At 36.5% G+C, this 247,174-nt stretch overlaps 20 protein-coding genes, 1 long non-coding RNA gene and 3 pseudogenes across 26 annotated transcripts; 11 read left to right on the top strand and 13 right to left on the bottom strand.

The window, feature by feature from the left end:
- Positions 1-26,163: 26,163 nt before the first annotated feature.
- LOC147479146 (putative sulfate transporter 3.3) lies at positions 26,164-31,031 on the bottom strand (annotated as a pseudogene). Its single transcript, XR_015205583.1, has 13 exons — positions 30,429-31,031; positions 30,280-30,328; positions 29,955-30,162; positions 29,689-29,860; positions 29,369-29,433; positions 28,043-28,156; positions 27,803-27,919; positions 27,529-27,655; positions 27,106-27,389; positions 26,791-26,985; positions 26,599-26,706; positions 26,438-26,488; positions 26,164-26,346 (listed from the first exon to the last, which is right to left on the bottom strand). The product of XR_015205583.1 is annotated as a putative sulfate transporter 3.3 (transcript).
- Positions 31,032-32,489: 1,458 nt separating this feature from the next.
- LOC147479145 (ras-related protein RABA6a-like) lies at positions 32,490-36,939 on the bottom strand. Its single transcript, XM_086576283.1, has 2 exons — positions 36,554-36,939; positions 32,490-33,098 (listed from the first exon to the last, which is right to left on the bottom strand). The coding sequence occupies exons 1-2, from the start codon at positions 36,769-36,771 to the stop codon at positions 32,663-32,665; spliced, it is 654 nt and encodes a 217-aa protein (XP_086432409.1). The 5' UTR covers positions 36,772-36,939; the 3' UTR covers positions 32,490-32,662.
- Positions 36,940-38,802: 1,863 nt separating this feature from the next.
- LOC147479144 (putative fructokinase-6, chloroplastic) lies at positions 38,803-43,801 on the top strand. Of its 2 annotated transcripts, none has more exons than XM_086576281.1 (7): positions 38,803-39,408; positions 40,136-40,344; positions 41,143-41,355; positions 41,509-41,706; positions 42,025-42,162; positions 42,286-42,402; positions 43,417-43,738. In XM_086576281.1, the coding sequence occupies exons 1-7, from the start codon at positions 39,264-39,266 to the stop codon at positions 43,549-43,551; spliced, it is 1,155 nt and encodes a 384-aa protein (XP_086432407.1). In that variant the 5' UTR covers positions 38,803-39,263; the 3' UTR covers positions 43,552-43,738. The 2 variants fall into 2 exon arrangements, with proteins under 2 accessions (XP_086432407.1, XP_086432408.1); XM_086576282.1 differs by having other exon boundaries at positions 39,115-39,408; positions 43,721-43,801.
- Positions 43,802-44,066: 265 nt separating this feature from the next.
- LOC147479143 (10 kDa chaperonin, mitochondrial-like) lies at positions 44,067-44,583 on the bottom strand. The gene is made up of 2 exons (XM_086576284.1): positions 44,450-44,583; positions 44,067-44,367 (listed from the first exon to the last, which is right to left on the bottom strand). Exons 1-2 carry the CDS (start codon positions 44,552-44,554, stop codon positions 44,200-44,202), a joined length of 273 nt encoding a protein of 90 aa, XP_086432410.1. The 5' UTR covers positions 44,555-44,583; the 3' UTR covers positions 44,067-44,199.
- A 24,295-nt stretch (positions 44,584-68,878) lies between these two features.
- On the bottom strand, positions 68,879-72,244 carry LOC147479142 (putative serine/threonine-protein kinase PBL7). The gene is made up of 6 exons (XM_086575792.1): positions 71,494-72,244; positions 71,144-71,401; positions 70,893-71,062; positions 70,676-70,755; positions 70,372-70,519; positions 68,879-69,479 (listed from the first exon to the last, which is right to left on the bottom strand). Exons 1-6 carry the CDS (start codon positions 72,053-72,055, stop codon positions 69,129-69,131), a joined length of 1,569 nt encoding a protein of 522 aa, XP_086431918.1. The 5' UTR covers positions 72,056-72,244; the 3' UTR covers positions 68,879-69,128.
- Positions 72,245-81,343: 9,099 nt separating this feature from the next.
- LOC147479141 (uncharacterized) lies at positions 81,344-82,270 on the top strand. Its single transcript, XM_086576369.1, has one exon. It carries the CDS (start codon positions 81,344-81,346, stop codon positions 82,268-82,270), a length of 927 nt encoding a protein of 308 aa, XP_086432495.1.
- Positions 82,271-84,567: 2,297 nt separating this feature from the next.
- Positions 84,568-85,047, top strand: LOC147479140 (secreted RxLR effector protein 161 pseudogene; annotated as a pseudogene).
- A 1,313-nt stretch (positions 85,048-86,360) lies between these two features.
- LOC147479139 (protein FAR1-RELATED SEQUENCE 6-like) lies at positions 86,361-88,428 on the top strand. The gene is given in 3 exon segments (XM_086577860.1): positions 86,361-86,410; positions 86,490-87,699; positions 87,702-88,428. Coding segments are annotated over 2 exon segments (1,923 nt in total). The 5' UTR covers positions 86,361-86,410; the 3' UTR covers positions 88,415-88,428.
- Positions 88,429-90,079: 1,651 nt separating this feature from the next.
- LOC147479138 (uncharacterized) lies at positions 90,080-92,004 on the bottom strand. The gene is made up of 2 exons (XR_015204883.1): positions 91,671-92,004; positions 90,080-91,553 (listed from the first exon to the last, which is right to left on the bottom strand). It is a non-coding gene; the product is annotated as an uncharacterized LOC147479138 (long non-coding RNA).
- Positions 92,005-94,864: 2,860 nt separating this feature from the next.
- Positions 94,865-99,721, bottom strand: LOC147479137 (uncharacterized). Its single transcript, XM_086576895.1, has 6 exons — positions 99,590-99,721; positions 98,280-98,752; positions 98,087-98,177; positions 96,061-96,198; positions 95,755-95,951; positions 94,865-95,643 (listed from the first exon to the last, which is right to left on the bottom strand). Exons 3-5 carry the CDS (start codon positions 98,126-98,128, stop codon positions 95,757-95,759), a joined length of 375 nt encoding a protein of 124 aa, XP_086433021.1. The 5' UTR covers positions 98,129-98,177; positions 98,280-98,752; positions 99,590-99,721; the 3' UTR covers positions 94,865-95,643; positions 95,755-95,756.
- A 16,284-nt stretch (positions 99,722-116,005) lies between these two features.
- LOC147479136 (protein NRT1/ PTR FAMILY 4.6 pseudogene) lies at positions 116,006-117,448 on the bottom strand (annotated as a pseudogene).
- Positions 117,449-117,947: 499 nt separating this feature from the next.
- Positions 117,948-123,261, top strand: LOC147479135 (uncharacterized). Its single transcript, XM_086576358.1, has 3 exons — positions 117,948-118,008; positions 122,669-122,977; positions 123,076-123,261. Exons 2-3 carry the CDS (start codon positions 122,675-122,677, stop codon positions 123,259-123,261), a joined length of 489 nt encoding a protein of 162 aa, XP_086432484.1. The 5' UTR covers positions 117,948-118,008; positions 122,669-122,674.
- A 19,177-nt stretch (positions 123,262-142,438) lies between these two features.
- LOC147479134 (putative pentatricopeptide repeat-containing protein At3g15130) lies at positions 142,439-144,658 on the top strand. The gene has a single exon (XM_086580710.1). The coding sequence runs from the start codon at positions 142,494-142,496 to the stop codon at positions 144,288-144,290; it is 1,797 nt and encodes a 598-aa protein (XP_086436836.1). The 5' UTR covers positions 142,439-142,493; the 3' UTR covers positions 144,291-144,658.
- On the bottom strand, positions 142,514-147,348 carry LOC147479133 (Pentatricopeptide repeat (PPR) superfamily protein). The gene has a single exon (XM_086580709.1). It carries the CDS (start codon positions 147,330-147,332, stop codon positions 145,230-145,232), a length of 2,103 nt encoding a protein of 700 aa, XP_086436835.1. The 5' UTR covers positions 147,333-147,348; the 3' UTR covers positions 142,514-145,229.
- Positions 147,349-149,422: 2,074 nt separating this feature from the next.
- Positions 149,423-150,980, bottom strand: LOC147479132 (thaumatin-like protein). Its single transcript, XM_086575791.1, has 2 exons — positions 150,492-150,980; positions 149,423-150,331 (listed from the first exon to the last, which is right to left on the bottom strand). The coding sequence occupies exons 1-2, from the start codon at positions 150,556-150,558 to the stop codon at positions 149,658-149,660; spliced, it is 741 nt and encodes a 246-aa protein (XP_086431917.1). The 5' UTR covers positions 150,559-150,980; the 3' UTR covers positions 149,423-149,657.
- A 619-nt stretch (positions 150,981-151,599) lies between these two features.
- On the bottom strand, positions 151,600-159,217 carry LOC147479131 (O-fucosyltransferase family protein). 2 transcript variants are annotated; one of them, XR_015204368.1, is made up of 10 exons: positions 158,656-159,178; positions 157,825-157,894; positions 157,143-157,210; positions 156,936-157,024; positions 156,001-156,198; positions 154,792-154,996; positions 154,515-154,682; positions 153,179-153,346; positions 152,896-153,072; positions 151,600-152,284 (listed from the first exon to the last, which is right to left on the bottom strand). XR_015204368.1 is itself a non-coding variant. In XM_086577014.1 (10 exons), the coding sequence occupies exons 1-10, from the start codon at positions 159,043-159,045 to the stop codon at positions 152,125-152,127; spliced, it is 1,707 nt and encodes a 568-aa protein (XP_086433140.1). In that variant the 5' UTR covers positions 159,046-159,217; the 3' UTR covers positions 151,600-152,124. The 2 variants fall into 2 exon arrangements, 1 of the variants encoding a protein (XP_086433140.1); XM_086577014.1 differs by having other exon boundaries at positions 152,896-153,086; positions 158,656-159,217.
- A 15,609-nt stretch (positions 159,218-174,826) lies between these two features.
- Positions 174,827-177,413, top strand: PAHX (phytanoyl-CoA dioxygenase (PhyH) family protein). The gene is made up of 8 exons (XM_086579996.1): positions 174,827-175,122; positions 175,207-175,267; positions 175,783-175,851; positions 176,027-176,145; positions 176,220-176,367; positions 176,455-176,599; positions 176,684-176,770; positions 177,124-177,413. Exons 1-8 carry the CDS (start codon positions 174,943-174,945, stop codon positions 177,164-177,166), a joined length of 852 nt encoding a protein of 283 aa, XP_086436122.1. The 5' UTR covers positions 174,827-174,942; the 3' UTR covers positions 177,167-177,413.
- Positions 177,414-184,325: 6,912 nt separating this feature from the next.
- Positions 184,326-186,456, bottom strand: WOX1 (WUSCHEL related homeobox 1). Its single transcript, XM_086577910.1, has 4 exons — positions 186,035-186,456; positions 185,616-185,927; positions 185,329-185,408; positions 184,326-185,018 (listed from the first exon to the last, which is right to left on the bottom strand). The coding sequence occupies exons 1-4, from the start codon at positions 186,213-186,215 to the stop codon at positions 184,617-184,619; spliced, it is 975 nt and encodes a 324-aa protein (XP_086434036.1). The 5' UTR covers positions 186,216-186,456; the 3' UTR covers positions 184,326-184,616.
- A 3,497-nt stretch (positions 186,457-189,953) lies between these two features.
- Positions 189,954-192,210, top strand: LOC147479128 (tubulin beta-4 chain-like). The gene is made up of 3 exons (XM_086581078.1): positions 189,954-190,672; positions 190,768-191,037; positions 191,267-192,210. The coding sequence occupies exons 1-3, from the start codon at positions 190,279-190,281 to the stop codon at positions 191,932-191,934; spliced, it is 1,332 nt and encodes a 443-aa protein (XP_086437204.1). The 5' UTR covers positions 189,954-190,278; the 3' UTR covers positions 191,935-192,210.
- Positions 192,211-192,985: 775 nt separating this feature from the next.
- On the bottom strand, positions 192,986-197,347 carry LOC147479127 (uncharacterized). The gene is made up of 7 exons (XM_086581079.1): positions 197,170-197,347; positions 196,682-196,962; positions 196,538-196,593; positions 196,317-196,395; positions 196,081-196,219; positions 194,782-194,895; positions 192,986-193,650 (listed from the first exon to the last, which is right to left on the bottom strand). Exons 2-7 carry the CDS (start codon positions 196,852-196,854, stop codon positions 193,459-193,461), a joined length of 753 nt encoding a protein of 250 aa, XP_086437205.1. The 5' UTR covers positions 196,855-196,962; positions 197,170-197,347; the 3' UTR covers positions 192,986-193,458.
- A 3,836-nt stretch (positions 197,348-201,183) lies between these two features.
- RAD4 (DNA repair protein Rad4 family) lies at positions 201,184-213,677 on the top strand. Of its 3 annotated transcripts, none has more exons than XM_086581075.1 (13): positions 201,184-201,341; positions 201,408-201,475; positions 201,564-201,743; positions 201,858-201,950; positions 202,477-202,569; positions 202,693-202,794; positions 208,164-208,213; positions 208,739-209,434; positions 209,793-210,102; positions 210,190-210,384; positions 210,490-210,642; positions 212,459-212,668; positions 213,051-213,677. In XM_086581075.1, the coding sequence occupies exons 1-13, from the start codon at positions 201,308-201,310 to the stop codon at positions 213,426-213,428; spliced, it is 2,562 nt and encodes an 853-aa protein (XP_086437201.1). In that variant the 5' UTR covers positions 201,184-201,307; the 3' UTR covers positions 213,429-213,677. The 3 variants fall into 3 exon arrangements, with proteins under 3 accessions (XP_086437201.1, XP_086437202.1, XP_086437203.1); XM_086581076.1 differs by having other exon boundaries at positions 201,197-201,341; positions 201,418-201,475; XM_086581077.1 differs by having other exon boundaries at positions 201,292-201,341; positions 201,387-201,475.
- Positions 213,678-218,765: 5,088 nt separating this feature from the next.
- On the bottom strand, positions 218,766-220,604 carry LOC147479125 (Tetratricopeptide repeat (TPR)-like superfamily protein). Its single transcript, XM_086581103.1, is given in 2 exon segments — positions 218,766-219,504; positions 219,507-220,604. Coding segments are annotated over 2 exon segments (1,581 nt in total). The 5' UTR covers positions 220,486-220,604; the 3' UTR covers positions 218,766-218,902.
- Positions 220,605-237,698: 17,094 nt separating this feature from the next.
- On the top strand, positions 237,699-238,993 carry LOC147479124 (uncharacterized). The gene is made up of 2 exons (XM_086576354.1): positions 237,699-238,572; positions 238,665-238,993. Exons 1-2 carry the CDS (start codon positions 237,699-237,701, stop codon positions 238,991-238,993), a joined length of 1,203 nt encoding a protein of 400 aa, XP_086432480.1.
- A 1,327-nt stretch (positions 238,994-240,320) lies between these two features.
- Positions 240,321-241,795, top strand: LOC147479123 (uncharacterized). Its single transcript, XM_086576351.1, has 2 exons — positions 240,321-241,086; positions 241,184-241,795. The coding sequence occupies exons 1-2, from the start codon at positions 240,328-240,330 to the stop codon at positions 241,793-241,795; spliced, it is 1,371 nt and encodes a 456-aa protein (XP_086432477.1). The 5' UTR covers positions 240,321-240,327.
- Positions 241,796-247,174: the final 5,379 nt, after the last annotated feature.

Raw genomic sequence — 247,174 nt, 5'->3', positions numbered from 1 at the left:
GTTTGACTGTTTAAGGAGTTGTCTCATAGAATGGTTCCATTAGTTTTGATCAGGCACTTTGTTACCTATGCTAGGGATGTCGGTCAGTATTTATAACAGTGACAAATGTGATAATCTGTTTACTCTTACATTTAAAATTTCTAATATTGTTTTCATCAATAATTTCAGCAGCTATAGAAGCTTAAAGAATTGAATAACCAAAAGAACTCGCTTGGAGGCTCTAGAAAAGTTGTACAATGATTTGAAACAAGACCATTACGAGCCAACGATGAGTCCAACGTACCCTGCTTAACAAATATTATGGTTGTGATCTATATGATATATGTAGTTAGAACTACCACTAAATATATTTATTTGCATTTAGCAATATATTAGATATTCTATTCAAGGTTTAGGCTAGACATATTGATAACAACATAATTTGGCACAGATACAAAACCGACATGTACACAATATGCACGTTTGTTATATATATAAGCACATAGCTTAGATTTTTTGTATAGACTTTTGAATTGGTGTAGTATATTGACCTTCTTTTGGCATTGCAGGGCGAGTGGTAGAACAAACTCTAGGGATGCAAAGATAAGTGGTTAATCACATGGCCACTTTCAAGGTGCATAACAGATATGTTCATGGTGCACAACCATCTGCTTAACAAATATTATGGTTGTGATCTATATGATATATGCATTTAGAACTACCACTAAATATATTTATTTGCATTTGACAATATATTAGATATTCTATTCAAGGTTTAGGCTAGACATATTGATAACAACATAATTTGGCACAGATACAAAACCGACATGTACGCAATATACATGTTTGTTATATATATAAGCACATAGCTTAGATTTTTTGTACAAACTTTTCAATTGGTGTGGTATATTGACCTTCTTTTGGCATTGCAGGACGAGTGGTAGAACAAACTCTAGGGATGCAAAGGTCAGTGGTTAATCACATGACCACTTTCAAGGTGTACAACAGATATGTTCATGGTGCACAACGAATTGCAACTATTTATGGTCGTACAAATACCAAACAATGAAGGATCACCGTAGAAAACAATTATATTATGTGGTATACCATAGAGAGTGATTAGACTATGGAGATAGTTTTTTCGTATGAAAAAGCAAAAAAAAATAATATATACACTTGAAAGAGTTTTTGGAGTATGTGAGAGTTTAGGACTACTAATGAGATCATTTAGTTATGTAAATGTATTGCTCTCTATGTGAAATGTGAAAGAGAAATATAAAGTTGATCGTGCAGAATTTTGTCATATTTTTATGTCTATTGATATTTTTGTGTATCTACTTATCTATTGATATGTTCAATGGCAATGACAGTTCATTTTTGTGTTTCCAATGATCATCTTCTCTTTACTTCTTCAAGCTTTTTAGTCTTCGTTTAACTTTATGTTCTTTTCAAGGCAAGTTAGAAGTTTGCAACTACTCTTGAACAACAAATATCTTCTCTTTTCACCAAGTTGCAAGCATCATAGCCCTTACCTTATCTTTTGTTTCATGGCTGGGATTGCATCACACAATCATTAGGTGAGGTTCTTTGGCTAGCTATGAATAAATAATAGGAATAAAAGACCATTGATCGATATAAGACCATGTTAAGTTCTTAGTGTTGTCCACGTCTTAAAAGTTATAACTCATGTAATTTCCGTTCACTGAGAAGCTTTGAATACAATGGTTTGCTAACATTGTTAAATAACATGTGAGAACTTTCTTACTCTTAAAATTGTTCTTCAATAACATTCATTTTTCTCCATAGTTATGTTAACAAGTTTGGGATTAATTTGAATGGAATCGAACTTATAATCTTCAGTTAATTATATTTGTAACTTCATAATGTTACTGTTTTGGCAAAAGCTAACGCTAGGAACTATATATATATTATACAAATGGGTTTAAGCACATCAACCAAAATTAAAAGCCTGAAAATTAATAGGCCTACACATAATGGGTTTAAGAATAGTAGGCCCGACCACAGGTCGGGCTGCATGGCTAGTTATAACTAGATTATAGAAACTTTATCAAAAAAAATAACTAGATTAGAAATACTTTTAAGAAATTTGTAATAAAACTTTACAATTCTCAGTTCCAGCCATATCCACATCATTTCTAATTCCAAATCCAGTTGAGAGGTCCATTTCATATCGATGCCATGAAGCATTAAAGCTTAGCTGCCTAGGGTCGTTAGTTCACCCTCCATGCCTCCAACACCCTTCCAACCACAACTACCTCTTTCTCAATTTTCATTTTTTCATTTCTCCACTTGTTCTCCTTCTGACCTATAAGTGCTCATTGGTGGCAACCGTTCTTGAATAAATTTGAACATACTATCCTTACGTAACTGCATATGTTATGCCATTGGCATAGTCAAATACTTTGAAATTACCAGAATTTAGACGAGTCAGAATCGGATATTTTCACGAAATGTTAGTATCGTTCAGGACTTAAGTTTGGAATACTTCTCGGTGCTTTGGCATGTGATGCTTCATGCCTTCATGCTGCACAATTAAAAGACTGAATTTCAAACATGTCGACAAAATGGATGCCTATGCATTTGTTAACTATGCACACCCTGGCTTGTTGGTTCATCTCCATACACCTGTGTATTCTATAGTGTCCTAACCAGGACCCATGCATAATTCGTGGTTAATTTCTACAGTATTTTAAGAGAGATTGAGATCCTACAATGGACGTTAGGAGGAGACATTGCATCTCTGCTTTAACCCCCTCAGAGCCAATTTAGTGGATTCGGACGCATGCAGAATCTGTTTTTGTCTATAATCTAACTTTAACTCATTGAATGATTTGCAACCACCATCATATCTTTATCTCCACATCATATCATTTAATTTGGGACCATTTTAATCAATTTTTTTTTAGGGATAGGACAAATTCATTACACGAACTGATTTATGGTTTTTGCTCTTTATTTGTGTGGGTTCTGCTTTGCATATTAGTTCGAAAATCTGGTACGGCGGCATGTTCGATCTACAGGGTTGTCATGACTCATGTCCAAGCTCCGAGTGATTAATAGTTTTTGCTTTAAGAAATAAATATCATAGTGGTGTTGTTAAATATTTACCATACGAATTATAGAGTTTTGTTAAATTCACTTGCCAGTTCTACGGATCGGTTTAATTCTTGCATTTTATTGAATGAATTTTAATGTGCATTTTGTTATTGCTTCGTCATCTTGGTCATTTTTTTCCTACACTGTTTGCTGAGGGCATAAGATAATTGATTAAAATTTATAAAGCCTATTAGTGAATGGTCCCTAACTAGCAATACAAGATCATTTGATAAATAAACAACAACCATTAATTTGCTGTGTTTTGTGTTTTAATGTTGTAATAGGGGTTAGATAATCAAATAGAACAAAAGGAGGAATGACAGAAGTAGACTAAGATAGAACATCAATTCAACTCTCTCTGGCGGCTGGAGGAAGAAGAGAAAGAAAAAATTTGGTTGGTGGCTACAAGTATTTATATAGAGGTTCAAGTCGCCCACAAAGAGTTAACTAACCAATGTAAGACTAAAACAATAATATAGATTATAAAACTGGTTTCTAAGAATTTACCAACCAATATGGAACTATCACACAAAAACAAAGAGAGAAAAAACACACTTATTCATCTTCTCAACCAAACTCACATAAGTAATTTGAAATACCAAAAAGAGAATTCCAATACTTAGGGGTTGTTTGTTTTTTTTGAATTCAGCATTCAGAACCTCTTAAACTTAAGTTTTAAGCATTCAGAGGCTCAAAACTTGTTTGTTTTTTTAAGTAGTTTAAGATTAAAGTGGTACTTTTAGCATTCAAAGATTCAGCACCAAAATTTCTTCCGAATCTTTGAATTCTAATACTTGAAACAAAAAGTCTCTTCTTTTTTAAGAACCCAATCTTAAGAACCCATCTACTTTCCTACCTTAACTTTTATGGTTTCAAAATAGGTTCTTCAAAATTTGATGTTGGCATCACGGGTTTTTCATTTTTTTTTGGTGAATGATATCCACTTTGTTAAAAATAGAATTACATATATATATATTATGAAAATAAACAAAATATGAAAATAAACCGTTAAAATATATTTGTGAAAGCATATTTTAAATAAATTTATTTATCATTTATTTTTTGATAATCCATCTCTTCTCCTCAAATATAATATATATTTTGTTTAACAAGAAATCAAGTTAGTGTTTAAAATAGATAGCATGAGTAAAATTGTCCTAATGATTTATATTCAAATTTCTTTCGTGAGAGCAAAAGTTATTCTAACGAAAACAAACATGTATTTTAATTCAAAGAATCAAAGATTTAAGATTCGGAGGATGAGCCATTCAAAGATTCAAAGATTCAAAGATTCATAGGCTTAAAAACAAACGACCCCTTAATCTCTGCCATGATTGAAAAAATAAACACCTAATTCTTATTGCAATTCACATAAATATAAACTGGACAGGAAGAATAATATAACCAATACAATACATTCACGTTGTTTTTTAATGAAATTTGGGCTACTTATTTGAAGAAGCATTTGAATCCAATGAGGGTGAGATGTCTCTATAAATATGAGTTGTGGAACTAAAAAAAATAGTACACATATATGCGGTTTCCCCACGTATATAAGTAGGTTGGAAGCACCATCTGATTGTAAAATGTAAACTTGTCAAGGCTCAAGACAAACAAGAACAATTAAACAATTCTGCATCGAACAGTCCTTGTTCCACGGTGAGAGAACATATAGCACTATTTCCTTTTTAATTTTTTAACATGTAGTTCTTGTTTTGGCGTTCAAAGCATGTTCAAATGTATAAAATGCCCCTTTGATTTTGACTCAGAAGTCCGAACACATGATATGTTACATGATAATGAGCTTGATTAAAGGGTACCCTTGAATCCCTTTGATTAAATCAATAATTGCTGTGTGGAAAGTTATTTTTTTGTTTTGATAGGCTGTGTGGAAAGTAAGTGATTATATATTGAGAGAGTAATTAGGATTTAGGAACACCCAGTCAACTAGTCAAGTCCCTATTTTTTTTTTTATTATTCTTTAAGTATCATTTCCACATGGGAGCATGGGACCATCCGACCATCACTATTTTACGGATAGTCACGTGAAATTGTGAAATGATGTTTGAGATTAAATATGGTGATTTAATTGGGCACTCGTGAAATTGGATTGGGCAAACCCACCCCCGCCCCACCCCCACCCCCAAAAAAATATTATGTCATATTACAAGTTTGTCATTAAAGTCCTGGCCGAACAACCAATTCAACTGGTTTCGCCATAACGAACACTTCGAGTCGTTTGAATGTACACTCAAACGGTCTCGCCATATCATCGTTGAAGTATATATTCAAACGATCTCAACATGTCATTGTAGTATATACTCAAACGATTTCACCATGTTGTTTGAGTGTACATTCAAACGGTTTGCGCGTGTCATTTGAAACAAAGCTCTCAGGTTTTTAGTTAGACGATATGGATAAGTCGTTTGGGCAATCTCCAGGACAACATGGTGGGGTCGTTTGAGGACTCTCTTGGGCGACATGCTTAGGTCGTTTTGACTAAAAACGATCAATTTCAAACACAATCTCAAACAAGTCAGTGGGTGAAGTTTATTCGAAGTGAAAGTCAATTAATTAAATTTTACTCGAAGTTTACTTTAAAAAACACAATCTCAAACAAGTCAATTAGCAGTGAAGGTCGAATTTATTCGAAGTTTACTTTAAAAAACACGACTCGAATTGGTTGAAGTCGCCAACTTCAATTCTCATTGTTGATTCACAACTCAACACTACTCGAAGTATGAACATGACAGATTTTTTTTTTTTTTTTGGGTTCAGTCTCGCGAGAGAGATGGTACCGGCTAAAACGGTTTGAAAAAATGGTAGCCGGTATGCATTGAAGTTTGGGGGGGGGGGTATTAGGCTATTGCTGTTGGACTTCGTTGTTGGGCTTGGACTGGAGGCTGCCCAATCGAATTCCAGTGGTGCCCAATACAGGACTCTTAAATATTTAATATTCTCACCTCACGAACATAGATGAAGAGTGACTTAATACTCCATAAAAAGTAGAGAAAGGGATTTCGTTCCAGGTATAATTTGTGCTTGTCAAGGAAAGGCTTCATTCATGCACTAAACAGTTAAAATCAGATTTAATCGAAGATAGTATATCGGAGGTTGAGCAATATACATTTCTCCGATTTCTCTGGTCTTACTCAGTTGGCGATTAAGTCGGTTATATCGACCAAGACCCCGATGGGTTCCAAAAAATAGTGAGAGAGAGAGAGAGAGAGAGAGAGAGAGCATAAAACCATATCTATTTTGAGTAGTGTATGGGTTGAAGGCGATGGTCAAAACGTCAAAGTCAACATTCTCTTTTTGCACAAAAATACTATGGTGTTTGTCAGTATATAGTTGTTTCATGCTATACTACTTTTCTAAAAGGAAGTAGACAAAATGGGATTAGTACCCCTTTGGTAATTAAAAGGGTAGTGGAATAATAGTTATTCCACATGTGTCCCTTCTTTAGTTCTTTATATGGTTTACACTCTTTTTTTTATTTTGAAGATTTTTGTATTCTACGGCAAGCAATTACCACAAGATAGTACAATTGGCGGCATTGATATTCCGCGAAAAAGCATTGCCCACAAAAACTTGTTGCCGTTTTTTTTTTTTTTTTTTTTTTTTTTTTTTTTGAAAGCTTATGAAATTCCACGGCATACAACTCCCGCATACATATAAAACTTACGATGCAATATTTCCGTGATATGATAGTAACCATGGATATTTCATATTTGTTGTCGTGGGTGGGTGTTTTTTTTTTTTTTTTTTTTTTTTTTTTTTTTTTAACATATTTTCCTTGAGATGGCAATATCTAGGAAAATTTTATGCCATTGGTAATTTTTCTTTTTGAAAATACTTCTAATTGAGAGGAACGGGAGAGAGTGATCGTGACTTTTAATGTCAAAGTTTTCTTATTTGAATTGAAGAAGTAGCCGCAAGTTTTTCTTTTTGGATTTTTTGTTTTCCTTAGGGTATTGGATTTTGGATGAGAAATAAATGTCGGGGTGTATAGCAAATGTATGATTAAATGGAGGGTGCTAAAACCACTGATTTATACAAAGGGGTGTATTGGGCTATTGTTGTTGGGCTTGATTTGGAGGCTACCTAATCAATTCAGTGGTGCCCAATACAGGACTCTTAAATATTTAATATTCTCACGTCACGAACATAGATGGAGAGTGACTTAATACTCGATAAAAAGCAGAGAAAGGAATTTCGTTCCAAGTATAATTTGTGCTTGTCAAGGAAAGGCTTCATTCATGCACTAAGCAGTTAAAATCGGATTTAATCGAAGATAGTATATCGGAGGTTGAGCGATATACATTTCTCCGATTTCTCTAGTCTTACTCCGTTGGCGATTAAGTCGGTTATATCGACCAAGGACCCCAATGGGTTCCAAAAAATAGTGAGAGAGAGAGAGAGAGCATAAAACTAGATCTATTTTGAGTAGCGCATAGGTTGAAGGCGATGGTCAAAACGTCAAAGTCAATATTCTCTTTTTGCACAAAAAGACTATGGTGTTTGTCAGTATATAGTTGTTACATGCTATACTACTTTTCTAAAAGGAAGCGAACAAAATGGGATTAGTACCCCTTTGGTAAAAGGGTAGTGGAATAATGGTTATTCCACATGTGTCCCTTCTTTATATGGTTTACACTCTTTTTTTATTTTGAAGATTTTTGTATTCTGCAGCAAGCAATTACTGCAAGATGGTACAATTGGCGGCATTGATATTCCGCGAAAAAGCATTGCCCACAAAAACTTGTTGCCGTGTTTTTTTTTTGTTTTTTTGAAAGCTTATGGAATTCCACGGCATACAACTCCCGCATACAGATAAAACTTACGATGCGATATTTCCGTGATATGATAGTAACCATGGATATTTCATATTTGTTGTCGTGGGTGTCTTTTTCTTTTCTTTTCTCAAGTTGTATATATCCGTGATACAATTCCGTGAAATGATAATAGTCGTCTTGCTGAACATATTTTCCTTGAGATGGCAATATCTAGGAAAATTTTATGCCATTGGTAACTTTTCTTTTGAAAATACTTCTAATTGAGAGGAACGGGAGAGAGTGATCGTGACTTTTAATGTCAAAGTTTTCTTATTTGAATTGAAGAAGTGGCCGCAAGTTTTTCTTTTTGGATTTTTTGTTTTCCTTAGGGGGGTGCATTGGATTTTGGATGAGAAATAAATGTCGGGGTGTATAGCAAATGTATGATTAAATGGAGGGTGCTAAAACCACTGATTTATACAAAGGGGTGTATTGGGCTATTGTTGTTGGGCGATATACATTTCTCCGATTTCTCTAGTCTTACTCTGTTGGCGATTAAGTCGGTTATATCGACCAAGGACCCCAATGGGTTCCAGAAAATAGTGAGAGAGAGAGAGAGAGCATAAAACTAGATCTATTTTGAGTAGTGCATAGGTTGAAGGCGATGGTCAAAACGTCAAAGTCAACATTCTCTTTTTGCACAAAAATACTATGGTGTTTGTCAGTATATAGTTGTTACATGCTATACTACATTTCTAAAAAGAAGCGGACAAAATGGGATTAGTACCCCTTTGGTAAAAGGGTAGTGGAAAAATTGTTATTCCACATGTGTCCCTTCTTTATATGGTTTACACTCTTTTTTTATTTTGAAGATTTTTGTATTCGGGAGAGAGTGATCGTGACTTTTAATGTCAAAGTTTTCTTATTTGAATTGAAGAAGTAGCCGCAAGTTTTTCTTTTTGGATTTTTTGTTTTCCTTAGGGAGGGTGCATTGGATTTTGGATGAGAAATAAATGTCGGGGTGTATAGCAAATGTATGATTAAATGGAGGGTGCTAAAACCACTGATTTATACAAAGGTGTGTATTAGGCTATTGCTGTTGGGCTTCGTTGTTGGGCTTGGACTGGAGGCTGCCTAATCGAATTCCAGTGGTGCCCAATTCAAGACTCTTAAATATTTAATATTCTCACCTCACGAACATAGATGGAGAGTGAGTTAATACTCCATAAAAAGCAGAGAAAGGGATTTCGTTCCAGGTATAATTTGTGCTTGTCAAGGAAAGGCTTCATTCATGCACTAAGCAGTTAAAATCGGATTTAATCGAAGATAGTATATCGGAGGTTGAGCGATATACATTTCTCCGATTTCTTTGGTCTTACTCAGTTGGCAATTAAGTTGGTTATATCGACCAAGGACCCCGATGGGTTCCAGAAAATAGTGAGAGAGAGAGAGAGCATAAAACCAGATCTATTTTGAGTAGTGCATAGGTTGAAGGCAATGGTCAAAACGTCAAAGTCAACATTCTCTTTTTGCACAAAAATACTATGGTGTTTGTCAGTATATAGTTGTTACATGTTATACTACTTTTCTAAAAGGAAGCGGACAAAATGGGATTAGTACCCTTTGGTAAAGGGTAGTGGAATAATGGTTATTCCACATGTGTCCCTTCTTTATATAGTTTACACTCTTTTTTTATTTTGAAGATTTTTGTATTATGCGGTAAGCAATTACCGCAAGATGGTACAATTGGCAGCATTGATATTCCGCGAAAAAGCATTGCCCACAAAAACTTGTTGCCGTGTTTTTTTTGGTTTTTTTGAAAGCTTATGGAATTCCACGGCATACAACTCCCGCATACAAATAAAACTTACGATGCGATATTTCCGTGATATGATAGTAACCATGGATATTTCATATTTGTTGCCGTGGGTGTCTTTTTCTTTTTTTTTCTCAAGTTGTATATTTCCGTGATACAATTCCCGTGAAATGATAATAGTCGTGCGCGGAACATATTTTCCTTGAGATGGCAATATCTAGGAAAATTTTATGCCATTGGTAACTTTTCTTTTTGAAAATACTTCTAATTGAGAGGTGCGAATTGAGAGTAACGGGAGAGAGTGACGTGACTTTTAATGTCAAATTAAAGTTTTCTTATTTGAATTGAAGAAGTAGCCACAAGTTTTTCTTTTTGGATTTTTTGTTTTCTTTAAGGGGGTGCATTGGATTTTGGATGAGAAATAAATGTCGGGGTGTATATTGATAAAACATATATTTACACACGTTTATTGGTTTCAGTTACTTATTTTCTTAAGTCCGAGGTCCACAGTCCAAAGTCCGAGGTCCACAGTCCAAAGTCCAACGTCCGTATTGTCGTACGTTTTAGTCAAGTTACCTTACTCACGTGGGATTGGTAGGATAGGTCGAGTAAGGGATCGTCCAAACCTTAGGGCACGGATAGGTTCACAACCTGGAGTTACAACTTTAGGTGAGTAGGATTTTTTAGGTTTCTTTTTAGTTGGTTTTAATTAAAATAACGGTAATGCAAATAATATAAATTACTACGGCGATTATATGTAGGTAAATAAAAGTAGAGAAACAGGGGAGAGAGTTAATCATACTCATGCAAGAATCATTTTTCAACAGCTTTTATTACTAAATCACTACATCTCTAGTTCGTCCTCGCTTCGGAGACGACGCCGAAAGTATTGATCCCTAGTGCATGCCCACATCTCTAGGTCGATTTCACTAGCATAAGGAGTTTTCGATAATACCTCATCTCTCGTATATTATTTACGCTCCCCGCACAGTTCACATCACCGGACGAATTGGAGAGTCGGTTCGACACTGCAGAGAGTCGCTGGAGACATTTTTGTCGCTACGAGGATCATCCCCGAGCATCGATCTAACTTTGTACGCCTCGGCCATTTTGGGACCGGATGTTAATTCTATGTCTAATTCCTAAGTAGTGATTCTAGAATATTAACGAAGTCAATCCGATTTTACACGAAGCAAAGATAACCCCCTCGGTGGGGATTAGCTCATCATCATAGAAGGAATAATAAAACTTGTCAGATACATTAAGTAAATAAATGCAGTGACGTAAATTAAACAAGAAAAGAAATAATCAAGTTATTAAGGGTAAAATAACTTACCGTATTAAGTCTGGCCAAAATAAAAATGACGTAATGTAAGATCGAAAAGAAATTAAATTGAGCGGAAGCTAAAGCATAAAAATGTCGGTGGTTTCTAATGAAGGCTAAGCCTTCATATATATATAGCGATACAAAGCCATCCGTGAATATTTTAGGTTTTGTTCTTTTGCTAATTGAAAGGTTCGAAAACCAAACTTCGCTTTCAATCTGTTTTAGATTTTGTCCTTTTGTTATTTTACGTTTTTGTTTTTTTAGCTGATGTTAATTCAAACCAACAGGTTTGAATTGATACGTGTCTTTTTTTCTTGACAGATGGTATCAATTTGAAACCATCAATTGCCACCTGCCTATGCTGACTCATCATGTCTCGGGCTCGCGATAATGTGTCCACTTAGTGTGTCCAGGTGGTGGCGCCAAAATTGGCTTTTTTACGAATTTTTGTCCCTTAGGCAGAGTTCGTCGCCTCGTCGCTATGGCAAAGCTTCACTAGCCCACGCCGCACCTAGATTTATCCGATTTGAGCTTCGGAAGTTTCCTCGCCTCTTTATATGTGGGCCCGCTCGCGACCGGTTCTCGTTTCTTTTGGAAACTTCGCTCTAGTCGCTTTGTTTGGGCTTTACGGGATTGAGCGGGAATTCCAATATTCCCCCAGATTCTTGTACTTGGGCAGCTTCACTAGCCAACGCTTCGGCACCTAGATTTATCCGATTTGAGCATCGGAAGTTTCCCCGCTTCTTCATATGTGGGCCCGCTCGCGACCGGTTCTCGTTTCTTTTGGAAACTTCGGCTTTACGGGTCGAAAGTGGAAACTCCAAATATTCCCAGATTCCTCGCACTTTGATGCATGTTTTATCGCTATCTTCATTTTAATTGCGGAAACCCGCAAAAGTACGTAAAAATATAATTATTACATGATTATTAAACACATAATTGACCAAAATGCTATGTCTCTCGAGGTTTAATATTACAGTTTTGGGTGCTTATCACACCACCCCCAAACAAAGACTTTGCTTGTCCTCGCAAGCAAAGAAGAGACATTAAAACGATAAGTGATCAAAAATGTGTTTCTAAGCTAAATCTCATTTTCAGAGCGCGGTTGCATTGACCATATACGCAACAAGGCCTTGAACCACTAGGAATTCCCTAGTGGACGAGTTATAGCCTCGTGAGAGTTTTCCAGAGAAGATACTCACAAACTTCATTTATACTACAACGACTCAGTAACAAGGGCTCGTTTCCTTTATTAATCTCAGGTATCTAGACATCCCACTAGCAAGGGAAATAAGGATTTTATTCTTTCAAATTCAAGTTAATATACATACAATAATCTAAACATCTACGTATGAGCATGCATGCAGTTGATCTAATAATGAAATGTACGAAAGTGGGCCGCTTCGATCCTTTGGATAGCGCCCTTAATTAGGTTCTCACAGTGTATGTGTCTAAACACAATTTCTCTTATTTTTCCACTCAAGCTTTGTTTATCTCCCAGGTGCAGTGGGCACACGCTTCCTCACATACTCAATGACAAATGAGGAGCCGAGGTCGAGAAGTCTCAACTACTACTTATTATCACACTATCCTATTCCTAATCGAGCTAGAGGTCTTTATTAGGTGTTATGGGGCTTAGGTGGTAGTGTAGAAGAAAAAATGGAATGGAAAATTCAAAAAATGATAAGTATGAGAGAATAAGGTCTTGAGATATTTATACTAGAGAAATCCTTTTTTTTCCCTCGCTTCTAACATGGTTTCCATATTTGGATTTTTCAAGCTTTTGTATTCCCTTTGATTTGATCTTTGGGGAAATTCTAACCTTGATATTTCTTTTGATTTTGGAAACATATTTCTATTTTCTTTTTCTTTTCTTCCTCAAAAGTAACCGATTTTGATTTGTGACAAGGTTTTTCTCTTCATTTTTCTGCAGACTTCATCCTATTTCTCATACTCATCATCTAGGTAGGCTTATTTATTTGTGGTTACTAGATGGGTAATTTTTTTTTTGGTGAAGTAGAAAGGATTAATGAAAGGTTCAATGGGGCTTAATTAGCGGTAAAAAATTTTACAGGCGAATTTTTGGCTATATCGATCCAAAGAAGGCCTAAATTCTCGCCTAGGATTTGGTAGTGATCAAGTAAGTAGACGCGGTGAACTTTCTATTCGAAGAACTACTCCTCCGCGGTCATTACTCATATATCACATTTTGAGGCTTTTGGTTAGATTCTTACAGATATGGAAACTAAGTTGTCTAACCGCGGTCCCTTAAACTTACCGCCTGTGTACATTTAATAATAGTCAAGTGCATGAATGCTCATGAAAAGATGTAAAACTATTGCATAATGATAAATTAAGTTTCTAAGAACAAGTCCTAATTTCGATGCTAGGGTGAGATTTCTAAATATTTTTCATCATAGAAAGAGAAACGAGAATTTGTCACTAAACACGCTTTTATTTAGATACTATATACAACTATGCATGCCTAATTTTTGCAAAAGGTTCTCACCACTTCAAACAAATTGGACATCGTGGTCCTCAAAGTGTTTAAGAGGAAGAAAGAGTATACCCGGGAGGCTTTGAGCAAAAAATAAAGTCGACATCTTCCACGTAAATTTATTGTAACACACTATATATTATACATCATAAAAGTAGAAGAATAATCGTTAGAGTAGCAGCACACCGTTAGGTCACTTATTTATTTCACATCAAAACATAAAACAAATATGTACATGCATCAACTCACATTGCCCAAAATTTGAACCGGGGATAGTCCTTCCTTGCCTCGCCCCCTCAGAGAAATGCCATTCCTTCAAGATCCCGCCAATCTATCATAGCTTTCCGTGACTTCACTCCACTTCCTTTTTTTGCATTGTCTAGATGAGCTATCATTTTATCATCATTGTGGAAAGAACTAACTTTTTGAGATACCTTGCGTATGCGGTCCATGTCCGAAATCGCAAGGAACTAATTATCTTGTTTGTTGGACACATAGAGTCCACCTTTACCCAGCCTTTGAAATGTGGCTGCAAACTCGTGGAAGTACGCCCTCACTATCCCGCATAATCGTGAATCGGCAAGTGGTGATATAGTCTTGCCGAAAAGACCGAGCCTTCTTAAGATTCTCAATTATTAGTTCTCAGAATGTCAAGGTGGTACGCTATCGGGCCAATGCATGGAATGTCTTACACGCTTCCTTTGATGTCAGAGAAAATGCCAATCTCCCATGATGTTCGAAGAATAAATAACATAGCGCTCCAACATTCATGGTCATATCGGGCTAGTGGAATAGTGAATTTCGCCATCGCCGCCTTCAAAGACGCTTCTTTGACGCTGGGCAAGGCCATCGCCATAGCTGGGGCAAGCAAAATCCTCCCCTAGAGTAGTCATTAAGGTCATTCTCTATCATGTATTGGATGGGGAGGTCCGGCTGAAGAGGAGGAAGGTCTAGAGCCATAGCCACCGTTGGCTCATAAAAGCGCGGTCGGGTGTTTCCAATACGAGTGTAAACCCATTCAAAGGGAAACCCCGGATGTGGTAGATCCGCCATGTTGTTATAAAATAAACCGCCAAACGGGGAGTATGTCCGCTCCGCCCGGTGTAGAATGAGAGAGTTCCACCCAACTTGAGTGATGTAGTCTCCGAAAAGATGTCCATATGCCGGGAATTCAACAATGAATGGAAGGATTGTTCCGAATCATCTTTGAGCTTCCATTGTGTGAAAAAATTTGACCTGTTTAGACAAGGATAAACAAATATTAGGCATGATGAGAATAATTACGAGAAACAATTTACCATATGAAAATTAAAAACTAAAAAGAAAATGATAAATAATATAAAATTGCAAAATTTAAATGGTTTCATTGCCCAAGTAACGGCGAGGATCCCGTTGTGGAAGCGGATCCGTTTATAAGATTTTCTATGCCGTTAATCCGCGGCAAACAAACCTGTTGCAACATTTTGCTTTTCGTTTGGTAAATCTTGGCGTGGTTCTCCATTATGAGAGTGTGATTTGCCAAGAACGGTTGTGGTCAGGCAAAAATTGTGCTTTGTTCCTCTTCGCTTATTGTCCGCAGGTCCCCGAAATTCAAGAAGGCCGGTGATAATAATGTTCGACGCTTGAACAATGTCATCAGTCCTTGTTGAATTGTTTTAAGCCCTTCCATTGGATTAAATACGTTGCATAATGCATTTTCAAGAAAAATGTTATCGGTGGAACAATCGCCGTTTGGTCCTGCACCGACATGGTTCTTTTGCAACGGCCGGGTTCCGTAATCCGCTCCTACATACCGAAAGTGAATGGTAAGAATGTTAGTCGCTCAAGAGGTGTATGAGGAGAACTGCTAGAAAACCCCAATTTATCATGATAAGTGTTACAATGGTTGGTAAAGGAGCTGCCTTTTTCCTAGCACGCGGCGATCGTGATTCCGCAGAAATTTAATAATGCAAAATTCATTGCAGTTAGTCCGCAACACCCGTGAGTAAATGGAGGAGTGGTTTGGTTATTTCGAAGTCTTAGATGTGCCTATGACATTATGAGCTACCCATTGATCACGATAATTGGTTCTTTGTAAAGATCGCCGATAAACAATACGGTTTTTCCGGTTGTATTCGCCGCGGAAGGATAGTTGCAAACATCGATGCCGGATATTATCGAAAAGGTGAATCCGAAGGTGTACCTTTGGTTTGTAATAGGAATTTGAAGTACCTCAGAGATGATTTCCATAGTCAATTCACGCCAAGATTCATAGCACGGACAAAGAATTGTCCGCTTTGGAAATAACCGCTTTTATAAAATAACAAGACTAATTCTCCGAATAAAATGTTTGCTTATGGTGTAAAAAGAGGGTACCAACCTCGACGTAATATTTCCGCGGTCAAAGAAAGGATGAAAAAGACCATTTTGGAAATTTTCCATAAAATTTTGCTCGTGCACTAAAATTCGAAAGTGAGGGCCATTGAAGATGGAGTGGTGAAAAATTATTTTGGAAACAGGAAGTTAAATTTTGAGGTGTCTATCCTTGGTATAAATAGGCACCCATCCGAAAAATGTAAAAGATAATGACGAGGTGTCACAGGGTAGTTAGACCACGGTATCTTCTAAGATATGCGTAAAAGTGGATGAAGTGTGGATGAGAAGAATGGGGCATATGACAAGGAGTTTTTTTTTTAAACAAGGAAAGACGTAAGTAGAAGGACAATGAAACGTAAATATATTATCACAATAGGATGTAAGAACGCATAAATGGTATGGAAATACAATATAATGGTAACGATGACTTACTACAAACCTAAATATTAGATAGAACTATATGCCACATTAACAACATAACTATAATAAAACAACCGAAAGCATGAAAACTTGAGTAGCATATTCAAGCCGTTGTCGCTTCAAACTTTTCTAGTGCATCCATTAACCTTGAGCTTGGAGTGATCCAAAAACGGTTTTTTAGAATGAGAAGTGTAGAGGGAAGAATATAAGTGAATATGGAGGAAGAGTTGAACTTATTTATAGAAAGAAAATTGCCCTCAACCGCTTTTCTCGACCGCTTTTAGATGTGGTCATGACCGCTTTTCGACCGCTTTTTAGATGTGGTTCATGACCGCTTTTCAATCGCTTTTATAGATGCGTCTTCATTATCAATTTCTGAACGTGTTAGTTACGTTAAAATTTGTTGTTTAAGTATGACATATGACATATGAAATATATTTATATATATGTATATAATTTATTACTACTAATATATGTTCCTACCTATATACTATAATATTAGATATAGCTAATATATAAAAAATATTTTAGGAACTATCTCTATTAAGCTAGAAAGTACAAACACGGAAATAAAATGTCTAATATAAATATTATACAAGACCGGAAAAAGATAAAACTAGCTACTGATGATCCTCCTCGCGTCAGAAGCGGAGTCCCTGGGGGCCGCAGAAGAAGAACCGTGAGTCCCGCGACGCCGCGGTAAAGACGAGCTCCCCGTGGAGGCTAACCGCCCCGGATATCACCAAGAGTATCCATCACCGAAGCCCGGAAATCGATGTCCGCTCGCCATGAACATTCAATAAACCGGTTTCCGCGAAAGTAAGCATACCGGCCCCGAAATGTAGTCATGGAGGCTCTCATCTCCTGGGCCTGAATTCACCCATGCCGTCTCGGCTCATCGACTCGTGGCGAAAGTGGTCATATCCGTCCTTAACTCGCCCAAGGTACGCCCCATCGATCGATACCGGCGAAAGTGTACATGTCTCGACCATCGCTCACCGCACGTAGGGCCTCTATGGGTTGGGTGATCTTACTCATGGCAGTCTCATCAAAGTATGGTGGGTGAGAGGATCCTACGCTTAGCGTGCTTTCGGCTGCCCTAGGTGCCGTGGGTTCCCAAGCGGTCTTGTATGCATTTCTTAAACACCAAAGATATTCTCATATTGTGGTATAGGAGTAGTGGGGTGGCGCATAAAAATCCCAGATTAATCATGACTTGGCGCTATTAGAACGGCAAAGGGGGCGACTCTAAGAGTGGCATGTGTGATAATATCAAAAAGAAAGGTAACGATGCAGTGGTTACCCTTTCGCCCCGGAGGATCCAAAGAAGGTGGAGGAAGGTCTTGTTGATGTCGGAAGGCTTCGAGGTGCCAATGACGCTCACCCCAACCATCGAAGTTATCGCTAGCTGGTTCCGTCGCGACCGAAAGCCGATACGCCCGATTTCCCGCCTATGTTGTACTCTCCCTCGATAAGCCGGTCGAAGCATTAGGTCGTGAAGTCCGCGGGTACACGGATCGCTTTGAAGTCAAGACGCGGGTCGACCAGTTGGAATGCCCGCGGATCCCCGAGAGCAACGCCGGTGTGACTTCGCGGTCGCACACCCTCGACGGTGATCCAAAAATGGTCGCCATTAAAGCTCCCATTGTCGAGAATTTCATCACCAAATCCTTGGAATAAAGCCTCCATTTGTATATAACAAACTCTCCCATCCTCTAGAGTGTATTTCGCGGATCAAAGAATGGAGCAAACATCCCGCTTTCAAACAAATTTCCAAAATTTTTTTTCCACACAAATCCGTCCGCTTCCAGCCATTGTTGATCTAAGAGGGAGGATGACTATGGATTAATTGATGAGGGGAGATTTGGGATGATCCGACGGAAGGGAATTTCGATCGAATGTGAGGGTCTCGCCACGAGACCCGGTTTTAGTGGGCCCGCCTCGCTCGTGCGAGACCGATTCGAGAGGGGCAAGATCCGGTTTGTTAGGAAGACGATTCGCGGATTTGACGACGCTGTGATCGGGTATTTCGGTTTAAATGGACCGAGAAATCGATTTTGGGTTGGGCCAAAATTTTTTCGAAGCCCAAATCAAGCCTAAAGCCCGATTTAAACCTAAAAATCTAAATGCGCATCTCCACGACTCGTTTGGACTCGAATTGGACGAATGAGATATCGAAACGATCGGCACGAAAAATTCTATCCAATTGTATGAGTCATTTTTGAAAATTTTTTTTTTTGAGAGAAGAAAGTGTAAGGGTTTTATTTACATACAAGGGGAGATATACGCGGAAAACACCGAATGTCCAGTGGAGTCACCATCTTAAATCATAGACAACTGTCATGTGTCGGCTCGAGCTTAACCCAATCCAGCGCGATCGCGGGCTTCACCTCTATGTATTATGGGGTTAGGGGACGGGACCATCCCATCCCGACCGCGGCGCTTGCCACGGTTCATTAAAATTGCCCTTTTTACATAACGGCTATCCTCAAACCGCCCCCAATGGACTCAAAGTAACCAATTCTAGGGTTGGTCCGGTAGAATCCATTGCCCGCTTCAGGTTCCAATTATGCAACATCCGAGGTTTAACACTTAATCCCTTTGGCAAAACTTAATGCAAAGGGAAAAGGTAACAAAATAAACATATGTACAAAGTGAGTCTTTTAACGCCGATCCTCAAGATTTAATCGAAGTCTTTTAACGCCGATTCTCAAGACTTAATCCCCCGTGGGAGAAACGGCGTGGCTTAATTTAAGATTATCCCGCTACTGGTGTTAGACAAAAAGTATACCTTAAACCGCTAGTATCGGATAGGAAGTCCGACCTAGACAGAGGGTGTTTGGCAATGCATACACCAGCCCATCCTTCACAAGACGCCGCTTTACGAAAGCAAAAGAACTACGACCATTCCCTATTAGGATGGGTGAGACTTACACCAAATGATTAGCTGAAGTTCGCGAGGTAGAGAGTAGAAAAGGGAAGAGAAGGAAGGAGGTGAAATTTTAGGTACCCATCGCTTAATCGAAAGGTACGCTTTGCTCGTGTTCAGGTAATACATTTATACTCCGCTTCTGAAAAGAGTTTTCGTGGACTAAGGTTCCGCTTGCAAACACAACACACTTCAAAGAACTTTGGAGATCATAAGATAGAAGATGGCCCGCTACCAAAATGGCGCACCTCTATAGAAACAAGATTGAGCACGCCAAACTAAAACATCTAGTCAGTATATACCGGTTCTCAAGAAGAGTCCGCTCAACATCCGTGAGCCGCAATTGTGGTAATGTTTTAGGCGTTGTCCATCGACTTGAAATTCATCGTTATCTTTTGGATTAAGCAAAAGAGATTGCCCCATAATGTTTCACACCGACACAATGAAAGGACCGCACCATCGTGTTTTTAATTTACCGTGAAAGATGTGTAACTGGAGTCAGACAAGAAAACTTTTTGGCCAATTTTGAAATCCTTACGCAAAATGTGCTTGTCGCGGCACTCTTTTCATATTAGCTTTTGTAGGATTTCGAGATCATAAGCATCAATCCGAATCTCCTCAAGCTCATTTAATTGCAGTTTTTTTCTTCACCGCCTCGATGATATTGTAATCGAGGCTTTTGATGGCCCAAAAGGCACGATGCTCAAGTTCAACCGGGGCAGATGACAAGGTTTTCCAAAACAACGCGTAAGGAGACATCCCTATAGGTGTCTTAAATGTCGCTCGGTATGCCCACAAGGCATCCGATAAGCCGGAGAGACCCCTTTCTTGATGGGTTGGTTGACAGTTTTCTCCGTAATAGACTTTATCTCCTTGGAGACTTCCACTTGGCCACTCGCTTGTGGGTGGTATGGAGTAGCAACCTTGTGAGTAACTCCATATTTCTTCATTAAAACCCAAAAATTTTGTTACAAAATGTGTACCCCCATCATCGATGATAGCTTTGGGAACACCAAAACGAGAGAAAATGTTTTCTTTTACAAATCTCAATTACGCTTTTATGGTCATTCGAGTTTACACGAAAGTGCCTCAATCCATTTGGACACATAGTCTACAAATGACTAAAATGTATAGAAAACCTTGAGAAATAGGGAAGGGTCCTATAAAAATCAATGCCCCAAACATCAAAAATTTCCACAATTAAGATAGGATTTAGGGCATCATATTTCTTTGGTAATTCGACCTAGGTGTTGACAACGAATGCAAGCTACGAATGTTCGTGGTGCATCGCGAAAAAGGGTAGGCCAAGAAAACCACATTGTAACACCTTGGCCGCAGTTTTTTCCACTAAAATGACCTCCGCAAGATTGTTCATGGCAAAGGATAAAACGCCGGTGTGTTCCCGGAATGAATGCAAATTTTAACGAGTTGGTCGGAACAATACTTAAAGAGGTAGGGTTCATCCCGTAAATAATATTTTACAGTGGATAAGAATTTTTATGATCGACGCGGACCAAAAAGAGGGACTTCCTCAAGAACTCAGGTAGTTAACGATATCCGCGCACCATGGAGATGAGAAAATAGAGTACAAGTATTCGTCTGGGAAGGAATCACCGATAGCTTCGTAATCACTATCGATGTCACCAACCAGCTTTGATAAATGATCGGCTATTTACATTTTCGTTCCTTTCTTGTCCTTTGATTTCCGTGGTGAATTCTTGTAAGAGAAGGATCCAAATGAACAATCGTTGTTTTAAGGCCCTTTTCGCGAGTAAAGCACCGACCACCGCGGCATGGTCAAGATATACTATGGTCGATGTTCCAACTCCAGGTAGGGCTTAAACTTATCCAAAGCATAAACAACATTTAGAACTCTTTTCGCTTGTGGTATAATTACGCTGAGCCGCCGTTAAGAGTTTTACTAGCTTAATAAATGACAACGGGTTTGTCGTCACGCCGCTGGCCTAACACACGCACCAATAGCAAAGTCATTAGCGCCACACATCGGTTCGAATGGTCGGAGACCAATCGGGGTTGAATAATAGGAGCGTAGTCGAGCGTTTTAGAGTATCAAAAGTTTTGTTTGCAATTGAAATTAAAGTCAAATCGCGATCCTTAAGCAGGAGATTGGTTAATGGTCGAAAGCAACTTTTAGAGAAATCCCCGAATGAATCTCCCCAGAAAACCCAAATGGCCTAAAAGGCACGGATATCCCGAATCGTGACGCGGAAAAGGTAGCTAAGAAATTTTAACAATTTTAGCTTTATCAACCTCTATCCCGCCTTTTGAAACAATATGACCTAGAACAAGTCCTTTGGTAACCATGAAATGACACTTCTCCCAATTGAGCACCAGATTTTTTCTTCGCAACAACGCTAAAAACTTTTGGAAAGGTTCGATAAACAATCGTTAAAGGAATTTCCAGAATGGAAAAGTCGCCCATGAAGACTTCCATATAACGCTCCACCATATCACTAAAAATGTGAAGCATGCAGCATTGAAAGTGCCTGGGGCATTACAAAGACCAAAAGGCATTCGCCCTCAGAAGCAAAGGTTCCAAAGGGACACGCGGAAAGTTGTCTTTTCTTGATCGGGCTGGATCGATGACAATTTGGAAGTATCCGAATAGCCATCAAGAAAATAGTAGTAAGCATGACCGCTAAACGCTCTAGCATCCGTCAATGAATGGGAGAGGAAAATGATCTTTACTGGTTCGCATTAAGTTTGGCGATAGTCAATGCAAATTCTCCATTTCAAAGGAATGCGAGTGGAGATGCATTCACCATTTTCATTTTGCACAACTGAATGCCGGACTTTTTGGGAACAACGCGGGACAGACTAACCCGCCACTATCCGGAGATAGGGTATATGATACCCGCGATCAAGTAAACGTGAACTTCCTCTCTCACTACTTCCTTCATGGTGGGATTAAGGCGGCGTTGTGGTTCTCGTGGATGTCTTTTGTGCCGCCATCAAGATGTATAATGACGCGCGCATATGCTAGGGTCTATTCCCTTTGATATCATCTAAGGACCATCCGATAGCGAGCGGTGTTCACGAAATGACATGAATCAAACGCGGTTCTTCGTCCTCAGCGGGTCAAGTGAGCGTAAATTATTATAGGTGACTACCATCGAATCGAGATGTACGTGATTTCAAATCGGGGTAGAGGTTTTAATCCGAGTGGAGGATCGGGGATCAAGGATTCGTGAGGGATCATCTCTTCAATGGAAAAGAGCTTAATCCTGGTTCTTCTCAATTAGTTTGCACAAAGATTAGGGTCAAATAGTGGTACCGACTCTAATAACGCATGGACATCCTTTTATGTACGAAGTCATCGCCAAACTCCGGATTATCAAAAGAAAGAAACCGTGTATCTCGTCTGGGGAAAAGAGTTTCATAAATAATCATGTTCCGCACTATCAACCAAGCTAATCTCGCCCTCCATTATAGGATCGAAACTGCTTTCATTAATTTGAACACGCTGAGTTTCGACATAAAGGTTCCCGAAAAGACAATGTCATTGAACCATCCCGACAATTTATGAGAGCATTGGAAATTGTAAGGAAAGGACGCCCCAAGATGATAGTGGATGGAGTCACAAGCTACTTCAAGATCTAGAATGACAAAATCAACCGGATAGTAAAAATCTTGACCTTTACTATAACGCTTCTACTATGCCTTTTGGGTACTTTGATGGAGCCGATCCGCTGAAGTTGCAGAGTCATATTGGTAGGTTTCAATTCATGAAGACCTAACCGCTTTAAATAAGTAGTAGTGGAAGTAGGTTAACACCGGCACCCAGGTCTAAAAGCGCAAAGAATGATATATTTGTCGCCCAACGCATGGTACAATATTGGTCGAATTCGGTTTTTGTAACTTTACCACACCCATTGGTAGTGGTAATCGAGGGAAACCGCTTTCTGAGGAACGCTTTGTCGAGGTACATTCAGACGTCGCTTGGTGGTGCACATGTCCTTCAAAAACTTGGCATGCTTCGGGCAAATGCTTTAATAGCGATCTAGGAAAGGTAAGTTTATGGTCAAATTTTGAAGGTTTCAATGGATCTCATCAAAATGTTCGCCATGTTTGTTCTTTACCAAACGGGCGTGGAACGGAGCTTTTGGACGGAATCGCAGATAAGGATCAATGGTATCTTTTTCCTAGGGACGAGGGTGTAGATTTTGATGGTACAACTTCGTCCGCTATAGGTTCGCGAGGTATGAGTCGGAAGGACGTTAGTCGCGGCTTCGGCCGATTCCTCGCCCCGCATAATGATATTATTGTCGATGGTTCGCCGTAACTAAGAGTGGTAATGGCATTTACCTCACCCGGCTTCGATTACTAGGTCCCGTGCATTGTTGAGTTCAAAGGCGTGTTTGTAGGCTTAGGGTTTGGAACCGCTTTTGGCCAGTGGGAACACGCCTTTTGACTTTTATCCCGAAGCCAACAAACCAAGAGACCGCTGGATAGAAGCTTAGATTTGATTCTCGCTGATTCATGTATGTCGAAAGTTTCACCGCTTTATCGGCCTGTGGATTGTACCAAAGGAGCCGCAGGAACTAGTTCACGGTTATTATTTACGGTTGATTTTGGTAGCCATATCCTTGTTACCGGGAACAAGGTCAAGGGTTGTTTTGGTATCCCATATTTGGCGTTGTGGGGAAAATTATTTTGCCCTTTGCTGAAATTGTGGAGGATTTCCTTTGACGATAGGAATTGTAGTTCGCTGGTGGTCGTGACAGAACGCGTTGTTGCCACCGAGGAGCTTTGTTGTTGACGGGTGCCCAAGCTAAATTCGGATGTTGTCGCCAAGGCGCGTTGCTGTTAGGATGTTGAAAGCACAAACCTCTTCTAAGGTTGGGGAGGACACTCATATACCAAAGGACAATAAGAATCGGGCGCGGCTCGACTTAAGCAAAGAGGGCATGGGAAGCTGTTGGCAGCCATGACCCGCTTGGGTTTTTGTTCATTTACTTGTACCGGAAAGAGCATCGACCTTTTTGTTTAAGGACTCGACAGAGTTTTAATTCGATCGGTTTTGACTCTAACATAGACGAACTTTGGTAGGAGGTTGTCTTTAGAAGATCTAGAAGAATCGCGTTTCCCCAACGGGTGCTTCGTGGAGGCTCCGCTTCTCAAGAAAAGTGTATGCTTCAAGAAATACTTTGTCCATGAAACAACAACCGCTCATGATGTCTAATGTTTCCTTTTGATGGTCGAGACCATTAAAAATGAACGGACTAATACAGCGTGTCGAAGTTCGATGATGGGGATATTCGAAGTAGATCAAGAATCGCTTCCACGCCCAAAAAGGATTCCCGGGGTGGCGAAAAGAATTGAATCTTTTGAAGCATTTCTGTAGTTTTCTTTGAGTATAGAACTTTATCATGAATGCTTTGAACAAGTTTGGCCCATGTGTCAACGGATTGCGGCGCTTTGTCCGGGCGAGCCAAACCGAAGCTTTATCATTTTAAGTGAAGGGGAACAACCTAAGCAAGACTTGTTCGGTGGGTAACGGTCGGATGGGAAAGTGGTGACTACTTGTTGCATCCGACGAAGATGATTGTACGGTTTTTCATGGTCTAAACCATGGTAAATGGTGTAACAAACCGAAAATGTTTCATGAATACCTAAAATCACCTACAATCGCGATCGAAGTTTAATGCAGAAGCTGTGTCCTTCCCGTAGTGGCAAGATAGAAACCGAAGCGGGTTTCTCGACCGGGAGGTTTTCTTCACCCATAATTAAAGGAGATAATGGAAATGGAGATGTTTGACGAGGTTGATTTTACGTGAGGAGGAACTATGCCTAGGAGATAACATAAACAGCTTGTTTCTTGTATTTTCGACGATGATATAAAAGTTCTAATTCCTTATGTTTACCGGACCGTAGTCTCATACAAATATGAATTTTAATTTAGTCGGAGGTTTTAGTAGCGTGGAATGCATATCTTTTTTTTAATTCGGCGCCCGGTCGAGTGGCGTAGAATGGTCCGAACCATTGGGCATAAAATTGACTCCTCATCATAGAAACTGGCATTTTTTTATGGAATAGAGATAGGGTGATGCACCGTGGACTCAGCCTTAGAGCCTAGTGTTGTTGTTGCTGAAAATTCTCCCTCTAACGATCATACTTTTAGGGGGTATAACTCTTTGAAGTTTAATCAACAGTTAAGGGTCTACCTCAACCCCATCACCATTCCAAAAAAAATTAGAAAAGAAAAGTGTTTAACTCAGTGTGGAGGACCACTTTTGAGTTATTTTTAGATTTAGAAATGGGTAGTCTCTTTTTCTGGACTAGGTAGAATGGGACTGCCCAACAAAGTAATGTTTTTTTTTGTTTTTTTTTTTTTTCTTTTCATTTGGTAAATACAATTTCCACTTAGAGCCCAAAATAAAATAAAATAGTGTTTAACTCACCGATCTGTTTGGTGGTTGAAGATCTACTACCTTCACCAATATCTACAAATAGTCTCCACTCTCATTCATAGTCTACAAATGTCACTGTGGCACAGTTGCTAGACTTCTCTTAGAACACAGTCCCCAACCGTTCTCTGCAGTTCACACCAGATGCTCTTTTTCTCTTGCATGCACATCAATCCATCAAGTTGTAAAATCTCTTTTTGGTCTTGGGCTATAACGAGTTTTAATCTATCTACCATTAAAGTGATAGGTTGAAGCATGCTATTTGGGACATATGTCACATTTAGTCTGGCATTAACAAAAGTCAATTTAGGAAAGAGCTAGTCAAAATCCTTCCTTGGATGTGAATAGATGATACATAAAAGAATAAAACCAAAATGTTGAAGCATTAGGTAATAACAAAACTAACATAAGATAGTCTATTACAGATAAGAACAACAACCAAGAATGCACCATTGCATCGTACCATTACATGTTTGTAATACTTTTTTCACAATTAGAGAAGTAATTGGTTGAGAACTTGATATCCATTCTGCTTTCATACAGGACTTGATGCCTGTCTCTTCATCTTGGATGAGAGAGATGTTACAGCCTCTCCAACAGTCAAAATTAAAGTCAAAAAGGCAATCCATGCCTAGGAAATCATGGGCTTTATTTAACCTTTGCAGTTTTCCATCACTTCACCCACAGGATTCACCAAGACAAGCTGAAATGCATATAATGAATTGGAAAAGTATTACAGGAAATAAATTTTAAAACACGAAGAAATACTTGAAGTGAAAGTCTCTATTGCTTGCCTGGAGACCCCGTTTGTCCATTGTTTTCTTTGGGTCTTTTTATAAGTGAGACTCCTCTCATATCCATAGCACTTATAAGCTGGAATAAACACAAATGATACATAAGAATGAATTTCTTGTCATCTCTTTTGTTATTCACTTCAAATGTTTTTGTTAATAGCGCCAAATGTTGCTAAACCCTTACCAGACATGTCTAGGATCACAACATGAAGATCAGAGTGTTTTTCACTTCCTTTTCAGATTCATAGTCTTCTATCCATCTTGAGATTCTGCAAATGAAAGAAAATTAGAAATGTAAAAGAAATATGAGACTTGTATAGTGTGTGTACTAATAAAAGAATGCAACTTCAAACCTTTCATTGGGGTATGTGGTGTTGGCAAAATTAACAGGAGCTTCTATGCTTAGAATAAGAAATCCTGGAATTGCTTGTGCTTCCCTGTAATGATGAAGATTGCGGTATATATTTGTTCCAGGAATATTTCCCAACACTTGACAGTTTTGGGTCTTGTAAATTTGCAACAGGATCTTAAAAGATTGATATCCCAACCTACACAGAGCAAAATGATCTTTAAGGAATTTTGTATATCATAGATGTGATATACCCTGTTTCGAACTGGGTCTGTACTACATTTCTAAACTTCTAGTTACAAAATTATGTAAGACTTACAGCAACTGCAAGTCCATCTTCGACAGATATGAAAATGACGCCAAAGAATGCACACAAGCAAACAAAATCAAATTTGTCGATCTTCCAAATGAGATAAGCGGCAGGAACATCAATAAGTCCAATTACTGCTGTGACTATAATGGCACCTAATACCACATTGGGTGTGTAACGAAATAGGGGCATAAGGAAAAGTAGAGTAACCATCACAGTAATAGCCATCACTATGTTAGAGAATGCTGTCTTTGCTCCTGCATTATGGTTCACAGCTGACCGGGAGAAAGCACCTGCAACACAATCATTAAGCATGGTTATAACATGGAATCATGGAGAGCGCGCAGAATATCATGACACCCCTTTTTCCGATGTTTCTTTTATGCTTCTTGATGGACTCATATCATCATATGAAAGGTGGTTAATGCGAACCTGTGGTAATGTAGCAGGATGTGCAGGAGCCCGCAATATTCATCACTCCAATTGCCATCATTTCTTTGTTCCCATCTACTTGGTAGTCCCTCAGGGCAGCAAATGTTCTTCCAACTGCAATGCCTTCCTATATATACATTTTTAGCGTTCATTAGCACCAAGTTACCGGATATTATTATTAAAGGTCTTGAAAACAGAATTTCTTACTCCAGTTCTTAGGAGTATTCATTCTTTTTAGGACAACGAAAATCTTATTAGTGAAGGAGAAACTTACAGTGAGGGAGATGATGCCAGTGACAAGGCCTGTTTTCAGTACAAGTCCAAGATGCTTTCCTTGAAGTTGCAACATATTCCATGATGGAGGATTTAGTCCTCCTTCCAGATTACCAATCTATAGAAGCAAGATGATTAATACAGAGTCATATGAAATTAACTACATGAAAATGGAACAAAGGAAGAGCGGGCGAAAATAAAAAGGGTGATATACTAATACTGTGTCCCCCCATCAACTTACTACGCTGATGCCATGATTTTGAGCTTTGAATATGAAAACTAGTAGTGTGGAAAGCATCACAGATACAAGTGGTGCTCCAGCTGACACCCAGAAGAGCTTTGGTCTTCTCATGCTCTACACAATTATGGTTTCATGGTCAGAATGATCATACCTACTAAAATATATGCTTCCCATAATTACTAATTAACAATAAATAGCAAAATTTAAAAATAATGAATTTTTTTGGGCAAAGGGTATCCCTTGAGAGCTCGTATATATATGAACGGTTCAAGTTGCGTCTTAGTTAATCCAAGTTTTGTCCAACTGAGATCAGGAAACATGGCCTAGGTTCCCTATTTCGTATCCTGGTGGCCAAGAAAATGGCTGGAAGCCTGGAACGAATTACCTTTGTTTGTCAATGAAGACATTGGATCACAGAAGTTTGTGTAGGCAATTTTCCCCTCACCAGGTCAATTTTGTGAAATATACATATGATATAGAACATTTGTTTTTACTTTTTGTAGAACATGGGATTTTGTAAAATAAGCTAAGCCACCCTGTAAAAAAAATGCACATGAAATATTGAAAGTTTGAAACATGGACATGGAAAAAATTCTTTGTAGTTATATTTTTTGGCAAGGTAGGTCCCTGGACATGGGATTTTCCCCTTATTTTTTGTTAATTAGCTTTTGTTTTGTTCTTTTGTATTATTGCGAACCAATAATTCCCACCTGACTACAGGGACGGGAAAGTGCATGGTGGTAGACCGCAGTCAACAGAAAAGCACCAACACTTTTGGCCTTTGAGTTTTGACTTGCAACAAAACGGTTCTTTGTTGGGCAATCAATTCTCCACTCAAAAGGTGGAGAGTAAGAGAATCAGTGCCCCACACTCTCGGCAAAATTGACTCCAAAACCTGAATCTAATCAGTTGAATCTATAGCCAAATGCAAAGGAAAGTACATAGATCATGCATACAAATGAGATATGAAAGCTAGCATCACAAGTTCACAAAATTTGGAGAAGCCAAAGCCAATATTGTACACCAATAGTTGCGCATCGTCGTGCACAATTTACATCAAATTTGATATTTGTGTAGGCTGTACTGTGCTTCTGAATGCCTGATCATCGGTGTGCACTTTGCTTTAACCTAGATAGGTCAAGCGGCTATCGGGCTACTAAAATTCGAGTCCAAAATCGGTGGTTCCTAGTGGTATCACCATCTCTTGGTCAGTAGCAATAAATATGTGTTAATGTAGGCTTATCCTCATTATTAGTTTGTTTCTAAAAAATACGCATCCCAAAGAATGTATGTATTTGCAGAGAAAGTTAATGAGCAACAACATACAACGTGTCTGGCCAAAGGAGGAATACAAGAAAACAGACGCCCATGAGAATGGTTTGCCATGACCACTGCAATCATGCACCACAAACAACCAAATAACAATCAATTAATCAGCAACAATATGAACATAAAATATCACTATGGAGACGTACTATCATATACCGTGTAACCATTAAATGATAAACGGGTACCCTCCTCACTTGAAAATAATGTAACGGCAATATGTGAACTCTGTACGTCCTTTTATACGTTTTCGTGTGAGAGTACCCTACATAATATTTTATTTTTTCTCAAAATATATGGCAAGAACATAATATAATAACCTCATCTGTGTTGTGGAAAACAGAGCTCAAAACAGAAATTAAGCCCATTTTTTTGGTGAAGTGGACAATCCCAAGAAGACTTTTGAGTTGTTGTAGAGATACTATAATTGCAGATCCAGCCATGAAGCCTATGAGAGTAGCCTTTGAAAGAAAATCAATTATGAATCCAAGCCTATACAAAAAACCAATCCACATAAAGTTAGAAGATATCATATAAAATATAAATAAAGGTGGAATGATTCAAGACAAGAATAGTACTGTCTCACCTTAGAATCCCTAAAGAAGCTTGAAAGACCCCAGCTAGAAAAGTTGAAGAGAAAGCAAGTTGAAGAAACAAGAGAGGCTCCTTTGTAGGAGATACTTCTTGTCTAAGCATTGATCCCAATATAAGAGAAGCAATGGATACGGGACCGACTGCAAGATCCTTGGAACTTCCAAGCACAGCATACACAAGTGGTGGTACAAAGCTTGAATCTACAAACATGTTAAGATATCATACCAGAACAGAACATTACAGTGCTATATATTTAAGCTATGAAGATGAACTACAACAACTACACATGTTAATAAGAAAAGAAAAATAAGACTCACATAGGCCAACAATGGGAGGTAGATTAGCAAGCTTAGCATAGCTTATTCCCTGTAAGTTGATATAATGCATTTGTTAAGAAAATTGTGTCATGATCAACCAATTCACATGGAAGAAAGGGAAAAAAGAAACAAAAAGTTAGTCTAGATACCTGGGGAATGGCCAAGCTTGCTATAGTAAGGCCAGAAATGATATCGGATTTGAAAAGCTTGAGACTATAATTAGGCCCCCATAGAAGTATAGGGAACAAGTATTGAGCACCCAGAATCCATTTCTTCTTTACAGACTGGCCTTTGAATTGGCGTAAAGGGTCATCAGGAAAGAATGTTTCTTTGAGCCTAGTTTTGAGCTTGTTCAATGTGCTTCTAGGTGGTGGTGGAATGACTTTGTGAACTTCCATGGCTATTTCTAAATGTTGAAGGTTGTTGAAGTTACTATTCATGTTTGGGTGTGTAGTTTCCATATATAAGTGAGAAAAGGCTGTGAAGATCATACACTCATTGTAACAAGAGTGTACCTATTTTTATGCGACTTATGAACCCCTCTTCAATCAATCGATCTAGCTAGCTTTTCTAGGGACCGCTAGAGTACAAATTAAGATGCACATTACACAAAAAGGAAAGCAAGTTGTAGAAGACAGAGAAGAGGGCCGGGAAAAAGGTGGTGGGGTTGTTTTGAAGGATCCTGTGGCAAGCCTTATCGAGTTATCGGTTGTGCTTTGAGAATGAGCCCACTCTTCTTGTTATTGGCATTTAAAAGACATGCATGTATAGGGAGCGAGGGAGAAGCAATGCAATGTTTTAAACCTGAAGTCAGCTTATAGTCCACCTAGAGTCCTAGACAGGTGTGCCATGTACTGTTGTGTGATTGCATCTCATCTGACACAATATTCACGAACCAGATCGCTTACTAAACCACAAAATTTTTGTGAATGAACTTCTCAAAATATTTCAGTATTTATATATACTTCTGGCTAGTACCAAATGTATAATCTTTATCTTTTCTTAAAAATGTCATCTTATGGCGTGGTTAGACATATTCCATTGGAGCTAATTTTCGTAGGGGTGATTGATCTCCACTGTAAGATCGAGGACTAATCCATCAAATCAGACTTCAGTTCATCAGATTTCAGTTCATCATCATATCTTTTAATTCCACTATTGGTGGTTGAGTTCTTTGGACCTGCTTAAAGTGGAGTTCATATTACCGGTCTTCACACAGGAAAGCATTGCACTGTTTACACACCACAAATTTAGAATGGTACTTGGTAGAAGATCATTGGACCTGATACAAACTCCAAAGTGGAGAAATACCGACCCAATAGTGCGCCAATGAGAATGACCAATGGTGTGGTTTTGGGTACGAGATCAGATCATCAGAGTCGTCACAACTTTTATGGTTCGTGAGAGAGTTGTTGAAATGGAGAATCTCAAACTAGTGAACGATCCAAATCATGATTGCCTTTGTAGATTCAATCCTTTATTCACCATAATCTTCACTGCAGCCAGAATCCTCAGCATCTATCCGATCCATTTACTTTATGGGCATTGCTTTTCTGATGGTCCTAGGAGTTTAACACATTTTCTCCAAGCCTTTTATCTATAATTTATGTATAAAGGCACAAGCATGCCGTCATCACATCATGTTCTTGAATCTTGATATGGCAAGAGTTTACAGAAGAGATAATGTGAGCATTTGGACACTAGACCCATAATGTTTGAAGAGTGAAATAGTTATGTTTTTTTTTAAAAAAAGGCATCGTCCAATCAAGTATCCTGATAGACTGATATTGATTTTCTGATCCATATCCACCAATTATTACCACCTTCTTTTCCCTATTTTATTTTGTCTTAACCTAAGAATTTGATAACGTGGAGATAATTACTCATCGTTTTCTTTTTTTACATTTTTTCCATGTTCTTTCGGAGGTGATAATGCGGTGATGAGACACCAAGAATCCTTTTGACCCCTTTCTATGTTCGAAAGGAGCAAAGTATGTGTAGCTAACTTTCACTTTACAAAATAAATGTAACAATCGATTGTGACTATTCATGGTGTCACACATATTTCCTCTAACATGATGATATTCAAGTTTGATAATCTTTGTTTATGGCATTTAAATACTTGCTGAGGTTAACGTGCAACTCGTGAATTTTTATGTTAGGCCCCATTTAGCATTGCCTAAAGCGTAGAGATTAGAGAGCCACTTGAGTTGAACAAGTGAAAGAAAATTGAGATAGTACCATTTGCCACAATACCTCACAATGTTGGTAACTACTACTCTTTCTGTCACATAACAATGCACTTTTTCATCTTTAAAAAAAGGGACAAAGAAAAAAAAAAATAATGATACTACCTTGACCAACAAATTAAGTCAGTTAATCCTTATGTTAAACAACAACCAGTATCTTTTCTTGTTGCTGATACTTCATCGATATGCAATATTGTTGTATTCCCAACGTTAGGTGTCATTCCTTCAATGATCTTTGCTTCAAGGTTTTTCTGACTTGTAATTTTATGAATTTGTGATATCATGTGAAGAAATGCTTCTTCAACATTAAAATTCTCCAAGGCTGATGTTTCAATGAAAAATATATTTTCATTCTCAGCTAGGTTCCTTCCGTCCTCTTCACTAACTTCTCTTTTGTGAACCAAATCTGATTTGTTTCCAACAAGTACAATCACCATATCAGAATCTCCAAAGTGTCTAAGTTCTTCTAGCCATTTCTTCAAGTTATCAAATGTTGCTCGACGCGTCAAGTCATATACTAGCATGGCTCCTAATGCTCCTCTGTAGTAAGAGCTGGTAATTGCTCTGAATCTGTTCATGATTTAGAATCACATAATTAGAGAACAACAAACTAAATCATTCAGAGTTCACATCAACAAATATCGACAAGATTAAATCGAGAATTACGAAAACAATAAACAAAAATTCATTGGTTGAGCAAATAAATGCGAGTACTGAGTACTGGCTGTTCTAAAACGCTGTTCTAAAATAGTATAGGCAACCATTGCTATAGGGAGACCAACAAGGCTGCAGATTTACGCTAGGGTGGTGCCTAACCGATTCTTTTTGTATTTTATACCCCTCTAGATGAACAATTTAAAAATTGAGGAGGACTAAGGAACAATCTATGTAAGATTTTGATTAAGGACCGATTTAGCTAGCGGTGTAGGCAGCTGCCAATTTTTTTTTGAATGATTAAATGTTGAAAATTAAAGACCGATTGTAGGCTTAAGATTTGAATGATTAAGTTTGAAAAAAAACTAAAGTTCAATGTAAATTATATACCACTATAAGAAAGAATATATTTTTATATGAAGTCGATTTTCTTAAACTAACGCATTTTTGTAATAAATATCTTTGTTTTATTTTTTTTTTTTTTTTTTTTTGAGTTATGATAAATGATTTTTTTCATTTTTGTAGTATAGGTGTGTATTACTATATATATTATAAGATATATTTGAAAAAAAACGCTTAAGCTTTTTAGCGCCTCCACCGTAACCTAGCGTTTTTAGAACATTGGCTACAGAGCAGTGCAGGAAATGGACTGGGGCTATATCCAATGTTTATAACCTTGCAAATCTGTTGGACCCAAAATTTACGTAGTCCATAGTCTAGCCCATAAGAAATTTGGGGAATACATCAATGCTTTATAATTTTGCTCAGAGCCACATGCCCACATAGTATGTAAGGAAAGTCTATTACGCTCACGCTGTAAGGGTGGAATGCTCATAGTTCCGATAGTTCTATTATTACGACTCTAAGACCATTCACAACAACTTGCAACAACTTGGTACCTCCATATAGGCGTCACATAAGACTATTTTCTCTCATAGTTATCTTCTTAGTGAGATTTTTGGTGAGATGCTACTAGAGGTTGTCCAATGCAAATGTGGTTTTAAAATTGAACGAAATGTGTTTATTCCGTCTAAATAAAAAAAAATGAAAATAAAAAAAATAAATGTATATAAAACACACCAAAAAGGGATGTAACATCCCGTTTGAAAATTTGAAAACTTTCGGTTTTCTTAAAGATAACAAATCATTGAACTCCTTTAAGAGGTTGTAAAAGTTATGGACAACAACGAATAATAATTGGTTCTAACGAAGTTTGTATTTAGGAAGATATGATTTGTCATTCATAATGGACTTGCGGCGTTGTTTGTTTGTGAGAAGCTATTTTTAATCATTTGTAAAACTTGTTATCATTATCAATAAAATTTCCACTTGACGACGAAAAAAAAATTTTGAAAAAAAAAAAACTCACGGGACAAAATGAAATATCCCGTATGAATAAAAAACGAAAAAACATACGAGATGGAATAAAAAAATTTGTCTAAAATTCACAACTCAACAACTAGCAAATGCTATCGTTATTGTTACTTAGTGAAAAACTATCCTTATTATCATCTTTACATTAGGTCATTCTTTTTGGCTAATAAGAATGACAAGTTGTTATTACCCCTCAGACTTGGATTGCGGGGAATTATGAAAATGTGGAACGCTCATCATTTTGGTTCTACCGCTTACCACTTGAAAATGTCTGTCAGACGAGCACAAATTCCCCACATACATGATACACCAATTGAGGGTAACATAAATGAAAGATCAGAGTATCACGCCCCTTTTTCATTTGTTGATACTTGATATAATGAAAATTTTTGTACAGGATCCGTACCATGATTTCAGGAGGGGCTGGCTATGATGAATCCAAGCTTGGGCTTTGCAAGGTTTTCAATTTTGTGGCTTTCTAAGAATTCAATTCTTAAAAATATTTGGGCTTAGCCAAGTGTCTCATTCGGTCATTGTCCTAATTTTCTTGACCAATTTAAGCCCGAGTGGCTTGCCTCTTGGGATCTCGGTGCAACATTGCTCTTGTAGTCGAACAGCGCACCTCAATTATTCGTTCTTTCCCACTAGAAAACAATACGCACCCTTGACTCTTGGACATCAGTGAATAACTTTTCCCATGTGATCATTGGAAAAGACATGGACTTTTGACCCAAGTACTAATATTGGATTTATCCTTTTAACTTTTGTTATTTTACTTTTACTCTAGTGAGTAAAATTCTAAAAGTTTCATGTGATTATATTAGCTAAAGTATGAATATATCCCATATATGTTATGAGTACTCTATATATTATTGACTCACAAGGAGGAAAACTTAAAAAGAGAATGAGATTTAATGATGCCTGCCCTAGTATTAATCATGGACTTAGCTTCTCCTTTGCATGCTTTGTCCCTACCTCTACATTCTACAACAACCATTTTACAATGAGTAATTAGCTGTCCAGATTTTAGGTACTTGATTTGTTGAGTCGGAGGATAGGCACCAGTGAGCACCACGCCACCACCAAACCAACCCCAGCTTGGCCCCATCTCTACTTAGTAGGTGGTTTAATGTAGGAGTGTAATGCTCATTTTGCTTTGGGGGCCATTGGCGCTGTAATGTGCAACAAGGCATCAAATAAATTTTGGTTTCGTCTTGTAAGTTGTAACTTTGATATAAATTAGCCTACAAAACCGCATGCAAACTGAGAAATACACTAGCAACCAGAAAAGAAATGCTTGATGGACTAAATTTTATGTTTGATCTGTCAAAGTTCACCTCGGCGCCTCCCCAAAAAAAAGAATGAAAAGAAAAAAACAAGTGAAAGTGAAATAAGTGCGTGCATATATAGAGGAAATTTAAGAGACTTTAATGAATCATTGAAGACGCATTCGAGAACATCGTCCAGTTGCCCTGATATATAAGACTGTTGAATACACAGCGTATGTCATTGGCTGATGGATTCAGGCAAGTAATTGTGTTAGTTCAAAATTTAGTAGACTCGAAGATGACCTTTACCTAACAAATACTTCGTTAAACACAATACTAGATAATGAGTCATAAGACCCTTTTCTGTGCAGCAGAAATATGACCTCAACTTGTGTACATTTCAGGGCATATGCCTAGTTTCGACATGAAGCAAAAGACAGCAGGTTTATTATGTATTTTTTATTATGGCTAGCCACTTCAAAGAGTGAGTCAATCTACCCGAAGTTCAGACACATACTTAAATCTATAGAAAAAAAAAAATCTAAAACTGGATGAATGGATGATATCATGCTAATTGGATATATCAGGATATATCATGCAATAGTGAATTTAAAAATCAATCCGGAACATGCTGATCATCTAAATAATTGGAGGATACGTATGTTAGTATTGCCATATCAAAGAAAAAAACAAGAATATTCTAGCTTGTTTATTGAATATATTGTTTACCTCTCTTGGCCCGCAGTGTCCCATATTTGAGCTTTGATGAGTTTATCGCCAACTTTTACATTCCGATAAGCAAATTCAACTCCGATGGTAGGCTTAGAATCAAGTCGAAATTCATCTCTAGAAAATCTTGAAAGAAGGTTTGATTTACCAACAGCTGAATCTCCTATTAGAACAGCTTTAAAGAGATAATCACACTCTTCATCGAATGAATCGTCCATGTCCTTAAGCTTACTTTCTTTATAATTTTGAAGAAGATAGCTAGAAAGAGTTGTTGCAAAATTTAAGTAGTATATATCAAAGTTTGGTGCAGATAATATGTCTTGTTCACTTATATAATTTTGTCCAAAGCGGGTGCTAAGGCTTTCTTGGTATTGGCTTTTGAAGTATTTAGTGACAATAATGATAACGACGCAATTAGAAAAGGGATATTTAATACTAAAAAAATCTTTAACAATGCCCAAGTTAAATGCGTTCTTTATGATGGGTTTCAGGTCGATAATGGTGGAATTTCAACCGAGGGCTCAGAGCTCGGCTTAGGCTTTGGCTCGTTTAAAGTTCGGCTCGAGCTTCATTTCGTTTCTTATATGAGCGAAGCTCGAGCTCAAATAAAAGCTCGTGTAACAAATGAGCTTGATGAAACTCGGCTCGTTTAGTTCAAATAGCATATTTATAGTGTAAAATAATCGAGGGCTCGGAGTTCGGCTTGGGCTCGCTCGAGCTCACTCGTTCGTTTAACTATATGAGCGAGGCTCGAGAGCTCAATTTAAAGCTCGTGTAATTAGCGAGCCGAGCTTGAGCATGGTAAATCTCGGCTTGTTTAGCTTTCGAATTCCACTTTACGGTCGAAGCCAAACAAGGCCATAGTTTTGGAACAGTTAATGCGCAAAGGCGAGGAGGTCCATACATGTTGAAATTTCTAATTACTTGGGGTTCTTTTACACGCCCATTTTCTTCTTTAGAGATCTCTTAGGAACTTTATTGTTGGATCTTGTTTTGCTTTTAGGTAATTTCAATGGTTTGGTTCGCACAAAACCACAATAGTATAGTGTATGGAGTTAGCGGGTTAGCGTTTTCAAAGATAATGGTTTTCTCCAAAGCAATATCTATGGCGCACAAGATTTTTTTTTTTTTTGACTCTCCAACCGCCATTGTCAATAGCGTGTGGGAAAAAAAAATCTACCACCACAACCGTGTGCCATGTGGCTTAGATTTCTTCTACCCGCCACTCATCTTGGCATGTAGATTTTACCCTATTTCGTTAAAACTGGACGCTTATAGATAGGTAAATTTATAACGATAAGCGTTGGCGGGGTTAAGCGTTTAATTTTACCATTGGATCGAATTTCCTTGATATTTGGTGTTTTGTCGCACAATTAGACTTAGCCTTAGTGTTAGAAACAGAAACAATTAATTAGTGATAAGCTGACATATGAGAGTAGAGCAAAAGAGATATAGGGCTTTTGTTGCATGAAGAGATCATTATGTAGTTTAGTTTAGTATTGCTTATAAATAAGCTTAACATATTCATTCTCCACCGCACGAGCTGGTGGAATATAATGTATCAAAAGTTAATATATAAAACATTTTATAATTGAAGAAGACAATTTTTTAGGTAGATGGTAACACTAATTTCTAACTATGTACATGTATACCAACTCCAACTAAAGTCTTTATCGAAAAAATAAAATAAAAAACTCCAACGAAAGTTTTGTTCACTTTCAAAATCTCAACCTAGCCAATGTTCCTATTTTGAATTTGTTTATTTTCTTACCTGCTCAGGTTTTTCCCCTATTTATTTGAGAACCGATGAAGGATAATGAATGCAATCAGGAGGACTAATAAACTTTTCACGATAGATAACAAAGTTTAAGAACGCTTCTTATATCTTCTACTGGTTCTACCGAGCTTGTAGAGTCCAAGTGATCGATCATACTACAATTGATTTTGTCAAAACTGTTTAAATAAATCAAGCTTGAACTGTGAAGAAGCTTCAGCTTTTCAAAGTTGTTGGCAGTTGGACATGTTAGAGTGTGTGGAACGAAAAAAGATGGGGAAAAGTGGAAAGATTCCATTGAGCTTAGGAAAATAGTTAAATCAAGTGGGTTGATAAAGTGGAAAGATCACTAAGTTATTTTGACTCATTTGAAAGCTTTTTAGAATAAAACTCCACACCCATTGGCAAAAGATGTTATTTTGACTCATTTGAAAACCTTAATATATTTGGTTAAGTGGTTAAACACAATATGATTTTTTTTTTCGGATCTGTTTGACTCATTTGAAAATCTCTAATATATTTAAAAGAAAATCTCTAATATATAACAACTTTAAATTTTTTTTAACGGCCTAGATTTTTCGATTTTGTAATCATCATTTGATATTGTTAAACATCATCAAATAAGCTGAAATTTTATGGAAGTGATATTCATGATTTGTTGGATATATCTACAAAAAATTTGGTTCTAGAAGTGATCTTGTGGGTGAAGTTGTAGGCCATAAACCAAGGTATAAAATCATAGTATATTGATCCCTCCGCTATTATAAAATATATATATATATATTCTTAAAAATGAAATCGTTAATAACGCCCGCAACAACGTACAACAGCTAATAGTACTATCCTCAAAAACACCATAAAAAGAAGAAGAAGCAAACAGATCTGCTTACATACCAATTGTTGTTTGACAAATTGTCCCAAAGAAGCCAACAGTTTATGGCTCTTTATTCTGCTGCCTTTTGCTTTGATGGGGTTGTTTCAAATCGTCCAATTTCTATCACTAGCTTGTCTACTACTACTAAACACCCTGTTACAACACTTGGACTTACTTCTCGGACTCCTCGGTTATGTCGTTTACAAGGTACTGTATATGTTTTTTTAGCTTCAGTACCATGGTTATTGCTTTTAGGCATATGCCACATGTCAGGTTATGTTCCTCATACTACTTGTATACGAGGATGATCTATGTGCAATAGATCAGAGTAGGGCAATTATTACAATGTAATCTCCACGCATTTACTACACATTTGGGATGATGCCCTTTGTTGTTTAACAAGGGCATGTAAGAGGCATTATGACATGACTCCTCATAGTCACCACTTTGAAGCTATGTTACATGGACACGCTATATTTTCAAAAATAATGTGTCTATATACCTCAGTTTTTTATATTTCGCCGTGTCAGATATGAACACACCTATCCGTGTCAATAATATGTAGGAAAATGCTGGTTAAAAATTTGATCCACTTGACTTTGTGGCTTGGAATAGCTCTTTCTAAGACATGTAAGAGGTTACTTATGTGAATCGGCAGAAAGGTGTAAGATATATGCTTGAACATTGGTTTCATAAAAATCACTGTTATAATTGTCCTAACAACAACTCTTAGCCATTATACTTTTATAATCTGTTTTATTAGACAGAAATAATTTTGATTGTGGATGATAGTATGGTTAAGGAAAGTCTCGATACTATTTATTCAACTAACATCATGGAAGAGAGAAGCATATTACGCACTCATCTGTAATGCATCTTTTGCACTTTCCATAGTGTGTTGATTTTTTTTTTCCCTCTCTTTTATTCCCTTTAGGAAAAGCACTTCCAAGTGACAATGGTTCTCCAGATGAGTATGAATCACTTGTAGTTTGCTTTGGGGAAATGCTAATCGATTTTGTCCCAACTATTAGTGGGCTTTCATTGGCTGAAGCACCTGCATTTAAAAAGGCTCCAGGAGGTGCGCCTGCTAATGTTGCTGTTGGCATAGCACGACTTGGAGGTTCATCAGCTTTTATTGGCAAGGTATTACTTTTAAGCTTGTTTACATTTCACTCTTTTACACAAACAAAGGATATATTGTTTTGTTAGTTTGGTTTTTTTCAGTTCCGCCCTTTTTGCAATATACAAGTATTTACCATTAGTACCTTGAAAGGTCAAATTAAGTCGACTACTTAGGAAAAAATGAACATTCTTAAGCTCCGATGACATACTTTAGTAAGGATTCTAAATGTACAAATGGTGTACCTATCCATTTTTCTGTTTATACGGTCTATGTTTCAGTCTATACCTTCTATTTTTCAGTGTAGTACAATTGAAGCTTGCAATCTGTAGTTTTTTTTTACATGTGTGCAATTTTTTAACATATGATGTTCAAACTTCCAAGAACCACCTAATATCCCTTTAAGGCTTGAGGAGCTGTGACTAGAACCAGTAAGATATGTTTGTGTCGATTTTTTTTTAGTAAAGTCATTTAAACCAGTGATTTTATCTTGTGACATGCCATACCCTTGGCTATTGTATATTTGACTACTGTTCCTCTGCTGATAACGTACGTCAAATTCAAATTTTCATTTTATATACCTTGGAACAACTTAACACTTACCAGTTATATATTTCTAATCACATTCCTGAGTCTTATAGTTTCATATCACGTCTGATTAGCCTGATCCACCATCTTGAAATGGAGACTATGAGAAAGCGTTCAATAATAAAGTTAGGGATGAATCTCATGTTTTTCCAAAAGTTGATAGTTGAAAATGAAAACCGAGAATCGAAAACCTTGCTCATTGTGGTTTGATTTTGTTCGTGAACCACACACAGGTTGGTGACGATGAGTTTGGATATATGCTTGCTGATATTCTAAAGGAGAATAATGTGAACAATAAAGGATTGCGTTTTGATCCTGGTGCCCGAACTGCTTTAGCTTTTGTCACATTGAGGGCCGACGGGGAGCGTGAATTCATGTTTTTCCGGAACCCAAGTGCTGATATGCTTCTTCAAGAATCCGAACTTGACCTTGACATCATCACCAAGGTATGTAAATATTTTGTTTGAAGTGTAATAATGGGTAGAATGTGTCTAATATCTAACTGCCTTTTGAATTCAAGATTAAACCTTTCCACTCTTTAGATTTATATCTCTTAAACTTTTTCATCAGTAACAAGGTAACTAATTCTGTGATGACAGGCAAAAATATTCCACTATGGTTCTATAAGTCTGATTACAGAACCATGCAAGTCGGCCCACATTGCTGCAACAAAAGCTGCAAAAGAGGCTGGAGTACTTTTGTCCTATGATCCCAATCTTAGGCTTCCATTATGGCCATCTGCAGAAAGTGCCAGAGAAGGAATCCTGAGCATATGGGATACTGCTGACATAATTAAGGTAGTCATCCACATATTTCAACTAAACACCCTATGAATGTACCACGACAGGCTTTCTCTTAAACAGACATGTTCGTGGGGCAGCTTATATAGTGTCTTAAACAACTTTTTAATTTACGCTTATTAACTTGTCCGCGGCAGCTTACATATGACACTATATAAGTTGTGCAAGACACTATATAACATATCAGTAAACGGACAGTTCGTTTAAGAGAAAGCCTGCGTACCACGGTATCTGTCATTCCCTCTATTTAGAGCAGACACAGTGATTTGGACAATTGTCAATTAATACTGTCTGATTGTTTTGATTCTCAACCAGATTAGTGAAGAAGAGATTTCCTTTTTAACAAAGGGCGAAGACCCGTATGATGATGCCGTTGTCCGTAAACTATTCCATCCGGATCTAAAATTGCTTCTTGTAACTGAGGGCCCAGATGGTTGCAGATATTACACTAAAGTAAAGTCATGGAAATATTCTTTTGAACCATATATGGTGTTATAGTATTGAAGGTCATGTTCTCTGTACACAGGAAACAATTCCATCAGGTTCACAATATCTGTCTGTTTCTTCTTTGTACAGGATTTCAACGGCAGGGTAAAAGGTTTAAAGGTGGATGCTGTAGACACTACTGGTGCTGGAGATGCTTTTGTAGCTGGAATATTATCACTGATTGCTGCTGATCTTTCATTACTTCAGGTATATATTTTCATGAATTAGTGTGGTCAATTCTTTATGCATGCCTAAATTTTTTTTGCATCCCAACCCTTATCTGCATCAACTGCCCATGAAGTCCACTTTTGCTGTTTTAGAAAATATTCAGAAAAGCTTCCAAGTCTCGAGACTGAGTGCTTCCTTGAAGTGAAGGTTAGCCTCAAAGGAGTACGAGGCATAAACCTTCATTTCAATGAGCAAAAAGAAATTCTAGAAAAGTTTTATGAACTCAAGAAACGCATTAACCCTACCAAGGCTTAGCATTTACATTTCGATTGACGCTCGAGCTGCATGAACGAAGTACAGACACATAGCACTAAAATACAACAAAGGTTTTGATGCCGAAATAATAGAAGTTAGAACTCGACACTAGAAAAACCCAAGATATGGTTACACACCTCACATGGATCCAAAACTTTAACTTCCATTGATTTGCATGAGTTTATCCTGGAAAAGCAACATGATCGACTTGATGGAGTTTCGAGCTCTCAGGGGCCCTCAAAACAATAAAATAAAAGGAAGGTATTTTTAAAAGAAACAAAAGAATTGAAAATATATAGATGGTGAGTTACTCATTCTAGGTTTGCTTTTGTTGTAGAGGCGTTGGAAGTCAGATATATACCAGATAAGGAAAATGGGAGGGCACCTTGGGGTGGGGTTTGGGTTTAGGAGGTCAGAGGGTTATCACACTTCACACACTCATGGTCTCATAGGATGTTATGTTTGAGATTCTTCCTTTGCAGTCACCCACCCACGACTGTGATGACCCCTACAGTCTCTGTAGCCCCCATAACTTCTGCTGGACAATGAAATTATCTTTCACTCGTAGAAAATTATGTTCGGTGGGAATTTCAGCAGTCTTGTTTTCTAACAAAGTTGAGCTCTCGGTCTTCTGGGATGTGTTTGGAAGCTGTAGAAAGTTACCTACTGTATTAAGAAGAATTCTTCATGGCATGTTTGTTCTTACATTTGGTCCCACCTTTGCTTTTGCATTTATAGGACGAAGGTAGACTAAGAGAAGCTCTCAGATTCGCCAATGCCTGTGGTGCATTGACCGTGATGGAGAGAGGTGCAATTCCAGCTTTGCCATCTAGAGAAGCTGTTACGAACGCCTTGTTAAAGATTCCTGTGTAGAAACCTGAGCCTTACCTCTTATATTTATCATTACGACTAGTATTTGATGTAGTTATTCCTGTTGTTTATCATTGTTGTAATAATTGATAGGCTTCATGTAAAGTATCTAATTTGTATCTGCATTTGTACTGTAAACATATTTTATTCAATGTGAAATAATAAATTGCAGCCACTGCGCAAAATGAAAGAGAATGAAGTACTGGAAACCATAGATTGATGAGTACAATGAAACTTGGAGCAAGATTCACGACTCAGGAATTCAGGATTCATCTCTCTCTCTTTGTGAAAGGCTCGTAGGTTTCATCATCGCATCATTAACTCAATATATGTGTAGCACATGCATCTCTCCAAAACACACCATATGGAATGGAGGAGAGGAAAAACAGACACCGCCAGGGAAAGAAATTTTCTCAAACCCTTTTCACTCAGATAGAGTAGTACACCATTGTGTATACGTGAGTAAGGGTGCCCTTAAAATGCGCATATCGTTTATGAAGTGTATTATGCATAAAATGTAATAATGAGCACTCATAATGCAATTTCATTAATTAGCATATATGTCCAAACAAAGTTGGTTTGATAGTAAAATTTTACATAAACAAGTTGAAGACAATCAATAAAGCCCCCAAACATTCTTTGATAACAATATCAGTCATCATGTAAAGTTCCCAAGATCTCATCTTCTTGGTAAAGATGGTATTCTTTTTCACCAAGTTTAACTTGAGTCCCTCCATACTCATGCAACAAAACTGTTTCTCCTTCTTTCACAGACCCTTTGGTTTTTGGTCCCACTGCCACCACCTTCCCGGAGTTCAACTGCAATGGCAGATTAACACCATCAAGAAAATAACAATAATAATCGACTTTAATGCACACAAAAAAAAGTACAAAAGTGTACCTTGGTTGTGTTCTCGGGAAGAAGAATACCAACAGAGGTTTTGGAAGGAGGGATGATTTTTTCCACCAGAATCCTATTCAGGCTGGGTACCAAACGCTTTGCCATCTCTCTCTTTCTCTTCAAAGGGTTTTGAAAATGATGAACAAAGGAGGTTTGAGAGTTTGGGTCTTTAACTCTTTACTAACGCATGCAAAAAGGTCGTGAAATGAGCCCTGGGCTTTGGAGTAGTGAGCAGCAAGTTAGGCGTTTTGTAGTTTCTAGATGGTCTGGTGAAGTCCATGTTCTTTAGCGTTCCACAAGTTACTCATTTTTCAGGGGCAACTGCTCCGTTATGATCTTCCCTAAATTGGCGTGTCAAGTCATGTAGCAAGTAGTACTTTATTGTGTTAACAACTCAAATTTGCCCAACTACTAGCGGCATGATCAAATTATAGTTGCAAATCACCAATTACCTATTGTTGTGCCCAAGAGGCAGCTTAGGGTGTTGTTCTATAAGAGCGGGAACAAATTCTAGCGCTCGTTTTAGAGAGTAGTAGTACTACTCTAGTTTTGAAGTTTGAACATATTGAAGCTCCGGAACTAGGATTCAATGTCTGGAGGTGCAAGAGTGTATATGCAACTTAGGAATTGGACTAGGGGGTGCCGTAACATAACTGATGTGGAATAAACGAGATTTAGAAGAAAAGATACGGAGATTTTCAAAAGGGAGGATTGATTTAAGGAAGAAGAAAATTGAATAGAAGAATTGTAGAAGTTGAAGGAGAAAAGTATATTAGGTTTTGGAAATTTGATAGTTTGATAATTGATAATTGATAATTGATAATTGAATTCCTCAACTAAACTACAATGGCCTCATAAGCCATACTTGATAACCAATAAACCTAAATTTCTATATCTAACTTACACTTCTAAAACTAATTAAACTCTAAATAGAAAATACTGAATATTCTAAATTCCTAATAAATAATAATTCTACTTCTATATCTATATCCTTAGATATATATTATAGCTATACCCTCTTGGCTCTATTTTTCAAAGCTTCACAGTTTCTAAACTCTAATACTAATTACCAAAAAAAAAAAGAATTCCAAATCCTTAGATATATATTATTGTTATACCCTCACTAATCTATTTTTTGGAGCACTCCAGAGACTTCAGTTTTTTCTAAACTCTATTACTAATTATGAAAAAGTAGGATATAAATAAATAAACAATTTCATCTAGAGTTTCACAGAGTGTCCAACTTTTCCTAAACAATATAGCTAATTACGGAAAAAAAAAAAAACTAAATTGCAAAAAACAATATTTTAAACCAAAAAGCGATTTTTCCTAAAACCCTACTGCATACAAAGAATAGTTTCCCACACTAATCTGGTGAAGTTTAACATAACAAAGTTTCTTTCTAGAAAATGATAATGAAACTATAAAATAACAAAGGAAAAAATGAATTGAATTGCTTGAACATTTACTTTATGCATTCGTTAACCACACATGTGACTGGGAAAAAGGGAAAAAAAAATAAATTAATCATAAAATAAGTAATAGTATATACCAAAAACAAATAAAATTGTATTGTATGCACTATATATATGGGCATAACAAATAAAGTTGAATCAATTTGAAGTGTAAAATTTAGTCATAGTTAAGGATTTCAAAAACCACAAGCCATAATAATTAATTACGACATATTCTAATTAAATTTATGAATTTTATAATTTCCAATTTTAGCGGAATAACGAGATTCAGTTAAAACGGACGTTGGCTTAAATAAATTATATAACTATTGATTTAGTTAAAATAGACGTTGGACTTAAATAAATTATATACCAAACCAAACCAAAACAAATTACATCTGGAAAATTAAATTATACAAAAAATAACATCACAAAATATATAATAGCAATTGGAAAAAAAAACCAATAATAACAAATATTTTCAAATATATATAATACTGCATGAAACTAACATCAAAGAACAATTAACGAGAAACAGAAAACTAGATGCAAATGTATCAAACTAACCTCAAATAATATTTAACGGAAAATCGGAAATTGGATACACATGCAAGCATTAAACTAATAAACTCATCTTAAAAATTAATTAATGGACAATCAGAATATTGATACAACTGCATTAAACTAACCTCAAAGAATAATTAACGGGAAATCAAAATTTGGATGCAAATACATCAAACTAACACCAACAAATAATTGTCGAGAAATCGGAAACTGGATGCAAATGCATTAAACTAACCCTCAGAGATTAAATTATCGGAAAATCGGAAACTGGATGCAACTGTATTGAACTAACCTAAAAAAAATAATTAAATTGCAAAAAACAATATTTTCAACCAAAAACGATTTTCTTAAAACCCTTACGCCACAAAGAATAGTTTCCACACTAATCTCAGGTCAAGTTTAACATAACAAAGTTTCTTTCTAGAAAATGATAATAAAACTATGAAAGAACAAAGAAAAAAAATGAATTGAGTTGTTTGAACATTTACTTTATGCATTTGTTAACCACACATGTGACTGGGAAAAAAAGAAAAAAAAGTAAATTAATCATAAAATAAGTAATAGTGTACACCAAAAACAAATAAAATTGTATTGTATACACTATATATATGGGCCTAACAAATAAAGTTGAATCAATTTGAGGTGTAAAATTTAGTCATAGTTAAAGATTTCAAAAACCATAGGCCACAATAATTACGACATATTCTAATTAAATTTATGAATTTTATAATTTTCAATTTTAACATAATAACGAGATTTAGTTAAAACGGACGTTGGCTTAAATAAATTATATAACTATTGATTTAGTTAAAGTAGACGTTGGGATTAAATAAATTATATACCAAACCAAACCAAAACAAATTACATGTGGAAAATTAAATTATACAAAAACTAACATCATATCACAAAATATATAATACCAACTGGAACCCCCCACCCCCCTAATAATAACAAATATTTTCAAATATATATAATACTGCATGAAAGTAGCTAACATCAAAGAACAATTAAGAAGAAAGAAAACTAGATGCAAATGTATCGAACTAACCTCAAATAATATTTAACAGGAAATCGGAAGTTGGATGCACATGCAAGCATTAAACTAATAAACTCATCTTAAAAATTAATTAATGGACAATCAGAATATTAATACAACTGCATTAAATTAACCTCAAAGAATAATTAACGAGAAATCAAAACTTGAATGCAAATATATCAAACTAACACCAACAAATAATTGTCGGGAAATCAGAAACTGGATGCAAATGCATTGAACTAACCCTGAGAGATTAAATTATCGGGAAATCGAAACCTGGATGTAATCAGATTGAACTAACCTAAAAAAAAACTATAAATTGGAAAGCGGGATGCAAATCGTGAAACTAATCTTTACAAATAATTAACGGGAAATCGGAAACCGGATGCAACTACACTAAACTAATTTCAAAAAATAAATTTAATGCAAATGCATTGAACTAACCTCAAGAAATAATTAATGGAAAATCAGAAATTGGATGCAAATTCATTGAACTAACCTCAAACAATAATTAACGTGAAATCAGAAACTAGATGCAAATACAACCTCATCGAATAATAAACGAGAAATTGGAAACTGGTCGGATGCAAATGTATTAAACTAATCTCAAAAAAATGATTAATGGGAAATCAGAAACTTGATGCAAATGCATTGAATTGAGCTCGAAGAATAATTAGCAGGAAATTGGAAATTGGATGCAAATGCATTAAACTACAGCAAAGAATAATTAACAAGAAATCAGAAACTGGATGTAAATGCATTGAACTAACCTCAAAATATAAATAACAGAAAATCAGAAACTGGATGTAAATGCATTAAACTAACCTCAAAATATAGTTGTGTTATATGTTGTGGGAATGTCTCGATAAGTATAGTTTTGCATTTAAAACGGTGTTTATCTTATTTTTTTTCGTATAATTGGGAACACCTTGCTATTCAAGTAGCTTAAATATGAACTTTATCTTATTAGACAATTTCACAAAACTCCAATCAAACTTCTATTATTAAACAACAAATGAAGTTAAAATGTTTTATCAATGGTGAGTTATTTTTTTTAATAGAGAGTGCGTGAGGTTTTCATGTTATAAAAAATTTGGATAAGTGAGCAATATAATATATGTATATAATAGTTATGCATATATAGTTGCATATATTTTTCAGAATAATTAATATGACAGGACCCGTTCGTAGATAATCTTTGAAGATCCCACATAGTGAGTGTTCCGACCCCCACAAATGTGGCCCAATATAAGCCCAACTATAAACAAGCTCACGCTCAGAGCCCAACTATAAACAAGCCCACGCTCAGAGCCCATGCTCAGAGCCCAACTATAAACAAGCCCACGCTCAGAGCCCATGCTCAGAGCTTAACTATAAACAAGCCCACGATTAGAGCCCAACTATAAACAAGCCCACGCTCAGAGCCCAACTATAAACAAGCCCACTTCGAGCCCATGCTCGAGAGCTTATCTTTGAAAAAGCCCATGCTCAAAGCCTTACATTCCACGAAATGACAGTTCTCCGCCCGGGTTCTCAACTTCATCCCCACGAAATGACGGTTCTCCAGCGAAGAAACCAACTTCATCCCACGAGCTAGCGGTTCTCCCGCCAATAAACCAACTTCATCCCACGAGTCGACAGTTCTCCCGGTTCTCCAACTTCATCAATCCCGACAGTTCTCAGCGATTATCAACTTCATCCCACGAGCCGCCTTTCCCTCCAAGAAACCCAACTTCATTCCACGAATCGGCGGATGTCCCGCCAGATTCTCAACTTCATTCTACGGCCGCCGGATGTCCCGCGGTTATCCAACTTCATCCCACGAAATGGTTCTTCTCCCGCCATAAAACAACTTCATTCCGCGAATCGACGGCGGATGTCCCGCCAGGTTCTCAACTTCATTCTACGAAGACCGGATGTCGCTTGACTCTCAACTTCATCCCATGATTGGGACAGTTCTCCGCCGGTTCTCCAACTTCCTCCCACGATTGGAATATTGGAGAACGAGGAAGTAACTATCACCAATGCTACCTATAAAATCCAACCTTCGTCATTTTTCCGAACTACATAATCGAGACTTGATCCCAAGCAATATCTTTGGGTGCGTAGGCAACTTCAAAACCGAAGTCCGGTCTCATCTTTCCCCAATCACCATCTCCTTCACCATCTCAAAAAACATTACTCACAACCCTCAATTTGGTGTGTTTTGGCAAATCTTTTGGAAACATATTTGGCCGTCTAGTGCTCCTACCCTCAACCACAAAACAAAAGTTCGTCAATGGCTTCTCGAAAAACAAACAACGGTGAAAGTATCCTTTTTACCGCGACAAGTTTCGGCATTCACCCTGGCTGCGAATTCATTTTCAAGTCCGATGGTCCTCGGCCATCTGCTGCGGAGAGAGTGGGTATTCACGTGCGGATCCATCAACTCGGGTAGGCCGTCGTCTCCGGAGCAATTGGAGAGCAAGAATAACAATGAAGAAAAGCGGTACGCGTCGACTTCACCGAAGATGATTCAGCTCCACGGCAAAAGTGTTTGGGATCGTTTGAACACCGAAGCATCTCTGTCAAAGACTCGAGTACAAACTCCGCACTAAGAGAAACCGCGGCGAAGTTAAACTACGAAAAGGCTTCGGCGAAACAAAATGTGCAGCGCCGAAAAGCCTACACTTTCCGGTGTAATCGTAGTTTAATCCACAAACTCCTCTGCCGACCTTGATGCCACCACCCCGCCGGGGATCACCAACTCACAAAAGATCTCATGGCCCGAAAACCGGTTTTACCGATTTGAACCGTACTAAGGGAGATCGGCAAAATATTCATAGAGGTCGGCAAGATAGAATACCCAACCAACGAAAAACCAATGAAGTTCCTACCCCAAGCTATAGAAGGGGTAGGCAAGCCATCGCGAAGTCCTCGCCGCGGTATATCGCAGATCTCGCCGATCTCGGCAATGCAGCACTATTCACCAAGCAGTTCCAGTTCACAACAAAGTCGCTCAAGTTGTAGTCCCAATCCAAGAGCTCATTGTCGACCAAAGTATGTTGACAATGGTAGCCATGGAGATGGAGACTCACTTGCAACAGGTCAAGAAAATGGTAGTGACAGTCCAGCACTCCGTCCGTATTCTCCCGATGTTCACCATAGGAGACGAAGGAACCGAACTCCTCTACTGGCTCGGTCACCTTCACCTGCATGGACGGGTCGACGGGAACTCACTCCCCCTCCTCCGAAGAAATCTTGGCCAAAACGTCCACAGTTCGGTCGGGACCATCGTCGAGAGAATGTTCCATTTTCTGAACGACGTCTCCATGAGATGATACTGAAGGCTGTTAATGATAAGGAGTCACGAGAAAACAAAATTCGAAATCTCGCTATAGAAAGTGGTATCGATTCTCCTTCTCTCTCGAATCCAAACAACTGTTCATCACAAGGACTTGGCGGCCGAATTGAAAAGTATGATGAGATTGATGGAGATCCTTTGATGCATCTTGTTAATTACAGAAACAAGATGATCTTATGGACTTTCGACGATTCTCTTCTTTGCAAGTTATTCCCGTCCACACTCATTGGAATTGAGTCGATGAGATGGTTTAACATGCTTCCAGAAAGATCCATCCACAATTTTACTGATCTGGCTTACAAGTTTGCCGAGCATTTTCGTCACAACTGGAAAGAACCGAAACATATTGATTCTCTATTCAGTATTAAACAACAAAAAGAAGAAAAGCTCAGTAAGTTTGTTGCGAGATTTCGGAAAGCGGCTGTTGAAATCCCAGATGCATCTGATATTCTTGTCATTTATGCCTTCAAGGAAGGCATTAATTATGATAGGGACGGCATTTACAACTCTATTGTAAAAGACGTCCCAACAACTCGTTATGAACTTTTTTCTCGAACTCAACAGTTTATTCGAGTTGAAGATGATGCATCGGCACGAGTTCACAGAGATAGGGATCGAATAAGCAAGCCCCGTGAACGAGTCAAAAGCGAAGTTTCAACAAACAACCGATCAAAAGTCCAAGAGTGATGGTAGGCCACAACAATGGAGCGGCAAAGAACAAAAGAAACTTCGAGTTAAAGCTTACCGCCATACCAACGAAGTACGCCGTTATCTATGAGAAGATTAAAGGAAAGAATATCTTATCTCCACCTTTTCCTCTCTCGAAGATACCAAGGCTACACGTGACAAATCCACGTGGTGCAAATTTCACGATGATTTTGGTCATGAAACCGAACAATGCCGATCTCTAAGGGGTAGAATCCAAGGTTTGATCGAGAAGGGTATGCTCGAGTTATATGCCGGGTAAAACGAAACAAGCTTTAGTCGTTACCGCACACAATGTAATCAAAGTCGGTCATGCCGAGTTGATTCAATGTCTAACACCAAATAAGTAAGAATTTCAATCACTCCAAGATCATCGATCTCAGCCACCACTATGTTTATAGTGGATATGATTTTCCACGGAATGGGTACTGAAACTTATGAGGAAGGACCTCTCCGTTGGACCCGACAATGACCTCGATAGGAGTGCACCATCCTCATTATGATGCCGATTTGTAATACAAGCTTTTGTTGGAATTCATCGTGGTGCAGAAAATCATGATCGATAGTGTAGTTCGGCAAGTGTGATCTACAAGCGTTGTTACAAAGGACTCAACCTCCCCGAGAAAATGATAGTTCCCGATCCAAATCCTATCATTGGCTTCGATGGGACAGCAGCAACATCAGTTGGTAGATGCTCTCTTCCGGTGACATTAATGAACAAGGAAGTTACAATTGATTTTCTTCTCTTGGACTGTAACTCTTCCTACAATGTCATTCTGGGAAGAGATTGGATTCACTCAATGGGAGCTGTCATTTCTACTTTTCATCAGGCTATCAAGTTCTGGTGTGATGGTAGGGTATGCAAAGTTCGAAGTGATCAGATAGCAGCTTTGAAGTGCCATGAGTCTGTACTCGAAGAATATAGAGATTGGGAAGTCGGGGGAAACACCATCCTAAATGTCGATGGGAAAAGTAGCAATTACAGAATTCCATTGGCGGGTTAACGCTATGGGCAGCGTTTAGGTGGCCCCGACCATCGGCGGACTCCTCGAAGTCTGGTCGGCAACAAGGAAGAAGAAACCACTTTTATTTCTCGGAAATTTCCAAGAAAAACAGGATAATCTCATTGAGCTTTTGAAGAAAAATTGCCAGTGTGTTTGCGTGGACGGTCGAACAAATGCCAGGATTGATCCTTCACTTGCATGTCATAGGTCGGATATCGACAAAACACAAAAGCCGGTCGTCGAAGCCCTCGCCGAATGGCTCCCCGATCGAAAAGCTCAAAGTGAAAGAAGAGATCGACAAACTTCTAAGTGTTAATTTTATTAGGCACGTACTATATCGAAATGGATATCAAATGTAGTAGCTTGATCCCTAAGAAAAATGGGAAACTTAAATTTGTGTTGATTTTTCGATGTCAATAAAAATGTCCTGTTCACCCGTATCCTTTGCCTCCTCGTATTTCTGAAATGGTTGATGCCACTTCAGGGTTTAAAGCGAATTTCTTTTATGGATGCCTCAATGGGATTTTATCAAATTGCATTAGCGAAGATGAACAAGAACTTACAACTTTCATAACGGACCAAGGCTTATTTTGCTATAAGGTAATGCCTTTCGGTCTAAAAATGCACCGCAACATATCGGAAATTCATTAATACATCATTTTCGGACTTCTTAGGCAAGTTTATGGAAGCTTATATTGACGATATGGTCATCAAGTCGCATGAAGAGTCATCACACCTTCATCACTTGCAAAAATATTTTGATCGGTGATACATATTGAATCGTCTAAATCCATCAAAATCGCATTTGGATTAGCATCGGAAAATTTCTTGGATATCTTATGACCAAGCGAGGCATTGAAGCTAATCTGATCAAATCCGTGCAATTACTGAAATACCCTCACCAAAACCAAGAAGCAAATCCAAAGAACTTACGGGTGGGATAGCCGCTTTGGGTAGATTTATCTCAAAATATTCAGATCGGCTCCACCCCTTTTTCCAAGCCATTAAGGGATCCCAAAATGGGCCGGATGAGTGTGACGTAGCTTTTGAGAAAATGAAAGAATACCTAATACAGCCCGCCAATTCTTGCTAGTCCGACCACCGGACAAACAATTGGCATCTATTTGGCGATCATCGAAATAATTTGTGAGTGCCGTCTTATTCATTGATGATGAAAATGAACGACCAATTTTCTTCATAAGTAAGACCCTACGACTCGAAACAAGGTATTCCGCAGATTGAGAAAATAGCTCTCACTTGTCCATAGTGCCGCGAAGATTGAAGCCTTATTTTCAAGGGCGTATCATCAATGTCTACACTGAATACCCTTTGAGAAAAGTTCTTGAAATGCTGATTCGAGCCGATTAGCGGAATGGGAAACATATTTGAGTGCCTACGAAATTATCTACAAAGCCCGATCATCCGAGAAAGGCCCGAATGGCATGGCATCACTTATGGCCGATTTTCTGTCGATGACATACCCGACCATGGAAGAGCGGTTTGGCGAACCTCCTCCTAATCCACAACAAGGATCGGCCGATCCATCCACAAGTGCCGACCCCTACTTTATGGACTATACACACGGATGGTTCCAAGAACAAATCAGGTTCAGGCCTTGGTTGTGTTTTGATCCGACGATGGCGAGAAAATTGAAAAATCTGTTCACCTCGGATTTTTGCGCATCAAACAATGAAGTTTGAATATGAAGCGGTTCTTTATGCAATCGCGAAACGGCACTTGACACGGGGCGACAAAAAATCGAAGTTATTCATCGACTCAAAGCTTGTTGCGAATCAATTTGGCGGATCTTTTGTTGCTTTCGAAATGATAGGATGGCTGCATATGTCCAAAAATGCATGAGCTATCCATTCATTTCAAATCCATTCTTTGTTCACCACCTCTGCATAATGATAATCGTCATGCCGATGCCTTAGCCTATCTCTCTGCGCAGATTGATGTTAACAATGAAAGAAAAATCTATATTGATTTCCAACCTTTTCCAAGCATAAGCGTCATAGAAGAACATGTTCAAAACTTATATATTGCTCATCTATGCTATTTTCAGCCGACATCTCGGAAATTCGAATTCGAGCAAGTGAATGCCGAATAACAACAAGGAAAAAAAAGAGAAGAGCTAGCTCAATCGGCCGGCACAAGTTCAGAATCTCACTTTCGAGGAAGCATTTCAAGAAGATTTAGCCGACCATCAAGGTTTGGCCGATCATCGTGTTGAGAGTGATTCTCCACCCACACATGATGCCGACCAAATCAATGTTGATATGGAAGATGAGTCCCACGAAGCAGATAATTCTCCAGAAGTACCACATTTGGATCTCCAATCTATCGACGGTGACACTTCACCAGATGATTGGAGACCTATTTATTTAGAATTTCTGCAACATGGAACTCTACCTGAGGATTCGTCGCTTTCCTACAAAATTAAGAGAGATGCCTGGAAATTTGTCATAATTCCAAATTCTAAAGGAAATCTCCTACTTTATAGGAAAGCAAATAATTTCAGTCCTCTTTTCAGATGTCTTTCCAAAGATCAAGGTCATCTAGTTCTCGAAGAGATACACTCCGGACTTTGTGGAAACCATTCTGGGGGACGTAGTCTTGCACATAAAGCCATGACTCAAGGATACTGGTGGCCTAGCATGCAAAGACACTCAACAAAATTTGCCCAAAAATGCATACCATGTCAAAACATGCAAATATGGGCAAACTTCCGAAGCGGAACTCCACCCAATTCTAAGCCCTTGGCCTTTTGCGAAATGGGGCTTGGATATTGTGGGACCCCTACCAAAGGCTCACGGAAGTTAATACGATTTTTATTGGTTGCGGTGATTATTTCACTAAATGGGTAGAAGCTCAACCGGCTTGTCAACATCTCAAAGAGCGGATATGGCGTTTCTTATGGAAAGACATCGTTTGTCGCTTTGGAATTCCATCTAACATCGTCTCGACAACGGTAAACAATTCGATCGCGGAAGAAATTCACAAATTTTTAAGCCTCACTAAAAATTCAGCATAATTTCTTAGCTCCATATTATCCACAAGCAAATGGACAAGCGAAGCAACCAATAAGGCGATTCTCTCGACTTTGAAGAAGAAGCTTAATGAAGCAAAAGGAAATTGGGTTAAAGAGTTGCCGGCGATTGCTTTGGGCTTATCGCACCACTCCAAAGCATTCTACCAATCTTTCCCCTTTCAATCTAGCTTATGGCATGGATCTTTGTCCTCCCGACAGAATTAATTGCACCAACTACAAGGACGTAGCGGTACAAACCGGTAACAATGATCTTTGCTCTAACTTTGGTGGCGGACTCAATTGATAACACTTTCGAGAAGAAGCTTTACAATATCTAATAAAATATCGAGGGCAGCCATGAAACGCATAAAATATGATAAAAGCTTTGCCTCAAGAGTTTTGAACCGAAGATTGGGTACTTAGCCGCAAATAGAAGCTCATTGAACGGGAAGTTGTCGGAGAATTGGGAAGGACCGTTCATTATTGATAGACCAAAGCATCAAAGGGTCTTATTTCCTTCCGTCGAATCACCGGAGAAAAATTTGCCAAGCCATGGAATGCTTTTCATTTGAAAAAGTTTTATCGTTGAATGTTTGTTTTTCATTCATTGTAATCATTTTATAATTCAATAAAATTCGATCCATCTTTCATTTTAACTAGAGATCAAATATCCCAAATTATGTTATCATTACACTTGGGGGGGCGACTCCCAAATTTCATTACGTTATCATTACATAATGGGATGACCCCCAAATTTCATTACGTTATCATTAAACTATGGGGGCGGCGACACCCCAAATTTCATTACGTTATCATTACACTATGGGGGCGGCGACACCCCAAATTTCATTACGTTATCATTACACTATGGGGGCGGCGACACCCCAAATTTCATTATGTTATCATTAAACTATGGTTACACCCCAAATTTCATTACGTTATCATTACACTATGGGGACACCCCAAATTTCATTCGTTATCATTAAACTATCGTTATAAACTATAGGGTGGCGACACCCCAAATTTCATTACGTTATCATTGCATAATGGGGGGCACTCCCAAATTTCATTACGTTATCATTAAACTATGGGGGTGACACCCCAAATTTTCATTACGTTATCATTACACTATGGGGCGACACCCCAAATTTCATTACGTTATCATTTACACTACCGGGGCGGCGATTCCCCAAATTTCATTATGTTATCATTAAACTATGGGGGCGGCGACACCCCAAATTTCATTACGTTATCATTACACTATGGGGGGCGACACCCCAAATTTCATTACGTTATCATTACACTATGGGGGCGGCGACACCCCAAATTTCATTACGTTATCATTACACTATGGGGGCGGCGACACCCCAAATTTAATTACGTTATCATTATACTATGGGGGCGGCGACACCCCAAATTTCATTACGTTATCATTACACTATGGGGCGACACCCAAAATTTCATTACGTTATCACTACACTATGGGGGCGGCGACACCCCAAATTTCATTACGTTATCATTACACTATGGGGGCGTGACACCCCAAATTTCATTATGTTATCATTACACTATGGGGGCGGTGACACCCCAAATTTCATTACGTTATTATTATATTATGGGACGACACCCCAATTACGTTATCCTTAATACTTATATCTATTTTGCCCGACCTCCCTCAAAACCAGATTACACAACTATTATATATTTTGACCGACCTATTCGATTACCAATCTGATAAAAAATAGATAAAAACCAAATATCATGAATCTGTGGAAAAAGAAACATAATTGAGAAAAAAAAACCGTGAACCTAACCTCACATCATCATAACAATAAAGAATAAAAACTTCACTCAAGAAGTTGCGGCATAATGCTATCCTCCCTTTGGAACTGGAACACCTAATAGATCCGGACGGAGATACATCTTCCAACTTCCTATAACACATAGTATAATAATCGACATTTCTTTGCAATTTTTCCCGTTTCTCGGAATCTCTTGATTTCCAAAGTCCAACACTTGCCGATGCTTCCGCTTAACACCGCCTTCCCCCAGATTTCTTAATTTCAATTGCATGCTTCTCAATTATATCATCCTTCTCTTCACACCCTACTCTAAAATTTTCCACCCTCTCATGACATTCATCTAACTCCTTTTTCAAAAATGCATTCTCTTCCAATAGTACCTTGTAGTCTCCTCTAATCCATTTCGACCTCGCAAACTTGTTTTGACAATTCCAATTTCTCACATTTTAAAATTGCAACTTCATCACTCAAAACCTTACGCTCCTTGAGAACAACAATTTCTTGATTACGTTTTGACTTCCCGACTTTCATGATATTCATTTTCATCTCATAGTGTCGTGCAAAACTACTTCATTTCTCAAAATGACTCCTCTCAAATGTTCATTCTCTGAAAGATGAGATCTCTCTCCTTCCAAATATTACTCAATCTCGCATATTCACTAGTTTTAATCTTATGATTTTCTTTTTGCTTCTAAGATTTCTTTAGCACAATCCCCAAGCTTAGGCGCCTAATACAAAAAATAATGTGTTACAAAAAAAAAAAAAAAAAAAAAAAACACACACACTAAAATTACCTCTGCAAGCTTTGAATTTAACATATTAACGGTTTTCCAAAATCTACACCGTTGATAATCCAAACACAATAACTCGGATCTGAAATATTAGACAAAAGGATTTAAAATAATAATATATAATAATCGGTAAATACTATTTAAATAGCTATTCAACATCTAACCTTCAATTGCCAAGGCTTGCGATGCGGAGTGATGAGCATAGGTGTTGTAGAACAACCGCTCATCCTGGCGGCAACGAAGAAGGTACAGTTGATCCAACAATGATGTCGGCACTAACAAAAGTAGACGCCCGGTTGACACTGCATCGGTGTCGTCGGAAGTCGGCAATCCAAACATTTGTACCAACAATCGTTGACACTTCGTTAACATACGCATCGGTATTAACAGCGGAAGTCGGCAATCCAAAGACTAGTGCAAACAGCGGTTGATACTAAACTTCGACACACCGGCGGTGGTGCCATCGGCAGAAGTTGCTACACCGGCATTGGTGCCAACAACAGTGTTGGAACTCAATACTACTTCCACCAAAAGAAGTTGGCGGATCAAAATTGATTTTGACAACGTTGAACCCATTGTATCTTCACCATCGTCAATTTTTTCCATCTACATTACCAAAAGAACCATTAAACAATAAATAGCGAATATTATTCAAAATCACGTAAACAAGATCAACACTAACATCAAGTCCGGATATCTTTGTTAGTCATCGCTTCCCCACCGATATCATCATCATCATCAATATCAGCACATCATCGGTTTTTATACGGGAAGACAAAAACCCGTGACAATGAAACATCATTCCAAAACATATTATAGGTATTACATATATGATATTTTAAAAGAAATATTATATCGTGCGTTCTCGACTATCAATCTCTTCCTCAATTTTACTTGAGTTATCCCGATTATCTTTTCCTTCTTTTTTAGGACGTACATTTCTTTTCTTCTTTCTAATCTTTTCTTGTCCACTATCCTCGAGTCATCTCCTTCTACTTCTTCGTCATCTTCATCTTTGCTATCATCCACAATAATATTCTTTCTCTTCTTTGAGCCCACGATGGAGTGCTAATTCCCTAGGCTCATTCAGCAGTCTAGTTTCTAAATCATGATAATAATCTACTATATAGATGCGGAAGCGAAGATCATAGACATCTGCATTATGACTAAACAAACTAACAAATTTCTTTTTATCATCTCATTTTGCTAAACACTGACTTATTTGGAAACTTTAGAAAATCCCAAAAAAAAAAAAAAAATGATAATCAAAATGTGATGCTAACTATTTAAATTATAATTATAAGAATATTAAGTTTTACGATATATTGTTAGGATAATCAATATCTTGAACCTCAATTGCCTTTAATCTTAAAACCATACAATTTAGCATTCTTATAGTTGAAGGCATCCCATAAAACCGATAATTAAGTTTGTGATGGTTATGATATCCCAATGCATAACTTTTTTGAAGAGGCCTTGTTTTTGCAGAGGCTTCAATAACTCAAACAAAAGGTCGGCGACATACTATTTTGATAAACCTTACAAATTCTCTACACGCGTGCAAATATAGCCCAATAGCGGAGATAATTGTAAGGGATGTACTCTCCATCGAGCTAATAACTCGGAAACTGATTTCCGAAATGGAACACTACAACCAAGCCAAAAATGTGAAAATAATAAAATTATCTCATCCTTTTCACATTTTTGGTCGATATCGCTACCAACATACTCAATTGAAACATCATCTCCGATATCATACATTGCTCTCAAACTATCAGCATCAATTCCCTTCGCCACCCTATTCATATTAAAATCTCCCTTATCACCCCATCTCCTCTTCAAGTTATAATTCTTCTCCATTATCAAATATTTTTAGTACTGTAAAAAACTAAACAAAATAAAAATCTAACCTTTTCCCAAATCTCGATTCAATTGATCAAACCCTCAAGCCACGAAACCACCTTGATGAGCACTAGAGTCTCCAACGTGCAAACTTTACTAAGCAAGACGAACGAAAAAGTATTATAAAATCAGAACTTTGTTTTATTTTATTTTCTTCTCTCAGTTTTATGACTGATGAAGAGCCGACTTGCGTTCTTTTTATTCCAAGGATTAAAGTAACCTAAACCAATAGGTTTCCATGTGTTTCACAACCAATAAAATTCATTGGTTTCTTGTGTTGGGTCTTTCACAAACAATAGGTTTCTATTGCCGCTCTGGCCGAAGAAAGAAATAAACTCGCATGGCAAAAGAAGACCAACAAACCCACAGCAATTGTTCCTTGAAATTGTGGCCGCTGCAGATTTATTGGTTCCTTGAATCTTTTATTGCCGCTGCTATTTTGCCGGTGAGTGTGCAATATTGTATGTCGGAATGCCGCTGCTATTTTGCCGCTGGATGTGTAATATTGAATGCCGCTGCTAGGAATCTTCCAATTTAATCCTTTGCAGCTTGGTTGGAAAGGGACTTTGAGGAAGACGAGGTTAAAGTGGCCCTTAAATCTCTGGTGGCAGAAAAATCCTTTTGGCCAGATTGGGTAGAATGGGGTTTGGTCAGAAATGGTGTAATTGGATTAAAACATGTTTGCCGATCTATCAAGTTGCCGGTCTTCATCCCGACCTCCCATCATACGGTTTTAGCTAAATGAATTGCTGCTTGATTGAATTTGCCGCTTGTTGAATTTGCCGCAGCTATAGTAAACATGAATTGCCGCTGTGTTTTCTTACAAAAGAAGTTGAATTGCCGTTGGGTGGGTAATTGAATTGCAGCTGGATGAAGTGACTCGTCTCCACCAATAGACCCGCCATTGAGAACTTTCAACAAGTTAAAGCCATGCGACTTTGTCACGCGATTTTTTCCAGGAAAATTATGTCTCCCTACTCTGTCCAAAACTTGAATTGAAGCATTATTCCAATAGGGATCTTCATTGGTTTGTCTGACCTGATGAGGAGTGGGGACTTTGAAATATGTTTGCCTTGCGTTCCCGGTTATTGGCCCAGTTGTCATTTTCACATTTTCATGATGGCGAGCTTCGGGTACCTGACTGCGGAATTGCTGCGTGTACAAGTATTATTGTTGCATCCTGAAGTATTGCTCTTCTTCCATATGCTGCCATGGAATGTGAGACTGGCTTATATGTTGTTGTTGCACATAAGGAATAGAAGATTGGGCATTCGGAAGTATTGCTGACATGGTGTAAGCGGGAAATCAACTCGGGGAAACGAAAGGCCCGGAAGTCTTGGGGAAAGATTGCACATTTTGAGGCAAAGGAGTTTCTCCAAAGTATCTTGGAGGACAAATCATTTGCTCCCTAAAAGCAGTTGAAAAACTACCTACAGGCGGGCAAGACCAGTATTTTTGCTTCTTTGGTTCCTGGATATCAAGTTCAGAAATTTTGTGCTTTCTTGACTAGTTAAATCAACATCAAACTTTTCAAGAATATTTGCTGTGGGGTTCATCGAATTCAGGCCATTTACAGTATTGGTAGATCATGGAGAAGTTGTGGCCGTGCTCCGTGTATCTAAACTGGTATGAGGTTTCTCTAAGTTCCTGTACTTGCCTTCCAATAAGTATGTGCCTTTTGGTAAATTTTTGTAAGTAGCAATACGGGGACTCCCTTGTCCATTTGCTACTCCATCCTTGAAGCTCAACTGTGAGAGTGCAGATGCCAAGGATTGGTCATCAGCGCTGAAGAACTTTGAGTAGCCGCTGGTGCACTGATCCTTTGAATAGCTGCCGCTCTTGTTGAATTTGCCGCAAAGCATATTCTTCTAAAATAGTGGTGGCTGATGATTTGCATCAACTTAAAGTGATGATCATATTCTTCAACATAAAGCTTCCTTATCGGTTCTAGCATCCGGGGTTTAGATGAGCTCCAAAAGCATGTGGCAATGGGATTTGTTTAATGGGATTATTTTCTGTAAACACAAACAGTCTTTGATCTTTTCGTTTTATCATCTTTCACATTAGGGCTGTAGTTCCATCACATCATCAAGATAAAGCGACACTTCTCGAGGAAAAACAAAATTTGGACTTTTCGGATGCAGACTCTAGTTATTTTTCCACCTTATGTTGTAAAGTGGCATTAGAAAGCGTGCTTCGAGCTTCTTCTGGATTGCTCTCGGCATGGAATTCTTCGGGGAAGCATTTCAACTTCATACAATGTATCGATTCGTCATGGTTCTCCATATTGGTGAGCTTTCATGGATCAAGTCGAGCTAAACTCCTGGACATCTTGGGTACTAGGTAGAGCTGTGGTACCACCAACGGTACCTATATTCATTTCAAAACACCTCTGCTTCTTCTTATTCTTTCTAGTAAATTATTTGGAAGTGCAAGAAGAACAGAAGATGAACATGTTTGAGGTTTTATTTGGCTGGAGAAAGGCATCTAGATGTAAGAAGCTGATAAGACTAGTTCAGTGTCGATTGAAGCTATTGAAGAACAAGAGAGATTCGATTGTAAGACAAGTACGCCAAGATGTAGTTCAGCTCATTAAGGATGGGCATGAGGATTGTGCATTGTCTCGGATTGATCAAATATACAAGGATCAAAATGCCGCAGAATGTGTGTTGCCGCTGAATTCGAATGATGTTGCCGCTGAATGCCACTACTTTTTTTGCCGCTGGATGTGTATATATTCACCGCTACTATGACTCTTACAATTTAATCTTTTCCACTGCCGCTTGCATTTGCCGATCCCAATGCCGCTCGCATTGTTGCATTGCCGAGCCCAACCACAAAAGCGTGTAACAGTTGGAGGTCCAAAACATTTTAAGTTTGAATCACTGTACAGGACTACAAGTACAATGTGATCAATTAGACTCGTCCACCTCAATTTCCACTATCCATTTACTATTTTACCAATCAATATAACAATTTACAAAAAAAAAAAAATCTTTGCCACATAGGCTTTGCCCATGTAACAAAGAGAGGGCGATGTTCCGGCCCCCACAAATGTGGCCCAATATAAGCCCAACTATAAACAAGCTCACGCTCAGAGCCCAACTATAAACAAGCCCACGCTCAGAGCCCATGCTTAGAGCCCAACTATAAACAAGCCCACGCTCAGAGCCCATGCTCAGAGCTTAACTATAAACAAGCCCACGATTAGAGCCCAACTATAAACAAGCCCACGCTCAGAGCCCAACTATAAACAAGCCCACGCTCAGAGCCCAACTATAAACAAGCCCACGCTTCAGGGCCCTATGCTCGAGCTTATCTTTGAAAAGCCCATGCTCAAAGCCTACATTCCACAAGCCGGAGGTTCTCCGCGGTTCTCCAACTTCATCCCACGAGCTGACAGTTCTCCCGCCAGTAAACCAACTTCATCCCACGAGCTGACAGTTCTCCCGCCAGTAAACCAACTTCATCCCACGAGCTGACAGTTCTCCCCGGTTCTCAACTTCAATCCCTCGAACCGACGGTTCTCCCTTGATTATCCAACTTCATCCCACGGTGACAGTTCTCCCCCGATAAACCAACTTCATTCCACGAATCGACGGATGTCGCCAGTTCTCAACTTCATTCTAATGGCCGATGTGTCGCCGGTTATCCAACTTCATCCCACGGTGACAGGTTCTCCCGCCGATAAAACAACTTCATTCCACGAACCGCGGATGTCCCGCCAGTTCTCAACTTCATTTACGAAGGCGGATGTGATGTCCCGCCATCTCTCCAACTTCATCCCATGATTGGGCCAGTTCTCCCGGTTCTCAACTTCCTCCCACGATTGGAATATTGGAGAACGAGGAAGTAACTATCACCAATGCTACCTATAAAATCCAACCTTCGTCATTTTTCGAACTACATAATCGAGACTTGATCCCAAGCAATATCTTGGGATGTGCGTAGGGCAACTTCAAAACCGAAGTCCGGTCATCTTTCCCCAATCACCATCTCCTTCACCATCTCCAAAAAAAAACATTACTCACAACCCTCAACTGGTGTGTTTTGGCAAATCTTGCTGAAACAGTGAGTCAGGTATATAATTTAAAGAATAATTAATGGGAAATCGGGAACTGGATAATCTTTGATGATCCAATATAGTAAATCAAGCATAATTTATTTTTACGTCATGCTTGCAAGGACAGTACAGATGGATAAGTAGAAAATTGGTATTACACACCACATTGGATAATTAAAAGAAAATAAAAAACTAGATTCAAATACATTGAACTGAGCTCAAAGAGTAATTAACGGAAAATCGGAAACTTTATACAAATACAATAAACTAAACTCAAAAAGTAATTAACTATAAATCGAAAACTGGATGCAACTGTATTAAACTAACGTCAGAGAATAACTAATGGGAAATTAGAAATTTGATGCAAATCCTTGAAAAATATTTAACGGTAAATCGGAAACGGTATGCAAAAATGCATCAAACAAACCTCAAATAATAATTAACGATGAATAAAAAACTGGATGCAAATGCATTGAACTAACCTCAAAATATAATTAACAAGAAATCAAAAACCAAATGCAACTGCATTGAACTAACCTCATAGAATAATTGACGGGAAATCAGAAACTACATGCAAATGCATTAAAATAACCTCAAATAATAGTTAACGGAAAATCAGAAATTGGATGAAATTGCATCAAACTAATTAAAACCTCAAAGCATAAATAATCATAAATCATAAACTAGATGCAGATGTATTGAACTAACCTCAAAGAGTTATTAAGGAAAAATTGAAAACTTGATGCAAATATAATGAACTAATCTAAAGACTAATTAACAAATATAGAAACATCAAAAAATGGATGCAAATGCACTGAACTAACCTCAATGAATAATTAACGGGAAATCATAAATTTGATGCAACTGCATTGAACAAACCTCAAAAAATAATTAACGGGAAATCGAAAACTTGCTGCAAATGCATTAAACTAACCTCAAAAAACAATTAATGGAAAATCAGAAATTGGATGCAACTGCATTGAACTAACCTCAAAGAATAATTAACGGAAAATCGAAAACTGGATGTAACTGCATTAAACTAAAATCATATATTAACTAACAGGCCGGGAAATCAGAAATTGGATGCAATATCCTTGATGAATATTTAATGAAAAATCAGAAACTGGATGCAAATGTATTTAAATAACCTTAAAGAATAGTTAACTAGAAATATGAAACCGGATGTAACTACATTGAACTACCCTCAAAGCATATATAAATAACCGGAAATTGATTGGAAGCTAGATGCGAACTAACTTCGAAAAATAATTAACGGGAAATTAGAAATTGGATGTAGATGTATTAAACTAACCTCAATGAGTAATTAATGGAAAATTGGAACCTTGATGCAAATGCAATTAACTAATCTCAAAGAGTAATTAACGAAACATTGAAAACTAGATAGAACTGCACTGAATTAACTTTAATGAATAACTAACGGGAAATCGTAAACTTGGTGCAACTGCACTAAACTAACCTCAAATAATAATTAACGGAAAATCAGAAACTTGATACAACTACATTGAATTAACCTAAAAAAATAATTAATGGGAAATCAGAAACTATATCCAACTACATACATTGAACTAGCCTCAATTAACGTAAAATTGGAAACTTGATGCAAATGCATTAAACTAACCTCGAAACATAGTTGTATTATATATAGGGAGAATATAATATCTCGACAAGTATAGTTTTACATTTTAAGTAGTGTTTATTATAATTATTTTATTATGATTGGGAATGTCTTGCTATTTAAGTAGCTTCAATATCATCTTCGCCACATTGAGCATTCTCACAAAATTTCAATCAAATTTCTATTATTAAACATAACAACAAAAATAAATCGATGGGTTTTACCAAGATTTGGTGCTTTCTTTTGATAGAGAGTGGTGCAAGAAATTTAAACAAGTGATTAATATAATTTTCATATCTCATAGCTATGAATAGTTGCTAATATTTTTTAGAATAATTTAATATAACGACACCCGTTCGTAGGACGGGTTCGAAAGCTAGTCTTAATATTAAAGCTCCCACAAGGGGTATTTTTCAAGCTCTATTAAAATTCCACGTCATCTTCTATTAAAACATAAATTTCTCTCCTATTTGAAAGTGGAAATCCTTTTTTACAAAGAGAATTCATCTCCTATTATAACGGGAATTATTCTTCTATTAAAACAAATTCTAGCACTTTTAATTAAAGCGGAATCCTTCTCCTATTAAAACATGATGTCTCTCCTAATTGAAAAAATGGGTTTTTAAAACTTAATTAAACATTCATTAAAAATAATTTGTTAGAAAATTAAAACGGGTTAGCGACTAAAACGGTAGTCTCAATTTTCTAAAAAAAATCTACATATTTTCAAAAGAGCCGGTACATATGTACGGGCCTACAAGCTAGTCTTAATATTAAAGCTCCCACAAAGGGTATTTTTCGAGCTCTATTAAAATTCCACATCATCATCTCCTATTAAAACGGGAATTCCTTTTCTATTTATTAGACATTTCTAATTAAAACGAGAATCAATTTCCTATTAAAACAGAAATTCTTTCTCTATTAGAAAAAAAAAAGAAATTATAATACTTCTAATTAAAATGGGAATCTTTTTCTTATTAAAACGGGAATTCCTTTCCTATTGAAAAGGAAAAATATAACATATCTAATTAAAACGAAAATCATTATCCTATTAAAACGGAAATCATATTTCTAAATTAAGTCAACAATTAAAACGGGGTTAAAAAATGGGTTTACAAAACTTAATTAAAACAATTTGTTAGAAAATTAAAACGGGGTTTTAAAATTTAATTAAAACAATTTGTTATGAAATTACAATAAATTAGCGACTAAAACGGGAATCACAATTTATTAGAAAATTTCTATATGTATATAGTTATGATTGTTGAACATGTTTTCAAAAGAGCCGGTACGTATACACGGGTCTACTTTCTAGTTGAAAATGATAATCTTAACACAAAAGAAGAAATTATGATTAGAAAGAGGGGCGAGTAATCCTACATCAAGAACTTTTGTGGAAATTTTAGGATTCGAATCCTTATAGTCTCTCCATTTTTCTGCCAATTTTTTTCAAATCTTTGGGGGGTGGGGTTGCACTCCCCTGGTTCCATCTATGAGCTCAGGCTTGGCTCATTTCTGGCCGACTCAAACTTGTTTGCGTTCCAAGCTTAGCCAGGCTACAACAGATTTTAAGGCCAACTCAGAATTTGCAAATATTTATATCACGTATGATTTGCTAGGCGCTTACATATTAAAACATTTATTTTTTCTTTATATGGCTGTAACTAGCATTTCTTGTTCGAAAGTAGGCCATCTCGTTTCAATTTTCAATTTTTGGACAGAAACTATATATTACCATCGACGTGAGACAACCAAGAGACTATTTGTCACAAGTAGTTGAAGATTCTTAGCATCTCTTGTCATTTTATTTATTATTATTATTATTTTTTCTTAATATATATATTATTAGCAAATTGTATTGATATGTTGAAATATATATAAATACATTACACATCAGGTCAGTTGAAGGAGAGGACTGCACATCATTATAAATAGCATATATTTCCTACTAGATAGGTCCTATATACATTTACCAATCATATGCACAACACCCTGGGTTAGTTTACAAATCTATAGATCCCATAAAAAGGCATGCATTTCCGATTTGGTGACCCAGTTTGGTCTCCTTTCAAACAAGAAAAGGCATAAATTAAAAGGCATTTCCCATTTCCGTTTTTCTTAATAGGGAGGCATCTGTAAATGTTATGAGATGGACGAGACAAAATTATAGGTTCTGCCGTTTTGGTGAACTCTAAGAATAGAAAAACTGAACTTGTCCAATTTCCATGCATGCAATATTACGAAGTTTTCCACTCATTTGTTACAAGATCCGCTCCTACATCCGATATAATGGTTCAAAGACAACCTTCCATTCCATGGGAACCTCTTTAAAATGATATCTTTCTGCCATTGTGGAAAAGAAGAACCAAACCACCCAAGTAATATTAAGATGACTGATCCCAATACGTCCGAGGTAGAAAGAATTTTCAAGCGTTTTGACGCCAATGGTGATGGCCAGATCTCGTCTGCTGAACTTGGCGATGCATTGGCACAGCTTGGGTCAGCTAGCACTGACGAAATTCAGAAAATGATGAGTGAGATCGATACAGATGGTGATGGCTTCATTTCGTTCAATGAGTTTGCCGAATTTCATCGTGCAAATAGTGGATTGATGAAGGATATTTCCAAGATATTCTGATCATTCTTGTGTGTTTTCCATATATTTTTCTTTTCAAGAGTTTGCATATTTCACTCCTTATGTATTTCATGGCTTTTACGAAGGCCATGCTTTGTACGTAGCATCTTATCATGTTATGTGTTTTGTTACACACTACAAAAATCAAGTTTGTGAAAAGAAGAAATATGCATTTTTTTATTTTTTTTTGGTAAGCAAGAAATATGCATTGATGTTTCTTTAAATTTTCTTGATGGATATTGACCACTTGATTTATAATAAATTTAATTATCAAGCAAAAAACAAAAAAATTTACAAGAAATTTCATTATTTCTATGGCTTATTGAATACTGAAGATTATTTTCCCAGGTGTTCGCCTGAGGCCTGTCAATGGACAATAGTGGATTGTTGAAGTATATAATCCAAGATACCGTAATCTCTAATAGTAAGTTTTTTTTTTTGAAATTTTTGCCCAAGTGAGTTCTCATCATAAAACAGGACCACATCTCATAACAAGGGAGCCAGTGAACAAAAAGGCCTTGTTCCTCCTTGAAAGGAAGTTCATTTTTTACACAGGCACAATCTCTAAGACATTTTTACTATGTACATGTTACACCCCTTTTACGTTTCACCTTGCGCTCTCTCTACCTTTTCGAGCAAAAACCACAATAAAGTATAAATACATGAAAAATGACAAGTGAAAATGAAGCCAAACTGTTATTATGTGTTTGCTTTCAACGGCAGTGCAAGTTGTTGTCGTCCTCAAGGTCCGAAACTCCTAGCATGGCTATGGCGAAGTGGCTCTTCATTTCACTCTTTGTTTGTAGATCGTGTAAATGTGGGTAACAATCTAACATCGATCCATACTCTGTGAAAGACTTCTCCCTGTTCGAGTAAATACTCTCTTCTAGTCCTCGCAGTATTGAAATGACTTGATCGATGCTTGGCCTACAGCGTTCTTCGCTATTGATACAGGCTGATGCTGCTTGAACCATCCGGGATATTTTTCTGGAATTGCGTTTACTAAGCTTGATTCTTGGATCAAGCAACTCTTCCGTGGCTGCTTTTTGCAAGAGTGGCTTTGCCTGCAATAGTAAGAAATAGGCTGTTTAATTTCAGCTTGAGTTTTCTAGTTATGGCATGACCAAATACAGGAATCTCCTAGTTCATGGGCCATTATCATAACAATTAGGAATTTGCACAAATATATCAGCCGGATAAGGCCATTTAAAAGTAAGTACCTAGCTAGCTGGAATTAGTAGCAATTGTCTTGTCCTTGGGGATCAAGACCTTGCTATTTATATGCAAAGTGATGAGCAGTGGACATTTCTATTTATCCTTATGACATCCTGTGATCTATTTCTTTTCCTTGAAGAAAATCTAAATCATCCTCATCCATTTAGCTAGGCAACTTAACTGAACTAACCATAAAAATATGTGTCATTGTTTTGCGATTTGTTCTCTCATTTGGCTGAATACGAACCATCTAACCACTTCTACTTATATATGTTACAAGACTAACAAGTATTGTAAAAAATGTCTAATGTTTTGTCCAAAAAATAGATATCATCTGAACCTGAATGGAAAGTTCTGAATTCTCCAACCATATCATTAAAAACTAAGCCATGTCTTCACCTATCTCAATTGTAGACGCCCATTTTGTTTACAAACATTACCTAGTTGACAGTGACCTGACCAGTATTTTATGGAAAGTGTGAAATAGAAATATATTGGGAGTCCCTATTGCCAAGCATGAAGGTTGTCTTGCAAGTTTAAACCTCCTTTTCTAACGTACCTATATCCAACTACCTCTCCTTTCCTGACTTTTTTTACTGATTTTGTTATACAGTCGACTTATTTGTTTACAGATTTTGTTTTTCTTATTCAAGTGTATTGAGTATGTGTGTGCACACGATTCTTATTAAAAAAAGTGGACGGATATTAAAAATATGAAAGAAAGATCGAACTGAAACATACCCATAAGACCAAGTTCTCATCTTCTAGTGTTTTCCGGGCTTCAATTGGCTTCCTTCCTGTTATTAGCTCCAATAAGACCACACCAAAAGCGTAGACATCTGTTTTATCAGACACTTTCCCATGCTGGAAGTATTCAGGAGCAAGATAACTGCACATCAACATATCATTCACAAAAAAGAAACGAATTACTAAATTAAGTCAGTCCCACTTTCCATCCAATAAGAACATGATAAAAAGCACACACACGCACACACATGACAGTGTAAATATGTAATGACTATTCTATATAGGAAGTTCTTCATACCCAAATGTTCCTTTAACTGTTTTACAAAGAAAAGGGATTGAAGGTGCTGGAGTTGATGTGGCCAAGCCAAAATCACATAGCTGCATAGACCATATAACACTTGGATCAAAATATAAACATATACCAACAAAAGTCTAGTACAATTATCTGGTTCAACTGTTAATTGATAGAAACATTCACACTAAAAGAACTCAATTCAAATGACACACTTCCTCACCTTTGGTGTGTTCCTATTAGAGAGAAGGATGTTAGAGGGTTTAACATCTCTATGAACAACACATCTATCGTCTCCATTATGCAAGTAGGCTATCGCCTCTGCAACCCCAACGGCAATCTTAAACCTTACAGACCATGGAAGCGAATAACTACCCTTTTTACCTCTCTTCTCTACAAATAGATATATCATAAATCAATACAAACTAATCGAAAATTAAACCAAATTACGCCCAAAAAGGATAATAACTATACCATGGAGATGATGCTCTAGACTTCCACCAGAAACATACTTATAGACCAAATATAGACCTTCCTCTGGATCAAGACAGAACCCAACAAGAGGAACAATATTCCGATTGCGCAGCGAACTTGCAATGATCAATTCGCGACAAAATGCCTTTGCAGACTCCTTATCTTCCTTATCTAATCTCTTAATTGCAACCCCAGTTCTCCAAAATCCAATTCTCCCTTTAAATACACAGCTCATTGCTCCTCTTCCCAAAACTCTACCTATAGACCCCACATAAACAAAAATCCATCAAAACTCTAAAAAAAAAAGCAACTTGAACTAAAAATTTAAAACAACAAACTCCATTACTTACCTTTACTGAAATTCCTTGTAGCCTTACGAATCTCGGCGTAGCTGAATCTAACTAATGTATCAGCCATTGGAGATATATTCCTTTCTAATGACTCCATTCTTCTCCATTTCAAGTCTTTAGGAAGAGATTCATGCAACCCAGTGTCTAAATTCACCAGAAGTACAGTTGAGTTACAATTCAATGAGTCCAACTCAGCTTGTGAACCAAAACTGAATCTAAAAGAAGAATGTACTGAGTGTGGATCATTGGGTGTGTTTTCAACACTGTCAGAAGTAGTTTCTGAAAGTAACCAAGCTTTGTTATGTTCAGAAACTTGTTCATTCTTCACTTCAAGATCACTTTTTTCATGTTTTTGTTCCTTATTTGCTGCTTGAAAACAACCCAGTCCAAGTTCCCAAACCATTTTCTGTAAAAGAGTTTTAATTACTCTACTTGACTCTACTTGATCAGTGTACTTGTGTTGTTGTTCAATGAGTGGGATTTTTTCAACTAGTAGTTGGTTTTTTGGAGGTGGATGTTGTTTTGAGTCAATGCTGCAGGGGCTACTTTGAGTACAAGTCATTTGAAAACAAAACAGAGGAGAAGCTCAGAAACCCAAAGCTCAGAAAAAGTAAAGTGAGTTAAAGCTAAAGTGTTGATTCTTCTGTGCTTTGCTTGAAATTCAAGTTGAGGATTTCAAGAAAGTGAGGGAGAGATACAGAGAGAGTTTGGGGTGTGTTTATAAATTGGGAATGAGAGAGAAGTGTGGGGTGCACGGTGCAGGTGAAATGATTCCAAGAACATATGGTGGAAAAACAAGTTGGTGGGGGATAGATAAGAAAAATATTGGGAAATGTTATCATAGTCAGATATACCTTATTGAATCACCTATCAGGTTTGTGTCATATGAAACAAGATGGAGGTTAAGAAATACAACAAATTTAATTAGGAACCGACTAATTAGTGACGAGAAATACTCATGTCGATATCAAAATTATCAAGTGTATTTGTAAGACAATGATCAAGTTATTTTTAGTGTAAAACCCCATGAATAACTAAATGGGAGGTTCTATCAGGACATTTCCAATGGGGGTGTAAAATTACACCTCCACATAGGCGCTACCTAGGTATCATTAGGATTTTACAATTCTAATTATAAATTATTGTAGAGTCCATAAATATCCACTCTCTATTGTTTCTAATGGAAAAGTGTAAAAAAATTCAATTTTAAACTCGGACGTCACTTGAAGTGATGTACGAGTTTAAAATTTTTAAATTGTGACTTTAGAAATAGATAGATACGACACTCTAAGTGACGTCCCAATGTTTTTTACTCAGACGTCTGTTCGAGTGTCACCCAGGCTTTTTATTAGTTGATAGTGAGAGGGGAATTCTCCACCCTCTCTATCAACTAATACTCTATTACCTACGGTATAACATCCCATTAGAAAGTTTTTTTTATATTTTGGGTGTAAAATTTCCACTCTATACGGTTTATATCTCTATTGGAGATGCCATAACATATTTATTATAGGTTTTGTTAAGTATTTATAGTGCTACTGTGTAAGTAACTCTTTGTGTACTCCTCAGAGAAAAAAAAATCAAGTGTATTGAGGATTTGAAGTTTGATGGAGGAGAAAGAGACAATGAAGAAAATACAATGGGACAAACGGACCGAGAGTTGATTTTTACATCTTGTCCTCATCTTGGTAACAACTCATTTAGCTCGTGGATTATCTTAATGGAAAATCAGGATGTGATATTGTGATCTCTAGTCAGGGTCGCAACAAAAAAACATAGTCATATACTCATATTTAGGTGATGTATTAAGATTTACCAATTTGAACTACAAGTGTACGTATTATGGGAAATATTGGCTACATATTGATATTCTTTTGTTAAGTAAAAACTATGTATAAAAGAATATAACGCTATGAAGTCTAGAGTTGAAAGTCTGTCCACTAATAAATAAGAATTAGGCTGAGTCATGTTTGTTGCTAATTTTTAAACTCTCCTCAAACTTGCTAATTGTTTGGACATTATAACTACTGTTTGGTCACCTCTTATTATAACTAGATTATAGAAACTTTATCAAAAAAAATAACTAGATTAGAAATACTTTTAAGAAATTTGTAATAAAACTTTACAATTCTCAGTTCCAGCCATATCCACATCATTTCTAATTCCAAATCCAGTTGAGAGGTCCATTTCATATCGATGCCATGAAGCATTAAAGCTTAGCTGCCTAGGGTCGTTAGTTCACCCTCCATGCCTCCAACACCCTTCCAACCACAACTACCTCTTTCTCAATTTTCATTTTTCCATTTCTCCACTTGTTCTCCTTCTGACCTATAAGTGCTCATTGGTGGCAACCGTTCTTGAATAAATTTGAACATACTATTTGAGACTATCCTTACGTAACTGCATATGTTATGCCATTGGCATAGTCAAATACTTTGAAATTACCAGAATTTAGACGAGTCAGAATCGGATATTTTTACGAAATGTTAGTATCGTTCAGGACTTTAGTTTGGAATACTTTTCGGTGCTTTGGCATGTGATGCTTCATGCCTTCATGCTGCACAATTAAAAGACTGAATTTCAAACATGTCGACAAAATGGATGCCTATGCATTTGTTAACTATGCACACCCTGGCTTGTTGGTTCATCTCCATACACCTGTGTATTCTATAGTGTCCTAACCAGGACCCATGCATAATTCGTGGTTAATTTCTACAGTATTTTAAGAGAGATTGAGATCCTACAATGGACGTTAGGAGGAGACATTGCATCTCTGCTTTAACCCCCTCAGAGCCAATTTAGTGGATTCGGACGCATGCAGAATCTGTTTTTGTCTATAATCTAACTTTAACTCATTGAATGATTTGCAACCACCATCATATCTTTATCTCCACATCATATCATTTTGGGACCATTTTAATCAATTTTTTTTTTAGGGATAGGACAAATTCATTACACGAACTGATTTATGGTTTTTGCTCTTTATTTGTGTGGGTTCTGCTTTGCATATTAGTTCGAAAATCTGGTACGGCGGCATGTTCGATCTACAGGGTTGTCATGACTCATGTCCAAGCTCCGAGTGATTAATAGTTTTTGCTTTAAGAAATAAATATCATAGTGGTGTTGTTAAATATTTACCATACGAATTATAGAGTTTTGTTAAATTCACTTGCCAGTTCTACGGATCGGTTTAATTCTTGCATTTTATTGAATGAATTTTAATGTGCATTTTGTTATTGCTTCGTCATCTTGGTCATTTTTTTCCTACACTGTTTGCTGAGGGCATAAGATAATTGATTAAAATTTATAAAGCCTATTAGTGAATGGTCCCTAACTAGCAATACAAGATCATTTGATAAATAAACAACAGCCATTAATTTGCTGTGTTTTGTGTTTTAATGTTGTAATAGGGGTTAGATAATCAAATAGAACAAAAGGAGGAATGACAGAAGTAGACTAAGATAGAACATCAATTCAACTCTCTCTGGCGGCTGGAGGAAGAAGAGAAAGAAAAAATTTGGTTGGTGACTACAAGTATTTATATAGAGGTTCAAGTCGCTCACAAAGAGTTAACTAACCAATGTAAAACTAAAACAATAATATAGATTATAAAACTGGTTTCCAAGAATTTACCAACCAATATGGAACTATCACACAAAAACAAAGAGAGAAAAAACACACTTATTCATCTTCTCAACCAAACTCACATAAGTAATTTGAAATACCAAAAAGAGAATTCCAATACTTAATCTCTGCCATGATTGAAAAAATAAACACCTAATTCTTATTGCAATTCACATAAATATAAACTGGACAGGAAGAATAATATAACCAATACAATACATTCACGTTGTTTTTTAATGAAATTTGGGCTACTTATTTGAAGAAGCATTTGAATCCAATGAGGGTGAGATGTCTCTATAAATATGAGTTGTGGAACTAAAAAATAGTACACATATATGCGGTTTCCCCACGTATATAAGTAGGTTGGAAGCACCATCTGATTGTAAAATGTAAACTTGTCAAGGCTCAAGACAAACAAGAACAATTAAACAATTCTGCATCGAACAGTCCTTGTTCCACGGTGAGAGAACATATAGCACTATTTCCTTTTTAATTTTTTTAACATGTAGTTCTTGTTTTGGCGTTCAAAGCATGTTCAAATGTATAAAATGCCCCCTTTGATTTTGACTCAGAAGTCCGAACACATGATATGTTACATGATAATGAGCTTGATTAAAGGGTACCCTTGAATCCCTTGATTAAATCAATAATTGCTGTGTGGAAAGTTATTTTTTTTGTTTTTGATAGGCTGTGTGGAAAGTAAGTGATTATATATTGAGAGAGTAATTAGGATTTAGGAACACCCAGTCAACTAGTCAAGTCCCTATTTTCTTTTTTTTATTATTCTTTAAGTATCATTTCCACATGGGAGCATGGGACCATCCGACCATCACTATTTTACGGATAGTCACGTGAAATTGTGAAATGATGTTTGAGATTAAATATGGTGATTTAATTGGGCACTCGTGAAATTGGATTGGGCAAACCCACCCCCGCCCCACCCCCACCCCCAAAAAAATATTATGTCATATTACAAGTTTGTCATTAAAGTCCTGGCCGAACAACCAATTCAACTGGTTTCGCCATAACGAACACTTCGAGTCGTTTGAATGTACACTCAAACGGTCTCGCCATATCGTTTGAGTATATATTCAAACGATCTCAACATGTCATTGTAGTATATACTCAAACGATTTCACCATGTTGTTTGAGTGTACATTCAAACGGTTTGCGCGTGTCATTTGAAACAAAGCTCTCAGGTTTTTAGTTAGACGATATGGATAAGTCGTTTGGGCAATCTCCAGGACAACATGGTGGGGTCGTTTGAGGACTCTCTTGGGCGACATGCTTAGATCGTTTTGACTAAAAACGATCAATTTCAAACACAATCTCAAACAAGTCAGTGGGTGAAGTTTATTCGAAGTGAAAGTCAATTAATTAAATTTTACTCGAAGTTTACTTTAAAAAACACAATCTCAAACAAGTCAATTAGCAGTGAAGGTCGAATTTATTCGAAGTTTACTTTAAAAAACACGACTCGAATTGGTTGAAGTCGCCAACTTCAATTCTCATTGTTGATTCACAACTCAACACTACTCGAAGTATGAACATGACAGATTTTTTTTTTTTTTTGGGTTCAGTCTCGCGAGAGAGATGGTACCGGCTAAAACGGTTTGAAAAAATGGTAGCCGGTATGCATTGAAGTTTGGGGGTATTAGGCTATTCTTTGTTGGACTTCGTTGTTGGGCTTGGACTGGAGGCTGCCCAATCGAATTCCAGTGGTGCCCAATACAGGACTCTTAAATATTTAATATTCTCACCTCACGAACATAGATGAAGAGTGACTTAATACTCCATAAAAAGTAGAGAAAGGGATTTCGTTCCAGGTATAATTTGTGCTTGTCAAGGAAAGGCTTCATTCATGCACTAAACAGTTAAAATCAGATTTAATCGAAGATAGTATATCGGAGGTTGAGCAATATACATTTCTCCGATTTCTCTGGTCTTACTCAGTTGGCGATTAAGTCGGTTATATCGACCAAGACCCCGATGGGTTCCAAAAAATAGTGAGAGAGAGAGAGAGAGAGAGAGAGAGAGCATAAAACCATATCTATTTTGAGTAGTGTATGGGTTGAAGGCGATGGTCAAAACGTCAAAGTCAACATTCTCTTTTTGCACAAAAATACTATGGTGTTTGTCAGTATATAGTTGTTTCATGCTATACTACTTTTCTAAAAGGAAGTAGACAAAATGGGATTAGTACCCCTTTGGTAATTAAAAGGGTAGTGGAATAATAGTTATTCCACATGTGTCCCTTCTTTAGTTCTTTATATGGTTTACACTCTTTTTTTTATTTTGAAGATTTTTGTATTCTACGGCAAGCAATTACCACAAGATAGTACAATTGGCGGCATTGATATTCCGCGAAAAAGCATTGCCCACAAAAACTTGTTGCCGTTTTTTTTTTTTTTTGAATTTGAAAGCTTATGAAATTCCACGGCATACAACTCCCGCATACATATAAAACTTACGATGCAATATTTCCGTGATATGATAGTAACCATGGATATTTCATATTTGTTGTCGTGGGTGGGTGTTTGTTTTTTTTAACATATTTTCGCGGAACATATTTTCCTTGAGATGGCAATATCTAGGAAAATTTTATGCCATTGGTAATTTTTCTTTTTGAAAATACTTCTAATTGAGAGGAACGGGATAGAGTGATCGTGACTTTTAATGTCAAAGTTTTCTTATTTGAATTGAAGAAGTAGCCGCAAGTTTTTCTTTTTGGATTTTTTGTTTTCCTTAGGGTATTGGATTTTGGATGAGAAATAAATGTCGGGGTGTATAGCAAATGTATGATTAAATGGAGGGTGCTAAAACCACTGATTTATACAAAGGGGTGTATTGGGCTATTGTTGTTGGGCTTGGACTGGAGGCTACCCAATCGAATTCCAGTGGTGCCCAATACAGGACTCTTAAATATTTAATATTCTCACGTCACGAACATAGATGGAGAGTGACTTAATACTCGATAAAAAGCAGAGAAAGGAATTTCGTTCCAAGTATAATTTGTGCTTGTCAAGGAAAGGCTTCATTCATGCACTAAGCAGTTAAAATCGGATTTAATCGAAGATAGTATATCGGAGGTTGAGCGATATACATTTCTCCGATTTCTCTAGTCTTACTCCGTTGGCGATTAAGTCGGTTATATCGACCAAGGACCCCAATGGGTTCCAAAAAATAGTGAGAGAGAGAGAGAGAGAGCATAAAACTAGATCTATTTTGAGTAGCGCATAGGTTGAAGGCGATGGTCAAAACGTCAAAGTCAATATTCTCTTTTTGCACAAAAAGACTATGGTGTTTGTCAGTATATAGTTGTTACATGCTATACTACTTTTCTAAAAGGAAGCGGACAAAATGGGATTAGTACCCCTTTGGTAAAAGGGTAGTGGAATAATGGTTATTCCACATGTGTCCCTTCTTTATATGGTTTACACTCTTTTTTTATTTTGAAGATTTTTGTATTCTGCAGCAAGCAATTACTGCAAGATGGTACAATTGGCGGCATTGATATTCCGCGAAAAAGCATTGCCCACAAAAACTTGTTGCCGTGTTTTTTTTTTTGTTTTTTTGAAAGCTTATGGAATTCCACGGCATACAACTCCCGCATACAGATAAAACTTACGATGCGATATTTCCGTGATATGATAGTAACCATGGATATTTCATATTTGTTGTCGTGGGTGTCTTTTTCTTTTCTTTTCTCAAGTTGTATATATCCGTGATACAATTCCCGTGAAATGATAATAGTCGTGCGCGGAACATATTTTCCTTGAGATGGCAATATCTAGGAAAATTTTATGCCATTGGTAACTTTTCTTTTGAAAATACTTCTAATTGAGAGGAACGGGAGAGAGTGATCGTGACTTTTAATGTCAAAGTTTTCTTATTTGAATTGAAGAAGTAGCCGCAAGTTTTTCTTTTTGGATTTTTTGTTTTCCTTAGGGGGGTGCATTGGATTTTGGATGAGAAATAAATGTCGGGGTGTATAGCAAATGTATGATTAAATGGAGGGTGCTAAAACCACTGATTTATACAAAGGGGTGTATTGGGCTATTGTTGTTGGGCGATATACATTTCTCCGATTTCTCTAGTCTTACTCTGTTGGCGATTAAGTCGGTTATATCGACCAAGGACCCCAATGGGTTCAGAAAATAGTGAGAGAGAGAGAGAGAGCATAAAACTAGATCTATTTTGAGTAGTGCATAGGTTGAAGGCGATGGTCAAAACGTCAAAGTCAACATTCTCTTTTTGCACAAAAATACTATGGTGTTTGTCAGTATATAGTTGTTACATGCTATACTACATTTCTAAAAAGAAGCGGACAAAATGGGATTAGTACCCCTTTGGTAAAAAGGGTAGTGGAAAAATTGTTATTCCACATGTGTCCCTTCTTTATATGGTTTACACTCTTTTTTTTATTTTGAAGATTTTTGTATTCGGGGAGAGTGATCGTGACTTTTAATGTCAAAGTTTTTCTTATTTGAATTGAAGAAGTAGCCGCAAGTTTTTCTTTTTGGATTTTTTGTTTTCCTTAGGGAGGGTGCATTGGATTTTGGATGAGAAATAAATGTCGGGGTGTATAGCAAATGTATGATTAAATGGAGGGTGCTAAAACCACTGATTTATACAAAGGTGTGTATTAGGCTATTCTTTGTTGGGCCGTTGTTGGGCTTGACCTGGAGCCCTGCTTAATCAATTCAGTGGTGCCCAATTCAAGACTCTTAAATATTTAATATTCTCACCTCACGAACATAGATGGAGAGTGACTTAATACTCCATAAAAAGCAGAGAAAGGGATTTCGTTCCAGGTATAATTTGTGCTTGTCAAGGAAAGGCTTCATTCATGCACTAAGCAGTTAAAATCGGATTTAATCGAAGATAGTATATCGGAGGTTGAGCGATATACATTTCTCCGATTTCTTTGGTCTTACTCAGTTGGCAATTAAGTTGGTTATATCGACCAAGGACCCCGATGGGTTCCAGAAAATAGTGAGAGAGAGAGAGAGCATAAAACCAGATCTATTTTGAGTAGTGCATAGGTTGAAGGCAATGGTCAAAACGTCAAAGTCAACATTCTCTTTTTGCACAAAAATACTATGGTGTTTGTCAGTATATAGTTGTTACATGTTATACTACTTTTCTAAAAGGAAGCGGACAAAATGGGATTAGTACCCCTTTGGTAAAAGGGTAGTGGAATAATGGTTATTCCACATGTGTCCCTTCTTTATATAGTTTACACTCTTTTTTTATTTTGAAGATTTTTGTATTATGCGGTAAGCAATTACCGCAAGATGGTACAATTGGCAGCATTGATATTCCGCGAAAAAGCATTGCCCACAAAAACTTGTTGCCGTGTTTTTTTTGGTTTTTTTTAAAGCTTATGGAATTCCACGGCATACAACTCCCGCATACAAATAAAACTTACGATGCGGTATTTCCGTGATATGATAGTAACCATGGATATTTCATATTTGTTGCCGTGGGTGTCTTTTTCTTTTTTTTTCTCAAGTTGTATATTTCCGTGATACAATTCCGTGAAATGATAATAGTCGTCTGCGCTGAACATATTTTCCTTGAGATGGCAATATCTAGGAAAATTTTATGCCATTGGTAACTTTTCTTTTTGAAAATACTTCTAATTGAGAGGTGCGAATTGAGAGTAACGGGAGAGAGTGACGTGACTTTTAATGTCAAATTAAAGTTTTCTTATTTGAATTGAAGAAGTAGCCACAAGTTTTTCTTTTTGGATTTTTTGTTTTCTTTAGGGGGGTGCATTGGATTTTGGATGAGAAATAAATGTCGGGGTGTATATATAGCAAATGTATGATTAAATGGAGGGTGCCAAAACCATTGATTTATACAAAGGGGCACCAATCCCATTTTATGGGGTGTAAAGACCGTGCCCCTTTCTAAATCGTACAAAAAGTGAAGAGAATGTGTCTTTGTAGTCTGTTTGAATAAGTCCTAGTCTTTAGGATACTTGTCTAGTGTTTCCTGATTTGTCTCATTCTGTTAAGATTGTAACAGGTTATTTATAAGCCTAAGATTATTTAATAATAAGTAAGTCATTACCAGAACTGTTAAGTACTACTTGAACATTTGTTATTAACATTGTGGTATCGGAGCCACCATTGGGCCTGACAAAATCAAAGCAGCAGAGTCTTTGACATAAATCAAAGCAATAGAGTCTTTGACGTTCTTGCAGTAGTAGAGAAGCTAGATGACTACCGAAGGGAGTTTTATGCAGCCATCCATTCCTCGCTTTGATGGTCACTATGACCATTGGAGCATGTTAATGGAGAATTTCCTACGATCTAAGGAATTATGGAGGCTGGTGGAGACTGGCTATGAGGAGCCAGCAAATGGATCTGTGCAGACAGACGCACAGAAGAAGATACTAGAAGAATTGAAACTGAAAGATCTGAAAGTGAAAAACTTTCTCTTTCAGGCTATAGATCGGACGATATTGGAGACCATTCTTGTGAAGACAACTTCCAAACATATTTGGGAATCTATGAAAAAGAAGTTTGAAGGGAGTGTTAGGGTCAAGAGGTCACATCTACAAGCTTTCCGCAGAGAGTTTGAAATCCTAGAGATGAAGACTGGAGAAGGAGTCTCTGAGTATTTTTCAAGAGTTTTGTCAGTGGCCAACAAGATGAGAACATATGGGGAGCAAATGCAAGATGTCACAGTGGTGGAGAAAATTCTCAGATCGCTGAGTGAGAAGTTCAATTATATTGTTTGCTCGATTGAGGAGTCCAAAGACATCGATCACCTTTCCATTGATGAGCTGCAGAGTTCTCTAATTGTTCATGAACAAAAATTCCAGCGACATATAGGAGAAGAACAAGCACTCAAAATCAGTTATGACGACAAATTTGGTGCAAGAGGACGGGGTCGAGGTGTGTACAGAGGAAGTGGAAGAGGTAGACGCTTGCCCTACAACAAAGCAACAGTGGAATGCTTTAAATGCCACAAGCTTGGACATTTTCAATCTGAATGTCCAAGCTGGGCTAAGGAAGCTAACTATGCTGAACTAGGAGAAGAAGAAGAGATGTTGCTCATGTCATATGTGGAGATGAACGGTGCTCGAAGGGGAGATGTCTGGTTCTTAGACTCTGGCTGTAGCAAACCACATGTGTGGTGACAAGAGTTCATTCACTGATCTGGATGAGGACTTCAAGCAAACGGTAAAACTGGAAAATAACACAAGGATGGATGTGTTAGGAAAAGGCAGTGTGAGATTGAAAGCAAGTGGGTTTACACATGTTGTTAGTGAAGTATTTTTTGTGCCTAAACTAAAGAGCAATCTGTTAAGCATTGGTCAACTACAAGAAAAAGGGTTGGCGATTCTCATCCAACATGGAATGCTCAAGATTTATCACCTAGAGAAAGGACTCATAATACAGGCCGAGATGTTAGCAAATCGGATGTTTGTGTTGCTGGACAAATCACTATCACAAAAGCCAGATTGCTTCTACATCTCCACACAGGATATGACACACTTATGGCATTGTCGTTACGGACATTTAAGCTACAAGGGGTTGAGGACTCTTCAGTTTAAGAAGATGGTGCATGGGTTACCTCAGTTCAGGACTCCAACAACAGTGTGTACAAACTGCATGATTGGAAAACAACACAGAGATCCAATCCCAAAGAAGAGAATTTGGAGGGCCACCCTACAGAAAAGCTCCAGCTTGTTCATACAGATTTTTGCGGACCCATCTCTAACAGTAAGAAGAGGTACATTATATGCTTCATTGATGACTTTACTAGAAAAGCATGGACTTATTTTTTAGTAGAAAAATCTGATGCATTAAGCATGTTCAAACATTTTAAAAGTTGTGTTGAGAAATAAGTAGGAGGATATATTAAATGTTTGAGAACAGATCGAGGAGGAGAGTTCACATCACTTGAGTTCAATGAGTTCTGCACAGAGCATGGCATCAAGAAGCAATTGACTGCAGCGTATACTCCACAGCAGAATGGTGTAGCGGAAAGAAAAAATCGAACTATGATGAACATGGTTCGATGCATGTTTTCTGAAAGAAGGATTCCAAAGAATTTCTGGCCGGAGGCGGTGAACTGGACAATACATGTTCTGAATAGAAGTCCTACATCGGTTGTGAAGAATCAAACACCTGGGGAAGCATGGAGTGGAAGTAGACCCTCAGTTGAGTACTTTAGAGTTTTTAGATGTGTGGCGCATGTGCATGTTCATGATGTGAGAAGGAAAATGCTAGATGCAAAGATCATTACTTGTGTGTTGTTGGGAGTAAGTGAAGAGTCTAAGACATATAGACTCTATGATCCAGTTGCAAGGAAGATTGTAGTTAGCAGAGATGTCGTGTTTGAGGAAAATAAGTCTTGGAGCTGGAATAGCAGTTATGAATAACACATAATGGTTGATTTGGAATGGGATGATGAAGATAATGAGGTAGTGAACGCAGGGAATGAGGGAGCAGTGAATAAAGCAGAAGAAGAAGTCACTGAACCAGTTGGTAGTCCTCAAAATGGTGAAAATGGAGGCGATTCATCTAGTTCTGAAGAAGGAAGAAATGTTGCAAATAGAGGAGATTCATCTAGTTCTGAAGAAGGAAGAAACAAAGGGCCTCCGGGGTGGATGAGAGATTATGTAACTGGGGAAGGACTTTCGGAGGAGTCTGAAGAAGAAGATGCAAATGTCCATTCGGCTCTGTTTGCTTTAGCAGATCCAATGTATTTTGAGGAAGCGGGAAGCATGACAAATGGAGGACAGCTATAGACATGGAGATACATGCTATAGAGAGGAACAACACATGGGAAATCACTGATCTTCCTAAAGGTGCAAAGAATATTGGAGTGAAGTGGGTTTATAAAACCAAACTCAAGGAGAATGGAGAAGTGGACAAGTTGAAGGCTCGTCTGGTAGCAAAGGGGTATGTGCAACAACAAGGGATAGATTACACAGAAGTATTTGCGCCAGTTGCGCGAATGGACACAGTGAGAATGATTGTGGCTCTAGCAACTCAAAAAGGGTGGCCTCCCTATCAACTTGATGTCAAATCTGCCTTCTTGCATGGGGAACTTAATGAAGAAGTGTATGTGGAACAGCTGAAAGGTTATGCGATGGAGAATAGTCCTCAGAAAGTCTACAGGCTGAAGAAAGCTCTATATGGACTGAAACAAGCTCCACGAGCTTGGTTCAGTCGTATTGAAGCACATTTCATAAGTGAAGGGTTCGAGAAGTGTTATTGTGAGCATACTTTGTTCATTAAAACAAATAAGGGAGGTAAGATTCTCATTGTCAGTTTTTATGTTGATGATTTAATATTTACTGGCAATGATGAATTGATGTTTGCTGAGTTTAAGAATTCCATGTTGAGGGAGTTTGACATGACTGATTTGGGGAGAATGAGGTTTTTTCTGGGCATAGAAGTTTTGTAAAGGTCAGATGGGATCTATATGTGTCAGAGGAAGTATGCTTTGGAGGTGTTGAAGAGGTTTAGGATGGAGGACAACAACTCAGTTCATAATCTTATTTTTCTAGGTTGTAAGCTTTTTAAAGATGAGAATGGGGTTTGTGTGGATGCGACTTTGTTTAAGCAAATGGTGGGATGTCTCATGTACTTAACAGCTACAAGGCCAGATTTGATGTTTGTAGTAAGCTTGATTTGCAGGTACATGGCCAAACCAATTGAGTTGCATCTGATGGCAGCCAAGAGGATACTGCGATACTTAAAAGGAACTATTGACCTTGGATTTTTCTACAATAAAGGAGGGTGTGAAGGTCTGGTTGGATATGCAGATAGTGACTATGCAGGAGATATAGAAAACAGGAAAAGTACATCAGGTTATGTTTTCATGTTGGGATCTGGGGCTGTTGCATGGTCTTCCAGAAAGCAACCTATAGTCACACTTTCAACCCGAAGTAGGGTTAGGTAGGCTGCATTTGCTTGTGCTAGTCAAAATTTGTTTGGATGAAGAGAATAATTGAGAAGTTGAGTCTGGAATAAAGTAAGTGTACTACAATTATTTGTGATAACAGTTCCACAATTAAGTTGTCAAAAAATCCTGTGCTACATGGTCGAAGCAAGCACATTGATGTGTGTTTTCATTTTCTTCGTAATCTCACACGAGAAGGAGCAGTCAAATTGGTTTATTGTAAAACACATGATCAGCTGGCAGATGTGATGACAAAGCCCCTCACAATGGATGCATTTCAGAGGTTTCGACGACAGTTGGGAGTCTGTCAAGTTCCTGAATTAAACTAGTTGAAGTTGGTAACTAGTTTAAGGGAGGGAATGAAGAGAACGTGTCTTTGTAGCCTGTTTGAATAAGTCCTAGTCTTTAGGATACTTGAGTAGTGTTTCCTGATTTGTCTCATTCTGTTAAGATTGTAACAGTTTATTTATAAGCCTAAGATTCTTAAGTAAGTCATTACCAGAACTGTTAAGTACTATTTGAACATTTGTTCTTAACAAAAAGAAGTTGTAAGCCGCGTATCCATACTTGTCTTCTTTTAAGATTGACCTATTTTATAATATGTTTTCCATTGTTAATGTTTATATAAATAGATTTAAATGTTTAATATACCAAAAAGTAGTATTTCCTATTCTATAAAATTGAAAATGAGAACTTTGCAAATTTTGTCACAACAAAATGCATTGAAATTGCACTATTTATATTACTTAAGAATAAATAACTAGTCAAATAAATAAGAACAAAGGTAACAATGTCTACCGATTAATAACAACTTATTTAATATTAGTAGTGTTGTTGATATTGTATTTTTTGAAGCTATAATTGTATATTTGTATATAATAATATAAAACCGATTCAACCAATTAAACCACCAATTAATGGCATATCGCTTCTAGACCAATTACATCTTAAAACCGATTTTAACTGCCTTAGCTATATTGTAAAGTTCCATTTTACTTGGAAAACATTTACAAGCAAACTAATGGAAATGAAGAATTAAAATTAAAAGAGAGTTCAGAAACAACAAAAGAAAATATTTCATTTCCAAATCAGAAAATTTATTGCCATAGAAGTTTATTTCCCCTTAAGAACAAATTAGACTGGTAAGCCAACTAAGCAAGTTACTTGGATCCGATTGTGCAGTGCCTTAAAACAGGGCCCGCGGGCTTTTGTTGTTCGGTTTGAGAAACTTGGATCATATTGATTTTGGGCCATCAGATTACAAGCCCAGCCCATTCATTTAAACATAATTAATCATCCAAAACAGCTTTAATAAATTTGATCTCATCTACACAAACCCCACTCCCAATTCCAAATTGTAAAGGTAATTTTTCATCAAGTTATTTACTTTATTTCATTTCTTGTTAGATTTATTGTAATTCTAGGTGTTTACTTGTTTTCAGATGGAAGAGGACTTGGATAGTCAGAAAGAAGCAGTGCCAGCTGCAATAGGTATGGAGTTTGATTCCTATGATGATGTATATAACTTTTATAATTGTTATGCTAAGGAACAAGGGTTTGGCATTAGAGTTCAAAAATCATGGTGTAGGAGATTAAGTAAAGAGAAGTTTAAGGCAGTGCTTTGTTGTAGTAATGAGGGTTTTACAAAGAAGAGAAGTGTGAATAGTAGAACTGGTTGTCCAGCAATGGTGAGGATTAGGTTGGTTGGTAATTTTAGGTGGAAAGTGACTGAAGTAGTTCATGAGCATAACCATTTGATTAGTCCAACGAGTAAAAATCGGTATAGATCACATAAAAGCGTGGGTGTTCGAATAAGAAAGAAGGTTCAGGTAGGTAGTGATGCTAGAATGCAGACAAGTACTTCTAACCAAATGGATGCTGTTGATGGACTGAGTTTTGAAAATTATACTTCTGAAGGAAATTGCGTTTATGAAAATAAGCAATTGGAGCTTAAGGAAGGAGATGCACAAGCCCTTTATAATTACTTTTGTCGAATGCAGCTGATTAGTCCAAACTTCTTTTATGTAATGGATCTTGAAAATGAAGGATGCTTGGGAAATGTATTTTGGGCTGATGCACGATCAAGGGCTGCTTATAGCTACTTTGGTGATGTAGTTGCATTTGACACTAGGTATGTGGCAAACAAGTACGAGGTATCATGTGTACCGTTTGTTGGGTTAAACAACCATGGACAATCTGTTTTGTTGGGTTGTGGATTGCTTGCAGATGAGACATTTGAGTCATTTGTTTGGTTGTTCAAGGTATGGCTTTCTTGTATGCCGGGATGTCCTCCATTTGTCATAATTACTGATCAAGGAAAGACCATCCAGCGAGCAGTTATGAATGTTTTCCCAAGAGCGCGTCATTGTTTCTCTTTGAATCATGTCATGCAAAAAGCTCCACAAGAATTGCGAGGCGTGCGTCAAAATGAAGCAGTTAGAAGGGCATTGAATAAAGCAGTCTATGATTCACTGAGAGTGGATGAATTCGAAACCATTTGGAAGGAAATGGTCGAACAGTGTGGAGTTGGGGATCATGAATGGCTTCAAACGTTGTACCACGACCAGAAACAATGGGTTCCAGTTTTTCTAAAGGAGTCCCCTTTTGCTGGTTTGTCGTCGACAGAACAAAACGAGTGCATGCATGGATTTTTTATGGGTATTTAACTAAGCAAACTTCATTGAAGGAGTTTTTCGGTAAGTATGAATTGGCTCTAGAAAAGAAGCGTACAATAGAAGCCAGGGAAGATTTTGACTCGTTACATTCAAAGCCCATTCTAAAAACTAAATGTTGTTTTGAGCTACAGATGTCCAGATTTTACACTAAAGAAATATTCAGGAAATTTCAGCACGAGGTTGAGGAGTTGTATTCGTGTTTTAACACCTCACAAGTTCATTCAGACGGGCCAATTGTAACATACGTTGTCAAGGAACGCTGTGAAGGAGAGGGAAACCAGAGAGAAGTTAAAAAATTTGAGGTTTTGTATAATACAGAGAAGCAGGAAGTTTCTTGCATATGTGGTCTGTTCAACTTCAAGGGCTATCTCTGTAGACATACATTAAGCGTCCTAAACTATAATGGAGTGGAAGAGATCCCTTCTCACTACATTATTTCACGGTGGAGAAAGGATTATAAGCACTCAAGGATAGTGAACGCTGGGGCCAATAGTGATGAAGTTGATAATAGAGACCAATGGTCCGCTTGCTTATACAAATATGCTGTTCAAATTGTGGAGGAAGGGGCAATATCTCAAGAACATTACAAAGCTGCTTTACTGACACTAGAAGAGTCACTAAAAAAAGTTTGTCTTGCAGAAGAAATTGAATCAAGAATGGTACCTACAACATCGCAGCGAAGCACAACTTAGAATCATCTAAGAAACAGTGAGTCAAAAAAAAAACTCACGCGACATTTTTGTAAAGAAAAACCTTCCAAAGTATCAATTAAGAGAACAAATACAAATTGTGATACGTCCACCTAGAGATGTGACATTTTGTAAAGAAAAACCTTAGTATCAATTAAGAGAACAAATACAAATTGTGTGTGTGTGTGTTTTTTTTTTACGCTAATCAAATACAAAATTGTGTTGCTACATGGTGGCCGTTTTTCGTATCTTTTATATATGCCCATGTTCGGTTGTTTATGGAATAGCAAGATTTTTTATATGCTTTCTTTATTTGATTTTTTATTCAATTCCGTGGACAAATTGCATGTACAGAAACCTCTCACTGGTCATGTATCAGACAATTGGGACTCGAGACATAGGTAACATCGGGCCGTAGAAAAACCCAAATGTATTGCGGATATTTTGGACCATAGAATAAACTGCCACCCCGTACTTCACTGTTATTCCGTGATTTTAGCGATATCTTACCAATTATGCCCATGACCACAAAATCCTCTTCTTACCAGTAAAATTGAAATAGATATCCAAAAAACTCGATGTAATTGTCGTGCCGCCACGCCATGGTTCGGGATTTCAGAATTATTGGAATTCCGATAAATTTAAAAATTAAAATTCATAATCTTTCGACCCATGTTATATTCAGAATTTTAGTGGTGGAATTTGGGCGGATTGGGTCGGGTTGAGGCATAACCTGAGCCCGAGACCAAGCTCTAGTCGGTCTTTAAATTTTTAGCCCAAATCCTAGGCGACAAATTCGGGTTGGATCGGGTTAGGCCGGATTGGTCAAATTTCTCAAGGTTTTTTTTTGGAATTATGAGATAAAAAACATTAAAATTAAATTCTTCTAATAAAATTAAAGAGATTTGATTGTTTAAAAGAGAAACTAATCTTGTTGATTATATTATTCTCTCTAAAATAGAAATTCTCAACTTTATTTTTTACAAAAATAGAATGATTGAAAGATATACGTACATATGCATACGGGTTCGGGTTTTTCAATTTTTTGATATTCTAACCCGAGCCCAACCCAAAACCGAGTTGGGTTTTGATTTTACAAAAAACCGGACCACAGATCTGACATGTTAGCCCAAAACCAATAAAAATCGAGTTTTAATCCATCCGGATCGGGCTAACCCGACCCAAGTTCCACCCCCTACGGAATTTTGATTAATTTTGGAATTATCAATATTTTGATTCTATACTGTTTTTTCCGGCTTTTTAAAAAACTGAAATATTGAACGGAATTCCAATATTCCATTCGGCATATCGCGGTAATTACAGTATTTAAACGTTTTTTACATTGACATATGAATAGATGTCGGCATTTAAGTCGGCATATATGAACAGGGTAACATTGTCATTCTCCATGACACAAATCTTCAAACTTCCAACAAAAAAGTATAAAACAGTTCCCTTTGGAAAAGGGCAACCTACTATTTTCGTGGAGAGAAGAAAAAAGATTCTTTAAAAAAAAACTCCCCACACTCTTAAACCAAATAAACCCCGTACGCAATCCCAATTGCTTTCCAATATTAACTCATCCATCCCAAACCGCGTTTCTTTACATAAACACAACCGCGTCAAAACTACCAATAAATAAACCAACCAACTTATAACCACCACTCCAATATCAACTTTCATTATACATACAATGAATAGTATAGGAAGAATTGATGAAGAAGTAGAGAAAATATTCAAGCACTACGATGCAAACGGGGATGGAAAGATATCAAAAACTGAACTAGCAAACGTGTTACGTGCATTAGGTTCATCAGAGCCAAGTGGAGATGAGTTAAGACTGATGATGAAAGAAATAGATACAGATGGGGATGGGTTTATAGATCTGAAAGAGTTTGCTGAGTTTTTTCATAAATCTAAAGGTAGTGTAGGTGATAGTGAGAAGGAGTTGAAAGATGCTTTTGATATGTATGATAAAGATAAGAATGGTTTGATTTCTGTTAATGAGTTACATATGGTGTATAAGAGCTTGGGACAAAAGTGTAGCGTTGGTGATTGTAAGAAGATGATTAAGAATGTTGATAGAGATGGGGATGGGTGTGTTAATTTTGATGAGTTTAAGACCATGATGGGCAGTGGGAAGTTCTAATAAGGTTCTTGTTACTCTAGATACTGATTTTTAGTTTAGGTTATGGTATCACTGATTCCTAATTGTTATTTCAATGGTTTACCTAAAGAAAGTAATAAAATTTAGTTACTTTCAAAGTACTACTTGTTAATTATGTATGTTGTTGTTTTTTTTTATTTGTTTCTTTATGGATTCCAATGAAGATGTTGTCTTTTGATATCTGGTCAAGTACTGCAAAAGAATTCGTTCAACCCTAAAAGGAGGTTCCTTGCGTACGTAAGTAGATGCAAGTCTCTAATTTAAGTATCTCGAGTGCCATGAGTGTTTGTTATTTTGAGTGTTTGTTATTTTGGGTGTGTTTGGATGGCCAACACACACACCCAAAATTATTAAATGGATACGAATTTGTTGATTAACCAACTCCAACCAGCATCAATCTTTCTTATGTATGGAGTTATTCATTGCTACAGCAAGGTTTCATTTGCAATTTTTCCCGAAAGTAATGATCGAGCTTCATATAAAACCTTCTTAGAATGAGTATGACATTCATTCAGCTGACCAGAAACTATGATAGTCGATCTGATCATATACTAGTTGTGTGGCCTTGTGGAGATTAGATCTTGGGAACCTTAGGATTCTACCACAATCTCCTAGTAGTTGTGTGCCCTTGTGGAGAATAGATCTTGGGAAACCTCAGGATTATACCACAATCTCCTACCATTTTAATGCCATACAAATAAAAAATCTTTCTTGTTTTTCTTTTTTTGAATCGATGATGAACCAATTTATTAAGAATAATATAGAAGATTCTCCTACTTAGTGGTCTATTATTGAAAATAAAGAAAATACTAATTCAAGTTGCAATCATATATGACTGAGTATATTAGCTTTCCTTACACAACAAGTACACAAATATTATATTTCCCTCACTTCACTTATTCTTATTCTTATTGCTTCCCTCAAGGCCTCAACTTTGACAGTTTCAAGCAGGAGCAGGAGCGGGAACAGTATAACCTGAAAGGAACATTTATAAGAACAAGATCAAAACATACTCTAAGAAGGGAAAAAAAAAACAGGAAAACAGTGGCTTATAATAATCCTATAAAGGGATCAAAACTTTTTTGATAAGACCTTTTCAGAGTTTAATTTAGGCCTGGGCTACCATGAGAATATCGTCATAGGAATGAGGGTTCGAGACCGTTGGATGTGTGAACGGTCCGAAAATCAAAAATAAAAAAGAAAATAGAAAATGTATTTTTTGTTTTTGATTTTCGGACAGTTGGATCACACATCCAACGGTCTCGGATCTCTTTAATTTATTGGCTATATTTTAGGATTTCATGAAAGTCAACCACCAGAACATATATAAATCAATCATGGTATCATGGTGATATAAATCAATCGTGGTATCATGGGCATGGGGAATTATGATGGCAAAATGTCAGCATTAGTCACATTTTGTAACCAAGAGGGCAAGAGGCGCGTACTTACTTCCACATACGAAGCCAGGAGCCACCGGCCTACCACACTGTTCAGCCACATAGACGGCCTTCTCCATGCTTATGAATAGCTCTATCGTCGACTGTACAAGAGAACAGATACAAGGAATATCCACCCTCTTAACGACCTGGCAACACTCTGACGATGGTGGAACTTTTGGCCCCGCCTTCGCAACATATTGCCTGCATTGTATTATTAACACTGGTACATCATCCTCACAATCGGCTGCCAAGACTTGATTGCTAGAAGCGACAATTAGAAAAATTGCAATGGCTATAAACGCAAAACCGATCTTCGACACGGCCATCTCTCTCTAGTTTATCTATTCCAATCTCAATGAACTACTTTTCAGATGTTTGATGTTGTTAGGCCGTCCCGGCACATTTTTATACTCAAACAACTCTAACCCATAATTAATGTGGTTCATTAAAGTGACACCCTGTGCTTACCCAATTAGTCTGGTATAATCACTGCTGACTAGGTCTTGCCTTTCATGTGATAATCTAATCTAAAATGACCATTTGCCTGAGTAGGTAAGAAATGTGCTCTTATTTTGGGTAATGATGATTAAGGGGTGTAAAAAAAAAGGCTCTCAAGCACTTGGCCGGCCCGACCCATAGGCGGAGAAATCCCTCAAATTTACATAAAACTAGGTTCAAAATTCTCATTCCAGTCTTTATTAGTCAAAAACCCGTTGACTTTATGAATTACGTCTAAACCCATCCGGTTTTTAAAATTGTGAAATAAAGGTTTTATTTTCAGTAAGTTACGAGAAAAAACTAGCCCACCTTATTTGCTTTTTTAAAATACCGTATATACCCTTTTTATATGAAATTTGTTACTCCGTTTATTTCTTTCTCAATTTAGGTTTTTATCATCTTGAATTTGGAAAGAAATTGGTGATGGTGATTTCTCATATCGTGATTTAACTCGAGTGAAAGAAATTTTGTGTTGTACGATGGATTTTACTGTTCTTGGAGTTATATCCTACAAAAATTTGACTCTCGCAAGTCGTATTGGTCTGCTTCTTCCATTATCGATTTCAAAAATGAGATTTCAACAAATTGGCCCGAGTTAAATCCATCATACTTTGATATTTCTTTCACTTGCGATAGAAAGTCATTTGTTATAGAAAATGATGCAGAGCTTCAATCTTTAGCGTGCTACAGCTTTGCAAAGGGCTTTTCTACATTTAACATTGATGTCTCTTTAAAACTTGCTTATGGAGTAGGTGAGAGTAGTACATCTGGTGATAATTCTTCTAATTCTTATGGTAGTAGCTCTTGTGCTTCTGGTAGTGGGACTGGTAGTGAAATAGTGCCTATTAAAGAATGAAAAAAATGGACGTTTTATACCATGAACTTTGCTGGTTTTATTATTTTGGGCCAAAATCTTTTTTTTTTTTAGCAAATTGGGCCATGACATTTCTTTTTTGTATCAGTTTGGGTCACCGGTGTATTTCCGTTAGAAAATTTGTCTATGTGTGCAAACGGCTGCCTACGTGTGCTAACGGAAGATGGCATGTCGGTATTGAAATGGAAAGCTAACAAAATTTGATGTGGCGATTACGTGACAAGCACCTGAAATTTCAAAGAAGACTGCTCGTGAAATTTCAAGGACTCGTGAAAATTCTAAACTTGTGAAAATTTCAAGGACTCGTGAATTTTTTTTTTCTTTCTAAATCGCTATCTCTCCATTTTTTTTGTTTCTGGACTTGTGAACATGAAGAAATAACCCCGTCTCCTTCATTTGTCTCTTAATCAAACCCCATCTCCTTTATTATCTCATAAGTCTTCTAGTTGGTATTTTAATTAGGGTTTTGATTTTGTGCAATTTCGAAAATGTCAACTACTGGAAATCTCTATAATAGGTGTGGTGAGTCAAATAATTCGTCTAACAATTGTTGTTGGTTATCGACACCGTGTTGTTTTAAAAAATGTGGCGGAAGTAGGATCCTGAAACAGTCTCGCCAAAGCCATTCTCTTGGGCAATTTTTTTTGACATGCCGCGTTTGCGGAGACTTCCAGTGGTTGGAAGACGCAAGAGCATCATCAATGGTATCTTTGGAGTGTCTAAGATGCAGAAAGGCGAATTGCCTAGGGGTTAGAAAGGTTAACACATCAAAAAAGAAAAATGAAAATGAAGGCAAGAAATTCGTGAATTGCACCGAGTGCGGGAGTGATTTCCAATGGTATGAGGAATTGTTAATGAACAACATTGAGTTGGCAGCGAGTTCAAGCTCTTCCCAAGCCAGCTCTTCATCATCTTCAAAAAGAGATGAAATCAAAAGAGATAAAAAAGTCAAGATTACATTTGAAATTGAGGACGATGGTTTGGCGAAGGAGTTTCAGTTTCATTGTAAAATTAGATTAGTGCAATGTGATTTCCAGTGGTATTGTAGTGGAAGGAGTTTGAGTACACTGTCATTTCCAGTGGTATTGTAGTAGTGGAGGGAGTTTGAGTTTTAGTGTTAATTTAGTTTGAGTTGTTTGGTATTGTAGTAGTGGAACGAGTCTTTATTAGTGCACTATCTGTACTAGTGGAAGGAGTCTGTATTAGTTTGAGTTGTTTGTTAATTTAAATGAGTGCACTATCTGTAGTAGTGGAAGGAGTCTGTATTGGTGCTTGATTAGTTCTGACAACAAAGATTAGTTGTTTCTTTCTTATTGCTTGGTGCTTGTTTCTTAGTTGTTTCTTAGTGCTTACAATAACTGAAAGAAAGTTAGAAAATACATTGCACTGAACAACACAACATACAAAAAACCTAAATATAAGCACTGAACCACTAAACAACACAACATACACTGCATACAATAACTGAAAGAAAGTTAGAAAATCAATTTTGTACATAACATGACACTAAACCACAAAAAAACCTAAATATAAACACCAAGTGTTTACATAACAGCATACACCAAGTGTTTACGTCAGTGTTTACACATCACAACATACACCAACAAAAGGAAAAGGTGCTACAAAAGGAAACAGACAAAACAAAGTCTGACTACGCAAAAGCCCAACAGAATACCCATAGCTTGTATTGCATCACCAAGTCTTCAAACATGATCTATTTCCAAACTTTAGTTTTGGCTTTGGCAGCTGCAGATCTAGTTTTAGGTTTGGAATTTGCTCTTGTTCTCACAGTCAAAGCAGTTGTTTTCTGCTTAGTCTTGGATGGTGAGTTTCTAGGGTTGTTGCTTGATGCCACTGCATCAGTTGTCAGTGATTGTGAGTTTCTTGATGCCACTGCTTGATGGTGAGTTTCTTGATGTTGAGTTTCTAGGGCAGCTGCAGATCTAGTTTTAGGCTTGCTGCTTGATGCCACTGCATCAGTTGTTAGTGATTGTTTGGAAGCAGTTGCAAAAGCTTGTGCAGAAGCAGTTGTCAATGATTGTTTGGAAGCAGTTGTTGAAACTTGTTTAGATGCACTTATTGAACCTTGACTGCTAGGTACTTGAGCTTCACTTGAAACTTGATTTGACTGTAAACCAATAACTGGAGCTTTACTAGATCGTCTGGGAAGGGGAGGTCTACCTTTTCTTTTGTTGTTTGCTTCAGAAATCTTTGCTTCATTTATAAGAATAGGTGCTCCAGTAGCTGACATCTATCACAAGAAGGACAAAAGATTAGGTTATGTTTATGAAGTATGTAAAACAACTACCTCATTTCAAATGGAAATCTTTCAAATGCAAAGTAGTTTGTAAAATAGCATTACCTTCAAGTAAGAGTTTCCCTTTGTCCATTTGTAAAAACTCCAACTCCCTCAGGTACATGATCCTTTCTTCCTTTTACTCCTGTCTTCCTCTTTGAAGCTCCCTGAGGTACATCATCAGCTACCCTTTTACCTCTCTTTGACACAGTTGGCGTGCCCTCACCTACATTAGATGAGGGAGCCTTATTCTCCCTCCTCACCTATATCAAAATTCAAACTTATTTCATAAACTTAAAAACTTTTTTCTAAAACTTATGATTTCAAAACTTAGAAAAAAACTTATTGAACAAACTTATTTCATAAACTTACAGTGGTGGCAGCTGCTACTTGGTTGGCTTCATTGCTGACTTCAGTAGTCCCACTCTTAACTGTCTCTTTACCCTTCTTTGTTGTCCCACTCTTAGTCCCAGGTTTCTTAACAGCTACCTCCTTACCTCTCTTCCTCACCTATATCAAAATTATAAGAATTATAAAATGCTTAGTTTCAAGAATGCTTAATAGTTTCAAATGATTTCTAAAACTAATTTCAAATGCTTAATATATATCTTAAAAGCTTTCTTGTTAATATATATTGATTGAAACCAAATACAAAACAAAACAAACATAAAAACAAATCCCACTCTTCCTTATGTATGCTTATGTAAGCCTGTGAACAAGATATTCCAAACAGCTCTTTTAAGACATCTAGATTTACAGAAGATGCTATGGTTAGGTCAATTTTCTTCAAAAAGATTTCCACTTAAGTTTTACATATACTAGAAAATTGAATAGTCCTGAAGAAAGGACCCTAAACCATTATGTACATGCTATTTCCAAGTTTTTGTAGGGCAATCTGATGGTACAGAACCTTGCATTGCATCCTTACATTCTTACTTACAACTCGAACAAAAGATAACAAACCTGACAAACAAAAATGATTTTTTGCCATTTTCATCATTTCTATAATATCTTTATCATCATTGACTATCCTAAGCCCAATGTCTAAAGGCTTATTAGGATCAGTATAGAACATCTTAACCATATCTTTCACATGATATTCTTGCTCAATCATACCCTTCAACTCAAAATATGACATTTTATCTGGATCGATATTGTAAAAGTATTGAACTCTCCTACCCTTGTAATACAAGATGTGCTTCGTAAACCACTTATACCCATCATAGAGCTCAGTTGGGTCTCTCTGAAATTTCCCACCAAAGAAAAGTTCTATACAGTAATGATCCATGCTTAATTAGTTGCTTGATTTGGTGGATTGGGGATTGGGGATTTGGGGATTTGGTGGATTGGGGATTGGGGTTTTCTGTCTGAATTTGGTAATTAGGGAATTATGTTTGAATTTGGGGATTTCTATCAACTAAGTGCGAGTTTGCCTAAAGGTTCAAACCACGTGTAACGTGCATTCGAAACATGTGCAACTTCTATGAAATTTTGGGTTTGAAACACTTTGAAATTTCGATGCCACATCACCGGTGATTAGGTGTGCACTTCAACGGTGATACATGAGCATTTGGTCGGACACATATACATCCAGTACGCCACATAAGCACGTGAAGTAACGGAATGGTAACAGTGGCCCAAACTGATACAAAAAAGAAAGTTCATGGCCCAATTTGCTCAAAAAAAAAAGTTCTTGGCCCAAATTGATAAAACCAGCAAAGTTCATGGTAAAAAACATCCATTTTTTCATTAAAGAATTAAAGAGTATATTATAGGCTTTTAATCTCAAACATGTTAGTCAAACATTTGTTGATGTTAATGATTTCCGTTTTAAAGTATTGCAATATTCTATTGAAACTGGGTACAAATATCAATTTTCAAAGAATGATTCGGGGAGAGTTACGGTTTCTTGTGCTAAGAAGGAGAGTACTGGTTGTTTGTGGCGTGTACATGCAGTTTATGAGTTTGACTCTTTTGTGATAAAAACTATGCATTATGAGCACTCTTGTGGATTCGTCTGCAAAGATGTTAATAGTTGTTTGATGTTGAGCAAGCTAGTGGAAAATCTTATTTTAGATATTGTGTGCGGTATGCCTTTGGTAAAGCCAAGAGATTTGATGACTACGCTGAAGACTGACTACGGGCTTGACATTAATATCGACCATACCAATTAATGATCTGCAGAGAAAAACTAAGAATCATTAACATCTAATTATCATATTACTCTCATTAATTTGATGCCACTGTAACAGTGCAACACTATGTTGCCATGTGAGGTAGCAGAGGCAACATTCATGTTGCATTGGGATATCCAGTGCAAAATAAAACTCATCTACATGTTTGCTATTGAGCACAATCAAATTTCAGCTAGTAGTGAGGCTATAATTGTTATCCTTACCTGACTATCTACAAATCTCCCCAACATGAGGTCCATAACCATCGTTGCACTGAGTGTTAACTCTTTCCACTCATCTTCCCGCGCTATAGTACTACGAAATAAACAAAAAGGAAAGAAAAACAATTTACTAAGTGTCGCACGCACCAGTATAATATATCAACAAAAGCAATAATTCTTAAGCATTGTTACTTACTCTGGTTTTGCATTCTTGAAAAATTACTTAACCACCTTCTTCTCTTTTTTCTCCAAATAAGGCCATGCCATGCTTGTAGTGACATCAGGCATTTTTAATGACATTGGATCGACTATTGGAGTAGGCCAGTCATCCACAGTTATAGATTTGGCATCCACTTCTTTTTTCTCTGCCTTTCTCCTCTTTTTGGGGCTCTTGTTATCACCGTCCTCAGGTTTTTCTCCCTTCTTGTTTCCAACATTGTTCTCTTCTTTACCCTTTTGACCAATAAATAACCTATTTCTTCATTCTTTTTTGTTTCCGGACCTCTTTTGCTAATCTCATTTTCTTCTTCAGTTTGCACCACACTATCATCGTACTGCACAATCTCTAATTGCTTCTCATCATCTATAAAAGTCCATTTGATTTGCACAAATTCTTCGAATGTTTAATTCCGTCATCTAAAACTTGTCAATCAACAAAAATCTCAAAAACTGCAAAATAATCAATAAAATATGATTAGAATAGTGGTAAGTGAGGTATCGATCCACATCTTGAAGTGAATAAATGGGGGAGAAAAGATTTCATAAACCAATAGCTAACTTGGTGATTAATATTAAAACAATTGTTGAGGATTTCTAATTTCTTATCTAAACTAAAAATAAAAGTAACTTGTAAGAAAATAATGACTAACTAAAGCAATTAATTTTCAAAGATCAATTTATCAAAACCCTTGGTAGAAAGTTACTAACTCATCAACTATTCTTGTATTTCAGTTTTATACCTCTTGTTAAATTTCTCCAAAACTTCACTAAATCTTAAACGCTAGTTCTAGAATTAGTGGAAAATATAACTTGAAGAACATAATAAAACATCTCAATATTAAATTCAATCCTCTATTCTCTTTGACTCCAAATGAGGAATTTTTAGGCATTCAATGTCTACAATAAGAAGTACAAAAAATCCCAAAAATCCCTTAATGACTAATAAAGTTGAGTCTAAACGATTTTTAACAAAAAGAATAAACTAACAATGGAAAATACCTCGTATTTTTTACGGTGATAGAAACCATGCACATTTAACCTTAGTGCAAAAATCAATTAAAAAGAGATATCATTGGATTTCATAAAAAAACACATATAGTAGAGATTCTAACAAAAAGAACAAAAACAAAATAACAAGAATTTCATGGAGAGCTTTCACTTTCCACCATGGGGTGGAAACTTAGCCCTCCATGCTATTAATTAACATGAAAGTATAATTAAAGACAAGGGATAGAGTGAACATTGAAACTGCCTTTATTTCTTTGATGTTGATCTTCGGAAACTTACACACTCAAGAGCACTCTTCCTCACTAATTAAATGAACTAAAACTTCAAAGCAAAATTTCTATTAGAATGGAGATAGAATGAGTGTAGAATGCTTGTAGAATGGTGTAGAATGCTTGTAGAATGGTGTAGAATGCTCCTCCTCAATGCCAATTCTCTTCTCTATTTATAGCTTCCACCAGCAAGATCTTTGTGCATATAATATCTTCACACAAAATAGAAATAATCTTTGGGATATAGGAAAAAAAATATAAGATAAAAGAATTTAGGAAATGGAATACGGAAGAGATATTATCAAGGCATGAGGAAGGAAAGAAATATAAATTGGAAATCAAATAAAGGATAAAATGGAATGATATGGTTTTGAATTAGGAATGGAGTGATTGGCAAGAATATGGTGAGGATATGGGAGAATATATGGTGGCTAGGATATAAGGTATTATGGAATGATTTAATATAATGAAATCTAGAGAATAAGTAATTAATGGAAATTGGGATATTTAATGTGGTGAAAATGGTAAGAATATATGGTGGTAGTTGCAATTATCCTTTCTTGATTTCCTTCCATAATTATCAATTCTCTAACATTTCCTTCCATTCTTGATAGCATAATTTACTCCATGAGATCTTACTTATTGATTATCTAAATGATCCTCTTTGGCTTATGGGCTCAGGCTTTGATTGGGCTTTGACCAACATCTTTATTTCCTACAAAAAATATTAAACCAAATTAATAAAACATATTTTGCATTGGACTTTTCCAAAGACGACATGCACATATATGCAAATAAACCTTTATGACCAAAAAATGTGCATAATGCCATGGAATAAAGCAAATGTATGGTTTTACATTAAAAATACGAAAGTAAGCATAAATGATATTATAAAGTGCCTATAAAACTATATATAAAATATACAATTTTAGGCACTTATCAGTATCATTGAACGACTCGCTCTTCTCCTCCTTTAACCTCGTATTCTCCATCCTCATCCAAAACTTGGACCTCTTTCTTGAGATTTTCGATCTCTTCCTTGTCCTTCTTCTGATTATATCTCAATTCATCAATTAACCTTTTCAGGTTTTCATTTTCAATTTGAATGGATTCTTCATTTGAAACAACTTCTCTTTCTTTCAACTTTGAAGTTGAGATCTAACCATTTTTCCTCCTTGCTTGATTTAGTGCCCAATTCGACTAATACCTGAAGATAGTGTACAAAAAACACAATTAAAATTCAAAACTAACATGCAATCTCATTTATTTGATATCAATTTTGTAGGAACTGTTATTTCATAATGTAAATTTCTACAAACCGTGAAAACCATGCGCAGCGGAATTAATGGGGTTCACGATTTTGATTGGAAAACATACCTTTAGATCGGCTAAGATAACTCTGAGAATCCAAGATCTACGATTCTGCAACCTCTTGATCTTCTGTTGTATTCCTATCAATGGAATGGACGTTGTGTGGGCAACGATCTACCACCCTCTTCTTTCTCTCTTGGCCTCTATCACTCTCAAAGATAGAACCGATTTTGGATCTACTTTTCTTGAGCAAAACCTTGGTTTTTCTTGTGTAGAAAACGGCCAGAGAAAGAGGTTTTTATTTATAGGCTACAACAGGAACCATGAGGAGAAATTAGGGTTAGGCCTCCTGACGGGCTTGGGCTTCCCATGTTTGCCCAGAACACACGGCCCAAGTCCGTCAACAAATAGCTTATTCCACTAAAGGCCATTGTTGCACTACCGCCCTAATCCCAAATTACGTGTTACGTTTATGGGCTCCATATTATATGCTTGTTGATCTCCCCATGTTTAATATATCGAATGCCCGTTGATTAAGTCAAGTTACTGACAACTACATTAATCAACTTCTTATGTCCTTGAGTAGTACCACTCAACCTCATTGTCATGTCGGATTAAATCCACCTGCAAGGTTTACATGACAATCCTTATGAGCTCCTCAAGGGGACATCATCAACCCGAGTTCTTGTGGGTCACAGTCTATAATCAACAACACACCTTACATACAATGTCATTACCCAATCCATTGAGTTTGTTGATTCACAAATGAATCTCACTCATTGATGATTTAAAGCAATGTACAATGCACGTAAGTGCCTATTATTATATCCGGATTAAGAGGACAAACATCCATAATAACAGAGGTGTTTGTTCTCTTATATAGTCAGTATAAAGAGAAACAACCTCACTTGGTTCGGTTCAATACACACAAAGTGTACTAGTGTAATCCTGTAGTCAAGATAGACTAATACCAGATTATACTACAACCGTACCAATGGTTTGTCCAAATCCATTTAGGTTGTGAACGTTTACTTATACTTTATAAGGTACTGATGATATGATCTTCTGTGTGTCACCACACACCATATCATCTACAACATAAAGTATTATACACATGCATATAACTAATAATATATATAATATGCATAACATTTGCCCATATGATTCTCATTCAAAATATAAAGAATTAGAGTTAATACAAAAGTAATGTTTTTAGTATATAACCCTATCAAATTTGACAGTGCAACATCCATGTTGCAGTGGAATTCGACAGTGCAACATCTATGTTGCAGTGAGAGTTTACATTGCAACATCCATGATGCAGTGGCATTTGACACTGCAACATCCATATTGCTGTAGTAACTCACAGTGCAACATCCATGTTATAGTGAGAATTTACAGTGCAACATCCATGTTGAAGTGGCAATTGACACTGCAACATCTATGTTGCTGTAGTAACTCACAGTACTAGTGGAATTAGACAAAACCATGAGACTTACATTTTCAAGACCCATATCCTTTAGAGGACACTTCTCCATTGCTTCTTGGAGTACGTTCAAGCTCCACTTACAAACTTTAGGCTCGACAGATTCAAATCCATCTATTGGTGTGATTATCTTTAGGGGTATTTAGACTTTGGTCCTAACAATAGTTGGTTTATTAGGATTTGGTCCAGAAAAGTTTGAATATTAGGGTTTAGTCCTAATTTTGGTTGTTGACTGTCAGTCAATTGAGTTGACTGTGGTAAATCTGCTTGTATTTTTGAAATGACAATAATACCCCTCGCGTGCAACATCACGTGAATAAGTAAAATTGTTGTTGGAATCCCACTCAAATTGACTTGCCACGTATCACAAATCTAATTGACCAAATAAATCAACGGCCAAAACAATAGATCATCATTTGCAGCGCAAATCCGTTTGAAGTTCTTCCCATCATCAATATCCCGGAATTTGGGGACAATGGATCCTCATCACTCTACTTCCAGAATATGTTGAGAACATGAGAAGTATTGCAGTTCATCTAACGAGCCTTTCAGACCAAACACGCGTAATTTTTCTTAGTTGCCTTCATGTCAACGAGGAACAATTTCATTCAAAATCTTAGCTTCTTCGCTCCAGTGAGGCCTACCAAAGATATTCAGAAGCTTGTATACAACTCTGTAGAGATATGGGAGTGAAGGTTATTGATCTCTACACAGCTATCCAGAAAAGTGATAATTGGAAAACATCAAGTTTTACATATGGTGCCCATTTAACTTTTGGGGGTAGCAAGATATTAGTGGATGAGATACCGAAGGTCTTAAAGCTAGGAAGCGGAATGGGAGCCGAGCCTATATTGGAAGTCCTTGCCGACTAAATTTGTTGAGAACCCTCTTTCTGCCCACAAAGAGGATACCATAAACACTGATGAATGGACCTTATACAGGGAAAGGATCATAAACAGTGATGAATGGACCATTTCAGTTTGAATACTGGTACCCGTTTGATCTCCGAGTCTCTGGAAAGGATCTAACATAGAACCATCTCACTTTTTGCATCCACAATCATGCTGCTATTCTAAGCCAACATCACTGGCCACGTGGCTTCCGTTGCAATGGGCACATCATGCTTAATTCCGAGAAGATGTCCAAGTCGATCTACTGGGAATTTTAGGACCTTGCGCCAAGCTATTGAGGAATTTTCTGTTGACGCAACTCGATTCTCCCTTGATGATGCTGGTGATGGAATATGGATGATGCAAACTTTGTCTTTGAGACAGAAAATGCCACTTGTATTCTCGAGATGCGCAAATTTAAAATCTGGTGGCCACATCGAAATAAGAAGTCAGATGTTGACACGTGTTGAATAAATTTGATAAAACTAAAAGCACGTGATGTTGCATGCGATGGGTATTATTGCCATTTCAAAAATACAAGCAGATTGACCACAGTCAACTCAGTTGATTGACAGTCAACAACCAAAACTAGGACTAAATCTTAATATTCAAGCTTTTCTGGACCAAACCCTAATAAACCAACTATTGTTAGGACCAAAGTCTAAAAAATCCTTATCTTTATATGCTCACACAACCAATACTGCAATTTGAAACAAAAGTATTAGCAAAAGGGATTGTATTAGAAATAAAATTCATTTGCAAAACAAAACGAAACCTACAAAAAGTGCAACCACACAACCAGAAATCATCGAAAGCTTGTTCCTTTTACGTCTTATCTGATCCATCAACTCTACAAGGATTACTTTCGGCCATGAGATTCTTCTCATCCCATTCAAATCTTTGATATGTGGAACAAATGACCAATTGATTCTTGTTGGGTTCGAGAAGAAAATTGTCGTAGTCAAGTATAGGGACATCAACCTCACAAAATCATTTTCCATCCCAATCTTCTTTATAATACTTGTAATCTCATTCTTTACTCCTAACAATTTGATTTTATCCTCTCTTCCAAAGTAGGTCTTCATAAACTCCGACTTGTTACTCTTTCCTACACTTTCTGGATACAATACGACAGTTTTCCCTTTCAAAGGCAACCCAAAAATCAATGCAACATCTTCTGGGGTAAATCTAACAATTTTTCCCCCAACACAAAACTCATCATCTACTCCCGAGTATGCCTCCAAAACTGAACAAACATCAATGTTTGCTTTTATTGTAGTCTTAACATTCAACCTATTATCAATAAAGACACTAAAAAGACTTGCAAACGGTGTATCCATCATTTTTTTCTTATGCACTTCCGTTATGTCGCCTCTAATCAAATCCACAATCTCAACCATTGACTTCAAACTGGACCTATAACTCAACAACTCACTTTTCACCAAATTTTGTTTACCCTTCTCCTCTACCTTTTCTTTGCCTTTTGTTTTTGGGTCTACACTTGTTGAGGTAGTTGTATCCTTACTTCATTTGGGAAGGCTCAGTTTAGATTTAGATTTTCCAACAACATCGACCTTCCCATGCAACATAACCTGAAAGAAAATTAATGATTTAGTAGCTAGTTTCAAAAAAAATCCACTGCAACATTCATGTTGTAGTATTTTTTTTTTTTACTGTACCATTGATGTTTCAGTGGAAAACATGCCTCAAAACTCAAAAAAACATCACCAATTTAAACCTCAAACTACACTCAAGTTACATTCGATCCAAACACTCAAGTTGAAGTCGGATTTGACACTGCAACATCCATGTTATATTGGTAAGTGATAGTGCAAATCAACCCTAGTATATTTGATGCAACACTCATGTTGCAGTGAATACATTCATCATGTTTTAACTAATTTATTTCCAATTTTTCATAAAATGAAAATCCTAGTATATCAAAATGGTGAAACTATCAATGAAATTTGGGTTCTAACCTTTTTCCCGTCTAGTTGTCCTTTTTTTGGAGTTGATTTTGTGTTTGCTTGCACATGATCACTTGAATCATTACTTTTTTCTTCATTACGATTCTTCATTTTGAAATTTGGGTTTAATTTGGGGAACTAGGGTTTTTTTTATCTATCGGCCTAATTTTGATTTCTGTTTAAGGGACAAATTTGTAATAGTACAAGCAAATGGACCGGGTGGGCTTTTGACACAATTAGAAAAGTCCGTGTCTTTTTTTCGTAATTAAATTGGAACATTGGGCTTCAAGCCCATTCTCTGTCAAATTAAGTCTTCTTGCAATTTGAGGGTCGGGACTCACATTTTGAGGGGAGGGTAAGGGCATAGATGTGAAACAATGAAAGTATGAAGGCGGCTTTCAACCTGACCCTCAAAGACCCTCACAAGGCCCGTATATTAAGGCCCTCATAACTTTTCTATGTAATTTTATTTATATTTTGTTAAAAATTACGTAATTGTATAAATAGCAAAATGAAAAATATGTTTTATTTTACATAAGTTAGTGTTTTGTGTAGGCTCCTCCAACGTCACATGAAAAATTTAGTTCAAAATAACAAATTGTTCTATTGTCGGGATATGAACCCGGGTCGCTTCTCCATGTATAAGCAATAATAAAATATAAATCAGACTGATGTGATATGATCCTTGGTATATGGTAATGAAGTTTTTAATCAACTTCAACTAATCAAACACAAGTTATTCTACAACCTACAACACCACATCATATTTTTGGTCTCATATACATTTCTTATTGATTTATATGGAATACATCGGCACATAAAACCTAAAAATGAAACTTTTAAATTTTATTATCTTACAAATCTTAGCCAAATTATTAATTAAGTACATTAACCAAAGTCAAGATTGAGATAACCTATTATTTAAATGTGATAATTAATTTATCGCGTATCAATTTAGCAAGATTATACTGTAAATAAAGAGTTTAATTAAAAGAATAATCAAACCCGACTCTCTAGCCTGGCCCTCAATTCTCTAAAGAGAGGGCTGAGGTGAGGGTTAGGGCTTCACAGTTTTAGCATTGGCCCTCATAGGCCCGCCCCTCACTACATAAGAGGGCCAGCTCGGCCCGGCCAGGCTCGACCCTCAAGTCATACGGGCATCATGGTTTGAGGGCCAACCCGACCCATTTTACACCCCTAATGATGATGGTAATTTCAATGGATCGCATTGCAAATTTCACCATTAATATTTGGTCCACCAGTAAACACACGACAACCTTAAAGCTAAAACAAGTTAAAGATGGAAGGAAGTGAAGTTCTGGCACTCCATTTTAAAATTTATAGTCTCACAAGGGAATCACTCTGTAAAATTGTGATATGTGTGGTGGCCAAATATCGTATATACCAATATTTTGACCTTTATTTTCATGATAAACTGAGATATCGACATAAGGGTCGATATCGCTAATATTTGTATGTTGCAGGAAAGAGTAGGAAAGATAACAGGAAGGAGAGGATGATGGACATGTGTCACCAACTGATTGGAGCTTGAGGGAAAATGATGACTATATAACATATAAGGACCAAATGAGGAGAGAGAAATTTATTCTATTTTTTCCCACTAAAAACTTGTAAGAGCATCTTTATGGGCTGTTTGGTAGCATGTATTAGCCAACCAGTACAAGGAATAAGGCCCATGATAGCAAGTCTTGTTGTTTGGTCCGCTCTATTTTGTGAATAGGGGCCACAACTTATGAGTAACGTGGAACCCAACGAATTGCCAAACCACAAAAACCGTGTGTAGTGAATCCTTTGGTTTTGGTGAGATAATGTTATTCATTTGTCAAATAAGAAAAAGATCGATAGAAATAAAGGAGGAGAAAAGTAATACACCGAGCCATCTTCTTCTTTTTTGGGGGCAAAAAAAAACTCCCTTCTTTTTCATTGGTTCATGGCTCATCTTCATTTCAACAAGTAAAAGTTCTTCCCAATTTTCTCCATCTTCTCTTCACCTTTTTCTCAAACAAACCTACTATTTTCAACCGGTCAAAATCTCTACTTTCTCAAAATCTAACATCTCTCTCCTTACAAATTCTCTGGATTTCTCTATATTTGAAGATTACAAGATTTAACCCACTTGAATTTGGTGTTTTCAGAATTGTTGCTGTCATAGAAATTTATAATCTTTCTTTGTAAATTTCTGTTCAAAAAACTATAAATCTATATTGTTTTGGTATATTAATTTTAGATTTTGATCAACAATATGTTTTTAGATTGAATTATATTGGGGTTTGCATTCGAAGCATTTCAGATTATTTGTGCTTAATTTCCCGATGTATTTTTGTTGAAATATGATTAGGGTGGCAATAAATTGAGGAAGAACAAGACAGAACCAAACACCTTCTATACTGATCATGTATGGGGCATGAACCACTTGAATTGGATACTACAAACGTGGTTAACTACCACATTATATAGCCTAACATTTTGTTCCCAAACAGAGCCTAATGGTGAGACCTCTTGAACACCAAACACCAAATTCTTGAAAATTTGGTGTTTTTCATCTTTAATGGTGAGACCTCTTAGATACCAAACCAAAAAAACACCAAACCAAACACTAAATTGGCTGGAATTTGGTGTTTGCTTTGGTGCTGAACCAAATGTACGACGTGGTGTTCGGAACACCGCGCGACTTTCCCAACACCGCGTGAGCAAAAACACTTTATCATTTCTGAACAAAAACAAACCTTTATTATGGGTTTTTCTCTCGCAGTGTTCCGAAAGCATCAGCTGTATTGGGCTTTATTTGGTGCGGTTTTGGAAACACCGCGACGTAAATTTGGTGCTCACTCTTTAATATTTCCACTGAAGTTGTTTGGTGTTTATTTGCTCAAAATATTTAGTGTTTTTCAGGTCTCACCATTAAAGATGTTCTAAACTAGAGAAAAAGAGAGAGAGTTTGTAACACCATTGATTAAAACTTTTTTTTTTACTTTCATCTCAAATCTTCATAGAGTCTTTCTTGATCATTACAATATGTAGTGCACAAAGTTAACAACTTCAATATGGTAACTTTTTTTTGAAGATGGGAATACCCCCACATAATAATTTAATCGGATTACCCCCACATTTTAAGATCGTCAGTCAAACTAATGATAGATCAAATCTTACGAAAAGTTAATCCAAGAAAGAGAAAACCACGGAGACCAAAGTTTAGTGCAAAGTTTTTGAACTATGAGTAACTTGCTCTTCCACCCAAAAAGGATGACACACATGGATTGACAAATATTTCATGGCGCATTTGAATTTTAGGTTGTTAGGATGGGTGATGTTCTATCCCTCCTGGTGTGGAGAGTCTTGTGACATTGATATATTGAACTGGAGGAAACCTGAGTTAAAGAATTCTGATATAGAAAATGGTGCAATTTTTGTGGCATTACAGAAGACTAGAGATTGATTAGGGTTGAGAGTTCTTGTATATCAGATAGTGTTCTCTACCCTGTGGAGTTGAACAGTTCGACTTATACTAAAACTAAAACATGATAATAGAAACTACTAGATATGGATGTCCACACTTATATAAGCATGGGACTTTCCATATTGGACATATTCTAATACTAACATATTCTAACACCTCCCCTCAATGTAACAGATTCATGGCTTGAAACTATGCAAATTACAGAGCTTGGATTACAAAAACAAAATATAAGCTTGAATTCATTGGTCTTTGGAGAAGATGATGTCTCCCCTTTCACATAGAATTGTCTTATTTTTGTTGAAGAACTCCTCCGCTATTGATCTACTTGAACAGTCTCCAAGGCCCTGGTTAGACGCAGACATTGGAGGTCTTTGTTTGTTTTACAGTTATTAAGCTTTTGATGTAGGCAATGGCCTAAATTATGAATCTTTTTAAAGTTTTAACCATAGTCACAAACCGAAACCATAACATCGGTTTAGTGGTCAACCAAGTGTTTGGCTACTACTCACTCCATTCATTATTATGTTATGCAAAACCAATCTTCAAAATATAAATTGAAAACAATAACATGGAACTTGATGAACTAATGATAGATAATCTTAGTTAATCTTGACAAAGTTTACTATCAATATCATTGTTAATGTTAACAAAATACTATTATAGGTAGAGATTGATTGAGGGTTAGAGAGTTCTTGTATTGAAATGAATCGGTGCAATTATAACTTGGATGTCACACTTATATAACATGGGACTTTCCATCGATGAGTGGGTTTAGGCTTGACTACTATTACAAAACAAAATATACTTGCTCCCCTTTCACATAGAATTGTCTTTTAGAAGCTCGAACAACTGTTGCTACTTAAGGAATCGATGAGGCAATGGGTTTAGTTACCATAGTCACAAACTAAATCGTTTACTACTGAAATATACTTGCAGTTTAGCAATTATAACTTGTTAACAACCTCACTAAACTTTAGCGCTTGATGCTACACGAAACATACTTGCTTCAATATCATTGTTAATTAAGGCTCGATACTACGCTATTAAAACATACTTGCTGCAGGTTTAGGCTTGACGAATCGCAATGCACTAAAACATACTTGCGGTTTAGGTTTGACTACTACTTGTTAAAACATACTTGCGGTTTAGGGCGGATCGCTACCTAAATCTTGTTTAAGATCGCAGTTTAGGCTTGATCGCTACCTAAATAAATTTGAAGAGCTGCAGTTTTAGGCTTTGATCAAGCACGAATCAAGAAGATCGAATAGTGGTTATGCCTTGTCATGAAGAGTTCGACAAGGCATGCCGGAATATGGAGACATGAGTACTCTTTCTCATACATCTCCATATTCTCCTTCCCTCATATACTACTGAATGTCTTCATATCTCCCTATTCCCCCTCTCAAGTTGGAATATACAAGGCTGAGTAAGAACATACAAAGACTTGTCTATTCCGACTTGAACTTGAAACAGAGAAAACCAAATACTAAGTTATATAACCAACCAATGTCCACTTCAAAAAACAATACTTCATACTCCCATACACAAAAAAAAATTATAACAGAACATGCAGCAAACAATACTCACTATAGAGGGTGGAGGGTTGGTCGCGTCTTTTTATGACTGCAAATTTCTGGAACAATGGAAGATAGAGAGAATAATTCCTCGTGAGATAGAGGTAGTATGCCCCTATAATACTTCAAACAAACAACTTGATCATGTTCTAGAAACTAAGACAGAAGATGGCATCAATACCAACTGCGCGAAAGCTAGAAACCCAAACATCCATAACGGCATACAAACAATACTACCCCTCCAATCCTTGATGAGAGTGTAAACTACCTTCCAAAGGCTTGATACTTCAAAAATCTCGGAACCTGAATACTGAAGACTGCAAATATAGGCATGGGCGCGGGAGCGCTCTTGGCAATGTCAATTTCAAGCGCGCGCGCCCTCAAGTGCCTGTTTAGTGAGAGGTTGGAGTGCGTGCACACCTTGGGCAAGGCATATCAGAAGGCGTGCGCGCCCTCTACTTTTCCAACTTCTAGTAGTACTTTCGAGGCTGCGGCTTTGGGCTGGCTTTTACTTTGGATGGCTCTCTTCCAATCTTGAAAAGAAATTTTTTGGCGTATGGCGGTTGGCTTGCGGCCTCGTCAATACTAACTTCAAAGACTCCGGGATATAGAGAGGTTGTGCCCCTCTTATCACTACTAAGACAGAGAGATTGCAAAAGACGTAGATTGCGGAATCGAAACAATACTAAGAAACCAATACTGAGAAACTTCGGATTTCTCTCCTAGCATTCTTCAAACAAACTTTAAACACTAACGGAATCTTAAAAATTTACTTTAACATGACGATGAACAGTACCGGTGAATAGTAACGATGAACAGTACCTGTGAACAGTAAACCCGCGAACAGAGAAAGATTGAAACTTCAATTGAGATATAAAACCTTCTTCTTGTGAGAAAGCTTGAAACTTAACTTTAATACTATACTGAAAAACTTAAAAAGAATTAATTGATTTTTTTTCTTGGTGAAGGATTCCTCTCCTAACATACCACTGAACCTCGCTCCGATACCGTGTTGAATTCTATGTTAGTGGTGATGCTAGGAGAGTTGTGACATTGATATATTAGAGAAACCAAGAAGAAGAACAGAGAAGACTTGAGATTGACTAGGGTTAGAGAGTTCTTGTATATCAGATAGTAACACTATACCCAGAGTTACATATTTTACTAAAACTAAAACATGATAATAGAAACTACTAGATATGAATGTCCATACTTATAGAAACATGAAACTTTTCATATTGGACATATTCTAATACTGACATATTCTAACAACTTCAAAGTGCACTGAGTAAAAATATGGGCTCTCGAATTAAAGTCGTTCTAAACTTTTTTTTCTTCTCATTTTTTTAAACCTCTTTGTATAAATTAGAGACTTCATAGAATTATAGACTATAGAGATTGTCGCTGACCAGAAACTATGATAGTCGATCTGATCATATACTAGTTGTACGTGTGGCCTTGTGGAGATTAGATCTTGGGAACCTCAGGATTCTACCACAATCTCCTACTAGTTGTGTGGCCTTGTGGAGGTTAGATCTTGGGAACCTTAGGATTCTACCACAATCTCCTACTAGTTATGTGGCCTTGTGGAGAATAGATCTTGGGAACCTCAGGATTCTACCACAATCTCCTACCATTTTAATTCCATACAAATAAAAAATATTTCTTGTTTTTCTTTTTTTGAATCGATGATGAACCAATTTATTAAGAATAATAGAAGAAAATACTAATTCAAGTTGCAATCATATATGACTGAGTATATTAGCTTTCCTTACACAACAAGTACACAAATATTATATTTCCCTCACTTCACTTTTTCTTATTCTTATGGGGTCGTATTCTTATTGCTTCCCTCAAGGCTTCAACTTTGACAATTTCAAGCAGGAGCAGGAGCGGGAACAGTATAACCTGAAAGGAACATTTATAAGTTAAGAACAAGATCAGGACATACTCTAAGAAGGTATTATATATTCATGCAAGCTATGGCGATCATTCCAACAAAACAAAGCATGTGGGTTCTAGTGTTCTACGTTCTAGAGACGGAAAAAAACAGGAAAACAGTGGCTTGTAATCAGTGGCGGAGCCAGAAATTTGTTCCAGGGTAAGCCGGCGGTGAACTCCAACTCATATCAAATAGTGTGTACATGTGATTATTAGTTGGTTTTATTTTGGTTAAACAATTGCATATCAAATTGTTTGACAAATTGTTAATTTCTCTAGTTAAATTAATATTTTGAAAATCAAAAGTATATATATATTTTAGATAACAGACATTTCCTTATTTTGAAAGTGTTGGATGACAAATCGAACCTACTAGTTTGGTTAATTAGACTAAATAAAATTGTTAATATATTTTTTGCTTTAAATAAGGTGTTTAACTACTAGTCTTATATAGCCCATAATATGTTTTTTTTTCCCTCTTCATTTGTGAAATAATACCACTTGGGCGTAATGCAAAATACAAAATCTAGTATACGCCTGTTGTACCTGTGCTCCAGCATCTGGGCCCTCTAATAACCAAGGGGGTGAGGGTGTATTGCCACACAAAGAGCATGCAAAATGACCAGACTTATCATATCACTTCTACTTTTCATTCATTGGAGAGACCCATGTGTTATGCATGTGTTATGCATTTGTTTTTCATTCTTTGGAGGACCATGTTTTCGGTTTTTAGGTGAAGCTTAAGTCAAATTAACATGTCAATTACAAAATCACCTTTAGACCCAACAAACTAAAACCTTTATCTATGGGCAAAATAGGCAATTCATGAATATAAAAGAAAGCAACCCAAAAATATTTATGCCAAAATCCAAAATTCAGGGTGAGCCAAGGCGTACCCTGGCCCCCCTAGCTCCGCCACTGCTTGTAATAATCCTATAAATGGATCAAAACTTTTTTGATAAGACCTTTTCAGAGTTTAATTTATTGGTTATATTTTAGGATTTCATGAAAGTCAACCACCAGAACATATATAAATCAATCGTGGTATCATGGTGATATAAATCAATCGTGGTATCATGGCCGGGCATGGGGAATTATGATGGCAAAATGCCAGCATTAGTCACATTTTGTATCCAAGAGGGCAAGAGGAGTGTACTTACTTCCACATTTGAAGCCATGAGCCACCGGCCTACCACACTGTCCAGCCACATAGACGACCTTGTCCATGCTTATGATTAGCTCTATCGTCGAGGGTATATGAGAACAAATACAAGGAATATCCACCCTCTTAACGACCTGGCAACACTCTGACGATGGTGGAACTTTTGGCCCCGCCTTCGCAACATATTGCGTGCATTGTGTTATTAAATCTGGTACATCAGCCTCACAATCGGCTGCCAAGACTTGATTGCTAGAAGCGAGAATTACAAAAATTGCAATGGCTATAAACGCAAAACCGATCTTTGACACGGCCATCTCTCTCTAGTTTATCTATTCCAATCTCAATGAACTACTTTTCAGATGTTTGATGTTGTTAGATTTTTATACTCAAACTCTAGCCCATAATTAATGTGGTTCATTAAAGTGACACCCTGAGCTTACCCAATTAGTCTAGTATAATCACTGCTGAATTTAGGGTCTTGCCTTTCATGTGGTAATCTAATCTAAAATGACCATTTGCCTGAGTAGGTAAGAAATGTGCTCTTATTTTGGGTAATGATGATTAGGGGGTGTAAAAAAAAAGGCTCTCAAGCACTTGGCCCGCCTGACCCATGGGCCGAGAAATCCCTCAAATTTACATAAAACTAGGTTCAAAACCCTCATTCCGGTCTTTACACTACTAAAAAAAAGGGTTTTTATCTCGGTTCTAAAATTAGCCTTATCTCGGTTCTGCTGATAAGAGAGATAATATGTCCTGTAAATGAGATAATATGTCCTGTAATTTAGGTACTAACTATGAGTATAAATCTGTTATCTCACCTCTTACTTAACCGAGATAAAATATATGGATTTTACCACTGGTGGATAGGAACTGATATAATAGGAAATTTCATTTATCTCACCATTGTGGAACAGATATAATAGAAAATTTCATTTATCTCACCATTCTAAAACTGATATAATAGGAAATTTAATTTATCTCACATTGAACTGATATAATTGATATTAAACCAAATATCTCGGCACTCAAATGATATAATAGCTATTATACCAAATATCTCAAGACTAAAATGATATAATAGCTATTATACCAAATATCTCGGAAAACAGAAATCCTAAAAAAAAATAGAAGTCCAAAAAAAATTGAACTCCCGCTCTACAGTACGTACTCTTTATCTCGATCAGGAATATCGATATCATTCACGAACTCATGATAATGGCAACTGCCATTCTAATCCCAAGTATCTCGCTCTTTGCTATCGTTCGTTTTATTTTTAATCCCAACTATCTCGCTAACTATCTCATTTCGATCTCCACTATATATCTCTTCAATTCGTGTATTTTTAATCCAGCTATCTCGCGCACTCTCCACTATCCGTGTATTTTGCCCTCTTCACCTCTCGCACGACTCAGAAATAATTCAAGTTCCACTACCCATTTCAACTCGGCAGGTTTAACAACTCTTACGGGTTTTCGTGTACTAAAATTATCTTAGATTAAGCTAGGAGATTATATAGTGTTCAAAACTAGTCGATTTTTGAAAATTCATGTATAAATAAGTTAGTGCCTAACCTTTATAAACTGATTTGCAGTTTTTACATCAGCTATTCATTCCTTGTTAAAACAAATTGGATCTGAGGAGGTTCTGGTCGTCCTGCTGCCTCAACTTGATTTGCTTTTGAGCAGTGTATTACTCTTATCTTTTCGGATAAGGCCTTATTGTACATAGCGAGCTTTTTTCTTGTATCTATGACTATATCAAGCTAGTGTTATTATTTAAGGTAACGTGATTGCACACAAATAGCTGATGAGAGTATGAGACCAAACAGATTCTTCCGATTAACTGTAATTGAACTTATTCCGGTTTGGATTGTCTTCATTATTTAAAATAAGAATCATTCATTCTATTTCCGGTTAAATGCGTGCCTTTTCCTTGGTATTTGAACTTCGCAGTTTCTGTAACACCCAATCGGAGTTAAGAATAGATCCAGCCTGTAGTATTAGAACAAATAGTGCTATCGATAAGCTTGTTAACGAAGTTGCCCTCCATAAAGGCGAAAAACGAACTTTGTATCTAATAACATGATTAACGTAAACATTGGCTGCTAGTGGAAGCAATGAGGCATTGATGTACAAATGGTCGGTCACCCGAGAATTTAGAGTTCCGCCACCCAAAGTCAAATACTACTTTTAAATGTCGAAAAGCTACCTTTTGCACAACCCCTAGTCTTCTTATGTGGTCTTGGATTTCAGACCACACAATGAGGCTATGGTTCTTTTTGGCAAGTATCGGACCCCCTTCATTTGATATTCAAGACAACTCTAATGTCTACGATTATACTTTTATATATAGGCTCGGACAAAGTGGGAAGCGAGATCCCCGGAACTTGACTCTAAACTACTTGTAGGACTTGTCATTTAGGGTAACAGCTTTTACATTTGATTTTTTCAGAATAGTTTTATTGTAGCATCAATGATGGATTTCAAACATAAAAATCTTCATTATATGGTAGTAATCGGTTTAAGTACTTCCAAGAAATTAATGTTTGAATCAGTAAATTGAAAACTTATATTTGAGATGGAAATTGGACTTATGAGATCATCCCCAATGGTAAATCTTAAGCATAATTCCATTGGTTCATACTTGCTAGAGACCTATGCCTATACCATCTTGCCGAGAAGAAGAGATAGTGTAAGAAATTTAATCCACTTAAGACACACATTAACCAAAGAGAACCGCCGAGATGGTAATGATTCAAGTTGCTACCGGATAGCCATGGTGTGTTCTTGGAGGTACCTGTGATCTGCCGACTACCAAAACAAGAACCGAAATGAGGTAGTACCCCATTGCCAATGAAGCCCATAGCGGTGCCATGGCCAAAGACACGATTCTTGCAGGTGCCTCGTGAAGAAGAATTCCAAGAACCGACCAAGGTGAACAAGTCGGTGAACCAAGAAACAAGTACTCGCAAAGCCACCTAGAAGAATGTGATTGGTAATGGATCATTGGAGTCAAGTAGACTGAATGAGTAGCCACCCTCTTTAAACTTGACTTCAACCAAAGCTGCGATTGCTATTGCAATGATAGATAGTACCAACCCAGTACCAATTCGTTGCAAGTGAGATATTCCCATCTCAGTTTTCGTTGCTTTCCTAGCAAATGGGATGATGAGATGGTCATAGAGCGGCGCAAGGATTATGATGAATAGAATAGGGAAGACAGGAAGGGAGGCAGGTGGAACCTTCAAGGATCCAACCTTTGTGTCCATTGTCACTGCTTGTTCCACAGAGAAGGTGGATAGTTGGGCTAGACAGCAGTTAAACATGATGGTGCAAGCAAAGATGGGAAGAATTTTGACCAATACTTTAACCTCTTCTACATCCTCCACAGTGCATTCTAGTACCTGGTAAATAGGCTTGTTTTTTTCTCCTTTTTTGAAAAACTTGAGACCTTGGGTAAGGGAGTGAGTTTGAAGATTTTCTTTTCTTTTCGTTCTTCTTCTTTCCCCTTCGTGGCCTGTGTTGGGTACATTAGGTGTGTGTTCATGCTTCCAATTGCATTACTTGGACTCCTACTTAAGCATGTTGTGGAAGTTGCTGCCAGTAACACCTATTCCAGTGAAGTGTGGCATCATTAGAACTTGAAGAAGGATGCAACTTAAGCAACATGGTATGCACAAAATGGTAATGGTTTCGGTAAGAGCTTAGTAGAAGAGCAAAATTTGTTCAGACGATCTCAAACGTTAGTAATAAGGCGGTATTGTAGTCTTACACTCTTACTACATGATGTAGTACTAGCTTTGAATGAGGCTTACCTTGGCTATGGTTGTTAGAGGACTTCCTGTAGGAATCTTATTATTGTAAGTAGTAGAGCCAGCAAGGAAGATAGGTATTGACAGCAATATTGTCACAGTTGAGATTCCGAAACCCCATTCCCATCCTTTATTGTCTTCAATCCATACAACCAATGTTACTGCTACTGTAGCGACCCAATTTGTGATTACCGGGGGTCCGGCGGCCGATGGATCCGGAAATAGGATATACGGTGGAATGGTAGGCATTCTAGCAGGGCCACGTCCACATGAACTGGGTAGGAGGGGGATGAACACCGTGAACCGAGAGCTGACAGTGGAGGGGGATGAACATCTTATTTGGGAGCAAAGAAGATTACCCTTTCTGTAATATGTTTGCTTTCATTAATCTTCTCATTGGAATATCAGTAGTTTACCTCATTTTGCTTGGTAATTCATAGCTTTGCAATCTATGTTACTTTATTGCAACTGTTAAAATTGCAACCCTCATAAGTTTAGCTTCGGGGGGTAAACTTACGCCCCTTGCAACTTGGTTTTACGTAAGTTGAGAATGCAAGGTTTTAGATCATGAAATTTTGTATTTGGGTAGTAGAACCATTTGATATGCTTTCTCAATTGTAAATAGGTTCACTCTTGTTTTTTCAGCTTGTTTATTGCCATTGTTATATCCTAAGTAGTGAATTAGCGGCTAAACATTTTATTTATTTATTTGCAGATCTTTTATCACTTCCCAAATCCTTGTTTAGAATCGAATTGGACAAGAGAAGGTCCTGATTGCTTTGCTCCAACTTGGGTTGCTTTTAGAGTTGGTACACTTCTATCTTCTTTATCTGATTAAGTTTAATCTTTTTGGGTTAACCTTTGTTCATGTGTATATGACTTTATCAATTTTGTTTTGTGTACATGAGTGTGAGGAAACATGTTTTCTGTTATGCACCTTTGTTTTTGGATAGTACAACCATTTTTTTATTGGTCAATAGTCCATACATTTATAGTTTTAGTTGTTACTCGCTTAAAATGTTGCACTATTGAATTCAAGTATTGTTACTTTACTGTGTATATGCATGAATATCTATTAATTCAGTAAGTTAACTTTGATTCTCATAGCATAGGTTTTACTTTCAATGATGTTGATATATAGTTTTACCTTAAAAAAAGAGGAAAACCTTTTTTTTGTCGCCTAGTTAAGCTATAAAATGAAGAAGTAACATGGTTACGCATGAATTCTAGTTTGTTCACCTCGTTATTTGTCTGTATGTATTAAATAGCTAGTATCGAGCAACCCCTGACCATATAATACGTAGCATTATTAATGTTTTATTAGAAATAAAGACTGGTCATGTAGTGTTCTTGTTAGATTTCATATCTGGCATATTCGTGGGGGATTAAAAAATGCCTTTTGATTACTTTGTTAACTGAACAATACTGTTTACATTCAGATTACTCTTTGACACCTTCAAAATGGATAAGGGTTGGATGTCCAAGGATAAGTTATCTATTGAATTCCAAGTAGGGGTTCAGAATTTTCTACAGTTTGCACGGGGCCATGCTGGTGAGGGAAATCCTATACGATGTCCATGCAAACTATGCGGGAATGTCAAGAAATTGATGGAACTCGACGTTAAAAATCATTTGTATTTCAATGGCATGTGCCAAAGTTATACTACATGGACATGGCATGGGGAAAGAACAACAAGTGCAGCTCCCTCGTATATGGATACAGATGAGCCTTCCCATCATCATTTTGAGTGGGAGCCTGTAGAGGATGCAGCTGAAACAGCAAAATTGGTTCAGGCCGCGACGAGATCAGTATGCGGGTAACCCTGAAATGATTAAGAAGTTGCTTGAAGATGCTGAGGAACCTTTGTATAGAGGATGTTCAAAGTATAATGGGTTATCCGCCAATCGTTAACTTGTTCAATCTGAAAGCGAAGAGTGGGTGGTCCGACAAAAGCTTCACAAAGATGTTACAAATGATGAGAGACATGCAACCAAGCGAAGAGAATATACTGCCAAAAAATATGCGTGAGGTTAAAAAGACATTGGAAGTGTATGGAATGAAATATGAGAAGATAGATGTGTGTCCCAATGATTGCATACTATATCGGAAGGGGTTTAGTGGCAGAAAGACATGCCCTACGTGTGGACTTTCAAGATATAAGTTGAAGGATAATATGATTGAGCAAAGTAATGGTTCGCCTGCAAAAGTTTTGTGGTATTTTCCACCGATCCCTAGATTCGAAAAGATGTTCCAATCAGCAGAGACAGCGAAAAATTTAACATGGCATGCCAATGAGAGAGAAGTTGATGGGCAACTACGTCACCCAGCAGACTCACCCGCATGGAAGCTAGTGGATGATAAGTGGCGAGTTCGAGCGTAACCAAGAAACCTTCGCTTAGCACTTTCGGCAGATGGAATCAACCCACATAGCTCTCTTAGTAGTAAATATAGTTGTTGGCCTGTTGTATTGGTCACTTATAATCTTCCTCCGTGGTTGTGCATGAAAAGGAAGTTTATGATGTTGACAATGTTGATTTCGGGTCCACATCAACCTGGAAATGACATTGACATATACTTAGCACCTTTGATCGAGGACTTGAAAAAATTGTGGAAGAAAGGGGTTAAGATTTATGATGCTTTCCAACGACAAAAATTTACACTAAAAGGCTATTCTCTTATGGACAATTAACGATTTTCCTGCATTTAGTAATTTGTCGGGTGCTTGTGTTAAAGGCTATTACGCTTTGTCCGATATGTGGTGAACACACAGATTCTTGCAGATTGAAGCATTGCATGAAGAATGTGTACATGGCTCACAGAAGATATCTTCCGGAAGAGCATCCGTATCGAAAGCAAAAAAAGGCGTTTAATGGTAAATGTGAGTTTCGATCCGCGACCAACACCACTCACGGTGTGCGATACGGAAGAAGGTTAAAACACTTGTAACTTTTGGGGCAAAAGTGACGAGTCAAAAAGGTTAAGAGCAAATATTGTTCATGATGATGTTACACGTTGTTGGAGGAAGAGGTCGATTTTTTCGGGCTTGTGTATTGGAGACATTTACTTCTCCGACACAACTTGGATGTCATGCATATTGAGAAAAATGTTTGTGATAGCATTATTGGGACCTTGCTTAACATTAAGGGGAAAACGAAAGGATGGGGTTGCTTCTCGTCGTGATCTTAAGGAGATGGGTTTGAGAAAGGAATTGGCACCGTAAAGAAAAAGGATTGAGAACATACCGCCACCACCTTTGTTACACATTATCAAAAGCGGAGAAATTACATTTAGTTTGCAAAACCTTGCATGAGCTAAAAGTTCCTGAAGGTTACTCATCTAATTTCAGGCCACTTGTTTCAATGGAAGATTTAAAATTAGGTGGTCTGAAATCCCACGATTGTCATGTGCTGATGCAACAATTGCTTCAAAGTGGCAATAAGATCCGTGGTTGCCAAAGCATGTGAGATATGTAATTATTAGATTCTCGCTTCTTCTTCAATGCCATTTGTGCGAAAGTAGTCGATTTGCAGAAATTATTGAAACTCGAAGAAAGAATTGGTAATCACATTATGTCTTCTGGAGAAATACTTTCCACCATCTTTCTTCGACATTATGGTTCATTTAACCGTACATCTTGTGAGAGAAGTCCAACTTTGTGGTCCAGTTTTCTTTCGATGGATGTACCCATTTGAGAGGTAAGTTCTTTGAATATCATTTATAGTTCAAATTATACCAAGTTAAATATAGGAAATTCCATCAATATTCCTTTTCTTTTTGTTAAGGTACATGAAGGTTTTAAAAGGCTATGTAAGAAATCGAAATCGGCCCAGGAAGGTTGCATTCTTTGAATGTTATATTGCGTAAGAAGCGGTTGAGTTTTGTAGTGAGTTTTATCTGATTTGGGTGCTGTTGGTACTCCACATGTTGAAAGCAACACAGCCCAAGGAGATTATTTCGAAAGCCTCCATCAGGTGGTGATTTGGTAGTTGTCGACCGGAAGTCCTTAGAGGAAGCACATGGTTATGTGTTGCACAATACAAATGTTGTTGAACCTTATATCGAGTAATGACATTTCAAATACATTTGAGGAGTTCAATTTTTTTTCTAATTTTTCTGTCATATCTAACCAGAGTTGGTGTTCATAATTTGTAGGGAGCATATGAACTACTTAAGGCAAAACCATCCCCGCCAATCAAAAAGCCAAAAGTGGTTACATGATGCACATATTAGCACTTTTAGTGATTGGTTAAGAAAAAGAGTGAGTTACTAAACAACTTGAATTTTTTATTTACTACTCTAATAAGCCGTAACTAATTTTATAAAGAACAGGGTTTAGGATGAAAGGAGCATCCACGGTAACAATGTCTCGAAAACCTTACGTTGGATAGCTCAAGGTCCTCATATACATGTATTGAAATATCACAATTATGTGATTAATGGTTGCCGTTTCTCCACAAAGGATCGTGATGCGTCACGAGTCAATCAGAATAGTGGAGTGAGTTTAGTCGCCAGTGGAATGCAGATAACAAGTGCAAGAGATAAAGATCCACTCTTTTTAGAAAGTTGCTACTATGGTGTTATTACCGAAATATGATTGCTTGATTACACTAAGTTCAAACTCCCAGTATTCAAGTGTGATTGGGTTGAGAATCGGAATGGCATCAAGGTAGATGACTTGGGTTTTATACTGGTTGATCTTGGTAGAATTGGGTACAAATCTGATTCTTTCGTCTTTGCCTCTCAAGTGAAGCAAGTTTTCTATGTACCGGATCAGATCGATCCTAAATGGATGGTCAGTTGCCCTAGCAACTCCTCAGAGATATTATGATCATGATAATGAGAATGAAGATGATGACTTCATTGATGATGGTATTGGAGACAACATTCGCAATGAAGTATTTCCAGATATGGAATCTCTGGATGTGAATGACGATGAACAATCAATGTATGGACGTGAAGATTGTGAGGGGATCTGGATTGCTCACAAGCCTTCAAAGAAAAGAAAAGCCCATAAATGAAACATTTCAGCTCTATTTATTTGATTATTGTATCTTTTATTTTCTTTTTCTTTTCTGGTAGTTCTAATAGTGTAGCTTGAATTTTCGTATTTAGGAGAATCTTGAGATGATCCGAATAAAACTAATAAAGCTTTCAGGCCTTTGTTTATATTCAATTGTCTTGTTTATCTTGTTATTTTCATGTCATTGCTTGGTCATAATTCTAAAGCAGGTTTTTTATTTTTAATTTTGCACTTCTCTGCCTTTGCTGTTTTTTTTTTGGTAAAGATAGTCTCTGCCTTTGCTGTTGGAAATGCTTATGGGATGCATTAGTTTCCTATATTTTTGTTTAGATTGTTGATTCACTGTCCATTTTCTTCCGAAATTAGAAAATTGACCGTTAATCTGTCATACCCTAAAATTTCTACATAGATTTAACATGTGTTGTGCATTTTTATTTTTGCCATGTAGGTTATCATGGGTACAGAAGAAGATGGCCAATCAAATGACAACCGAAAAAGGAACGATGCAACTGAAAAATCGAAAAAGGGAAACACGAAAAGAGGAACAACAATAATGATTGAGCTTAACAAGAAATGGGATGGAAATAAAATTAGAGTTGCCTATGATGAAAAAGGAAGGCCAAATAATCGGGTAGTACGGAGAAAACTTGCTGGTATGGAAGGTGCATTGGCAAGGTCCAAGGTACCATTGAGTGAATTTGAAACTTGGCATGATTTACCAGAACCTTTGAGAGATGATTTATGGGAAGCAATGCAGGTACGTAATCATATAATTCTATGCACTTTATATTATGAACAATTTGTTTTTTGCTCTTCTTCCTAAAGCTGATGTCTTACATGCTTTTTTATGTCTAGCAAATATTTGATATTGATCCAAATTGTATGGATAAAGTCATATCATCCATTGGGGAAAGATGGAGGACTTTCAAGACCAATTTGACTAGGAAATATGTTACTCCTTACATAAATGACCATAGCCTCTTGGAGAAACCACCAAAATTTATGATTTTATTCGTCAAAAATGGTAGGAGCAGTTTGTGAAGTCAAGATTGACGGATGAGTTTCGTGTATGTATAGTAATTGTTTAAACTTCGGGATGAATGAAATTCAAATTGCATAGTGATAGTTAGTTATGTATGTTCATCCCCTACTATACTTAGTTATTGTTGTCTTTTGAATTCAAAGGAGTATAGCAAGCTGCAATCCGAGAGGAGAAAGAAGAATGTGTATAACCACCCATTTCGATGAGATCGGGCTATGTTGGTCTCGAAGAAGAGATGGTAATCATTTAGTTTTCTAAATTTTCTGTTATTAATTTGTTTTTTTTTTGTCGGTAAGTTTGAGGTTTTTACTTTCTCTATATACATGGTTGATCTTTGAATTGCTCCATCTCTTCCTTCATATTTTGAATTTTCCGATCTTCTCTGCTTTGCCCATGGGTACTTGGTTTTCTTTTTCAGCCACGCTATAACATTTGTTGAGTCTGTTTGTACCGCTATCTTACTTACTCCTTGTGTTAATGCCATCCTCATTCCTTGCTCTATCATTACGTAGTACTGCTGCCCATTCTCCCTCTATTCCTTGTAGAGTCCCGTCAGTATTCAGATTGTGTATCTCCTTCTCTGCTCTCATCCACTTACAGTACTCATACTTTTTCTGTTTTACTCCAACCTCTATCTCCCACATTTCCATGAAATTATGTGCTTCCGGTCCTTGCTCCATTCTTATGTTAAGAGCCAGTAGTCGTCTTCTTACATCTCCGATCACTGAGTTTACTAACTGGTCTGCGTCAACTTGCTTATTCTGAAAAATCTTGTCATTTCGCGTTTTCCAATCCTGTATACAAAAGCATTCCATGTAAACCTGTGACTATCTTGTATGCAGCCTTTACCTCGTGTAATTTTTTCAGCCCATTGTACCTCTTCTTGCCACATATGGGCCATGGGCCTGCTGAATCCTATCTTCTGAAGCAGTATACTACATAATGTTTAAGAATTGTACATGTATGAAAGAGATGATCTACGGTTTTGGGTTTCACGCCAAACAAAGACACACAAACATCGGTTGCTACTTTCTTCCACTCTTTTAGTTTCTCGCAGAACGTCTTGAGCCCTCCTTTCAATGCCATCCGGTGATGAAGGAATTTTTCGTTAGTCAAATTGTCTTCCTACTAGAGGAGAATGATCCGAGCAAAGCCTACCAAGAACTTTATATGACCAACCTGGAAATTTTCCATGCTATATTCATGAATGCTCTGTCTAGCTTACCCCAAGTTTCTGCTTTGCTTCCCGGTTGCCTATTGCACCATGTGAAATGATACCCTTTCTTTGGGGGCCTCAAGCATCATATTGTGATTTATAACTTCTCTGAATTTCATCATTGCTTGTTAGAGGCGAGGCCACCCTCTTTTCAGATGAGGGGCTTAAGTAAGTATTGAAATCACCAATCAATAGCCATGGCAAGTTAGGCCCGATTAATGAGAGTGAGTTCTCTCCATAATTGTCTTCTACCGATTATACAAAGAATAAGCATGAACAATTGTAATCGGACAACCATTGACTTCCAATTGTAATTTCTTTGAGGAGATTGGACAATGAGGTTAGGTGCGGTATATTGCTCTTCCACAAAACAAAAATATGTTGGCGGTGAGATGGATCTTTGATTGACATGAAGGCTAGCTTGTATCCCAGATTTGTAAAGAAATGCAAGTGAAACCGATTAGGGTCTACTAAAGGCTCGACAATCCCTATGAAGTCGGGATCATGATCTTTTATTAGCTTAAACTGACCTATTTATGGTTTTCTCATTTGAAATACCTCTAAGATTCCAATAAAACACTTCATTAGAAACTAGAGAGTTTATTGGGTAAATTGAGCGAGCTCGAGTGAGAGATATTTTCCCCATGACCTTGGACCTCAAGGGGAAGGTAATTCTTCTTTGCCTTGTGAGAAGGTGTTTGTTACGTGCTTGCTTCTTGCGATCACTATCAATCATGTATGCGCTTGGCTCAATGCAAAGAATTCAATCGACTTTATGAGGATCGGTGGCTCTGCATCTTGATTTGGCATCCCGGCTTGTAAGCCCGCAAAGGTGGAGAATGTGATCTGCTTCTTCATTCACTTTTGCTCTCAGGAGCTAGTGCCGACTCATCGGATTCGTAGGACCAACTTCTTCTCTAACAATCTAGCTGAAATATTTGTTTTGGTGACTCTAGAAAGACAACAATCTGTTCCCTCTCTATCCATTTCACTAACAACTTGTGGTGCTTACTGTCACACTAGGATCATTATGGTGCAAAGCCACTGAACCGAGATCTTCAACCATAGAACTAGGTGCATCGACCACGTGTCTAGGTGCATCAACAACCCCAAGGTGAACCATCGAGCAAGTTCCCTAGCATTCTTGCATTCAGCAACTTGTGAGCTCCTTTGATTTTCTGTTTGTCCTTCAAGAGTGTTAGCATTATCATGTTCCACTTCTCTTGCTAGAGCTTGAAATCTATTCTTCTTTGTGAGGGTTTTGGAACTTTATGCTATAATGGTGGGCTTAGGAATCAAGAGACCTTTGGATCAACATGAGCGCTTTCTTCTTGTGTGCGGTTATCAAATCAATTATGTATGTCCGATTAGGTGGCTGTAGGTTCAAGGTTTATCACCTCACCTCTTGTCCAATACTCTAGGTCCTATTATATGTTCTTGTTTGTAGCAATGAATATACTCTAGTCTAATACAGTTTTTGTTTATGTTTAATAGAAAGAAGAGTTGGGTTCCTCGGTAGAACATGATGATCGGAGTGTCAAATGGCTAAGGGCTCGTCAAAAAAGAAGAATGGTGAATTTGTGAATGATGCTACTATGGAAATTGTGCAGAAAGAATTGTCACTTTTCTTGAAGTTTTTGTTAATTTCTTTTTACTTTTATATATAAAATATTGAAATGTATTAACATAATTCTGTCATGTAGGCTCAATTGAAACCTGAAGGAGAAGGAGGGAATTTAGTAACTAAGGGAAAGAATGATATACTTACGGGGCTTTAGGAACCCCGAGAGCATAGTGGTAGAGTTAGGGGAGGGAGGTTTGTAACTCCAACAACATACTTTAAACTTCCTAGGCGTGCTTGGAAGAGAAATAGAGAGGAGCTTGAGACCCAACTACATGAAGAAAAAGCAAGAAGGATGGAAGCGAGGAAGAAAGGGTGAGGTTTCTAGAAAGGAAAGTGCATTAAGGATGAAAGAGATGCATAATTAAGCCACCACCGAGAATGTTGGATCTAATAGTGGTAGAAGTGATAATAGAGTAAACCAACGGTATCAACTTAGTTACGCATCTGATTATGACTTGTTTATGTTCGTTAGCGATTTCTTTCTTTTTTTTTGTGGGACTTAATTAGATCACATCAAACATACGGTAGAAGATGGGGATACATTTAGCAAGATGTTGCCCAATCTTGAAATCGATACACCCAAGGTACTTATCCTTTAAATTGATATGATTCTTATCACGATATATGCATAAGCTCTAACTCATATCCATGTTTCTTATAGGCTATTAAGTGTTCTCGGCTTTGAGATCCAAAGGCAACATTGTTGCTAAAGGTTTACTTTTCAAGAAGACTGGACGGAAGAAAAAGTCCACAACATTCCTTTGGGAGAACACAATGTCATGAAAGTGCAGATTGACTTAATAATGAAACCTGATCTCCCCTCCCAATACCGGTACCAAGTGGTGACTTGGCGTTATTAGCGATGCATGGCACTGACTTTGTGGCATGGCCAAAAGAATTTGTCATAGTCGGCGATGTGGTAAAGAATCATAGAAAGATTAATGACGTATTTGGTTGATTTACACTTGTTCATTCATTTGATTCATTATGTTGTTTTCCCCACTCATTTATGAGAGTCAATGGTGCCTCATCGTCTACGTGAAGACAAATGTTATTTCTGCAATTCCTATCTCTATTATATTATTTTAAATGCACAAAAGCGTCTATTTATTAACAACGTTTTTCGCTCTTAAGTCGATTGGTTTAAGAAAGATGGAGATTCTGTAAGTAACGGGACACAGTTTGCCAAAGTTTCTGGTAAGGTCACTATTGCAACATTTTTATACTTGTTCAACCCTTCATTTTTTTTGCCATTCTTCTTTTGTTTATATTATCTCTTATTGTGTGGTTCTATTGCTTAGAAGTAACTTCTAAGCAATGTGAGGACCCTACATCTATCCTACCAGAGCTTCATTGGGGTGAGATATATAGCTTCCAGTGACACACATAGTAATGATTCTTGAGCAATCAAATAATTCTGTTCAGGCAGGGGCCTCCACTAAAGATGCACCTCAAGTTGAGTCCTCGGTTGCCAAGCGTGGAGATATTCTTATTGACATCAATGACCCGATTCCCTCGGATTTTTCTGTCGGATATATTTTCAAAGGAAAGATTATTTGAAGACTCCTCTAGCATAAGTCATTTGTACAATGATGGAACTGGATTGAGCATAAACATTGGTCATTCTTTCGGTTGGTTAGTGAGGATGAGTTTGTTAGAAATGATGTTTCTCTTATGGATCGGGACCATCTTGGATATTCGTCTCCACTTACTAAAGTTGATGAAGAGAGTCTTGGAGCCTATAACTTTTCACGGTGATGACCGGCGTGAATATATACCTTGGGAGTTGTGGATTCTCAAATTTTTTGAGTAGGAAATTCAGCGAGGAACCATCGTCTCCTTTCCTGCATATATAGAGAAAGGTTAAAAAATGTCTTATTATAGTTCGAAGAATAGTAATTAATACAATATTTGAGTTTCTATAAATAATTGACTGATCACTAGTACTTTTTGAAAGTTATGTTCATGTTCGACATTGTTCTTTCTTATCTTAATGAAATAAGTTCTTCAAAGAATTTATTTATGTTGGGTTGCTTTTGTTAATTGGTGTTGATGTTTATGAATATGAAAGGGAATGTGGTGGTTTGGGACAGGTTTTTATTTTCTGGTTAATTATTATAAGCAATACCAACAAAAAATGACAAAGGGTGAGATAAAAAGTTGTCTAACAATCTCCTTTTCCAAAAGAATTTATCACGGTTATTTTTTGATATTATCTCGGTTTCAATAAATACTAATTGGTTTCAATCAACAATTTATCTCAGTTTTATTCTATATAATATCGGTTTTATTTAGAAAACCGAGATAATATATTTAGATAAGATGTCAGACTTCTGAGATAATTTAGTAGCTTATTATCTCGGTTTTGTAGAACTCTATTACCTCGGTGGATTTTACCTCGGTTGTTTTTTCCTAGAAAACCGAGATAAAAACTCTAACATCTCACCTTTTAGCTGAGCTTATAAGCCCTTTTTTTAGTAGTGTTATTAGTAAAAAACCCGTTGACTTTATGAATTACGTCTAAAACCCATCCGGTTTTTAAAATTGTGAAATAAAGGTTTTATTTTCAGTAAGTTACGAGAAAAAACCAGCCCACCTTATTTGATTTTTTAAAGTACCGCATATACCCTTTTTATATGAAATTTGTTACTCCGTTTATTTCTTCTCAATTTAGGTTTTTATCATCTTGAATTTGAAAAGAAATTGGCGATGGTGATTTCCCATATCGTGATTTAACTCGAGTGAAAGAAATTTTGTGTTGTACGATGGATTTTACTGTTCTTGGAGTTATATCCGGCCTACAAAAATTTGACTATAGCAAGTCGTATTGGTCCGTCTTCTTCCATTATCGATTTCAGAAATGAGATTTCAACAAATTGACCTGAGTTAAATCCATCATGCTTTGATATTTCTTTCACTCGTGATAGAAAGTCATTTGTTATAGAAAATGATACAGAGTTTCAATCTTTAGCGTGCTACAGCTTTGCAAAGGGCTTTTATACAATTAACATTGATGTCTCTTTGAATCTTGCTTATGGAGTAGGTGAGAGTAGTACATCTGGTGATAATTCTTCTAATTCTTATGGTAGTAGCTCTTGTGCTTATGGTAGTGGGACTGGTAGTGAAATAGTGCCTATTAAAGAATTAAGGAGTAGATTATGGGCTTTTAATCTCAAACGTGTTGGTCAAATATTTGTTGATGTAAATGATTTCCGTCTTAAAGTATTGCAGTATTCTATTGAAACTGGGTACAAATATCAGTTTTCAAATAATGATCCGGAGAGAGTTACGGTTTATTGTGCTAAGAAGGAGAGTACTGGTTGTTTGTGGCGTGTACATGCAGTTTATGAGTTTGACTCTTTTGTGATAAAAACTATGCATTTTGAGCACTTTTGTGGATTCGTCTACAAAGATGTTAATAGTTGTTTGATGTTGAGCAAGAAAATCTTATTTTAGAGATTGTGCACGGTATGCCTTTGGTAAAACCAAAAGATTTGATGACTACGTTGAAGACTGACTACGGGCTTGACATTACATATCGACCATACCAATTAATGATCTGCAGAGAAAAACTAAGAATCATTAACATCTAATTATCATATTACTCTCATTAATTTGATGCCACTGTAACAGTGCAACAACTATGTTGCCATGTGAGGTAGCAGAGACAACATTCATGTTGCATTGGGATATCCAATGCAAAACAAAACTCATCTATATGTTTGCTATTGAGCCTAATCAAATTTAAGCTAGTAGTGAGGCTATAATTATTATCCTTACATGACTATCTACGAATCTCCCCAACATGAGGTCCATAACCATTGTTGCACTGTGTGTTAACTCTTTCCACTCATCTTCCCATGCTATAGTACTACGAAATAAACAAAAATGAAAGAAAAACAATTTACTAAGTGTCACACGCACCAGTATAATACATCAACAAAAGCAATAATTCTTAAGCATTGTTACTTAATCTGGTTTTGCATTCTTGAAAAATTGCTTAACCACCTTCTTCTCTTTTTTCTCCAAATAAGGCCATGCCATGCTTGTAGTGACATCAGGCATTTTTCATGACATTGGGTCAACTATTGGAGTAGGCCAATCATCCACAGTTATAGGTTTGGCATCCATTTCTTTTTTCTCTGCATTTCTTCTCTTTTTGGGGCTCTTGTTATCACCACCCTCAAGTTTTTTCTCCTTTATGGTTTCCAATATTGTTCTTTTCTTTACCCTTTTGACCAATGAACCTATTTCTTCATTCTTTTTTGTTTTCGGACCTTTTTTGCTAATCTCATTTTCTTCTTCAGTTTGCACGACACTATCATCGTACTGCACAATCTCTAATTGCTTCTCATCATCTATAAAAGTATCATTGAACGGCTCGCTCTTCTCCTCCTTCAACCTTGTATTCTCATCATCCAAAACTTGGACCTCTTTCTTAAGATTTTCGATCTCTTCCTTGTCCTTCTTCTGATATTAACCTTTTCAGGTTTTCATTTTCAATTCACATGGCTTCTTCGTTTGAAACAACTTCTTTTTCAACTTTGAAGTTGAGATCTAACAATTTTTCATCCTTGCTTGATTTAGTGCCCAATTCGACTAATACCTGAAGATAGTGTACAAAAAACACAATTAAAATTCAAAACTAACATGCAATCTCATTTATTTGATGTCAATTTGACAGTGCAACATCCATGTTGTAGTGAGAGTTTAATTGCAACATCCATGTTGCAGTGGAATTTGACACTGCAATATCCATGTTGCTGTAGTAACTCACAGTGCAACATCCATGTTGCAGTGAGAATTTACAGTGCAACATCCATGTTGTTGTAGTAACTCACAGTACTAGTGGAATTAGACAAAATCATGAGACTTACATTTCAGGACCCATATCCTTTAGAGGACACTTCTCCATTGCTTCTCAGAGTACGTCCAAGCTCAACTTACAAACTCTAGGCTCAGCAGATTCAAATCCATCTATTGGTGTGATTATATTTATATGTTCACACAACCAATACTGCAATTTGAAACAAAAGTATTAGCAAAAGGGATTGTATTAGAAATAAAATTCATTTGCAAAACAAAATGAAACCTACCAAAAGTGCAACCACACAACCAGAAACCGTCGAAAGCTTGTTCCTTTTACGTCTTATCTGATCCATCAACTCTGCATGGATTACTTTCGGCCATGAGATTCTTCTCATCCCATTCAAATCTTCGATATATGGAACAAATGACCAATTAATTCTTGTTGGGTTCAGGAAAAAGATTGTCGTAGCCAAGTATAGGGACAGCAACCTCACAAAATTGTCTTCCATCCCAATCTTCTTTACAATACTTGTAATCTCATTCTTTACTCCTAACAATTTGATTTCATCCTCTCTTCCAAAGTAGGTCTTCATAAACTCCGATTTGTTACTCTTTCCTACACGTTTTGGATATAACACGACAGTTTTCCCTTTCAAAGGCACCCAAAAATCAATGCAACATCTTCTGGGGTAAATCTAACAATCTTTCCCCCAACACAAAACTCATCATCTACTCCCGAGTATGCCTCCAAAACTGAACAAACATCAATGTTTGCTTTTATTGTAGTCTTAACATTCAACCTATTATCAATAAAGACACTAAAAAGACTTGCAAACGGTGTATCCATCATTTTTTCCTTATGCACTTTTGTTATGTTGCCTTTAATCAAATTCACAATCTCAACCATTGACTTCAAACTGGACCTATAACTCAACAACTCACTTTTCACCAAATTTTGTTTACCCTTCTCCTCTACTTTTTCTTTGCCTTTTGTTTTTGGGTTTACACTTGTTGAGGTAGTTGTATCCTTACTTCATTTGGGAAGGCTCAGTTTAGATTTAGATTTTCCAACAACATCGACCTTCTCTTGCAGCATAACCTGAAAGAAAATTAATGATTTAGTAGCTTGTTTCAACAAATTTTCACTGCAACATTTATGTTGTAGTGTTTTTTTTACTGTAACATTGATGTTTCAGTGGAAAACATGCCTCAAAACTCAAACAAATATCACCAATTTAAACCTCAAACTACACTCATATTACATTTGATCCAAACACTCAAGTTAAAGTCGGATTTGACACTGCAACATCCATGTTGTATTGGTGAGTGATAGTGCAAATCAACCCTAGTATATTTGATGCAACACTTATGTTGCAGTGAATACATTCATCATGTTTTAACTAATTTATTTCCAATTTTTCATAAAATGAAAATCCTAGTATATCAAAATGGTGAAACTATCAATGAAATTTGGGTTCTAACCTTTTTGCCGTCTGGTTGTCCTTTTTTTGGAGTTGATTTTGTGTTTGCTTGCACATGATCACTTGAATCGTTACTTTTTTCTTCATTACGATTCTTCATTTTGAAATTTGGGTTTAATTTGGGGAACTAGGGTGTTTTTATCTATCGGTCTAATTTTGATTTCTGTTTAAGGGACAAATTTGTAATATTACAAGCAAATGGACCGAGTGGGCTTTTGACACAATTAGAAAAGTTTGTGTCTTTTTTCCGTAACTAAATTGGAACATTGGGTTTCAAGCCCATTCTCTGTCAAATTTAAGTCTTCTAGCAATTTGAGGGTCGGGCCTCACATTTTGAGGGGAGGGTAAGGGCATAGATGTGAAACAGTGAAAATATGAGGGCGGCTTTCAGCTCGACCCTCACAAGGCCCGTATTAAGGCCCTCACAACTTTTCTATGTAATTTTATTTATATTTTGTTAAAAAGTACGCAATTGTATAAATAGCAAAATGAAAAATATGTTTTACATAAGTTAGTGTTTTGTGTAGGCTCCTCCAACGTCACATGAAAAATCTAGTTCAAAATAATAAATTGTTCCATTGTCGGGATATAAACCCGGGTCACTTCTCCATGTATAAGCAAGAATAAAATATAAATCAAACTGATGTGATATGATTCTTGGTATATGGTAATGAAGTTTTTAATCAACTTCATCTAATCAAACACAAATTATTCTACAACCTACAACACCGCATCATATTTTTGGTCTCATATACATTTCTTATTGATTTATATGGAATACATCAGCACATATAAAATCTAAAAACGAAACTTTTAAATTTTATTATCTTACAAATCTTAGCCAAATTATTATTAAGTACATTAACCAAAGTCAAGATTGAGATAACCTATTATTTAAATGTGATAATTAATTTATCGCGTATCAATTTAGCAAGATTATACTGTAAATAAAGAGTTTAATTAAAAGAGTAATCAAACCCGACTCTCTAGCCTGGCCCTCAATTCTCTAAAAAGAGGGCTGAGATGAGGGTTAGGGATTCACAGTTTTAGCATTGACTCTCATAGCCCCCCCCCCCCCTCTCACTACATAAGAGGGCCAGCCCGGCCTGGCTCGACCCTCAAGTCATACGGGCTTCATGGTTTGAGGGCCAGCCTGACCCATTTTACACCCCTACAGATGATGGTAATTTCAATGGATCGCATTGCAGATTTCACCATTACTATTTGGTCCACCACTAAACACACAACAACCTTAAAGCTAAAACAAGTTAAAGATGGAAGGAAGTGAAGTTCTAGCACTCTGTTTTAAAATTTATAGTCTCACAAGGGAATCACTCCGTAAAATTGCGATGTGTGTAGTGGCCAAATATCGTATATACTGATATTTTGACCTTTATTTTCATGATAAACTGAGATATCGACATAAGGGTCGATATCACTAATATTTGTATGTTGCAGGAAAGAGAAAAGGAAGGAGAGGAAGATGGACATGTGTCACCAACTGATTAGAGCTTGAGGGAAAATGATGACTATATAACATATAAGGACCAAATGAGGAGAGAGAAATTTATTCTGTTTTTTCCCACTAAAAACTTGTAAGAGCATCTTTAAGGGCTATTTGGTAGCATGTATTAGCCAACCAGTCAAGGAATAAGGCCCATGATAGCAAGTCTTGTTGTTTGGTCCGCTCTATTTTGTGAATAGGGGCCACAACTTATGAGTAACGTGGAACCCGACGAATTGCCAAACCACAAAAACCGTGTGTAGTGAATCCTTTGGTTTTGGTGAGATAACGTTATTCATTTGTCAAATAAGAAAAAGATCGATAGAAATAAAGGAAACAGGAGAAAAGTAATACACCGAGCCATCTTCTTCTTTTTCAGGGCAAAAAAAAACTCCCTTCTTTTTCATTGGTTCATGGCTCATCTTCATTTCAACAAGTAAAAGTTCTTTCCAATTTTCTAAATCTTCTCTTCACCCTCTTCTCAAACAAACCCACTATTTTCAACCACACAAAATCTCTACTTTCTCAAAATCTAACATCTCTCTCCTTACAAATTCTCTGGATTTCTCTATATTTGAAGATTACAAGATTTAACCCACTTGAATTTGGTGATTTCAGAATTGTTGCTGTCATAGAAATTTATAATCTCTCTTTGTAAATTTCTTTTCAAAAAACTATATATATATATATATATATATATATATATATATATATATATATATATATATATATATATTGTTTTGGTATATTAATTTTGGATTTTGATCAACAATATGTTTTTAGATTGAATTGTATTGGGGTTTGCATTCGAAGCATTTCAGATTATTTGTGCTTAATTTCCCGATGTATTTTTGTTGAAATATGATTGGGGTGGCAATAAATTGAGGAAGAACAATACAGAACCAAACACCTTCTATACTGATCATGTATGGGGCATGAACCACTTGAATTGGATACTACAAACGTGGTTAACTACCATATTGTACAACCTAACATTTTGTTCCCAAACAGAACCTAATGGTGAGACCTCTTGAACACCAAACACCAAATTCTTAAAAATTTGGTGTTTTTCATCTTTAATGGTGAGACCTCTTGGATACCAAACCAACAAAACACCAAACCAAACACTAAATCGGTTGGAATTAGGTGTTTGCTTTGGTGTTGAACCAAATGTACGACGCGGTGTTCAAAACACCGTGCGGCTTTCCCAACACCGCGTGAGCAAAAACACTTTCTCATTTCTAAACAAAAACAAGCCTTTATTGTGGGTTTTTCTCTCGTAGTGTTCCGAAAGCATCGGTTGTATTGGTTTTTATTTGGCGCGGTTTTGGAAACACCACGACGTACATTTGGTGCTCACTCTTTAATGTTTCCACTGAAGTTGTTTGGTGTTTATTTGCTCAAAATATTTGGTGTTTTTCAGGTCTCACCATTAAAGATGTTCTAAACTAGAGAAAGAGAGAGAGAGTTTGTAACACCATTGATTAAAACTTCTTTTTACTTTCATCTCAAATCTTCATAGAATCTTTCTTGATCATTACAATATGTAGTGCACAAAGTTAACAACTTCAATATGATAACTTTTTTCGGATGAAACTCACTTCGCCAGTATCAGGTGAACCAATGATAGATAATCTCAGTTAATCTTGACAAAGTTTGGTGCAAAGTCACGTTAGTGACTTTTGTTGAATTCTATGTTAGTGGTGATGCTAGGAGAGTTGTGACATTGATATATTAGAGAAACCAAGAAGAAGAATAAAGAAGACTAGAGATTGATTAGGGTTAGAGAGTTCTTGTATATCAGATAGTGTTCTCTACCCAGAGTTACATACTTATACTAAAACTAAAACATGATAATAGAAACTACTAGATATGGATGTCCACACTTATATAAACATGGGACTTTCCAAATTGGACATATTCTAACACTCCCCCTCAAGCTGTAATTACGCAAACTATGCAAATTACAGCTTGGATTACAAAAAACAAAATATAAGAATATTGCTCCCCCTTTCGCATGGAATTGTCTTTAGTTGAAGAACTCGAACAATTATTGAGACGTTCTGGAGGTGAAACTGTCGGTGTAGGCAATGGCCTAACCTGAATACTGAAGGTGTACCACAGTCACAAACTGAAACCATAACACCGGTTTAGTGGCACGCTGCTTGGCTACTACTCACTCCATTCACTGTTATGACTGTCATAATATAAATTGAAAACAATAACACTGACTTGATGTGCGCTTCTTGGCTGCTACTATCAATATCACTGTTAATGTTAACAAAATATTATTATGGGTACTCCCGAATCTTGAATCTTGAATAATCTTGAATACTAAATCTTGAATCTTGAATCTTGAATACCGTGCGCTTATAACTTGATCGCTACTGAATCGATGAGTGCAGTTTAGGCTTGATCGCACGAAACATACTTGCGGTTTAGGCTTGACTGCTACCTAAAACATACTTGCAGTTTAGGCATGACTGCTACCTGAAACATACTTGCAGTTTAGGCATGACTGCTATCTGAATAATGAAGACTGCAGTTTAGGCTTGACTGCTACCTGAATACTGAAGATTGAGTGGATATGCCTTGTCATGAAGAGTTCGTCAAGGCATGCCGGAATATGGAGACATGAGTACTCTTTCTCATACGTCTCCATATTCTCCTTCCCTCATATACTACTAAATGTCTTCATATCTCCCTATTTCCCCCTCTCAAGTTGGAATATACAAGGCTGAGTAGAAATATACAAAGACTTGTCTATTCCGTCTTGAACTTAAAACAGAGAAAACCAAATACTAACTTATACAACCAACCAATGCCCACTTCAAAAAACAATACTTCATACTCCAATACACAAAAAAAATTCTAACAAAACATGCAGCAAACAATACTCACTATAGAGGGTGGAGGGTGGGCCACGTCTTTTTATGACTGCGAACTTCTGGAACAATGAAAGATAGAGATAATAATTCCTCGTGAGATAGAGGTAGTGTGCCCCTATAATACTTCAAACAAACAACTTGATCATGTTCTAGAAACTGAGACAGAAGACAGCATCAATACCAACTGCGCAGAAGCTAGAAACCCAAACATCCATAACGACATACAAACAAAACTACCCCTCCAATCCTTGATGAGAGTGTAAACTACCTTCCAAAGGCTTAACTTGATACTTCAAAAATCTCGGAACCTAAATACTGAAGACTACAAATATAGGCATGGGCGTGGGCGCGCTCTTGGCAAGGCCAATTTCGAGCGCGCGCCCTCAAGTGCCTGTTTCGTGAGAGGTTGGAGCGCGTGTGCGCCTTGGGCAAGGCATATTGGAGGGCGTGCGCGCCCTCTACTTTTCCAACTTCCAGCACTCAGGGCGCGTATGGCCCTTGGGCCTGGCTTTACTTGAGCGCGCACGTGCCCTCTTTTCTAAATACAAAACGAACAATACTGAAAACAACTTTTGGCATGCGGACTGAGTGTGTGTGCGCCTCGTCCAATACTAACTTCAAATACTCTGGGATACAGAGAGGTTGTGCCCCTCTTATCAGTTCTAAGACAGAGAGATTGCGAAAGATATAGATTGCGGAAGTGAAACAATACTAAAAACCAATACTGAAAAACTTTGGATCTCTCTCCTAGCATTCTTCAAACAAACTTTAAACACTAGTGGAATCTTGAAAACTTACTTTAATATGACGATGAACAGTACCTGTGAATAGTGCGGTGAACAGTAAACCCGCGAACATAGAAAGATTGAAACTTCAATTGAGATATAAGACCTTCTTCTTGTGAGAAAGCTTGAAACTTAATTTGAATACTATACTAAAAAACTTAAAAAGAATTAATTGATTTTTTTTTCTTGGTGAGGGATTCTTCTCCTACCATACCACTGAACCTCGCACCGATACCATGTTGAATTCTATGTTAGTGGTGATGCTAGGAGAGTTGTGACATTGATATATTAGAAAACCAAGAAGAAGAACAGAAAAGACTAAAGATTGATTAGGGTTAGAGAATTTTTATATATCATATAGTGTTCTCGACCTAGAATTATATATTTATACTAAAACTAAAACATGATAATAGAAACTACTAGATATGGATGTCCACCCTTATAGAAACATGGGACTTTCCATATTGAACATATTCTAGTACTGACATATTCTAACAACTTCAAAGTGCACTGATTAAAAATATGGGCTCTCGGAATTAAAGTCGTTCTAAACTTTTTTTTTTCTTTTCATTTTTTTAAACCTCTTTGTATAAATTAGAGATATAATTATAGACTATAGAGATTGTCGCTGACCAGAAACTATAATAGTCCATCTGATCATACTAGTTACTAGATTTGATCTTGGGAACCTCAGGATTCTACCACAATCTCCTACTAGTGGCCTTGTGGAGATTAGATCTTGGGAACCTCAAGATTCTACCACAATCTCCTACCAGTTGTGGGGCCTTTTAATGGGAACCCATACAAATAAAAATGCCATTTCTTTCTTGTTTTTCTTTTTTTGAATCGATGATGAACGGCCAATTTATTAAGAATAATAAAAGATTCTCCTCCTTAGTGTTCTATTATTGAAAATGAAGAAAATACTAATTCAAGTTGCAATCATATATGACTGAGTATATTAGCTTTCCTTACACAACAAGTACACAAATATTATATTTCCCTCACTTCACTTATTCTTATTCTTATGGGGCCGTATTCTTATTGCTTCCCTCAAGGCTTCAACTTTGACAGTTTCAAGCAGGAGCAGGAGCGGGAACAGTATAACCTGAAAGGAATATTTATAAGTTGAGAACAAGATCAGAACATACTCAAAGGTATTATATATTCATGCAAGCTATGGCGATCATTCCAACAAAACAAAGCATGTGGGTTCTAGTGTTCTACGTTCTAGAAATGGAAAAAAAACAGGAAAACAGTGGCTTATAATAATCCTATAAACGGATCAAAAGTTTTTTTGGTAAGACCTTTTCAGAATTTAATTTATTGGTTATATGAATTGCCCAGAAATTTCATGGATACACCCTGCCAACCACCAGAACATTTAATTAATTGGTTCATTTTGGTTTCATGGTCAACCACAACATATATAAATCAATCTTGGTATCATGGGCATGGGGAATTATGATGGCAAATAGTCAGCATTAGTCACATTTTGTATCCAAGAGGGCAAGAGGCGTGTACTTACTTCCACATTTGAAGCCATGAGCCACCGGCCTACCACACTGTCCAGCCACATAGACGACCTTGTCCATGCTTATGATTAGCTCTATCGCCGAGGTTACATGAGAACAAATACAAGGAATATCCACCCTCTTAACGACATGGCAACACTCTGACGATGGTGGAGCTTTTGGCCCCGCCTTCGCAACATATTGCGTGCATTGTATTATTAAATCTGGTACATCAGCATCACAATCGGCTGCCAAGACTTGATTGCTAGAAGCAAGAATTACAAAAATTGCAATGGCTATAAATGCAAAACCGATCTTCGACACGGCCATATCTCTCTAGTTTATCTATTCCAATCTCAATGAATTACTTTTCAGATGTTTGATGTTGTTATGCCGTCCCAGGCATATTTTTATACTCAAACTCTAGCCCATAATTAATGTGGCGGTTCATTAAAGTGACACCCTGCGCTTCCCCAATTAGCCTGGTATAATCACTGCTGAATTTAGGGTCTTGCCTTTCATGTGATAATCTAATCTAAAATGACCATTTGCCTAAGTAGGTAAGAAATGTGCTCTTATTTTGGCCTTTGGGTAATGATGATGGTAATTTCAATGTATCGCATTGCAGATTTCACAAATATGGCGATAAAATAAATATAAAATTTGGCGATTTCAAAAAAATAAATAGGGTATGTTATTGGTTTCAAAAAATCTATAAAAAAACACCCACAAAAAAAACAATTATTACAAGTATGTTATTGGTTTCAAAAAATCTATAAAAAAACAATTATTACAAGTATGTCATTAGTCTCCAAAAAATTGAATTCGAAACCCCAAACTTAAACGTTTTAGACTAAGTCCCAAAACTTAACGTTTGGGACTTAAATTAAAATTCCGTCGTTGAACTAAGTCCCAAACGATTTGGAGGACTTATTCCAAACTTAAATGCCACACCAGTAGGGCCTGTTTGGTAGTAGGGGTTTGGGTAGCCTTTGTATAATGAATAAGAGCATTGATAGTGTGTTTCTTGTTTGGTCCATCATTTTAAGTGGATAGCTAGTTGGACTACATGTATAACGAAACCGAAAAATGGCCCTTAACTGGTATTGTGGTATCCATTGGAAATGTTTGGATTTCGTTCTACTGCCTTAACCAACCAAAAAAATCGAGAAAAGAAAAAAAACGGAAATACATAAAAACAAAAGAAATAGTGAAAAAACGGCTTCTTCTCTACCCTTTCACCACCTCCATCCATATCTCCACCACCATCTTCTACCTTTCTTCCACCACCATCTGCCCTACACGTTATTCACTTCTCATCCAAATCTTCTTCTTCTTCTCTCACAAACTTTTCCTTTCTCCCACTACTTTATTACTTTTCCAATCCTAACTCTTACTTCTCTGCTAACCCTTCTGCCACCACCATCTTCTCTACCATTCATCACAACAACTCTATAATATCTGTTAAAATATTTTTTTACTTCCATATGTTTGTCTTGATTTTTTTTTTTTTACTTTTTAAATTTAAGAGAAAATTGTGAAGTGATAAGATATGGTAGTGTTCTAATCCTACTTCAAATTAGGTTGGTTGAATTTCGGGTTTTGATTCCAATTTGGGCTTACTCCAAATTTTTGGTGTGTTTTTCATTTTTTTGGAGTTGAAAAGATAAATAAGTACAATATGATGAGGGAAACCTTCAAGTAAACTCTCAGGTAACCAAACAACCTCCATATTGATCGGTTTATGTGATATCCACCACTAATTTTTAGTAACCTATACATGGTCAGCTACTACAGATTTTAATGCGGCCAAACAGAGCCTTTGGGACTTAGTCCAAACGACCCGGCTAGGTCGTTTGAACTAAGTCCCAAACGACGCCATGGCCACCGTTTTGGGACTTATTCCAACGAACCCGATCAAGAGCAAAAAAAAAATTTTGAATTTTTTCAAAGTTCAAATCCAACGACATTTAGCATCGTTTTGAACTAAGTCCAAACGGTGTGACCATATCGTTGGAGACTTAGTCCCAAACGGTGGCCATATCGTTGGGGATTTTTCTAAGTCAAACGGTGTGGCCATTTTTTATAAGTCAATCCCAAACGACATGGCCACATCGTTTTGGACTCCCAAACGGTGTGGCCATATCGTTTGGGATTTACTTCAAAAAAAAATTCAAAGTTCGCTTTTTGGGCTCTTGACCGCTTACGGTCGTTTGGACTAAGTCCCAATTCAATTTTGGGACTTAGTCTAAACAACGTTTTGATAAGTTAGTAATAATTGTTTTTTGGGATTTTCCAAAACCGTTTAAGTTTGGGGTTTCAAATTCAATTTTTTGGGAATCAATGGCATACTTAGTAATAATTTTTTTTTTTTGGATTTTTTGAAACCAATGGCACACTTGTAATAATCGTTTTTTTTGTAGAGTCGCACAACACAAATTGGGGTCCGGCAGTAACAAATACCTTAGATTGAAGCAATGGCTAAAACAAGTTAAAAGATGGAAGGAAGTGAAGTTCTGGCAATCCGTTTTAAAATTTCTAGTCTCACAAAGTTAACAACTTCAATATAGTAACTATTTTCAGATGGAACTCACTTCGCCAGTATCAAGTGAACTAATGATAGATAATCTCAGTTAATCTTTGACAAAGTTTGGTGCAAAGTCACGTTGGTGACTTCGAAGTGCACTTTACTTTTTTTGCTTCTCATTTTTTTAAACTTCTTTGTATATATAGAAATAATAGAATTAGAGACTTCATAGAATTATAGACTATAGAGATTGTCGCTTACAACTCGAGCAACTAGGTGTTTAAAAATGAAAAATGACACATGAAGCTGCCACTTCTAGTAATCTAATATTCGAAATTCCTCACGTAACACAAGAACCATTTTTTATGTACATTTGTTTTTCCTTTGTCGTTCTTAAGAGCAAGTCCAATGGAAAGCTATATGGGCTGCTAAAGACAAATATAATACTCCAACCATCAAAAATGTTATTCTAATGGAACTGTTAAAAGGGTCTTAAATTTGGAAGGAGTTAAAAACCAAGCCAAAGTTAAGATTTTCGCTAAGTTCGGGAGACGGACGGCATAGTTCGGGCCGCCGTCGTAAATTTAAATTCGACGGATTTACGTAAACCTGCAATGCCATCTGGTCAAAAAAAAAAAAAAAATAATGACGGACGACATAAACTATGCCGTCCGTATCATTTAGCACTTCAAAACATACAACGGGATTGGATTGATTTTTTTATTTTGGGGAGCCAAATTTGGCTGGGCAAGTTAAAAAGCCTATGTGACAATTTTAGCAACCCAATTTAACAGCTCTCCATTGGATTTGCTCTAATCCAATATGACACCCACCACGTAATCCCAAAGGCTCCAAATGTTGCACCCTAAGTGAGTTTGCCAACATGAAATTCAAAACCTTATTACCATTCAAACTACAAAAAGTGCTCCACCACAACTACCAACTAGTAGTAAAAAAATTCTCAAACTTAATTGAACCAACTAACAGACACCAATTTGAACAACTTCAGTTCAACTATGACAATAATTCATACTACAGCTTAAGCAATGCTCTACAAGAATGTATAGCCACTTGCAATGTCCAAAAAGGCGCGTCCATACATGCCAAACTCATAAAACTAGACCCATATGGCCGAGTATCGCTTTGGAACAAACTTCTAAACCTGTACTGCCAATGCAACAAGATTCAGCATTGTGTCTTATTGTTTGAGAGAATGCCTGAAAGAGATGTGGTTTCGTTCAATACAATTATTAAGGCGTATGTTCGAGGCAACATTGTGTTAGAAGCCTTCCGAGTTTACGTTGGTATGCAGGGAGAGGATGTTAAACCAAACCATATCACATTATCGACGTTGATTGGTGCACGAGGTTTAGTGTTGTCGCCCGTCATGGAGGTTATTCATGCACAAGCTATTCGATATGGTTTATGTTCTAATGAGTTTGTTGGGAGTGCTTTGATTGATGGGTATGCCAAGAAAATGAGGCTGGAGGATTGTTTGCGCGCATTTGATGAGATAACTGAATTGGATTTAGTCTCGTGGAATATCATGATTGATGGATGCGTGCGTAATGGTAGTGGTCAACACGCCATGAGAGTCTTCTCTAGGCTACAACGCGAGGGTGTAAATTATGATGGCTTCACTTTGACAAGTATCATAAAAACATGTTCAGAACCGAGAGATTTAGACGGGGGCATGCAGCTCCACTGTTGTGTGATTAAATCTGGGTTGGCGTGTGAGACGCCTATCGGTAATGCACTTATTACAATGTACTCAAAATGTGAAGAAGGGATGATGTCTCCAATTAACATTTTCGAGGGGATCCCAGCTCCTAATATTATCTCCTGGACTGCAATGGTTGCAGGGTTCATGCAAAATGGACTAAATAATGAAGCAATTTGTTTCTATCAGAGAATGCTGAGAGGGGGCGTGAAGGAGAACGAGTTCAGTTTTGCTAGTATTCTTCCAGCATACAGTAGTTTAGCAAGCCTAGAGCAAGGAACACAAGTTCATGCTAGGATACTTAAATCACCACACGGATTGGATGTAACAGTCGGGAATGCTCTTATAGACATGTATTTTAAGTGTGGCAGCTTGGAAGATGCAAGACTTGTGTTCGGGACCATGGAAAGACGTGATGTAGTATCTTGTACAGTTATGATTACAGGACTTGGCCAACATGGTATGGGAAAAGAGGCTGTTGAAATCCTAGAGACAATGATAAGTGAAGGAATGAGGCCAGATGCAGTTACATTCCTGGGAAGCTTATCTGCATGTAGCCATGGTGGTCTTGTGGACAAAGGGCTTCAGGTTTTCAAGTCCATGATAGATGTTCATTGCGTTAAGCCTAGGAGAGAACATTATGCTTGTGTTGTTGATATGTTGGGTCGAGCTGGGAGACTGAAGGAAGCTGAAGATTTTATTGTAGATATGGGAATTGAATCCGATGTATTAGCATGGGAATCATTGCTTGGTGCGTGCAGGACTCATGGGGAGATAGAATTAGGAGAAAGGTCAGCAGACAAGATTATGAAATTAAGCCCAAAAACAGATGGGTCATACGTGTTAATGGCAAATATATATGCTGATAGGGGATTGTGGGACGAAAAGGGCAAGATGAGGGAGAGGCTGGGTATTGGTGTGCTGAAAAAGGAGGCTGGGAGCAGCTGGGTGACACACTGACAATGCAGCTCACATTCTAAAGATATGAATAACATGATGTAACAAAGGAACATGTCCTTCATATATGCTCTAGGAGAAAAGCTAGAGTGCAGTTGCGAGTTGAAATTCACAAACTAGAAGGGTAACACCCAGGATGCACAAATGGTGAGTGGTCTTGGACAAGAATATGCATTCTTCTGCTGCCCTTCAGTAAGCCCAAGTGCCCAACAGTAAAGCGTGATCAAAGTCATCAAACCCTGTTATAGAAGTTATACCTAAGGTGTTGTTGTCTTTACGAATTCGGATCTATTTATTCATCAAATGTTGAGTGTTCTCAGCACTGAGAGTTTGTTGAAGAATATGAAACAAAATCGAAACTATTCATCAAATTTGCCATGAGGGCAGGGACCAGATGGATAAATTGTAAGTGTTTCTGCCACACTTTATTGTTCCTGGCATGCTGAGAATGGTCATTATGCTAGATCAGTGGACCAGTAGAGCTCTTTGAGGAAGAGGAAGAATGCTTTAATTTGCTATTTCATGCACATTTGAAGGCCAGCTTCTCTAAGGAGTCCAACTTCAAAACTGTAACATATGAATACACTACATAATTGTACAAGCTTCAGGAAGGAAATAAATCTTCTGACAATTCTTTTAAAGCAAATCACATCGAAGTACATTGAAAGATGACAGACTATGTTAAATCCTAGATCTTTTGGCAACTCGGAAATAAGGAGTAGTTGTGTAATTTATGTACTAGAACAGCAACATGTTATCCATTTTACAGTTCTTGAAGAAGCATTCTGCAGTCATTCTCTACTTCCAGTAGCTTCTTATTCTGTTTCAATGTTACAATGATGACTCTTAAATTTTCTTTTCTAGTCATAATGCATTACAGATGAAATTATGAGAGTTGGGTCATGTTTCCTTCCGGAAGCACTTGCTCTCTATTTTGTCCACTTACATGAGATCTGAACTTTCTTGTGTTCCTTCTTTTGAATTCCTGTGGGATGTTTCTGCAACCTCTCTGGACTCCAGAGATAGATCATGATCACAGAGTGGCTTCTTACTATTTCCATGCAACTTCTCTAGAATCCTCCATGTTATAGAATCTGGAACAATCCCATTTTTTCTCATCTCTCCTGCAATCTGATAAGCCTCTTTCTTCAAGCCCAACTTGACGGCATTATCAATAAGGATGTTATAACTCACAATATTTGGAAACACCCCACAGTCTACTAGTTCGTATAAGAAATCACATGCCTCATTCAGTTTACCAGAAGCACACAACCCTTTGAGGATTGCTGTATAGACAAAATCATCATGCACTTTGGAAGGCCACACAACATTGTTCCAAAACTCCTTTGCCTCATCAATTCTATTGGAACCACATAACGCCTCAATCATTGCGGTGTATGTAGTACTGTCGGCAGCCAAGCCATTTTGCACCAGTTCATTGAAAATTTTGATTGCTTCGTCAACCTTCTGGAGTTGGCATAAACCACGGAGAACTACATTATAAGTAACAATACCTGGGATAAGACCTAATTCAGGCATCCCTGTATGCAAGAAATGAAGTGCTTCGTCCATTCTTCCAGCACTTAATAAACCAGAAATAACAGTTGTGACGGTCACAACATCAGGAGTACAGGAAAACTTGATCAACATATCATTAAAGACTTCCAAAGCTTCTTCAACTCTTCTCATCTTGCACAACCCATTGATAACAATATTGAGGCTAACCACATTGGGAGGGCACTGGGTCTGAAGCATGGAACCCATAATATTAAGTAGCTCACTCGGGTTATCCTTAAGAGTAAGTGCTAGTGCTCTTAAGAATATGTTGTATATCCTAGTATTGTCTAACCCTTTCCCCAACATAATTTGTAGTAGATCCTTTGCTTTGTCGATATCAGATTCTCTGCAAAGAGCCTCTACTAGCACCTTATAAGTAGCTTCTGAAGGCGAATACCCGAATTCAATCCCTTCTTTGAACAACTGGTAAGCCCTCATACAACCTCTATCCTTAGTAAGACCATGAAGAATACAATTATAAGAGACAAGACTTGGAACAAACCCCTTCTTTCTCATTATATACACAATCCTAGACGCGCCATGATTTTGTCCAGCTCGACAAAGAGAATCTATCATCTGCCCATAAGCGAACCCCTCTTCAACGCTCTTTCCTTGAGGCATCTCTTCAGCTATCCTAAACACTTCATGAAATAACCCTTCTCGACACAACGCATAAATAAGATTGGAAAATGCCGCACTATTCACATTCGCATCCATCTCATCAGTCATTCTCTCCCAAAGCTTCTCCATCAATACCTTCCCACTCTCCATATCTCGCGTCCGCAAAACACCTTTCAGTACAATACTATAAGTAAGCGAGTTCGGCGTAACCCCATTTCCCACCATTTCATCAAACAGTTTTTTCGCAATACCCAACTGTCCATTTTCACAAAAACCATTTATAAGTGATGTATAGGAAACTGTATTAGGAAAATGCCCATTACTCTTCATATCGTAAAACAACCTATAGGCTTCATTAGGCAAACCTAACAGACAAAACTGATGAATAATCCTATTATAAATAATCAAACAAGGAATATACCCCGGTTTCGCCACAACTAGCCCACGAATAACACGCATAGTTTGCGTAGGATCTTTCGCAGCGAGGAGACGAGAAATGAGTACATTGCAAGTACGTGCATCGGGGACAGAATGCGAAGCAATGGACAGTAGGAAACGTTGGTGGGCTTCATTATATCGTTTCGAATCGCAAAGAGCATGTGTTATGCTATTGAGATTGAGTGAGTTGGGGCGGTAACCACGAAGACGAAGACGGTCTAGAAGAGAAAGTGCTTCATCAACTTGGTTGTTTGTTGTACATAGGGTGTGTATTTTTTTAGTCCAGTATGGTACATTGTTAATGTCGTCGTCTTCTTCTTCTTTTTCTAATGGTGTTTGGTTAGTGTGGAATTGAAACAAGTATTTGAGGAAGAAGCTTGTTTTGTTGATTGTTGGTTTGTTTTGGTTTAAAATTGAATGCACAAACATTTTCTTTTTCCCGGGCATTTTCTTTTCTCTCTATTTTGTTTTCTTTTATACCATTCCGAAATATTATGAAACTTGTGTTAGAAGTTTCTAATTAATAGTTTAGTAAGAATTAATAATTAGAGAAGTTATATATATATATATGTGTGTGAGTGTCTAGACATTATAATAAGAAGAAGTGATAGAATAATAAGAGAGATGCATTGTTGAAAATAGATACACTAGTACGAAGGAGTAAGTTCTTTTGTTTATCATGTTTAATATAAGTGGTTGAATTGATATAATAAAATTTATTTAGTTCAAATTTGTCTTCTATGCGTATTATTCGATTTTGTGTATTTGAATCAAAGTTTAGATTCTACACATTCCGAACCGACATAGCCTTAGACAAGACAAGCTAAAACTAAAGTAGCACCAAAAGAGGCGAGTCGTGTATATTTTTTTTCTTCACCAAGCCCCAAAACAAATGAGCTAATTATTCAATGTCGTTTGCTATTATGTAAGAGCAAGTCCAATGGGGTGCTATATGGGCTGCTAAATGGTCATATAGTACCCCAACTACCAAAATGTCATTCTAATTACCGATTTTTAGGGTCTTAAATTCTCTGTTATAAACCCAACCAAAGTTAAGACCTTCGCCAATTGATACCATAATAAGTTGTCGGAGCCGAATGGCATATTTTTCGCTAAACTAAGAAAAAAAATTTAATGAAAATATCGTCTATCTCCCATTTTAATTAAAAATACTTAAAATTAACGGATTGGAGAATTATGCGTTTTTTTAGCGCCAAATAATGGCATAGTCAAATGCATTTGCAAGTTAAGACAAGCCCAGAGTTTTCGCTATATTTTGAACTTAACAACTGCTAAAAAGTATGATTGGATTAGTTTTTTTGTTTTGGGCTGCCAAATATAGTTGGGCATGCTAAAAAGCCTATATAGCACCTTTTAGCAGCCCATTAGAGTATTCCCAATGCAAGCAACTTTTTTTCACCTCCACGTAGGACTATTTTCTCTCTTTGCTACTTTTGTGATGAAAAATAAGAAAAGGTTGCCCAATGCAAAGGTGACTTTAAACCTCAGACGGAATGTTTGATTCCGTCTGAATGTAAAAGTCAAAAAAACGCGTCGGATAGAATAAAATATCCCATTTGAAGTTTTAAAAAAAAACCGAAAAAAAAAATCACGGGACGAAATGAAACATTTGGTATGAAAAAACCCCGAAATTTTTTAAAAAAAAAATGTCAAATAAAACATCCGATCAAATCGGTTGAAAAGAGGTAGAGTGGTGACTTAGTTGTATATTTTTTCTTTGTCACCTTGAGCCCCAAAATTCAAATGTGCTAAATTCAATCCCCCTTGCATTGGGAATGCTCCATTGGACTTGCTCTAAGCTAATACAAGTATATGGCAAAACAGTGGGAGAGTGTTTCTAGTGTTCTCCAGCGGACAGACGGACAAAGTGGGTTATGGCTCCCCTGGGCCCTGGCCATGACCTCTTACTTCGTTATGGATAATTTCCTTCTTGTAGTAGTGCAAGAAGTATGATAATAGTATAATACGACTAGAAAGGTTGGTTGTCACGAGCCATGGTGCATGGTTGCATATTGGCGTGCAAAGTTTGCTATGAATTGAGTTCCAGACATGTTCTAACTTTTAAGTGCTGTTCTTACAAGAACATAAAGAAAGTTTCAGTAGCCTCTTTCATAATATCTCAGAATATGCACAGCAAAATCTTGTCACACTAATGATAGACAACATATTTTGCCACTCAATAGTCCGTAATTCCGTATTACATACTCAAACTTGAAATTTCTCAGTTTCTTTATATTTGTTCCATGATGATTTTACACTTTTAATGTATTCCACATAAAAATTTGTGGAATCTGGAACAGACAAGCTTATTAATGTATTCCACTCCAATTTTTTCCGAGACAAAAAACCTTGCATTGGGACCCCTACATCTTGTATTTTTATATCTAGAGATGCTCTAAGAGAGATGCTCCTTCCAAAAGCCCCAAAACCCTGTAATCAGGTGGAAAATTACAACAAACATAAAAGGTAAAGAAGGAAGCTCACACAGAGTAAACAAATTAGAAGGCAAATTCAACTAGTAGTTTATAACTAATATAATCAGTTACTTCATTACAACCCATTGCAGTATCATAAGAACTGCAGCAACCACATCCCACTCCATTAAACACACCCAAAAACTCCACAGATACTAAACAGACACTATAATTGTTTGTTTTTAGTTTTAATAAGTTCCAAGTACCCTCCATAGGATATTTCCATCACATTAAAGTTGACCAAACCAGATCTAAGAAATCAATGATGAGGGCAGTATGTAACCAAGTAACTCGCACCACTGCAAGTGGCAATGCTTGTAGGATCATCATAAGCATAAGAATAAGCCCTGGGACAAGCAGTCTTGAAGATCCTGGAATAAGCAGTAGGCTTGCAAGACTGAGGATTTCCATAGAGCCCAGTGCAACAATACTTTGGTGACTTGAAAGCAAAACAAGCACTCTTACAAGCGACGACTGCATTATTATGACCCTTCACTTGCAATCCCACAGGGCACATTTCATTCAGATCACTTACACATCCAGCATAACTACATCTACCTTTACCCTTAAAAGGGGTGATAGAGATTGCTAGATTGTATCCATCAACAAGGCTAACATCATAGAAATCTTGAGCACCAAGTGTGATTTCAGCTAGAGTTGCAGGTGGTTCACCACCAAGTCCATTGCAGTAAAGAGAACCACCACAGTCCCCAGTTGCGCAATGACCTTTACCGGCAGCGTCAAAGACGCAGTCTCGGCGACCCCAAATGCGACCAGACCATTCTGCTGGGACACGGAGGGAGTAGGCTTGTTTGGGGTTGAGCTTGAAACCACCTTTTGCAAGGATAGGTCTGCCAGCACTTGGTTGAATACCTGGCCATACTGGGTGTGGGCATTTGTTGTACAGTGCAATGGTAGTTGCTGAGACTTCAACTGAAGATTAACAAATAAGTAATTAGTGCCTTTGGTGATGGATAAAGTGTTCTTATTTTTAATATTACAACACTCCCATTGAAGAAAAACAGACATACTTTCTAGGACAGATGTTAAAAGTAGTTTTAAAAAAAAACAAAAAAGTAACTAAACCAAGTACCTGATAAGTTGATGAAGAAGGAGATGAACAGAAGAGCAAGAAGTGGCTTCATCAGCATTACCTCCATGAGTAAGAGGAATGAATGTGAGAAAAATAGTGAACAAAGGCTGTTATCTTTCAGCTTTGTAAAAATATCTTCTACTTTGTAATGTGTAGTGTCTGATAAAGTGGAAAAGGGAAGTGGTTTGATTGAGTTTTGGGGAGTGATGAAAGGTTGAAAGAAAAGGAAAAACAGGTCCTGCTCAAAAACAGGTTTAGAGACCAGGGTTGCAGAGAGTGGTTCCAGTTGTTTCTACTTAGGTCCTTTGAGTGAGTACTCACTCCATGTGTAACTGTATGTGTGAAGTAGAAATGTTTTGAAAGTGCACGGCATTCAAGGATGTCAGAAGCCAGTGCGTTTTGCATGTCTTCTTTCGAAAATATGAAATATTCGTGTCACATGTTAGTGAAAAAATATACCTCCCTACCAGCCTACTGCAGCCTGCACTTGTAAAACTGAACATCACTGATCACTGTAATATTCTATTTTGAGTTTAGATTACAAGCACCAAGTAGTAGATGTTAGGCCTCTCCTTTTTCTCTCTAGTACTCTAGTCACAGGCGTCGACAACACCACAAGTCTACAACCCTACAATCTTAATTTTTTCATCCAAAACACCTGAGTCCAAAGTGAAGAAATAGAGGATATAAAACTTTTCAAAAAAAAAATGGTCTTATCTAATTTGTTTGGGGGATGCTAGCAGCCTAGTAGGCTGCTCGAGAGTGTGCAATTCCCAGTCAAGGCAACTAGAGAGTTACGTACTATGAAGTATGAACAAATACACATTTCATCTCAATACACATTCATACACATTTCATCTCAATACACATTTTATCTCAGGCCTCTAAATCTTTTGAAATCTTCAGAACATCTTTTGCATTCTAAAACACTATTATGCAACTGTTGTTGTTGAGAAGATAGAGGACATAATCTGGGAAACGTGTCAGTAACAGGGAGAGTTTATTCACAAACATGGTCATTATTATCTCAAACTCGTTCATCTAAGCTTAACAAAAACAATATCAACATTCAACGCCGTGCAAATCAAATGCTCTAGCATACAAAACATAAAAAGAAAAGTGAGCTATATATTTCATGTTCCACAATCAAGAGCCAATCCAAAATGGGGTAATATCCTGGCTGTAATACATGTACAAATCTCACGTCTTTTTACATCCTGACATGTATGTTGATCAGTTGATATACAAAACGCCCATAACCAATGAAGCAAAGTAATCTGATGTGTCACAACACACAACATGGTTAGAAACAGCAGCTGCAGTAGCAAAATTTGAGCCGACTGTGTTAGTTAATGCCCAGGAACACCTGCAATGTCATGATCTCGTTTCTGTTCTCCATTCTGAGCAGGAGAAAACAGGGCATTTAACAATTCCCCATATCCGTGTTAGAAAACTGTACTCAGAGCAATGTGCTCTTTCAAAACTTCGGACATCCAACAACTGGAGTGCTAAGACCGCCTTACAGAAAAATGAAAGAATTACAACAATGGAAAGAATGGGGGTCAGAGGCCGGACTTGCACTCCCAAGTTGTAAGAACAAAGACAGTCCATCACAATCTCTTTCAAAGCAAAATCATGAAGCTGAAGACGATTTCGTATCTTCGGTCTTATTCCGACACATGCAGTCTGGACAAGGGAAGCTGTATATGGAATCATTTGGTCTCTTAAGTTCGATTCCCTTGGCATCACTGTGACTCCGCATGCTTAGCATTTGTCGCTTGAAGGTCTTCCATCTGTAAAACTAACTTGATTCAAAACCAAAATGATGGCATTCTGAAGTGGCAGTGCTTAACCTACTACCGTGGAAAATCTTCTTGTAAGTTTGGTAGTGTTAGTAGTTTAGCTCATTGGATCTAATGATCCATTTTCACTTTTCAGTTATCATCACCATAAAAACTACACCAAAGATGAATAAATATCTTGGATTGATCAAGGATGATCAAGGAACTAATCACAGCTTGTACGGAAAACAATAAGTAAAAGATTAAGATTAGTTTGTTGAAGATTTATGTATAAACAGAAATCATATGTCATAACCTATAAATGAGTTGTTTGCATGTAAATTCACCTTTCCTGGCAAGTGAGTATATAGAACACTCCCAAGAGATCCTGAATGTGAGCCAGTAGAAAAAACGCTGGCCCAACTAAAGTTGCAATGTGATATTGTTACTTAAGGAAGTTAGGGTTCCAACTTCCAACATATTCATTTGGGCCGTGAACAGTTAACAATTTACTCAAGGTCTAGCAAAACAAAAGTAAACACTGATAGGTAACCAAAAGCAATGAAGCTTTAAAAAAGAAGTATATAAATGATCACATGCAACATATTTGATTGAACACATACCCAATATTTGGATTATCGAACAATAATGCTAATTTTCTTTTGTCGGGCCTGATTGTCTTGGAGTGGCCACCGTACAAGAATCTCCTATGGCCCATGAGAAAATGAGGAAAGTTACCACCTTGTGTTGTCACAAACACTTCACTATGAAGACAAACTGTGTAGTCTAGAGCAGCCATCCTGGAAGAATAGTTCTGTAAGCAGTAAGACAAATTACAGCAAGGACCATGAGAAATGCCTCCATAACAAGGGTATATTACAAATGATAAGCCATACATATGCATACCTTGTATGGAGCAAGTTCCTCAGCTGACACAATTGTTTCTTTAGTTTGTAACAAGGGAAACATTTCAAGAAGTGGAGCCATATATTTCTCTGAATTATATATCTTCCCCGATGCCAAATATATAGATGTAGTATTATCAAAACCCATGCCCCTAAGCATCAAGCCAACCTGTTACCATATTATTAAGCAAGAATAAAATTTAAAACGAAGACAAAGCACATTCACAAGATACAAATTTATTAATTTAACAACCTTTCATTTTGGCAAGTAAAATAAATTCAATACAAGATCCAATGCTGGCGCTCATTATGGATAAAAAAAAAAGGAGAAGTGGTCTTTAAGGGTATAACAGTTGAATGTAACAACGGCGAGATAAGGACAAGTGAAAATTTGAAAAAAAAAATGTATTATTTGTCTTACAAAAGAACATAAAAAGTTTGCACATAAATGTAAATTTTCAGGCTATAGCTTAATGGCTCAAGAATGTAATATTTGTAACGTAAAATGCCCATTTTTTCATCAATAGAATGATGAACATTCTGAAAAGAACCCGAGTTACAATGGTCAAACGGGAAATTAAACAGGGCTTAATGAAAAGAACCATAACAAGAAAGGAAAGCTAGAAAGCTATTGCAGCAAAGCTCCACATGCTGATAACTGTCTCCTAAAACCAGAAACCCTCAGTAAAGACCCAAAAAATGCATCGTCCTATGTAGCACCAGCTGGACATAATCAGGGGGTGAATAAGCAGTTAGTGGTTTGGAGGGCAAACGAAATGCCAAATTACTTTGCTCTGGGCAGCTATGTCAAATTGTAGTTGTAGGCCTCCTCACCTAACATGTGGGCCTGGGCAGAGTTGCCACTACTAGGATTAAGACAAATGTGCAGACAGCTGGAGTGGAAGCCTAGCCAGTTATTCAGACTTTATTCTCTCCATCACATGCTTGGGTGTGCGATCTCGGAACAGCTATTAAAATAATAGATGAGAGGCACATTTTTCGATTGCTATTTCGTTCTTGGGTCTCGATCCTTGTCCTTCCGTACAGCATATCACTACTCCTTGGTCATCTCTTTGTATTTTATCATCTAAGCCCTTATCCACTATTTCACCCTTAGGCCTTAATGACTATCTAGAGGGATCTTGACCCGCAAGATGATCTCCTTCGGCGTATATTCTTGCTCACAAGATAATGAATGTTTAATCCCATAGAAACACTTCACATTAGCAAACCAATCGTAGCTCATGAGCTCATTCCAATATATTTTTTGGATGAACAATAAATATTACTCACTTCAACAAGAATATATGTCTTACTACCAAAGTAAAAGACCTCACCTCCAAGGGAGTAAGGGGACATTTTCCATTTTGTCTGATTGCTCCCGGTCGAATGACTCGGCCAGGTTTAGTAAACTTTCCTCTCCAACCTCTTTCCCTTGCAGCATTCATGTCATTTATCTCTTGCTTCCCGCCATCAAATATGCAACAGGAAAAAGCAACCATATCCTGTTTTTTGAGAATCAAATTTTCAGTACCAAAATTTATAAGGTAAGGTGAGTAGGTGACAACCAAATAATACAAGGATACATAAACTGCTTTAGCATGTAAACACAACCTCTTCAAACCGTAGGTGCACAGCAACATATTTCCCATTATTGATCGCACTGTGTTGTTTCATCCTTGCAACCAAACTTTCAGCCAAAGTTCTAATAGGATTTGAAAATTTCAATGCTTCATAATTTGCCAAGCATCTAAGACGTTGGACAGCTGGAGGAGCATCAAATGACAAACGGTTTGCGAAAGGAGATATCCTAATGAACCTGAGAGCAATAAACTTCAAATTTTAAATGAGTTGCTACAGTAGAAAACAACAAAAACTGAAAAAGGCGAAAAAATTAAGAGCACAAGGGAAAAAGTTTAAGCACATTAAAGATGAGACATATGAGTATACTACTGAAGGATGGCCCGAGTAAGAAGTCAATTCACGAAGAACCCAACGTTTTTTGCTGAGTATCTTTAGGATAATGTTAATACGTTTAGAAGTATGGATTATTTTCAACTTAAAAGCAGATAGAGAAAGCTAATGTATTCGAGATTTAACAAAGCTGCCAATGTCAAGTAGCAGCACACTTCAAGAACATTCATCTATACAATATAAGGCTTTTTCATCACAAATCCTTTTTGGCCACAATCACACTCCAGCCCCATCACGGGGAAAAAAGAAATAGTACAAAAGTTTCCTAACAGAGCTAGCACACACAGTTATTATACCATAAGGATAGCGTCTCAACCTCGTACAAGTGAAACAACGCACATGCAGGGGTCAGTATCAAATGGATTTAGCAAGGAGCGACACCGATAAATATCCAGTTCAGTAATGTTACTTTATGATCTATTCCAGGTGGAAGACCACAAAGAATGCATCAGGTATGCACAAGAAAGACCATAGCATAAGTAGTAGCTATGGTACATGCAGTTGGTAGTTGAAAATAGATATTTTTAAACACTTGAAATCAGATCACACTGATTTCAAGAATTTATTGACATGGATTCGGGGCAAGAAGTAACTAAATCTCATAGAAACTTTCCTACTCAAGCTTATGTACGGAAAATTCTTGTCATGTAATATTTTATATAGCCAGTCTAATTTTTTAAAGAAGTATAAAATAAAAACAACTAATAAAAAAATTATAGAGTAGGCATAAGGGGAGAAAACCAACCATATTTGTACAAAAATAAAAAAAAGTAAAAGATCTTATAATAATAATAATAATAATAAGACAGTAGGAGAAAACCAACCAAGTAGGATAAGATTTTAACTTACTGTTCCTCATGCAGTTTTGGTAGAACTGCATCCTTGTAGTAACGGATGGACGCCCATGCCTTAATTTTGAAGTTATAAACATTACTCATGTTATGGTCAAATCGCTCCATTATATATTCAGGCAGCCTATCAACCACCCGCACATCATTTATCAAGGTATTGACAAAATGGTCCTCATCATAAATGTCTCTGAATTTGCTGCAAGCCAAAGAATTATCAGATATGAGCCAAAACCATGTTCTTCTTTTCTTTTCTTCTTCATTTCTTTTTCTCTTTCTCCAGTTTTCTTGGGAGGCAAGACCAAGCTTATTTTGCTAGTGTAAAGAAATCAAGCAAACGGTACCTTAAACCCCATACATAATAAATCAATACATGCATTAAGATACGAAAGCTCCTAATTCCCCAGGGTGGTGGGAATCGAACCCAAGGCCTTGAGCCCAACCTCCCAAGTTTTGATAGTTAAAACTAGGACAGACATCATCATAGCATGCAAATCAAGATCAGAATGCTAAGGAAACATCTGGACATGTATGTTACTATAGATGGTCCTAAGTGCATACTTGAAATTTTCACACTCCTACAAAAGAAGAAAAATTTAATTCATAACAAGTTAAACAGCTCATCTACACCTTCATGTGTGAGTCTGAAATTCAAACCTTAGTCACATACTACACTGGCACATACGACGGTCGAAGATGTAGTCATTAAACATATTGGGTAATATAACGGCTGCTATCTTATCATGTACTGACTCATAAAATAAACAAATTGACATCAAATGAATCACATTAATTTACATGCAGTAGCACCAAGAACAGTAGACTTCAGAACATTTTTATGTTCAAACGTTACACATCATGACACAATTACACTAATATAACTTTCCTTGCCTCCTTAATTCTAAAGATTAGATGTTGAAGATTCAGAAGACATACCTAGGGTCCCTCCAAATGCTATGGTAGTGGAAGTTTGGGATTACAAGTGTCGCATTCAGATAGCCCGCAACAGCAACTGCATTGCATATCTACAAAATAGTATGTGCTAATAGTATGAGCCTCTAGAACATTATACGGAGAACTTTAAAGAAGAGACAAAATAAAATAATGGAGACAAACGACGCATGACTAAGGAAAAAGAACAACCGATGTCCTCTGCTGGTTCAAGCCACCATTTGCTTCAACATATATGTAACCGTTTGAATCAGGCAAATCTGCAACATTTAACAGAAGAGACCGTGTTAATATTCTGAACAACAGATCAATATCTAATAGCAGGTTACTAATTCTGCTGTTATTTACTTCTAGAATATCACAAAATGATATTCAGCTTGCTCCACCAAGGATCCTTGACATCAGAAACTTAAACCACACCTAGAATGTTGTATTCAGTTTTATTGACGATACTCTTCAGTAAAATCTATTTAAATAGTTGTGTAAGACTCTCTAAAAATATGTGAATTGTGCTTGTACCACTATCCATGATAAGTTTTAAGTTTAAGCTCACATCTGAAATCAATAGATAAGGACGAATAATGTACACAGCGAATATAGGGAAACGCAATGAATCTGGTAACATGGATATCTCCCCCAGAATATTCCTAATTTTCCGAATATCTTCCCTCGACTTGGTAGTATTTCAATCACAAACAAATGTGTCAAAAAAAAAATTATGTTTCAATGAAATTCCCCATTGTTATGAACCATTGTAATGCACCATGGGCATTGGCAATTTGGGACCCCACATAAACGATGCCATATGTTGCAAAATATAAACTCTGAGAAAAGAAATACAGACATAAGTTTAAATTCTCAGGATAGATCATACCTCCTATGGTCATGTTTATACAAGGTCTCCACTCCCCACCTTTGTAAGAGCGTTTCCAAATAGATGCTAACTACAGAAAATCCAATCGTCAAGTTAATAGCTAAAAATCATCTAACATAAAGAGGAAGTAACAAAAAAAATACAATGTCAAGCAAAATGAAAAAGTATGTAAACCGCCGTCCGTTCTTTTACTCTTTATCGGTCTACTTATATACAAAGGAAAGTATTCTATATTAGCATCTGTAGATCGCTCCATAGATATAATCACCAACAAATCTAGGGATCACCTATATTGCTCTATATACAAGTAAAGCGCTTTGTAACTGAGACTGAGACGAGACCACGCAACCCACATCACTTAAAGCCTCCAGTGGAATTAATTGAAGTGAGACCTAGACAAACGCCTAGAACTAGGTCCTCTAGGAACCAAGTGAGCCCTGGAAAGTTACTGAAGTACAATTGGAGGGCATAAGTCCAAAATAAGGAACACTCATTACTCTTTCTCAACTACTTTGATGCTTAAAAACTCGTATGCATTTGTCCGTCGTACAAAGTAGAACAACTAATCTCCAGTTACCTACAACTTCTCTTTCAAATTCAACAAAACAAAAGTCTACTCAATCCAAACTCCACTCACTCTTTTCTACCATTTCCCTCCGAATCGCAATATTCTCAATCAATAACAGAAAACAAGCCCACCCCAACTACAAATACCAAATTTAACTCCTACCCATTGCCATAGAACACAAAAAACTACACATAAAGATTCAATTTTTAACACAAAAACAACACAATTCAGATTCAAATAAAAGAAAAGCAACGTTTCCATACCGCGTCATTGGAAGAATTATCCTCATCCATTTCATGTCTAAGCTTGATATAAAGTTGAGGAGACCGATAAACAGAGCCAGGTGGAGATCTTGAAGATTTAGCAATACTAGGAACAACATTGTCTAAAGAAACAGTGCCCATGTAAAGAAGCATACCAGAAATATAAATGAGTGGTGCAAATAAAAACACCCCTTGTCTTCTAAGAACAACTGACAAAACAATCCATGCAACTCTTTGTAAAAATGTCCTTGGTTGAAATCTTGGTCCTGTTTTTGATCTTGCTCCATATCTGTTGTACCTTGGTGATCTTAGTGGTGATGTTGGTGGTGATGGTGTGTTACTTCCCGTTCCTCCTCCTCCTCCTTCTCTTGCTCTTGTGTATACGTGCATCTCCGCAGCTGCACTTTTTTTTTTTTTTTTTTTTTTTTTTTTCTTTTCTAATTTTGTTAATTTCTATAATTAATTAATTAACTTCTAATTGTCAGTTTAGGAAAACTTGATTATGTTGTTCTACTATGTGACATGTAAGATTATTGTTCTTGGCTGTTTTTGATTGTGTGGGGATGGTAAGCAACGTGCCGTTTGGAATAAGTTAGGAATAATAATAATAATAATAATAATATCTTACATTTTTTTTTTTTTTGTAGTTTTATACAATGTGATTTGGACTTTTGGTAAAAAAAATGATTTGATCTTGAATTTCTAGTCAATAGCAAATAGTAATGGGGTATGAGTGTTTGAAACTGAAAGAGTTTTTTTTTTTTTTTTTTTGTAACTGAAAGAGTTTTTTGGGCTTAATGCATCTTTCAATTTCAACGTGTATTAATATTTTGGACCATCTTCTTTTGGCTAATTAGGACAATTGAGAATCTGAGTAACTGACCATCCACTATCACTTGCCTAGTTCACTGCAATTCACCACCAACAACTAAGGCTGGGATGCGATCGAATCCGACCATATCCGAATCCATTTTAACGGATATGGTTTATATGTTTATAACTAGAATCCGACCCGAATATCCGAAAACTCAAATCATTTTAACAAAATTTATATTTTGATACCTAATAATTAATTTATATCTTACATTTATATATATGAAAAATTGAAAATCATTAAAATAGTGTATTTTTTAATATTTTTTAATAGATATAGATATCTGAAATCCGATCCGAATCCGAATCCAGATAAATTCAAATATGATAAAGAGTTTTGAATAATCCGACCCGAACCTGCTCCATTTACAGCCCTACCAACAACCCACCCACACAGTTGATTGCACATATTTTCGCATAAAATACTTTGGGGCGTGTGTATTGAATATTGATTGTATATTTGTAGCGTGTGTATTGAATATTGATTGTATATTTGCATATCTCGAATCTTGATACAATTCTATATAGTAGTGTGCATCAGTCTTATTAATAATGTTTCATGATGAGCACAAAGATAGTTTATGTGTACTGTGTAATGTGTAGCTTGCATTTTTAAGCATTTGACTGAATTATTGGAGATGAGATCTGCTGATTTGGACATTTTACGTAGTCGCAAACAAATAGGACATTCTGAGCTCAAAAACTAAACCATTTGGAATGACAATTACTAGTGGTATATATGTTCTTATGCTGGTTGGCTATATCAACGAATACAAATTTCCTTCATTGTTTCATTTAATTCAGTAGGCCTCCTTGATTTGTTTGTACCAACCACTTGAAATAGTCGTTTTCCTAATCATCTGATTATTCTTAGCATTTTCAAGCGGAATAAAAACGTCTCAGTTCACTCGATAGTTATGTATTGTCGATGAGGAGTAAACTTATAAATGAGACAAAATATTACTATATACAAACAAGATTTACCACTCTCAAGCACTCAATCATTCTACTACACAGAATTGGTATAGAGATTGAGCCGACACATAAACCTCCAATTGAATGCACATGGATACCACCATTGAATGAAAATGGAAAAGTAAATGGTGCTGGGTCATTAGAACAGATGAAAGGAAGCTGTGATAAGGGACTCGAAGGGAGATGTAAAGATGACCTATATGGGGTCATATGACCAGAAGTCACTATTGGTCCAGGAACTGAAAGGGATAGAAGCATGGCTACAAGGATGCTTGCTTGTGGAAGCGACTCGAGTGGAAGTTGACTATGATTCTATGTGAGATATTATGGCAATCAATGATATAGAGAAACCAGTATGGTATTGTATTAACTTAATAAAAGACATTAGGCAAATGGTTTATAGTTTTGAGAGAATTTGCTTCAATCATGTGTATATAGAATCTAATAGGTGTGCTGATAACTTAACATTGTTATTGTTATCCTCTTGTAATGAGTATTGTCAATTCTTTTCTTTATAGGCAGTTCTGAATACTTTTGTTGACTGAATACTTTTGTTGAGGAGGATAAAACATGACATATTGTACTAAGGTTCATATCATACAGACATACACTATATTGTATGATAGCCGAACGTTCCACACTATTATGGGTACCATTTTTTTTTTCGAAAATCTGATTTTTGTGAAATCCGATCTAATAAAATTTTTGAATTTGGCCTGGATATTCATGTCTCAATATCTGAATTCTCTGAAAAAAATAATTTGAACAGAATTGGATGTGTTTTTAAAATCCGATCTGAATTTTTAACATGTATATTAGCTGTCAATTTCATATATAATTACTAAATTAAAACTAGAAATAGTTTACAAACCAAATAAAACCCCTAGATAAGTAGAACCTTATCTCTCTCATACTTTCAAAAAATCATGAGACAACTCGTAGCATGGGTCTAGCTTATTGATACGTTACAGAAAATTCCATTTTCCTATTTACTGAATCAATACATTGACACAAAGAAAAAAACTTGTTTGATGAACGTATTAAAATGTCTAAGTTGTTTACTAAATTAATACATTTCAAAATGAATGTACTAACTGAATAAAAATAGTTATCCGGCCTAAAAAAATTCCGATTATATAATTCAAATTTTCTATTTACTTTCGAATTTTTTTTAATTTTCCAAACTTTCCGAATTCTGAAAAGAAATTGTCATCCGAAAAATAATTTGATCAGATTTGGAAAAGATATTTGTCATTTGAAAAAATTGATGATGATAGAGTGATGGACTGATGGTCCCGAATACCGAATTAATGACCAATAATATCCTTCGTAATAATAATAATAGTAGTGAAATGTCCTAAAACTTAAAGGCTACAAATTTTATAATAAGAGTTTCACACTTGTTTATATGTTTATTCCATTAACAAATAAAATGTACTACTCGTATAATTGTATAAATTAAAGGTGGTATTTGACAGTGAGAGTGCCTACCATGAGCATAGCAACAACCTCACAAGCATGAGCTATAAACGGATTTTTAATATTCTCATCTCTACACTATATGATAGCCGATCTTTAGGAGGAATTTTTTCAACCGAACTGTGTATTTGTAATCTCTCTATTTTATGATTTTAGAACCACCTCCCTTAATTATTCTAATCAGCTCCCTCCTTTTTAAACAATTTACCAAAAACTCTCTCACTTTATTGAAATTAGAATTAGCTTCATATTATTTAAAATAATTTAGAAAACCTCATTCACATCACTCAAATTATATTCAACCCCTCTTAATGTTTTTATATTATTTTTTAAATTATAACTGACAGGTTTAAAGATTTGAAAAAACACCGATGCGTAGCACGGTTCGCATACTCGTTCTTAATTAAATAGAAAATTCCTAAACAATGTATAGCTCAAGTCCAACGTAAAGACTGTTTAGACTCCGAAATTTATTCACCTTCAATTTTGCTGGTAAAACCTACCCGCTCCCAGTGGCCCACTTGGCCCACGTAAATTTATATATTATGGCGTACTTGATAACGGTATTGTATACTTCCTTATAGTGTTATTATCATACCTAATGCTTACACCGATCTCCCTTTCCCGTCCTAGACTTGTATAGATGGTATTATTGGGTAACATTGAACCGTGACACCCATAAAGCAAAATTCAAATTATATGTGAACCACTTATAATTTGTTATTTCAATACTAGTATTTTTTTCCCAAAATTTATTATTAGTGCTAAATGTAGTCGCCCAAACTTCTTTTACTTTCAAATTGTTGTTACGTTGTTATGGACTTTTTTTGGTTGCGCTTATTACTTAATTAGGGCCATAGTAAAGAGAGAGATTGAAATTAGTAGATCGACACTTTCAAAGGGATCAATCATATTACATATGTTACGAGAAAACATTTTAATTTCTTTATGGTCTGTAAGATCAATTTGCAAGGAGCTCGTTTTATATAATATATGATTACAATGTATACTATATGATTGATCTTGTACCAAATATTTTACCGCAAATTGTTTTGTTATATTATAAACTTTTGAAAAGATGGTTGTAGTGCGTCGGAAATCATTCATCCTATTCCAAATACTTATACTCCCATCACCAATAAGCATATATGCTCGCCTCATCGGTCTCTATATTCAAGAAACTGAGCAAACAAATCAAGTGTAAGAATAAAAACAATGAAGTAAAATTAATCGTAAAGTATTTCATTAACTAAGAAACCCTTATAGAAGAAGAATTTCATAATATACAACAAACATCGATTAGTTAAAATATCCTAGTAGCAAACATATATCATTTCGTTCATAAGTCACACAACGGACGTCACGATCGGGTTAGAATACCCTGCAACCGCGTTATAACACCCTATTTTTTTCTATTTTCCTAGTATAATAAATAATAATAATAATAAAAATAAAAATAGATAAAAATAAAAAGAATAAAGATTAGTGGAGATAGGAAAGGTAAAGAGATAAATCTTTATCCCGGGGGTTTTGAAAAATAAAATAAAAAAGAGTTTACACGGACATTTTTAAGAGAGAGAAATGAAAAGATTATGGGGATTGCTTTCTGACGATTGTTACGGGGCGTTATTCGTTCTCAAGTTTTTATTCCTTCACGCTGCTCATAAACATAACAAAGGAGAGTAGATATTTTGTATACGTATAAATTTCTACGTGACTAGCAATGAAACATGATATTTATAGTCTGTCGTGAATATATATGTTATGTTGGATGATTATATATTGGTCATGTCTGCCGATTATAATTAGTATACTTATGATTTATTATCATCACAAATAAATACAAACAACTTCAGAGAAACAGTTTTAGATCTCGTTAAATTCATGGAGTTGATGTATCATTTGTTTTTCTTAAAATCCTTTTTAAGGGATTTGAATGTAATTCCTTTGTTTTTCGATTTAACTGCCGTCAATTTATGTAGATGTATATTTATTATTTGGGTTACAATACTATGTGATGAACTCTCAAGTAACTTACTATCAGGTTATTTGTTTGGGTTGATTTGGGCTGTTGGTTTATGTTTGTTGGTTGTTGTTTGAATTGGATATTGTGGGTTACTGGTTTGGGTGTTGTTGAAGTTTGAATGGGTTGTTAATGGCGGTCGAGATCGAATTTTTGAGGAGTGGTGGAATTGGGTTTTGGTTATGGCAAAATGTTGGGTTTTTTAGGAGGATCAAAACCGAATGGTTTTGGTGTGGTGGGGAGTGAGAGTGGTGGTGGCTGATTTCGGTGGTGGTGTGAGCTATTGAGGGAGAAGAAGAAGAACACGATCCAGTGCTCCAGAACTAAAATTTTGTTTTAGTTGGGCTTGGGCCGAATTTGAATGGTGGGCTTGAGTTGTTTTATAAACTTTTGGGCTTAAGTAGTTTAGGGTTTTGGGCCTTGAGTTGTTGGGTTGGTTTATATTATTTTTGTGGGCCGGGTCCTTTTTATTTTAAGTGGACCAGATTCTATTAATTTAGATGGGCTTTGGGTTAGAGTTTGTTTTGGGCCGAATCTGTGCCTGGTTTGGAATCGAGTTTTCATCTAGTTAGGGTCAGATTCAAACTCTCGCCAAAACATGAAAAAATGAGTTTTCTAAGTCTTCTTTCCAACCCAATTGGCCTCATCACATTCGAAGGTCCGTGGAATTAATTACGGTGTCTGGAAGTTTGACTGGCAGAAAACAGTGCGTCATAAATCAATTTCTACACACTGTGTTCGAGCCTAGTTTTCGAATATTTAGAATGAGATTGAGTATTTTTGTAAAACATAAAAAAAGTAAGTTCTATGTGTTAGCTTTTCAACGCAAAAAGTCTCGATGCATTTGGACACCTGTGGAAAGCGTTGTGTCATTCAGAAGATAATTTGTTATAAATCTAGTTTGCTAAAAATTAGAATTTTTACCAACTTTGAACTATTTTTACTCTGATATAGAATGATATTGGGACTTCGAGTTCTACATGAAAAAGTAATATACCTATCATAGTTTTCAAATAATCAAGTGGGGTATCATTTGGATGGCTATAGGAAACATTATTGTTTTGGCAAGTTAACTAGATAACTTACCATGTTTTCTTTTTAGGGGAGCTCTAGTTAATTTTTCTTATTGTAACGAGATAAATTATTTTACTTAGACATACGAGTGTCTTGAATCTTAATTGCTTAATTTAACATTTATATTATATTCCAAATACAATTGTTGCATATACACTAAATCTTAATCATTGCATTTTCACACTTAAACAAAGAGAAAATTGAAGGTATAATGGAAGAAGAGACCATTGCATTTTTCTGTCTTAAAAAGATAAGAATCCTTAGATGAAGCAAAAGGTCCGTCCCATTCAAGGGTCCCATTAAAGCATTGTGATTCCAGCTGTGTAAGGATAACAAAGCAAAAAGGATTTGATGTCTTCTTTGAAATCTTTTGGTAGACTTCTTTGTAGAAACTTATTTAGAAGAAGTGGGCTTGGGCTCTTGTTTTAGCCTTAAGAGCTTCTTTGAACTTGGCCCAAATATCAAAAAATTGACTTTTAAGCTTATCCATGCATAAGTCATTGATTTGATTTAATTGATGTCGATGAACCAGATTCTATGAAATTTGATAAGATTCTTCATCATATCAAAATGGTTCCTGGATCCACCAGATCTTCTTATAGAGGATTAATTTCGAGTCCGCATTCAATGAATGACTTCAAATCATTCTCAATGTTGATAATCAAAATGGTTCTTGATCCACCTTGGAAAAGTAATCCACTATCTTGAATAAAATTTTACATTGGAAAAGTAATTGACTATCTTGAATGGATTTTTTTAAGGTGATTATATTCACATTTAAAATCCCACTTGAAAATCCATGGTATACCATATATGGTAAAAAAAGGTTAAAGATGATAACCCTTTTGGCATTTTATCATCACCTTTTAGTTGAGGATGATAGTCCGTCCATTTTAGAAAAATGTCTAAAAGGTTCTCAGGAAGAATTTCCAATTATGGACCAAAATATTCCCACCACTGGAAAATCCAATATGGATAATTAGTCTTGATAGACTGGGGACATAGTTAAATGAACCATGAATGTTTCCTGTAGGAATTCTGATAGAAAAACACATTAGTAAAAGCTGAGATATAGTCCTAGTAATTATAAAGGATATTTGTCGAACTCAATTTTCGACACTTGTTGGGATCCAAACCCCACTCATTGTAAGAGATTATTCTCTTAAATATTGTCTTGCTGTAAGAGATCGGACTATATTCTGAATCAGACTTCTGTAATGTATGGTTAATATCCATACTGGAAGTAGCCGAAGCTAAAATTTCTTCATAGATATATCCATAGTACAAAATATCCCGATATATCACGATATTTGGGGATATCTATCTAGATTTGAGAAAAAATATATATAAATATCACGATATGTTAAGAGATATATATGACTGCAAATATCGGCGGTATTTTGACGATATTTGCAATATTTGTGATATTTTGCGATATTTTGTGATATTTTGTGATATTTTGTATATATAACAATTTTATTTAATATTTACCATTATATTTTAAATAAATATAAATAATGTATCATGATATATCAATAAATATCCACGATATTTGTCGATATTTTGGATATATCCACGATATTTGCATGTGAAACAATGTCAAATATCTCCAAAGATAGGGATATATCCACGATACATATCCAAAAATTGAGTATCGATAAATACCCATATCCTGATATTTTGTACTATGGATATATCTATGTTTGCCGTCAACAACAGGATACTATTGTGTGTCAAAATATCTTCTTTGAATTTCTCAAGGATCAGGCATCCACTGCTCATCACCTGGTTGAAGATAAATGACTGTCTGATCGCCCTTTTATTAGGGACATAAGGAGTCAGAGGAGTAAGAACTGCCTCTTTCATTGACTTTCCTTTTCTGCTGTGATAATGGAGGAAATTGCTCCGTATTGTCAAGAAAATTATATTTTTCTTTGCCTTTTCCTCGGCCTTTAGTGGTATAACCACGGCCTCTGCCTCTTTGGGAGGTGCTCATAATCCCTGCAAAAATTCTCTAGTTAGAAAATCAGGCAAAGAATTGGAATCACTCTTGATATACTCAATATCAAAATCAAAGGCAAAAAGATCCGCTTACCATCCTACAAAAATCTATTTAGAAGCAATATTCTTGATATCTTTTTGTAATACCTGTTTAGCAGCACTACAATCAATCCTTACCAAGAACTTCTGATTTAATAAATCATCCTGGAATTTATGAATACATTTTACCAGGGAAAGAATCTCTTGTTTTATAGTAGAATAATTAATTTGTGCTTTCTTCCAAGTTCCAGAAGTAAAACGAATTAATTCTTCTTTACTATAAATAGGATTCTTCTATTTTAAGATACCACCATAACCAATATTGGAAGCATCTGTTTCAACAATTTTAAACCATTCAAAATTAGGCAAAGATAAACAAGGTAATTACTTTGCTTTAAGCTTAATCTTTTGTACTGCAAGAGTATGGGCTGTACTCCAAGTTGTTGGGACCTTAGTTAGTCTAGAGTATAGAATTGAGGTATCATGTGAAAGATTCTTATAATAGTCTGCCAAATAATTAAGACTACCAAGAAATCTCTATAATTGAGTTTTATCTAAAATTTCATCAAGAAATTTAGATGTAAACTCAATACTTATGTCAATAGGAATTATTTTTCCTTTAGTAATGTTATGACCAAGAAAACAAACAGTTGTTTGAAACAATTTCATCTTAGGTGCAGGCACTACTAAACCATTCCGTTTAATAAGCTTTTTAAAAATCTTTAAATGCTTAATATGTTGTTCTAGAGATTTAGAATAAATTAGAATATCATCAATATAAACAATAGAAAAATCCGAATAAGGATTACAAATATCGTTCATAATATTCTGAAACTCAGAAGGAGCATTTTTCAATCCAAAGGGCATTATAATCCATTCATAATGTCCAAATGGTACAGTAAAAGCAGTTTTATACCTGTCTTCAGGGGCAATTTGGACTTGCTAATATCCTGACTTTAGGTCAAACTTCGAGAAGATGATTGTCGTGGATAAGTGATCTAATAAATCATTTTTATTAGGAATAGAATATCTAATCCATTGTAAGGCATCATTAAGAGGTTTGAAATTAATAACCAGTATGGGAACACCTATTTCTTTCTCAGTTGCTTTGTTAACATAAAAAGATGTACAACTCCAAAGAGATTTACTTGGAGTAATCAACTTCTTATCCAAAAGACTCTGGATCTCTTTTTGACACAAAGTCAAATAATATGATTTCATTTGACTAGGTCTAGCTTTAGTGGGAATAAACTTTTCATTAAAAGCTTGATTCATAGGGTAAAAGACAATATGTTTCTTTCTTTCCCAAAAAGCATTGGGAATATCACTACAAACTTCAGAGATAAACTGGTTTTTTATCTTATCAATTATATCCTGAAATTCCTTACTGTTAAGCCTTTGTTGTAACTTCAAAGAAGTTATTTCTTCCTTGAGAAAGTTTAATTGACTTTCTTTTGCTACCAAATTATTATTAATCATAACAATCTGCTTCTGCACAGGAGGAGTTATGAATTCAAAAATAACTCTTCTATTATTAATTGTTGCATGAATACATTTCTCAATAATACTGGTAATAGGCATGATATAATTAAGGAAAAGATTCCCTAGAATAGTATGTTGGGACATATCTTTAACTATAAGAAAAGTGGAAGATAAACAATGTCCCTATTTGCAGATGAATACATCTGTTAATTTATGTGCTACCTGCATAGGTGCACCACTAGCAGTAGGAAGGTTTTGAGTAGATTTCTCAAAATATTTAGTAGGAATTAATCCTTCATGAATGCAATTCGGACTGCTCCACTATCAATGAGAGCAATATGATTAGTAAGAGTATATTCTCTTTTAATCACCAAAGTGACATAAACATTCCATCTTTGGAATATAATATTATCCAGCTTATTATAGTTCTGAGAAACAGAACTATCCAAAAGATTCTTATTAATCTTGAAGGTTTTTATTTATGTTTTAAGGTTATTAACCTCATATTGTAAATCAGGAATATTAGTAATACGAGAATTACCTTTAAAATAAATATTACTAGAAAGTCTCATATTATTATAAGAACCAAGATTTTGTAAAGTCATAAAGTTCTGAAGATAATTAAGATTATATATCTTATCTTGTGGATTAATCTTAAATTTCCTTATCTTCAAAAGATTACTATAGTCTTGTGGTCTAGTAGAACACTGACTAGACTTATGACCATAATGATCACATTTATGACAAAATCGGAGAGCTTTAGCTTTATGCCTGAGTCTCTTCCAATGTTGTTTCTCTTTAAGACTTTTTGGTTTCTTATAAGTCTTAACTTTATCATTAGTCTTTTTGACTAATACTTTCTGCTTTTTAGGTGGTTTCACATTTTCAATATTATCCTTTATATTTAAAGGTACTATAGGTATTATTGGAGGATGAACAAAATAATGCTTTTGATCACATTCTAATACTCCAATACAATTATCCTGAGCTTTTCATGCAGTGTTAGATAAATCTTCTCTAACCTCAGATTGAGTGGGTAAATAATTATTATCCTGAGAAATAGATTTTACCCTCTTATTGTCTACAGGAGTACATTTCTCAATAGTAATAGTCTGCTTTTCTGCAGAAATTACTGGTTGAGGAATACTCTTTTCCTGTAACTGATTATTGCTTACCTCCTTATTAGGTAAGATATTATTATCACTATTATTAGATAACTCACTATTTACATTGGCCCTAAGCCTAGCCTCTTGTTGGCTATTAAATAGTCAGTCATCTCTTTTCTCAAAGCTGCACATTCAACTCTGCCATTCAGAATTTTATGATCCTGATACTCAAGACAAAACCATTTTGCAATAGTAGTTTGATTCCTTTGATGATAATCATAATAATCATTATAAGGTCGAATCATAGGTTTCAATTCCGTAGGAGTAAAATATTTACTCAACTCTTCATATTTTAATTTATAAAATTGATAAGTTTCATAAGGTGTATAATCCATTATAAAACAAAATCCATTTCTGACGTTGTGGGAGATTCCCTAGCTTTTTGTGTATAAATACCATGTGGTATTTGTTGATTAGATATACGAATCTCTTCTACAGATTGATTGTACTGAGATATGGATTCAGTATCTTAAACTAAATGCCTAAAAGATTGTGGTATGGAGATCTTATAAGAGGATCTCGAAGACAAACTTCTACTAACAAAAGGTTTCTTAAAGTTCAATATAACTTCACCTTATGTTGATTGAATTATTTGATCTAAATCATTATTAATGATTGGCTATGGTTGAACAGCGTTTCTGCATATCCATGAATCTGGAAATTGGATTGCACTCCAAGGAATCATCATGGGTGTTGCTACACTAGAAGTTAAAAGATTTGTGTCAATTAACACAGTCTTACCTGGTGTAGTTTTATGCCGTGCATTTGGTGTTAGAGTTTGTAACACCTTATAGTGAATTTTGTAAGTGATTCCAATTACCTCAGATCCAGATCTAGGTAAAAAGTTATAACCTTTAGCCTGAATTTGTAATGATAAAGAATCATAAAGATTTCTATCCGATAAAGATAAACTTAAATTATGATAGACATCAAAATAGACTGGTCCATGACAAAGACTAGTCTCTACAGCTCCCATGAGGGACGATAAATAGTCGAGACATCTAGCATCTCTGAGAGTTGCTTGAATAAAAGCATTCATACCCAAAAGGGTCAAAGGTCTAAAAGCAACCTGTATTAATCTTATATGAATAAATTTATAATTTTTCACATAAAGATATAAATCCCGAGGACATAAAAGATGCAAATTATTACTCATGGAATGTAAACTAATAGTTTGTTCCATAGTTTTTACTGCAATTTTGTTGGTCAATTTTTCCATCCAGCTACCATATTTATATATGGTCTTGAGATCCATATTAGGAATCATCCATTTATTTATTTTGTCCTGTGTGTCGAGATCATACTTGATTAATTATGTGTTCTTAATTGAACCCAGATAATCATTATTTGATGACTGTGCCATGGGTGTTGAGGTGTTAGTGCAAAACAGGTAGAGTATAATGAATTATAACTATACCAAACAGTATTAAAACTATTCATGATGCAATTGTTGATACATCGTCTTATTATCTAAATATTATAAACAGTACAATCAAAATCAAGTCTTTAATGTTTATATTAAGTAAAACCATCGCCTCAACGCCTTTACGGTGCAAAAGCGGCCTAAACGATATCCCCGCTAAACGACATCGCGATAATCCCTACGCGACTTGGGTGACGTCCCAAAGTTACCAATATAAACACAAAGAAACAATAATGACCTATTGCTAATGCAAATAGTCTTATATTAACAAGAATGAAATTAAGTGATCCTAACTTCATCTCTAATAAGATATTATTCATAATATTGGAAAGGAAGAGTCAACAGTATTTTAGGATCCAGGCGGACATTCTTGTGGTCGGAAAATCGAACCTTTTAGCAAGTAGTCCTTAAGAGTAACCCTCACGCCTTTTTCTTTAATCATACTAATATCTCTTACTTACATCTTTTTAGGAAATAAAACAATTAAATATAATTGTAAGACATTTTCTCACCGTTATGCACTAACCTCAAATTAAGCTGTCATGGCTCTGATATCAATTAAAAAAAAATAGATTAGGTAAAACACCTGATTAATGCAGAAGAAAATCAGTCAGTAGCAAGAACACTTATAAGATTAATTTAATTTGAGGGAAATGAAGTGTACAACCTTAAAACATGAATTCTTATTGTTCTTTGACTTTGACTATGCGGATTATAAGAACTACAAAGGCTTGATTCCAATCTTGAAAGATTTGGATACGTAGGTAGCTTTAAGCAAAAGTACAACCACTATATTATATATTAGTTATTAGTTATTGTGATAACTATATGTGAACAATGTTAGTACTTAATTGTGTACGTGATTGTGGTTGTTTAAAATGTATTCACGAGACATTTAACTAATGCGTTATTCCTGAGTGAACATTTTGATATCTATGATTTATATAATTGATAATGAGGTGAGTTGATTAGTTATTGTGTTTGGAATATTTAGTAATGAATTATTATTTGAGACGATGTTTGTTTTATAATGAAAATATTATAATAAATGAGAATTTTTGAGTGTTAAAATCCGGTGTAAAAGTGTTTGGTGAAAATTTAATGTGTCGCCCACATCTTTAGATCTCTCAACGCCTATTTGATGAAAAGAAATGAAAAAAAATGTTTATGACTAATGATGTCATGTGAAAAGCCGCCTTAAAGAGGAACTAAGGCATTCGCCTTGCAGGTGGGTTGTATTCCTTGAGTGTACGAAAATATAGGTATGAATATATTCCTTGAATGTGGTGGGAATGACCCAAGGTATTCATTGAATGTGCTATGAATAACTTGTTAGTTTTATGATGGGTATTCCTTGAATGTGGCGGGAATGACCCAAGGTATTCATTGAATGTGCCATGAATGACCTGATATTTTGTTATACCCAAAAAAGGCTTTGTGTATGTGTATGAAAAGCCAAGAGATAGCTGTGACTCACAAGTTACAAGTTTACAAGATGAAAATATGTTTCCTGAAAGCAATATCCCCTCTTGGGACATATGTCTTGTAGTGGTACTCGGTGTGAGTGAGGCACACAGATATGTGTGATTTGGCAAATGTGTGAAGTGCAAATCGTGGAATAGGAACTAAAGGTTGGGCTGTGTCTTTTAATTAATGGGTCAACGAGATAATTAATAAGCAAAGTAAAATATTGATTTTACGTGTGATAGAGTTATTGCATATGATCTATATGATTTCTTATGAGAAATGTTTATGTGATTTGTGTGAGTTGATAATCGCGAGGGATGAATGTACTCCCTGGTTGTAACTTTTTCATCGTTATCATAAGTAGACAAGTGATATTAAAGTAAAACATTGATTTTACGTGTGACTGAGTTATTGTATATGAACATTTATGTATTATGATGTACATAATTTTTTATGATAAATATATACGTGGTTTGTGTGAGTTGATATTCACAATGGATGAATGTACTATCTGGTTGTGATATTTTTCTTGTTCTCATAAGTAGATGAGTGAGTTTTATTAAGAAAAATATTGGCTTTAAGTATGAACGAGTTGTTGGATATGATTGGTGATATATTATGATATAATGCATATAATTTCTTACGAAGGAATGTGAATATGGTTAGCGTGATATGATGGATATGGTGGTGTGATATGAATATTAGTTAATTAATATTGGTGATATATTATGATATGATGGATATGGTGGTGTGATATGAATGTTAATTAATATTGGTGATATATTATGATAATATGGATATGGTGGTGTGACATAAATGTTAATATTGGCGATATATTATGCCAAATTATATATACCCACGATGGTTGCAGTGAGAGTGAAATAGATGCATACTATAAATGATTATGTTTGGAAAATCTAACTTTGTTTTGTAGGAGGGTAGGACTTAATAACAATTTATGCAGAGACGTTGTCTTACCCTAAGACGACGTGCTGACTTAAAGGTAAAATGTATCAAACTCATATTTAAATAAGTTATCATATGTGTATGTAATAAGTTGAATGTAAGTGGAAATTATATTGTGAGTTATTTTGGAAAGTGAGCATGATGAATATTGTTATATGAGATTTTTTAGAAATGTATATTGGGAAGAAATTGCATGCCATTTTGAGAATACGGAACTAACTTGTCTTCTAAGTCGAAATGATTGAATAATATATTTTTTTATTCGAAAGATATAAACGTATTGCTATTTTATATTTTAGTCTTACTCATACTAGCAAATTCAATTTGTTGACCCATGTTTTGCAACGTGGGTGTGTTCTTAGAAACATAGATGGTGGAGTGCAGTGGATGAGGACACGTGATTTGGATTTGCTCTTAGAGTTTTCTGGTTTAAGTTTTATGAAGTGTAAAGTTTTGATTCGTAACAGATGTAATTAATAGAGTTTTATGGTCTAGTTTTTTTTTTTATTCGTGAATGAACAAGTTGTTATTTTGATCTAGTTTGATCTCAGATATTTAATATTGTGTTTCATAATGGGTTATTAGGGTTTTGTTTCATCTTGAGTTTTCAGATGATTGAACCATTGAGATATTTATATTTTGGATAATTTCCTATTTTAAATTTTCTAGAAATTTGGAGTATGACACGCGTATAAAAGCATAACTGCGTTAAAACAGAAAGGGGCGTCCTTAGCATCAAATTCATCATCAATTAGCAGCTTGTGAAGACTTGACTAAACTAGCTTAACAAAGGAGACTGATTAATTTTTCCAAGACCTTGCTTAAGATCTTTCATAAACTTAAGATAGATCATGTTAGTTAAGCCCAACTACGAAGAAGTCGAAATACTAATAAGTTTAGGTACCGACTACCAAATGTCGATAAAATATTTGGGTGATGATACCAGAGGTATATAGCTCAAACCCTGCTAGCATCAAATAGTTACTGATCTCACTTAAACAGGCTTACCAATAATTAAAAAATAATAATAATAATAATAAATCACACATTTGAAAAACCTACAAACTAAATTACAATCATTTTACAGGATTTATGAGGTTTGAAAGAAAAAGAAATTTTTTAGGCCTCTTTGTGATATTTCTTGGCCCACAAGCTATGAAAGTTTTTCCATAGAAACTGTTAATTGATCCACTACAATAGCCTACTGTGATATAATGAAACAGCTGGCGTTTCGGGATGATAATAGCTGACGTCATCCAAAGATACACTTGTTATCAAGTCGAAAATTTCAGAGAATCTATAAAAAAAAAAAAGGAGAGATGGGAATTTTTTTGGGAAGTTTGAGTCGAGAGCAGCTGGAATTTTACGAATCGAAAGGATATATGGTAATAGAATCATTTGCAAAGGCAGATGAAATCCAATGCATGAGAAATAGAATGGACCAATTACTCAACTCCTTTGATTGCTCCACCGCTTCAGTCTTCTCTTCCAAAAACCAGGTTTCAATTTTTTTTTTTTTTTTTTTTTTATAATAATAATAGTCAAATCTTTGTATGTTTATTAAAGTTTGAATCTTTGTGCAGAAACAACTGACAGATGATCATTTTTACGAGAGTGCTGAGAAGATTTCCTTCTTTTTCGAGGGTATAAACCGTCATTTAATCTTCTTATTATGTTGTAATTCTATTTGCTTAGAGCATGTTAGTAGAGAAACCAAAAAAACACCAAAATTTTGAACCAAACCAAAAAAACACCAACCATCTTTAGGAGAAACATCAAATTTTCGATATTAAATGACGCGCCATATAGTTCATGCGGTTTTGGGCGCGCCACGCAATGTGTCTACATTAACTTTCTTATTTATTTTCTTTCCAAATCTCTCACGCCGGTTTTATTTTTCTTCCCAAATCTCTCATATATAAGCCCACTTAGAAGCCAAGCCTATGCGGTGTTAGAAAAACCATTTGAGAGATTTTGATAAAAAGACTAATTTTGGAACCAAATTTTGGTCGATTTGGTGTTTGGTTTGGTGTTTTTTTGGTGTTTTCATCAACATATGATTCTCCTGGAGATGAAAAAACACCAAATTATTGGAAATTTAGTGTTTGATGCTAGGAAAGTATCTCTCCTAAAGATGCTCTTATATTGGATTATTGCAGAGAAGGCATTTGATGATGATGGAAAGTTAAAGAACCCAAAGGAGCTATCTATTAACAAAGTTGGTCATGGTAATTTTTTTGAGTTCTATCCCATGTAAATGTTAATGAAACAGTAGAGTGTTTGATATTTTGATGTTGGCAGGGTTCGAACCCTAGACCTCTGGTATCATCACCCAAAGGTTTTACCGACTTTGCTAGTTGGCACCACCTGCATAGAGTATTTGAATTAATTTCACTTTTACAGCTTTGCATGAACATGACCCTGTATTCCAAAGATTCTGCAATTCAGAGGAAACCTCGAGTTTGTTAGTTTCACTGGGTTACAAGAAGCCAGTTATCATTCAGTCAATGTACATATTTAAGGTAATTTACTTATCTAGTAAACATTTAAGATTATTAATTCCATTAATCAACATTGTTGACTTATTATTTTACAGCAACCTGGTATTGGAGGAGAGGTAGTGCCCCATCAGGATAACTCGTTCCTTTATACAGACCCGCCATCATGTACAGGGTTGTGGTTAGCTCTGGAAGATGCAACTGTTGTTAATGGTTGCCTCTGGGTTATTCCTGGATCACACAAGAGTATTACCCTTGTATGCAATAGTTTGTGGTTTTCTTTTGTAGTCAGAAACTTTAGTCTAATCTTTTAGAATTGTGCTGTGTTTCCAGATGGTCTAGTGAGAAGGTTCATTAGAGATGAAGAAGGGGTTCATTTTGATTTTCCATCCCCATCGTATGATCAGAAAGATTTTGTGTCCATTGAAGTTAAAGCTGGATCGTTGGTGGTCATTCATGGCGATCTTATACATCAAAGGTTAGTTTTTATGCAAAAGTGATTTACAACCGTCCTACTTTGGCGCTCTCTCACTCTCTCTATTTATCTGAAACTGAAATACAGCTTTGAGAATAGATCCCCAAAGTCAAGACATGCCTTAAGCTTGCATGTTGTGGATACGGACAGCTGTGTGTGGGCACCAGACAACTGGTATGTCTGTATTCTTTTGTCGAGTATTGTGTTTACTCTGTTCAGGAGTGGGAGTATAATATCCCCAATTCCAAGTTTTCATCAATTACCGAGTGTATTCTCAGTGTGGGTGTTTTAAGATCCATTTACAGGGCATGGCACACGAATGTTGTTTGTCAAAGAGGCATATTTAAGACTGGACTTTCGTTCTATCAGATGTAATTTAGTTTGGTTCAGATGATGTTTAATGGAACTAAAAATATTGGCATTTGGAAATTAGTATGATGGGTCTCTTCTACTGGCATATTCAGAGTGATTTCTTTATCTTACAATCCAATTTATGGCTTGTTTGTTGTTTGTTTGTCATATTTCAGGCTCAGAAGAAAAGTAGACCCCAAACCTCTGTACGTTTCTTGATTGAAGCTTGGCTTGCTGTATTATCGTTCGAAAGTTTGATCAGGATTCAACATCGGGTTGCCTTTATCTATGGGGTAATGTGATAATCTGTTCAGTTTACTTGTTGCTTGGACGTTTAGGATGTTATCCACTAATGTACCGGTAATGGTGGAACTTGTCCAAAGATTGAAGTCTTATCAGTGTGTTATAATTTGGTCATAATGTGTAAGGAATAGTCAAATAAACTATTTTTGTTTCTTCCCTCCAAGCCCATGCCTTCAATTCTGAGAACATTATTGATATAAAACCTAGGGCATGCATTCACCTTCGAAACTCCATAAGCATTTCACAGTAAAGAGATGTTACACTCTCTTGCTTCAACTCAATTCTGACAACATCATTGATGGATGATTAAATCTATTGAAGACATGCCTTTGTCAAAAAACGTGACTGGCCGGCCCTGGGTTTGCTCCTGTTCAATTCTTCTCCTGGGTTTACTCGATGCACGTGGTTTGCAGGCTATTACGTGCATCACAAAAAAAAAAAAAAAACGCGACTGGGATGAATACAGCCCCCAATTGCGTTGTCCTGCTGCCTCATGTGTTGTGATGCTAGTACCGATCATCCTTTTCCATCATTCCATGCTCACTCCCTGTTTATACAACTATAACCCATTATAGATATAAGTTATAGCTACATGTTCAGGTTTGAAGAGAAAGTGTTGACTCCTTATCGAGAAGGACCATGAAAGGCTGTATAGTTTGTTTATCTGTAAAAAATTGGCATACTATACATTAGTACAAACTTTTGTGCAGAGGCATAGGATTGGCCATCGTCTGATATTTTTGGTATTCTCTCTGAGTGTTCAATTTTTATAGCATCACCAACCTGAGTTAGTTCTAACAAAAGAAAGTAGCTCTATTCAAGCGGTTATAAATTATGTGGACTCTGGAAGAGTGGGGATATAAAGTATTCAAACTTTTTTAGTTGGGTGTTGGGAGCGAGTAACAATAATCCCACAGCGTCAAATGCTTAGTGAGAGCTGAGCTAAGTTTATATCTTCTGATATTCTGATATTTTTGTAAAAAATATCTCTATTTTCGCTATAAATCATCAGTGAATTGAGTTCGCCTATCAGGAATTTATCTGTTAAATTTCATTGCCACATCTTATGATTTCCGAGAAATGTTGTGAAATTCCATGCAATTTTGAAGTATGGTTATCCACTCTATAAATAGAGGCTCATAGTAGTCCATAGGCACAAGGCTTCCCTCTTAAAGAAAATCAAATAATTGTTTAGGTAGCTGAACACGTAGGTTTATGGCTATGACACAGGTTTGCTCAAATACGACAGCAACACTCGTACGTCTAAACTCTAAAGAAGACTAAGCAGCTCAGAGGAGTCAGAGGAACTCTTTCCTCATTTATATTCATCCAAACTCCAGAAGTTTCCCTGGTTACTAAACAGATGAGTTGTGCGCTTTACTAATACGCTTGACTGCTTGAGGAGGTAGACTATATGTGCCAACAGTGATTACACATGTTATTTATATATGGGGAGGGATAGAGGCACATTCACTGTAGCCACATTATAAATTAATCCAAGCAAAATCGTGGACTTAAAAGTAGAATTGAATGCTGAATTTTTGTAGATATAATCTCCCCACCATGGAGAAATTCAGCTCATTCAAAGAAATCTAACCTTAGAACATGCTCACAAAATTTTTGGACCGTTAGATAAAAAGCTTAAAAATGAACACTAATTTTTACATAGTTAGACATATCCAAATATTATAATTTTTTGTGAGAATGATCTTTATGGTGGGGAGATCATCTCCATCAGAAACTAGACCTTAATTCATTTGTATGTGAAAAATGTGGCTATAATGTGCGCATAAGAATGTGCCTCTATCCCTCCCCTTTATATATTTGATTTCTAACTCCTCTACGTTACCAAGATTCAAACGGTTTTGGACCTTAAAATGTAGACTATGGGTCTTCAAGAACCGAACCGATAAATAAACGAAACCATTAAAACCAAATTGTAAAAAACTGATGGGCATCCGAACCGAAATCGAAACTGGTTATTCTGATTTTGATATATAAAGATTATTATATTACACTAAATAAAAATAAGCCCAAATATTATAATATATAATTTTTTGTTTGTTAGGTGTGAACGTGTTCTAAATATATGTAGCATAATAATGAATATATATTATTAAACGGATGTTTTATAATATTATATTAAACATGTGTATTATAAATGTTAATAATAATGTCAACGTCTACATATATATTATGAATTAACTAATATATTGTACTCATTAAAAAAAAAACTTTTGTATATACTAATTAATAAACGTGTACTTAGGATAATGAATAGTTGCACTGCAACTAAACAATTGTGGTATGTATATTTATCCTATGTATGACGCATGTACATATATTATAATGTTCACATGTTCAATTTAAAATACACGTGTACGTACAATTTATGACATTTATTAGAGTTTTTAGATAACTCTCAAATACTAGGACCAGCCATTACTTCTTATGAGGGGACAAAGATATCAGAAGCAAGTGTTGTTGTCACAATAAAACCAACTTTTATATTAATTACATAATTAAAAAAGTAATTTTAGCAATAATAATAATAATAATGTATAATCCGAGTTATACAAATAATTATAGCAAACATGCAACAAGTTGCGCCGCAAGTTCTTTCTGAATAATAGATCCTATTAATTTAAAAACCAACTCGTTAAAACCAACTGTCATGACACTGCTTGTAACTTTCTGAAATCTTTTGAGGAGCTCAACAGACTGTTATGCCAAGAAATCGAAATTGTCGAAACTGAACGAAATAAAACAATATTATTAGTTATGCATACAAGTTTCCTCGTGCTTCTCCATCTTTCATGTCGTTGCTCTATTAGCTGTTTTTCCCACCTCAAAATCTTTATTCTCAAGCCCAACCAACGGAGAGACTTCAGTCACATCAGCACATATGTTTTCCCTCAGACCAACTGTAAATCAAGACGTCTGCAGGTCAAAGTGGTGATCTACCTTCATTCGAATTAGTGAGAAAATTGACAGGAGTTTGCTTCTTCACCTATACCCCATCCCTCCAAAATGCATCATATAAAATGTCTCTAACATGATCATGTCGGTATTTAAAACTTGTAAAATGTCTACAGCGTGATGAATGGTCCCCGAACGCATCCAGTCTACTTTTTTTGCAAACTGGGCAAAAACCACCATCAGAGTACAAAAGGATCACGAGACGGTATTGGAGAATATCACGATACTCTACTGGCGACATATGCTACCCAAGTCCCTCCATCGAAAATAGAAAATATTTTGCATGTTCCCATGCTTTTTGGCGAGTAGTTAACTCAAACTCCCTCTCAAAACTATCAACAATCTTACCTAGAAGGCTTCCACCATAACTTTTTATGGTTTTGAAAGGACGATAGCATTCACAACCAAAAAATTAAGGTCAAAATTAAGTAGACAAAGACACAATGTACTACTAGCATCATCAAGAATCTCATCCATATGAACTATACCACAACTCCTAAGAATGTGATTATGAAGTTCAAATGTCTGAAAAAGGGAGGCCACAAAAACAAAATGTAGAGACATCAGTGACACAATAGATACTTAACCCACGAAGACGTAATGGAAGTGTCGTTAAACACCACTGCAAATCACCAAAGTCCAGGACCATAAAAAACTATAATACCCTGAAGAACACTACAAAGATGCCGGTTAAAAATCTTAACTGCCTCCCTAAAACATGATGGTGAACAAGTATGAATCGCAAAGACCAGGTTAGGAAGCCCAACACAAGCTCGTTAGAGCACTAATTCACATTGTGGATCTTCAAAAACAGCTAAACGGTCCATCAAAATCATAACATTTTCAACATGCTTGCGAACAAGGCCCATGACAAAAGATAAAAAGATAAATCAGTGTTTACTGCTCGTCCACGCAACCTGAGCCCTGTTGAGGATTGGATAAATCTTAAGGAAAGAGACCAGAGCGGAGTAATATGGATCCAGTGATAGCCAAAATATGCCACATAAGAAGATCATTCTTCTTGAATCATATGCAAAATTGTCGCCACTATCCCACCTGTTTTTTTTTTTATAAAAATTGTAGTTCATTAATCTAAATTATTGGAGAGGAAAACTCGTCATCATACATACATAATTCACTTAATCCATGATCCTTAGCCCAGATGGTTGGATAATTATGACTGTATGACAACACCTATGATTTTAGGAGTGGGCCTTAATTGATTCTTCTTTTCCTGTAATCAAATCAAAGGACTGATTTAATCATTAATACAACCCGAACCATTTCTTTTAAGTGGTGTCACCAATTTGTATCACGAATACAGAAAAAACGACCACGTTGACGATGATAGAGTGATGGACTGTGATGGTCCCGAATACGGAATTGATGACCAATGTCCTTCCTAATAATAATAATAATAGTAATAAAATGTCCTCAAACTCTACAAAATTTAGAATAAGAGTTTCACATCTATTTATATGTTTCTTCCTTTAACAAAGAAAATATACTGCTTGTGTAATTGTATAAAGGTGGTATTTGGTATTTGAGAGTGAGAGTGCCTACCATGAGCATAGCAACAACCGGCCAATGGTACAATGAACACTGGGAATGGTTTTCTAAATGTTGTGATTTTTCAGATCCCAGAGACGTGGATTAGATATCCAGCAATAGAATTTGTTTTTGGTTCACCAAAAAATTGTGGAAAACAATATGTTTTGGTCAATGTAGAGCGTGCTTTCTGGGGATGGACCAGAACAAAGTTGCTCTGGTACCGACATAAATTTGATAAAATTCACTTTTAGACACTTATTTTGGCTATATCTAGATACAATTTTGCTTTCGTAAAAGCTGAATTTAGCACAGAAAAGCATAAGCTTTGCTGGGGAGAAAGAGAAAACAAACATCCCCAAGATGATCTCATCATGTAAGTAGACTTTAGGGTCTTGTACTCTTGTCTACCTACTTCTAACTACTGTCAATTTGTCTAGATTAAAGCTGCAAACTCGTAAGGTATCATATTTTTCAGCTGGAACCTATGGCTAGCCTATTTATTGAAGGTTATCTTGAACAAAAAAAAAGTTTTCGTATTCAAGATCTAGACTAAAATTCTTAAATTTTGTTCCTTCCCAAGACATTGCCGTGAATCTTGATAATGCTATTGAGTTGGGTTTGATACCATGACTTGGCTAGGGACATGTGGTGTGTGTTTTAAACTTTTATGTTTGAAATTTGGGATGGAGTCATGGACCAATTCATATTATTGTCAAGGTAATGCTAACCCAGCATACAAATGGAGTAATAAAAAACTTTGATATGTGCTTTCTTAGGTAGGTATATATACAGTAAATACTCACTGTCTTTAATTAACCTGTTATTTTGAGCATTTTATATATTAATTAATTATATTTTAGCAAAAAAAATGTTATTTTGAGCATTTCATGTACAAGTGTAAATTAAGGAATTCTTAAGAAACAAAACAAAACAAAAACTTTAGATATGTGCTTACTTGAAAAGAAAATTAGGTTTGGACGGACAATTGAATAATGGAGGAATCAGGAAGGGAATGTAAGAGCAGGTTGATTTCTGGGATAAAGCTATGTTTTGGGGTCAGCAGGCCTTTTTCTTGGTTTCTTGGTGAAAAATGTAGAATGATAATGATTGTGTCGTGAAAAAGAAATGAGTATTGTCCTAGAATTGGACCTTTGATCTCAATAAAAGAGATGGTTTTCAGCAACCAGCTGACATTAATTGCCTTAAAAAGGGCAGGTCATCTTGGACCAGAATCAGAGATCTCAGTCCCCACAAGTGAGCCAAATCCGAGTAAAATTTTGTCCAATGAGACAACAACATGCCCTCCCCACGTCTGCATAAATGCACTCTTGGCATGCATTTAGGGTAACGTTCATTTGAAAATTTGAAATTGTGACTGCATGTTTCTTCTGAAAGGAGTATTGGGATTTCCATACAATTTGATGCCCAAGCCAGAAACAGAAAAATATATGTATATATCATTCATTGAAGATTGTTAAAGCATCTGAGTATATGACACCATAATTAAGACTCTGTTAATCATTTATTTATTCTACAGATCTAATGTACCGGTCAAGTTGCCGAGGTGCCACAATAACCATATCCCATTACCAACTTTTTGTAGAAACTGAGGAAAAAAAGGCCAATGCAAATTGTGAAAAACATACCACTCTACTAAGAAACAGATCGACTTTGTCGTGGGAAATAATGAGTTGTAGAACATTTGCTTGAATGTGAAACCGGTGCCAAAATTGATTTGGATGTAGGATGCGAAATATGCTTAGGCCAGTAACCCAGAGTGTGAAATACTGAAATGACTGATCAATTGACATGGAATAAGGCTTTACATGCATAAGATTAATTAAGCAACATGTTCAATTCAACATTTTAACTTGACCTATATCAATCATAAATTCATTATATGTTCTTTTAAATATTAGTTTAATTTCCAACAAAGAAAAGCTTCCCAATATTTATTAGAAGAATTTTCCTGATCACTCTCATCCAAGGGAAAACAGCTATATATATTGGGCATAAATTAGGCGAAACTGGTTTCTAGGGTAACTATGATTAGTTGTACTAGCTAGCTAGGATTTTAACCTTTGTACCTCCCTTGCTCTTTCAGATTACTAATTACCTTGCCTGCCAACTTGGTAAATGATTTGCTAGACGTACCATATATCCTACTGTGGCCTAGGGATAAGAATTCTCCAAACCATATGATTGAGAACTTGAATCCAATGTTAAAAGTCATAATCAATGACTTCAATGTCGTATTTGCAGTATTTGATCCCTAGATTCATTGAAGTATACCCAAAGATCACCAGTGAACCTTGGGTAAAGGGCACTAGATGTACGTAAAAGGAATAATATTCTCAAAAAGTTACAAGCCATATATTCGCATAACATGTCTATTCAAGCCAGATTTTAAGTTACTTCAACATCGAATTGTCTTTTACATCCAAATCCATACATCACGTATCCTCTCTTGATATAGACTCCGCCCAAGAGTCTCCATCACCATCTCTATTAATTAATCTAAGTTACTAAAATGAGACCTTTGATAGACCCCCAACAAAGAAAATTGCAACATTTTCATTGATGTAGAAATGCATTATTGATTTTCAACCAACATGGTCAAAATGCATTTTAAGGCAATCTTCTTCACACTCACATCACTTCATATTTACTCCCATGTTTGCACTTACATGATATGTAACTATGTAAGTAATGTAACACAAGGCATTGAAAGCACTTTCCAATTTCCAATAACAACAAAAACTAGACTAACCTATCACCTCAGGTCCTCACATCACACAACAAACACTCCAGCAGCTTTCTATATTTGTTAAGTTCTTTAAAGGAACTTAAAGAACTGTTGAGGACTTCCATTGGTATTCACTGTTTCAATCCTTAATTCACTCTCCTTAGCAACATTTGCACCGCTCTCAAAGTCGTCCTGTCGTACAGGGAAGAGTTGTAGAGTATGTGATTCTCCATGTTGCTCCTCATATTCTAACTGATGGGGTTTTAGAAATATGCTGAAATTTTGAGTGTTAATGTGTCTAGGGTTCATAAATGTTGTTGCTATAGCTGCAGAAGCTGTAGTAGTAGATGTGGGGGTAGTAGTGTTAGAACATGATATCTGCTTCATCGGCCATGTGGTATGCCTTTCAGATGACCTTATTGTGTGTTGTAATTCTCCCTCTTCAAATTGAATTCTTTCTGATGTTTCTGCTGCTTTTTCTGAAGCAGATTCCTGAAAACACATTGAAATACTAATAAGTCTAAAAGCTAAAACAAAGACCCTACATACAACTACACAATGTAGCTTCAAGACATTAGCCCCGACAGATAGGAAGGAATGCAGCAGCTTTTAAACTATTTTCATTTCCCAACAAACAAACACCTTTACTCTCTCTCTCGTCCTTTTCATTTTGTCTATCTATATATCTATCATTCTAGCCTTTTTATCACTATGATTAGCGTTGCTATTAGTGCTTATAGGCATACCTGATAATCTAAGTTACAATAAAGAAACTGAACAAAGACAATATAAAACCTCTAACCTCTGTAACAGTACTGCAGTTTGTAGAGAAACCCCAGTTCTTGGCATGTTGCTCAACTTCAAAACTTGTCCTACTTGACTCTTTGGACATAAAGAAAAACAAGAACAGATTAATACTCATTACATCTCAAACAACAAAACAAACAAAACACTAAAAGATAAATAAAAAAAGACACACGTCCTCTTTCTCTAATCCTTCCCTAGCTTCTTATCAGCACGTCTGTGGTTATTGTGCATGCTACATCACATATAATATGTGCTATGCTTAGGTGTAATTGTGAATACTACCTGCTTCTTTGTTGTCCAAGTTTTCGGTATTTTGCTGTTGCTGATCTTCTTCAATTGATTCACATCGACGTCGGCGCTTCTGCCTCTCTCTTGCCTTGTGATTTTGAAACCAATAGAACACATTCTTCCCTTCAATTTTCCCGTACCGCCGAAGCTGTGCAGTAATGTGTTGAATTTGATCGGATGTCGGTGTTCTAGTACCCCGTCGATACAGTTCTTCAAGAGTCTGTATTTGTTCTGGTGTTGGATTCCACCTTGATGAACTCACTATAGTTGGTGATGCATTATAATCTCTCTTACTTTGCTCAGAAACTGTTGGTACAGTAAATAACAACACAAAAACATGTAACTATTGTTAGAGAACCAAAAAACCAAATGGAATAAAACACTTGCAGCTAAGCTAGCATAAAGAATCTTACCGAAATGGTGGTTATTTCGTCCAAAAAGTTCACTACCATTAATTCTACTCAAGTAAGGATGAGTTGAAGTTGCACCACCATTAGCAGTAGTATTAGATGTAGTAGCAGGCCTTGGCATAAGAGGTCTAAGTTTCCGACTATTGAATGAATCAGAAGCATCACTACATCCCATCATCCACATTTTCACTCCACCTCTTTTAGTACTAGAAGTGATAGTATCACAGTATTCTAGCTAACTCAATTATCACTACTTCTAAGAAGTATGTATGAGTTGGTACAGATAGGATCAATGCTGGGTAAGTGTGTTGCTAGAAAGAGAAGAAAAGAGAGTTTAAGTTGTTGTACATGTTGGGCTTAATATGGAGAAGGGGTGCTACTGTAATGTAAAATGTAAATAGTGATATTGTTGGTACATTGTGTAGGGGAAAATGTGTATGTAGTAGTGCATGGATATTATATCGAGTGAAATAAATGTATGGTATTTGAGATGGAGAGATAGAGATTGTGATTGAACAAGGCAGGTAGGGAGAGAGAGAGAGAGAGAGAGAGAGTAAGTTGACTGAGAAAGAAATACAAGAGAGAAAGAAGAGAGGGTAATGGTGGATGGATGGAAGCGTGGAATTCTGGGAGTTATTGGGACAAGTGAAAGAAAAACGACGTGACGATGATGAGGGGCATCATAAGCCTCATCACCTCTTCCCTCTCATTTATTGTTTTGCCTCCCGAGTCGTGCCTTTCACACTTATTCTCATTCTGAACTGCCCCCTTTCTTTTGTCCCTCTCCCTCTCTCTCAATTCTTCTATATATCCTTGCTCTATATATCCTTGCTCAATGCTCGTACACATTCTCTATCCATAATTCCATACTCGTACATATATTCTATACTCTATGCAATACAATGTGATACATTCTTTGTCTATACTCTATGTAACACTATGTTATACATGTTTTGTCCAACTTATGAATGAAACTACGTTAATGCAGATTGCATTGATAGTCAGCATTTGCATTGCATTCAACATTTCAACCATATGACAAATTGACAAGCACAAATGTCGATCTGTGAACATTTTAATATTTTATTGAAATCCAAATTTGCATTACTACCGGATTGTGCGCCAATCACAGGCAAAACTAAATACACTTGCACATTTGTGATCAAATGTCCATTTGGAAATCAACCTTCGCGTATGTCAGAAAATTGTAAAACTTGCCTCACCTCTAATGCTCGTCGTTGATTAATATCATAACAATTAACGGTGCAATTCCAACCTCAAGGCTAAGTTAACTTCAGTAAAAAAAAATGGAAAACGTTGCCATTCGAGCGCACCTGAGCATGAATGTACATTTTTGAATTTATTAGTGTTCTGATCAAAATATCAAATCGTTCCTTTGTATATACTCCATTTCGTATTGGAAGTCGATCTAAAGATACACATCTAGTATATGGTATATGAGGTTTTATCTCATGTGTTAATACCAATAATTTCCAAGCACAATATTATGCATTCTCTTCTAAGCTTCTACCTGCACGGATTTCCTCAGAATTTTCCCATCTGCGCATTTCCCTATTCTGTTTGGTCTTTTGTCCCCCCACATTACCTGTCTTTCATTGCCCATTAGTCACCCATGTAAATTCCTCTCCACCAAGCATCCCCATATATAATATATTTGTCGTCTTATATACATTTGTTTTTCAACGTACAAGTTACAATAGAATGAATGATACAATACCTTTTTTTGTGTTACTAGATTGCAGACAAGTTTTTATTTGAATTCTTATTTGTTTGCTTCTTTTCTTCTTACTTCACTTTCAATACGTCCATGTCTAGCTCTACTGTCCATACAGATTTCAACTTGCCTATTTAAATGTACGTAGAGTTACTTTAAGGTCATCATGGTTGAATGATCTATTTTTGAGTTACTGTGTACGTGCAACCAGTTTCTTGGAAGTATAACTATTTTGAGATCCATTGATTGCTAATAATCATAATTATTTTGAGGCTATTACTAGTTATTACTGGTGCTTGTCTATTTGTTGTTAAACAATAATAGGTACAAGTGAGAAATGAGAGAAGTGTACGTGAGAATTTGTAAGTGGCATATGCACAGTTTGAAGGGACTCTAGGGAGAGCCTGGGCAAACCATAAATTCGGCTTGACCTGTTGACGATATATATATATTTTTTATTGAAGCTAGAAGCCTAGAACAGATTTGTTGTTTAAAACTCTAATTCACAACGCATCCTCAAACCAATAAGTATAATTCTGTGGAATAGAATTTCGATTTCTAGTGCCCTTTGTGTAGATTGTGAAGTTGTTTCGTTAATTTGGTATCTCTTTTACAGTTTACAGAGTTTACTCTTACCATTATTACGGTTACCACAGGCCTACAGCCACACTCAGTTGTTGAAGCTTTCCCTAGTCTATGACTCTATGCGCTAAGCCTACTTTTTTTATACTGGAGTTCTAAAACATATATTCTATCATTGTTCCTCATCGCATAATGAAATTAAAGACTCTTAACACATAACAAAAAGTATCAAGGCATTGTAGTACAGTGGTACTATAGCAAACAAAAACCATGAATGTGGAAAAATGAAGTACAAACTAATTGGATGATGTGTGGTACTGTGGCATTTGATCAACAGATTATAAAATATTGATAATACACATTAGTACATCACAAGAAGTAAGATCGTATTGTAGTCATGTAATGTACTAAACAAAAATCAGGATTGTTGAAAAGTACCAGAAAAATACAAATGTACATGACCTGTAACTTGAATCATAGAATTTTAAACAGAATTCTGAAGAAAGTCAAGAAACTACCATTTAGTGGGCCTAAAAGGTCTCATCGCAGCATCAGCAATGGTCATCATTGAGAAGACCGTTTATTCAATCATTGGGCTCGTTTTTGTAACGTGGACATCACCATTTGACAATCTATAATTTGTTTCTTGAGATGGCCAATTCCTAATATTTGGGCTTTAGAAATATGCTAAACGTGTAAATGTGTAATCAATGATGGATAAGGAGAGACCAATTTTATATGGGTATATGCTCTAAATCATGGACGCACTAACCAATGGGTTGTGTCCGCGTCGGACGCGGTCAATGCGGTCAACTAAACTAGAAAGAGGGAGGGTCAAGATAGAGTCTGGATACGGGTCAATATAGTCGGGATGCAGATTTTGACAAAAAAAATAAATTAAAATAATATTAAAAAACTCAATTTTTTATTTTTTTTATTTTGTTAAGACTTATGACATGTTTTTAAAATTTGATTAGGAAATATTAAACTTAATTTTGTGATTATTTATTTTTAATAATTTTGAATTTATGAATGTTAATATATTTAATTTAGTTTTTAATGTTCAATTTTATATAAAATAAAATTATAAATATTAATTAATTTCCATGTCATTTGCTGCATCTACATCCTATATTTTTGAGATATAACCGAGTCTGCGTTCGTTCGCGTCAATGTCCACGTCCATGCAACATAGGGTATATGGCTCCCTAACGGTACTTGGAGAATGGAGATGCTAGCTTAACCACAGCGGTGTGGGTGCCTAGACCCGCGGTTCCGCTCTATGGCTGGTTGTAGCACCTGCGGCTAAAATCCCCACTGCACCACGTAGTTTTGCAAGCTACAGTGCTTCTGTACAGTCCGACCACTCATAATTGAAAGTGAAGTTACAAATAAACAAAACGGAATCAAGACAACTATAATAACAAGCAAGTAGAAACAGAAAAACCACAGATACCCTACCAATATTTTATGATCACCTGAGGCCCTGAAAGCACCATTCAAGCTAAGCATGCAATAATTTTGAATATTTCCTAGGATACTTATCGCTAACACTAGTACTTTAGGGAGGAAATATGAAAGAGAAAGCACACCCAAAGTAATACTAGGCCGGCAAGGTGAGCTTGAATGATCCAACTACAAATGGCAACCATGTATAGAAACATTCTACCTAATAATGGACAAACTATTTCTCACCAGCCGGACAATTCTCAACCGCTTAATCAGGACTACTAACTTAATCCCCACCATCCATTTTCTTAGTGGGAATTTCAATTAACTCTTCTATATGAATTGAACAAAGTTCTATATAAGAAACTATCTATTCCTCCATTATTACAAACTTCTCTGCTAAGAGAGTGGAAGTACTAGTTACTCAGTTGGACGTTTCTTTTCAATCTAAGTCCCTAAACATACCCCTTCGTAAGCCAATATGCGTGAAATTCTTCATATTCAAGGAGGACAATGTGGGAATCAGATTGGATCAAAATTCTGGGAAGTAGTATGTGATGAGCATGGTATTGATACTACTGGAAGGTACGTCGGGACCTCTGAGCTGCAACTTGAGAGAGTGAATGTATACTACAATGAAGCAAACGGTGGCCGCTATGTTCCTAGGGCTGTTCTTATGGATCTTGAACCAGGTACAATGGACAGTGTCAGGACAGGTCCATATGGGCAAATCTTCCGGCCTGATAACTTTGTGTTTGGTCAGTCGGGCGCGGGTAATAACTGGGCTAAAGGACATTACACCGAAGGTGCCGAGCTCATTGATTCAGTACTCGATGTCGTTAGGAAGGAAACTGAGAATTGTGATTGCTTGCAAGGTTTGTACTTTTTAAAAAAATATAAGATAGACTTATAACTACTATATACCTTTTATGGACTGTGAAGGATCATAGTTCCTGTTGGACATGTACAGGTTTCCAAGTCTGTCATTCACTTGGTGGTGGGACTGGGTCAGGAATGGGAACTCTGCTCATATCAAAGATAAGGGAAGAATACCCAGATCGCATGATGCTTACTTTCTCCGTCTTTCCTTCTCCAAAGGTGTCTGACACTGTCGTCGAGCCCTACAATGCAACACTTTCTGTTCATCAGCTGGTGGAGAATGCTGATGAGTGCATGGTCCTTGACAACGAAGCACTTTACGATATCTGCTTCAGAACTCTCAAGCTCAGCACCCCAAGCTGTAAGTTATAACATCTAAGTAAATAAAGCAAACCAATTTATATCGAGCAAATAGAGCATGTAGCTTCATTCATTACCAGAAGAATGTGTGTATAAACTCTATGAAAAATATGCCAATACATTTAGAACATGATCGGGAGTTTGCTATATAGTCGTAGCACACATCTATGCAACCCTAGCTTTGATTCTACATTATACTGGTTAGATAATTTCTACTTTGTTTGATCTAGTTGGCGACTTGAATCACCTAATCTCAGCAACGATGAGCGGGGTTACATGTTGCTTAAGATTCCCTGGGCAGTTGAACTCGGACTTGAGAAAGCTTGCCGTGAACTTGATTCCGTTTCCAAGACTCCATTTCTTTATGGTTGGATTTGCTCCTTTGACGTCCAGAGGATCACAGCAGTACCGTTCACTGAGTGTCCCTGAGCTGACCCAACAAATGTGGGATGCCAAGAACATGATGTGTGCTGCTGATCCACGACACGGACGGTACCTCACAGCATCTGCCATGTTCCGTGGGAAAATGAGCACCAAGGAAGTAGATGAACAAATGATCAATGTGCAGAACAAGAACTCATCATACTTTGTGGAGTGGATTCCCAATAATGTTAAGTCAAGTGTATGTGACATCCCACCTAGGGGGCTATCAATGGCATCAACATTCATTGGGAATTCAACATCGATACAAGAGATGTTCAGGAGGGTGAGTGAACAGTTCACAGCAATGTTTAGGAGGAAAGCATTCTTGCACTGGTATACCGGTGAGGGAATGGATGAGATGGAATTCACCGAAGCAGAAAGTAACATGAACGACCTGGTATCAGAGTACCAGCAGTATCAGGATGCCACAGCTGAAGATGGTGATGATTATGAAGATGATGATGAGGAAAAATGAAGGTGTTCGACTACTTTACTTCTACATATGTTTCACGCTATGATCTACCATTGATTGAGTTCACGAAGCTGGTGATGCAGATGATATGTGAGAAAGATACTTGTAACCTCAGAAATATATGGACAATGTGGTAGAAATGCAAACTACCTATTGCCTGTCGTCTGACACCTTATTCAGGCTTTTTCAGATTGAGCTTGAGTGTGTTTTCTATTGCCTATGGAGCTTGCTTTATGTATTTATTTGCTCCCCCAAGATAATCTATCTTGTTTCCTAGAAGACTATAACTAAGAGGGTTAACTAGTTAGCCCATAAAACCCTAACTAAGATTCATACTTTCATTCTACGTCAACAGTTTATCCACCCTATTTTGCTGGAAGTCTGAAACTCAAATGATAATTATGAGTTTACGTAGTCAGGAGGGGCGAATGAAGGCAACTAAACAATAAGAAAAACAGTAGAATAACGGACAACAAAGTACCAACCAACTAGATGTAGTCTCCCAACCTTCGATAAGCAAGATCCAAAAAGACAACTGAAGATATCATATTTGTGAGAAATTTAATGTAGCATTTAGCAGGCTGATACAGAACAAATCCATGTTATCTTCAGATCCCCCTGTTACACTGTCAACATGATGTTGTAGATCAAAGGGTGTCTAGACCGAAAATCCTTAAGGTCTGAACCAGAAAAGTTGGGACACCCATTATTATTTAAACTCTAGGAGCATAAACAGTTGAGAACTAGATTTGATTTTTGCGCTTTTTCTGGCTTTCTTGGAGAAAACCGAGATAATACGTGGAGCAAGGGAGCCTAACATCCCACCTCTAGGCTCTAGCACATAACAGTCAAGAGGTTCTATTTTTATGTTCACAACAGTATGACAGTACATTAATGAACAAGTTAAGTAGAATCTCTGTAGCTAGTGAAATAGTATGCACATGTTTTGGGTTGCTCTGTGGCATGAACCCTAAAATGTGATATGTAACAGACTCTCACCAAAACATGTGTACTTAACATAATTTAAAAATACCTTAAAAAAAAGGATGAGCGGTAACTTAATAACTTGGTTCACATTCACAATCTATCCATTAGAATTCAAGCCAAAAATAGTTGACATCCATTCTACATAAAGATACACCTGAAACAACTATAACTGTATAAACTAGCTTCAACTAAGTAGAGGAAGGCTTCTAGAAAAAGAAAACTTCATTCAACTTGATGTAGATTGGAACCATGGAGAGCTTAACAAGTTCTCCTGTTCCAAAATGCTGAAAACATTCCTCTTCTCCTCCCCAAGAATCACAATCTTAATGTCGCAAGACAATTAAGTCTCACCTCACTTTGATCTAGACTTGGATCCCCTTCAGTCTTTAATACAGTGGAGGATTTGGACAGATGTAAATACGTTATGTTGAAGACGGACTCCTCCAATAGCATGGGCGAAGGAAAATTTTAAAATTGTGATACACAACTGAAGATGAGGATAGATATATATAGGCACCAAGAATGTGGTATCGATGGATTTCACTCGAGAAGTTTGTTACATGTACTAACCCCAACTGCTGCAGCGAGATGCCAAGCGGCATGAAGATATGGAGTTTGGGGATATAGATCATCAGCAACAAAAAGCACACCTCCCAAGAGAGATGACATCTTGTGCACATTATAGGCCATTTTTAGCTCTGGCTCACTCAGTGCCCTTTTTGCAAATGCTACCTGGAAGAGAACAATGGTACGAGACATAGGGGTCAGTATCTTCCTCAAACAAATAAATCACTCAAAAAGTAAATAAATAAAAATTGAAAGAAAAAAATAAAAAACTTCTGTTGGAACATACCTAGAGGGAATTAAAGTAAAAAAACTTCTTCTAAAACCATCTAATGTTGTATAATAACCTTTCCTACTACTCACTCAAAACGAAGAAGTGCATAATTTTCCTAATCAGCTAGCCGGTTTGAAAATTTTCAGGTGTACCACAAGTTCCATTCCATCAAACAAACTTGTATAAATGAATGAGAACTTCCAAAAGGTATAAGACTCTGAATTGACTCCGAAACACATACACCATCTATTTGCCAGAGTGCTTCAGTTCCACTTCTTCGTTGTAAACACTACCATGAGTAGACCGTGTGAGTTGAAATTCTGTGATGCTTTATGTCTTCAGATGAGTGGATAAAGACTACTGATTTGAACAAACAAAAAGGTGAATGATCAAGGAAGTGGCTTGAAGTTGAGAAAAAGTGAAAAACTAAACTTCGGAGTGAGAACGAAGATTGGAACAAGCTTCAGAGATCAGTGTCAAGATCAACTAAGGAGAGGGAAGGTAGCAAAGTAACAAAGACAACACAAAGACACCTGAGAAGACAGGAGAAAGAAGAACAAAAAGATCCTTAGACTCTATGGACGACCTCCTTGTAAATTTTAAAAGCTGAAGATCCCTTTTCTTTTCATTCATGTTCGCACTGACGCGAGTCCTGTGTTGCTCTCTATCTTGCAAGGTCGTAGGCACACGCACACACTTACAAAATGGAGCCAATACCTTTGTGACCGCCAAATTACAAATAAATGTTATTCCCCAGAATGAGTTGTCCACAAAGTGTTGACTTTCAATGGCAAGTATAGAGGAGGATGCTGATTGAGCTTCCACATCTAGGCTCTGGTTTATGGGTTATTATAGGGGCACACACTGACAAGAGATTGTGTTGAATAGCTTCACTGAAAGGCAATATGTAACGTAATCTTGTAGTTATCAGAGGATGGAACTATGGAACCATTATAAACATAATGATATACTACCCTAAACAAGTTTCCAAAAATTATATATGTAAAAATCAAACAAAAGATTACCTCCATCATTCCCGTGTGGACAGCTGAAACCATCAAGGGTTGAACAGGTAGAAATAATGCAGATGCGGCCATAAGCAATTTTGGGTTCTCATTACTGAGTGCTCTAGATAGACACTTCAAATTCAAAACAGGAACAAAAAAAAGGGTTGGTCATTTTGTACAAGAAGTTTATATCCAAGGAAAACATTTAAAAGAGTTCGCAGATCACACAAAAAGAATCTACATAAGGAAAAACAACATAATTGATAACGCATGAAGGAAAACAACAATGAGCCAATGGTCAACACTATGATCCATCAGCAAACACTAAGCACAAAATTATTTCTTTTATTCAAACCAATGAGCATTTATGTGATGCATGGATCTGAAATGGATGTAATAAACAATCTGAACAAAATTAACAAATTTTAGATCAGTACTTCTAGGAATGGATGCTTCTTTTAATTAGCTTTCATCTTTTATCCCGGCAAAACAGAAAACCCCTCCATCAACTCAACTGGAATCGTGAAGATACCCCACTAGACAGTTCCCTTACTTCTAATAGGCAAAGATTATATGGATGATGCATCACTTCGACCAGGATTTATATCTTCCCCTTTTCAAACTGGTCAAAGTGGAGTTTCCTATTTATCCAATGACAAAACAAGGCTGTAGACAGATATAACCTACAGTAAAACAAAAAAAACAAACGAGAAACAAACAGAAGAATGCAACATAATGAAACTCCCCCTAACTTTCCAAGTTACATCTCAATGGTTCCCCACACTACAACTTTCCAAGCAAAGAGTCCCATCTAAATACAAAGCTCCCAAATGGGTGCCTTCCCACTCTTCCTAAACTTTCGACAAAAGGAAGACCGTGTCGCATTGATCAAACCCTCCAAAGATACGGATATGACCACATGATTTGCAATCTGCTACCCTCATAAGAGTGAAGAAGAACCCAAGGCACTACAAATTCGTTCACCTAGCAGGGGACTACTCAGGCTACCCCAGAATGAAGGACAAAACAATATCAGACCTGCCAAGAGTATCTACAATGACAGTATGACTGACACACCCCTAGCTAACTTAAAAGCGGGAAAATATTGAAAATGGGTGTCCTTATCCTAAAAAGGATAGAATTGTTAGGATCTTATTGAGTATTGCATGCTACTCAGACTACTACTACTACTACTATTGCTACGACAACAACAACAACAACAACAATAAAAATACCAATAGTAATAATAATAAGAATAATACTAACATTAACAATTCTAAGTAATTTCAAAGAATTACTGAGCCAACTTTAACTTACAACAGTTGCTGTGGCTATCATTGTGTAGTCAGCCCATCTCAGATACTTCCTCAGCTCTCCTCTGGAAGAGTGATATAAACTTGAGGCAACACCAACTCCAATTAGTGAATTAGCATATAGTTTAGTATTCCAGTTTTTCCTGCAATTTATTTATATGTGTGTTTTTTATGCCAAAATTAGTATCCAGGCAGAAAGTAAATGTGAAATTCAATAAAAGAAGTTGACAGTTAGCTCGCCTTGGGGCTTGGATTCCAAGGGCAATAAATGGAAGAGATGTAAGCACATTGGCGATTGTTTCTACAACGTGTTGATCACCTAATACAAGAAGTGAAAATGTAGAGCAATTATACATAAGATAGCAGTGACGATGCACCCAGTATAAAGACTCGGCCTAAAACAACCTTCCTAATAATAGGACTATTAACAATATGAACTCAAAGCATTGGTAAGGAAATACCTTGAAGACAACACCGGATGGGTCGGAAGCATGCTGGTCTCTGTTGCCATAATCGTCTACAGAAAACACAAAAGTATTGAAGAATTTCGTCAGTATTCCATTTTAACCACTATAAAGAAGTTAAAGAAATGTATTTACACTTACAGCATAAACAGTCTCCGATTATCTTCAGTACTAGAACCTTGATAATACGTTGAATGATGCAAGTACCCGCATTGAGAATCCTCTTTTACTGGAAAAGGTGAATGAGGTACCATATGCACCCCATGAATTCCTTTAAGGGATTTACCACTACTCTGCTTAGTTTGAGGACTCATAAACACTTCCGTTGCTGGATCACAGTAGATTTAACTGTGATCCAGAACTTGTATAATAAATTATAAAAATACTCAACTTGTCCAAAAAAAAGTTCTTCTCTTTCCTCTCTGTAAACAGTAACAACATTCATTTGTAAGATAGTACATACATAATCATAAGCACAAGTGAATTTGAATCATGATAACAGGTTGATTCTGTTGGGGCCATAAGAAGGCATCTATGCATTATTTCTTCCCAAGTAAAAAATATATACATCAGTTAGTTTCATTGCATGCAAGTAAAAGAAAAACAGATGGAGAGAAACAAGGATGAACCTGGAGTGATTCTACGAAGATCTGTGGAGAAGAGAGGTGTCAGTTAAAAAAAGTAGGTAGTTCGGTTAAATTGGTTGGTCATATAACTCATATAAGAGTTGGTTTATAAGGTTTCCGCCCAAGTCATCATTTTGTAAACAAAAAAAAGGTAAAATGAGATATGCCAAAATTCCAAAACGAATCTTCGGGGACCAGTTGAGATATGCCAGCATATTCTCGTGCTACATTTTTTTTTTGTTTGGGAGTCCAAAATTGCCCACGCCAACTAAGATTTTTTTGTGTGGTTTCTTGCCAAGGTCTCTGCCGTCGACATATGGGTCTCGAGATGTGCAAAATATCATCAGAAATTATTTGTTTAACCAATTAGCATTTTTATAACTTTTATTTATTTAGGGATTTAGCTCATTTTATTGGGCCTCCATAAGCAATAAGGCTGACGTGGGTGTAGGTTTTAAAGTCATGTATTGGTGATGCCCGAGTCCATTTTTGCTGCAATTTTCTTATGCTTAGAGCATCTCTAGGTGATAGTATCACCTGTTAAAATCTTTAAATTTGAATAAATAATTCAGAATTTTTCGGAATTCCAACTCTAGGTGGTAGTAAATTCGATCATATAACTGTTCGATTAAATTGAAATGATGATTTGGATCGCGGATAATTGGTAATGTTCGTATTGAATTTGGTACGACAATAGGAATGTCGAGTGAGTTTTTTTTTTTTAACTTGGAGGCGACAGTGGTAATGTCGCGTAAGGTAGCCATATTCCAAATTTGCGAATGATATTTGCGATCACATAGAGTTTGTCAAAATTTGCGACCAGATTCTCCAAATTTCGTATTCAAATTTGAAGAGTATACTACCACCACCTAAATATACTCTTAGTTTGCTTCCGATCCAGTAAAAAACCTTCACCTGTCAATAAAAAAAAATATCATTCTATTCTCTTTCCAGCTCATTTTGTTTTGTCTTATTTCATTTTGTTTTGTTTTCAGTTTTGTCATGTTGTGCTTTTTGGGTGGGAGTAAAGAATGAGAAACAGAATGAGCTTTGGGTCCGTTTTTATTGACAGGTGGAGGCTTTTTATTATACCGAAAGCAAACTAAGCATTGGAAAAATTGCAGCAAAAATGGATCCGGTGATGCCCTTAATTATCTCTAGGTGGTAGTATCACCTGTTAAAATCTTTAAATTTGAATAAATAATTCAGAATTTTCTGGAATTCCAACTCTAGGTGGTAGTAAATTCAGTCATATAATCTGTTCATTCGCAAATTTGACAATTTGGATGCGGATGCGGAGCGACATTAATAACGTCGCGCGTCATTGCAAATGTCACCCCCATTTTTTTTTTACTTTGACCAGCACCACACGCCAGTGGTACTATCGCACGCCACTACTAATGTCGTGCGAGTTATTTTTTGTTACTTTTTTCAATTTGGTACGATAATGGGAATGTCGAGTGAGTTTTTTTTTTTTAACTTGGGAGCGACAGTGGTAATGTCGCGTAAGGTAGTCCTATTCCAAATTTGCGAATGATATTTGCGATCACATAGAGTTTGTCAAAATTTGTGACCAGATTCTCCAAATTTCGTATTCAAATTTGAAGAGTATACTATCACCACCTATATATGCTCTTAGTTTGCTTCCGATCCAATAAAAAATCTTCACCTGTCAATAAAAAAAAAATCATTCTATTCTCTTTCCAACTCATTCAGTTTTTGTTTTGTCTTATTTCATTTTGTTTTGTTTCAATTTTGTCATGTTGTGCTAGGCTAATATAGACTAGCAGTGGCAGCACTAAAAATAAATAAAATTTGACTTTTGGGTGGGAGTAAAGAGTGAGAAACGGAATGAGCTTTGGGTCCGTTTTTATTGATAGGTGGAGGCTTTTTACTGGACCGGAAACAAACTAAGCGTTGGAAAAATTGCATCAAAAATGGATCCCGGTGATACCCTTATCTAGTTGGGTAGGAAAAAACATCTCAGTGCAAAAGTGATTAGATGAAAAATAAAAATAAGCTCAATTACTTTTAGGCGATTACCTAGGTGGATGGGTGCCCATGACACTTTAGTCAAAAAGATGTAGCTAGACTCGCCTCGATACGTCACATCACTTTAATTTACATTTACAAACAATTTATTTCTATGTTGTGGGAAAAATATTAAAAATAACAACCCATGCAGAATCAATTTGTTAAAATAGATATATTTTGGTGTCGCTTAACCACTCTCCCTCAATAGTCTCATTCTCTCACGTTTTCTCATCCAATCGATATCGATGTTTTTGTCAACTATTTTCATTACTGCCTACTTATTTATAATGGTAACTGTAATAAAATAAATATTTTAAGTTAGTTGGCACTTGGTAAAAAATGATCCGAGTATATAAATTTACAACAAATAACGATGCCAAAATATTGTGAATAAACAATTGTGCACCTAGCTATAACGGTCATTTAGATTTTGATGCACTACTAACACATCGTGCACGGATGCGCCTAAGTGGAATGGGAGCTATTATAGTAAATTGTAACAAATTTTAAAGTAAGTTGCTGATTAAAAAGTATTTTAACTAATGGGACGAAAAAATCAAATCGGCTAAAAGTATATGTTTTACTAACTTTAGTTTTAGATATAAAGAGATACATCAACATATGTTAAAATATGGACGAGGTTCCATGATGTGTATGAATGTGTGATGAACATAAACCTAATTTTGTTGTCGTTTTGTTTTGAATTGTAATAGTACGAAAATCACATAATATTAAATTAAAGTGATAGAAGGGCTGGTGGGGTGAATAAAATGTTGTGGAAAATATACTGAATATATAAAAGAGGAATCATAATAAATTCTTGATGCTCCTCGTCACCTTGGATAATAAAAATATGTTGTAAAGAATATTACAAATAAATAAATTTGCAAACTCATAAAGATTCAAAACCCACTTTTATAGCTGCAAATCTTGATAAGAAAGATGATGAAGAGTTGGTGAATTTGTTGCAAGAATACAAAGGTGTGTTGTTGAATTGGTATGTCTAAATTATATTTTTTTCATGAGTTGGGTCGCTGAGGGTGAGACCATTTTGAATAAATTGGATGAAAAAGTCATGAGACTGGTCAATTGTCATTATTAAACAAATAATTATATTAAATCCTAGGTCCACCCCATGTAATAAACAATATTAATTGAGAAAATCAAACCAAGAAAATTATATGTAATAATTATACCTTCTTGAATAATAAAATGATGTTGTAAATGATAATACAAATAAATCAAATTACTAAACTCATAAAAATACAAAACCCAATTTGATAGTTGCAAACATCTTGATAGGAGACAAAACAAAATCCATTATAAAACTTATTTATTTATTTTTTTCAATAATACCATTATAAAACTTATTGTTACTAATAAACTCACACCCATATTAACAAATCATGCATTTTAATAGGAGATTAAATTATATTTTAAAAATCTTTAAGGCAAGTCACCATAAGAGCATTTCCAATGCAAGTCGCTATAAGGGGAAATTGAGAGTTTTCACATTTAAATACAAAAAATTTATTGTCCAATGCAATGGTAACAAAGTTGGTGACTTGTAACTAAGTCACAACGAGAGTAGCACTTGCTACTGAGATTTTCATTGAGTTGTGAGCTTCGGACGGAATATTTTATTCAATCACGTGTGTTTTTTCGATTTTTTTTTTGTTTTTATTTTAAACTTGGGACGGAACGTTTCATTTCGTATGGCGTATTTTTAGCAAAAAAGGGGAAATAGTCCTAAGTGGAAGTGAAAAAAAAAAAAAAGTGTTTCTACAACAACACTTTTTGAACCAATTTGTGAACACAATGATGCGTGCAAGCAGCGTAGACCTTGATTTGCGTACTTAAGAAATAGTCCTGTTTAAGTGTCAGTGAAAAAAAAAAAAATAATTTTGAAAAAAAAAAATTAATGGGATTTAGCAAATGGGACGAAAAAATGGACTAGAGTCTCGTCGAGATTTAAAGGATTTAGTTTAGTTTATCAAAAACATTGTATCAAAACAATTCCCTTTGAATATACTATTTGAATTGTTGAATGTGTGAACAATAAATACAGAAGAAAGAAAGAGAGAAACAAAAATTTATCTTCCAAAAAATGCGAACTCCCAAGAAACACGAAGAAACACCCCGTAAGTAATTTATTTATTTTTATTTTATTTTTGTTTGCAATAAAGAGTAAAACTTTATATTCCCAGGTGGTCTCAGTGATATATCAATGAAGGGTGTAGAAAGGCTTCTGAAAAACAACAACAATTTTTCACAAGTTAGTTTCCATTGCTCTCATTATTAATTTTATTTCTTTTCATGTACTTTAAATGATATAAAGATTACTTTTTTATGGCTTTTCAAAGTCAGAAGAAGCAGGGCCATCATCATCACAGTATACTAGTTTCCCCAAAGCTACTGAATTTGAGTGGGAAGACGGGTTTATATCCACACCCGGTTCTAGAGAGGTGGTTGTTCAGTTTTATGATGATTCACCATCTACTTCCAAAAAGAAAACTATTCCAAGGCCCACTGTCCAAGACAAGGTAAACCTTTTAGATACCTTGTTTTCAAGATGTAGCTTATTAATTGAGGAGAATGTACATTGTTTTGAAGATGTAGCTTATTAATTGAGGAGAATGTATATTGTTTTGTCCTAGGAAGTTGCTGAGGTCGTGCATAAGGTTCACTTGCTTTGTTTGATTGCCCGTGGAAGGTTAATTGACAATGCTTGTGATGATTCTCTTATTCAGGTGCTTCCTCACTTAATGTGTTTGTCGTCTCCTGCACGTATATACACTTTTTTTAATGCATACATAAGTGATAATCTTTATTATACTGTGTATAACATTGTAAATATGATGGGTAACTAGATATGTGAGTTACTGTATCTTATTTAGTGAACTACCTTCTGGTTTGGTGATATGTCCATGTTGCTGCGGTATTCTTTTCTCTTGAGTTGATGTATCATTTTGCCATCAATATGAATTGCGCCTATTAGTGCATATCAATCCTTTTACTTCATTGAGTTGGACAGTATGATGGCTGGGTGACATTAATCAGTGCTTAATACCTTGGCTATATATGATCTGAATAACCTACGCATGTATGATCTACCCTTCATTGTTTAGAGTTCAGACGTCATGTCATTTTTAATTTAATTTGTTTTCCTCAAGTATCTTTCTTATATTGAAATTAATAAATTTTTTGAAAGGGAAAAAAAATATTATTTCGTTTGTAGTTTCATATTCAAATGCCAGAATTCTGTGATTGTTGCAGGCTGCGTTGCTCTCACTTATACCATCATATTTACTGAAAAGAGCTGATGAGCCAAAATTGACTGCCAAGGCTTTGACACCCCTTATCAAATGGGTATGCACGATCTTGTTAATCAGCTAACATAGTTTGGCTTATTATTTTTTCTTTCTTTTTTGATGTATATGACGACTTAGTTTATTTGCTACTCTTATACTGCAATTTACTTGGCATATGCAGTTTCATGATAACTTTAAGGTTGACTGCTCAGGCTGTCCAGAGAAACCATTTGAGCTCTCTCTAGCCTCTGCCCTTGAAAATCGCAAAGGAAGTGCAGAAGAGGTATTCATATTTTCTTTGATATTTAAGATGCAAGTGAAAGAAAAACAATACGTGCTACAAATCATTTTCTTTTTCTTTTCTATTTTTTTTCCATGAAAAATATGCAAAAGATCTTAAGAACTTGTAACTTACTAGACATGTCTATGCAATACCGGTGACCTCATTATGTCCTTTCCTTTGCTAGTTGAGACCTGGAGAGCATTTACTCATGCCGTTGACAGGCGCTTTAGTATTCCAATTGAAGTTTATCTGTATGGGAACATCAATGTCGATCTATTCCCTCTTCTTATTCTTTTCCTCGATAAAACTCAATTCATTTCATTAAGAGAAAAAGATCAAAAAATACATCGAACTTTGCAGTTGGTTTCAAAATAGACAATGTATTTTTTTTTATTCAAATAAACATTGTACTTCCAAAAAAATTGAATTTAGTCATACCGTCCAATAGCGTGCTGACGTGGCTCGTTAGAAATTTCCCCAAATCTAATTTGCCCATCTGGCATCAGTTTCAACCTTGAGGTGGCATCCACATAACATTTCGACTGAAATATATTAAACCAAATTTCAACAACAACAATAAAATTGTATATTTCACCGGCACATTGCTATCACTTTTCCCTCCAATTATTAATCACTTTTCCCACCATTTTGTGCAACTTTTCCTTCCATTTTCTCTTTAGGGTTATCTCCCCACCCCCCCAATTGACAGTTAGAAGTAGTCAACTAATAGTGGTCGTTATTTGACTAGTCAATGATCGTGAATTGTGGGTTACAAAACTGACATACACAATATTATATTGTATGTATCATCTTGACTAGAAATTCCAGTAACAATTGTGCGAACGGTGCCCAATAGGATGATCATCCTTTGTGTCTATCATCCTTTTTGCTCTTATTCCTAATTGCAACTACTGGTGGGGGAGGGGGTTAATCCTAAGTGTTTTTACTCTCTGGTTTTATGATGTTGTTTGAGCTCTCTTGTTTTATTGCAAAACACAAGATAAGTAGAGACTGCAAATAGAGATAACAACACTGACAAAATAGAAAGTACATAATAAAGATAACAACACTGTTATAACATTAAGTTATCCTATTTCAAATGTCATAAAGATAAGATAGCACTGACAAAATAAAGACTACAAAATAAAAAGCATTGAGACTTCACATACTGACAAATCATAAAGTTTAGGTTCCATAATCCAAAACATCACACATTGTCATAGCAAAACGAGATCAACATGTCAAACAAGAGACATTGCTTCCAAGGTGTCCTAACTGTATCATTTGTTAACTTCTTCAAACCTAAAGTCTTAGAGCATCTTTAGCAGTGATATCAACCTAGCATCAAACACCAAATTCTCAAGAATTTGGTGTTTTTTCAACTTCAGGAGAACTACATGTTGATGAAAACACAAAAAAAAACACCAAACCAAACACCAAATCGACCAATATTTGGTTCCAGGTTTGATGCTGTATCAAATCACTCACGTGGGGGAGGGGGTTAATCCTAAGCTATGACTACTACCCAATCAGCCTTCTCATAATCCGCATCAATCAAAATACCCAAAGGTGTATCAAAATACTATTTCTAATATGTACAAACTCATCCAAACTCCTAATAACCTTCCACCACTCTCTAACACCAAGTAAAGCCGATCTAACTCGGTAATCAATAACATGCTGATATTATAAAAAAAATAATAATGCGTATAAGATAAATAATTAATTGGTCCAACTCAACTAATTAATATTCAAAATATTTAATCAAAACTAATTAATTACCTGAGTATTAGTCACTGCACTCGACACGTGTAGAAGACATAACTTTCATATCAAGTACTTCTCCAGGTGCAAATTGCCAATCGAAGTCGTTCATCTGATACTCCAGTACTTAGAGATGTCTATCAGTCGGCGCGACATCCTCGGGTTCTTCTCCCCCACCGTATTGTACTTCCTCGGATTCTTCTTCCTCATCGCCAATGTCATTTGTGTACTGCCAATCATCACCGTCGAAAGGTTCAAAAGGATCCATATAAAATTTTAAAAGTTTAGGTAGGTTTTTTTTTTTTTTTTTAACTAAGGAGGGTTTATAATTGAGAAAAGAGTTGAAAGTGATTGAACCGCGCGGCTTTGGTCATGATTATATAATAGTAGCACGCGGCATTGAGAACACCGCGCGATTTTGGCAAAACCACGTGGTCTTGGGCCTGTTAGTTGGGCTTTAGTGGTGCAGTTTTGCCAAAACCGCGTGGGCTATATGGCGCGGTTTTGGCAAAACCGCGTAGTTGCTTGGTGTTTTTTGGTTCGGTGTTTTTTTGGTTCCTCTCCTAAAGATGCTCTTAGTCCTAGGTTTAGGTTTAGCTGCTTGGGCATCAGGTGCTGCAATTGGTGTTGTATTATCCCTTTATGGTGACTCCATCAACAAAGTTGGCAACCTCCTTCTAGCTTGAGGGTTAGATAGTTGTTGAGGTCTAGCTCTGGATGGTGTACACCTTACTTCAAGAGGTTTAGGTTGAGCTCTTCTGGGTGCTGGAGCCCTTTTTGGTGAATTAGTTGTATTCTTTCTTGGTGTGGACCTCATTGGTGAAACATGAGTATTACTCTTCCTAGTTGATAGTTGACCTCTACTCCTTTTCCTTGAGGAAGAAGCTCCTAGGGCAGATGACATGGTTGTTGAAGCCTGTGTACCTAACCACTTGAGTATGATCAATGTCAGTAATAGTTTGAAGTTTAAACACCAAGTTGTTCATCAATATTGACATTATGTGATCCCTAGCCCTAAAGTCAACTGCATTCAACATCACCTTGTCAAATTCCTGAGGTGTGGAACCCTTGGTAGACTCCTAGAAAAGAGACTTCAGTTGTGCACCAGGGTAGGTTTTCTTGAAGTTGGCATAAATATGTCTTGCACACATTCTGTGCTCAGCAATAGGGAATAAGTAAGCTATGGTGTGCACAAGACCTTTTTACTGATCAATACTAAAAGTGATTCTAGTTCCATTACCTAAATCCAAGTCATTGTCCAGGTTCAGTAAAAACCACCTCCAACTGTCATTGCTTTCACATTCAACCACTGCCCAAGCAATTGGAAACATTTGGTTATTTCCATCTCTTCCAACAGCAGACAATATTTCCCCTTTGACAAAACTTTTCAAGAAGGCCCCATCCAAGTCAATGATGTTCCTGCATGCCTCCTTCCACCCACTTTTCAATGCATGGAAACAAACATACATTCTATGAAATCCACCCTTTCCAGTTCCATCAGGACTCTCTTCAACTTGAATTTTAACAGTACTGCCTTGGTTGCTCTGTATGATTTCTTGAGAGTAGTCCCATAATTTACCATAGTGCTCGACCAAAGATGCCTCAACCTCACCCATGACAAACTTCTTAGCCCTATAACACTGGATCTTACTGACATGTATCTTATAATTCTCTCTTACATCCACTTTAAAGTCTTCCAACTTCCAACATGGATTAGCAACAATTCTCCTAACATACTTTCTACACAACCACCTTGAGTTTGCAATTTTTATATTGAAATGCTTGATACATTTATGTTCATTGTACAAACTCTTTATCTGAAAACTCTTCTCAGCTTGCATATACGTGTCCCATAACCTCCACTTACACTTTTTACCACACTCTACAAGCAACCATTTAGTAGAGTTCCTAGTGAACCTAAGAGGACAAAGATTGGCCACTGCATAATCAATAAGATACTCCTTAAGTTCTTCACAACTACTAAATCTCATTCCAAGAACAGGTTTCATCTTCATTGAGTCATTCTTTTTATTGAAAACTGGAAACCTTGCTCGATTCCTCTTATGCACACCATCCTCATCACTTATAGGACTATCATAATCATCAAAATTAAAACCTTCATTCACATCAACTACTACATGATCAGTGACTTCTCTTATGGTATCTTTTTCTTCAACAATCACTTTAGGTGCTTTCTTCTTAGGTACCTTCTTAGTAGCCTTCTTAGCTACATTTTTTTCAATTTGGGATCTCCTATACTTAATCAACACCTCATCAACATCACTACAATTCCCCATGCTATCAATCTCTGACTCAGTCTCATCAGAGTAATAGTCGTCAATCTCATCATCACTATCAGTCTCTGAACAAACATCCCCCAAAATTTCCTCTTCAACACAATTCTCAACATAAACTTCAATTGCTCGTTTTTTAATTTCCTCAATCATCAAATTTGTGTCGACATCATTGGAAACTAGTCTAAGACCATTATCCAAAGATATCCAAGGAACATTGTAATATAGAGAAGTGAATGTCTGATAACCCAACTCTTTAACTATGCCAACAAGTTCAAAATATGATAACTTATCAATCTCTAAGTCGTTATAATACACAATCTTCCCATTTTCATAAGATAAAATAGGACAATGCGCAAAATCCCCACCATGGTGCAACTCTAGTGAATATGTATCATGAATCACTGCAAACAAGTTCAAACTATACTTGAAAGAGAGTAAAAGAGACTATAAACAATGTTTTTGGAGACTTTAAACATTGTTTCGCATGCATTGAGTCAATATTTTAATATAAACCCTAAACAGAGATAGTGCTCTCATAAAAAATATATGCTTTATAAACAATTCAAGCTTTATAAGCAATTCAAACAGACAAACAAACATGAATTTGCTTTATAAATCAAACAAATCAACCAAAACCATTTTTTATTCAAACAATTCATGCATCATAAACGAAAAAGGAGAAAAAAAGCTTACTCTCGAATGAAACCAACGCAATCCACTTTGAAATTCCCAAATTTGTCGGCTGCTCACCACCAACCAATTTAAGGTTTTTGATCTCGCCTTTTTATTTCGAATCTCAATTTCAAACATCTTAAATTTCGATTTCACTACAATATCGGATTTTCAGTTGACATTTCAGAAATTAGTGTGTCGAAATGTTATGTGGATGCCACCTCAAGGTTGAAACTAATGCCAGATGGGCAAATTAGATTAGGGGGAAATTTTTAATGACCCACGTCAGCACGCCATCCAATTAATTGAACAGTATGGCTAAATTGATTTTTTTTGAAAGTACAATGTTTATTTGAATAAAAAAAAAAGTACGTTGTCTGTTTTGAAACCAACTGCAAAGTTCGATGTATTTTTTGGTCTTTTTCTCTTTCATTAATGTCACAAATGGTCCAAAAATGCTGTAGAAACATATATAGTTCAAATGTTTCCATTATTCGTATAATTTTTATACTTTTTGTTTTGAAATGTTTACACGTGCTTTATTGGTTAAATCAAGTATGTTTCTTGGTGGAAAAATAAAATAAAAGTTATGATGTTTGAGCGTCTGTTGAAATGATACCCTATATTGTTTTGCAGGTAGCTGCACTGTCAGTTGCACTATTTAGAGCTCTCAAACTTACAACCCGGTATGTTGTAAAGAAATGTGCATGCTTATTTTCTGAATGCTACTAGCTATGGTTATATTAGCAAAAAAAATTCCCCGAAACAACTTTGTTTTGTGGACATTTTGATTTCTTCACCAATTTTGTATGGCATAGAGATTTAGGACTCTAGTTTCTTGTGGAAATAATCTGTGTGTAGGACGTCATATCCACAAAAAAAAAGAGTTGGATCTAGTTTCTGAGGGGGTGATGTAAAATTTTATTCAAATGAAAAAGTTGATCCATGGCTCCCATTTAGTTTCATAAGTTATGAGATGGATGATTCAACCCCTTGCGGGTGGTCTGCTCTTCCCACTTCTAGGGCAGAAAAGGCTGTTGGGACTTGCTGGACCAGGCTGGAGGCAGGCCTGGATAAAATACTAGTATGATGAACTTTGCTCTGAACACCCATCATGTGCCGTGGTTCTTCCCTATGGTTTATTAGAAAGTTTATCTTTATTTGTAAACTTGAGATATTGAAATCCATTTTTTTTTGGTGATGTGTTGTAGGTTTGTGTCCATTTTGGATGTAGCCTCCCTTAAACCAATCACTGGCACGTCTGGATGTTCAAGCGAAGACTTAACTAGGGTGGACTCTGGGTTATTTGATTCTTCTACCCCTATGGTGACAACGCCAAGAAAAGTGTCTGTTTCACCTCTTCAGTCGCCCTCACATAAATTAAGCTTAAAAGAAAAGAATTCCTGTGGACGGGGAGCGAATGAGGAAAGGTTGAATACAATAGCTTCCAAAGAATGTAATGATAGCTCTGAAGCTTGTCGAACCAAGTCTGATGGGTCAAAGAGGAAAGGGGATCTAGAGTTTGAGTTACAGTTAGAAATGGCTGCTTTTGCCACTGCGTATGGACTCCATGACAAATCAAGTTCTCAGATGACAGACTGGTCAAGCAGTTCAACACAACTTTCTTCTCCTTCGAATATATTTAAGAGAATCAAAACAGAAAAAGTTCCAGTTGTGTCTCAAGGAATCTCAACTGCAGTTGGTTCAAGAAAAAGAGGAGCTCCTTTGTATTGGGCGGAAGTCTTTTGTGGTGGGGAAAACTTGACTGGAAAGTGGGTCCATGTTGATGCTGTCAATTCAATTATTGGCGGTGAGGAGACAGTAGAAGCTGCTACTTCAGCCTGCAAAAGGACTCTGAGATATGTCATTGCTTTTGCTGGGAATGGCGCTAAAGATGTGACTCGCAGGTTTGTTTTTTGTGTCACTTCACCTGTCAGATGAATTATAACCATAGGATGGAAGAGCATATAGATTCAAGATTCCCCCGGTAACAATTTTTCTTGAGATAATCATAACCCCTCTCATTTTTTGAACCACCTATCCTATGAAATTTATTTGTGAATAAAATATTTAAATTGTCAGCTAAAGTGAAAAGAGTAAAATTATTGAAATGAAGGCGCAAGCAAGGTTTCTACATGAAACTATGACACCGCAACTAAGTTGGCACCCACAGAGTTGTTACTTATTTTGTGAGTTATTGCATATATCATGCATTCTGTTTGTTGTTATTAAGAGGAATCAGTACAACTACATCTTAAATTTCAGGTATTGTACCAAGTGGTACAAGATTGCTTCACAACGCATAAATCCACATTGGTGGGATGCAGTATTAGGGCCATTGAGGGAGCTTGAGTCAAGGGCCACCGGAGGTCTGGTCCTTATGGATGACCGCCCATTGTTTACTTCAAGTGAACCTGAGATGGTGAACCCATCGTCCAGTTCTGTCAATGCAGTTCTGAATGACTCTGTTAACACTTGTATTCAAGAATGTTCTAGGTTTGCCACCCGGAGCTCTCTTGAGGACATGGAGCTGCAAACTAGGGCCCTAACTGAGCCACTTCCAACCAATCAACAGGTGTAGTATACAAGAGTTTACATGCAATTGCCTTTTATGGGTTTTGCATCGTCTTCTAATGATTCATTGCTTGGTTCTCTAGTTCAGGCCTACAGTAATCATCATCTATATTGTATCGAAAGATGGCTTAGCAAGTATGAGATGCTTCGTCCTAAAGGTCCAATACTTGGTTATTGTTCTGGTCATCCAGTCTACCCCCGGACCTGCGTCCAGATACTACAAACAAAACAAAGATGGTTAGCAGAGGGCTTGCAAATTAAGGCAAATGAAAGTCCTGCAAAGGTCTGATCGTGTAATTACACATTATTTTAAATAGTTGAAGCTATTGATCATCAGCTATTTGAGTGATGAACTTTACATTAGAAGTTTTTATGATCCCTGCCCCAGGTGATGAAGCGTTCTGTAAAACTTCGTAAGGGAGAAAATTCTGAACTTGGTGTTTCCGAAGAAGATGAAGCTCGAGGATCTTTTGCATTATATGGGAAGTGGCAAACAGAACCTTTGGATCTTCCCCGTGCTACAAATGGAAGAGTACCAAAGGTGAGATTTCACTATTTTTCTATGTTACATGCACACGCCATATTTCAAAACTGATGCGTGTTGGATATGTATCCGCATGTCTTTGTCGGACACATTGTATGTGATATACATCTTTTTTTTTTATATTTTGCCGTGTCAGACACTTTGTATCCGTGTCGGAAAAGGCCACACCTATCCGTGTCAATTTAACTTTACTATTTTTTTAGTAGCTGCTCTTACCCCTTCCTCAATATTTTTTTTTGATCGGTAAAATATTGATTAGGGTTTATATGAAAAAAGTACTACAGGAAGGATGAGATGCCCTACAAATAGAAAGACAAAAATATAAAGGATCGTTCCATAAAAAGACATGCTTCCAACACCTGCTATGCCCGACAAAGAAAAAAAAAACTAGATAGAAAACAACGAAAGGTCTCTTCACAAAGCATCTCCAACTCAGCATGAATGATTCTCATCTACACACAAAATCCTCAAACGGGATGTCTTGTGTCTCCTCATGCACCTTAGAGCAAAAAAATAGAAAAACCTTCTATGACCATAATGACCTCCTCCAAAGATGCCCCAAATATATTTAATCTATTAAGTAAGAAATTATAATGAAAATGAGAGTAAAGTTTTAAATGCATAGGATATTTGCCAGGGGCAAACTGTGACTTAGAACTTTGGGAATTCAGATTAGAGTAGCATGTTATCATGTGTTCCGATGGAAAGGTCCTCCCAGTTGTATAGACCAACTCATTCCAGCACATATCCCTGCATGTAAGTGATGTAACAGATTCGTACAAGATGGGAAGTTGGTGTATCCCGATAAGTCAGGACCGGACCATTACAGGTCATCACAGGATGCTCTTAAATACCAACTAGGATGTGTCAATTCTGAATAATACAAACCGATTTCTTTTAGTTACTGCATGAGCATCTATTCCTGGTTGTATTAAGAGAAAGAAAACCATGGCTATATATTGACAGTTATTTGGGATGGACGGGGACTCCACGAGCAATGTTTTTTTCATCTCTCATAAAGTATCTGGTATGATTTCACCTGGATTGTATATGTCCTGGGTGCGTCTTGCTTGGGTGTTGTATTCACTCACTTGTTCGAGTACAGTTCCCTTCTCTTCATCTGGTAGTATCTTCTGTAATTGAGTTTACTACCTTTTGCAATCTTTTGGGACGTTTGGCTTGAGGGGAATCGGTGTCACGTTGTTGGAATTTCAGCGAGACAGAGTATTTTATGCCTATTAAGGGGCTTCTTATATTGATGATCTAGATCCAGAGTTTCAGAGAGTTCAGCTATTGTCCTTTCCAAAATTATGTACCTCGATAGGATCAGTCGCTATCCTTGGATACTTGGTGTTGGATTTGGTTGTACTGTTTATCTTTCTTACCTTGCACTGCTAGGTCTCCTCAAGGTACTTTGCTTTTATCAATGCAGTTGTCTTTTACCTGGCAAAAAGTAAAGTAAAATGAGATAAATTCGGCCTATGTAGCACTCAGTTAATCTCATAATCTAGAGGGACTAATTTAGTAGTTTCTGAAGTTTGCACTCTGGGAGGTGTTAAGAGTATCTAGTCCTTCCGTTAAATATATCAATGCATGGCACCTCACCACCTTATTACTCGTGGAATTTAATTGTGAAATGTTTTTGATGCGTCATGTTGCACATATATTGTTAGTTAGAACCTCTATTTCGTGTAATGTCGTAAATGGCTATGATGGTTAGCCGTTAGCCCATGTCAACTATGCCGTTCTTTTGATTTTCAAACCCGAGATTATTATGTTTATGATGCTGATTCCTGGGTTTGGCATTTTATAGAATGAGCGTGGTCAAGTGGATGTGTGGTCGGAGAAGTGCCTACCTCTTGGAACTGTACATCTGAGATTACCCAGGGTGGTTCCTGTTGCAAAGAGGCTTGAAATTGATTTTGCTCCTGCTATGGTTGGGTTTGAATTTCGTAATGGCCGTTCTGTTCCCGTCTACGAAGGGATTGTTGTCTGCTCTGAGTTCAATGATGCCATCATACAGGTAAATTCCTCTATCTATATAATTGCATAGCGAACCTATCTTCAGGAGTGTTTTGCTGCTGCAAGATTCATTCTTTGATGTGTTAATGCTAAAACTTATTTTCAATTGCAAGAGGGAATCTTGAAGAGAGCCCTTAAGAGTTAGAAATTACTAAGAATATTGAGCTGATTCTCTGAGTTTCTATGTGCTTGTGTGGGTAGTGTGTGCATGTGTATGCTTGCGCAATACTTACTATGTTCTCTGCAGAGCTTACTGGTTTCAAAATTTTCTTGTTAGATACAACTTGTCCAGATCAGAACCTTCCAGGCTGAACTCTCCCTATAACAATGAAATATCCTTGTTGCTTTTGAAAGGTATAAAATCATAGTTCTTTGTTATTCAGGCCTATGCAGAAGAAGAAGAGAAAAGGGAAGCGGAAGAGAAGAGACGTGATGAAGCCCAAGCTATTTCAAGGTGGTATCAGCTTCTTTCATCTGTCATAACACGGCAAAGGCTGAGAGATGCTTATGGTGATGATTCAACTTCAGAGATACCCCACCATCTCAACCGAAAAGAATCAGCATGTGGAATGCAGGTTACTAATTGTGAGGGCAATAACCCTGAAGGCCCGCGAGGACATGCATTCAAGTCAGAATCAACAGCAGTAACGAAGGACCATGAACATATATTTCCAGTTGAGGATCAAACTTTCGATGAAGAAAGCTCAGTGAGAACAAAGCGCTGCCCTTGTGGATTCTTGGTCCAGGTTGAGGAATTGTAGCATTTGAATTGAGCAGTTTCTTATTTTAAACTAAACCTAACTTGTGAACATTTTGGCCTCATTGAGTTTAGATTAATGATGTACATAGATACACGTCAAACAAGGATGGGCCTGTTTTGGATTGAGTCGAAAGATCCCCTCAGCTCCCCTTTGTTACTCTTTGTATGGGAGAGGAAGGGGAACATGTTACACCTGTACCGACTTTTTCTTGTAAAAGTCTCAAGTTATTGATTTTTTTGTTTTCCTTAATTTTCTTGATTATTCTCTCCCTCATCTTTATTGTTTGTTTTCTGGTTTTCCTCCTGCTTGTACTTGGTAGAACTTGATATGATTCTCCGATTACATGAAGTTGCTTATTTCGAGTAAGAATGGATTCTCTTGATGGTTTTTCTTAGTGTAATTTGGCCTCTGCATATTCAAATTTATCATTTTAATCAACAGCTTTGATGGGTATACTGTAAATAAGCTGTGTAAAATTCACAACATTCTTTAATGGCTGAGTATTAACAAACCTGAAAACTATTGTTTTATCCAAGTTTATCAAGCACTTCCAAGGGGCCATGCAGCAGTCATTGCTACAAAAGCACAAGATTGTGCGACATCAGTTGACACAATCAGACAAATGGAAGCTTTAAAATACTGCTATGGACTTTTGTTTGTCAGGCTGATGTAGAAAACATTTGATCTAGGCCTGAGGTCGCGCGCAAGTGCATCACGAAATTCTATCCACGTAACGGCTAACTGGAAGGTATATACTATATTTGTGACTTAGGCTGAGTCCAATGGTGCATCACCTCGATCTCCATTCCAAAAAAAACTGTGTTTTGAGGATGGGGAGTCAATTTTGGCGTGTCCAATGGTTTGGACCATTCGACGCAACTTCGACCGGCGCGGAATTTAAAAAAAAAATGCATTCCACGCCACTTCAAGTTTGGGATTTTACAAAACTACTTCGGTATGAAATTGAAAAATCATTCCACGCCACTTTCAAATCGCCGTTTGGGTTTTACAAGGGAATTATTTCATTCAGCGTGGAATGCACTCTCTATTCCCCGTATTACTCTCTATATATAGAGAGTATTATGGAGATAAGGGGCAAAAACCACAACCACTCCCTTCACTTTTGAGGGAATGGGAAGCCATTGCACCCAGCATTAGGAGGGAATGCATTCATGTAGAGATGGTGTGTAAATTGGTTATTCTCTTCATACGTGTCTTATAGCCTTTGCTGATCACCACAAATCTTGAGCAATTAAGTCAGACAAAGATGATCCCAGATCTTTATAATGACTAAAACCATAGAATAGCTTCTTCTTTTTCTGGTAACTGAAAACGTAGAATAGCTTGCTGCCACAGGAAACAAAAGATACAGTTTAAAGTTACCAAAGACAGTGACTTGCCCAGTTGCCCACCACCATTTCTTTTTAGTTAAATTTGAAAATATCCGGGGACAATGGCTATTAATACTCCAAGTGTCCACTCTCTCTTGAACAGGTTTAGTATACATACAAGCAATAAGAAATCGGAGCAAAAAGGTTCAAACTTCAAGAGACAAAAAAAACATTAGAAGGTTCTTCAAAAGATTCAAAGCTGAAGGTCACGTGATCAGTCCCATGAAACTCGGGCATGTATAGAGGCTTCTCTCATCCTAGTGCTTTGAAGACCAACAAGTAGAGTGAAAAATGGGATACATACCTACTTCGAGAAAACTAACTTAGAGCAAGTTCATGGTTCATTTTTGAAAACCAAGTTAGAGCAAGTTCTTTTTATCCCTTTTACCAGCCTTCTTGAGTTCTTGTTTGATTCAGCAAAAGAGCGTTGCATTAACTACCTAGCTTGCTACTTAGTGTGTCACACTGTGAGCTGAATCAGGTCTTCTTTACATCAAAAAGTGGTGCAATGACTTGGCTTGCAAGAAGAGAAAGAAGTGGAGACACCACTAGACGTAAAACTGTGATTTTTTGCTTATCTGTCTTGTTGATCTTTACACAGTTGAATTTATGGATTTCCACTAAGGCGGAAATGTCATGGTCTCAGCCAAGAAAAGCTCGCGTACATTCAGCTCAAATCGTCACAAGACCGATTGACCCTGGAGTGGTTTTTGAACAAGATAAGAGAAGAGTTCACACTGGTCCAAATCCGCTCCACAACTAGTGAATCACGTCCACAGTGCTACTGTGAAACAAACTGGAACAATGTAGTGTAAGTTACTATGGCAATATCAAGCTTTGTGGTTTCAATCGCTCTTCTCAGTGCTACTGTGAAACAAACTGGAACAATGTAGTGTAAGTTAGTTGCAATATTGTACTTTCTTATTATTGCTATGGCAATATCAAGCTTTGTGGTTTCTCTCAATGTTTTGAGAAAAATGTTGTCATGGTTAGTGTAGGAATAATCATGGGGACAAGGTACAAAAAAAACGACTGCGTGTTAATGCATGTTCAGCTGCATCTCCTCTGCTAAAATTCAATATGTTTGAATTAATGAGAGTACCTTTTGTGCTGTTGTATTTTTATTTTTTTTTTTTTTTTTTTTTCTCTCAATTAAGATAGAGCATGGTCACAAGACTAAAAGTCGGATTACCAAATACATAGTTCTTAATTCTCAGGTAATCGTTGACTATGTTGATCGTATTCTTAGAGCATCTGCATGTGTGTGTTCCAACTCAGTTCTTAATAAATTGTCGAAATTTGGATTAATTTGGTAGTTGTTGTACTTCAGTGAAGTCAATAGAACAGAGTTCTCTGAAGTATGAACAAAATCAGTTTGGTCAAATCTACAGTTAAACTCTGTTCGCCCATTTGAACAAATTGATAAGAGTGGAGTAAAGTTTAAAAACTATAGAATCATGACCCTGCAAATGATGCTCATGCCATATAGAGAACTATTGACAGCCAAACCATCAATATAACCTGAAATTCTGAATTTGAAATCAATAAGCTCAAAGGGTTGCCATGTGATGACCTTTATTGGAATTCAATGATCCGAGTCATTGATCATTGATGTATAGTAATTGTTCAATCAATATGCAAGCGTTAAAGTTGGTACTAGAATCAATTCCATCCTGATTCCTGACCATACCATTGCTAAAATTATCTTAAACTAACTTAAGGGTTAACTAGCCCCTGGGAAATTAGGATCTCCCTCCAAATACACAAAAAAAAATCAAATTGGATTGACCGTGTGTTTTTTTTAAGTGTATATATTAGTTAACCCTAAACTTAAAGGTTCCATGAACTGATCATTATAGTTCATGCCCATGCATCATCATGAAGTTCCTTTTAGCAAGCATGAAATTAATAAGGATCATAGCCTATTAATAATGATAGACAATAATACTTCTTCCAATTACTACCAACTACATTGCGCAGATATTATCTCGGGACTTGAATAATGCCTGTATTGCCTTTGATTGTTCTATCTCAGAAGTAAATGTGCTCTAACTTGCTTCAAAACAAATGCTTGTTGTCTTAATAAGGGCCTACAGTCTTTCTGAAGATTTGTTTGAACACCGTTGGCAGTCTCCACTAGGTGTGCATAAAACTGGTCAAACTGACAAAACTGACCGAACCAAACCGAAATAGTTGGTTATGTTTATTAGTCGGTTCGGTTCGGATCAGTATATATGTAAAAACCGATAGAATTAATTCAGTCATCGGTTTAATCCCAAACCCAACTCAAACCGATCCACCATATATAATATATACTAAAATATACATATTTAATTGATTTAATATCGGTTAAACTATAACCCAATCGGTTCAGTTAGAAATTAATTTGGTTCGGTTAATATAACCCAACCGGTTCGGTTTAGTTTCAGAAAAACATAAACCGATAAGTCATTTGGTGGTCGGTTTAGTCCCAAACCCGACCCGTGCACACCCTACCCCACACAATCAGATCCAAAAATATCCAATAAGTATCGCGATATATCGGCCAAGCAGTATATATTATCAGTTTATCACTGTCAATTTCATATTTTCCGCTAATACACGCCACTACATGTTTTTATTTCGGTCCAATATATTGGTCCACGTGATAATCTGATTCACTAAAAAAATAATCTGATTCACAAGAACACCCAACATATAGCTGTATAAGCTGTATTTCATACAGAAAGAAAGAAACGCATGGACCGACAACAACAACGAACGTTTTCCATGCAAACATAATTTCAGCCTGGAGAAAAGCTTCAGTCATTTATGAGCATCAAGAGGCAAACAAAATGCAAGATGTGCACGAGCTATACTCAAATTTAGTAAAGAAGTGGTTGTAGACTTATAGCTTCTCTGTTGTCATGGCCTCATGGGAGTGACGATTAACTTCAAGTGGGATGGACAGCAACATTTGGAAGGTGTAGCTCAAACTATTAAAACTGGATGGACATATCTTTGGGTGGAACAATACTCTCAAGCAGTCATGTAAGGTCTCAGGCATGAAGAGATCCCCATTGGCAGATAAGAGTTGCTTGGACGTCCTGTACACCATTACATGAATTTTTGTTAGCAACCCGACCACTTGAAGAGAAGCCGACCTTAATGTCATTAGTTATGCTAAAACTGTACGTTGCCTTATAAAGGCAGGACAAATGTTTGTCAAAGCTTCATTTTATTCAGGATGTATGTGCCAATTATCTTACTTCCAAACTTGTAATCAAAACAATATAAAATGTGATGAACTTTTTATTTGGACGCTGACATCCTGAATAAAATGTTACACACTGGTTAGCGAAAAATAAAAAAAATAAAATGTTACACACACCAACCAAAGTATACACGTGTATCGACATACATACACTAAAGTGCCAATTAACCTCACCCTGCTGAATCCAAGTCAGCATAGCCTTTTTACATCAGCCAACAGGCGCATGTGTATTTAGAGGCGGGTATCATAGCTGACAAGTCTGAAATATTACAGAGTTCTGATGAACTAGAAAATTGTCAAATCAAGTCTCACTTGATGATCCAAAACAAATTTCTTCTGTGCATTCAGACTCGAAAATAATGCAATCTGAGCAATTTTTTGGAGTTTTCAGTCACTCCATTGGTCCTACGGTCGAACTTCGGAAATGCAAAATAATATGACAAACTATAATAGAATTGGAGAGACTAGGATACTCACATCTATTGAATGGAAACACACCGTATATAGGCCAGAATCGGTGGTGGCGATGGGCTAGTTCATCTGGTTGAGAGCACTTCTTGTTCCAACATCAGTCCTTAGAATTAGTGCACTCGGCTAGTTCCAACATCCGTGGACATTGATTTCCTTTTTCAGCAGATCCATGATAAAAATGTGGATCCAACTATAATGAGAACGCTAAAGCTAATTCAAGTAACAGTAGGTGGTGTAATCTGAATGGACACACCACCTGAATATTGAGAGCAGTACAATAGATGTGGGTGTGATCGATCTTCCCCATGGCAGAGGCTTAAGTTTTTCATCAACCATACTTTTTCAAATTCATTTATTCTCTACTCATGCAGGGTGGCACATGTTATAGGGACATAACTAATTTCTCTTATCATCCTACTCAACTCCTCCAACAAATCATATATCCTCGTAGACAATGGGTGTGATCTATCTCCCCCATGGAAAACACAAATCTCACCATTTGATTCGACAGAGCTGTATCCAGCTACTTTCTTCACACTTTTCCTTCTCATTTTCCGCCTCACCATCGCAACATCGCCCCAAAGTCCAGATGCTGCATAAATGTTGGACAACAGAACACGATAAGACCCCGTTTCAGGAGCTAAGTTGCTGAGAATATCTGCAACATGTTGACCCAGTTCAGTATTCTGATGGGTTGTGCATGCACCCAATAGAGCTCCCCAGACTCCAGAGTCTGGCTCCATGGGCATACTTTTAATGAAATTGTATGCCTCCTCAAGAAGTCCATAACGACCAAGAAGATCAACCATGCAAGCATAATGCTCTATCCTAGGTTGAATGTTGCCATTCTTGGCAGAAACCATGTACTCAAAATAACCCCTTCCCTCATTCACTAGCCCTGCATGGCTGCAGGCAGAAAGCACCCCAAGAAATGTGACATGATTTGGCTCTACCCCCTCACATGCATCTTATCAAAGAGTTCCAATGCCATCTCACTCTCTCCATTAATTGCATAACCTCCAATCATAATACTCCAAGAAACAACATTCCTCTTAGACATCTCATCAAAAATAGTTCTAGCCGCATTCATATCCCCGCATTTCGCATACAAATCCAATCGCGCATTATTAATAAACATATTGCTCTGAAACTCCCCTTCCACAATAAATTTATCGATTTCATTTCCAATTTGTAAACACCCTAACCGAGCACAAGCCGATAAAGCACTAACAAGAGTCATACAATCAGGCTTAACTCCATTTACTTCCATTTGCCTAAACACTTTTATCGCCTTATCAGCATACCCATATTGAGCATAAGTAGACATCAAAGCACTCCAACAAACCAAATCTCTATTAACCATACTCTCAAACAAATAATCAGCAGAAGCCACTTCACCAAACTTTGCATAAAAGCTCATCAACTCAGTTCTAACTATAACATCTAACTCGACCCCAAACTTAATAACATGAACATGCACCTCTTCTCCAACCAAAATCTCCTCCAAACACCCACACCCTTTGAGCACAAAGGGGAATGTGAACTTATCAGGACGAACACCAACCTTAACCATGTGTTCATAAACTAATACAGAATCAATAAAGAACTCATTTTTCACGTACCCTCTAATGAGGGTGGTCCATAGATAAGATCTTGGCTTGTGCATTTCATCGAAAAGTTGACGTGCATAATGCATGGCACCTAATAGTGTTAGAGAAGTGAGGAGTTTTGTGATGTGTCTGTTTTTAACGTGAATGCCAGTTGTGAGGAGAAGTGCATGGATTTGTTTGAGTTGGTTTGGGTTTGAAGAGTGGCATTTTAAGAGTGATGAGAAGGTTTGGTGTAGTGAAGATAGTGAGTTGGTGTTGAGTTTTGAGGATGTGGAATAAAAGTGTTTGATGAAATCGAGGTTTCTTTTTGAGGAAGCTGCAGTTTTCAGCATTTTGGGCTTCAACAGAATGTCATTTTTAAGTTATATAACTCACATCAGGAAATGTTATAATATAACTAGATAACTACTAAGCAGTCGGGGCAAATGGAGAGTGGAGAAAAGAGAGAGAGAAATGGGTTTGTGAGTGGGGAAAGAGAGAACGAAGGAGGGAGAGAGCGATAGGTGAGGATTGACAGACAGAAACCTACCAAACAACCTTTTGTCTAACGTATTCACTCCTCCCAAAATGTTCACTTGATTAAGTTATTTGTCATAACAAGATTTATGATTGTTGATTGTCCATGGCAGGGTGTAAGATTATTTGTCGTCCCCGCATTTAGATATGGCCACATCTCTACTGCTTATAAACGGTGTGGGCAAGTTAGCCAAATAATAACCGTCGGAAACCTATGTCGACTGAGGATTTTCCAATGGTTTTGCGGCAGTTTTGGTATATCGGATAATACCTTTCGCGACAGCCATAGTCAATCGGGTAAAGTCGTTCTTTTTGTAGTGGTAAGATGAATTCATAATCTGTTGCCGAGTATTTATCTAGAAACCCAAAGGTGTAGCATTAGGATGTAAAAGTTACAGGACTAGTGCTCCATGGAGACGAGAAAATAGCCCCATCATTGTTTATCAACCAAGTATTGTTCTTATTGTAAGTTTTAGAAGCATAACACCCATATGAAAGATAAGACTCATCTCTTTCATCTTCCCCTGGCCTGGTGGACCTAGCCTTAACTCAAGCTTTTTCTCTTCTGCAACTCCCAACTTCTTTTCATCATTATTCTTAAACAACCACTCTCTATCCTTGTGTATCAAATCCGTTTCAACTTGAACTTGAGATAGGGAAATCCCAAGGAAGAAAAAGTGAACTTGTGTTGTTCTCGATCGGTCTGTTTTATTTCTCTCTCGCTTTTAGGCCAATCAGGCTGGACTTCGTAAGTTTTTACAGTGCTAGACCATGTGTTCTAGTTGCGCCCATTAGGGGCATAAAGTCCTATTACTAAATGACTGGTACTGACTACTGAGTACGTGCCAAAAAAATGAGTTCGTAAAATTTGCTTTTCAAAGATTATCATAATGGGAGATGGTCGAATTCAAGTGTGTATTTGCTTAACTTTCTTAGTAATTCTATCCACAAGACAACATCAGCTCATTTGCCTACTTCAACCACTCAGCTTACTAGAGTAACAACTCAGAGCACCATATCTTTTTTATTTCTTTATTTTATTTTTCAACAAATCAAGAACAAAAATGAAAAAGAGAAACTAGTCATCTCCTCCATTTCTGAACAATCATTTATTCAAGTCTGAATTTACTCTGACAACAAAAATGAAAAAGAGAAACCCATATAATAGCTATTTTTCTTAAGATATTCAACTCTAGAGGCTAGTTCATATATTCACCATGAGAATGAGTTTCAACTTCATACTAATTATTATTTGGTTAGAGATGTCATAAATAATTAGGTGATAAGAGCCTAAAACTGTAGTTTTAACCCCTTAACTATCATACTTTTAGACCAATTATGTGAGTAATAATTAAGAGTTAATACTGATTACGTATTTTTATGTATTTCAGGCTTCAAAGTCCATGATGTGCAGAAATGTGCCACTTTAGCGAGATAAAGGAGCAAAAGTCGGTTGCTAAGGAGTTCCGTGATTAAAGGCCAAGATCCAAGAAGACAAAGCCTTTGTAAAGCCCGGTCAAAAGCTGAAAAGTCGACGCGGGCAGAAACAGACACAAAGTCAACAAAACTTCCGAAGGCCGTATCTTTGGACTCAGACCTCGGAATTGGACCTACCTTATGTCAAAACGACCGACTCGGAAAGAGCTTTCCAATGGTCTAAGCCTTGACCCAATCAGAGGATCGAAAGTGGACGAAAAGTCTGTTGAAGCCAAATCCAGTTGAATAGCCCTTTTGGATGAAAGAATTGGGTTTTGGGCCTGATTCTTTGGCCCAAAACATGGCTCCAAGCCCATGCACGATTTTTGGATCTGAAAGTATAAAAACAAAAGCTTAGCTCTTTGTTAATGGTAGATAGTTAGACCTAGATTAGTTAGTCTCCATTAATTAGTTTTAGAACTTAGATTTAGAATTTCAATTTTAATTAATTAGTTTTTTCATATCTTGTTTTAGATCTAGTTTCATGTTTAATTAATTACTTTAGAACAAAGTAGATTATTAATTTAGTATTTGAATCATTGTTTTATTATTCATTAGATTAATAAAATCGTGTTCTTGGTAATCTAGTTTCATTTTCCATTTACTTATTTAGTTCAATTCTTAGATTCAATTATTTGTCCTTATTAGATTGAATAGATTTTTGCATGAGTAGTTTCCATTTGAGTTTAAATAAGCAAAGGTTTAATCTTTATATCATGTCTTGTTCGAATTTGATTGGGAATGATAGCGTGATGATTCTCGGCTAAACCTCAACTAGAGGGGGTTACGAAGCCTTGATGAAGGCTTGATTCGTGTTAATGTTGAATAGTCGTAATTTCCTTTCCACTCTAGAAATGATTAGTTTACCATGAGAATTGGTGTAATCGTTCACATGCTAGTTATGAATTGGTAGAAATGTCATGTGTAATTAGGGATTAGGAATAAAACCAGGATTGTTTTTCATGGATTCGATCAATTCGATTACGACGATTAATCATTAGTGGATTAAGTTGAATTTAAGGTGGAATCAATCCCCTCTAACTCCTTATCATATAATCGGCGTAGTATTCCCATAGTTGTTTAAACAATCGACTAATTGCATCTTGTGAAGTAGTTGCATCGTAGTTCAGTTATCATTTAAGTAAAATCTCTCATTAGACTTAGAGTAGAGTAATTAGACTAGAAAACACAAAGATGCGGAAGGACTAGGAGTGGAACGAACTTCCTACTCCACTATATCTGTTCAATAGATCGAGAGTAGAACAATCTTTGATAAATTTATAGACACGTAAAGAAAATTTAGTTTACTTACGTTTTGAGTTTCATCGTTCATTTAAGTAAAGTAAACTTTATCTTTTATATTTATCGAATATAGGCATTGCGGGGATAAATTTAGGCACGTAGTCAAGTTTTAGTTTACTTATGTTTTGAGTTTCATCGTTCATTTCGTAGGTAAACTTTATCAAATGAACGATGAAACTCAAAACGTAAGTAAACTAAAACTTAACTACGTGCCTAAATTTATCCCCGGCAGCGGCGCCATTTAATAAATATAAAAAGATATATAAAGTTTATTAGGGATAAAAGACATAACCTTTATGTTGAACCTTGTGTGAAAACATAAAGATTATGGTTAAAACAAACTCTATACTAGCATGTTATGGATTAATCAAGGTGGACTCAAATTCCCCTAATTCCATATTCATATTCACATCTTAATTAATTATCATAGTCTAAATTAGAATATATTCATTCATAGTCATCTATTAGTTATAATTATTATTACTCGCAATTGTAGAACGAATAAATCATTAAGTGGAATTTATTATGTTCTAATTAATTAGGAGTGGAACGAATTCTGACTCTAGTTATATTGCATGATAAGCGAGAGTAGGAAACTTTGATAAAAATAATTAGTTTTAATTAGTTTTTATTTCTGCCTAAGTTAAATTGCATAAGTCGGAGTAAAAGCTAGTTTTTAGGAATATCAAAAATCCTTACAAAAATCGAAAAGGAGAAGACAAAATAGATAAACAAAAAAGAAAAACCCAAAGAAAAAAGGGTAGTTTTGGAGCTTTGTAAAAAGTTTTTGAGGTTGACATAAAAAACGAGGTAAATATTGTCTCGTGTTTGAATTACAAAAACAACGAAAAAGTTGCTGATAGTAGATACGTAAGTTGCTGCTCCCTGATTCCCACAATAGCTAATGTCCGCTTTCATGTTTGTTGGGTTGAAATCCAACGATCAACAATCGGCAGTACGTTTCGCGAAGAGAATCTAACAGATAAATATTACTGTGCATGTCAACATCAAAAGTACACAAGGAGAGAGAGTGGGTTGCAAAGGAGAGAAAGTGTAGCAAGAGAAAAGAGAGTGTTATAAGGAATGGCAAAAGGGTCAAAAATCCGTTGAATTGGTCAAAATAAAAAGGTTTTACCGGTTGGAATACAATGTGCATTTATCATGGCTGAATAAGGCACTTACCCAATTGATTGAGACAAGTATTGCCCCAGATTACCACCATATCACAATAATCGCAAAGAGTAGGGACTCTATCAATATATGAAGGAATTTTGGACATTTATCGCGATCAATAAAAGAGGGTATTTTTTGGATCAAATCGCATGATTCAGTAACACACAAGAGTAGCAAGTGTTGAGTATTGAATACCTTAACGCGCCAACTTTAAGAAAATGGTTTATATTCAAAATTAGTAAAACTTCCAGCTGTTTCCATCCCCTTTTCATCTTTTTCAGTCTTTGCATAACCATCTTTTCTCTCCTACTAATCTCTCGGCTCACCAAACCACTTTAATGAACAAGCCTAGAAACTTAAACACACTCTTCCCTTCAAAGCAAAAGTAGCTAGTCATCATCTAAAGGAGCTAGCTAGAAGAAACAAAAAATGGAGTTTATTAAAGAGGGTCAAGAAGTAGTATAGAATGGGGAAGCAGAAGGAGGGTTTAAAGACAAGTGGTATGCAACAAAGATCATAAAAATATCAAATAGAAGAAGTAAGACCAACGTTCTAGTTGAGTATAATCAGTTGAAAGCAAGTGAGCAAGGTTTGAAAAGATATCAAAACAATGTTAATCCTTGTTATGTTAGACCATTACCACCTAAACAACCAACTCAGTTGGGTTTCCAGTGTTATCAAACAGTTGTCCCAATCGATCAAACTTCACCATATTTGTATTGAAAAATTCACGTGACATTAAAATAATTAGTTTACTGATTTGTACTGGGAGAATTATGGATTCGTAGAAATTTATGCAACAGTAATGTCTCTCAGTGTACTTTTCCTTTATGGATATATCAGAGTATTTAGTACTGAATATTTGGGAACTCTTGATTTGGTGACGCTAACTCTATCCTTGCACAGTTACAATTAAATTGACAATTGTGTGAACTGACAACGTTACCTTATTTGAGTGAAACGTAAAGAGGTTGTGTAGGAAGAACACAGGCATGCGTTCCAACTAGTTGTGTTAGGTGTAGGAAGGAATCGAATGCTTTAATTGTGTACGTAAGTCTTATTTTTAGGATAGAGCGATAGAGATAGTTCTCAATTATTATCACCACCCCCCACCCCCCTTTCCCACCATCTCAATGGCTCGAAGGAATGCACCACCGTGCCCACCCCCAGTAACCCCACATCTCCTTTCCCACCACCTCCTGATCCCAGAGTATTGCTACAGCATGCTAGAATCTATTGGCGTTATGGCATTCGTGTTCTATTCGTAATTCAGGCAGGTATGTATTTGACTATGATGTTATTCAACTCTTATTTCATGCGAATCCAAGCTCCCTCTCCCCCCCCCTCCACAAGATACCCAAGGAACAATAGGGCAATAAGTAAGAATAGGAACAATAGGAACCCCAATAGGGGCATAAAGTCCTATTACTAAATGACTGGTACTGACTACTGAGTACGTGCCAGAGAAATGAGTTCGTAAAATTTGCTTTTCAAAGATTATCATAATGGGAGATGGTCGAATTCAAGTGTGTATTTGCTTAACTTTCTTAGTAATTCTGTCCACAGGACAACATCAGCTCATTTGCCCACTTCAACCACTCAGCTTACTAGAGTAACAACTCAGAGCACCATATATTTTTTATTTATTTATTTTATTTTTCAACAAATCAAGAACAAAAATGAAAAAGAGAAACTAGCCTGATAAAATGTAAAATTGATAAGTTTACCTACAAAATGAAGGATGAACTCAAAACGCAAGTAAACTAAAACTATTTTGTGTGCCTATATTTATCAAAGTTTCTACTCTCAATTCTATCAAATATAGTGGAGTAGGAAGTTCGTTCCACTCCTAGTCCTCTAGCATGGAATGATTTCATAGTTTAATCAATCAGTCTTAAGTCTAATGAGAGTTTTACGAGGGGGAATTATACTACGATGCAATATGAAATTGATTATTTGAATTTAAACTACGAATGCTATGGAAATATGATTGTTTTTAAATCTAGATAAAGGATTAGAGGGGAATTGAATCCACCTCGAATCCAACTTAATAACCTAGCATAGATTCTTGTATCTCGATTCTTACGTTCTTACGGCAAAAGAAATTGAAGTTCTAATCCCTAGTGTTCATGGCATTTCTACCGAAAGTACTAACTAGCATGTGAGGTCGCCCACCCATTCTCATGGCTTAATCACGACCTTCTAGATTGGAATAGACTCTACAATGCTTCTACACTATACCACTAAGTTTTCATCAAGGCTTCATCAACCCCTCTAATGGAGGTTTTAGCCTCGATTCATCAAACTAACATTTCCCATTGAATCTAAACTAAACATAATGTAAAGAATTGAAATTTACTTAATTAAACAATAATGAAATCTAATTTAATGACTAAAATGAAATAAGGACATGAATTGAAATTAGATCTAGAAATGGAAATGACAAAAATCGAAATTAATAAAAATACTACTTTATTGATCTAATCAAAATGAATAACAAGATTCAAAGGTTTAATCTAATACAATAATTGAAATGGAACTAAACTTAATTAATCTACATGAAAAACTAGATCTAGAATTCATTAATGGAGGCTACTAATCTAATCTATTTCTAGGTCTAACTATCTACCATTAACAAAGAGCTAAGCTTTTGTTTTATACATTCAGATCCAAAAATCGTGCATGGGCTTGGAGCCATGTTTTGGGCGGAGAATCGGGCCCAAAACCAATTCTTCGATCAAAAGGCCTCTTCAGCTGCAGTTGGCTTCAACAGACTTTTCGTCCACTTTTGCTCCACTGATTGGGTCAAGGCTTGGACCATTGGAAATCTCTTTCCGAGCCGGTCGTTTTGACATAAGGTAGGCCCTATTCGAGGTCTGAGTCCAAAGATACGGCCTTCGAAGTTCTCACTGACTTGTGTCTCATTTACGCCCGCATCGACTTTTCAGCTTTTGACCGGGCTTTAGAAAGGCTTTATCTTCTTGAATCTTGGCCTTTAATCATGGAACTCCTTAGTAACCGACCTTTGCTCCTTTATCTCGCTAAAAGTGGCACATTTCGCACATAATGGACTTTGAAGCCTGAAATGCATAAAAACACGTAATCAGTGTTAACTCTTAATTATTACTCACATAATTGGTCTAAAAGTATGATTATTAAGGGGTTAAAACTACAGTTTTGGGCTCTTATCATAGCCATCTCCTCCATTTCTGAACAATCATTTATTCAAGTCTGAATTTACTCTGACAACAAAAATGAAAAAGAGAAACCCATAGAATAGCTATTTTTTTTAAGATATTCAACTCTAGAGGCTAGTTCATATATTCACCATGAGAATGAGTTTCAACTTCATACTAATTATTATTTGGTTAGAGATGTCAAAAATAATTAGGGATAAAAGACATAACCTTTATGTTGAACCTTGTGTGAAAACATAGAGATTATGGTTAAAACAAACTCTATACTAGCATGTTAGGGATTAATCAAGGTGGACTCAAATTCCCCTAATTCCATATTCATATTCACATCTTAATTAATTATCATAGTCTAAATTAGAATATATTCATTCATAGTCATCTATTAGTTATAATTATTATTACTCGCAATTGTAGAACGGATAAATCATTAAGTGGAATTTATTATGTTCTAATTAATTAGGAGTGGAACGAATTCTGACTCTAGTTATATTGCATGATAAGCGAGAGTAGAAAACTTTGATAACAATAAATAGTTTTAATTAGTTTTTACTTCTGCCTAGGTTAAATTGCATAAGTAGGAGTAAAAGCTAGTTTTTAGGAATATCAAAAATTCTTACAAAAATCGAAAAGGAGAAGACAAAGTAGAGAAACAAAAAAGATAAACCCAGAGAAAAAAGGGTAGTTTTGGAGCTTTGTAAAAAGTTTTTGAGGTTGACATAAAAAACGAGGTAAATATTGTCTCGTGTTTGAATTACAAAAACAACGAAAAAGTTGCAGATAGTAGATACGTAAGTTGTTGCTCCTTGATTCCCACAATACCTAATGTCCACTTTCATGTTTGTTGGGTTGAAATCCAACGATCAACAATCGGCAGTCGTTTCGCGAAGAGAATCTAACAGATAAATATTACTGTGCATGTCAACATCAAAAGTACACAAGGAGAGAGAGTGGGTTGCAAAGGAGAGAAAGTGTAGCAAGAGAAAAGAGAGTGTTATAAGGAATGGCAAAAGGGTCAAAAATACGTTGAATTGGTCAAAATAAATAGGTTTTACCGGTTGGAATACAATGTGCATTTATCATGGCCGAATAAGGCACTTACCCAATTGATTGAGACAAGTATTACCCCCAGTACCATATCACAATAATCACAAAGAGTAGGGACTCTATCAATATATGAAGGGCATTTTGGACATTTATGCAGTCAATAAATAGGTTATTTTTGGACAGTCAAATACGCCAGTTCCGTAACACACAAGAGTAGCAAGTGTTGAGTATTGAATACCTTAACGCGCCAACTTTAAGAAAATGGTTTATATTCAAAATTAGTAAAACTTCCAGCTGTTTCCATCCCCTTTTCATCTTTTTCAATCTTTGCATAACCATCTTTTCTCTCGTACTAATCTCTCAGCTCACCAAACCACTTTAATGAACAAGCCTAGAAACTTAAACACACTCTTCCCTTCAAAGCAAAAGTAGCTAGTCATCATCTAAAGGAGCTAGCTAGAAGAAACAAAAAATGGAGTTTATTAAAGAGGGTCAAGAAGTAGTATAGAATGGGGAAGCAGAAGGAGGGTTTAAAGACAAGTGGTATGTAGCAAAGATCATAAAAATATCAAATAGAAGAAGTAAGACCAACGTTCTAGTTGAGTATAATCAGTTGAAAGCAAGTGAGCAAGGTTTGAAAAGATATCAAAACAATGTTAATCCTTGTTATGTTAGACCATTACCACCTAAACAACCAACTCAGTTGGGTTTCCAGTGTTATCAAACAGTTGTCCCAATTGAACAAACTTTATCATATTTGTATTGAAAAATTCACGTGACATTAAAATGATTAGTTTACTGATTTGTACTGGGAGAATTATGGATTCGTAGAAATTTATGCAACAGTAATGTCTCTCAGTGTACTTTTCCTTTATGGATATATCAGAGTATTTAGTACTGAATATTTGGGAACTCTTGATTTGGTGACGCTAACTCTGTCCTTGCACAGTTACAATTAAAGTGACAATTGTGTGAACTGACAACGTTACCTTATTTGAGTGAAACGTAAAGAGGTTGTGTAGGAAGAACACAGGCATGCGTTCCAACTAGTTGTGTTAGGTGTAGGAAGGAATCGAATGCTTTAATTGTGTACGTAAGTCTTATTTTTAGGATAGAGCGATAGAGATAGTTCTCAATTATTATCACCACCCTCCACCCCCCTTTCCCACCATTTCAATGGCTCGAAGGAATGCACCACCGTGCCCACCCCCAGTAACCCCATCTCCTTTCCCACCACCTCCTGATCCCAGTGTATTGCTACAGCATGCTAGAATCTATTGGCGTTATGGCATTCGTGTTCTATTCGTAATTCAGGCTGGTATGTATTTGACTATGATGTTATTCAACTCTTATTTCATGCGAATTCAAGCTCCCTCTCCCCCCTCCACAAGATACCCAAGGAACAATAGGGCAATAAGTAAGAATAGGAACCCCAATAGGGGCATAAAGTCCTATTACTAAATGACTGGTATTGACTACTGAGTACATGCCAGAGAAATGAGTTCGTAAAATTTGCTTTTCAAAGATTATCATAATGGGAGATGGTCGAATTCAAGTGTGTATTTGCTTAACTTTCTTAGTAATTCTGTCCACTGGACAACATCAGCTCATTTGTCCACTTCAACCACTCAACTTACTAGAGTAACAACTCAGAGCACCATTAATAGATTTACATAAAATACCCAAACCCCCAAATCATGGTTTATCCAACTTAATGGCAACCACAATAATCAATTGATTCTTTAAAATTCAATTCTCCGTAAAGATTGATGAATATAATGTACAGTTGGATTTTCTATCTTGGGTTTAGTTAGCTAAGTTAGTTTCTTGTAGTTTTGCATGGTGCATGAATTATCCAGAAAATGATTCTTCATTTATTTTCATTGAATTAAGACAATTTTTCATATTATCTTGTTAATTTATAGATGGGTGTGTCCAGGGACCGACCCAGTGTATGCTGAAAGTACTCACCTGAATACCCTCAAATTTGGGAGGGAAAAAATCAATATGTTCTTTAGATTTCAAACTTTACCCACTAAGCTTATGTTCTTCACTTCTTATTACTATTTAGTAGTATGTTCTTCACTTCTTATTACTATTTAGTAGTTTGATGCTCACAATTGCATGTATACATAACTTTTATGGTTCTTAAACATTTGTTTTTGGCTTTTATATGTTTCCTTAACTGTAAAAGAAAATTGGTTTGGTTAGAGAAAAAGCAAAAAAACCAGCGTTGATTATTTAAAAAATACCATTTTACAACTACAAAAATTATGAAATTTAATTTGGGTTAACTAATATTACCCCCTACTAAATAGATGGGGAAATTAGGATCTCCCCCCAGTACACACAAAAAAAAACACGGTCAGGGAGGAGATCCTAATTTCCCCATCTAGTTAGGGGAAATCCTAATTGGCTCATTTAGTAGGGGGGTAATACTAGTTAACACATTTAATTTTGCTTATTTATCATATTTACGGACCTTTATGAAAAAAAAAAAAAAACACATTTTTTTTTATGAAATGATACAATTGTTGTTGAATGTCAACATGAATACCCTAGGATAAAATCCTGGGTCCGTCCCTAGATGTGTCTGAAGCTTCGAATTGGCACTTGAAAAATAATTTGACTGCTATCCCCCCACCCAAACTAGATTTCCCCCTCACTATATGAAAAACTTGGATTGACGGTTAATTTTCAAGTCAAGCAAATGAAAATGACACAACTACCCTCATTGTTTTTAAGAATAAAGTTTCAATTTTACGTATGTGGAGCAGTTGTGTCATTTTTAGTTATTTGACCTAAAAAACTAACAATGAAACCAAGAGTTGACCGTAATAACTCCCCCCACAGTTAACCGACTTATATTAATAGTCAAACCAAGTGATCAAATTAATACATATCACAATTACTAGACATTCAGTAATGTTTTATTCTTATTATTAATAACAAAAAAATTAAATTAGATTTGTAAATTTATTCATGATCAGTTGCTGGATAGTCAGCTTCCACAACTGGTCGTTGTAGGAACTGACTGCTCAGTTTTCTGGAAAAACTTCATTAGAGGAGAAGCTTCCAGAGTGGTAAAATTTTATGTTATTTCTTTAATATTATTTTTGACAGTTAACTTGTATAATTAATAATATTGAATTGTATTATAATAATGGCAGAATATTCCATATCTTGAATGGGGAACTACGGCTGTGTTTTATCAAGCGTCCCATTACCAGATTTATGATTCCTGCTTTTGTGTGGTTAGTGACCAGGACGGACACTTGAGTACTTGACACGGGGCATAGTGGCATACTGGTAATACACTTCATCTCATTATTTTATTTTATTTTCTAATTAACATATTATTATTATTATTATTATTATTATATATATATATATATATATATATATATATATATATATATATATATATATATATCTATATAATAAAACAACTTGGTATTTAAGCTCTTTGTGTGAAGCCTACATCGGATGCTAACAGTTAATCTAATCAATTATCATCCGACGGCTAACAAAATATATTAATCCTCATAGATATATATATTAATCGGACGGCTAACATATCCACATGGTGGATTATATCTCATATGATATATATCCGAACAAGCTTTTACTCGATTATATCTCATATGATATATATCCAAAGAAGCTTTTACGATATATATCCGAACAAGCGTTTACTCGATTATATCTCATATGATATATATCCAAAGAAGCTTTTACTGCGCTTATATGATATATCTCATATGATATATATCTCATATGATATATATCCAAGGCTATATAAAGCTCTCACGCTTTTAGAAGCATTGAAGCAAGCATTGAAGCCCCGACTCTCAACATCTATTTTTTAGCACATGATTTCCTTTTTCCTTTTTTCGAGGGGAAAAACCAACAACGATTTTGCAACACCACGCGAATGTTGGAAAGGAGTGGAAGTTGTTGTTGGTAGCAGCTTGAAGAATGGGGAGTTTTCTCTTTCAAAAGTCTTTGGAAGTATTGGTGAAGAAGGATTGAGGTAGTAAGTCGTATTTACTAAAACTAAAGTGAATGGCGTGTTAATGTACACAATTCAGTCCGAGGTATGGTCATTTTCTCCATCTAAGTTTGAGATATCCGGCCGGTTTTTTTTTTTTTTTTGCAAGATATATTTCTTAGATGCAAGACATAGCCTACTACACCCTAATTAAAGTTTCCAAGTGAATATACAGTGTCAGCAATCAAGCATGCATCGATCCATCCAGCCTTCAACAAAAGCTTGTGAGTTTAAGTCAATCCGCCTTCCTATGCTCCGCTTGCATGATTCGATGTTCGGTGATTTTGATTCTACAAATATATATAGGACCTCCTTAAAATAGTCTAATGTTTAATTTTCAGTGTTAGTGTATGATGAGGTTCCACAAAGTTTTTTTCCCTATCAACTTGAATCTTTAATTAAATCTATGTTGTTTTCTGGGATTTTTCGTCTAAGCTGTTAAGTTGGCCACTACAACATACTATAGGATGCATAGCCTACTTATAAGTTATAACCATGCTTAGTTGATTTCTGAAGAACATATCATGCTCGTGCGGACCACATCAATGCAATCTAGCTAGCATACGTAGCGATGCTACACCATATGGGAAGTACGTTGATATAATCCTCGCAATTCAGTTAATCCTATTATCATCGTGCAAGACATATTCTAATCAGGGTAGCTTTATATATGATCATCCTTCAAGATTAGAACAAACCGAGAAGATCCGAACTCAACTGAGAATATTATGCTTTCTCTTGCAAGATAACCTAATTGTAGTCAATATTCCGCTCTCCATGAATTGACCCCTGGCATTAAAACTAATAGACTATTAAACTTGCCTCATTTTGAGTTTTTTGTCGATTTGTACGTGCGTATCCATCCTTTGTGGAGTCTAGGCCATTTTTTATACACGAGAATCATTCCCACTATTGACTATCCTGTCCCACGTCACATGCCCAGAGCCCCCAGATACCTCATATAGAGGTGTCGATCATCACTCACACGAAGTGAGAATCATGTCCTGTTACATAACGAATAAGCCATGAATAAACTTAATCACGGACACTTCACATTGAAAGGTTCCTTTTGGTTAATACTGTTTTTTTTATAAGATGTTGTTAGTTTTATCATTTTTCAACTGCAGGTTGGTTCAGTACATCGACTCTTATGATCCACCACTGCCCCATCGAAATATTTTGTAGGTCTCTACCGCTTTGCCCATCGAAATATCCACGCACATTCATCAACTTTAGTCGCTATTGTTAGTACTACTTCTCCGCTATTGGTGTTGCCGCTTCGTCTCGCTTTTATTTTGAAGCTTGTCGCCTCTTTTTTACTACACCCTCGCCTGCCCCATCGAATTTGCCGTCTCTGCATTTTATTTTGAAGTTTGCTGCCTCTCTTTCTTTACTACAACCTCTACTTTGCCCCATCGAAGCTGCTTTCGCTCTGTTTATTTTGAAGCTTTGCTGCCTCTCTTTCTTTACTACAGTCTCTGCTTTGCCCCATCGAGGTATTTGCACTTTTAAGCCGTGGTATACAATTACTGATTATATTGATGTAAAGTTGGCCCACAATGTAACATAGAGTGTTTCCGCATGGTGTCGAAGAAGGGTTCTCTTTGGTATACTACGAAGACCAAGCTTGCTACCTCTCTTTCTTTTCTGCGGTCTCTGCGCTGCCCCTTTTAGGACAGAGTTTCAAATGCTAGGTCGGTTTCTACTTTATAGGCATTAAGCAACAATCTGCATGGCCATAGATCGAAATATATAGTCCTTTAATTTTGGCCTCCGTGTTACTGACTTCCAAATCTGTATCTTTTAGTGAGTTTAACTTTCCATGCATCACATGGTTGGCCGCCATCCATGTTTGTCATGGTGAACTACCCAGCCAATCAACTCTTAAATCCCAACCACTAAACGTACCCATTTTCAGATGGGTCATACCATTGTCTCCTTAAAATTATAATCCTTCTACTATTCAAGAATCGTGGATTTCTTTTTATATGCATTACGATATATATCAAAGAGACACCAATTTTATTTATTTATGTTTTGTTTTGCCATTTAATTTAGTGTATAAATAGTAAATAGTGGTTGTTGCTATAAATCTATAAATACGTCAAATTTAGACCTTGAAAAATCGAAAAAAAGATAACTTCATGGAGCAAAAACAACACATGTCGTTGTTGAGAAAGATCACAATCCAATTTATATTTATATAACATACTAACATGAACATTAACTTCTTGCAGTTACCAAAAAAATTAAACTTTTACATGCAAATTAAATAGACCTAATGATCTATATTTAGGTGTTTGTGTTGGACATATTTACATGGTCTAGGAGTCTAGGCCACACTATCAGATATATTTTTATGTTTTTTTGTCTAAACAATGGCATATAGATGGCTTCGACAAGTACCAGGCCGATGAGCTGAGCAAGATTTCACTACTTTCTTTTAGTCAGCATTTTTAGGTTTTTTATATCCATTGTATATGTTTTAGGTTTTTTATATCCATTGTATATGTTTGGTATCTGGGAATCTGCAATACATTTAATTAAGTATGATTCTGACTTCAAATAAAATAACTCTTTATTACTAAGCTTGGTCGCTAACATGACAAGATGAGTCTAGATTTACAATACACCCTTTGAGGTCGAAAAGGCGATTAATATATATGTGGTGATTAAAGGAAGGATGAAGGTTGGTAATATAGACATCTCCCGTATATACTCATTTTCTTAGCTCATATAGGAAGGATACTTACAGGTCATAAGTCACAATGGTAGATGAAGTCTTGAATTGATAGACAAATACCTCATCACCTATAACGACATTTTTCTTTGCCTAAACTAAATTAGAAAGTTTCATTATTCTGTTCATCTCACATGGTCCCTATTACTTACCGTTTAACTTAGCATGGTATGAATGATGATTCCCATGGATTCTTTGCATTCCGTAAACATAGGAGCCCAAAACTTCTAGCCTTCATTTGGCTGAGTAGAAAACTAATATTTCTTGGTTTAAGTTGTTCATTGATCTTTAACATTCAGTTATCTTCTACCAGTGAAAGTGTCTTCTTTAACTCTTTGCAGTCATATTTATTTTGTTTTTTGCTCAACAAGTTATTAATTATCAATATTTTGTAGTATGTCATGTTCTCATAAATATTTTATTGTTTTCCATTTTCTCCTCAAAGATGGATAAGACACAAACTATTTCTACCAAATGAACGTCTGCATTTCTTTGAGGTATTTTTTCAAGTTTTTTTTATCTTCTTTTATTCTTTCCGGTTTTTTTTTTCTTTTATTCTTACATGAATTGTAAAACTCCACAATCTATACAATGTTTGTTTTATGCTTACGTTAATATTGTTAATTTTAAATGTATTTAACCTTTCACCAATTACAAAATAAAGGTTATGAACAAACAGCTACATGAAAACCATCAAGTCCAATCAGCTTATGAGGTTGTCGAGATACCTCCACGGTCAACTCTACTTAGTGTTACTCCTTCTAAGCTAAGTTGGCTCAACGCACAAGAAGGGAGAGAGAGAGCGATAAGTGCTAATTCGTCAACCTCGAAATACCTTCACATCAAGTCCAATCAGCTCATGAGGTAGTAGTCACACCTCATCCACGATCAACTATTACAGGTTATTCCAACCAATCCTAATGCTAAGGTATATATGTATTATATTGATATATACAATATTTGTTTTTTCTGTAAAATGACGCTAATTTTGTGATGTACAGGTTATTAAAAACAATTGCATGAGAACCGCCAAGTCCAATTAGCTCAAGAGATTGTCGCGGACACCTTCACAGCTTAACTCTTGGAGTCAGTCCCCACCAATGCTTTCTTCTTCTTCGCAACTTTCTAGGCGAAAGTTGGCCCAACACACAAGAAGAGAGAGAGAGCGCATAAGTGCTAATACGTCAACCTTAGAAAAATGTTTGCATCAAGTCCAATCAGCTCATGGGGAGGTGGTGACACCTCCACAGTCAACTATTACTGTTAGTCCGACCAATGCTAAGGTATGTATTATATTTTCACAATATATGCAATATTTGTTACGTTCATTTGTGATGTCTTTATTGTTTTATCAAATACAAAATACAGGTTGTCAACAAACAGTTGCAAGAGAACCATCAAGTCCAATCAGCTCAAGAGGTTGTCGTCACACCTCCACAGTTAACTCTTGAATTCAGTCCAACCAATGTTTTCATACCTTCCCAGCTTTCTAACCGCAAGTTAGCCCAACGCACACGAAGAGATAGAGAACGCAAAAGTGCTAATTCGTCAGCCTCAAGCTTGAGGAAACACACTCAAAAAGCGCCTTCCGATCGAACGTTGGCACAATGGACAAGAAGAGAAAGACAACGAGTTCAAAATGTGGCATTAAATGTCACTACTCCACTTCCTATTAGTGTTTTTGAATCAAGAGAATTCCCCTTAGTAACAAGTTTTAGGGTGAGGAGCAAAAGAAAGCAAAGAGTCAATGATGATTTGACTATAATTAAAAAGAAGCGGACTAGGAGAAACTTAGCATCAAACTTTCAGAATATTCCAAATTGTGTCACACGTAAGTTCATTTATCTGTCTATTTTTTTTTAGTTTGTTTTTTTTCTCGATCAAAATATTATCTCTGACATACTTTTTATTTCTTTCCCGACTTAACAATCTTTAGCAATGTTACGACTCATCTAGAGGAATCTTCTACTGATATGCATATTCACTCCCGACATTATCTTGGAAAGATGGATGTGGCATGTCCCTTCAGAAAAAATCCGACTTTGGATGGATGAAAGACTTGCAAATTCATCACTTAGTAGACCTCTTTTTGGGACGTGTTGCAAACAAGGAAAAGTCAGTCTTCCTTTACTTAGTCCATTGCCTTATGCGATTCAAGATCTATATGATGGTAGTGACGCCAAAGCCAGGTCTTTTAGACAACATCTTCGTCAGTATAACTTGGCTAATGCATTTACCAGTCTCGGTTGTCAACCGGATGACCGAATATTCAGCGGTAGCGGTCCTATTCCATTCACCGTTCATGGTGAGTTACGCCATCAAATTGGATCGTTACTACCAGAACCTGAGAAAGATCCGACTTATGCTCAACTCTATGTTTATGACCCAGCCAGTGCCCTTGATGTGCGTCATCGCCGAAATCCAGAATTGAGACGTGATGTTTTAGATGTCATTCAGAGTACACTGTCGAATTGTAATAGATTTGCTGAAAAATTTCGTCAGGCATATGATATATTGAGTGCTCGCACAACTGGGGAAAATGACGTGGCAGCTTATCTCCATTATAATACATCTACTGACCGACGTCGATACAATCTTCCTTCAGCAAATGAAATTGCAGTTGTTATACCTGGGGATGGAACTGAAATCAGAAGCACAAGAGATATCATTCTTCATTATAGATCAGGCAATGCACTGAAGCGGATTGATGAATGTAATCCCGCTTATCTACCCCTGCATTATCCTTTGTTTTTCCCTCGGGGTGAGCTTGGATGGTCAACCGAAATGAAACTTTATGATGTCAATGACGACGATTCGAGGCGATTGACTCAGATGGCGTTTTATGCATATCGTTTGTTTGAACGTCATACTGAATATTCAGCAATACTCCGTGGTGGAAAATTATTTCAGGAGCTTCTGTGTGATGCTTGGGCTTCATCGAGCAAAATCGGCTATACTATCATTATACCCACCAAAAGGATCTTCGTGCTGAAGTGTACATGAGTTTGACAGATTTAGCTGAGGATACGGATCCTGATCAGGTTGGTCAGCGGTTTATTTTGCCATCATCGTTCATTGGAAGTCCAAGGTACATGTATGAGATCTTTCAAGACTCGATGGCTATAACACGTTACAATAAGCATCCAGATATATTCCTTACGATGACAGCTAATCCTCACTGGCCAGAAGTGCAAGAAGCCCTTTTAGAGAACCAAAATGCATTTGATCGACCTGATGTTCTTGCCCGTGTTTTCGAACTGAAGAGAAGAGCTTTAATGAAATTTATCAAGAAGAAAAATGTGTTTGGCCGTGAAGTAGCTCATGTGTACACCATTGCATGAAGATAAAATTCGTACCGCAGCCCAAATTGATCGAATTATATCTGCAGAATTTCCCGACCCATATAAGGATCCCTTGCTCTTTGATACAATAAAAAGTTGTATGATCCATGGACCGTGTGGTGTTAAAAATATGAACTCACCGTGTATGGAAAATGGCAAGTGCACAAAGCATTTTCCACATGAGTTTACAGACGCGACAACCATACAAAAAGACGGTTATCCACTTTATATGCGTCGCAACACGGGACGGTCTATATGATGAAAGACAAAGAGGTTGACAATAGGAATGTTGTCCCATATAATCCACAGTTGGTGAGGATGTTTAATTGTCACATTAATGTCGAAGTAGTAAAAGCGGGGATTGCAATGTGTTAAGTACATCCACAAGTACATCTACAAGGGCAATGACAGAACAACAATGGTGTTGGACGGCGGAAATGAGATTAAACAGTACATTGATGCCAGATATATTGGACCACCAGAAGCAGCTTGGCGGCTATTTGGGTTTTCCTTACATGAAGAGTTTCCAACTGTTGTAAGGTTATCTCTTCACTTGCCAGGTATTTAACACCTAATTAAACAAATTTCATCAATATACTATTAAGTTATACTGGAATGCCATACTATTAAGTTATGATTTGTTGCCAGGTATGCATCATGTTGTGTTCAACCCTAAGGAACCGATTGAGAATATTCTTGAGAGGGCGAAACAACAAAAGTCGAGTCTCACTGCATTCTTTCATTTGTGCTTCAAATCCGCATGCTCGGCCCTATACTTACCAAGAATTTCCCGAGCATTTTGTTTGGCACAAAACAGATAAGGTATGGACTAAAAGAAGTAGTGGTTATGCTATTGGCAGGATGTATTTTGCCAAGCCCAACGAGGGAGAGAGGTTTTACTTGCGTCTACTATTGACCATCGTAAAGGGCCCAACATCATTTGAGGGGACACGAAATTTGAAGGTATTCCTCATCCAACATTCAAGGCTGCATGTGTTGCACGTGGACTTCTTGAAGATGATGGAGAGTGGATACATTGTTTAGAAGAAGCGGCGATAATGAATACTGGATATCAGCTAAGGAGATTGTTCGGCATTATTCTGTTGGAATGCAATCCAGTGCAACCACATTTGTTGTGGGATAGATTTTCAACAAGTATATGCGACGACTTGGCGCACAAATTACGAACTATCTTCAACATTCCTAATCCATCAAAAGAGCAGGTGACTGATATTATATTAATGCCTCCTTCATGTAGCCTATATTATATTATTAATACACAATTTTCCCAGCGGTGGTGACATTACGGGTTGCATCTATTGGAGCAGTTCCTCATGGAATCTAAAAACAAAACTCTAGAAAACTTTCCTCCAATGCCCCAACCACTCAAAAAATGGAACAAAGGGATTGGAAATAGACTAATTTGGGAGCAACGCCAACTCCAGTTTGATTTACAAGATGAACAAATCAATCGTAACATTGATCGTCTTAACAATGAGCAACGCCATGCGTTTGATACCGTGGTTGATTCAGTCATGCAAAATGCAGGGGGAATTTTCTTCTTAAATGGAGCTGCAGGTACAGGAAAGACATTTGTGTATAATACGATTGCAGCTAAATGTCGTCATCTAGGACATATTGTGATTGCAGTTGCCTCATCTGGTATTGCGTCACTTTTATTAGATGGTGGTAGAACAGCTCATTCAACTTTTTCTATTCCTTTTGATGTGTTGGAGAACTCTATGTGCGGCTTCAAAAAGGATTCGCTCCAAGCAGGTCTGTTTAAAGAAACAAAATTGATAATTTGGGATGAAGTCTCGATGCAGCATAGGTTTTGTATTGAAGCAGTCGACCGTTCACTCCGGGATGTTTGTAACAATGAAAGACCATTTGGTGGAATCACTGTTGTTCTAGGCGGTGACTTCCGACAAATTCTGCCAGTTGTCCCACAAGGTGAACGTGAGGATATTGTAGGTGCATCACTGAAAAGGTCTTTGCTCTGGAAACACGTAAATGTTTTATCTTTGGTGCAAAATATGAGATTAGACAGTGACTTGCCAGAGAACGTGTTGTTCTCTAATTTCTTGATTGAGGTATTACTTAATTTATTGAAAAAAATAATGTTTCTTGCTGACCATTTTAAATTATACACAATCACTCATCTCATATGCTCTCATTTGAAATTTTCAGGTTGGAATGAAACCAGAAGAAAGTGTTCAATTGCCGCCGGAGATTCAAAATTGTAGCAATCTTCATGACTTGCTAAATAATGTATATCCCGATCTAAGTGAGCAGTATGAAGCTGACCCAAATTATTTGACCAAGCGGACTATCCTTTCAGCACGCAACGATGACGTTAGCACTATAAATGCTACTGCACTAGATACGTTTCCTGGGGAAGAAATTGTTTGCTTAGGTGCTGACAAGTTAGGCGCTGCCAGTGTTGTTGATAGTGGTAACGCAAATAGCTATCCAACAGAGTACTTGAACTCACTCGATCCTTCTGGGTTGCCTCCATTCAAGCTTACGCTCAAGAAGGGATGCCCAGTAATGTTGCTGAGAAATATAGCGCCAACAGATGGACTTTGTAACGGCACCCGCCTGATGATTGTGTGCACAAAGCCACACGTGGTGCAAGTTCTAATCTTAACTGGAGAAAAAGCAGGGAATGTACGCTTTATCCCGAGAATATCATTAACGCCTTCAACCAATGAAATACCATTCCAAATGACCAGACGACAGTTTCCGATTCGATTGTCGTTTGCAATGACGATAAACAAATCACAAGGGGGATACCATTAGAAAGCACGTTGGTATTGATTTGCTAAACCCGGTGTTTAGCCATGGTCAATTATATGTATGCGTTATCAAGATGCACTTCTTCAAAACAAATCGGTGTCATCCTCCTCCCCGATTCTTCAAACCACACAACTAATATAGGTGTATCCCGAAGTCCCGCTTTAGTTTGAGAGAAGGTATATTTAAGTAACTTTTGAGCTTTAATGTTTATTTCTCAATTTCTTTTTATACAAAATTTAAAATTTATACAAAATTACTTCTAAAGTTATTAATATTTTTTTCTTGCGGTGGAATTATCTTATTATGCCGCGATCATTAGCTTAATTTTGAAGGTAATTAACATACTACGACACGCATAACTATTTACATTCATTCTTTGTTCAAGGTTTTCAGTGACATCCTTTTCTTTGAGGCCAAACTCTTCAATAAACTTCTTCATATTGTCGTTTTAGTTTGAACAGAGGCCAAACTCATGCAAAGCAACTGGAAATGTGGCCTACTATATATGGAGAAAACTGGAGACAAAGTGGGGAAGCATAGAATGGGTGATGAGTGGCATGAGAAGTGGTGGGAACACTACGATGCCTCTGGCCAAGCTGAGAACATTACTATACATTCGTATTGTAAAAATGTCATTCAAGTTAGATCAATTATGTACGATTATTTGAAAACATATGCAATTTTTTATCACCTCCACGAAGACTAGATGTAATTTTTACATCCATAATGACTTGAGTGGCATAGCCACGGGTTAAATTCTAGTCTATATAATAAAACAGCTTGGTCTTTAAGCTCTTTGTGTGAAGCCTACATCGGACGGCTAACAGTTAATACACTCACTACATCTGACGGCTCATAGATAGTTAATATATATATTAAATTATATCTCATATCTTCATTCCGATATATATCCACAGGATTATATCTCATATATATCCACGGGCCGCACTCATCTTCTATATAGACCTGCGCCTGCCCCATCGAAATATCCACGTAATAAGTTGATTCCAATTAGAAAACTACTCAAAGATACTGATTCATACCAATTAGGAAACTACTCAAAGATACTGATTGATATTAATCTATATCTTCATTCGGATATATATCAACAGGATCCAAGGCTATATAAATCTAATCTAAGTTCATTCCAATTAGTATATACAAAGCTCAAATCTATATAAATCTATCTCATATATATCCACGGGAAGGCTATATAAATCTATCCAGACTGACGTAAAATCTATCCAATTACCACAAAGCACAAGCTGATACTTGAAATAGAGAGTCGGAAGAGTCCTAGGATAATAGAGAGTCCCGCACTCATCTTCTATATAGACCTGCGCCTGCCCCATCGAAATATCCACGTAATAAGTTGATTCCAATTAGGAAACTACTCAAAGATACTGATTCATACCAATTAGGAAACTACTCAAAGATACTGATTGATAATTAATCTATATCTTCATTCGGATATATATCCACAGGATCCAAGGCTATATAAATCTAATCTAAGTTCATTCCAATTAGTATATACAAAGCTCAAAGTTTAGCTCCGGTAGTAAGTGAATCTCACGCTTTAGAAGCATTAAGCCTGACTCAAACAAGAAATTGAAGTAGTGGAATCACTATCCAATTACCACAAAGCACAAGTCCTGGGTAAGTAAAATCATATAAAGGTGTCAATCATCACTCACACCAATCAATGAAGTATAGATTATAGCTAGAGGCATTAATATAATTAATAAGGGAATTAGAAAAGAAGTCCAAGTTTTTATTAATGTGTATGCCTTTAACACTGCACGCAGCTTTCTCCTAGGGTTTTAACGAAGCTCAAGTTATCCATCTCTGCCGTATTGCCGAAATCATCTATGCAACGGGTACACAAAACGTTAATAGAACTTTATATCAAGTTACTCCAAAGTTCACATCAAGTTACTCCAAAGTTCATCTATTAGGGAAAAACATGTGCACAATTGACACTTCACAGTTCACACCTTTGAATCGGATTCAGTACTTAATTGGCTGATCGAGTTCTTTCTATTTACACAGTTTTCTTCAGTGCATAAGTTTCCCATGAGTGCATGATTTGCAACAATTGGAAAACTTGGGTAAACCGAGCCTTAACGGATTTCGTTTTTCACTACAAGCCAATAAACCAACATGCAAATTAACATATATCAAACCACTAGCACAAATTCAATAAAGTCTGTTTTTGTACCATGGGTAGACCTCATTCCCTTTATTATCAAAAAAATAATAGTAATAAAGACCTCATTCCCTTTTAAACCAACTACCAAATCCAGTTACTTAGTGGCATGTAATGTAAAAATCAAGCAGATATATAACAGATTAACAGAGGCAACTCTTTAGAGTTAACTGCTATGTGCATCACATCTTAAATCCTAAATCTACCAGATATACATGATATATCTCAGGATAATTCCAAACACACACCAAGTCTAACGGCATAATAATAATAATAAGATTCCATTGTAGTATCTGGAGTGGAATAACCAAGTCCAAGGATGATATATCAATCCAGACTCTGGGGTAATGTGGTGGAGGTCCCTGAGAACATGTGTCCTTTCTGGTATGGAGCCTTGCCAATCGGGGGATCCCTGTGAAGAAGGGGTTCAGAGTCCCGATTTAAGTAGGTAATTGCCAATCTTCTTTCTCTGTAGGTTCCCAAGCTAAGTGACCATATAAAGAGCAACAATTATTAGAACTCCTCCTATAATGTTGTGCAAGTATGAAAAATACATAAAGTTAGCACAACGATGACTGTGTGTCAGTCATTTAATTAAGATATGATGCTTAGTTTTTCGATAACTTGCAAAGCCAACAGCTACGTAAGATACGTTCTGACATATCCATTTTCGGCTTCAGAAGGGTACCAAGTCCAACTACTCCTGTTTGTGGGATATAGCAGTGTCTCTTCGGTTTGATAAATGACATGCAGTCAAACGGCTAAATGCATATCAATAGAAGAACCAAGGCCGATTGTCTAACTAAAAAAATGGTTTGATAATGCTCCTTAGGAATGATCTTTTGTCATATGGTGAAGACTTAATCGAGAAGGTTTATCAAAGTAGTCATGTTTTTGTTTTATCAATATCGTTGTTGAGGATTATATATATATATATATATATATATATATATATATATATATATATATATATATATATATATATATATATATATATATATATATATATATATTTTGAGATACTTAAAATAGTTGTTTAACATGAAATTGAATATTGTAAAAATAATGTTTAATGCACTTTTGTAAAAGCATAGTGGCGTAGCCACGGGTTAAATTCTAGTATATATATATATATTATTTGATTTAATTTTACATATTTCAGGCTAATTTGGTCGCACTTAACCAACAATACCCATAAGAAATCGTCGAGTCAAGTGATGTATCCGAGCACAGATTGCACGAGCCTTATGAACCAGTCGACCAGATCAATGAGAAATAAAGAGTGATCTATACTCTATAGACTGTAGTGGTGCTGATGATAGTAGACTTGGGCTTGTGCACTTGCTATATACATATCTGGAATTGTTGCTCGATCTTTCATTTTCTTTTCTGAGTAAAGAATCTAAGGATATCATTCCCTCGTCTTATAAATGCTTAGGAAAGCTTTCACACAAGTGTAGGAGCAATTTTATGACGAGGACAATCAACAAGAACGGCTGAATGTTGCCAACTAAAAAGGACCTAATATCTAAACCAATAGAATCGGGTTTAGGATTTTTCCTGCCGGGTATCCAAACCCGAAACCTACCCAATTACCTGTTAGAGTGTGTGGACCGAAAAAAGAAATAGTCCCACATTGAACAAGAAAGGAGTTCATCATGGGTTGATAAAGTGGGAAACTCACTAACTAGTATCGAGACCTTTTAAGATAAAACCCCACACCCATCTAGTTATCCCATGGGCGCGGAGGCCCAGGCCTGGTGGGTGTGCCCAGGTCCTAACATTACCGAATGACATATATCTCAAGTATAAGTGTATAACCAAACCTGGTCTATTATATAGCACACCCACATTTCAAAATACAAATGAGCTAATTTCTTTTCCGAAACATAGTATTAAGAACCCCCTCACAATATGTAATCGGTTCTGCTTTTCATGTGTTGAGTAAGGCCCAAAATATCAAATTCGATGTATCCAAAAACCAATATATATCGGAAATATTAGAGATATATATTTTTTTGTTGACTAGTCAAAATTTTATTTTGTAAGTTGATATATTGGAAATATCATTGATTATATCGAAAATATGGTCGATTATATCAGAAATATCGCCAATATATCGATCAAAATCAACAATACCAAACAAAATCAACAATTTATACCAAATATATCGGTCGATATATATTATTATATCGAAAATTGCGATATACATCGGAAAAAAAAAAGATACAATATTCGGTTGAGATATATCAAATATAACCATATCGGTGTACAAAAAAAACGATATATATCAAATATAACCATATCGGCTCATCCAAAAAGTTACTTGAACTTTTCAGTTTGTTGAGGTTGACCATCACCAAGCTTGAGTCTGGACAGATTTTACAGCCATTAGTCTTGTCTTCCACCCTCACCCAATCACAATAAAAGACCACCTCTTGAAAGTCGGTATAGTCTACCTCGATTATCTGTTTAATGACCCCATACCACATCGTTGTCGCATCAATGAGATTCTTGTCTTTCCTACTTGCAGTAAAAGAAGTAACAGCCCTCATGAAAACACCACTGTCTTGGGTGGTAACAGTATCATCATGAGACCTGGGAGAGAAGACAAAACCATTGACGTGGTACTTCTTGTATGTCTTAGCTTTAGTTGGCCCTTTGACTAACTGCCACAACATAGAATTCGTGGCATCGTCCTCCAACAACTATAACAATACACAAGAAAACAATTTAAAAACATGACTAGTAAGAGAACTATCTTAGTATTTTTAAATTATATTGTTTTTGTAAGAATTAATACCTTCTTATATAACCAGTCAATGAAATTTGTCTGTATCTCTACCTCTATTTTTGCAATCCCTTTTCCTTTAGCACGTGAACCGGATTGCAATGACTCACAATACTCACTGCATTTTATTCATTCATGCTTTAATAAAAGTATCTACATAATAACAAAACATGTTCCAGACCTACATAGTGAAGGATTAAAGAATTTAGACCTGTAGAATGTATCACGCTCTTCGACTTCAAGTCGAAACAAAGACTCCATCGACGATATCAGACAAATTGATGAGGGGATAATAACACATCCTTACCATCTAGGATAGGCCCTTCACACTGTGACTCACCATTTTCATCTAAAAAGACTTCTTGACTATATTTGTGATTACCGC

This window comes from Coptis chinensis, chromosome 8 (genome assembly GCF_015680905.1).
Source record: "Coptis chinensis isolate HL-2020 chromosome 8, ASM1568090v1, whole genome shotgun sequence".
Lineage (NCBI taxonomy): Eukaryota > Viridiplantae > Streptophyta > Magnoliopsida > Ranunculales > Ranunculaceae > Coptis > Coptis chinensis.
This window is presented reverse-complemented; position numbering and strand designations above follow the sequence as displayed.

Coding starts and splice junctions, on each gene's coding strand:
- LOC147479145 (XM_086576283.1), bottom strand. CDS start 36,771: ATGGACGATTCATTCGATGAAGAGTGTGATTATCTCTTTAAAGCTGTT. Junction 33,099..36,553: donor GACACTGCGGGCCAAGAGAG/GTAAACAATATA, acceptor AATCATGAACAG/ATTCAGAGCAATTACCAGCT.
- LOC147479144 (XM_086576281.1), top strand. CDS start 39,264: ATGGCTCTTTATTCTGCTGCCTTTTGCTTTGATGGGGTTGTTTCAAAT. Junction 41,356..41,508: donor ACCTTGACATCATCACCAAG/GTATGTAAATAT, acceptor CTGTGATGACAG/GCAAAAATATTCCACTATGG. Junction 42,403..43,416: donor CTGATCTTTCATTACTTCAG/GTATATATTTTC, acceptor TTGCATTTATAG/GACGAAGGTAGACTAAGAGA.
- LOC147479143 (XM_086576284.1), bottom strand. CDS start 44,554: ATGGCAAAGCGTTTGGTACCCAGCCTGAATAGGATTCTGGTGGAAAAA. Junction 44,368..44,449: donor TTCCCGAGAACACAACCAAG/GTACACTTTTGT, acceptor CTGCCATTGCAG/TTGAACTCCGGGAAGGTGGT.
- LOC147479142 (XM_086575792.1), bottom strand. CDS start 72,055: ATGACTTGTACTCAAAGTAGCCCCTGCAGCATTGACTCAAAACAACAT. Junction 71,063..71,143: donor TCTAGAGCATCATCTCCATG/GTATAGTTATTA, acceptor ATCTATTTGTAG/AGAAGAGAGGTAAAAAGGGT. Junction 70,756..70,892: donor CTAATAGGAACACACCAAAG/GTGAGGAAGTGT, acceptor TGGTCTATGCAG/CTATGTGATTTTGGCTTGGC.
- LOC147479141 (XM_086576369.1), top strand. CDS start 81,344: ATGACTACCGAAGGGAGTTTTATGCAGCCATCCATTCCTCGCTTTGAT.
- LOC147479137 (XM_086576895.1), bottom strand. CDS start 98,128: ATGGTTATGGACCTCATGTTGGGGAGATTTGTAGATAGTCAG. Junction 96,199..98,086: donor GGAGATTTGTAGATAGTCAG/GTAAGGATAACA, acceptor ATTTTGATATAG/GTGAGGAAGAGAGGTAAGGA. Junction 95,952..96,060: donor AAGTAGCAGCTGCCACCACT/GTAAGTTTATGA, acceptor ATTTTGATATAG/GTGAGGAGGGAGAATAAGGC.
- LOC147479135 (XM_086576358.1), top strand. CDS start 122,675: ATGGGTACAGAAGAAGATGGCCAATCAAATGACAACCGAAAAAGGAAC. Junction 122,978..123,075: donor ATTTATGGGAAGCAATGCAG/GTACGTAATCAT, acceptor TTTTATGTCTAG/CAAATATTTGATATTGATCC.
- LOC147479134 (XM_086580710.1), top strand. CDS start 142,494: ATGAAATTCAAAACCTTATTACCATTCAAACTACAAAAAGTGCTCCAC.
- LOC147479133 (XM_086580709.1), bottom strand. CDS start 147,332: ATGTTTGTGCATTCAATTTTAAACCAAAACAAACCAACAATCAACAAA.
- LOC147479132 (XM_086575791.1), bottom strand. CDS start 150,558: ATGGAGGTAATGCTGATGAAGCCACTTCTTGCTCTTCTGTTCATCTCC. Junction 150,332..150,491: donor CTTCTTCATCAACTTATCAG/GTACTTGGTTTA, acceptor GTTAATCTTCAG/TTGAAGTCTCAGCAACTACC.
- LOC147479131 (XM_086577014.1), bottom strand. CDS start 159,045: ATGCACGTATACACAAGAGCAAGAGAAGGAGGAGGAGGAGGAACGGGA. Junction 156,199..156,935: donor AGCATTTGGAGGGACCCTAG/GTATGTCTTCTG, acceptor TTTGGCTTGCAG/CAAATTCAGAGACATTTATG. Junction 154,683..154,791: donor TGCACCTACGGTTTGAAGAG/GTTGTGTTTACA, acceptor CTCAAAAAACAG/GATATGGTTGCTTTTTCCTG.
- PAHX (XM_086579996.1), top strand. CDS start 174,943: ATGGGAATTTTTTTGGGAAGTTTGAGTCGAGAGCAGCTGGAATTTTAC. Junction 175,852..176,026: donor TATTAACAAAGTTGGTCATG/GTAATTTTTTTG, acceptor TCACTTTTACAG/CTTTGCATGAACATGACCCT. Junction 176,600..176,683: donor GGCGATCTTATACATCAAAG/GTTAGTTTTTAT, acceptor ACTGAAATACAG/CTTTGAGAATAGATCCCCAA.
- WOX1 (XM_086577910.1), bottom strand. CDS start 186,215: ATGTGGATGATGGGATGTAGTGATGCTTCTGATTCATTCAATAGTCGG. Junction 185,409..185,615: donor CTTGGACAACAAAGAAGCAG/GTAGTATTCACA, acceptor TTATGTCCAAAG/AGTCAAGTAGGACAAGTTTT. Junction 185,019..185,328: donor ACTGCAGTACTGTTACAGAG/GTTAGAGGTTTT, acceptor ATGTGTTTTCAG/GAATCTGCTTCAGAAAAAGC.
- LOC147479128 (XM_086581078.1), top strand. CDS start 190,279: ATGCGTGAAATTCTTCATATTCAAGGAGGACAATGTGGGAATCAGATT. Junction 190,673..190,767: donor GAATTGTGATTGCTTGCAAG/GTTTGTACTTTT, acceptor GGACATGTACAG/GTTTCCAAGTCTGTCATTCA. Junction 191,038..191,266: donor CAAGCTCAGCACCCCAAGCT/GTAAGTTATAAC, acceptor TGTTTGATCTAG/TTGGCGACTTGAATCACCTA.
- LOC147479127 (XM_086581079.1), bottom strand. CDS start 196,854: ATGAGTCCTCAAACTAAGCAGAGTAGTGGTAAATCCCTTAAAGGAATT. Junction 196,594..196,681: donor AATCGGAGACTGTTTATGCT/GTAAGTGTAAAT, acceptor TGTTTTCTGTAG/ACGATTATGGCAACAGAGAC. Junction 194,896..196,080: donor TGATAGCCACAGCAACTGTT/GTAAGTTAAAGT, acceptor TTGAATTTGAAG/TGTCTATCTAGAGCACTCAG.
- RAD4 (XM_086581075.1), top strand. CDS start 201,308: ATGCGAACTCCCAAGAAACACGAAGAAACACCCC. Junction 201,342..201,407: donor GAAACACGAAGAAACACCCC/GTAAGTAATTTA, acceptor TTATATTCCCAG/GTGGTCTCAGTGATATATCA. Junction 201,744..201,857: donor GGCCCACTGTCCAAGACAAG/GTAAACCTTTTA, acceptor GTTTTGTCCTAG/GAAGTTGCTGAGGTCGTGCA.
- LOC147479124 (XM_086576354.1), top strand. CDS start 237,699: ATGGATGAAAGACTTGCAAATTCATCACTTAGTAGACCTCTTTTTGGG. Junction 238,573..238,664: donor ATTATTTCAGGAGCTTCTGT/GTGATGCTTGGG, acceptor TGAGTTTGACAG/ATTTAGCTGAGGATACGGAT.
- LOC147479123 (XM_086576351.1), top strand. CDS start 240,328: ATGGAATCTAAAAACAAAACTCTAGAAAACTTTCCTCCAATGCCCCAA. Junction 241,087..241,183: donor TCTCTAATTTCTTGATTGAG/GTATTACTTAAT, acceptor TGAAATTTTCAG/GTTGGAATGAAACCAGAAGA.